We start from the raw sequence: 288,358 nt of genomic DNA, 5'->3' as shown, positions 1-288,358 counted from the left end.
TGTATCAATAAGTGTGTGCATTTGATTTCTTTGTTATTGTAATTATGAAAATTTTTTTTCAAATCTGTATTGGCCACTGCCCAAACCAATTTGTAAAATTTTTTGTGGGGAGCATGGGGGCTATGTAAGTAGGCTGTTTAGGTTTTTTTGGTAACGCCACCTCTGTATGAAAATCACTGGCTGTGCTGTGTGCAGTCTGTGGCTGCTTTGCATTGTTGTAATACTCGCCATTGTAGTGTTAGGCAGCTGGCTGTGAACAGCGCATAGCGTTGGGCAGTTGGAGGTGAGCCGCCAGCAGTGGTGGATGTGGGGAGAGAGATGGCGGAGTTTTGTAATTTGTCATGAACTGCCATATATATGATGATATCAAGGTAAATACATTGTTTGTTCTCTATTAATATCTTTCATTTGCTAACTATCCCTATCAGTAGTTAGTGCCTTCCATAGTTTGAATCTTTTATTTAGCTTATTTCAGGTCAGTGAAATGGGTCTGTAATTTAATGGGTTACTCCTATTTCGTTTCTTGAATGTTGGTGTGACCTGTGCTAGTTTCCAGTCTTTAGGAACAGACCTCTCGTCAAGTGAGCGGTTGTATATGATTGCTAAGAAAGGCACTACGTGTCTGCATACTCTGAAAGGAACCTGATTGGTATACCATCTGGACCGGAAGACTTGCCTTTCTTAAGTGATTTGAGTTGTTTCGCAACACCTAAGATATCTACTTTTATGTCACTCATGCTACCACACTGCACTTCAAAAGAAAGGGTCTTTCCGAATTTTGCAGTCATTTTCTCCAGATACTTAGCCGACATGGGACCAATGCCCTTTTCTTCATAGCGTTGAGCTTCCGGAATCTGTGCAAGTCTACCGGCGCTGCACCATTCTTGTAAAACAGTTTAGCAGTAGCATGCATGCTATGCTTCGAGGAGACAGTTACGCTGAGCGTCTTGGGCACAGACTGACAAACAGCCACAGCCGTGTGCCGGCTTCTGTTAGTGCCCATATTCTGACTCTTACAGCGCCATCTATTGGTCAAAGTGTCATTTTTTTCATGACGTTTCCCACTGTGTTAGTATAATATGCTGATTAAATCTGACCTCATTCTCAACAGTGGTGCCGGCCGGAATGGCCGAGCGGTTCTAGGCGCTACAGTCTGGGACCGCGCGACCGCTACGGTCGCAGGTTCGAATCCTGCCTCGGGCATGGATGTGTGTGATGTCCTTAGGTTAGTTAGGTTTAAGTAGTTCTAAGCTCTAGGGGACTGATGACCTCAGCAGTTAAGTCCCATAGTGCTCAGAGCCATTTGAACCATTTTTTCAGCAGTGGTCCTCTTTCTGTGGCGTTTTGAAACTGGAAATTTAATTATGGACACCTTGTACTTTCAGCGCACAAGGGAAAAATGCAGAACTACATACGAATTATTATTGAGAAGAGGTTCTTATGGCTATTCAAGATGAACACTGCAGATACTCTACTAATGACGCATATTATATATTTTACATTTCAGTAAAATAAATCCGTAATGAAAAACGCCTGTCAATCCATCTTTCCAACTCCTTCAGCTCTCTCTTCGTCATTAAGACGCATCTGTATCACAAAACAACAACAGAATTAATGAATAATTTATCTCCTGGTAAAACTGTACTTTACAGCTCTGGAAACGTCGTCGATTTTTTCCTGAAACCGCCACAGTATTTACCACTGTACTCAGACCAACATTTCTGACGAATAACAATGTAGTACGTTGTTCTAAGCTCCACAGTGTGCTCAATCGCGGACTCCAGATAAGTGATTACACTGCATAATGTTCCAAATAATTAGCGTACGAGGCTAAGCTAAAACACTTTCCTCGTTATTGTGATCGCCTTCAATTAACACGTTGACGGGCATCTACATAAACTTCCATTCTGCTAGATGAAGCTTTACTCGTGATAGGCAATCAGGCACGGGTATTAGCGAATTAAGTATCTCGAATTAATTTTCGCTCTGCGCCTCCGCCGGGAAAAGATAATGTCGCCGCGTTAACGAGTGGGGCCAGTATATAGCTGTTGGGAGATAAGTATCATTACGTATGCATGTTTCAGTTAGCTGTGGAGCAATCTCATTTCACGGCCGGTATGTGCTGGGTATTGCGTGACCGGGCTGACCCGAAAGCGCCTCTGGTGGAGCCGGGTGCCGGCACCGGCCACTCTGGAATCCGCCCCGTGCCACGATCTTAAGTGGGCTTCCGTGACGGCGCGGGCCTTGGCTGGGAGCTTCGCACGAGCGCGTAACACACCGGCTGGGATACGGGCCAGGGACGCCTGCGCGAAAGGAGACCACTGGCCGCCGGTGCGCGCTGACCCCTTCACTGGCCAACTCCGCCTGCGGTCGCCAGATTTGTCCGAGATGTGTGACGTCATCACCGAATGAACATTCCCCCCCCCACCTCCCCCCCTCCCCCCACTCTCGCATTCTGAAGCCTCTTCATACTGAAGATTCCCAGTCTATAGGATGTGTGTTGGTGCACTGGGAAGGTCAGTGATCGGTACTATGGGCGATGAGAAATACGGGGTGGTCCATTGATAGTGACCGGGCCAAATATCTCACGAAATAAGCGTCAAACGAAAAAACTACAACGAACGTAACTTGTCTAGCTTGAAGTGGGAAACCAGATGACGCTATTGTTGGCCCTCTACACGGCGCTGCCATAGGTCAAACGGATATCAACCGCATTTTTAAAAATAGGAACCCCCATTTTTATTACATATTCGTGTAGTTCGTAAAGAAATATGAATGTTTCAGTTGGAACACTTTTTTCGCTTTGTGATAGATAGCGCTGTAATAGTCACAAACATATGGTTCACAATTTTAGACAAACAGTTGGTAACAGGTAGGTTTTTTAAATTAAAATACAGAACGTAGGTACGTTTGAACATTTTATTTCGGTTGTTCCAATGTGATACATGTACCTTTGTAAACTTATCATCTCTGAGAACCCATGCTGTTACAGCGTGATTACCTGTAAATACCACATTAATGCAATAAATGCTCAAAATGATGTCCGTCAGCCTCAGTGCATTTGGCAATACGTGTAACGACATTCCTCTCAATAGCGAGTAGTTCGCCTTCCGTAATGTTCGCACATGCATTGACAATGTGCTGACGCATTTTGTCAGGCGTTGTCGGTGGATCACGATAGCAAATATCCTTCAGCTTTCCCACAGAAAGAAATCCGGGCACGTCAGATCCGGTGAACGTGCGGGCCATGGTATGGCGCTTCGACGACCAATCGACCAGTCATGTAATATACTATTCAATACCGCTTCAACCGCACGCTAGCTATGTGCCGGACATCCATCATGTTGGAAGTCCATCGCCATTCTGTCACGCAGTGAAACATCTTGTAGTAACATCGGTAGAACATTACGTTGGAAATCAGCATACATTGCACCATTTACATTGTCATCTATAAAATGGGGGCCAATTATCTTTCCTCAGATAATGCCGCACCATACATTAACCCGCCAAAGTCGCTGATATTCCACCTGTCGCAGGCATGGTGGATTTTCCGTTGCCCGGTAGTGCATATTATGCCGGTTTACGTTACCGCTGTCGGTGAATGACGCTTAGTCGCTAAATAGAACGCGTGCAAAAAATCTGTCATCGTCCCGTAACTTCTCTTGTGCCCAGTGGCAGAATTGTACGCGACGTTCTAAGTCGTCGCCATGCAATTCCTGGTGCACAGAAATATGGTACAGGCGCAATCGATGTTGATGTAGCATTCTCAACACCGACGTTTTTGAGATTCCCGATTCTCGCTCAATTTGTCTGCTACTGATGTGCGGATTAGCCATAACGTAACTATCCGGCGAAGGGTCCGGACACTTGGATGATGTCGTCCGGGATACCGAGCAGCTTACATAGCACACGCCTGTTGGGCATTTTGATCACTAAAGCTATACATCAACACGATATCGACCTTTTCCGCAATTGCTAAACGCTCCATTTTAACACGGGTAATGTATCACTAAGCAAATACCGTCCGCACGGGCGGAATGCTACGTTATACCATGTACTTATACGTTTGTGACTACTACAGCGCCATCTATCACAAAGCGAAAAAGTGGTCCATCAAAAACATTCATATTTGTTTACGTCCTACACGAATATGCAATAAAAAATGGGGATTCTTATTTTAAAAAACGCAGTTGATATCCGTTAGACCTATGACAGCACCATCCAGCGGGCAACCATAGCGCCATCTGGTTTCCCCCTTCAAGGTAGACGAGTTTCGTTCTTTGTAGTTTTTTCGTTTGATGCTTATTTCGTGAGATATTTGGCCCGGTCACTATCAATGTACCACCCTCTATAAGTACACAGACATGACAACAGTCGTGGGATACCTCATAATATAGTGTCGGACTTCCTTTTGCCCAGCGCAATGCAACAATTCGACGTACCATGGATTCAACAAGTCGCTGGAACTCCTCTGCAGAAATATTGAGCCATGTCGCATTTACAACCATCCATAATTACGAAAGTGCAGGATTGTGTACACGAACTGACGTCTCGATTTGGTCCCATAAATGTTCAATGGGAATCATGTCGGGCGATCTCGGTGGCTAAATCATTCGCTCGAAATGACCAGAATGTTTTTCAAACCAATCGGGAATAATTGTGGCCCAGTGGCATGGCGCATTGTCATGCACAAAAATTCCATCACTGTCTGGGAACATGAAGTCCATGAATGGCTGCAAATGGTCTGCATGTAGCAGAACACAACAATTAACGGTCATGATCAGTTTGTCTAGAGGACCCAGGCCATTAAATGTAAACACAGCCCACACCGTTATGGAGCCAACACCAACTTAGCAGAGTGTCTTTGTTGTCACCTTGGGTCCATGGCTTCGTGGGGTTTGCGTCACACTCGAATCTACAGCTCTTACCAACTGAAATCGGAACTCGCCTGACCAGGTCATGATTTCCCAGTCGTCTAGGGTCCAGCCGATGTGGTCACGAGGCCAGGAGAGGAGGTGCAGGAATTTCGTGCTGCTAAACAAAGGCACTCGCGTCGGTGGCCTGCTGCCATAGCCCATTAACGCCAGTTTCGCCGGACTGTCTTAACGCATACGTTCGTCGTACGGCCCACGCTGATTGCTGCGGTTATTTCACGCACGATTGCTTCTCTGTTATCACTGCCAAGTCTGAATAAACGCCACTGCTCTCGGTGAAGGCGGTCAGCCACGATGTCCTCCATGGTAAGAGGTAATGCCTGAAATTTGTTTTCTCGGCACATTCTTGACACTGCGGATCTCGGAATATTGAATTCCCTAACGATTTCAGACATCGAATGACCCAAGCGTCTATTTCCAAGCACCATTCCGCGTTCAAGGTCAATAATTCCCGTCGAGCGCCATAATCATGTCTGAAACCTTTTCGAATGAATCACGTGACTACAGGTGACACCTCCGTCAATGCATTGCCCTTTTATACCTCTTGTACGCAGTACTGTCGTCACCTGTATATGTGCATACCGCTATCCTATCACTTTTGTCACATCAGCGTATAACCAGGTTTGGTGCTAAACTCTCCGATCCAGACAGTATACCAGCCGGGTCTCTTTCAGAGTATACTGATACAATAGCTTTCTACTTAGCAGTCATATACAACCGCTAGCTCCTCGGAAGATCTGCACCTAAAGACCAGAAAGTCGAACAAGTCACAGCAATATTCAAGAAAAGGTAACGTCGATCTGCAGTAGGATTTTGGCACATACACTGTGTACGAGCATTATGAATTTCCTCGAAGAAATCGATTTATTGACAAATAGTCAGCACGGGTTTAGATAACATCGTTCTTGTGAAACCCAGCTACATTTTAATTCTCACGAAGTAATGAGTGTTATCGACACGATATGGCAAACTGATTCCAAATTTTAGATTTCTAGGTTTTTGCACAGTTCTTCTCAAGCGACTTCTAATAAAATTACGTGCCTATGGAGTATCGGCTCAGCTGTGCAACTGGATTCGTGAGTTCCTGTTAGAAAGGTCACAGTTCGTAGTAAATGACGAAAAGTCATCGAGGTAAAACAGAATTAATATCCCGCGTTCCCCTAATGAAGTGTTATAGGTCCTCTGCTGCTCCTGATCTACATAAACGACAGAGGAGACTATGTGAACAGTTCTCTTAGATTGTCTGAAGATGATGTCATTTACCGTCTTATAAAGACACTACACGCTAAAAGCCTATTGCAAAATGATGCAGACAGTATACCTGTATGGTGCAAAAAGCGGCAGTTGGCTCTAAATAGTAAAAAGTGTGAAGTCATCCACATGAGTACTGAAAGAAATTCGCTAAATTTCAGTTACACGACACTAACACAAATCTAAAGGCTGTAAATTCAATTAAATACTTAGGGATTTCCCGTCTCCGGCCATCCTGATTTAGGTTTTCCGTGATTTCCCTAAATAGTTTCAGGCAAATGCCGGGATGGTTCCTTTGAAATGGCACGGCCGATTTCCTTCCCAATCCTTCCCTAACCCGAGCTTGCGCTCCGTCTCTAATGACCTCGTTGTCGACGGGACGTTAAACACTAACCACCACCACCACCACTTAGGGATTACAACTGCAAATAACTTAAATTGGAACGATCACGTAGATAACGTTGTGGGAAAACCAAACAAAAGACTGCAATTTATTGGCGACACACTTAAACAGTGCAACAGGTCTACTACAGTTACTGGTTACACCACGCTTGTCCTACCTCTTCTGGAGTATTGCTATGAGGACTGGGATCTACTTCCGATGTGACTACCGCTAAACAGGAGAGAGGGTGCCACGGACATTATACGTGAATTGAAGTGACAGTCATTAAAAGAAAGGTGTTTTTCGTTGCGAAAGGATCTTCTCACGAAACTTCAATCAACATTTTTTTCCTCCGATCGCCAAAATATTCTTTTGGCGCCCACCTACATAGAGAGAAATGATCATCATAGTAAAACAAGAGAAACAAGAAAACGCACAGACAGATTTAAATACTCGTTTTTCCAGCGTGCTTTTGGAGACAGGAACGGTAGAGATTTATCTTGGTTCAAATAGCTCTGAGAACTATGGGACTAAACATCTGAGGTCATCAGTCCCCTAGAACTTAGAACCACTTAAACCTAACTAACCTAAGGACATCACACACATCCATGCCCGAGGCAGGATTCGAACCTGCGACCGTAGCGGTCGCGCGGTTCCAGACTGAAGCGCCTAGAACCGCTCGGCCACTCCAGCCGGCGATTTATCTTGAAGGTGGTTAGACAAACCCTCTGCCAGTCACTTAAGTATGAATTGCAGAGTAATGACGTAGATATAAATGTAGATATACACTAGAGCTTCATTAATCCGAATCTGTGGTTCATCCGGATCTTATTTAAATAAAATAACTGTACAGTACATGATACCTTGGAAGTAATTACGGCAACAATCGACAAGGAATATCATTTAATTTAATTGTTCAGGGTATTTTAATTCCGACTTTTTAACTACAAGTAAAGATGTGCTCCGTCAACAAACGCGTGTCGTTTTGTTGAAATACGAGTAAAACATCAGAGATCTGTAATGAAAGATGTTTACAACTACCTTGTGTTTAACCACCAAAACTGCATACTGCTGCAAAGCAGTGTGCGATTAGGCCACAATCAGTAGTGACAGACGAATAAATAACCCAACAACATGCAAGCAGACTGCGTTTCCTGATGTAAGTGAAATACCAGGTATGAAAGTAGGAGACGAGATACTGGCAGAAGTAAAGCTGTGAGTACCGGGAGTGAGTCGTGCTTCGGTAGCTCAGATGGTAGAGTACTTGCCCGCGAAAGGCAAAGGTCCCGAGTTCGAGTCTCGGTCGGGCACACAGTTTTAATCTGCCAGGAAGTTTCATATCAGCGCACACGCCGCTGCAGAGTGAAAATCTCATTCTGGAAACATCCCCCAGGCTGGGGCTAAGCCATATCTCCGCAGTATCCTTTCTTTCAGGAGTGTTAGTTCTGCAAGGTTCGCAGGAGAGCTTCTGTAAAGTTTGGAAGGTAGGAGACGAGATACTGGCAGAAGTAAAGCTGTGAGTACCGGGCGTGAGTCGTGCTTCGGTAGCTCAGATGGTAGAGCACTTGCCCGCGAAAGGCAAAGGTCCTGAGTTCGAGTCTCGGTCAAAGGTGCCGAGTTCGAGTCTCGGTCGGGCACACAGTTTTAATCTGGCAGGAAGTTTCATAGAGTAGAATTTTCAACGCCAGAATTTAGCTGCTACTGGTAGCCCTGAATTGTCGCAAACGTAAAAACTGCCTACAATAATAAATGTAAACGACTCTGAATACCACAAAAGTACACACATCAAAAAAAGTTTTGCATCACCTCGGTTTCCAAAGTTCTGGAACCTGCACAGAAAATTTGAATAGATATCAACATAAACATCATTTCCGCTCTTTTTACTGCTCATGAAAACCACACATTGCATGTTGTACCACAATACAGCGAGACCTCAGAGGTGGTGGTCCAGATGGATGTACACACCGGTACCTCTAATATCCAGTAGCATGTCCTCTTGCATTGGTGCATGCCTCTATTCGTCGTGGCATACTATCCACAAGTTCATCAAGGCACTGCTGGTCCAGATTGTCCCACTCATCAACGGCGATTCGGCGTAGATCCCTCAGAGTGGTTGGTGGGTCACGTCCTCCATAAACAACCCTTTTCAATCTATCCCAGGCATGTTCGATAAAGTTAATGTATGAAGAACATGCTGGCCACTCCAGTCGAGTGAAGTCGTTATCCTTAAGGAAGTTATTCACAAGATGTGCAGGATGGCGGCGCGAATTATCATCCATGACGACGAATGCATCGCCAATATGCCGCCGATATGATTGCACTATCGTACAACCGTTACGGCGCCTTCCATGACCACCAGCGGCGTACGTCGGCCCCACTTAAAGCCACCCCAAAACAGCAGGGAAAGTCCACCTTGCTGCACCCATTGGACAGTGCGTCTAAGGCGTTCAGCCTGACCAGGTTGCATCCAAACACGTCTCCGACGATTGTATGGTTGAAGGCATATGCGACACTCATCGGTGTGATGTCAGTCCTGAGCGGTCCATTCTGCATGTTGTTGGGTCCATCTGTATCGTGCTGCATGGTGTCGTGGTTGCAAAGATGGACCTCGCCATGGACGTCGGGAGTGAAGTTGCGCATCATGCAGCATACTGAGCACAGTTTGAGTCGTAACACGACGTCCTGTGGCTACACGAAAGGGTTTCTCCGAGCCATAATCCGTAGGTAGCGGTCATCCACTACAGTAGTAGCCCTGAGGCGGCCTGATCGAGGCATGTCATCGGCATTCCTGTCTCTCTGTAGCTCCTCCATGTCCGAACAACATCGCTTTTGTGCACTCTGAGGCACCTGGGCACTTCCCTTGTTGACAGCCCTTCGTGGTACAAAGTAACAATGCGGATTCGATCTAACCGCGGTATTGACCGTCTAGGCATGGATCAACTAAAGACAACACGAGTCGTATACCTCCTTCCTGGTGGAATAACTGGAACTGATAGGCTGTCGGACCCCTCCGTCTAATGGGCGCTGCTCATCCATGGTTGTTTACATCTTTGGGCGGGTTTAGTGACATCTCTGAACAGTCAAAGGGTCTGTGTCTGTGATACAATATCCACAGTCAACGTCTATCTTCACGAGTTCTGGGAACCTGGGTGATTCAGAACTTTTTTTTATGTGTGTAGCATAAAATAAATGAAATCATCCCCGGCCGGAGTGGCCGCGCGGTTAAGGGCGCTACAGTCTGGAACCGCACGACCGCTACGGTCGCAGGTTCGAATCCTGCCTCGGGCATGGATGTGTGTGATGTCCTTAGGTTAGTTAGGTTTAAGTAGTTCTAAGTTCTAGGGGACTTATGACCACAGCAGTTGAGTCCCATAGTGCTCAGAGCCATTTGAACCATTTTGAACCACACCATATGACATAATAAAATATTTACAAAACAGGACGTGAGAAGCTATCCTTTTAAAATCCGAGAAACAACCATCACTACTGCTATCTACGAAATGCTGACAAACAACAAGTATTTTATATAAATCCGAATAAATGTGGTATCGTTGCATTTTTATCCGAAGAAAAGACAGCACCTCTTCACACGCAGGAGAGGACTGAGCATTAATTGCAGTGAATTTTCTCGTCACTTCGGCTTCTATGATGTGTACCTAAAACAACGAATAACACCGACGAGTCTACAGGTAGTTTCGGGTGTGTCTTACGAGGCTGCTTGTCTTTCTGGAATTATTGGTTGTCCGCACGGTCGCATGTATTCTGTTTACTGTCACCTCCAGCAAGAATGGACGATTCACGACCTAAGTGAGTAATCCGCCACGTTAACCGTTGTTAGTTTACTCAATAAGTCGGCGTTGCGTACATCAACATTGTTCAGTTACTCTCTTCGAAACATAGTGATGTCCGCTGTTCGCAAGTCTCATTTAAGTGATTTACTGTCGGAAAGTCTACAGCAGTTATACGAGGTGCGGCTAGAAAAAAACCGGACTGATGCTGGAAAAAACATTTATTTACAATTATTTACAATTTCATGTTATCTCCTTCAATGTACTCTCCTCCTCGGTCTCTACACCGCTCCATACGAATTTTCCACTGTTCATAGCAATGCTGCAGATCATTTTCGGTAAGTCCATACATTACTTCCGTCGCTTTTTCTTTTACTGCTTCAACAGTCTCAAATCTAGTTCCTTTCAAAGCTGACTTGACTTTAGGGAAAAGAAAAAAGTCACAGGGGGCCAAATCAGGTGAGTAGGGTGGATGATCTAAGATGGGAATGTTGTGTTTTGCCAAAAACGTCTTCACTGACAACGCACTGTGAGCTGGGGCATTGTCTTGATGAAGGATCCATGACTTTTTTCTCCAAAAATCGTTCCGTTTTCTCCGTACTCGCTCACGTAGGGTAGCCAGGACGCTAATGTAGTAATGCTGATTCACTGTTTGTCCCTCTGGTACCCAATCAATGTGCACAATCCCTTTGATGTCAAAAAAAAACAATCATCATTGCCTTGAATTTCGATTTTGACATTCGTGCCTTTTTTTTGTCGTGGAGAACCAGGAGTTTTCCAATGCATCGATTGGCGTTTAGTTTCGGGATCGTAAGTAAGAAACCACGATTCATCGCAAGTAATAACATTTTGTAAGAAGGTGGGATCACTTTCAATGTTTTCCAGGATGTCAGAACAAATCATTCTTCGGCGTTCCTTCTGTTCAATTGTGAGACACTTTGGAACCATTTTTGAACACACTTTGTTCATGTTGAAACTTTCATGAAGAATCTGCCTAACACTTTCCTTGTCAACTCCTGTTAACTCAGACACTGCTCTGATTGTTAAACGGCGATCTTGTCGAACAAGTTTACCGATTTTTTCAATGTTTGCATCAGTTTTTGCTGACAATGGTCTGCCAGTGCGAGTGTCATCACTGGTGTCTTCGCGGCCATCTTTAAATCGTTTAAACCACTCAAACACTTGTGTTCGCGATAAACAATCATCGCCGTACACTTGTTGTAACATTACAAACGTTTCACTTGCAGATTTTCCTAGTTTGAAACAAAATTTGATGTTAACACGCTGTTCTTTCTGTACACTCAACATTTTCCGACGCACAGACAAAACGTCAACTACTTAAAACAGACGCCACGGGCAGACTGAGTGCAGGAGGCAGATGAAACTCGAGCAGTAGGCGGAGCGAGAGTCACGTGACAGGCCACGCGACTTTCAGCCTTATTGCATTCGTTTTATTGTTTCACCAGTACTAGTCCGGTTTTTTTCTAGCCACACCTCGTAGTATGAATGCACAGTTTGCTATTTCCTTCTGCTCCTCTCCTCCTAGGACACATTTCGCCTCCGCACATGTTCGTTCCCATATTGGCTACCGGGTGACCCTTCGCTACATCCGTTGATTTCACGATAAAATTCGAGCATGTATAAAAAGAACAATGAGTAACATTAAATAACTTGGCAGTACCGGCCTCCTGTAACAGTTAAGAACTTACTTTTTGATTGTGACAATTTTGAAATAAACTATACAAAAATTAAGAAGTTAACGTGTTTCTTACTCCGCGTGAAGGAGCATACTCCCCTGATTCCGAAGGCCTCGTTTCCCTCAAAACATGCAAGGTTGGATTCATTACCACATGGGTATAAGTTCCGTTAGTCGTCCGCTGCATGTTACCAGAATCAGGAAACAGTTTTCATGGGGCTACATGAGGGTAGCTTGTTGTACATTGTCAAGGTTGGGAGCCTTGAAGCCACCAGCACTGATCAGCTTTCTGTACTAGTTTCTCTCTGGGATTAGTTACCCAACCATCCACTTGGTTGCTTGGCTTAACAGGGGCATCTTGTGTAGATGAAATGCCGGAGCTGAAGTGAAAGAGAGGCTAGTTGGAATCTTGTATTTCCGGTATGTTAACATTCCAGATGATTGGTAACACCGCATTTCACTCCCATCTTCCAGAGCCAAGATCTCTTCTGGCGTCGTCGATTTCCGGGACTCACGCCAAGCATCTTCAGCACTCTGGCTAGAGGGAAAGCGACTTACGCTAGGTTGACAACAGTAGCTATGAAAGATGAACTAAAAATTGTCACCAACGACATTCAGTACGTAGATAAGTAAAGACTGCTTATCAGAACAACAGATACTCTACAGTCACTAACTGCAGTAGAAGAGCGATTTGGAACTAGAGTGTAATAATGTCAGCAACGGAACACAGACCGTAGCGCCACAATAAGAAAGTATAGGACTTAGGGAGAACTCGACAGAATTAAGAATTAGATGAACTCAGACGTAGTGACCTCCTTATTAACAACCAGCAGAATCCGAAAATCGTCACGCATAACCCAACTACCACCAACGTTTATTAACGAAGGTACTCTCATATATGAGCCATCAAATGAACTTGACTGGACTACGGTCTTCTAGATACGGAGGACGCAGCATGCTATCTTCGATGGGCAATCATCGACAGCTGTGGAAATAACATCAATCCTACGCTGTGGCGTGTGTTCGGACCCTTGCCGTTCATGTTGTTTATTAATGGCCCGGCGGACAATATTATTAGTAACCTCAGACTTTTGGCTGGCGATACAGTTCTCTATAATGAAACACTGTCTGAAAAATGCTGCACTAACATTCAGTCGGACCTCTATAAGATTCCAAAGTGGTACAAAGATTCTCAAATTCGCTTAATGTCCTGAAAGGTAAAATCTTGGATTTCAAAAACAAAATAAAAAATCAATAGGTCACATACGGAATTAGGATCACATAGGTTGAGTCACAGGTAACTCAGTTCGAAGTCTTCGATCCTTGGTAAGGGACTGGGAAAATGCAAAGGAGTCTGTGATGGATACTGGTTACAAAACACTCGTGCGATCCATCCTAGAATATTGCTCATGTGTGTTGGACGGATAATACCACCAACCACACCGTGTACAAAGAAGGGTAACACGTGTGGTCACAGATTTGCTTTATCACTGAGAGACTGTTGCAAAGAGGCTCAAAAATCAGAACTGGCAGATGTTTAAACGTAGATGTCAACTGTCCCAAGAAAATTAACTTGCCAAGTTTCGAGAACCAGAATTAAGTGAGGGGTCTAGGGTTGTGCAGAATTTATCGCGATTGAGACTGAGGGACTGGAGTAATTAACTGAAGAGACTGAGGTGAATACCATTTAATAACAAAAACTGCCCTTGGATGGAGTTAGTATTCTTGGCTGGCTACAGGGCGCCGACCTCGCGGTTGTAGGACCATCAATTCAGGCGTACACGCTGGGCACCTCGGTTTCTCCAGTCATAAGCACCGAACTCAACCTGCAACTAAGACAGGTATACGGCAGCGGCCCACTTACAATGTTCCTAGAGTCTTTAACCACAATGAACAGTAGTTAATCCAAGAACTATACAGACAGACTACGAAAATACTGCGGATAGTTAAAATAGAATTCACATAACAAAAGCAATTTCATGTCATTTAAAATCTCTATAACTTAGACAAAAAATTTAAAACATCTATCCTGACAGATTGATTGAAACTGCTATCCTTAAAGTATATCCATCTATCAATTAAAGTTTTGCTTGATAAAATAAAGCTGATCAGAAATAAAATCTGGTTTTAATTATTTTGGAGTGGACAAAAATCACAATACACGTTAACCAAACACAACGGACACACACACACACACGCTGGGCATCAACCACTACAAACATCACACGTACAGAACAATTACTGATGTCCACTGCACCGGCTCATCATACAGCATTGAGCTTTAACTCGTTACTGCCAAATCGCCAGAACCCAAATAAATCTTGCAGCGATATCTGGTGGCCTTTACCGCAGTGAGCAAAATACAAAAAAAAGAAAAAAATGGACAAACCACAACTTTCCGTAACTTCGGCAAACCAGGTCAGTAGCAGCAAGTGACACGACAACGAAGGAACAGTTAAAAGGGCCACACTTCGTGATGGTATTTCACATCAAACTCGAACAGTACTAGCGTTGTTCCGTGTCGATTGGTGCTGCACAAAACCCGTAGCACTCAGCAGTATTTGCTCTGTAGGGCCGACTGTCCAGTAGTGTACGCAGTTCTCAACGTTGGCCGTCAGTAATACAACAGACCATCTTTCACTACCGATCCTGATTCTACATCAAAAGTGAACACTCGCAGACACAGGGAAACTAAGCTTAAGCAACGGATCATAATGTACACTGAAGTGTCAAAGAAACTGGTACAGGCGTGCGTGTTCAAATACTGTGATACGTAAACAAGCAGAATACGGCGCTGCGGTCGGTGACGCATATATAAGACAACAAGTGCCTGACCCAGTTGTTGTTAGATCGGTTACTGCTGCTACGGTGGCAGGTTATCAAAATTTAAGTGAGTTTTAACCTGGTGCTAAAGTCGGCGCACGAGCTATAGGACACAGCATCTCCGAGGTAGCGATGAAGTGGGGATTTACCCATACGACCATTCACGAGTGTACCGTGAATATCAAGAATCCGGTAAAACGTCAAATGTCCGACGTCGCTGCGACCGGAGAAAGATCCTGCAAGAACGGGACCAACGACGACTGAAGAGAATCGTTCAACGTGACTGAAGTGCAACCTTTCCGCAAATTGCTGCAGATTTCAAATCTGTGCCATCAATAAATGTCAGCGTCCGAACCGTTCAATGAAACATCATCGATATAGGATTTCGGAGCCGAAAGTCCACTCGTATACCCTTGATGACTGCACGACACAAAGCTTTACGCCTCGACTGGGCCTGCCAACGCCGACATTGGACTGCTGATGACTGGAAACAGGGTGCCTGGTGGACGATTCACGTTTCAAATTGTATCGAGAGGATGGACGTGTAATGGTATGGAGACAGCCTCATGAATCTATGGATCCTGCATATCAGCAGGGGACTCTTCAAACTGGTGGAGGCTCAGTAATGGTGTGGGGCGTGTGCAGCTGGAGTGATATGGGACCCATGATACGCCTAGATACGACTCTGACAGGTGACACGTACGTAAGGATCCTGTCTGATCACCTGCATCCTTTCATGTCCATTGTACATTCCGACAGGGGCAATTCCAGCAGGACAATAAGTCACCCCACTACAGAATGGCTCGAGGAATACTGTTCTGAGTTTAAACACTTGCACTGGCCACCAAACTCCCCAGATATTAACATTGTTGAGCTTATTTGGGATGCCTTGCAACGTGCTGTTCAGAAGAGATCTGAGCCCCTCGTAACTAAAAAATAAAAAATAAAAAAAATGATCAAATGGCTCTAAGCACTACAGGACTTAACTTCTGAGGTCATCAGTCCCCTAGAACTTAGAACTACTTAAACCTAACTAACCTAAGGACATCACACACATTCATGCCCGAGGCAGGATTCGAACCTGCGACCGTAGCGGTCGCGCGATTCCAGATTGAAGCGGCTAGAACCGCTCGGCCACCACGGCCGGCCCCTCGCAATCTTACGGATTTATGGACAGCCCTTCAGGATTCACAGTGTCATTTCCCTCCAGCACTACTTCAGACATTAGTCGAGTCCATGGCACGTTGTGGCATTTCTGCGTGTTCACGGGAGCCCTACACGATATTAGGCAGGTGTACCAGTTTCTTTGGCTCTTCAGTGTAGTAAATGCATCTGTATGCATCACCCAATACCACCTCAGAAGGCGTGCCTGGACAAGTCCGACTGACTGCTACAACGACATTAAGAACTCTCACCGAAAAGAAGTAGAAATCATCAATCAATTACAACGTTTAAAAAACAACCTTCTTTCAACGTGTAGTGTCCGCTTTTGCAGTATCAGTACCACGGGTATAATAAAACAGTTCCTTTAGATGGATAGTCCAAAGAACTAGGCGGAATCCGCAGTTCACTACTGAGGGCGAACGCTGTGTTCCCAAAAGAAAAATATTTAACACTTCGTGCTACGACCCCGTGCTACCATATACAACATCGGCGCCTAACACACAGGAAATGTCACGTTAAGTCACTCCCAGCGCCAACTGTCTGTATTTGCTTGCCCCAAGCACTCCGCGCTTCTCACAGAGGGCGCTCCGCCGACGACGTAGAGGCGAGTTGCAGGCCAGCGCCATCACAGTTTCCGCGTATTCAAACCGCCGAAACGATGAACATACGGCACAGCGCTATACTGCAATCCTCTACGTGTCGCTCCGGTAGGTGCCGCCAAGACAAGATTAGACTAAGTCCAGAGTACACAGAGACTTTTAAGCAGTCATTTTCTCCGCGCTCCATACTGGAATGAAACGGGAATTAGCCCCAATTCGTGGTAGACTCGCAAGTACCCACTCCCATGCACTTCACAGTTGTTTGCAGAGTATATAGGCAGGTATAAACGTGAATATAGGTGAAAATATGGATGTATGCCTAAACAGAATTAATAATAATTACAAATTACGAGGGCGTGCTCAGAAGTAACGCCTTTGATTTTTAATGTGAAAACTATCAAAGCTTTTGAAATAAAAAAAAACTTATTAACATTCTGCATCTTTATTCTTCATTCCTACATACGTATTTCTCAATATAGTCACCCTGGAGACCGACGCATTTCTTCGAACAAGAGACCAGCTTGTTGATAGTGTCGCTGTAGAATTTTTGACTTTGTTGACGGCGTCACTGCCTCACCTCTGCTTCCACCGCTTCGTCACTGTCAAACTGAAGTCCTCGAAGGTGTTCTGTAAGTTTTGGAAACAAACGAAAATCGTAGGGGTCAAAATCGTGACTGTACGGAGGATGATCGATGACAGTGAAACCTAAGCGCCGGATTGTTGCAGATACCGCAACACACGTGTATCGTTTGGCATTGTTACACTGAAGCAGAGGGTGCTCCATGTACGGATGAAATCTTCGAATTTGGAACTCGATTATAGCGCACTGCTTTCTCACGTACCAGCGTAGTTACGTTCCACGCTACAATTCGCATCCTTCTAACAGCAGAGGGTTGAAAACGCGAAGAATAAAGATACAGAATGTTAATAACGTTAGTTCTATTTAAAAAGGATTTTCACATAAAAAATTCAGAGATATTGTAACTTTTCTACTAGTTTGTTTTCGTGAACTGGAACTGCAGTAAAGTCGACTACTATTCTTTACTCTAGTTTATCTGTGTTGTCTTGGACAATACAAATGGTGAGATTAAGGAAAAGCTATCTGATGAAAAATGAGTCGCCAAACCAACCGTATAACTATATTTTTAATTAACTTTGCCAAGGTGACTGGAAATTTTACCTTTATATTAAATAAGCTTTCTTTGAAATTCTGTTGTGCAGTAACACGAAGTTCACACAACGAAAAATCACATAAAATTACTAAACAAATTACGAAAGAGTAAATTGCAAAAATGTTTTTATAAAAATGCCCTGTGAATTTACTTAAGCAAAACTAAATCACAAATTTGTAAACATTGAATAAAGCACACGCAAGTGTAACATGCACTGTGAAAATAGAATGTCTGCAAAAGAAATGAAACTGAAATAAACTTGACTAAACAGATTCTGATAATGAATTTTGAAAACGAAAAACTAACTGTATGACCTAACTCTATCCTAACGGTAGGGTAAAACTGGTCCTAAAAAACTTCATATGCCTCATTGTGGCAATGAAAACTTGGTACAGATTGAACTGATGGACATAACATATGCAGCAACAGCAAGCGAGCTAAATGGGAAGCAGAAAGCTCTTCGCAACTGCAACGCAAGGACGTGCAACTTGTCTAAACGGACCATACTTCGTTTTTACTTTGTACAGCCGTGTTCCACTCTGTGCAATGCGGCGTCACACATAATCAGAAAATAAAATTCTTTCACGTTGAGACAGTGGTGGTATTTGAATTTGTTAAATGATTGTAGGAGAATTGTCCTTTAAAAAATTGTTTTGCTAAAACTGAAACTCGTTGTCTGAGTATTACAATCATCTTTACAAAATTTATCTCTTATTACAAATTTTTCTCTGCCAAAATTATTTACTGAAATGGTAAAGGAATGATAAATCTAAAACGTCTCAGTGCAAGCCATGTCAACTGATAACCTTACTTACTCTCGTTTGAACAAAGAAACCAAATAACCCAAAGCGATAAAGAAAGATTCCACTAAAATCTTCCGTTGTTCAGACCCATCATAATTAAGCGCAAGCGAGCAATACAGCTACATCATTATTTATAATCTTTACTTCTCCAATTAATCTTTAGAAAATAATAATTAGCCGGCCGGTGTGGCCGAACGGTTCTAGGCGCTTCAGTCTGGAACCGCGCGACCGCTACGGTCGCAGGTTCGAATCCTGCCTCGGGCATGGATGTGTGTGGTGTCGTTAGGTTAGTTAGGTTTAAGTAGTTCTAAGTTCTAGGGGACTGATGACCTCAGATGTTAAGTCCCATAGTGCTCAAGGCCATTTGAACCATTTGAAAATAATAATTCACAATTCATCCTACTTTGTATCTTTATCTCTGTGCTCTGCAAGCCATTTCCATCAGCTCAGTAGCGAAGGCAACACGGACCTCTGTCACTAGCTGCTCTTAGAATGCGCTACTGCTACGACAATGCTACACAGAACGTCTGCAGCGTAACATGTCACCTATTGAAAACTACTGTTTGAAAAATATTCAGTATATAGATGTGAAATAACACCGAATAAAAAAAAATTGTTCAAATGGCTCTGAGCACTATGGGACTCAACTTCTGAGGTCACCAGTCCCCTAGAACGTAGAACTACTTAAACCTAACTAACCTAAGGACATCACACACACCCATGCCCGAGGCAGGATTCGAACCTACGACCGTAGCTGTCACGCCGTTCCAGACTGTAGCGCCTAGAACCGCACGGCCACATTGGCCGGCAATGTTCAAATGGGTGTGAAATCTTATGGGACTTAACTGCTAAGGTCATCAGTGTCTAAGCTTACACACTACTTAAGCTAAATTATCCTAAGGACAAACACACATACCCATGCCCGAGGGAGGACTCGAACCTCCGCCGATACCAGCCGTACAGTCCATGACTACAGCGCCTGAGACCGCTCGGCTAATCACGCGCGGTCCAACACCGAATAACAACAGAGATGGAATCGTTGCCATGAGTACAAAAAATTTGTTAAAAAACTTACAGCATTAGTTTTCAGCACGCTCTCGTATATTTCATGACGGTTTCTTGGAAAGTATGTATAACATTAACGTCAGGTATTGCCATTAGGCGATATGTGCTCTGTGGTGTCACCGCCAGACACCACACTTGCTGGGTGGTAGCCTTTAAATCGGCCGCGGTCCGTTAGTATACGTCGGACCCGCGTGTCGCCACTATCAGTGATTGCAGACCGAGCGCCGCCACACGGCAGGTCTAGTCTAGAGAGACTCCCCAGCACTCGCCCCAGTTGTACAGCCGACTTTGCTAGCGAGGGTTCAGTGACAAGATACGCTCTCATGTGCAGAGACGACAGTTTAGCATAGCCTTCAGCTACGTCATTTGCTACGACCTAGCAAGGCGCCATATTCAGTTACTATTCTGAACAGATAATATTGTGAAGCATGTACCGTCAAGAGCGACGTTCATCATTAACGGATTAAAGTTAAATATCAAACTAATTACCTCCGCTTTCTGAATTCTAATTCCTTTCCATGTTCCAGACCTCACGTCGGTATAGTTCTTCCCTCCTCACGCCAGCCTGCGTGAGCTAAAACGCGTGCATTTCGGCCTCCTCTCGTAACACGGTGTTCGCTCTTCTGCCAACACAACATGCTCCACATTAAATCTCTCATACAGCCGCCACTCGATAACATACTCATTCGCTTACCCAAATTTTTACGTCTGTATTGCTCCAAATATGCCCCTTCGCCTTCGAAAACGAAAGATCACCAAAAAACGTTAGTGTCATTGGAGGGGGAGAGGGGGGCAGGGAGAGGGGCTGCGTTTGTTTTGTGTTACATCCAGACAAAGTTATGACCCTGCAGCACTCCTCCAGCTCCACTTGTCAGCTTTCCTGTTTCCAAAGCGTTTGTTTTGCACCGATCAGCTGAGCACAGGACCTGTCGCGGGGGCGGGGCCCCAAGCACCGTTTTCGGCCGGTCTGCGCAGCTAGCGCCCCCGGCGAACAGGCCGGTCCGTATCGCACGCTGGGATCACGCCCACCTCGAGCCTTGACCAGCAGCCGGCAGGCCGTACCTCGCTGTCTGCGCCGCCAAGGCCGAGCCGAAGCAGCACTGAGCAGTGGTAAGCGGACCGCCCTCACCAGGAAACGGGGGCGAGCTGCTGCCCACAGGGCTCTTGCCACCGATGTTACGTTAGACACCTTATATTACTGACGCTTTTCGGTCAGTATCAGTCAGTACAGGCCATAAAGATCTGTTGTTCATTTTGACAGGTGACAGCATTCATCAAAACAAGAAAAACATGTCTATTAAACACGGATTCGGAAAAACATAGTGTCTGATATCCGAACCATCCATTTTCCGTCAAATTGCAGTTCCAAGTCAATTCACTTTCTTCAGTTATTATACCAATGAGAAGACTCCACTGTCACTCCTTCCGATTCACAACATCTATCATCTTCAAATTTCCTTAGGTTTGAGAATAGAGGGAAGTCAGTGGTTGTCGAATATGGTGAAAAGAGTGACCTGATATACGTAGGCGGCAGTTATTTCACACACCTTTAATCACTTAATGTCCAATACCACATTTTGCTCTTTTTCACTACATCCGTCTGTCGTCGCAGTTTTGGGACGTTAATCACACGGATTGTCTGTAGGACCAAATCGAATGTAATTATCTATTTATCAACTGCTGGAAATGAAAAACAAGAGTGTTTATAAATCGTTAACATCGTTAGATGTATCTCCATTGGCAATCCATAACAAGTAAATAAATAAATGTTATTTTAACATATAAAAGTTATTTTGGTTCATTAGATCAGTTTCTGCATTTGAGATAAACACATCTACTTCTACATCTGTGTGACTGATCTTCAGTTCACAATTAAGTAGATGGCAGAAGTTTCATCGACCACCTTAAGACTGTGTCTCTACCATTCTACTCTCGGACAGCACGAGGGCCGGCCGGAGTGGCCGAGCGGTTCTAGGCGCTACAGTCTGGAACCGCACGACCGCTGCGGTCGCAGGTTCGAACCCTGCCTCGGGCATGGATGTGTGTGATCTCCTTAGGTTGGTTAGGTTTAAGTGGTTCTATGTTCTAGGGGACTGATGACCTCAGAAGTGAAGTCCCATATTGCTCAGAGCCATTTGAACAGCACAAGGGGGAAAACGAATTCTTAAATCATTCTGTGTTAGCCGCGATTTCTCTTAATTTATTACTATAATCATTTCTCGCTAACTGCGTTGTATCAAACAAAATATCTCCGTATTCTGAGGAAAAAGTTGGTGACTGAAGTTTTATGAAAAGTTCTCGCCATAAAGACAACGCTTCGTTTTAGCGATACCACCGTAACTCGCTTATCAAATCCATGAAATTCTCTGCGATATTCCGCCATTGTACCAAACGAGCTTCCTTCTTCGAACTTTTTCGATGTCCTCCATCGATCCCATCCGATACACGTCTCATACCGCACTGCAGTACTCCAGAAGGGGACGGACAAACATAATGTAAGCAGTTGCGTCTTCTACGTGTTCTGCCAATAAAACGTATTCTGTGATTCGCTTTCTCCACAACATTATCTACATCATCGTTGCAGTTTAAATGATTCGTAATTTCAGTCGCTAAGTATTTAGTTGAACTGACATACACAACAGAGCTATTTTTAAACTACATAAACAAAAATAATCTTGATGTTAACTTGACACTTGAATTTCATTATTGAGCAATAGGTGCGAACGCAATTAAAAGAAAATTTCAATATCAGTGTAATCTCTGTGCTAGGCCAATACTTCGCCTTGCCCTAGTGGATCAGACTCATTCAGATGGTAAGTCATAAATCCAGATGAATCCTCAAAGGTACTGCAATCTCTCTGTCAACTGAGAAGGCTGAGCAGGTCTTGTGTAATCATTTTGATCTGACGCAACTTTGTGCAATAAAATGAAGCAGTTATATAGCGAACATGATGGGGAGCCAACCAGCCTGTCTCGTCATTATTCCATCTATGTGGTTTTGCACAATGTCATCAAGTACTGTCACTCGTTTCTGTACGCTCAGTCTTTTCGGTACAAATCTGCGTTTTATAGTCATTTTGCTTTATTTTCATTATTTTTTTCTGGATGGTTTACGACCTATGGCTGTACGCCACACATTACGTCCATATTGATGACAAAGGAATTGGACGGCATTGATAAAAGTCAAATAGTCGTATTTGCAAGAAAAGAGAAAAAATGTATTAGATAAGGTCCAGGTTTCAGAAACTACTTCAAGTTCCTTTTGTTCCGATTGAAATGGAACACTCACATGCGCAGGTGACAATAACGCTCATTTCGCTGCAAAGTGAAAGATACGATACGGAAACAGATAACAAGCTTCACTTAAACTGTGGCATGTCCCTGCAATATTTCAGTACACCTGCACAAACATCGTAGCAACTAATCAGAAGCCGCGCGGGTTTAGCCGAGCGGTCTTGGGCGCTGCAGTTATGGACTGTGCGGCTGGTCCCGGCGGAGGCTCGAGTCCTCCCTCTGGCATGGGTGTGTGTGTTTGTCCTTAGGATAATTTAGGTTAAGTAGTGTGTAAGCTTTGGGACTGATGACCTTAGCAGTTCAGTCCTATAAGATTTCACACACATTTGAACATTTTTTTTTAACTAATCAGTAACATTTTGTGCTCACGGGTAAATGTGTGTGACTAAAGCAAAAACTTAGTGACAGAATGCTAATTTACCACAAGGAGCTATGGTATCTGCCATGTGTGTTTTTCTTGTTTTATAGTCACTATAAGTAGATAAACATGTAGTAGGACTATGTACACATTATGTGACAGAAATTAGGTGACAATTCACAACACAAGGAATAAATCTCCATGAAGCCGAACCATATATGCACACTCAGAGACAAAAAAACAAAAGACGCTCCGCGAAGGAATTATGCGAATGGGACAGAAATCGGTAGATGTGATGTACATGTACTGACAAACAAATTATTACCATTTCAGAAAAACCTGGATGATTTACTCAAGAGAAAGAGATTCAAAAATTGGGCAAGTCAATAACGCGTTGGTACAACTCTGGCCTTTATACCAGCTGTTATTCAGCTTGTCATTGGCTGATGGATTTGTTGGATGTCATCCTGAGCGATATCGTGCCAAATTCTGTCCAACTGGCGCGTTAGGTCGTCAAAATCCCGACCTGGCTGGACGACCCTGCCCATAATGCTCCAAACGTTCTCAACTGGGGAGAAATCCGTCGACCTCGCTCGCCGTGGTAGCGTATGGCAAACACAAAGAAAAACGGTAGAAACCCTTACCGTGTGCGGGTTGGAGTTACCTTGCTGAAATTTAAGCCCATGATGAAGGGAACAAAGCGAAACGTAGAATATCGTCGATCTGCTCTGTGCTGTAAGGGTGCAGCGGACGACAGCCAGATGGGTCCTGCTAAGAAAAGAAATGGCAAGCACTTCTGGTTGTCGGGTCGTATGGCAGGCGACGGTCAGGTTGGTATCCAACCGCTGTTTGGGGCGTCTCCATATACGTTTTGCGGGGCTCATTACTGAAGGCCGTTCTGCTCCAGTCAGTGAGATCCAGACCGAAGACGTTCCTAGAGAGGCCCCAGACAGTCAGGATTGGTGGTCTGGGGTGCTGTTTCTTTTCATAGCGGGACCGCTGTGCTTACCATCCGCGGCCCCCTTACAGCACAGCTGTAAGTCTAAAATATTCTACATGCCATTTTTTTTTTTTGTCTTTCATGGCAAGCCATCCTGAGTTTACATTTCAGCAAGATAACGTCTACCCGCACACGGCGAGGTTTCCTACTGTTTGTCTTCCTGTTTGACACGTCCCCCTTAGCCAGCAGGATCGCCGAGTCTCTCCCCAATTGAGAACGTTTGGAGCGTTATGGGCAGGGCCTCTCTAACCATCCCGGGATTTTAGCGATCTAACGCGCCAATTGGTCAAAGTATGGCACGAAATCCCATAGGATGACATCCAACACTCTGTCAATCCATACCAAGCCACATAACTGCTTGCATTAGGGCTAGAGGTGGACCAACGTGTTATTGATTTGCTCAATTTGTGAAGCTCTTTCTCTTCATAAGTTCTTTCTCTCGAATAAATCATCCGTTTTTATCTTAAATTGCAACCATTTGTTAACTGTACATGTGCATCACATCTGTCGAATTACTTCCCATTCGGGTAATTCCTTCCTGATGCGTGTATATATGTATATAGGGTGTAAATTTTAAGTTGACAAACGAGAATAACTCGAAAAATAAGCTTCACACGAAAAAATGTGTAGATATCAATTGATTATTTTCGAGAGGGACATCTGCTGGTGCTAAAATTAGCCGGCACCTCAGCCCCCTGGGGGTGGGGCGGGAGGCAACTTTAAAACTTCAAATGGGAACCCCCATTTTTTATTGCCGAATCAGATTCTACATAAAAAACTACCGTACATTTGGTCTTATACATTTGTTTTGATTCTTAGTAGTTGGCGGTGTAATTCAAGAAAATCCATGTTCTCAATTTTGGGTGGAAAATGGTTACGGATAAATAACAAACTAACTACTTACTTCGTAAATTTTGATTCGCTAAAACTAAAACTCTTCCTCTCTCCCCATAGGGTGGGGTTTGAGAGAGAGGAATTAGCGTTTCACAAATATTTCTCCGAATCTGCCGAAAAAATTAATGTTTGGATCAACATTTGTGTGTGTGTGTTAGTGCATAGATGTATTTATGTACTTCCTGTTTGTTTTTTTTTTACATTTATGAACATTACTATACATTTACGTACATCTGTATTATTTTAGCTAGTATGTTAACGCAAAAATCTATTTGTCCTTGATTACTTTAAACTGTATCTGGTATTCTGTAAGATGATCTAAAGACGAATTAACAAATAACTGCTGTCAAAGATTGTAGAGACCCTACAGGTGGAGATCCCAGGCAGTATGTTGTGGAGTTGGATGGAAACATTTCAAAGCACGTAGTGAAACGGAGACGTGGACGTCCAACACTCTCGCTAATGCCGCAGGTTCCACGTGTGAAATGGGGCCCGTTCTTAGTTCACGCTATGGACAAGAGCCCTGGCCCAGAAGCGGCAGCAATTATAAAAGCCCCGTTCACTGGTTGTTCCCCTCAGTCGGTACATTCCCGGACACGCCATTGTATAACGGAAACAGCCGAGCGACATGACGCCGATGTAAGGCGTAGAACCTGCACGGACCACGCCTCGCGTTTATAAGTAACAGTCTGACCTACTGAGCAAGAGGGCACGGCAAGCAGTTCTGCCGCCGTCGAAAAATATTGCAGCACATTTCAAGACTGAACCTCCATTCGACGAACAGCTAAGCAAGTAAAATATCCAGGGAAAACTTTCATTACGAGAAATACTGTGTCAGTAGCCGCCTATGCGTCGTGGCATTCTTATTCTCACCTGCGCCGTCAATTCTCTTTTGGGAAGCGAGAGAGAATACAACCAAAACACTCTATCACTCCGTCTGCATGGCCACAAGTGGCCCATCGGGACCATCCGACCGCCGTGTCATCCTCAGCTGAGGATGCGGATAGGAGGGGCGTGTGGTCAGCACACCGCCACCCGGTCGTTATGATGGTTTTCTTTGACAGGAGACGCTACTATTCGCTCGAGTAGCTCCTCAATTCGCATCACCAGGCTGAGTGCACCCCGAAAAATGGCAACAGCGCATGGCGGCCCGAATGGTCACCCATCCAAGTGCCGGCCACGTCCGACAGCGCGTAGCTTCGGTGATCTGCGGGAACTGGTGTATCCGCTGCGGCAAGGCCATGGCCAAAACCCTCTATACTTAGGAATAAATATGTTTGCATCTCTTCTTGCGCGTTAGTGACCTGCTGTGGCACTCCTTGTCGGAAAGAAAGCCATATTTCCAAACTGTAAAAAAGAAAGCACTGATACACCCAATGATAGGCCTAGATTTAATGTGTAGTGCGGTGGACATGGGCGTAGCATGTGCTCATCGAGAAATGTGTGGAATTTGAATGAACAAAACATTCATTGCTAGGCAAGACTTTTACTTACGTCTGCTTTTCTTTCACTGTAATCATCTTCTGTGAAGTAGGCCTCACACGAAAAAATTATATGTAAATAACACACTCTCATAAAGAGTGAAAAAATGCAAATACACTCTAAGATAAAAACCTACTTACTGCGAAGGAATTATCTGAATGGGAAGGAAGTCGATAGATGTGATTTATATGAACATACAGACAAATGATTACAATTTCAGGGAAATTGGATGATTAATTCATGGCAAAGAGCTTCACAAATTGAGCACGTCAGTAACGCGTTGGTCTACGTCTGGCAATTACCTATTCTGCTTGCCATTAATTGATTCAGTTGCTGAATGTCCTCCTGAGGGATATCGTGCCATATCCTGTCCAACTGATGCGTTAGATCGTCAAAATTCCGGCCTGGTTGGAGGTCCTGCTCATATTGCTCCAAACACTCTCAACTTGGAAGAGAGCAGTAGAAAGTCTCGCCATGTGCGAATGGGCACTACTTTGCAGGAATGTAAGCTCAGGATGGCTTGCCATGAAGAGCATTGAAACGGCGCACAGAATATCGTCATCCTTTCACTGTGCTGTAAAGGTGCGGCGTCCTGCTACGAAATGAATCAGCACCCTACAACATCGCTCCTGCTTGTTACGCTGTATTGCGGGCGACAGTCGGATTGGTATCTCACCGCTGTCTTGGGCGTCTCCACACAAGTCTCACTGAATGGAGGAGCATTGTATTGTTGAGAATTAGGTGGACCAATAAGGTAAGGGAGGAGACGGTACTCCGCAGAAGCAGCGAGGAAAGGAATATATGGAAAATTCTGACAAGAAATGAGACAGGATGATAGGACACCTATAAGGACATCAGCGAGTAACCTCCACGGTACTGCCGGCCGAAGTGGCCGCGCGGTTCTGGCGCTGCAGTCTGGAACCGCGAGACCGCTACGGTCGCAGGTTCGAATCCTGCCTCGGGCATGGATGTGTGTGATGTCCTTAGGTCAGTTAGGTTTAACTAGTTCTAAGTTCTAGGGGACTAATGACCTCAGCAGTTGAGTCCCATAGTGCTCAGAGCCATTTGAGCCTCCACGGTACTAGAGGGAGCTTAGAGGTAACAACTGTAGACGTAGCCAGTGATTGGAGTTCATCCAACAAATGACTGAGGACGTAGGTTGCAAGCGCTGCTCTGAGAAGAGAATGTTGACACAGGAGAGGAATTCGTGGCGCGCCGCATCAAACCTCTCAGAAGACTGATGACTCAACAAGAAAAAAATGTCTTTAGTGATGAGTCCTGTTTTGAAATGAGCGCAGATGACCAGCAGAAACATGTCTGGAGACGTACTGGACAGCGGTGGGATACCAACCCGACTGTCGCACGCCCTACGGTCCGACATCCAGGAGTGATGGTCTGGGGTGCCAATTCATTCCACAGCAGGACCCCTTCAGCTGTCATCCGCGGCGTCCTTACAGCACAGCGGTACGTCGAAGATATTCTACGTCCCGTTTTGTTGTATTTCAGGTAAGCCATACAGGGCTTACATTTCAGCAAGATAACGCCCGGCCGAACAAGGCGAGAGATTCTATTACTTGTTGTCATGCCTGGCGAACCATGCCTTGACCAGCAAGGTCGGTGGATCTCTCTCCAGGTGAGAATGATTGGAGCATTTTGAGGAGCACCCTCCAACCATCTTGGGATTCTGACAATCTAACGCGCCTGTTGGACAGAATTTGGCGCGATGTCGCTCAGGATGACATCCAGCAGCTCCATCAACCAATGCCAAACCGAATAATGGCCAGAGGTAGACAAACGCATTATTGATTTTTCCTCTTGATTTCTTCCTCTTGAATAAATCAGACAATTTTTCTAAAACGATAGTCAATTTTTTTTTCTGTACACATTCATCACAATTACTGATATTCGTTCCATTCGGGTAATTCCTTAGTGGTGCGTAGTTTTCTTTTTCTACCTTCGAGTGAATCTTAGCTTCAGACTAAGATTTCTGGGACAAGTATCACAGAGAAGAATGTGAAATTTAATAAGCCGATAGAAATAAGAAATAATAAATAAGACACTGAAATCAAAAACAGCATCGATATGGTTCCTTACCTGTTGCTGTTATCTTGCATTCGTTACTGAATGTTCAAATGTGTGTGAATTCCTAAGGGATCAAACTGCATAGGTTATCGGTCCCTAGACTTACACACTTCTTAAGCTAACTTAAACTAACTTACGCGAGCAACAACACACACACCCATGCCCGAGGGAGGACTCGAACCTCCAACGGAGAGGCCCCGCAGTCCGTGACAAGGTGCCTCAAACCGCACGGCCACTCCGCGGGGTAATGCGTTACTGAAAATGCACTATCACGAAATAGACATCGAAATAATAATTTGGTGGACACGCCTATCAATGATATGTAGCCTACAATTTGAAAGCTGAACTACATTCTATGAATTATTCTTTTAGACTTACGTGTAAAGAGTTCCAAAGCATCGTTCAGCGGTGTGTACTCTTCTCTATGAATGGCAAATAAACGATTTATGAGATGGGCTTGGCAGTGTACTCAGACCTGTCGATGATAGAGTAGTCTACTGTAAAGTATCATCTCTGGATGATTTTAATAAAATGCAAAAAAAATTGGACACTTTCCCTTCTTGGTGTACTGACTGGCATACGTCATTAAATATGGATAAAAAGTGCAAGATGATGCCCATAAACAACACTCCATATAAACAACATCGTAAAATACGTGTTTCGTAATGGTAGTGAGCATATAGTTTACATATCAGGGATTAAGGGATGAGTGCAGAATAACAGCTAATCGAATGACAGACATGCTCGAATATCAGGCTACATAAAATGAGACAGAAAAACAGTAAGAGAACCCACTCTATGCACTGCAACCAATATTGGAGTAAGTACATCAGTACCAAGAACAATGAGTACAACATATCTACTGGACGTCAAACACTAGAATCCCAAAGTAATCCTAAACTGCAGATACATCAGAATACATCTGGAAAATCCCATGAAGAGATGGAAGAGAACGATTTTGTAACTTACCAGTCCACGTACAGTAGAATCAGCTAAAGAAGTTCCCTTGTAACTGCAGTGGGCTGGGCACGGCAGCTTCGACCGCCTACGTCAACCAGTCAAGTAAAGCGAGTTTGTAGACGTCTCCGCGGCAACGCTTCAGTATTGTCGGAGCTCTATAGACAGCTATTGTTTTCGCTTGGAGCCGTTTGCGCTTCGCAACTGAAAGATGCCAGTGCTCTGTTTACACTGACTCGACCACAGAAATAAGACATGTACATCTACTTCCACATCTACATCAACACTTCGCATCTGACTGTGTGGGGCGGAGGGTACTTCAGGTGCCACTAAGTGAACTACCCTTCCATGTTCCGCTCGCGAATGATGCTTGGCAATAATTATTGCCGGTAAGCCTCTGCTCGTAAATTCTGGAATTTTGTCGTCATGGTCAGTTCGCGATATGTACGTGGGAGGAAGTAATATATTGTCCGACTCTTCCCGGAAAGTAGTCTCTTGAAATTTGAATAGTAAACCTCTCCGTAATGCAAAATGTCCCTCTTGTAGCGTCTGCTATGAAGCTTGTTGAGAATCACTCCCGCCGACCAAACGATGCCGTAACGAAACGATCCGCTCTTCTTTGAATCTTCTGTATCCATTCTATCTGCCCTATCTAATAAGGATTCCAGACTGATGAACACTACTCAAGAATCGGATGAACAAGCGCCTTGTAAGACACATCTCTAGTGGTCTGGCATCGTCTTTTCCTACTATTTGTTTCATGTGCACAGTGCACTTACGGTCGCTCTGGATGATTACTCCCAGATATTTTGCGGTAGATACTGTTTCCAGCGATTTGACATCACTGGTGTAGTTGCACAGTTGTAGATGATGATGATCATCATCATCATGATTGCCATAATAGCGAAGTGATCATGATGCCTGTCTTCCACGTGAAGAAACATGGTTTGATTCCAAATAAGGCTGAGAACGTTTCCTCCGTTTGAGCATCATGACCTTAGTCTTGTGTGAACAACTAAGTCGCAACTTGAATAAAGGACAGATATTTCCGGGTTCGATTCCCGGCGGGGTCAGGGATTTTCTCTGCCTTGTGATGACTGGGTGTTGTGTGATGTCCTTATGTTAGTTAGGTTTAAGTAGTTCTAAGTTCTAGGGGACTCATGACCATAGATGTTAAGTCCCATAGTGCTCAGAGCCAGTTATTTCCGTTTCGAAATTCAGCATTAATGACTGACAGACATGGAATAAAAGGGCTGTCATGTGGCACTGCATAATTCGCTGGACCTGATGGTTGACTTCTTTTCCGTTAAGTCACGAGAAATGAGCGCCACACACTCGTCCTTCGTGAGCCTAGCATTATAAAACATGATTCTCTCAGATATTTACTTGTTTTGCAAATCAGATAGTGTTTTCGGTGGGCAGAAAATAGGACGTTCTATATCTAGAGACATACTCGTAATCCACTGTAAAACATACGGCGTGGTCTTTCTTCCAAAAGTATCAAATTAAGTTTCTTGGGCAGCTCCGTTGTATTTTGTTGCGGACTTTACTGACAAGTTGCGATCCCATCAGTGCGTCTCAGTTTTTTCGGTGTCTCCTGACATTCACCCTCGATAAGGACTCCTAACACTGGAAGCTAATCGAGAAATGATCATACTAGATCCTTGTATGCGGTTTTCTTTACAGGTGTACTTCACTTCCTCTCTCTCCCCTCCTATCGATTTCACCTGTTCGTCCCATGCCATATCACTTTTTAGTATTACCCCTTAATATTAAGCTCAAAAAATGTACCATTAATTTTGTAAATCTATGCTATTTGACTCTTCTTCTTTGTTACGGGCATCATCTTGCATTTATGCATATTTAAAGATATTTGTCATTCAGTACACCAATTGGAGACACTGTCTATATTGTTTTGCACTTACTTAGAATCATCTAGAGATGATAGTCTGTAGTAAAGCACTGCACTATCCGTCGGACTGCAATGCTGAAACTATCTCATAAATCTCTTATTTGCCTTTGACAGAGAAGAACACGCACCACTGCACGATGCCTTGGAACTCTTTACACGTAAGTCTAAAACAATAATTCATAGAATGCAACTCAGGTACGTATCACCCCTTGTTAGGTGTCCACCAAATTATTATGTCGATGCCTCCTTCGTGATAACGCATTTTCAGCAACAAATCCAAGATAACAGCAACAGGTAAGAAACCACATCTTTCAGCACAATTTCCTCACCACGGTGCAGAGAAGAAACCGCCCCACTCTTCCTCGCCATACGCAACAGGGGAAGGAAGTTAGTATGCACGCAGTAACATCACACTGGTTACTTGAATCATGGGAAACAGTATCCTTGACATGATGCTACACGGTGATTAGTGGGTATGAGTACGTCTAAAATCTCAGTACAGGGTGCAACACGCTTAGCAATGGGGCACATTCCAGCAGATGGTAAAGCAATTACTATGAGATTGTTGCCTATTGACGATGGGGATGTGAGAGTTAGTGTACTGGGACCCTGGTCGGTCTGCCATCGTTTCTAACAGGCGAACGGTACAGGAACGTACTGTCCCAACGTGTACAAGCGTTTGTGCCCCTGAAATATCTGAAGGCGCCTTGTGCCTTCACTAGACAATGCACTACACATCACTCCTCAATTGTGTAAAAATGGTTTGAGGATTACTTCACACACAGCCTGCCCCAGAGATGACTTGACATCAGTCTAACTGGACAAATATAAGACACCATCAAGCATGACGCGTACATTTTCGATCCAGCTTCCTCCGTGAATTGTGGATGTGAGTTGAGCTGTCATGGATTAGAATGGCTCTTCCAAGGCTTTCGATGTCTCGTGTGTCGATGCCCCAACGTGTTGAAAAGAAAGAAACGAAGATTTAGCGTCCCGTCGAGATCGAGATCATTAGAGAAGGAGGACGAGCTTGGATTTCTTGAGGTATGGAGAAGGAAATCGGTCGAGCCCTTTCAGTGTAACCATAGCAGCGTTTGCGTGGAGAAGTTTAGAGAAATCAGGGAAAACATAAATATAATCGGATACGACTTTGAACCGTTGCCCTCCTGAATGCGAGTCCACCTCGCTCGGTCCTTGCGTGTCACGAGGGTTTAAGAGGCTTCTACACGCTATTAGATTGCTGCCACCAACTGCTCATGAGAGTATACAGATGTAGCTTCGGAAGTGAAACTAGTCATATTACAGTTCTTTCAGTATTTTCCGTACCGTGCGTTCACTATCTCATTGAAGAACGCATCACGAATGCGAATACTTAGTGAAAATACTACTAAGGTTACTGACATCGTTTTGCATCATGACATGGACTGAAGAAACGTGTCTACTAGTGGTGAAATGGCTAATTTGTCTCTGACAAACTGACTTCCTCTCCAGGTTTGTATACATCCCAAAATATCGCTTTGCTTCTTCAAGGCTTGTCATAAGAGTCGCTTTCCTCGTTTCATTTACTGGTCCAGGAACTGCGGGGCACTTGACTACCCGTCCCACCGTTCCCCCCACCTCAGTCCCCTATGTCGCCAGACTTAATACCTAATCTTCTTGACCAAAACCCCATATATAGTAAGTCAAACAATGCCTACAAAATATTTTAAGGTCAAAACTTCATTACAGCTTATACTAATTATTTATCGTGTTCATCATGTGACCTTCTCAGTCCTTAAACATTTTAATACAGTTTTACAATATTTTCAGAAATACTTCCATTTCTCACTATCTGCCCTGCCCTATTATCTCCCGTTTCATCAGTGAGTCTATGTTTCCCTTTCAAAATTCGTGGACTATTAGTTGCACAAACACATCATCCATGTAATACTTGATTAACATTATTCTTCTTCCTTTCGTCTAGTATCGCCAAGATAATCAGGCATTTTTTTTTTCAGTTGCCCTAAAGCCAGTTCATACAGTTGGCAACTGAATAGAATGTTACAACAGAAGCCTCATGAGTGTAATTTAGACGTTGTGTCCTGTCATCCTGCGTATGGCTGTCGAACACTGAGAAACAAGACCAAGGCTTCAAAAAGTTTTTCATTTGTTTTTACTGAGTTGCCACTGCAACATGTTCTACATCTACAGCATACTCCGCAAGCCACCTAATAGTGTGTGGCAGAGGGTACTTTCGGTACCACTATCTGATCCCTCTAACCCCGTTCCACTCGCGAATAGTGCGTGGGAAGAATGATTGTCGGTAAGCCTCTGTATTGGTTCCAATTTCTCGAATTTCCTCCTCGAAGTCAATACGCGAAATGTATGTGGATGGAAGTAATATGTTGTCTGACGCCTGGAAAATGCTGTCCCGAAATTTCGACCGTAACTCTCGCCGTGATGCACAACGCCTCTCTTGTAACGTCTGCCAGTGGAGTTTGTTTAGCATCTCCATAACGCTCTCTCGCCAGCTAAACGACCCCATGACGAAACGCGCCGCTCTTCGTTGGATCTTCTCTGTCTCCTCTATCAGTCCTAGCTGATAGGGATTCCAGATAGATGAACAATACTCAAGAATCGGGCGAAGAAGCGCCTTATAAGCCACTTCTTTCGTGGATGAGCTACATTTCCTTAAGGTTTAGTGAGTTTCGCTGTCACACATTTCACAATTGTCAGATCGTTATCTGCTTCAGGCTGTCTGCCGATGTCCAGGGATAAAGGTTCCTCCGAGTGAGTCCGTATAGCATCATCGGTAATGAACCATCCATTGAATGAATGAGGACGTCAAGCTCAGCAAACGCTTCCTGCAGTCCGGTAGGCTTTTATTTTATTTTCTTATCACTGACAACTCATACTCGACACTACACAGGGTGGTCAGAAGCAGTCTGAGAAGCTGCTAAGGGTACTGCAGGGTAGGTTGTGCTGAGCAATAATTGTTCAGAAAAGATTCGGTAAGTTGCGCTGTTTCTGAGGTAATTAGCAATGAAGTTAGCAAATCAGGCCGTTGCACACGCTATTTCAAGGAGTTCAAATGGTTCAAATGGCTCTGAGCACTATGGGACTCAACTGCTTTGGTCATAAGTCCCCTAGAACTTAGAACTACTTAAACCTAACTAACCTAAGGACAGCACACAACACCCAGCCATCACGAGGCAGAGAAAATCCCTGACCCCGGCGGGAATCGAACCCGGGCGTGGGAAGCGAGAACGCTACCGCACGACCTTTCAAGGAGTACGCCAGATACAGTTATTAGTGTTTTCTTATAGCATAGATAGAGCACGAGACAGCTCGGTCCTTGGCGACAGTTCCATCCTTACTACCGTCCCATTTCCAATTTTTGTATCGCTCTCTTGACCGGTTTTAGGAAACCAAACGAAGAACACGTTTGGTGATACCGTCTCTGGAGGGCCGCTTGCATTTGCTCGCACAACGACCTCACTGGCTAACTTTAATGCTAATTAATTCAGAAACGTCGCAACGTATCTATTTCTTTTCTTAACAATTATTTCTTAGCACAGCCCTTACAAGTCTTTCAGACTGTTTCTGACGACCCCGTGTAGTCAGTCTGTAAACTAATGAGCGAACAGTGCTTTAGGTGCCGTACACGTATTGGAATCAGTTTCCTGTCTAGCAGTGCAACGCTGTGTGCTGTGGTTTACGTAGATTCTGTTCATGTGCGTGTCTTCCATTAGTTGTGTTAGCTCATAATTTCTATACGTCGTATAATGTTAAAGCATTTAGTGAAAAGAAAACACTGTCAGGGCGTGGCGGGGCACTGCTCATTCATACGAGTGGCGGAAAATCTACGGCCACTGACATTTGTTTCAGATTCAAGTAGCAATGTAATAATTTTTAAGTGAAGACTGTACCGTCAGTTGCTCAACCAACCAACACGAATTATTCTTCCACATAAAGAAATGGCGCGTTTTCTCTACCGCTCGTGATTGTGCCACCAGCTAGTCGAAACAAAAGCAAGTCATTTCCTGTTTCTCTAATATTTTTCACGGTCATAAACATTTTAGAATTTATGTCAGGAGTTAGCTATACAGACGAAACTCAACGAGGTACGTAATCGATCGAAACAGCAGAAAAGAAGTGTAGGGACGCTAATGACGCGAAACTAGACTGACTGCCTTGCTTTCCCCCTCTCCCTTCGCCAGAGATGTTTATGTCAAACTCTCCACTGATTTAAAAGGCGCGCTGCAAGAAGAGTCCGTGCTCCCTGTGACGTAGCCTGTCTCGGTACAAAAGGGGGAGGGGGGAGGGGGGTATCATCTGTCAGCTCTTCAGTTTGCAAACTATGGCAACACATGTAATAGTTGTAGCCAATTTGTAGAAAATTTTACTTACCACACGTTACAAGCAAGCCACCAATGCAACGTCAAATCGAAAGGCTTCTTCTGAGCAGTGAGACACGCGATAAAGTTTGTGAAACTTGTCAGCTGGACATATTTGAAGCAAAAGCATAAGAATAATAAATACATTTAATACACACGATGAATCTACATTATAAACTTCTTAAACAAAAAGACATGGCTTGAAACACGTATGTTGTGCGGCAGCGATGGCGAGGCATTGTAGAATCTCTGACCAGAGAGCATGTAGTTGGTGCAGTTACGCTCCACTCGCAGTAGCGAGCAGTCTGTCGTAGTCTGTCGGCAGTAGTAGTCGAGTGTAGTTGCGAGCTAGCGGTTGCGAGTAGCGCGTCGGAGATGACGTAGTCGCGGTCTAGATGCGAGGGAGTTCAGTTGTGTGTGTGAGCAGTCGGCGGGCGTCGACATCGCACTCTGGTCATGATTCAGGACAAGAATACTTATCCCACATTACCATTAGGCAAAACGAAAGTAAAAGGAGCAGTATCAAGTAAAGGAGTAGACGTTAAATTACAGACGCATTTATCATTTTGTATTGCAGGTCACACATTTTACTCAAATTTTTGGATTGTTCCTTTATTGACAACAGACGTAATTTTAGGCTCTAATTTTCTCGTACAACACGACGCAGTGGTTGATTTTCAGAATTCTTATTTAATGTTGAAGGATGAAAATGTGCAATTGGCTTTGGAATTTCAGCACTCATTATCGGCAGAAGAGGAAACAATTAATTGTACACAGGTCATTTCAGTGTTACGTAACATAGACTGTAATTCCACATTGTTCACGGACACGTACATACATAACTATAATACTCCAGACGAAGCTGACTACGACGTAATGCAAATGATTTCTGACAAAGTTAAACAAAGCAGTGCAAATACAGACGACGAACGCACGCAACTACACAAAATTCTTTTACAGCAAGCTCCGGTTTTCGACAACATTCCTGGTACTATGTCCGGATTTATGTATGAATTTCAAGTCAAACAGCACGACACATTTAAAGCTAAGCATTATCCTATTCCGTATATTCATAGAGAACAAGTTAAAAAAGAGTTGCAGGATATGCTCGATCAAGGAATTATAGAACCAGCAGTTAGTCCGTACATAAACCCGCTACATATTGTTAAGAAAAAAGATGGCTCACTTCGCCTTGTACTTGATTCGCGTCACATTAATGACATTATTATTAATGAAACAGATCGACCACAGACTTTAGAGGAACTACTACAGAAATTTCACGGTACAGCTATTTATTCTACACTAGATTTAAAATCGGGATTTTGGCAAATTCAACTTCATCCGAATTGCAGAAAATACACAGCATTTCTCTGTTTTGGTGACTGTTATCAATTTTGCAAATTACCATTCGGCTTAACTATTTCTTCTGCAGCTTTTATTCGCGGTTTGAACACAATACTTCCGACAGAACTTAAAGACAGAATTACGACGTACGTAGACGACATTCTTATCGCAGAAGCCAACTGGTTTGAACACAATATGATTCTAGAACGAGTGTTACAAACTTTTCGTGCACAAGGACTCACAGTTAACCTCAGTAAATCGCACTTTGGCAAAACTTCTATAAAATTTCTTGGACACGTAATTTCAGTAGAAGGCATTGCGCCTGATCCAGAAAAACTTCAAGCTCTACGTGACATTACTGTTCCTACAACGAAGAAACAATTACGTAGTTTTTTGGGCTTAATTAACTTTTTTCGCAAATTTATTCATCACTCTGCTTTAGACACATCTAGATTATGTCAATTAACAGGTAAAAACACTATTTGGTCCTGGGATAAGCAAGCACATTCTGAATTTATGAACCTGAAACATGCTTTGTTGAATGCTCCACTTTTATCGCACCCAGATCTTACCAGAAATTTTTCCATTGCCACTGACAGTTCCAACACCGCTTTAGGCGTACATATTTTTCAGGAAATTGAAGAAGATGGCTCTACAGTAATTAAAAACATCGCATTTGCAAGCCGCATTTTGTCACCTGCTGAACGAAATTATTCCGTTACTGAACTAGAAACATTATGTGTTGTATGGGCTTTTACGAGATTTAGTCATTTTCTTTATGGCAGACATACGACCGTTTACACAGACCACAGAGCGATACAATTTTTACTTTCGGCTAAATTCACTCACGACAGGTTAAGCAGATGGAAGCTATATTTACAGGAATTTAATTTTACAATAGTTCACATTCCCGGCACACAAAATGTTATAGCAGACGCACTATCGCGTTCTCTCAGCAACAATCAGCAAGACGTAGCAACCAACTTCTGCAAAGCAAATTTCAGTGTCATGTACATTCAGCAAGTTGCATTTGAAAATTTTATTTCATCGTCATTACAGGACATAGCACAAGAGCAACGTAAAGACAATGTGTGGAAAGAAATTAAACACCTTTGGCACGATAAGAATAATGTTACAATTAGGAACCACTACACTGTACGCAATGACATTCTGTTTCGCCGCTCTCATCCTGACAGCAACAATTGGTTATTATGCATTCCTGACGAACTGATTAACAAATTAATATGGTACACGCATTTAAGCTACGCACATTACGGAGCCAGAAAATGTTTTCTTATATTGAGACAGACTGTTATTTTACAAATATGGAAAAACGTATACGACGAGTTTTAGCGTCATGCAAAATTTGCCAGAAAGCTAAATCTGACACCACTTCACACATTCCTCCATTATATCCCATTATACCTGTTAAATTAAGACATATGGCCGCAGTAGACATTTTTGGTCCAATTCCGAGAACTAATAGAGGTTTTTGCTACATCTTTGTCGCTGTTGAACTCACTTCAAAATTTGTTACTTTCACTCCGTTACGCAAAGCTACTGCTAAAACTGTTTCGAAAGCATTTGTAAAACATTTTCTATTTCATGTAGGGCATGTGATGAAAGTAATTTCTGACAATGGACCACAATTTCGTTCTGCTATATGGACACGCATGTTACGAGCTAGAAACATTTCTCCGATTTATATATCCAAGTACCACGCTTCTTCGAACCCTTGTGAACGATTAATGAAAGAAATTGGTAAACTGTGTAGAATATACTGCCACAAAAGACATGTTAATTGGGACACACACATACACTCATTCCAAGATGTAATTAATTCCATTCCAAATGAATCCACTATGCTATCTCCGTCTGTAATACTGAAAAACGTTGAACCACCAAACAAAATTAAAGAATTAGTAACATTTCCTACATCTCGTCGATTACGACACCACGAAATAATTGACATTGCGCTGAACAACATCAAACGTGCCGCAGAGCGCCGGAGAAGACAGCAAAAACAGGTTTGTAGACGCCGAGACTTTCACGTTGGACAGAAGATATTAGTACGTACACACTATTTATCCAGCAAATTGAAAGGTAAGTGCAGTAAATTTGAACTTCTGTACGCAGGTCCATATCGGATTCGCAGCATTCCTCACCCCAATGTTGTTCACGTCGAAACTCTGAGAACCAGGAAATCGAAAGGCAACCACCATTGGTCAAACATAAAACCCTTTATTGAGTGAACATACTTTATGATTTATCACGCCGTAATGCTATTTGCTAATTTTTATGAACATTTCTGCAATTATATTCACATGACTACTTATTTATGATTATCGTATTTTTTCTTGGCAAGTGCCCGGCAAGGTAAGGTTAGCAGGTCGCTCTTCTTGTCGTTACACATCAGATCGTGCATATTTTCCAGATGAACTTACACATTTTTATGACCACTTATGCAATTATATTTATGTGACTACTTATTGATGATTATCGTATTTTTTCTTGGCAAGTGCCCGGCAAGGTAAGGTTAGCAGGTCGCTCTTCTTGTCGTTACACATCAGACCGTGCATATTTTCCAGATGAACTTACACATTTTTATGACCACTTATGCAATTATATTTATGTGACTACTTATTGATGATTATCGTATTTTTTCTTGGCAAGTGCCCGGCAAGGTAAGGTTAGCAGGTCGCTCTTCTTGTCGTTACACACTAGACCGTGCATATTTTCCAGATGAACTTACGCATTTTATGAATAATTATGCAATTCTCTGTAGTGACGCATTAATTTTATCAAATTCTCTCTCCATTAAAGTCTTTAATTATCGCCTCTATTAACTACACTACATACAAGCTGAACACAACGAATGTCACATTTTGTCTTTCTTATGTATGTACGATTGTTTTCATGTTTTGTTTGTATGCACTGTGAACTAGTTAAGGTATAACACACACCAGTTGACTTTGACATTTTTTGCCCTATGATATCTCAACATCGTGACTGTTTTACATTTTCCTTTTTTTGCTGCTGCATTATGATATTCTCTGTACACTTTTTGCCTTTGAACACTGTCTATGCTTTTGACATATTACGTTTTCTGTCATGTTATGCTGTATGCTTAATTGTGTCACCATTAACCAGTCATTATCTAATGGGTATATGATTTAAATACAAGACATTAATCTTTGTTCATCAGTTTCAGAAAGAAATGATGCGTAAAGGAAATAAATTAAACAGAATGGGAATTTCACCTACGGAATAGATGAAAGAAAATACAAAACCTTATGAGGACGAGTAAATGGATCAGAATTAACAAGCATTAACAAGAATATACTATACACATCGCAGAATAGCAGTCTTAACTAATCTTTTCTTTCAGAATACAAGGCGATTGATGCAAGCTGTCATACAGAACTGCACATCTTAGTTTTAAGTGATGAAATATGCTAGAGATAAGGAATAGTTGTGTGATGAATAATGAAGTGATTTTTGCAGATGATAATGAATGCTGATGATGAATAATGATGAAGAATATACTAATATGGATAATGAAGTTTTTCTTTACAGGTGATGACGATAATGAAGTTATGATAATATGGATAATGAAGTTTTTTTCTTTACAGATGAGGATGATGTTGAAGTTTATGTATTTATGCTATGTAGTTATTTAGGTATTTGTTGCAGTTTGCTTTGACAGCAGGTGTTATATTGCGTAGTAGGATGACTGAAGGTTTTGGAAAGGACAGCTATGGAACACATTTTTTATACACATTTCACTACCTGTTAATTCGAAGTTCACTACTTTTCAGCATAGTCTGCGTTTCTTCTTTCAGCTCAATAATCCATTTTGTATTTTGTCCAGGAGAAGCTTTTCATGATACTTACTAAACTTGTTACTTATTATACCTGTTCTAATACTTGCAATTTTTTTACCCATTTGTGTATATCATTTACACATGTGATCACATATACTACCTTGTGTCACAACCTTGGTACAGCTGACGAATGACGTTACACATTTTTCATTTATAGGAACAACCTAGAAGCAATTTTTTTCTTTTTTCTTCTTGCTTTCCCTTATAATTACCCAAAGCAATGCATGGCTAGCACAAAAAACAAAATGTATTACCAGTCCCACATAATGTTACTAGTGTATGATAATTCTGAATAACACTGATCAGTTCTGAATAGTATGTCACTTGAATAATGACTTCTTAATGATACAAAAAAAAGGATATATATTAAAAAAATAATAATAATAATGCTTTGTAACTGGCTAATAATTGCCACTGTTTATTGTAATGAGACTACTTATTATGCCCATGATTATTAATGCTATGATTGTAATTTTGTAACTGGCTAATAACTGCCACTGTTTATTGTAATGAGACTACTTATAATGCCCATGATTATTAATGCTATGATTGTAATTTTGTAACTGGCTAATAATTGCCACTGTTTATTGTACTGAGACTACTTATAATGCCCATGATTATTAATGCTATGATTGTAATTTTGTAACTGGCTAATAACTGCCACTGTTTATTGTAATGAGACTACTTATAATGCCCATGATTATTAATGCTATGATTGTAATTAACTGATTTTTTTATAATGACTTCTTAATGATCTGAATAATACTGAATGATGAACAATGTTTTATACTATTCAATACTTGCTGGCCACTGAGTGCCAATAATTAATGTAACTATATAAATTATGTTATTAATTATGCCATTAATTAGCTCTTGTTTTCAATAATGATTTTAGTAAATGGCTACTGAGTGCCAATAATTAATGTAATTAAGACTTCTGATGAACATTATTCTGTCATACTAAACATGGTTTGTAACTGGACAAAGATTGCCGCTGTTTATTGTAATACGACTACCCATGATGGCAATAATTTAATTTTATGAACATTATTCTGTAATATGGTTTGTAACTGGCCCAAGACTGCCGCTGTTTATTGTAATACTACTACCCATGATGGCAATAATTTAATTTTATGAACATTATTCTGTAATACTAAAATACATGGTACAGAAATGTTCAATAACTAGACTATGGATGCCGCAAACTACTTATGTAATCACTAATCAAGACTTGTGTGTTAGTTAATGTCCTTCACCTTCTGACCTAACTACCTGAAATTATTGTAACATCCATTGTCTTGTCCATCCTCATTATCATGGAGCACAATATTTGGTTTTTGCACTAATTCTACGTTGGTGTGCCTCTTAAGAGCGTGGTGTTGACACGACATGCTGTCCACCACCGTAAGCGATGAAGACGTTATTATGGTCCCACTGTTTGGTGTACCTGGTGTACTGCCAAATGATAGCATGGAATATTACTACGACGTTTCAGTGTCTTGATACGTTGATAAATGCTTCTGAACTGCAGATTGTATCACTTGGTGTTGTGATTCTGTGGAAAGATATGGACTTTCAGTGCAGCTGTGTGCAAACTAAAGTGCTACAACCATGATGCAATCCTTTCCTTTCCTATCCTAATAGTGAAAATCATTTTAGCTAACATCATTTATGTTCATGGCCTATACATTTCTTTTCGATTTGTTGAACTCCAGTGCAAGTACACTTATGTCACCTGTCGACATGATTTTTTGCCATTATGTTTATTTATTGTGAAAATACTAAAGACATTTTTCGATTTGTTCTGAAGTGCAGTATATGTGCACTCTTGTCATCTATATTGTATATACCTTTTATGATTTGATGATTTTTTGCCATTATATTTATTTGTTATGAAAATGTTCAAAAGTTTCCAGTGCATGTGCACTTATGTATTAATATGTTTTCTACTGAACTTCAGTGCCTGTGCACTTTTCTCATTTTTCAACATGATTTGTGTTTATTCTGCATACCTTTTATGATTTATGTCATTTGTTCCTCATTGTATATACATTTCGTCTTTTGCTGATATGTTCTCCACTGCAGTGCATGTGCACTCATGTCACTTGTCAACATGATTTTTTTTGCCATTCTATTTATTTTTTCTGAAAATGCTAAAGAATCTTACAGTGTGTGTGCACTTTTTTATCTATCAAATAATTTGTATATACATTTTTCTGATTTGCTAATATGTTTTGTACTCACATTTTGTACTACAATTGAATATTTTGTAAATTGTAAAAGTTAATTAGTTAAAAAACAAACAAAAAATTTGTTACGATGGCAAGTCCAAATGACTCACCATCGCTGCCAAATTTTTGCCCCCCCCCCCAGTGGAGGGTTATGAAACACGTATGTTGTGCGGCAGAGATGGCGAGGCATTGTAGAATCTCTGACCAGAGAGCATGTAGTTGGTGCAGTTGCGCTCCACTCGCAGTAGCGAGCAGTCTGTCGTAGTCTGTCGGCAGTAGTAGTCGAGTGTAGTTGCGAGCTAGCGGTTGCGAGTAGCGCGTCGGAGATGACGTAGTCGCGGTCTAGATGCGAGGGAGTTCAGTTGTGTGTGTGAGCAGTCGGCGGGCGTCGACATCGCACTCTGGTCATGATTCAGGACAAGGTATATTATTAAGCAGCATTGCGCTCAGCTAACGATGTAAATTAACTGTAACTAATTTGTGCAATAATCGCCCCAATAATAATTTTGATTTCAAAGCAATTTTTAACAAAAAAAAATCATTTGATTCCCTTGCATTTCCTTAAAGAAAATTTTCAGTTAAATTCAAAAAAAAAAAGTACTTGCAATGCATTTCCTCCAAGCCGCGGCCAACAACAAGAGCAGAACTTTGACATGCAGTTATACTAAGGTAAGAAATTAATTCTGATTTCGCACAGGGCCAAAGACTGATATTTCCGTCTATTTGCTTTTGCATTGTCACTGAGATTTTCATTATCATTGAATTGACTTTCATTTTGTGAGGAACTTATACTTGGGTCAGATAGCTAATTTTCATTTAATTGTCTTTGTCATTAAATTTCTCTGGGGAGATTACACTTAGCTCTGGCTCCACTTCTAATAAATATTTAGTGTAACCTCCCCACGGAAATTTAAAAGAGACAATATTTATTAGAAGTGGAGCCAGAGCTAAGTGTAAACTCCCCAGAGAAATTTAATGACAAAGACAATTAAATGAAAATTAGCTATCTGACCCAAGTATAAGTTCCTCACAAAATGAAAGTCAATTCAATGATAATGAAAATCTCAGTGACAATGCAAAAGCAAATAGACGGAAATATCAGTCTTTGGCCCTGTGCAAAATCAGAATTAATTTCTTACCTTAGTATAACTGCATGTCAAAGTTCTGCTCTTATTGTTGGCCGCGGCTTGGAGGAAATGCATTGCAAGTACTTTTTTTTTTTTTTTTAATTTAACTGAAAATTTTCTTTAAGGAAATGCAAGGGAATCAAATGATTTTTTTTTGTTAAAAATTGCTTTGAAATCAAAATTATTATTGGGGCGATTATTGCACAAATTAGTTACAGTTAATTTACATCGTTAGCTGAGCGCAATGCTGCTTAATAATATACCTTGTCCTGAATCATGACCAGAGTGCGATTTCGCCGCCCGCCGACTGCTCACACACACAACTGAACTCCCTCGCATCTAGACCGCGACTACGTCATCTCCGACGCGCTACTCGCAACCGCTAGCTCGCAACTACACTCGACTACTACTGCCGACAGACTACGACAGACTGCTCGCTACTGCGAGTGGAGCGCAACTGCACCAACTACATGCTCTCTGGTCAGAGATTCTACAATGCCTCGCCATCGCTGCCGCACAACATACGTGTTTCAGGCTTACAGTTCAGTCGAGCGCGAATTGTTGACTGGGTGCTGCTATAGCACACATTACGACGAGAGCAACAGTTGTAATAGGCAATATTCTGCATCGTAAGCTGTCCGCCGCTTGCGTCAGGTGATTTCTGTCTAACAGCGTCCTGCAGAACACTTCTGGGGCTACCGCCGTTCAGTGATTTCGTCCCAAAATTTCAATTACGCTTGTAGCAGTTTTTGGGACGATTTCAGTCGAGCCATCAGCTATAGTCTTACAAGTAACGATTCCGGAATTACTCGCAGGGTCCCACGTCCCGTCGACAATGAAGTCATTAGAAACGGAGCAGGAGTTCGGACTGGGAAAGGATGGGAGATTAAATCGACAATGTTGTTTCAAAGTAAACATCCTGACATTCCACTTCAGTAATTTAGGAATGGCCGGATGTCGTGCCACTGCTCTGAAACCGTTACTCTTCTAATACTTGAATTTCTTTTTAACTTTCTTTTATTAAAGATCTCTCATAATTAAAGACCGCTTATCTATTACTTAAAAACTAGTTGCACATTTTACAATTTCGAATAAGATAATTTCTTCCATATCATTACAAGCAAATACTGTTTCCATTTAATAAAATTAACCTAATTACGATCAGTTACAAAGAAAATTAAGCAACTTTGTCGAAGGAAACGAAGAATGGTAAGTAAAAACGTTAGCAATTTAGAAGAGAATAAAAAAAGATAGGAAAGAACAGATAAGATGTTTATCCATAACCGTCAATGACTGGAAGGGAAAACATTGGAATTGCATTGAGCCTTTGCGTTTCGATTTCGCATTACAAATTTTATATGTAATTGTATTGTGCATTACAGTTTTCTGTTATTCCATGTCTCCTTTCATCTCTCCATGTCCATCTCTTCCTTCTCCCCCTCTTTGTCCATCTCATCCTCCTCCCTCCCTCTGTCCATCTACTCCTCCCCCCTCGGTCAATCTGCTCTTTCCCCCCTGTCCATCTCCTCCTAAAAACTATCTCTGCCCATCTGCTTCTCCCCCTCTCTCCGTCCATCTTCTCTCATCTCCTCTTTCCTTTCTCTGTCCATCTCCTCCTCCCCCTCTCTCTGTCTACTGCTCCTCCCTCCTATGTCTCCTCCTCTTCTTTTTCTCTGTCCATCTGCCCATTTCCTCCTCCCTCTCTGCCATCTCCTCATCTCCTCTCTCGGTTCATCTCTTCCTCCTTTCTCTCTCTGTCTATCTCATCTGCTTTCCTTTGTATATCCTTCTCCTCCTCTTCTCTTTCTCTGTCGATCTTTTCCTCTTCCCTTTTTGTCCATTTTCTCTCCTCTCTTTCTCGGTGCAGGTTCTCCTCCCCCCTATCTTTGTCCATCTCGTCATTCCCCATCTTTGTCTGTCCATATCCTCTTACTCCCTTCTATCTCCATGTGATCACTGCTACCCCAATAGGAGGTTCTTAGCCCCACAGCATTTATTTCCAAAGAGTAAGTAGTACGAGGGTTGTTCGGAAAGTAAGGAACGATCGGTCGCGAAATGGAAACGACAGTGAAAATCAAAACTGCACATTTAGCTACACCTTCCAGGTACTTCCCTACATAGTCGTTTTCACGCAGCTCACTGTTTATCTCCTGAACTGTGTCCTACAATGATATTATTTTGAAGGTACATTGAGAGGCATATGTAGATATTGTCTCCCAAATGTACTGCGCATTCAATTAGTTCTAAAGCGTCAAGCCTAATCAGATATTTTAATGCATGAACAGATATAATGGAGTAATCTGGAATATTTTTCCTTGCATCATTTTGCGGGAGTTGTCAGTGAGAAAAATTTTCGTAAAGATTTGAAATAATGTGTTAAGATTGTTGCAAGTCCCAAAGTGCTCTTATTCTCAAATAATGGATGACTGTAACCTGGTATTTGTGCATCATGAGCTATGCTGTTTTTTCACCCCCCTCTTCCCCTTTGGTAGGTTAGATATATAGTTCTTACTCTCCACAGCGATTCTTCCCGGACAATTAAAGATGCCTATACCAAGTTTGGTTGAAATCGATCCATTAGTTTAGGACAAGTGCAACATTCATTCATACATACATAGGCCTACATACATACATATAAACGTACATCCATCTTTACCATATATATGGGTTACAGCACCGAGTTGTTTTGACAGATCGTACCGTTAGCTTGCTACATTATTTACACTTTTTAAATGCCCCTTAGGCAGCAATGCCCTGTCACTTTCTACATGACACGCATAGTGTGGTAAATGCTCTTAATTAGTTATAGTTTGAAAGTGATCTTTAGGCAACAACAACCAGTCTCTGTTTGCAGACTATTTCAAAATATATTTTAAAAACCATTATTATTTTAGTTTTCTTGTCAATTCTTTATGGTGCTTGTCAGGAATGTGGGTCATCAAATTATCGATATCTAAGCAGCTTTTTCTTTATTGCTAAGTGACATACAATTCACACAGTGCTGGTCCAGATTACCTACAGAAGATCAAAATTGAGTTATATTACTTAGGAAAAGCAGCAACCAGCCACGTTTTTATATTATTTTTAATTAGATCAATACGCCTTTCGAGCTTTGGCCCACCTTCAATTGGTTGTTGTTGTTGTTGTCTTCAGTCCTGAGACTGGTTTGATGCAGCTCTCCATGCTACTCTATCCTGTGCAAGCTTCTTCATCTCCCAATACGTACTGCAGCCTACATCCTTCTGAATCTGTTTAGTGTATTCATCTCTTGGTCTCCCTCTACGATTTTTACCCTCCACGCTGCCCTCCAATACTAAATTGGTGATCCCTTGATGCCACAGAACATGTCCTACCAACCGATCCCTTCTTCTTGTCAAGTTGTGCCACAAACTCCTCTTCTCCCCAATCATATTCAATACTTCCTCATTAGTTACGTGGTCTACCCATCTAATCTTCAGCAGTCTTCTATAGTACCACATTTCAAAGGCTTCTATTCTCTTCTTGTCAATTGGTATAATGCACATTTAAATCGTCAGTTAGCACATCGTTAAAACTTTGACTGCAAGTGTAGATGCTACAGATGCCCTGAGCAAAATAACAGTTTTGTTTAAGTGACTTCAACAGTACTTTCAGAGCCTGTAAGTAAAACGTAGCTTTGACCATAAACATAATTTCCTGATGAAAACATGTCAGTCTGCAACATGGCATGTGCATGATACAAAGAAAACGTGTTTGTGCCATGGTTACAAAAAGTGGAAAATTGGAGAAACAACAAACAGAATGGAAATTAAGTACATTTAACGAGTAATATACTGTGAATATACAACTTACGAAGTGTAGTAGTAAAACAAAATTCTTATTTTGCACTGGGCAGGAGCAGCATCCAGACGGCAGTCGATGTTTTTAATGATGTGTTAACTGGTTATTTAAATATGAAATAACACAAGCACCACTCATGGATTTGTCTTTAGGCCAATTCCGACTGTTCGACTGCTGCCTACAAGGCAATACGAGGAAGTATGATAGTGGATACACGATCAGCATGTTGCCAATCCCTCCAGCCATTGTAGCCAGTAGATGAATCTTGATAATGGCTCTTCTTCTTTATTCAAATAGTGCCTCGTATAGCCCCAAAACGGCTGAATAGACTCCGTACCAGACCACCCTACCTCAGAAAAATCTGAAGATTTACCGCTAAACGGACCCAGGTCCCTTCGCACCGACTGAGGTGGACGAAAGCCCGAAACGTGTATTGGTATAAATAAAAACATATCAAAAGTGGCTGGTTGCTGCATTTTTTAAACTAATAAACAGTGAAGTAACAAAAGTCATGGTATGGCTCCTAATTTCGTGTCGGATCACTTTTTGCCCAACCTATTGCAGCAACTCGACGAGGCATGGACTCAACAACTTGTTGGAAGTCCCCTGCAGAAATACTGAGCCATGCTGCCTCAGTGGCCGTTCATAATTGCAAAAGTGTTACCGGTGCAGGATTCCGTTCACCAAGTAACCTCTCGACTATGTCGCGTAAATGTTCGATGGGATTCATGTCGGACGATATGGGTGGCCAAATCATAAGCTCGAATTGTCCAGAATGTTCCCCATACCAATCGCGAGCATTTGTGGCGCCATAACGTGGCGCATTGTTTGAGAATATGAAGTCTACGAATCGCTACAAATACTCTCCGAGTAGCCGAAAATAACCATTTCCAGTCAAGGATCGGTTAAGTTGGACCAGACGACCCAATCCATTCCATGTAAACAAGGCCCACACCACCAGCTTGCACAGTGCCTTGTTGACTATTTGGGACCATGGCTTTGTGGCGTCTGCGTCACACTCGAACCCCATACCATGGCACGGTTTGCCAGTCGTCTAAGGTCCAACCGATGTGGTCACGAGCCCAGGAGAGGCACTGCAGGCGATATCGTGCTGTTAGCAAAGACAATCGTGTCGGTCGTCTGCTGCCATAGTCTATTAACGCTAAATTTTGCCGCTCTGTCGTAGCGGATACGTTCGTCGTACGTCGCTCATAGACTTTTGCGGTTGTTTGATCCAGTGTTGCTTGTCTGTTAGCACTGAAAACTCTACCCAAACGCCTTTGCTCGTGGTCGTTGAGCCACTGCGTAGTGGGAGGTGAGAGGTGACATTTGGTATTCTCGGCGCACTCTTCACACTGTGGATGTCGTAATAGTGAATTATCTGACGATTTCCGAAATTGAATGTCCCATACGTCTAGCTCCAGCTACCGTTCCGCGTTTAAAGTCTGTTAATTCCCGTCGGCGGCCATAATCCGGTCGGAAAACTTGAAAAAAAAAATGTTCAAATGTGAGTGAAATCTTATGGGACTTAACTGCTAAGGTCATCAGTCCCTAAGCTTACACGCTACTTAACCTAAATTATCCTATGTACAAATACACACACCCATCCCCGAGGGAGGACTCGAACCTCCGCCAGTACCAGCCGCACAGTCCATGACTGCAGCGCCCAAGACCGCTCGGCTTATCCCGCGCGGCTAAAACTTTTCACATGAATCACCTGAGTACAAATGACAGATCCGCCGATGCACTGTCCTTTTATACCTTGTGTGTGCGATACTAAAGCCGTCTGTATTGTGCATATCGCTATTCCGTGACTCTTGTCAGCCCAGTGTAATCCACGACTGCGGAACTCAACAACCATTAAAATGGGTAAATTAGAGTTAACCAAAATCGGGTTCATTCGGGCAGCTTCCTAAAGTCAGTGTTCGAAAATTAGACCACAGCTCGTTTCTCCTATCCTCTCATGACTGCCAGTGAGCAGGTTTGAGTGCAGACCTGGTACACGCTATCGCAGCTGGCGCTGTCAGAACGATCTGCGCGTTGCGCTGCGGTGCGACGAGGCACTGGCTGCGGCACGCGAGGCGTAATAGATGCCGCCATTACGGGCGGCCAGGCGCTGACAGCGGCCGCTCCCTCCAGCCGCAGATGCGTGGGCGGATACGCGAGTCAGGCGGCCGGGCGCGGGCAACTGGGTAACGAGGGCGCGGGCGCGCGGGGGCGCCGTGGGCGGCGGGCCGCGCGCCCATTGGCCGGCGCCTCTCTGCCAGCCCCGCCGCGTCCAATCGGCGCACGCGCGGAGCGGCGCGCCCCTGCGACCTCGGGGCGCCCCTAATTTGCGTCGCAGATCTGTGTCGGCGAGCGGAGTGCGCTGGTGTTGGCTAATCCGAGGTCGCACGCTCCGTGCTTGTCAGAGGAACGGACTTACGTGTCGTAAAATATGCGGGGCAAGGTGCAGACAACCGTTTACGTATTCCCTCTCGTTTAACACTTATTGTATTAAATTATAAGCCTCAGAATGGCGGGATATGAGCTGAAGGTTCATATGAATAACAGTCAACTGCGATATCAGCCATATCTAAAGTACCTGGGGATCACTCTAGATAGGACATTATCCTTCAAAAGACGCCTGGAAAATGTATCCAATAAAGTAAGCTCAAGGAACAGCCTCATTAAGAGGCTCTGCAGCACGAACTGGGGAGCAGCAGCATACACACTACGAACCTCTGCACTCGCCTTAGTGTACTCTGCAGCCGAGTACTGTGCACCAGCGTGGTTAACCAGCAAGCAGGTAAACATGGTGGACACCCAGCTCAACACTGCTATGAGAACCATAACTGGATGCATTAAGACTACCCCACTATATTGGCTTCCAACACTTAGTCATATAGCTCCACCTTCCCTGCGAAGACAGGAAGCTCTGATGAAGGAATACACAAAAATAATGAATAACCCCCTACTTCCTATCCACGAAGATGTCCCAACTTTGGAAAGAACATGACTCCGCTCCAGAAATCCCCCTTTAAGACTTGCCCAACAACTGCCAGCTGCCAACTTCAGCATGGATACTAAACGGCGCGAGAGCTGGAGTGATAGTGCCTCCCCTGACAAACGTGAACTTCTCTGTCCATCAGAGAAACCTAAGGGCTTTGAACTTCCACGACAGCTATGGAAAAGCCTAAACAGAATCCGAACAGGACATGGACTATGTGCACACAATCTACACAAGTGGGGAAAGCTTCCAGCCCTAGCTGTGACTGTGGGGTACCTAATCAAACAATACAGCACATCGCCCAGGATTGTGAATTAAGAGCCTGCCAGGCTAGTCGGGCTGACTTCTTCAACGCCACACTGCCCTGCCTCGAATGGATCGCCAATTTGGACGTCAGAATTTGAAGACTTGTGTAACACGAAATATCTGCTGTGATGCTACTTTTTATTGTGTTTATGTATTATATTTTATCTGAATATGTATCCTTCACTTATGTATTTTATAGTGTATTTATCATATAATTTCATAACGTAATAAGTGTAAACCATGTGTGTAGCGCCATACGCTAAATAAATAAGCATGTCGTCGTGCTCGACGACAGTTCTTCCGTTATTGAGGTGCGCGTCCACTTCAAATCTCGGTGAGATTTACTAGCGAGAGTAATGGGCGGCATTGCTGAAGCAACAACTCCCTCATCCTCTGGCCACTTGAGAGTTTTTGCAGTCACTAACGGAGAGTTCTCGTAATGAATTCACTCAAGAGGCATGTTGCCGTTGTCTTGACAATAGCTATTTGTAGAAGCGGACGATCCACTGGGGCGGCAGCGTTGAAGAGGCACTATATAATAAAATCCAGATTGCTGCTGCAGTAGTTTAACGATTTTGTTGTAATGGATCTATTTCGGCTAGATTGCCATCATCAGACAATCTGCGAAAGTTACATAATATTTTTTATTTTATTATAATGTTGATTAACCATATTTTCGGATATACAGATTTGGTACTTTCATCGATATATCATCAGTGGTTCGCTGTCACTCCGTATTGTATTACGACTAGGGGGAAGAAAAACATGGTTCAAATGGCTCTGAGCACTATGGGACTTAACATCTGAGGTCATCAGTCCCCTAGAACTTAGAACTACTCAAACCTAACTAACCTAAGGACATCACCCACGTGCATGCCCGAGGCAGGATTCGAACCTGCGACCGTAGCGGTCACGCGGTTCCAGACTGAAGCGCCTAGAACCGCACGGTCGCCAAGGCCGGGACTTCGGGTAGATTTAGGACTCTTGTGCTATAATCCGTTTTGTGGTTTGCTGCCGTTATTAATCGTCCTCTTTCTTGATTGTTATAATTTGAAGTTTTATCGTCAGATATGACAGGCTGACAGTTGTGACAGTTGGCCGCAGATTCCATATGGTTACAGTTGCTGTGGTGCAGGTGTATCAAGACCGCGTTGAAATACGTAAATAAATTTTGCACGGTATCGCCTTTATAAACCATCGGAATTCGTGTATTACAAATGAATGAAACAGGTTCTCATTCGCAGATACTGAAACTACGATCGGTCGAGAAAGCCGACCGATCGTCCACACTTCCACACAAGCGTCAGCTATTGCAATTATTGAGGGTAGCAATATTTACAAAAATAAATTCAGTTTAAAAAGAGAGCGACTCAGGAAACTCAGACAACTTGAATGAAAGTCAAGACTTATTTTACTCTGGTTTTGTTGAGATAAAACAGCTCCCACTTACATCAAAGTGTGCCATCAAGCAGAGAAAGAATCAGAATAGGATACGGAGTTACGAATCATCGTCTTATATCCATTACATGAAAAACAGTCCAGGCACGACAATAAAAATTATGTAATAGTTTCTTTGGGTTGTTGTTACTTTTTGATAAATTGCAGTGTTATCTTCGGCACTTTTCCAATACATTATACACTTTACGTATTTTACATCATACGTGGAACTTCAAGAAAAAATCGCTTAATATACCAGAATAATCAACGACGGCCGGCCGGTGTGGCCGAACGGTTCTACGCGCTTCAGTCTGGAACCGCGCGACCGCTACGATCGCAGGTTCGAATCCTGCCTCGGGCTTGGATGTTTGTGATGTCCTTAGGTTAGTTAGGTTAAAGTAGTTCTAAGTTCTAGGGACTGATGACCTCTGATGTTAAGTCCCATAGTGCTCAGAGCCATTTGAACCATTTTTTAATTAACGACTACAAAAGTAGCTCCACAACTGTCATCAAAAGATTCTCAGTGCTGACGAAAGCTAAGTTCATGGCTGCACCATGAAAATAAGCAATATCATCAGAGTGTGAGTGTAAAATAGCTCTACAAGTAAAGAGTAGTTACACAGAGGAACTACAAAGAGCTCTGTCGCGATGTTCTAATACGTTTGAGGGAGGATATGAGAAGAAAACGTCCACAGAAGTGGCGTAGGAACAACTGGATACTCCACCTTGACAATGCCCGATCGCACAGGGACTACGTTGATCCGGGATTTTTGACGAAAAAGAAGAGATCAGTTGTTTCCCACTCTCCGCACTTAGCTCTGACTTTTCCTCTTCACCAAGATAAAATCAAGTTGTAGGGGCGAAGATTTGATACTGTGGAGGACATTCAAGCGTAAACGTAGAGGCAGAGGGTACTAAAAGCACTAACAGAGGAAGACTTGGAGAATACATTCCAAAACACGTAGGAACCGATATATTCACTGTCAAGAGCGCTACTTTGAAGCTGATAGCGTGAATAAAATCTAAGTTGGACGTAATAATTTTAATTAATATACTTCGGGAACTTTTGAATACCACCTCGTATTTGGCCAAAATTATCTCTGAGTAGTTCGTTACGTCACCGAAATTTTATCCTCAGTTTTCGTAACGTTGGTATTAGGTACATCAAAGGAAAATGCAGGATTAGTGCACCAGTTTAGTTCTCGCGCCAGTGAAAAGTTGAGTGCTGTTGACATCAGTACACTGTCGTTGAGAAACAGTTGAAAACTGCTCAGTTGTGTAGTACCAATGCCAAACAGGGCTAACAGGGGATAGTAAACGTATACAAACAAAGTCTGCAGTCACACGTGTGTTTGACCCATGGAAGGGAGTTACTGAGATGCTGCGAAACCAGAACTGGCAGATTCTTGAAGATGGTCCCCTGTCCTCCCGCGAAAGCATATTTTCGAAGTTTTCGAGGGGTTAAATGATGAATCTTGGAATAATCTGCAGTCCGCTACATATAGCACTTGAAGGGACCGCAAAGACAAGGTTAGGTTAATTGCAGTACACACAGACGCATTCAAGGAATCATTCTTGCGGCGTTCCATACTTGAATGGAATGGGAAAACGTCCTAATACGTTGTTTAATGGTAAGTACCTTTTGCCATGCACTTCATAATGAATTTTGGAGTATAGACGCAGATCTAGGACGACTTCGAATAGCCGAGTAGGACTAGGAATCGACAACAGCCTTGGCTCTGGAAAAGAATCTCGCCCTCAAACCCAACGACTAGTGTATTCTCTTGTTCAAGTGTTCAAGAACAATTAGTATCAAAGGGGTACGGTAGAATAATAACGGCGCCTGTTCGTCGCACGAGTACCAGCTGAGGTGAGTCATTCAAACAGGTGCGGCTATGCTCCAGCGCTACTATATCTTACTGCATCATTCATTAAAATGCGCTTCTGCAAGCTCCTCTTATGAGGAATTCTCCACCTTTGACAACCAGTCACGAGTTGCAACTAGTGGTAAAGTCTATATTGGACACGTCCAAAACTATTATCGGCAGTCGCTTATGATGAACTACTTTACGAAAAGGTGTCTGACTCATACTGTTGTTCAAAACGTCGAGCCCCTTGTAATATTCGATTTAGACCATTGACTCCTCATCTCAAATACTCTGTTATTTTTGCTCTAAAGATGTGTTGAATTTAAAGTTTCTAATATTACCACTGAGCGATGTGACTTGTTGGTAAGATACTTATCTCCCTTTCGTGAGGACAGTGACTCAAATTCCATTCCACCATACCAGTTAAGGTTTTCCGTGGTTTCCTTAGGTGTGCTGAGGCTAATTGCGCAATAATTACTTTGAAAAAAGGACACGATCCTTTCTCATTCTTCTCTGATTAAAGTTGGCGTCAAATTTCTAATGACTTCGTAATCGAGAGTATTCTGGCTGCTAAATCATGCATAAGTGTACGCACTGTGCTTTTTGGGGGGGGGGGGGAGAAGGGAGGGAGGGGGAGGGTAGGGGGGGGGCACATCAGTCCTCTGGTTTCATGCAGCCCACGACGACTAACGATCCTGTGCCAATCCCTTCGTCTCGGGCTAACACTTATACCGAACTCACTCAATTTTTGTTGGATATATAGCAGTCGCGTTTTCTGCTGCAGATTCTCCTTTCTAGACTTCCATTTTGTACCATGAAAGTTATTCCCGCATGTCTTAACGCATGACAGTAGATTCGCACAAAATACTCTTCGGACGTTTCCAGCATTAAAACATTATCGACAGAAATTTCATAATTTGCATTGCTTCTGCTATGCGTCTCAGAATACCAACCTCTCGTCCAAGTAGTATGGGTCGAGCAATGCCGCAATGTAGTGTGGAAGGAGTATATTGAGCACTTGCTAAATCCGAAGAGACTTGGAGATGATGAAAATAGACTAAAGGAGGTAGAAATAAACTCTGGGGAGGGATGGGGGGAGAAGGACCTGACATGTAAGGAAATGGAAATGATACTGGACAAGATGAAAGAAGGAAAGGTACCAGGGGTGGACGAAGTAAGTGACGAGATCGTGAAGGCAGCAAGAGAGGTAGGGAAACAGTGACTGCATCTTGGTTTGGAATAAGAAGAAGAGTCAAGAAGTTTGGAAAAGGGCACTAATTGCCCCTCTATCCAAGAAGAAGAGTAGTAAGGTTTGTAACAACTACAGGGTAGTCACACTGGTACCGCTGAGTGCCAAGGTATATGAAAAGATCCTGGAGAGCAGAATCTGGACAAGGATGTAGAACAAATTGAGAGAGGAACAGAATGGTTTCAGACCGGGAGGTCAACTGTTGGCATCATATTTGCAGCCAACACTACTATGAAATTGGGGAAGATCTTCTGATGGCCTTTCTCGGTACAGAAAGGGCATTTGATAGCATCTGTAGAAGGCTCTGGGGAGCAGTAGAAAAGAAGGGAGTGGGAAAAGCGATCGCAAGCAGGGTGGAGGAGGTGTACTGTGGAACTGTAAGTCGTGTGAAAGGGGGAAATGGCTCTGAGCGCTATGGGACTTAACATCTGAGGTCATCAGTCCCCTCGAACTTAAAACTTCTTAAACCTAACTAACCTAAGGACATCACACACATCCATGCCCGAGGCAGGATTCGAACCTGCGACCGTAGCAGTCGCGCGGCTCCGGACTGAAGCGACTAGAACCGCTCGGCCACCGCGGCCGGCAAAGTGGGAAATGACACGACGGATTGGTTCCAGCAAATAAGTGGTGTGGAAGAGGGTGGTGGATCGCCACTCCTCGTCATTGTGCTGTTGTATGAGAGAATGACTAAGGTGGCAGAAAAACTGGAGAAAGCAAGATGAAAGTAGTGATGTTCGCAGACTTGATGATTTGGGGAACCACGGAGGAGGAGCTTCTGGAACAGCTGGATGCTTTTGAAAAAAAGACAATTCAACTAGCAGAGTAAGGATTGGAGGTGAACAACCGAAGAAGATGGAACTTGTCAAGTACCGGGGAAATGTGACAGAGGAAAATGGAAGAAATGAGAAAGAGATCATACGTGGCAGGCAGGCAGGCAGAAGTAATATACAGAAGTTACTGCATCCCAATACTGACCTATGCATCTGAAACGCGAGTAATAAAGAAAAGAGGTTTAATCGGATTACAGGAGTATGAAATGAAGTTCCTAAGAAGTTGAATAGGAGTGACAAGGGGAGAGAGGAAGAAGAATGAAATAAGGGAAATAGTGAAAGAGGTATCCTTACAAAGCAGGATAGAAATATCTTGGCTAAGGTGGTATGGGCATTTAAAGAGCATGGAAAACGAGGAGATCCGCAAGAAGATACATGAAGTAGAATAAGAAGGAGACGACCAAGAGGAAGAGTAAGGAATAGACCGCTGAAGGATGTGGAGGAGCGTGTTGTAAAATGAGGCGACGACGAGACCTGACTGAATACAGAAAGATGCTGAGATAACAGGAATAGATGGCAGGAAACTGTTCAAGATTATGAAGATTCTAATGCTTCTACTGTAATTTAAGTTCCCTTGTGGCCTCTTCTTCTCTGTACTACCCCATATCAAAACCGACTAATAAATGTGGCTTTAGTTTCAAGAGAACGACTCTCCCGGCAGAGCACCACGCGCGCTTGCCAAATACTTTGCCTGCGACGATTAAGTTACGATGTTGCACGCAGTGAGGGAGGCCCCGGACAGGCGAGTGAGTGAAAAGCTCGGCTGAAGAGCCGCGGAGGCCGGACAAGCAGGTTTCACGGAGTGTCGAGATGCTATCTGCAACAAGCAAAGCGACAGGCGCGGCGCCGCCAGCGTGTGCGCGCCCATTAAAATATTGCGTCACTGCGATAAGGCGGCGCGCTGGCAGCTGACACAATATGTTTAACATACGGGGCGGCCCGGCCGCTCTGTCCATTGTCTACACTCTACACACTACACTGGTCACCGCCGCCACCTGGCCGGAGACGTCTGTCCCGGTCCAACTGGCAGTGGAATACCGCCGGTCGAGCCGTCCTCCTAGGTAGCCCTGCTAACAACTGCTGGGAGCTATTGTGCAGGTGCACAGCTGTAACAATCTTTCGAGTGTTACTTTCTCTACTCTAGGTCCCAATAGTAGTTATTTCTTGCTGGAACGTATTGCTTTGATCATATGTCCATTCCGTCTTTTTATCAGCGTGCATTATTCCCAATGAGAACCTCCCAGCCACTGCGAGGCGAGTCGGTGATTGACTTCTGACTGACTGAGTCTGGGAAATTTACTGATACCGTATTTACTTCATGTGTCATTGACATTTTCGTTTCAAGCTCTTCATCTCAGTGGCGAACATAACATTACTTCAACTTCTCGTGATCTTAGCCTCAAATGGTTCAAATGTCTCTGAGCACTATGGGACTTAACTTCTAAGGTCATCAGTCCCCTAGAACTTAGAACTACTTTTTAGCCTAACTACCCTAACTACACATCCATGTCCAAGGCAAGATTCGAACCTGCGACCGTAGCTGTCACGCGGTTCCAGAATGAAGCGCCTAGAACCGCTCGGCCACATCGGCCAGCGACATTCTTAGTCTACATTTGAACATATCACGTATCGTTCATAATGTGCTTAGGCACTGAGCTTTAGTTGTGTAGTTATCATTAATCACACAGTTAGTTTCTTTCGGCATCTAATTAGATTCATTTTTCTTATTTCAAATTTTGCATTTAGTGAATTTTAAAGTTTTATTTCACGACACTGTCCACACTCGCAACACAGGCCAACCAACAGTCAGTTTTTCCCAGCGATTAAATACGACATCCAAAGTACATGTTACAAGAGGAAAAAGTTTCCGAAATCAGTGTATTCAGTTTTCTCAAATACAGACAAAATTTTATAGGAAGTTTATATTCAAGGTACTTCCCGTTGGTCTAGAACCATGAAGTTTCGCAAGAAGAAAAGAGAAAAATCCGGAATTGTTAATTTGTAATTACATAACACAAAAAGTTTTTCTGTCGCTTGTTATCTGACTGTCTGACTCTTCGTTAAGACCCTTTTATCTCAGGAATGGGAAGATGTGTCAAGATGAAATTTATGTCGAATACTGAGGTATACAGTCCTTTGGTTTTATAAAAATGTTAAGCTTATAACGCAGTACAAACAAAAGATACGACCATTTATGTGTCATTGTCTCATATTTTGATACTCGTAAAGTCACTCATTAAAAGGTATAAGATACTTCCCCCTGACGTAGAATCATAGAATCTGGCATGAAGAAAGGTTTCGCAGTACAAGTAAAGGAAAAAACTCAGAAAATTGTCAACTTATTATAAAATCACACAAAAAATATTTCTTTTGGCGTTCGACTTCAGACTTGAAATCAAAACATTCTCTAAAGCCTTGAAATCCCTAAAAAACCGATATCTTGCCAGTGTCAATGATGATAACAGGCAAAAGTCGTCATGATTTTCGATTCTAGGAATTGATGAACTGTCTATATACGTAATTAAGTTTGTACGGAACCTTCGGTGCACGGGAGGCCAATTTTTTCCTTCTGTCACGTTTTCATTTGACTGCCCCCTATCTAATTCTATTGTACCTTTCATTTCCTCTTCATTAGAGCAAGGGGGGCTGCTGTATAACATTGTTCTTTTCAGTTAAATATTACAGGAGGCCGGGAGTGGAGCAGAGGAATTGGGAATAATTCTGGAGGGGGGGGGGGGGGCGGGTCACAAAAAAAAAATGGTTCAAATGGCTCTGAGCACTATGGGACTCAACTGCTGAGGTCATTAGTCCCCTAGAACTTAGAACTAGTTAAACCTAACTAACCTAAGGACATCACAAACATCCATGCCCGAGGCAGGATTCGAACCTGCGACCGTAGCGGTCTTGCGGTTCCAGACTGCAGCGCCTTTAACCGCACGGGGGGCGGGTCACATTTCCAGTTCGTGCATTTGCCGAACAAGCAACGAAAATCTCACGATAATCTTACTCGGAACGGGAGGGTTAGAATTATTTCTGGGACAGTGCTGTCTATTGTCACAAACAAAAATCTGTGTGTGTGCGCCCGCGTGGTGGCTGGTGGTTGGGAAGGCGGGGGGAGGGGGGCGGGGGGAGGGTGACGCCGCTGCATGCAAAAGGCATCCTATTTTTTATTTCACACGCCAAAGCCACAGGACGCAAAGATAAACTATAAACTCGAGAGTTCAATGCTCATGCGTAATAGATATCGTAATTAGCACAACAGCGCCAGCCACAGGCAAAACATACACCTCAATGTTAAAATGTTGCAAGTGACGAGTTTGAGCAACATGTCTTCGCTCTCACACGAATATCTCGTGTCTTCGCTGTCTGGCAAGTTCAAATGATGACCCACCTGAATCATAATTATTGTGAATGTACTGCTTCCTTAGCAACTCTACGTTGGCAACAATTAATCTTTGAGGTGTACGTTTTATCTGTGACTGACGCTTTTACGACAACTGTTATCTGACGCATGTGCATTAAGCTTCCCGGTATGGCTTTGAGTCACGTGGGTTTGGCATTGATCTCTGCCCACACTGGATGTTGGTCTGCAGCAGTCTGACCGGCCGCCCACAGAGCGGCGCACTTTGTTTCTCGCTTAATTATAACACGCCCGCCGCAAGTTGTCACTTAAATGCGAAAGAAAGACAGACTTGTCAGACAAATGTGTCTGCTTTATTTAATTTATACTATAATTATGCATTCTGTTGTCATGAGAAGCAACGTAGTAAGATACAGCTGAAATCTAAAAATTATATTCTAGAGCAGTTAAACTCTTTAAGGAGGGCAGGACGTCAAACGGGCCGTCTTTGAGCAGGAGAGGCTCCACAGGACATTTTAATTTCCACTGTCTATACTTTTACGGATAAATTCATAAAACTTTGTAGCATGACCAGGAAGGATTCAGGTTTCACACTCATAGCGGTGTAAGTTCAAAAACATAAAATAAATTTTTTGCATGTATAATTTCATATTTTTTTCACTTACAATTGGCTGCATTGGTTGCTATAGGTAAACTTTTCTTCATAAGTATGAGAGATTCTTCGATGAATTTTGCACAGCATACAAAACATAGTCAAAGGTGTATGAAACTCTAGAATGTATTTAATTTATGAAAAAATGAAGGTGCTATTACACTTTAAACTTCATGTTAAGAACAACTCAAATTTTATAGTTAATTATCTCAATTTTTTCCACAGTTTTTAATAGATTTGGAAAATTTCGATGCATGCATTGATTCAGTTCGTAAGGGCGTCGTAAAGCCATTAAGGCAAGATGGCCCGCAACTGTTGTAACCACTTGTTGATAACCCAGATACTGACACTGCGACAGAGTTTAGTCTAAGCTACTCTTACATGTTCTCTATTGGGGAGAGATCTGAGATACTTGCTGGTCACAGGTGTACCTCAGTGTTACGCACACAGTTCATAGAGACACGTGCCATATGTGAACGAGCATCGTCTTGTTGAAAAATGGCTTCTCAGTGCATGAGAGGTACTATAGGAGGACACAGGATGTCCGTGACGTATCGTCGTGCTTTGTCACTACCAGCCGTGATCTGAAGTCTTGTCCGGGAGCTCCCGGCGGAATGACTCCTGGAGCAACAGATTTGTGCCTCCCTAAAAAATTGGAAGAATGGGACTTCTCCACAGAACGCCGCCATGCTTGCCGATGGTCGTCATCTGGGCAGTACAGAATCGTGAGTCGTCGCTGAACACAGTGCGATGCCATTTATCAGAAGTCTATATTTTCCATTCAAGGCACCACTCCAAATGGTGCCATGTGTGATGTGGTGTTAACGGCAGCCTACGCTTGGGACAGTTATTCCCTTGGCAGGTTGCTGTTAGTCTTCACTCAGTGGTGCGGGATGATACAGAATGTTGCGGGGAATCCAGAACATGTTCTTAGGTGGCTGGCGAAGATGTCAAGGGGCAGAACACGGCGATCCTCCAATGTGGCCGATCAGACATGGTCGATCGGAAACCTTAACGACAAGTACATGTGCCCTCACGCTCCCATGCCGTCCAATACTGGGCCACTGGCACATCGGAATGCTCCACAAATCTGGATATTGCACGATTCGACCAACCGGCCAAATGGGGAGCCACAGTGCGGCCCCTTTCAAACGCCGTCAGGTGTTGGTAATGCTTTCATACGCGTACGCGGCATCCCCTTGTCCTTCAGTGATCACTCATCTGACGCCGTTCACGCCCCTTTAATACACTGCCAGGCCTGGTAACAATATTAAACACGAACAAAACTATCGCACTCTGGTGGCTGTTCTACTCGTCACAGATAGTTACAGCTTTAATCATTTACCAACTTGTCGAAGGTACGTACCTGTAGGAAGTTACATTACCATACGACCAGGTCTTCAATGTGTTTCACTTTTTTTCAGATCATGTATATCCTGGATCTTATTATGTAGAGAGATGTTTTTTACTCTCTGCATATAACGTTGCATGTTGAATTTCCAATACTGTGATAATCATGAGTCGTACATAAAGCAGTTGATAGAATTCGGTTCATGAACAGGATGCTAGGAAAATGCAACGAGTTAGCGTGTCTCCTCCCCATTGGAGGTTCCAGTCCTCCCTCAGGCACAACTGTGTGTGTTTTCCTTAGCGTAAGTTAGTTTAAGTTAGATTCAGTAGTGTGTAAGCCTAGGGACTGATGGCCTCAACAGTTTGGTTCCACAGGAACGTATCATAAATTTCTAAATTTCTAATATTTGGAGAGGAACAGACATGCATGTTTTTGAGCCCCTGCCATGTAGGCTGCACTGCATGGTAGGTGTGCTGTGTGGGAATAGTATCGACCAGCATTATAGATCTGCTGCACAGGTCAGCCTAAACATCAGGGGCAAGAAATGGTTTTCTAACCCCCAAAGTGTAGGCTGCCCAGCACAACAGGTATATTGTGTTGGAGTGATATTGGCTGTTTTATTTACGAGCTTAGCATAGCAGCTGACACGTTATGCAAAAAACAGGATCTCCAAGGCCATGACATACAGGCTGTGCTGCACAAGCAGAAGTAGTACCAGTCTGCCTTATCGACCTCTTTAATAAGGGCTAAACGTGTGGATGAGCATTCTTGGGGGAAGACTGAGATGGGCTGAGAAGGAGATAGAGAGAGAAAGGGGCCAGCAGGGGATGTATAGGGTGAGAGGGGACATGAGGGGATGGGTAGGTAGAGTGGCAGCAGGAGGGCTCCAATAGTAACAGAGGTATAGGCAAAAACTTATTTTTCCAGTCCTTGGAATATAGGCTGCCCTGCATGATGGGTGTGTTGTGTGGGAACTGTATCAGCCCTCAAAATCAACCTGCTCAGCTGGGCAGCCCACATGTCAGGGGCAAGAAATGGTGTTCTGGGCCCAACATGTAGGTTGTCCTGCATGAAAAGTGTGTTATGTTGGGGTAGTATCAACCAGCTTTATGGATGTGCTTTGTTAGGTGGCCTGTACGTCAGGAGCAAATAAATGACTTTCAAGCCTCTGATGTGAAGCCTGCCTTGCATGACAGGTGTGTTGTGTTAAGAGTATCAGACTGCTGGGGGATGGACTGAGATGGATAGAGGAGGGAATGAATGTAGGGAGGGGAGGAGGAAATGGACAGAGAGAAGAGAGGAGATGTATGGGGCACATGCAAGGTATAGAGCGTAAGTGAGTTGGTCGAAAAGGAAGAAGGGGAGGTAGAGATAGAAAGAAAGAAGGAGAAGGATATAGTCAGACAGAAGGGGCAGGAAGATGAGGTCAGAGAGATGGTATGAAAGAAACTGATAAAGAGAGGAGGAAATGAAAAACAGAAAGAGTGAGAAGGAGGTGATAAACAGGTAGGGGTGGGAGGATGAGGTGGAATGACAGGAGGGGGAAGAGGAGGAGATGTGTTCAATATATATGTCAAACGCATACACAGGCTAAGCTGCAGGGAAGAAGCTAGCAGTCATGAAATATGAAAATGAACAGTCTCATAGTGCAGAACGAAGGAGTTCTTTAATATGAGAAGTTGTTTGGTAAGGCGTGAAACCTGCCGATGATCAATGGCAAGTGTAGTGGCAAAACAGCTGAAACTATATTCTTATCCCATTCCCTTCTTATTTTCTTTTTGAAATAGTTACTCATTCTTTCGATGCAGATGTTATTAGGCAAGTACTCGTTACTGACCGCATAGCAGAATCAACTAATATTGCGTAATATAGTGGCCCGCAACCCGTTTGGATCCGAGAAAACGAATAAATTTTCATTACTGATACTTGACCAGATAAGAGAGGAAATGTGGTGGGATGAAGTTTCGGATCATTAGAATCTGCGCCATTGTATTATATTGTGTGCCAAAGCTCTTCATAGTATCTCCTGGTATGAAGGTGCATGACACTATTGCGTGTTATCTGCCTGTTGTATGGTGGTGTTAATCACGTCGATCCCCTGAGTGCTGTTCCATAGACTTCGCTATGTATAGTGCCAGCTCACGTCTTTGCATTTTCATAACAAAATAAACATAGCCCACTTTGCACAATCACTTTTCACACACAACATACATACGCATTTGTCACACTGCCGAGGAAAGAAGAGAAACACTGGTCAGTATTTCCATGTGCGCCATAAACACACTTGAAACATATCATAGAGTTCTGATTCGAACTAAAGACTAGGCAGAACGTCCATGGAGACGTGCATGACGCAGTACCGATCTCCACTTAATTTTACATGACACTAGAGAGATACTGATGTGAGTTGATAACACTCTTTCAAATACAGCTAAATTTCTGCATCCCGAGTAATTGTACACTAGAACTGACATGTAGGCGATGCAGATCTAGTTTCTCCATGGTTTCCCTAAATAGGTTGAAGGCTCATTCTCCTCAGTCAGCCTACAATATAACCAATATTAAGCATGCAGTAATAAATATGTTTTTCGAAATTTGACGAAATAAAAAAATGGCTGGCGATTGAAACAAAGATGTAGTTTCTTCATATGTGTTTTTGATCACACTTCTTGCAATAGTTAATGAAAAATTTAAAATAAATGTAGCCTATTACTCCTTGCAAACATGTCTGAGGAGTAACTCAGCTAAATTTCAGAAAAATGTCTTTATTAGTGTGCCCACAATCCATTCCATCAGCTTGAGATAAAACGTATTATATCCTATAGATTAAGAAAATTGTTTGTTTTTTGATTTCAGACAAAATTTGCACACTCATTTTGGACTCTTAAGGCTGTATTCTTTCTCCATACGTCCTCAACAAGTATTTGTTCTCCATCTCCTACATACGACTTATTTTGCTCCCTCTTCTTAATACTATTGTCTGTACCTTTTTTGCTTTAAAAATACCGGCATGAATACATTGACAACGCCTATGGATTCCTTCTCAGCATAAAAGGGTACAACCAGGTTAATATGATACCGTATGTTTTCTAAACGGTTGTAGACATAGAAACGAAGTTCTGGATAAATGCTAGTACATAAAGAGACAAGTAAGTTGCTGTATTACTAATACTTGTGACTTCTTTCCCCACCAAAGTACTAGTACTGAAGCAACTATGTTAGATTTTAATAGTAAGATATAATTTTTAATGACATTCGAAATCTCTCGAGATGGAAACTGAGGTGCTTCAAACATTATAGAAGCAATTCTCTTTTCAGGTTTCAGCATCTCAACGTCTATCAGCGAAAGAAAATAAGTATTATGCAAAAGGCATTGCACCATGATCTTATGTGTTCTTACATACTGCAGTACACTTGTCTCAAACATCTTGAAACGCAGTTTGGCTTTCATTACACGTTTCGAAATTGATTTCATATCGTAGTTATAGCTATCAGTCTTTACACCAAGCTGCAACCTCCCCAAACTTTCCCAAAATGTCATAATATTCCGAGGCCAGAGTGACTGTTTCGTGTTTGCACAGCTCTTCTTCAATAAGACAAGAAGCCCTGTTGGGAGGTAAATACCTATGCCCTCGATTGGAAAATAGTGCTGAATTCCTAATTCCTTTAAATACCTTTGAGCTGCCAATGTAACTCATGTGAACTGCTGCTATCATTGTGGAGTTTTTGTTTTGGAAGCCGCAAGAGTCAGTAAATAATATGAGACTTAAGATTTTCTGGGCTTTCTTTAGTTATATCTTGCTCTAAAGAATTTAAATAATCTCTCACAGCAGATGCAATTTCATTCCTCCCACCCCCCGTCTTGAGTCGGTCTCAAGCAACATGTAGTTATCTAATCTGCTTGCTTTCTTTTGCGAATATTTGAAGATCCTACAGCATTGTTTTTGTTTTCATTTAAAATATTGACAATGTTTTTGCACTTATTTTGTGCAATCAATAATCTGTTCGTATATTAAATTTTAATTCCAAATCTTGGACTGACTTTAACTCTACAACATAGTGTGCACAAGCTAAGGAACTATCAGTATGAGAATTTCCAAAGCCCAAATGTCTAATACACAATTTGACACATGTATCGCAATACGAAATTATCCTGTTCAACTTTTATTTTACTCATATAGAGGCTTTCTTTAAAATGAATAAGATCATTGAAACAAACATCCTTCTAGGCATGTTGTTTCCTTTGTCGTTTCGTTACGGTTACAGTCTACATTCAGATCTTCATTTCAGGCTACAATCTTGCGCTTCTTACTCTTTTGACGTTGATGACCCCAGCTTTGTCTTCCACTTTTCACCTTCTGAACTGATCCAGAATATTCTGAATCTCCTAATATCTTAATAACGAAGTTCCAACAAGCACGTTCTATAACAGCTACTAATCTTACAATGAAACAGTGGCTTACCGTGAAAGACAACCACGTGGGACCGTATGCATTGTTTGCTAACAGCTGCTTAGCAAACAGTTGTTTTATCTTTTAGAACCTCGTGTGATTGCCCGAAAATAAACACAGGCAATAATAAATACTATTAAATTTAACTTTTAAATTTTATGAACGAACTTCCAGCATGCTGGGATAATTGCAAGTCAGTAACTTCTGTTAATCAGTAGAACGGAAAATCTGCCAAAGTTGCAAATTTCACTTTTTTTCATTTTCTCGATGACTAGTTTCGGGCCGGGATCCGTTTTCAAAACATTCAAATAATCAAACTGGTATTTCCAATAATACAAGAACCATGTCGTAATAAATATGTATGTATTATGATGTTCAAATTAATAGTTACAGTACATACAGATAACTACATGTATATGCTGTAACTGTTCATTTGTACTTCATAATACGTATATATTTATTTTGACATGGTTCTTATATCTTCGAAAATACCATTTTCGCTATTTGGATAATCTGAAAATGTTTTCCAGCCCGAAACAAGTCATTGAGAAAATAAAAACGTGAAATTTTCAACTATCGCTGGTTTTCCATTATACTGATTTTAAATTTTATACTCTCTCAAACATGTAATATGAAAGATTAGTTGGAGGTTAGTTGAGCTTTGTGGAATCTTGAAAAATGGAGGTGTCATTTTTTGTGAAAATTTGCTATAGTCAGGCTCCTAGTACAACAACAAATATTTAGTTTTGTCACATTCATCTGTTAAGCATTGAGTGAGGCTCATATTAAAGTTTCAGAATACGTTAAAAACACATTTACGATAGTTGCTTTTGTTGAGTTTTGTTAAGTCGGTCCTCAATTGTTAGAGGATGTCAGAATTTTCCACGGAATACCAGCACAACAATAATTACTAGACGATAGTTATGCGGAAATTTTCAGTGCATAAAAAAGTTACTGTTGTTGTTGTGGTCTTCAGTCCTGAGACTGGTTTGATGCAGCTCTCCATGCTACTCTATCCTGTGCAAGCTTCTTCATCTCCCAGTACCTACTGCAACCTACATCCTTCTGAATCTGCTTAGTGTATTCATCTCTTGGTCTCCCTCTACGATTTTTACCCTCCACGCTGCCCTCCAATGCTAAATTTGTGATCCCTTGATGCCTCAAAACATGTCCTACCAACCGATCCCTTCTCCTAGTCAAGTTGTGCCACAAACTTCTCTTCCCCCCAATCCTATTCAATACCTCCTCATTAGTTACGTGATCTACCCACCTTATCTTCAGCATTCTTCTGTAGCACCACATTTCGAAAGCTTCTATTCTCTTCTTGTCCAAACTAGTTATCGTCCATGTTTCATTTCCATACATGGCGACACTCCATACAAATACTTTCAGACACGACTTCCTGACTCTTAAATCTATACTCGATGTTAACAAATTTCTCTTCTTCAGAAACGATTTCCTTGCCATTGCCAGTCTACATTTTATATCCTCTCTACTTCGACCATCATCAGTTATTTTACTCCCTAAATAGCAAAACTCCTTTACTACTTTAAGTGTCTCATTTCCTAATCTAATCCCCTCAGCATCATCCGATTTAATTTGACTACATTCCATTATCCTCGTTTTGCTTTTGTTGATGTTCATCTTATATCCTCCTTTCAAGACACTGTCCATTCCGTTCAACTGCTCTTCCAAGTCCTTTGCTGTCTCTGACAGAATTACAATGTCATCGGCGAACCTCAAAGTTTTTACTTCTTCTCCATGAATTTTAATACCTACTCCGAATTTTTCTTTTGTTTCCTTTACTGCTTGCTCAATATACAGATTGAATAACATCGGGGAGAGGCTACAACCCTGTCTCACTCCTTTCCCAACCACTGCTTCCCTTTCATGCCCCTCGACTCTTATAACTGCCATCTGGTTTCTGTACAAATTGTAAATAGCCTTTCGCTCCTTGTATTTTACCCCTGCCACCTTCAGAATTTGAAAGAGAGTATTCCAGTTAACGTTGTCAAAAGCTTTCTCTAAGTCTACAAATGCTAGAAACGTAGGTTTGCCTTTTCTTAATCTTTCTTCTAAGATAAGTCGTAAGGTTAGTATTGCCTCACGTGTTCCAACATTTCTACGGAATCCAAACTGATCTTCCCCGAGGTCCGCTTCTACCAGTTTTTCCATTCGTCTGTAAAGAATTCGCGTTAGTATTTTGCAGCTGTGACTTATTAAACTGATAGTTCGGTAATTTTCACATCTGTCAACACCTGCTTTCTTTGGGATTGGAATTATTATATTCTTCTTGAAGTCTGTGGGTATTTCGCCTGTCTCATACATCTTGCTCACCAGATGGTAGAGTTTTGTCATGACTGGCTCTCCCAAGGCCATCAGTAGTTCTAATGGAATGTTGTCTACTCCCGAGGCCTTGTTTCGACTCAGGTCTTTCAGTGCTCTGTCAAACTCTTCACGCAGTATCTTATCTCCCATTTCATCTTCATCTACATCCTCTTCCATTTCCATAATATTGTCCTCAAGTACATTGCCCTTGTATAAACCCTCTATATACTCCTTCCACCTTTCTGCCTTCCCTTCTTTGCTTAGAACTGGGTTGCCATCTGAGCTCTTGATATTCATACAAGTGGTTCTCTTCTCTCCAAAGGTCTCTTTAATTTTCCTGTAGGCAGTATCTATCTTACCCCTAGTGAGACAAGTTACTACTGGAAGGAAAAGTTACTACTGGAAGGAAAAATGCACTACCTCTCAGAAAAACTGATTAAGAATGTGAATGCATTAAATCTAAGGCGTCATGTTTATCCGTAGTCTACTTGCACAGTAGAAGATGGTACAAACAAGGAAGCAGTAGTACACCGAAAGTATCAACTGTGGTGGTTGAATATCTCGTGTTCTGACTCTCAAAAATGCTGCACTTTCAGACGTGATTCTTAGCCCCCCCCCCGCCCCCTCCCCTAAATCAGCCCATACAGTCATCTCAACTCTGGAAATGATACGTATATTAGGGTTTGTTGTGACGATCCAGAGTAGACATAGACATTAGCTTAAGTCGTGCCCTTGTGCCAATTTTCATAGGCTTAACAAAAGACTGATTACGACATAAAACAACTCTTACAACTGCAGTATATTGAAACGACTAAGCAAAACAACGTGTAGATTGCCAGGTTCATGGATTCTGGATTTAATGCTCTTCCTGCCTGTATTTTATCTCTGTACCATGCTACGTACATAGCATATTTTGAGATTAAGAAAAGAAAAAATCTATTTTTGGCGACTATCACAATATGTACGTTGAAGCTTAACAGCTTCTTTGTTTTGTTTTTTTTATTGTGTGCTGTGCCTTCAGTTACAATTACTTTTACTTTTAGCGGCTTCGTAATCGTGTCCCACATCACAGACAGTTACTGTCAAAAGTTCGAGTGCGAATGTTCCAAGAAAAGTCAGGCAATATATTCTTCCTCTCGAATGTATTTCGAGAAATAACCGTGACTGTAAAATGAAGTTCATTCGGAGGCTTTCCGGCAGTCATTTTTTCACACGACACATGCAAAGGGAGGCAAATACAAAACCACCACACCTACTAAAGTGGCTTGCGGAGTATAGATGTCGGTCGACCCTAGTAACCTATTGATAGTTTCACATTGATCGTTACGAAATAACCTTCACTCCCTACACGTAATTTGCTTCATTCTATAAATTATTTGGGAAGGGAAGTGCGAGCTGTGCAGTTCATTTCTTTTTATTCTGTCCTCTCTCCTTGGTGAGGGTGGGCTGGCAGCGATACATTCACGCTTCTCAGTCTACCTTAGGTAAAAATTATACAAGCATAATAACACAGTTCTACGTGTTATGCATTGATACAGTGTGTCTCAGGAGGAATGGACAATATTCTGGTGTATGGCAAGGATGATCAAGCAGAGAAGAATAGTAAACGTAAGTTCTAAAATGTATACCGTAAGAGTTATGATCACTTGTTCAGTAGAAGAGATATGTTTTCCTTTAGTGAAGATGAACATGTGCCTATAGGTATTAAGGTGTCCACTTTAGAGTCCATGTTTTTTTTGTTTTTCTTGTTTTGGCCCATGCCACCACCTATCAAAATATGGAAGGCAGTTGAAGAGATTTGTTTCACAATATGGAACATGAAAAAATAGTAATGGCTCTTAAGGTACGCATGTTTGCTAGACTTTTTTCCTTTGAATGATTGTTCCTGTCGTATCAGTGAATATTGTCCATTCCTCCTGGATCACCCTCCACGTCTAAACCCGCCTTCTTTTCTTTATTGTAATTTTATTCCCCTGCCCCATATGGGCAGGGGAGGGCTGTCAGCGGCACAATCCGCCGCTCTTCAGTCGAGTCTAAGCCCGTCCTTTTAAATGTTATATTACACAGTAATGTAGTCGTGTTAGACGTTTTGCACTACACGGACATTTAGAACGAATAGCAGTAAGGTCAATGTAGTGACGTGTACTTCACCAAGATGGAGTTCTTCTCAATGCATGGTTGTTAAGCATAATGATTTCGTAATTTATTTCATCCTAGTATGTACGGTCGTGCAACAGCCATCTGGCTATCAGCTGCAGCATCTATCGCGACCTAACACTACAGACATCTGGCGAACAGTATACGAAACTCGACGAGACAGCTCGCTGACGTTCTTTTGTTGGTTTATACGACTGATATTGCCCAGTGTTTATCCAGATAGAGGTAGCTGTTGTTTCCATTAGCATTCCGGATTTAAAAGCACACACGTTAAATATATTGGGTCAGTATTAATGTGTGCGACTTTCTCAGACAGATTGTGCACAATATTCATCACCCACAAAAACGGGCTGAGACCATTTTTACTCATTCAGAGCGGCAATTAATCCTAATCGCGATAGACTTAAAGAAACGTTAATCTAGCAACAGCAAATGATTCTGAGCAGCGGAAACATGAACAGTTTTCTTAAAAGTGTCTAGAACAGTATGGGATTTCGTATAGAAATGAAATATACAGGGTGAGTCACCTAACGTTACCGCTGGATATATTTCGTAAACCACATCAAATACTGACGAACCGATTCCACAGACCGAACGTGAGGAGAAGGGCTAGTGTAATTGTTTAATACAAACCATACAAAAATGCACGGAAGTATGTTTTTTAACACAAACCTACGTTTTTTTTAAATGGAACCACGTTAGTTTTGTTAGCACATCTGAACATATAAACAAATACGTAATCAGTGCCGTTTGTTGCATTGTAAAATGTTAATTACATCCGGAGATATTGTAACCTAAAGTTGACGCTTGAAACCTCCGACGTTCAGTTGCGTGTTGTAACAAACACGGGCCACGGTCGGCGAGCAGCATCTGCAGGGACATGTTTACGATTACGACCGTGTTTACGAGTGTGGCTGTAGTGCACTGTTGTGGTTTGGTCTAGCTGTCGCAGTGTCCGCATATAGCGCTTGCTGCTATTGTTATTCTGCATTCGTCTCCACACGCAGACCAACTGTAGTACACCGTGTTACCAGACGTCTGTGATAGTGTAGTGTTGTAGGAACTGTGACCATAGTGTACTCGAACTTTGAAAAGGCGGAGATGATACTCATCTATGGCGAGTGTCGACGAAATGCAGCTGAAGCCTGCAGGGTGTATGCAGAACGGTACCCGGACAGAGAGCATCCAACGTGCCGCACATTGCAAAGCATCTACCGCCAACTGTATGCAACAGGTATGGTCGTAGCACGCAAACGGGTCCGTAACAGGCCCGTCAAAAGAGAAGCGGGTGCAGTTGGTGTGTTAGCTGCTGTTTCCATGAACCACACATGAGTACACTGGACATTGCGAGAGCCGGTGGACTGAGTCAAAGTAGTGTCATGCGCATACTGCATCGTCACCGCTTTCACCCGTTTCATGTGTCGCTACATCAGCAATTACATGGTGATGACTTTAATCATCGAGTGCAATTCTGTCAATGGGCATTAACAGAGAATGCGTTGCAGTTCTACCTGTTTACCGATGAAGCGGGTTTCACAAACCACGGGGCAGTGAATCTACGGAACACGCATTACTGGTCCGTGGACAATCCTCGCTGGCTCAGACAGGTAGAGCGACAGCGACCGTGGACTGTAAATGTATGGTGCGGAATCATTGGCGACCACCTCATTGGTCCTCACTTCATTGCAGGGGCCCAAACAGCTGCAACATACATCGCGTTTCTACAGAATGATCTGACAACGTTGCTCGAAAGTGTCCCACTGGAAACGCGTCGACGTATGTGGTATCAGCATGATGGTGCACCTGCACATTCCGCAATTAACACTAGGCTGACTCTTGACAGGATGTTCGACGGGCGTTTCATAGGACGTGGAGGACGCATAAATTGGCCAGCCCGTTCTCCTGACCTTACACCTCTGGACTTCTTTCTGTGGGGTACGTTAAAGGAGAATGTGTACCGTGATGTGCCTACAACCCCAGAGGATATGAAACAACTTATTGTGGCTGCCTGCGGCGACATTACACCAGATGTACTGCGGCGTGTACGACATTCATTACGCCAGAGATTGCAATTGTGTGCAACAAATGATGGCCACCACATTGAACATCTATTGGCCTGACATGTCGGGACAAACTCTATTGCACTCCGTAATTGAAAACGGAAACCACGTGTGTACGTGTACCTCACCCCTCATGGTAATGTACATGTGCGTCAGTGAAAAAGACCAATAAAAAGTTGTTAGCATGTGGACGTAATGTGCTGTTCCAGTCTCTTCTGTACCTAAGGTCCATCACCGTTCCCTTTGGATCCCTACGTAATTCGGTGCTCTCCGATACAGACGATCGAACAGCGGAGGAGTGGTACTCAAGCGTCAACTTTAGGTTACAATATCTCCGGATGTAATTAACATTTTACAATGCAACAAACGGCACTGATTACGTATTTGTTTATATGTTCAGATGTGCTAACAAAACTGATGGGGTTCCATTTAAAAAAACGTAGGTTTGTGTTAAAAAACATACTTCCGTGCATTTTTTTATGGTTTGTATTAACCAATTACACTAGCCCCTCTCCTGACGTTCGGTCTGTGGAATCGATTCGTCAGTATTTGATGTTATTTACGAAATATATCCAGCGGTAATGTTAGGTGACTCACCCTGTATTCCTAAAGCTTCAAAGACTTTCAGGTGATGCCACAAGTCCTTCTGTGGAGTTGCAATTCAAATAAAATAAATTTAGGTTTTAACGTTAGAATCCTTCATCCTCACCCTTATTGGAGATTCTGTAGACGTTACTGAATTGAGTCTTGAGATACGTAAAACAGATTCAAGAAGCATAAAGGGACAGAGAACTGGTGATTGTAAACTACCTCTATGTAATGTTAGCTACAACTGTCATCATTCTGTGAATAAAGAGTAAAGGGCAATATTATCTCTATTTAATAAAAAGATATGCTACTACAGAGTCTTTAAAAAAGACATTTTCGTTCTAGTAATTCTGTCTAACTGCTTCTTACAGGGTGACAATTACTGAACTATATTAAATAAAATCGTCATTACTTCTGAACGGTTTGCTTTAGAAAGTTCAAACTGCACGGTTGGCCGCGGAGCACGATCGGAATTAGTATGCGCTTGCATGGTTTGTTTTAGAGACGAAGCCCATTTTCATTTGGATGGGTTCCTCAGTAAGCCAAATTGGCGTATTTGGGTGACTGAGAACCCGCATTTCGCGATCAAGAAGTCTCTTCACCCTCAACGGGTGACTGTGTGGTGTGCAACGTTCCGTCACGGAATATCGCTGCGATATTCCTTGATGGCACGGCGACTACCGAACGGCAAGCGAAAATCTTGGAAGATGATTTCATCCCCACTATTCAAAGTGATCTTCATTTCGACAAGATGTGGTACATGCAAGACGGAGCTCGACCCCGTAGAAGTAGAAGAGTGTTTGATGTCCAGGAGAAGCACTTTGGGGACCGCATTCTGGCTCTGCGGTACCCAGAGGCCACTGTCTCAACTGGCCGCCGTATTCTCCGGATCTGAACACATGCGACTTTTTTGTGGGGCATTAAAGATAAGGTGCACAGCAATAACCCAAAAACCATTTCCGAGCTGAAAACAACCGTTCAGGAAGTTATCAGCAGCATCGATGTTCCGACACTTCGGCGGGTCAGGCACAATTTCGCTATCGTCTGCGACACACCATCGCAAATGATGGCATACATATAGAACATGTCATAACCTAAACCCGTATATCTGTAGTTCTGTAGCGACGTTTTATGTTGAATAAAATGTGTACACATCGTAGTTTGCAACTAATTTACGATGTTTATCTTCAAATAATTGTCACCCTGTAATTACAAAGGCTACTTCGGAATTGTGCAAATGTAGGGGTAACTATTACTCAAAAATCATTTCTTACGTACCGAAATAATTTTTTACGTCACATAATGATAAGTAAAAAATTGTTTTCCATGATTTTTAATTTTATCCTTCGCTTTCGACACTATCGATCATCGAATCCTGTGCCTTCACGCCTGCGGGTTTTCCGCTTACAAATTAGACTAGCAGACATAGCTCAGCAGAGCATTGTTAGCACCACTGAAATATTGTGGGGATTTCACAATGACATCCGACGTCTCGGCCGAGAATCATTTTTACAACTAGGCTGTCGGGAAAACATCAAGCAAAACATAGCAGTGATTCTTCTTCTTGTTCTTCTTATTATTATTCATGCTCTCGATTACAGCTATGGTCATAATTGTTTCTCTAGTGTTGGCGCCAATTTAACGATATCTCTATGGTGTATAGAAGTTAAAAACTTCGAGACAAAGTTTGATTTGCATTGGGTCTGAAGCACCATTGGCCATTGTGGCCATCCAAAATAACTTAATAAATAAATGTCTAGTAGTTTAACACACACAACAAAAAATGTTTGCATCACCTCGGTTCCGAGATTTCCGGAACCTGTACAGAAAGTAGGAATAGAGATCAACATAAACATCATTTCCTCCCTTTTTATTGCTCATAAAAACCACACATTGCACGTTGTACAACCATACAGTGAGGCCTTCAGAGGTGATGGTCCAGCTTGCTGTACACACCGGTAGCTCTAACACCTAGCAGCTAGTCCTCTTGCATTGATGAATGCCTGTATTCGTCGTGGCATACTATCCACAAATTCATCAAGGCACTGTAGGTCCAGATTGTCCCATGCCTCAACGACGATTCGGCGTAGATCCCTCAGAGAGGCTGATGGGTCACGTCGTCGATCACCATACCTTTTCAATCTATCCCAGGCATGATCGATAGGGTTCATGTCTGGAGAACATGCTGGCCACTCGAGGCGAGCGATGTCGTTATCCTGGAGGAAGTCATTCACAAGATGTGCACAATGGGGGCGCGAATTGTCGTCCATGAATACGAATGCCTCACCAGTATGCTGCCGATATGGTTGCACTGTCGGTCGGAAGGTGGCATTCACGTATCGCACAGCTATTACGGCGCCTTCTATGACCACCAGTGGAGTACGTGGCCCCACACAATGCCACCCCAAAACAGCAGAGACCCTCCATCTTGCTGCACTCGCTGGATAGTGTGTCTAAGGCATTCAGCCTGACCAGGTTGCCTCCAAACATGTCTCCGACGATTTTCTAGTTTAAGGTATATGCGACACTCATCGGTGAAGAAAACGTGATGCCAAACCTCAGCGCTCCATTCGGCAAGTTGTTGGGTCCATCTGTACCACGCTGCATGGTGTCGTGGTTGCAAAGATTGACCTCGCCATGGACGTCAGGAGTGAAGTTGCGCATCTTGCAGCCTATTATTACGCACAGTTTTAATCGTAACACGACGTTCTGTGGCTGCGCGAAAAGCATTATTCAACATGGTGGGGTTGCTGTCAGGGTTCCTCCGAGCCTTAATCCGTAGGTAGTGGTCATCCATTGCAGTAGTAGCCCTTAGGCGGCCTGAGCGAGGCATGTCATCGACAGTTCCTGTCTCTCTGTAACTCCTCCATGTCCGAACAACATCGCTTTGGTTCACTCCAAGACGCCTGGACACTCCCCTTGTTGAGAGCCCTTCCTGGCACAAAGTAACAGTGCGGACGCGATCGCATCGAGGTGTTGACCGTTTAGGTATGGTTGAACTACAGACAACATGAGCCGTGTACCTCCTTCGTGGTGGAATGACTGGAACTGCTCGGCTGTCGGACCCCCTCCATCTAATATTTGCTGCTCATGCATGGTTGTTAACATCTTTGGTCGGGTTTAGTAACATCTCTGAAAAGTCAAAGGGACTGTGTCTGTGATGCAATATCCACAGTCAACATCTATGTTCAGGAGTTCTGGGAACTGGGGTGATGCAAAACTTCCTTTGCTGTGTGTAATAAAAAAATGGTTCAAATGGCTCTGAGCACTATGGGACTCAACATCTTAGGTCATAAGTCCCCGAGAACTTAGAACTACTTAAACCTAACTAACCTAAAGGACATCACACACACCCATGCCCGAGGCAGGATTCGAACCTGCGACCGTAGCAGTCCTGCGGTTCCGGACTGCAGCGCCAGAACCGCACGGCCACCGCGGCCGGCTGTGTGTAATATCCACATTGTTAGAGACAGTATTGGCTACTTCTTTATGATGTATGAGTGTCAAGATAACTTTCTTACAGTTAACGATGTAATTTGAAAATGTAAACAAAGCAGAAATACACTGAGAGCCCAAGGAACTGGTATACGAATGCGTATCCAAATACAGAGATATGTAAACAGGCAGAATACTGCGCTGCGGTCGGCAACGCCCATATAAGACCACAAATATCTTGCGCAGTTGTTAGATCGGTTAATTCTGCTACACTGCCAGGGTATCAAGATTTAAGTGAGTTTGAACGTGGTGTTTTAGTCGGCGCACGAGCAATGGGACATAGCATCTCCGAGGTAGCGATGAAGTGGGGATTTTCCCGTACGACCATTTCACGAGTGTACAGTGAATATCAGGAATCCGTAAAACATCAAATCTCCGACATCGCTGCGGCCGGAAAAAGATCTTGCAAGAACGGGACCATCGACGGCTGACGAGAATCGTTCAACGTGACGGAAGTGCAACCCTTCCGCAAATTGCTATAGATTTCAATGTTGGGCCATCAACAAGTGTCAGCTTGTGAACCATTCAACGAAGTATCATCGATATGGGCTTTCGGAGCCGATGGTCCACTCGTGTACCCTTGATGACTGCACGACGCAAAGCTTTACGCCTCGCCTGGGCCCGTCAACACCGATATTAGATTCTTGATGACTGGAAACATGCTCCCTGGTCAGACGTGTCTCGTTTCAGATTGTATAGGGCGGATGAACGTCTACGTGTATGGAGGCAGCCTCTTGAATCCGTGGATCTGCATGTCAGCAGGTCCTATTCAAGCTGGTGGAGGCTCTGTATTGGTGTGGGAAGTGTGCAGATGGAGTGATATGGGGTCCCCGATACGTCTAGATACGACTCTGACAGGTGACACGTACGTAAGCATCCCATCTGGTCACCTGCATCCATTCGTGTCCGTTGTGCATTCCGACGGACTTGACCAATTCCTGCAGGACAATGCTACACGCCAATCGTCCAGAACTGCTACAGGGAGGCTCCAGTAACATCTTCTAGGTTTAAACACTTCCGCTGGCTATCAAACTCCCCAAACATGAACAATATTGGGTATGTCTGGGGGTGTCTTGCAACGTTCTTTTCAGAAGAGGTCTACACCCCCTCGTTCTCTTTGTTATTTATGGACAGCTCTGCAGTATTCAGTGTCAGTTTGTCCAGCACTACTTCAGACGTTAGTCTGAGCCCATGCCATGTCGTGCTGTGGAACTTATGCGTGTTCGCGGGGCCCTACACGATATTAGGCGGGTGTACCAGTTTCTTTGGCTCTTCAGTATAGGATCTGTATTCCTGTTATCGTAGTATCTTCAAAGAGGAACAAAACAGAATCAAAAGTCTATTATGTCTTCGAATCACCATTTTCAGCATCGCATTTGCTTCTGCACCACTTATTTATAATCTGTTTCCAAGAAGGTGGTATATTTTTGGACTGTTGGTGGAAATTATTTGTGAGACAGTACAGTATCGCGCAACGATTCTCCCTCTAACATGAGACTGATGACGTGAACGATTTACTGACGCACAAATGCCTAGACAACTGATAAGGCATATTTAGTCTTGACAGCGCTGTTTGAGCAGATTACCTGTTATCTTCAATGGCATTTTTGCCGCCAACAAGAGTTTTCCTGTACACGTACGTCTTACTGACAGTGAGTCATTGTATTTACATCATTATTTGCCAATGGTTGAAGCTGAATTAAGAGATTTAAAACTGAACCATTCCCAAACTGCTGCTAGTTTGTGCATAGAGTCGACTGTCATTCGCACGAAAGCAGCAGTAACAACGCTAAAAATATGAAGTTACTGACCGATGGAGGATGGAAGATTAGTTTAACATCATGTCGATTACTAGGCATCAGAAACGGGGAATGATGGGGAAGGAAATTCGCCACGACATCAGTGTCATTATCAAAGGAACTGCCTAGGTATTTGCTGTAAGGAAACCAGCTTCACATAATTCTGAAACGCAGAACAGAATGTTCTTAACTGACACGAGAGTTGATTATATTTTAACCAATGGAGATTTGCACGAAACCACACACTCCCCTAAGATGGCGATGCGTGCGCCTTGAAGATTAGTGCCTGTTAGAGTGTAGTGTGGAAACTGGTGCTATGGGAGCGCGAAGACAGTTGACAGGGACTTTGTCGAATGCCGTCATGACATTTTCCGAACAATCTGCTATAGAGGTTGTAATACAATTAAGTGAATGGGGTAGTTTACTAAAAGATGTCGAGACACAATGGATAGTGTACGTTACTGCAGTGGGTCATTGTTCTTAGTCCGCAGCTCGTGGTCGTGCGGTAGCGTTCTCGCTTCCCACGCCCGGGTTCCCGGGTTCGATTCCCGGCGGGGTCAGGGATTTTCTCTGCCTCGTGATGACTGGGTGTTGTGTGCTGTCCTTTGGTTAGTTAGGTTTAAGTAGTTCTAAGTTCTAGGGGACTGATGACCATAGATGTTAAGTCCCATAGTGCTCAGAGCCATTTGAACCATTTTTTTAGTTAAGTCCCATAGTGCTCAGAGCTATTTTGAACAGACTTTCGTCTGCGTTGTGATTTAGTGGATATTTTCCGATTTTTCTGAATCCGGTATAACCTTCGATACGGTGCCTCTTGCAGCACCGGACACTTCGGCTCCCTTCGTTACGGAAGCACCCGACATACGAGCACCAACAATTTGCCCGCGGAATTCACTTAGGTCCGACGTAATCCACTCAGCTACAAAGAACGTTGTTTTGATTACCACCGACACTTGCAAAGTATTGAGGACATTGCACAGGTGCCTTTCGTGGTCAGTTACTACAGCATAAACTGCAGGCCTGCATAGCGTCTGCATTTATGTTCGAGCATGCATTTCTCCCGGTGTTTACATATTTTTGTCCAGCCTCTGTATTATGAGAGGTTTGTAGCGATAAAACTTTCAATTGAATAAAAGGACTGGATGGCGTATTACGATTCAACCTTATTCAACTGAAAATTTAGGATAAACTATGATCATTTTCGTTAGCTATTAATCGACAAGAGAATATTGATTTGTTTTGTCAGAATATTTAATAATTATTATTGTCAATTCTCGTCAAAAGATAATGTGTATCGTAGGAAGACATTTGGAATGTGTTATCAGTAGCACAATGAGAGGTAGAATGCTTGGCAGTGTATTTCCATATTTTGAGCAGCTCAACAGTTGCTTTAAAGTCATTAAGAAATGCTTAAATGATTTGCCTTCACAGTGTCCCGCAGCCTTGTTGTATTTCATAAGCGACGTCATTTGTATACGTAGACAAGGACAAAGCTACATATCTTTTACATTTTTACTTTTTCGGACCGATATCGAGCTGTACCTTCATCATCAGCACGCGTATATATTTTATGCATTATATTTTTTTATTATCTATATTTTATACACTTATTGTCAATAAACGAAATAAAGTATCGCACTCATCACCTGGACACATGTTAAATCCCCTCCTGTTAGGAACTAATTGCATGTGTCACTTTTGACGCCAATTGGAACAAAATACACTCCTGGAAATTGAAATAAGAACACCGTGAATTCATTGTCCCAGGAAGGGGAAACTTTATTGACACATTCCTGGGGTCAGATACATCACATGATCACACTGACAGAACCACAGGAACATAGACACAGGCAACAGAGCATGCACAATGTCGGCACTAGTACAGTGTATATCCACCTTTCGCAGCAATGCAGGCTGCTATTCTCCCATGGAGACGATCGTAGAGATGCTGGATGTAGTCCTGTGGAACGGCTTGCCATGCCATTTCCACCTGGCGCCTCAGTTGGACCAGCGTTCGTGCTGGACGTGCAGACCGCGTGAGACGACGCTTCATCCAGTCCCAAACATGCTCAATGGGGGACAGATCCGGAGATCTTGCTGTCCAGGGTAGTTGACTTACACCTTCTAGAGCACGTTGGGTGGCACGGGATACATGCGGACGTGCATTGTCCTGTTGGAACAGCAAGTTCCCATGCCGGTCTAGGAATGGTAGAACGATGGGTTCGATGACGGTTTGGATGTACCGTGCACTATTCAGTGTCCCCTCGACGATCACCAGTGGTGTACGGCCAGTGTAGGAGATCGCTCCCCACACCATGATGCCGGGTGTTGGCCCTGTGTGCCTCGGTCGTATGCAGTCCTGATTGTGGCGCTCACCTGCACGGCGCCACACACGCATACGACCATCATTGGCACCAAGGCAGAAGCGACTCTCATCGCTGAAGACGACACGTCTCCATTCGTCCCTCCATTCACGCCTGTCGCGACACCACTGGAGGCGGTCTGCACGATGTTGGGGCGTGAGCCGAAGACGGCCTAACGGTGTGCGGGACCGTAGCCCAGCTTCATGGAGACGGTTGCGAATGGTCCTCGCCGATACCCCAGGAGCAACAGTGTCCCTAATTTGCTGGGAAGTGGCGGTGCGGTCCCCTACGGCACTGCGTAGGATCCTGCGGTCTTGGCGTGCATCCGTGCGTCGCTGCGGTCCGGTCCCAGGTCGACGGGCACGTGCACCTTCCGCCGACCACTGGCGACAACATCGATGTACTGTGGAGACCTCACGCCCCACGTGTTGAGCAATTCGGCGGTACGTCCACCCGGCCTCCCGCATGCCCACTATACGCCCTCGCTCAAAGTCCGTCAACTGCACATACGATTCACGTCCACGCTGTCGCGGCATGCTACCAGTGTTAAAGACTGCGATGGAGCTCCGTATGCCACGGCAAACTGGCTGACACTGACGGCGGCGGTGCACAAATGCTGCGCAGCTAGCGCCATTCGACGGCCAACACCGCGTTTCCTGGTGTGTCCGCTGTGCCGTGCGTGTGATCATTGCTTGTACAGACCTTTCGCAGTGTCCGGAGCAAGTATGGTGGGTCTGACACACCGGTGTCAATGTGTTCTTTTTTCCATTTCCAGGAGTGTACTTCGCTTTACATTGAGGGAAAATAAATGTCAAACCCTAACTAACAAAATATGGGGCCAGCTACCAATACCAGGAGGCGTAAGCCTAACAGGGGTGCATGACTGGCGCCTGCCTATTGATACTGCGTCAATCCACACGTACTCGACCTATTAACCTCACCTGCCCTTACCTGTATTGCAGTTGTTCGTACGCAGCAAACTAGCGCACGTACTCCGGTGACGAATTATTCTAACAACACTCTGTGTGCGGTTGGTACGTCAGCAAATGAAGGGTAAACAAATCTGATAAAATCTTAATACACTACTGGCCATTAAAATTGCTACACCAAGAAGAAATGCAGATGATAAATGGGTATTCATTGGACAAATATATTGTACTAGAACTGACATGTGATTACCTTTTCACGCAATTTGGGTGCATAGATCCTGAGAAATCAGTACCCAGAACAACCACTTCCTGCCGTAATAACGGCCTTGATACGCCTGGGCATTGAGTCAAACAGAGCTTGGATGGCGTGTACAGGTACAGCTGCCCATGCAAATTCAACACGATACCACAGTTCATCAATAGTAGTGACTGGCGTATTGTGATGAGCCAGTTGCTCAGCCACCATTGACCAGACGTTTTCAATAGGTGAGAGATCTGCAGAATGTGCTGTCAGGGCAGCAGTCGAACATTTTCTGTATCCAGAAAGGCCCGTACAAGACCTGCAACATACGGTCGTGCATTATCCTGCTGAAATGTAGGGTTTCGCAGGGATCGAATGAAGGGTAGAGCCACGGGTCGTAACACATCTGAAATGTGACGTCCACTGTTCAAAGTGCCGTCAATGCGAACAAGAGGTGACCGAGACGTGTAACCAATGGCACCCCATACCATCACGCCGGGTGATACGCCAGTATGGCGATGACGGATACACACTTCCAATGTGTGTTCACCACAATGTCACCAAACACGGATGCGACCATCATGATGCTGTAAACAGAACCTGGATTCATCCGAAAAAATGACGTTATGCCATTCGTGCACCCAGGTTCGTCACTGAGTACACCATTGCAGGCGCTCCTGTCTGTGATGCAGCCTCAAGGGTAACCGCAGCCATGGTCTCCGAGCTGATAGTCCATGCTGCTGCAAACGTCGTCGAACTGTTCGTGCAGATGGTTGTTGTCTTGCAAACGTCCCCATCTGTTGACTCAGGGACCGAGACGTGGCTGCACGATCCGTTACAGCCATGCGGATAAGATGTCTGTCATCTCGACTGCTAGTGATACGAGGTCGTTGGGACCCAGCACGGCGTTCCGTATTACCCTCCTGAACCCATAGATTCCATATTCTGCTAACAGTCATTGGATCTCGACCAACGCGAGCAGCAATACCGCGATACGATAAACCGCAATCGTGATAGGCTACAATCCGACCTTTATGAAAGTCGGAAATGTGATGGTACGCATTTCTCCTTCTTACACGAGGCATCACAACGTTGCGCCAGGCAACGCCGGTCAACTGCTGTTTGTCTATGAGAAATCAGTTGGAAACTTTCCTCACGTCAGCACGTTGCAGGTGTCGCCACCGGCGCCAACCTTGTGTGAATGCTCTGAAAAGCTAATCATTTGCATATCACAGCACCTTCTTTCTGTCGGTTAAATTTCGCGTCTGTAGCACGTCATCTTCGTGGTGTAGAAATTTTAATGGCCAGTAGTGTATATTGTTGAGGCCTTGTATCCTCCAGTTTGGCAGATGTACATTTATCAGAGCAATTATTCAAAATGATAAATGAGGTCGCCAGAGTTCACGTAACTTACGTGACCGGAACCTCTTCCGATGGATACGCATTAACGGCACGAACGAAACAGTTATTCACGTTTGAGTCTACAAATCTAAGCTGCCACAAAACTGCTACATTTTTTGCCACATGATTCGTTTTCTGCGCATAGTGGAGCTAAGATCACATCGCCAGGATAGTTTTGGCTCTGCTGGCTGTAAGTAATACGATATTCTGCAAGAAACTGCGACAGTAAACAACTAGATAGTCTACAATGGCACACGTACCGAGATGCATTGGAGTGATTGTATATTGCACGGCATGTGTTTTGCTCATTATATAGCATCGTCTAAGTCTGTGCAGATCGCCAGAGTCAAAATACACTTCCTTAACACCAATCAAAATAACTGTCTACGTGGTAATACTTGATTAAATATCGTTCAGGTGACACAAGCAGAAACAAAGCTTACTATGCCATGGAGAGGGAACTTTCCTCTGTAGAAGTTCTGCCCTGTTCCAACACCCGGCGCGTTCTCTCTGGACGATGTCTCATCACCCCCATCACTAACTTTTCTGGACTGCAGAGATGTCAGACAATCCACTGTAGGAATATCAAGTCTTCTCATAATATAATGTCCTAACTCTATTGCTCCAGTGGAGACACTTTCATAATGCTATGTGAAATAAAGTCCCCTACCTTCCAACTCTGATAATATGCAATTTTATGGTGAACCATTTTTCGTTTCTCTGCTGCACTGCCTTGGAATGTTCCACCTGGTCTTGGCTAAGGAGATGTCTGCCCCTGCAAACTACGCCGTATTTTTATTTGTACTCCTGCTGGTATTCTTACGCCAGCCCTACGAATTTCGTGACACCGTATTCTGAGCTGCCGCCGCGATTACTTGTGCTTCTGGTGGTCGCCTTCTCCCTGCAGTGTGACAACAGCTTCTTGATGATGCTGCCAGCTGCAGTTATTATGCTCAATTAAAATGCAAATATCTTGAGAGTCCAACCTTGGTGCACAGTGAGGTTTGCATCAATCGCTCTTTAATGAAAATTTCACATCCATCGAGGTATGTTTCCCACTGCTTCCTTGTCTTAGTCATTATTGTAATCAGCAGACTTAGTAACTCTGAAATGAGTACGCACAGTGATATGACATACCACCGCCACGTATCAACATGAACCACAGAAAACAATATCACATGTCATACAGAGCACGCCTAGCCTCATTAATAATAATATGAAGACGTGCTGGCAACCAGAAAAATTAGTACGGAATCCCCGTAAAATTCTGTGAGGGCATAAAAATAAAATGAACGTAAGTATTAGACAGCCTAACACAAAGTGCGCAATATTATATCAAAAATCCTATAACATACAACCAATAGCATATAATATTACGTATATTATATTACCTTGTATCTTCTATAGTATCACTGACGATGAGTGTGTGGTTCAGTACTATCCCGAAAAAATAAAAATATAAAAAAAGATGCAGCCTCGTTCTTGCCTTTATATACAAATAATATCGATTATGAAATATTTAAATGAGTCTTCCTCACTGAAGTGATTGGGATACATTACTTGTAATGTAAGTAAATGTAACGCATCACAGAAATTCCCCACTGAAACAGAAAATAAACATATATTACATATTTTCAAATAGCTCTGAGCACTATGCGACTTAACTGCTGAGGTCATCAGTCGCCTAGAACTTAGAACTAATTAAACCTAACTAACCTAAGGACATCACACACATCAATGCCCGAAGCAGGATTCGAACCTGCGACCGTAGTGGTCGTTCGGCTCCAGGCTGTAGCGCCTAGAACCGCACATTACATATATTAGTAAATACTAACATTAACGAATTAAACATATATTAATGAATTAAATTATGAAGCATACTGACATATCAGAACTGCAGAACAGCCAGCTGTTGTGGCTGAGCGGTTCTAGGCGCTTCAGTCTGGAACCGCGCGACCGCTACGGTCGCAGGTTCGAATCCTGCCACGGGCATGGATGTGTGTGATGTCCTTAGGTTAGTTAGGTTTAAGTAGTTCTAAGTTCTAGGGGACTGATGACCTCAGGAGTTTAGTCCCATAGTGCTCAGAGCCATTTGAACCATTTGAACTGCAGAACAACTACGTCTTTCTCTTTCAATGTGACTTATATAACTGCAGTTAATTTACGCGGTAAGGTACAACGTACATAAAGTTTCTTTTTAAATTTTAGCTATGCCAAGGCGCATTTCGGTGTTTCACCCATTTTCAGTTATATTAATGCAATTATCGTCAGAACGAGACCTAATCGCAAATCTAATACTGCAGCTGTCTTTCATTGAGCACCCAGAAACTACTTTTTGTGGTATTATTTATGTATCATATACACTTTTACACACTTTGGTACACAATTCCAAAGCATTCACATTTCAAACCCTGCTCTTCACTTCTATATTGGTTGCAGAATGATAGCCGTTTGCAGCATTCAAAATACAGTCGACATATTCATGCTGAGGAGAAATATGTAACTTTCTTAAGCCAATCGCTGACAGGCGAAAGCCTACAACACATATTGGCAGAAAAAAAATAAGTGGCTGCTTCAAGAATTTCTTCAGGTAATGCAGTTAATAGCCATGGAGCTGAACCAGCATTATCATGGGTAAAACCACTAAGTCTGTTTTATAGTTTTAGGATCTTTTGAGTTACATCATGTCTTCTTTAAATGAATTGTATACAGCAACTGCTAATAGCTTCAGCTGTCGGAGCAAGAGCAGCAGCCAGCACCAACAGCTGCAGTTCATAGGTCTACAAAGCGTTTCATGTAGTGTTTTCCTCAAGTGACTCTATGGATAAGTGAATAAAATCCTTGTATTCAGCCCGTTGAATGGTGTCTAAGAACCTTTTCTAAGTGCTTGCCTTCTTTTTTTTTTCGGGAATTGTCGTCTGCGTGACCGGATTTAATATAGCTGTTTATACAACTTTTTTTGGTAGTGTTACTTAGTTTGCTGTAACACAGCGCTTTTGCAATTTTTAGTGTAGAGGGAGAACTTTACCGAGCAGATTTTAATACTAGCTTTAATTTTTCTTGTTTATGTTTTTTGTACAACCTAACTTCAGTAGCTCCACTTTCGGTTAATGTTGTCTAAAAAATGGTTCAAATGGCTCTGAGCACTATGGGACTTAACATCTATGGTCATCAGTCCCCTAGAACTTAGAACTATTTAAACCTAACTAACCTAAGGACATCACACAACACCCAGTCATCACGAGGCAGAGAAAATCCCTGACCCCGCCGGGAATCGAACCCGGGAACCCGGGCGCGGGAAGCGAGAACGCTACCGCACGACCACGAGCTGCGGTTAATGTTGTCTCTTTATGTTATTCCTCAGTCAGTTTCTGACAGCTTTGGGCAGCATATTTTTTCGTGGTTGTATATAGTTTTTTCACGGTGGAAAATGGATAGGGACTGAGCTTGTTGTGTGCGAACGCAAAAATCTGGTTGCTGTCCGCAAATTGCTAGAAACTGCGCTGACAGGCTTCAGACTGCTGCTTAAAGGTAGAGAGGTTTATAGCACCAGTGGCGAAAGATGTGACATCTTTGGCAGCGTTGGAATTCCATTCAAACCCCACTCCCACCCCTTCTTCTGATGCGCAACGTCTATCCGGTCTGTCTTGAGTGGGGGACACTGCGTTTGTATGTGTCTGGGAGGAACCCGAAAATGGGAACTGGACGCATGGTTTCCCGGTTACACCTTATCAACAGGTTCGAGGTGCTGCCCTGTGTTGATGGCACATCAGATCTAGCACAGAATGTCTCGTATCTTGAGCTAGTGGTCCATTCTATGCCAATTTTGGACAAGCGCAGAGGGTGCATATGCTGGTCATTGAGAGTTCCAGCGCGAGGCAGGTTATGGAGCCCCTCAGGAAAATTACAGATAGGTCGGAAAAGAAGACAAGTATGCATTGGGTACGTTTTCCAGGATGACTCGTCCGACATGGGGAGGAGGCTCTGCCGTCGGCTATTGAACGCAGTGGATGGAACAGGCTGCAAGTCAGCACGAATTATGCTCCTCGCATGGGCTCTGAGGCCTTTCTGGTTTCTGTTAAGCTGGACTGGTGAAGAAAGCGAGCATCGCACGAGGGGTGCAAGCACGTCTCACTATTTGCAGCATCGTGCCCAGAGTCGATCGGAGTCCTGTGGTCTGGAGTCGAGTGGAAGGTCTCAGACGATTTTGCAAGACGTCGAACGAGAATTTCCTGGCCTTCGCTATCGGATGCAGAATTCTAGAGTCGTGTTCACCCCCCCCCCCCTTCCCCTCCGACAGGACATGAGTGTACCGTGTAGTACACAGAAGAAACGGCTACTCGGGTACCAGAGTAAATGCGTACATGCGGAGCGCGCTTGAAGGTTTGTATGTTAGATGAAGCAGATAGTAAAGGTAAAACGTTAATGAGATGTTTTTGTGTCGCTTATTAAAGGTAGTAACGCCGACATGGTATTGGAAACTCTGTGTTGGATGAAACCGGACGTGAATAGCCAGCAAAATTCTAGATTTGTAGGCGTGTTTCTTCATCTGAAAGATGGTGTCCATTCAAATTTTGCACTGGTCGAGCAAGAGTGGCGCCATTATGAGGATGCAAATTAGGTTTGCTTTGAATACGCGCTGTAACGGTCGTAAGCGTCAGTTACCTTTGGTACTGAACGTGGTGAGCTGATGTTAGTCAAGACAAACCTTTAAGGGGACAACATTATCAACACCTCAGTGAGCTTAAAAGAAGGCCTGTAATAGGTCTACGAGAAGCTGGATGTTAATTCTGCGATACTGCAGAAACACTTGGTAGGAATGAGGCCACGGTATATGATTGTAGGCAGCGGTTGTCACGACAATGAATGGTCGTAAGAAACCCGGGCTCTGGACGGTCATGTTGCACTACCGCGAGGGAACATCATAGTGTTTCGCGTGTGGCTTTGGTGCACCTAACTGCATCTGCAGCAGCAGTTTGAGCAGCAGTTGACAACACAATGACAAAACGAACTGTTACAAATCGGTTACTTCTAGGACAGCTCGAGCCAGATGCCCTGTAGCGTCGTCCATTTCACTGACACCAAACCAACGGCATTTGCGACTTCAGTGGTGTCAAGGAAGATATCACTGGATGGTAGGGTCAGGATCTGTTGTATTTTATGAAGAACACTGGTTCTGCTTTGGTGCCAATGATGGCTGTCCTTTGGTTAGGAGGCCAGTTGAGGACCTACAAACAATCTGTCTATATGTTAGAAACACTGGACCCAAAGTAGATATGGTCTGGGACGCGAATTCGTGTGACAGCAAGAGCACTCTCCTGCTTATTCCACTCACCTTGGCTGCAAATTTAATCAGGTGATTCGCCCTGCTGTGCTGCCGTTCATAAACAACATTCGAGGACGCTCGCCCACATACCACTGTTGCAATCCAACATGCTCTACAGATGTTACATCGGCCAGCTCGATCACCAGATCTGTCTTCAGTCGAAACGTATGGGACATCATAGGACAACAACTCCAGCGTCGTCCACAAACAGCATTAAACGTCCCTGTATTGACCAACCAAGTGCAACAGGCATGACACTGTCTCACAAACTAACATGCGGCACCTGTACAATGTAATGTATGCACGATTGCCTACTTACATTCAACATTCTGGCGGTTACATCGCTTATTAATGTGCCATATTTTCACTGTTGCAATGGTTTATCTCGAGCTTAATTAATATGTGATCTTGCAGTGTTAATTACTTAAATATGTTACCTAGACAAATATACTGGTGTCCAAAATTAAAACAACAAAGCGCCATTTCCCTGTCATGCGTCTAATTCACGATATAATCACACAGACTGTCATGTCCGTACGATCGCGTTCTGCACGGAAGATTGCATTTCGGTCAACGGACAACCACCCCAACTGTAACGTCAGGACACTTATCAAACGTGGTAGTGTTTTCCGGGTAGTTCTACGTCCACAATCGCTGGGTACATAGTCACAGACGGTGCAGTATAGCACAGAGAAGACGCCTAGCAAACGCTTTGCAGGAAAGGGCCATAGAAAGAATGGAAGCAGGATAGTCGCAAAGTGATGTGGCCCGATGGCTTAATGTGAATGGTACTGTTGTTTCTCGGATGTTGCGACAGTTAACAGAAACCGAAACTGTATCCCGAACCAGAGTAGAACCGACCGCATGTGATATCAGAAAGAGAGAAGATCAGTAAGAGAGAACCGTTATTTGGGTGTAAAGGCAACTGGCGTCTGACAGCGCAGCATCCGATGGACGTGTTGCATCGAGGCAAACGGTGTACAGAAGGCTTCAGAAGAGTGGACTGTATTGTCGGAGACCGGGTACGTGTGTACTTCTGACGCTTCTTCACAGAAGGGAACTTCTAGAGTGGAGTCGCCAACATGCTACCTGGACAGTCGAAGAGAGGTCCAATGTTTTTTTACACAAATGAATCCCGATTTGGCTTGGAGAGTGATTCTCGACGGATTCGTATCTGGAGGGAATGTGGATCACGATTTCGGGATCTAAACATTGTACAGACCGATATCGAGGAGGATCCCTAATGGCGTGGGCGAGGATTACGTTGACCACTCGAACACATCTTGATGCAGTTGTATGGGTGAATCGACAAGGTTTAACTGCTATCAGGTATCGTGACAAGACCTTGCGGTTGTTGCGAGGTGCTGTAAGCCCAGACTTCGGATTAATGGACGATACTGCTCGACTCGTAGAGCATGGGTGGTTGATGTTTTCTTGGAAACGGAAGATTTTGGATGCGTGGCGTGGCCTGCTCGCTCTCTCTATTTAAATCTTACAGAGCATGTCGGGGATGCACTATGTGCGGGTTGCATCACGTCAGCATCCACCAACCACTCTCCAAGAATTGCAAGCAGCTCTACATGAAGAATGGCCGTTATTGCCTCAACATGAGATTCATGACATCATTCACAGCGTATTCGGTTGTTGTCAGGTCAGTATTGGTGCCAAAGGCGGTCGCAACCCACACTGTGCACATTAACCAGTTTTCAGAATGTGCGTGAAAATCCGTTATGTTGTAAAAACGAAGAACATTTTTGTCCACGGTTATGCATGTTGCAGCTGCTTACTTCCTGTATTCTTTACACTGTTTTTACTTTAGTATCAGCTATGTGTACTGTTTTGTGGCAAAGTAAACGCAATCTTGCAAAATGTCCGTTATTTACTTTAATTTCGGACATCAGTGTATTACATTATTCCACATTAATTATTTTTTGGTGTTGCGATTTTTTGCGTCAACGTGTATCGCAAGGATAGACTAGCCGTTAATGGTGAAACTGTACCTACCGCCGCAAAGAATTCTATATCTAGTCCGCTTAATACGTATTCTGAATGTGAAATAATCTGGGAAGTTTAGCATCAACATAGTAATCTAAACTGATTCTTTTGTCGACCATCTGCGTCAGGAGCCGTAGAGTCAGAGAGAAAATTTTTCAGAGCACAGTAAATAGGTTTACTGATCCTGCAACAGCAACAAGGCCAGAGTTCAGCTTGCCAACTGTTCACGGGAAGTGGTCTGCCTCGGTAGGTGAGCGGTCAGCGCATCTGACTACCAAGTAAAGGAGCTGGGTTCAGTTCCCGGTCTGCCAGGGATTTTTCCTTGGCGGGAAAATTGGAACGGGGTTTACGTAGCCTCATAATGCCAGTTGTGGAGCTACTTCAATAAGAAATAGCGACTCCAAGGCCTGCAAAGCCGACAAGGCTGGGGAGAGCTCTGTGATAAAGCCATGCCCGTGCATGCCACATCCGCATGACGCCGTATGGGAGAGGATGAAGCGACGGCCGATCTACACCGCGCGCAGTTGTTTTCTTCCCTACAACGGGAATGTCGTGTGATCAAATATGGTGAGAGGAAGCTTCGTGTGAGATTGTTTTGAACTTCTCGCCTGAAAAATTATTTAAAACATGTAGAGAACCGACTCGTTAGGGCAACATCTTAGATCTTCTAACAACAAAAACACCCGAACTTTTAGGAGCAGTTAGCCTAGAGAAGGGTGTCAGTGATCATACGCCTGATATAGCGTCAGTGACTACAAATAGGAACGTTAATGTAGGAAAATATCTTTGCTTATCAAGAATAACAGGATACAAATTGTGGAGTATCTAACAAGTCAACATCAATTATTCCGCTCTAAGGAGGAAAATATTGAGAACAAATGGATACAATTCAATAGCAATGTTTAGTATGCATTAGAAAAGTATGCGTCGAACAAGGTTCTGAGGGATGGGAAAGACTCGCCGTTGTTCAGTAGCTGTGTTAGAAAATTGCTGCAAAACTAAAGGAAGATTGCCGGCCAGGGTGGCCGAGCAGTTCTAGGCGCTACAGTCTGGAACCGCGCGACCGCTATGGTCGCAGGTTCGAATCCTGCCTCGGGCATGGATGTGTGTGATGTCCTTAGGTTAGTTAGGTTTAAGTAGTTCTAAGTTCTAGGGGACTGATGACCTCAGAAGCTAAGTCCCATAGTGCTCAGAGCCATTTGAACCATAATGAAAGATTCACTAAAGGTTACGAAGCCGAAAAGAGAGCAGAGTGAGAAGCTTTCGGTGGTTTCGAAAGTAAAATTTTACGATGCGATCTGACTAAAAATTCCAGGAAGTTTTGGTTTTACATAAAGTTACTAAGCGGATCGAAATCATTTACTCAGCAGCTCATTGACCATACCAGTACCAAAACGGAGGACAATAAGAGACTACTTAAACACAAAATTTGATTTTCCCAAAACTGTTATTACGCGAAAATTCGAAGTAAGATTCATTCTTTCAATTATCTCACAAATGGCGAATGACATACTGAAACTGTCGGACAGTAAAAAACTATTAAAAAATCTCACTAGACCAAAGTCATCGATATCATGTGAGATATCTGTAATATCCTGCAGAGATTATGCGAATGAACTTCCTCTTCTTTTAGCAGTAGTTCAACACAAGTCGCTGGAGCAAAGAAGCGTACCTAGTGCCTGGAAAAAATGCACGTCATTCCCTTTTTCGAGAAGGTTCGTTGGGCTATAGATAGAGAAATGCTAAATCAAAGGCGTTTTGCTGTCAAAACGGTTGAAGCCTTCAACGACTAACGTAGTAGAATCTTACAAAAAGACCGAAAAACCCCAAAGAAATTCTGGTCACATATAAAGCCAGTCAGTGGCACCAACGTCAGTGTCGACTCTCACAGATAACACAGGAACTGAAATTGGAGGTAGCAACGAAACAACAGAAATGCTGGACTCCATTTTCAAACTTTATTGATCAAGAAAAATTCTTGAGTATATCTTCAGTTTAATGCTCGCTCCACTCCAGAAATGAGTGATATATGTATACGAGGGTGTGCTGAAAAGTTATGCCTCCGAGCTTTTTATATGAAAACTCTTAAAGCTTTTTAAATAAAACGAACGTCATTAACATTCTACATCTGTACATATTGACTTCTCGGCATAGTCACGCTGGCGACGGACACATACTGCCAAAGACTTTCTAGACGGAACCACAACTTCACCTCTGTTTGCGCCCCTTCATCACTATCAAAGTGAAGTCCTTAAAGGTGTCTTTAAGTTCTGGAAACAGATGAAAATAGAATGTGGGCAAGTCGGGACTGTATGGGGGAATGATCGATGACAGCGAATCCAAGGCGTCGGATTTCTGGAGATGTTACAGCGATCGTGTGTGTGGTCTGGCACTGTCGTGCTGAAGGAGAGGGTCCTCCATGTGTGGACGAACTCCTCGAATTTGAAACTCTATTACAGCACGCTGTTTCTCACGCACCAACATCGTTACGTCACAAAAAGCAGTGTTACACGCTACAGTTTGGAACACTTTAGCAGCAAAGGACTGCAAATATGTAGATATGAAGAATAAAGACGCAGAACGTTAATAACGTTTGTTTTATTTACAGATTTGTAAGAGTTTTCACAAAAAAAGTTGGAGGTATTAGCTTTCAGCATGCCCTCGTAGCCGTTACTGTCAGTGGCTTTCCGGAACAAGTGAAATTGTTAAAACTGAACAAAGCTCAGAACCCGATGAAATCCCTGTCAGCCAAATAAGACCCTCTTTCAATAACAATATATCGAAGATCCTGCGAATAAAAACCTGTAGCGAGTACATGGAAGAAAGTACAGGTCGTACTCCTCTATGAGAAGGAAAAAAGAAGTCATCCACAACACTATCGACCAGCAACTTTGACATCCATCTATTGCAGAACATTTTCTGAGCTCACTGGTAATCAGAATGGATTCCGAAAATATCGGTCATGCGAAGCGTAATTTCGGCTTTTTTCGTGTGATATCCTGAAAGCTATGGATCAAGGCAGCCAGGTAGAAGCAGCGTTTCTTGACTTCTGTAAAGCACATGACTCAGTCTGACCTGCGCTTATTAGAAAAAGTACAACCTTATGGACTGCCTCCCGAATTTTTTTCCTAGATTGAGGATTAAATGGTAGGACCGTTGCAGCGTGTTATGTTGGGTGGAAGTTATCGACATACACTCCTGGAAATTGAAATAAGAACACCGTTAATTCATTGTCCCAAGAAGGGGAAACTTTATTGACACATTCCTGGGGTCAGATACATCACATGATCACACTGACAGAACCACAGGCACATAGACACAGGCAACAGAGCATGCACAATGTCGGCACTAGTACAGTGTATATCCACCTTTCGCAGCAATGCAGGCTGCTATTCTCCCATGGAGACGATCGTAGAGATGCTGGATGTAGTCCTGTGGAACGACTTGCCATGCCATTTCCACCTGGCGCCTCAGTTGGACCAGCGTTCGTGCTGGACGTGCAGACCGCGTGAGACGACGCTTCATCCAGTCCCAAACATGCTCAATGGGGGACTGATCCGGAGATCTTGCTGGCCAGGGTAGTTGACTTACACCTTCTAGAGCACGTTGGGTGGCACGGGATACATGCGGACGTGCATTGTCCTGTTGGAACAGCAAGTTCCCTTGCCGGTCTAGGAATGGTAGAACGATGGGTTCGATGACGGTTTGGATGTACCGTGCACTATTCAGTGTCCCCTCGACGATCACCAGTGGTGTACGGCCAGTGTAGGAGATCGCTCCCCACAACATGATGCCGGGTGTTGGCCCTGTGTGCCTCGGTTGTATGCAGTCCTGATTGTGGCGCTCACCTGCACGGCGCCAAACACGCATACGACCATCATTGGCACCAAGGCAGAAGCGACTCTCATCGCTGAAGACGACACGTCTCCATTCGTCCCTCCATTCACGCCTGTCGCGACACCACTGGAGGCGGGCTGCACGATGTTGGGGCGTGAGCGGAAGACGGCCTAACGGTGTGCGGGACCGTAGCCCAGCTTCATGGAGACGGTTGCGAATGGTCCTCGCCGATACCCCAGGAGCAACAGTGTCCCTAATTTGCTGGGAAGTGGCGGTGCGGTCCCCTACGGCACTGCGTAGGATCCTACGGTCTTGGCGTGCATCCGTGCGTCGCTGCGGTCCGGTCCCAGGTCGACGGGCACGTGCACCTTCCGCCGACCACTGGCGACAACATCGATGTACTGTGGAGACCTCACGCCCCACGTGTTGAGCAATTCGGCGGTATGTCCACCCGGCCTCCCGCATGCCCACTATACGCCCTCGCTCAAAGTCCGTCAACTGCACATACGGTTCACGTCCACGCTGTCGCGGCATGCTACCAGTGTTAAAGACTGCGATGGAGCTCCGTATGCCACGGCAAACTGGCTGACACTGACGGCGGCGGTGCACAAATGCTGCGCAGCTAGCGCCATTCGACGGCCAACACCGCGGTTCCTGGTGTGTCCGCTGTGCCGTGCGTGTGATCATTGCTTGTACAGCCCTCTCGCAGTGTCCGGAGCAAGTATGGTGGGTCTGACACACCGGTGGCAATGTGTTCTTTTTTCCATTTCCAGGAGTGTATATAGACGGCGTGACCCTAGCCATTCATGTTGCATGTTGGTGACGTGTTAGTCACTATTAACAGTATCCCAGACTTTTTGCGGGTGATGCAGTTATTTGTCTACTATTATCTGAAAAAGAAATTGGAGTAAATTATCCAATAAGATCTCAATTAGGCTTCAAAGTGGTGCAAAGATTGGCATCTTATTATAAATTTTCACAAATGTGAAACTGTACACTTCACAAAAGAAGAAAAGCATAGTGCCTGCTGACTACAATATTGATTAATCGCAATTAGAATTAGTCAACTCATACAAATACCTGTCTCTAACAATTTTTAGGAGTATGAAATGGAACGATCACATAGGCTCAGTTGTAGGTAAGGCTGGTGGTAGGCCATTTCGTTGATGGAATACTAGGAAAAAGCAGTCAACAAAGGAAACTTCATGAAAAACATCCATTCTACCTATCCTTCAACACTGCTTAAGAGTTTGGGATCTGTACCAAATACACTCCTGGAAATGGAAAAAAGAACACATTGACACCGGTGTGTCAGACCCACCATACTTGCTCCGGACACTGCGAGAGGGCTGTACAAGCAATGATCACACGCACGGCACAGCGGACACACCAGGACCCGCGGTGTTGGCCGTCGAATGGCGCTAGCTGCGCAGCATTTGTGCAACGCTGCCGTCAGTGTCAGCCAGTTTGCCGTGGCATACGGAGCTCCATCGCAGTCTTTAACACTGGTAGCATGCCGCGACAGCGTGGACGTGAACCGTACGTGCAGCTGACGGACTTTGAGCGAGGGCGTATAGTGGGCATGCGGGAGGCCGGGTGGACGTACCGCCGAATTGCTCAACACGTGGGGCGTGAGGTCTCCACAGTACATCGATGTTGTCGCCAGTGGTCGGCGGAAAGTGCACGTGCCCGTCGACCTGGGACCGGACCGCAGCGACGCACGGATGCACGCCAAGACCGTAGGATCCTACGCAGTGCCGTAGGGGACCGCACCGCCACTTCCCAGCAAATTAGGGACACTGTTGCTCCTGGGGTATCGGCGAGGACCATTCGCAACCGTCTCCATGAAGCTGGGCTACGGTCCCGCACACCGTTAGGCCGTCTTCCGCTCACGCCCCAACATCGTACAGCCCGCCTCCAGTGGTGTCGCGACAGGCGTGATTGGAGGGACGAATGGAGACGTGTCGTCTTCAGCGATGAGAGTCGCTTCTGCCTTGGTGCCAGTGATGGTCGTATGCGTGTTTGGCGCCGTGTAGGTGAGCGTCACAATCAGGACTGCATACGACCGAGGCACACAGGGCCAACACCCGGCATCATGGTGTGGGGAGCGATCTCCTACACTGGCCGTACACCACTGGTGATCGTCGAGGGGACACTGAATAGTGCACGGTACATCCAAACCGTCATCGAACCCATCGTTCTACCATTCCTAGACCGGCAAGGGAACTTGCTGTTCCAACAGGACAATGCACGTCCGCATGTATCCCGTGCCACCCAACGTGCTCTAGAAGGTGTAAGTCAACTACCCTGGCCAGCAAGATCTCCGGATCTGTCCCCCATTGAGCATGTTTGGGACTGGATGAAGCGTCGTCTCACGCGGTCTGCACGTCCAGCACGAACGCTGGTCCAACTGAGGCGCCAGGTGGAAATGGCATGGCAAGTCGTTCCACAGGACTACATCCAGCATCTCTACGATCGTCTCCATGGGAGAATAGCAGCCTGCATTGCTGCGAAAGGTGGATATACACTGTACTAGTGCCGACATTGTGCATGCTCTGTTGCCTGTGTCTATGTGCATGTGGTTCTGTCAGTGTGATCATGTGATGTATCTGACCCCAGGAATGTGTCAATAAAGTTTCCCCTTCCTGGGACAATGATTTCGCGGTGTTCTTATTTCAGTTTCCAGGAGTGTAGAACTAACAGCTGATTTTCAATGTAAACAAGGAATGGTGTCACGAATGATAAATGGTTTATTCGATACCCGGGAGAGCGTCATGCTGAAAAAACTGGAGTGACACTTGGCTTGGGGTTTCACCCAGCGCGAAAAATATCGTCTTGTTACCTAGTAAGGCAGCACACAATGGCAACCTGGTAGCGGCACCGACTGGCGCGCCCCGAGTCCGTTAACGAGCCGGAATGAACAAGACGTTCTTTATCAAATTCTTGTCGGGTTTCCAGCCGGACCAAACCGTCATCTGAACACAGTATTTCAGCGGTCCACCTGGCCGCCATCGTCAGGTGAGAAAAGCTACGCTGCTCTCGCCGATAACTGATTCCACTCGCAAATGACTGCACGTTTATATTTATCGGAAGTACAACAGCGCTTGCGCTAAATACAGTGCGCACGCGCTCAATCATTCCTGCTGCCCCCTGGCGCAAAAAGAGTTGCAGCGCCTCGGGTGGTGAATACTGCTGGAAACGATATATCGTTACAAATGATTATTCATAGCCGGCCGATTCAGATGCCGTTGTTTCTTCATGTCTGATAAAACAGGATTCCACTTTTTACTTAGTGGGTATCCATTATCACGATTAATGATATTATCTGCTAGTCAACAGATTCTTTTAAAACACAATCCCACTACCTAGAAGCACTTGCAACTACTTGCGTCTGATTGTATAGTGTCCTGTGTCCCTCTGTAAGGCACTGCTCAGCCCCCGCAGATTTATCTCGTTGTAATAATTGCGTATGGCGATGATGTTCAAAAATGGCTCTGAGCACTATGGGACTCAACTGCTGAGGTCATTAGTCCCCTAGAACTTAGAACTAGTTAAACCTAACTAACCTAAGGACATCACAAACATTCATGCCCGAGGCAGGATTCGAACCTGCGACCGTAGCGGTCTTGCGGTTCCAGACTGCAGCGCCTTTAACCGCACGGCCACTTCGGCCGGCTGGCGATGATGTTCAATACTCCTGTCGTTCACGGTACGAACAGTTTGGTCAATGTAAATTTTCCCGCACTCACACGCTATTTTGTAAGGACCAGACGAAAAACACATCTGATCTCATATTTCTTCAAAAGTCAACCTTCAAAAGTATACAAAAATCGAGTTTTTGTGATGAGTAGTTTCTGTGAAATTGTATGAGAAAGACTAAAGAGCTAACAGATCTCGCATGACATTTACCCGTGATGGCACTGCTGCACCTTGATTAGCAGGCTAAACAGCGTTCTCTGTGTGCACCCGTAGGCACGTATAGCTGCTGTTCTTACACTTTATTTACGCATCCACCCACATTCACGTTTTATTTCAGCCTAACCTACCTCACTGCTTCCAACCCCTTTGCTCAGGATGTCTTTATGCTATTACACCGGACCACTGAAAACGCATCTGACCATGTTGTGTTACGAGTTAAGTAGTGAGAGGGATTGAGAGTTATCAGACAGAAGCATCATTAACTGTGTTTCTACATGCAGTGGCTAAAATGCCGCACATCTACACTAATGATGAACATGCAAATACAGTGTATTTTTACAGCGTCTGAGATGGTAGTGCTCCTGTTACTGTCGAAGAATACCGTCGGCGGTTTCCAACACGTCGAAGTCCTGATCGTAGAGTGCCGACCACAGCTTTCAGCACGTAGCGTGAAACAGGTATTCTTCCAAGTTACCATTTTTCTACTGAACGTGTAGTTCAACAACCTGTGCAGGAACAGCAACATATTTTTGAAATGGTGCAGCTTAGTCCTACTGTCAGCACACAGCGACTTTCTGCACGTATCAGGTCCCATGATGAACACGTGTACGATGAACATAACCTGCGGAAAATTTATACCCATTTCACATACACAGTGTGTGTCCACAATACCCACACTGGCAGCCGCACGGGGTAGCCGCGCGGTCTTAGGCGCCTTGTCACGGTCCGTGCGGCTTCCCCCGTCGGAGGTTCGAGTCCTCCCTCGGGCATGGGTGCGTGTGTTATCCATAGCGTAAGTTAGTTTAAGTTAGATTAAGAAGTGTTTAGGCTTAGAGACCGATGACCTAAGTAGTTTGGTCCCAAAAGACCTGACCATAAATTTCCAAGTTCACATTGGCGAGAATGCCACACGTCTCGAGTTTTGTCACTGGTTGAATGAGAATCGTCATTTGCTTCCGTTAACCACACTCCCTGATGAAGCCATTTTTAAACGGAATGGAATAAACAACACGTGTAATAATCACCGACGGTCGCAGAAAAATAGACATGCTACAGTGGAAACCAATTTCCAAGTTCATTTTTCGATCGATGTTTGGTGTGGCATGATCGGTAATATTTTAGTAGGTCCAATCATTTTAGAAGAGCGAATGACGAGACAGAATTACTTGTATTTTTTGGAAAATTCTTTTTTTAACACCTTGACGACATTCCTTTGGCCATGCAAATTGCAATGTACTTCCAGCACGACATAGACCCGCCACATCTTACCTAATGTGTGAGAAAACTTCTCATTCGCACTTACCCTAATTCTTAGGTTGGCCGTGGTAGTACAGTTAATTGGCCACTGGGATCACCAGATCTTACACCATCAGGCTTTTGTTTATGGGGTTGGATAAAGTCAGGGAGCACAAACGACAGTGAACACGTGAGATGAACTGCTTCGTCGCATCATGGACGCTGCTGCCCTCATTGGGGAACGTGCAGAGGTACTCATACAAGCCAAACAACAAGTTCTCATAAGCATGCACAAACGCATTGAACTTGTTGGTGGGATATTCTTACATTTATTGTGAACTGTGTAACCTCCCCACTACACTTGTTTCTGTATGAAATTTTAGCCCCACTTTACCTCCCACTCTATAGAAGTCTACATTACCAAAACTATGTCCCCACAAACTGCTATTCAACTTAAACTCGTGTGCTAAGCTTTGGCTAAACAGAGCATAATTTGAACTGAACTGTTACTGATATCAATGCGGCTTATCTTTATGTTAAACGCGCAACTGAAATAAAACAATTATCTGGCTCTAATCAAAGTTTCCACTTACCTCGCATCTTGACAACATTGTAGCGGATTTCTCGAAAGCACAACAGCAAAAAACAAGCAGGAAGCGGCAAAGATAGATTTCTATTTCTAAAATAAAATTTCAGACTGTGATATGTGATAATGCGTAATGATAAACAGTGGAATGGGGAGAGGAAGTGTTCCTGTTGTTGTTGTGGTCTTCAGTCCTGAGACTGGTTTGATGCAGCTCTCCACGCTACCATATCCTGTGCAAGCTTCTTCATCTCCCAGTACGTACTGCAGCCTACATCCTTCTGATCCTATGAAATGATATTTCAAGACAACGATCTTATGGTGAAGTATGTATTCAGAGAGACAGAGTAAAACTTCGCACGATCCTCGCACATAACATTGGTCTGAAGAATACTATGTTTAACAAGTAAACAATGATTTAAAAACGTGGCAATGTTAACTGAGAACTTACATAAAAATCAAAGAGCTTAATCAGTTAATATGTTAATGCATGATTTAGGGACGTGAGTTAACTACCAATAATCCTTTCTGACAAACTCGCTGCGCAGAGCTGCAGCCTTACCTCGAGCTTCTTCTCTTCAAAAAATAATAACATTATTCAAAATTTATATTCTCTTCACTTTCTAATATATACATCTTACTCATCCTTGCTGTCCTTTACAGTCAGTCTTTCTTTATCTAACAGGTACAATCATAACTCAACACATCACCACAGAATATGTCCATCACCTACCACACTTCAACTGAGAATGTATCAGACAGCGGAGAGGTAAAGACTGTGCCATGACAAGATCAAAGATAGTTTAACAATAACGTAACTTTCTCTCTCTCTCTCTCTCTCTCTCTCTCTCTCTCTCTCTCTCTCTGACGTGCACATAGATAACATACAAAAAATCAAAATTATCTGACCACCTTACAACGGCATAACAGCTAAAATGTGACACATACTATAAAGCTAAGAGGACAATGTATTGAAAGTATTATTTTCAATCGATACTTTGTCAAACGCATGTTGCAATATTTACTATCTATTGTACATGTGTCCACCTGTACCCTAGATAATGTGTTGAATAATACAAAAAATAAATAAGAATGTAAATTAAATGAGTTCTATCTCGGAAACACTCGGGATAAGACATATGTCCACATGAAGTTTTTTCTGCTTAAAGTGATCGTTTTTGTTGCTTCCCTGAATCTTGACCATTCCCCCAGGGATTCCCAGGGTTGTTCATAGATGATGGCGTTGTCTGTAAGAAGTTGTGAGGGATGTTCATTAAGTAATGTAACACTTCTTTTCTGAAAGCAGGTTGGTTTGATGCCGGATGCCAATACACCACATTATTCCCAACTACAAAATCTATTTTTCAACATGGCCACCTTGCGCCATCTTACTGGGTGCCTGCATGGTGCCACTCCACTGGTCGACTTTGGAGCCAGTGTCTTGCTCCATCAATTACCTCCCCATCATCCACCTTCCCACGGGATGCCTCTTTTGTTGGCGCAAATAGACGGAAATTGGAAAGTCCGAGATCCAGGCTGTAGGTTGCAGTTGGCCGACATGTGGGAGATCAGACAGGTTTGCATAACTTTGTTGCGGTGATAACAGACGCCTAGTCCACTGACTCACCTTACTTTTCTTCACTGCCAGGCCTCCGCAGACATTTTGCGAGCGCCCATGAATATCTGTGATGCTCTGGTTTTCCGCCAAAAGATACTACAGTTCTCTCCTTGGAACACACATCCGTTACAGACGGCACCTCCTCCAACTTCATGAAACTGTAGGAGCTGAAGTGGTAATACTTCATGATGCCCAGCAATAAGTTACGCGTTTTTTCAATCGAAATTGGCCGAGAAAAAAAGTCTTTCTTAACTAATTGAACTCCCCTCATAGCAACGCTAAAAGACTGGAGCGAATTGCAGAAAGACCTGGAGGGGATCGATGATTGGAGCAAAGACTGAAAGTTACCCTTTAATTTTAATATGTGAGAGATGGCAGTTGACTCTCACTTCTGATACGGTGTCATACTGCTTAATGTTCTAACGGAAGATGATCTTTATTACTTGGTTGCTATACTGGATACGAGCTGACTTCATTCATATGATGAAATGGTTGGCAGTAGTTAACGCTCTTGCTTGTGTGTTTTAGTGAAGGAATAGCGGTAAGCTTTACCGGCATTCAAAGGAAAAGGGCGCCAAGTTAATTGACTGCAGTAAAATCCTACGACGACTGACGGACGAGGGCAGCGGTTTTTCCGCAGAACCTGGGTGAAAATGTTTGCTGACTGCCAAGTCCCTCGGTCTCATTGTGCAGACACAATGGGTGGCGCCTGTCAGTCGGCGGCTGCGTCCAGGTAGGCTGACTAGCGCCGAGGACTCGCTGCCACTATGAACAAAGCATTGATGACCGGCAATAAAGCAGAGGATGGGCCCTTGTTACGTAGGAAGCCGATGAGAGGACTGTGAGTTTCTGTGAATTTCCATGGGACAGGACAGTGGCGCCCACGCGTCCAGACTCTGCTACAAAACGTACGAGGCTTTTAGCGAGTTTATGGCCGTACTTTGGAATGTTCGGAATGGACACAACAGGAGAGATAACGATCTTTTTATGGAGGGCTGTGGTTCCATCCAGGTCATGCTTTTAGCAAAGACATGGTGTAAACATGTGGGAAAGAGGCCACAAAGCTGAATCTTTTTTTCTTTTTTCCCAATCAATTTTTAAAGTCACTTTTTGGTCAAATCTGTGTATGCAGACCAGTGGGTGGTCTCCCAGCTTCGAATGCCGAGCTCCAGCTCGTGATTGGCTTGGGCTAAAATGGGTGTAGTCTAAGCAGGTAAATGTGCTATCCTACCGAGCTGGTGAGGAAAACTGAGAGAAAGAGAAGATCTCACTCGTGTACTGGCGATTCGATAGTAAAGAATGGCAGGTCTTTACCTAAAGTGTGAGACTTGTGTCCCTTGCTAATATGCCACTTACAGCCTGTGCCAGTCGCCATCTGAACCGTCAGAGGTACTGCTTCTTGCATCACGCACGCAACGAGTGATGCGTGTGTGTACTTATTTGTTTTGAGTCGGCTGTCTAACCATTTGACATATTCCGTCACACATAGTCATGTCACGGAGTCAAATTGGTTTGGCAGACCAGCAAACGTGTCCACCTGCACACTGGAATCGACCGGAGTTTCAGGGACCTATAGGGAAGTACCTGCGTACCGAATCAGCCGTACGCGACACCGCGTATTTGCATACTTCCGGGCGTGCGCTTTTAATAACAGATTGTCGTTGTCTGTGACCTCAGTTGGCGAGCGCATCGTGTTGTCCCGCACTAACCTGCAGAAGGGTAAAGTATTCGGTGCTACGGCATAGGGCTCCAATATATGCTTCTAAGCACCCTGTTATTTGGAACCATATTTTTCTTCATGGAATAGTATAGTATAGATGCGTGATAGTAGCGTAGCTTTTGGGCCATACCACGGATTCACATATATGAAGTCAGACAAAACGATTAGTTCTGGTTAGTGAGGTGTGTTAACCCCAGCTGATCACTTTGTTAACCATAGACCCCATATTATTGAAAGCGTTTGTCAAATAAAAATGTTTGTGTGGCGTTTCTTTAGCCATCTTTTGTCATATAATGTTAAGAATGAATAAATCAATTGTTTTTTAGATCGCATCTCCTCCCAGTGTTCTGATTAATATTACCTTTGCCATCTTTATTAAAGTCTTGATTACAATTAAAACAATTGAACCTTGCAAAAAAAAGGTAGCGTACGGCGCTCAAATAGGCGAAGAAATGCCCTACTCTTAGCGACAAATCACTGGAAACAGTAACTTCTGTAAAATAACTGTGAGTAATCATCCCGCAATAACCCAGAGTAAAAGCACCACATAAAACAAATTGCCGAAAAAGCAGATGCCAGGCTGGCATTAACTGAAAGTATTTTAACGAAATGTGATTCACAAATGAAAGGAATGCCTTACAACTCTCGTTCGACTGATGCTGTAAAATACTTCAACAGTCTGGGACTCTTACCAGGTTGGATTAATAGAAGAGATAGAGAAGTTCCAAACAAGAACGGCGCGATTCGTCACAAGGTCTTTTACAAGGCACAAGCACTTGACGGATGTGGTCAACAATTTTTAGTGACCGATGCTACAAGAGTGGCGTTGTGAACCACATAGAGTTTTACTACTGACATTCTGGAAGCGTTCTTTCTCCCACATGCGTTTTATGAAATAATCACAACAAGGAAATCAGAGATCTTAAAAATCATACAACGGTTTACCTACCGTCATTCTTTCCACGTGCGAATCGGGAATGGAACAGGAAAGATGGTGGTACTAGAAGTACCCTCTGCTGTGCACCTTAAGTTGGCTTGCGGGCTACAGAAGTAGATGTTTGTTTCCAAAATCACGATTTTTCATGCGAAATATTTCAAATTCATGATAATTTAAACTGGATACATTCTCCAAAGTTTTGACGCTGATATCTCTCGTGATTTTTGTAGAATATTTCCCATCTAAGATTTTCTTTATTTATTTATTGAATTAACAATGCTCCAAATACTTATGCTACAGTAAATGTATCCAAACATTTGTCATTAGCTTTCTTCGTGGAGTCTTCAAAGAACGGTCACGTACGTATCTGTACAATCGTGACGCACGAAGGGCGTTGGCGCGCTTGATCTTCTTTGACAAGACGGATGCTTTTAGACGCGCAACGTGAATCGCGCAATCACAGATTTCTTTCGTTATCAAAAAACGTGTTCAGCGAGGAAGCCAAACCTTCCGCGCTATCTTGACAGTTCTCAAAACGAAATAACGAACATATACTTGATACTACATCTGAAGTTCGTCGACTGTGCCACGTTTTGGAAAGCAATGAAGTCACACTATACAGGGTGTTTCAGAACTCGACGACAAAACTTCCGAAATGGATCCATCATACAACAAGAAGAAAAAAAGTGTTTTAAACATTGGTTCTAAAATGCATACCTTAACGGTACGTGCAATTGTTCGTTTTGATACTGTTAAACACACGTTTTCTACTACAAGCTCTATGCTTTCCATGTTTTGGGATGACATAGTAGGGACCAAAACAAGAAAAAATGTCCAATGAATATAATCTCCAAAATGCACACCTTAAGAGCTATGAATGCTTCCTCAACAGAAGAAATACATGTCACAGCAGATAAATCTTAAGGTACGCATTTTAGACCCAATATTTACTGGACATATTTTTCTTGTTTTGGTCCATATTACGTCCCCCCAAAAACTGTAAAGTGAAGAGTTTGCAGTAGAAGAGATTTGTTTCACAAGATCGAAGATGAAGATTTGCTCATAACTTTTAATGCAGGCATTTCAGAGAGCATGTTTACTAGACTTCTTTTTCTTCCTGTTATAGGAATCCATTCCTGAAGTTTTGCAGTTGAGTTTTGAAACACTCTGTATATATGGGGTGTGTTGTAATTGTTCTACAGTCTTTTAAGGGTAGTAGATGGGACTCTGTAGATAAAGTTTTAATAAAGAACACAGGTCCGGAAATGTGTCTATTTATTATTTCAAAAGTTATCGCCATGACTGTTAATAAATTCATCCCATCGTGAGAGAAGACGATCAATGGCTTCATGGAAAAATATTTACTGGTGTCTACGGAACCATGATTGCACCCAAGCGCGCACCTCTTCGTCCGAAGCAAACCAACGACCACGAATATCTCCAAAAATATGGAAATCGTGTGGGGATACGTCGGGACTGTATGGATGAAGTGTAAAGGCTTCCCAACGAAACTTTTACAGCGTCGTCGAAACCACCTTAACAACTTGTTAACACAGTCCCGTTCTCTCCCATACGATTTCCATATTTTTGGTACACTGAAGAAAGACATTCGTGGTCAACGATTTTCTTCGGTAGAAGAAGTGCACACCTGGATACAATCAGGGTTCCGTAGGCAATCGCAAACATTTTTCCACGAAGGCATTGACCGTCTTCTCTCCCAGCGGGATAAATTTATTAACGGTTATGGTGATTATTTTTGAAATAGTAAACAATTAACTTATTCTTTTTTCATCTGTCTCATCTTCATTTGACTACCCCTTATCACTTTGAAGACAAGAACACTTTCAAATATCCCTTTCCACGGTACGCACATAAATAGACAAAATGGCGCCGTCGTCTGTCCCTGTTGTATTTAGGATGTTACGTAACATTTTCGTTCGAATAAAACAGCGGCTGCGAGGGACCGCTGCGTTCGCAATAGGAGAGATGACTGTGGTGCTTCGCGGTCGCGTTGCACTCTCGCCATCGAAGAACTCCTCTTTCGTCACGTAGAAGAGCATCCGACGACGAGTACTCAAAACACTGCCCCTGCAAAGTGTCCCTGTGGACCGCACAAGTCAGAGATGATTGTCTCCGCTATGTGCATACCGTGAAGTGGGAGACTTGAAAACGATCCCATCTTCAAATTTGTGTTATGTCTATGAAATACCTATATATCGATTATTTTTAAAAATCTGGATATTATATGGGTGATATTTCCCCCACCGAATTATCGTTATCGAAATGGCAATATAGAATGCCAATATTTTTATTTATTTTGTATTATACATTTTTCGCAATTTTTAGTAGACATTTGAAACTGTTCTTTTGAAAATGTAGTAGAACATTATTTTAACTTCATTTTGAGTTCTCATCAAGTCCAGTCTTTATCTTTCACTGTGTGAAGCAAGTATAAGTGGCACAAAGAAGTCCGATGACACTGGGCGGAGGGAGGTTTGAAAGGAATAACAAGATTACCGATGTGAAGAAATAGCACACCAGGTGCGTTAAAAAACTATTTTTAGAGCAACTGGTGTGCTATTTCTTCACATTGGCATTCTTCAAAAACAGTTCCTGAAAATTATGAACAAAAACCTAAATGACAAGACTGGTCTTGGCAGGGGGGGGGGGGGGGGAGGTCTGTGAGGGAAAATGACGTAATCACGCTCGCCACTACCAATAGGAATTGCTACGTTTAACTTCGCCACGCAATTTTGATACTGCGACTTGTAGTTCACTGACGTTTGCAGAAATGAAAAAACAGGAAGTCGACATGAATTCTTCCGGACAAATCCAATATGTGATGATCCCCTGCAGCAGGCGACTAGCGCGAGTTTTGGTGTTCTCGTAAGATAAGTCACTTAGATTATAAAACACATAGTTTAGTACTGATTACGTGGTAAATAGGTGTATTAGTGTGCCTTTTAAGTGTTCCATTAAAGGTTTCATTTTTCTTAACGCAGTATAGCAGAAAACGCGAAAAGATCGTACAGTCGTATTTTCTGTTTACGTTTTGCCGCAACAAATCTATAGAATTTCGTTTAGTTGTTCTTTGCTCTCTCCAGCAATTTAACGTAGCGTACCTCTTCATTATATAACTAGCATTTCCGGAAAGTAGCGTTAAGGTGAAGTTGTTGTCTCGGAAACTTTGCACTGTTGTTTTGTTTACACACAGCTGCGTATAGGCCAAATTTGTGGTACCATATTTTCGAGTTTATCTGTAATTTAACTGACTTGTTCTTAATAAACTATTACGTTAATGATGAGTGAAAAGTGCTTGATTTGGCGTGGGAATAGGGGAAGTAAATGAGACTCATCAGTGGTTTTGTAGGATTTGTAGTTGAGATAGGAAGATACTAGAACAGCAGGGGAAAATTTCCGCCCTTCAGGCTGAGTTAGACAAGGCAGGGGAGATCTTGACAGGTTAAGGAGGGAGAATGGTAAAGAGAGATGGGGAGTGGCAACAGGCAACAGGAGGAACAGGCCTAGAACTTTGTCTGACAGCTTCGTGGTGAATGTGGAAAATAGATTTGACCTGTTGCTTCAGTTAGAAGCTGGTGAGCCTCAAGCAGTTGCACGTGTAGACAGGGCACAACAAACTTTCAGCAGCAAATTGAAAAGTAAGAATGTAGGGAAACCAATAGAGAGAAAGAAAGTGTTGTTGTTACGTAGTTCCCATGGAAGAGGTGTTGGCCAACTTTTGCAGGATGAACTGGGATCAGAATACTAGTTCACCAACTTTTTAAACCTAGTGCTGGTCTGGAGCAGGTGACATATGATTTAGGATCACTTTGCAAAGATTTCACTAAGGAAGATACCGTGGTTGTAGTGGGTGGGGCAGGTAACAGTACTGACAGAGATCCGACCTGGCAAAGATTGCATCAGCATTGAAGCATACTAGTGTTGAGTTTGTATCTGTTCTTGGGCGCCATGACCGACCACATTTGAACTCTTCTGTCAAGAGAGTTAATTTGGAGCTGGAATGGCTGCTTATGTCGGGTGCAGGGTCACACATTGGTGTGGTTCCTGTTGATTCTCTCAATAGGTGGGATTATGCTAGGCATGGCCTTCACCTCAAAAGGAAGGGAAAGGGCAAATTGGCTGGGAAAATAGCAGGAAAGTTAAAGGGGGGATGCACTGTCATGAGTGGTAAAATACCAGTGGCTATAGGGTTCAGAAAAGACCCTTTTTTAGGGTAGGGAGGAGAGAAAGAAACCAAATTTTAACAGAGGTTACAACTGAGACAAACCTTCAGTTTGAGAAAGAAACAAAAAAAATTCTAGCTTATTACATCAGCATAAACAGCTATTGGTTAAGAATTTTCAACAGTCAGCAGATATTTTAACTCTACCCAATTTTAACTCAGTCAATGTGAAACGTCAGCTATCTTTATTGCATCAAAATATTCGAGGACTGAGAAATAAAATTAATGAATTAATTATCTGCATAGATTAATTAGTCTTCAAACCCATCTGACGTAATCTGCCTCTCTGAACATCATGTGATCACTGGTATAGAACTTTTAAGTGTTACAGGGTTTAGGTTAGCATCTCACTATTGTAGATCATAAATGGAGAAAGGAGGAGTTGCCACATTCATCAGGAACTGTTCTAAATTTAAGAACATTGACATTCATAAATTTTGCCTAGAACGGCATATGGAAGCATGTGCAACAGAAGTAGCATTTCACAAAAAATCCTTCATAATATTAAGTGTATATTGAGCACCTGCAGCTAACTTTAATCTGTTCATAAACCACCTTGAAGCTGTACTGGCCCATTTAACAACCAAAAACAAAGAAATAGTGGTTGCTGGTGATTTCAATGTAAATTTCCTTAAAGACTCTCCCAATAACAACTTATTTGAATTAGTAACACTATCATTCAACTTAATTCCCACTGTTAAGTTCCCCATTAGGGTAGCCAATTGCTCACAAACAGCCATTGATAATATCTTTATAGAAAAGTTCAATGAACAAAATTATATTACAAAACCAATAGTCAATGGCCTCACAGACCATGATATGCAGTTCCTTTTGTTAAATTTTAATACTGAACAGGATATAAAATCTCTTAAATCTGAGCTCAAGAGGGTAATCAATAGGCCAAAAATTGATTATTTTAGGACACTCCTCAGAGACATTCACTGGACTGATGTTTACAGTGCTCATGGCATGAATGAAAAATATAACACTTTTGCTAATAAAGTGCTTACCTTATTCGAACACTGTTTTCCCCCAAAACTTACCAAGGTTAGAGTAAAGTCTACAAAGAAACCATGGATTACTCAAGGAATAGGGGTAGCTTGTAAAACAAAAAGAAAACTGTATCTGTCAATCCGAAACAGTTCCAATGTTGATGCTATAGCACATTACAAGAAATACTGCAAAATATTAAACACTGTAATATGAACATCAAAGCAAATATATTACAAGGAAAAGATAGTCATATCAGATAACAAAATAAAGACAATATGGGATAGAGTGAATGAGGAGACCGGCAGAACCAGACATGTAGAGGAACAAATAGCATTAAGAGCAAATGATACATTGGTGACAAATGTGTATAGTGTTGCAGAACTTTTTAACAAACATTTTATAACTGTTACTGAAAAGATGGGGTTGTCTGGTTCTGTAGATGCTGCTATGGAATACCTCATACCAGACATTTCAAGTAACTTCCATAATATGAATTTGACCCTCACTACCCCTGCAAAAATAATGTCCGTCATAAAATCTTTAAAATCAAAAACGTCTAGTGGGTATGACGAAATATCAACAAAGTTAATTAAAGAATGTGATTCTGAGCTAAGTAACATATTAACCTATCTGTGTAACCAGTCGTTTATCAGCGGAATATTTCCTGTATGGTTGAAATATGCTGAAGTTAAGCCACTGTTTAGGAAGGGAGATAAAGAAATAGCATCAAATTTCGGTCCAATTTCACTGTTGCCAGCATTCCCAAAAGTTTTCGAAAAAGTAATGTACAATCGGCTTTATAACCATCTTATCTCAAATAACATACTGGCAAAGTCACAGTTTGGATTTCTAAAGGGTTCTGATATTGAGAAGGCTATCTACACTTACAGTAAAAATGTGCTTAATTCATTAGACAAAAAATTGCAGGCAACTGATATATTTTGTGATCTGTCAAAGGCATTTGACTGAATAAATCGCAATATCCTTTTAAGTAAATTAGAATATTTTGTTGTAACAGGAAATGCTGCAAAATGGTTCAAATCTTATATCTCTGGCAGGAAACAAAGGGTGTTATTAGGAAAGAGACATGTATCGAGCTATCAGGCATCATCCAACTGGGAACTAATTACATGTGGGGTCCCACAAGGTTCCATTCTGGGGCCCTTACTTTTTCTTATGTATATCAATGACCTTTCATCAGTAACATTACCAGATGCCAAGTTCGTTTTGTTTGCCAATGATACAAACATTGCAATAAATAGCAAATCAAGTTTAGTCTTAGAAAGGTCAGCTAATAAAATATTTGTGGACATTAATCACTGGTTCCTAGCCAATTCTTTGTCACTAAACTTCGAAAAAAACACACTACATGCAGTTCAGAAATTGTAAGGGTTGTCCCACGAGTATATGCCTAACATATGATGACAAGCAGATAGAAGAAATGGGCAGTGTTAAATTCTTGGGATTACAGCTTGATAATAAATTCAACTGGGAGGAGCACACCACAGAACTGCTGAATCGTCTTAACAAATCTCTATTTGCAATGCGAATTGTGTCAGACATAGGGGATATAAAAATGAAAAAGCTGGAATACTATGCTTGCTTTCATTCTGTAATGTCATATGGGATTATTTTTTGGGGTAATTCATCAAGCCAAGCTAAAGTTATCTGGGCACAAAAACGTGCAGTAAGAGTTATATGTGGTGTGAACTCAAGAACATCCTGCAGAAGCCTGTTTAGGGAACTAGGGATACTAACTACTGCTTCCCAATATATTTATTCCTTAATGAAATTCGTCATTAAAAATATATCATGTTTTCAAACCAACAGCTCAATTCATGGAATCAATACTAGAAATTAGAATAATCTTCACAAGGATTTAAAGTCACTTACTCTTGTACAAAAAGGTGTGCATTATTCACGAAAACACATTTTCAATAACTTGCTAGCAGCCATAAAAGGCTTAACAACCAATGAAATTCAGTTTAAGAGAACCCTAAAGGATTTAAACCAACTGATATATATATATATATATATAATATATAATAAACACATTATTGCAATGACATTATGCAGAAGTTATATATATATATATATATATATATATATATATATATATATATATATATATAACTTCTGCATAATGTCATTGCAATAATGTGTTTATTATATATATATATATATATATATATATATATATATGTGTGTGTGTGTGTGTGTGTGTGTGTGTGTGTGTGTGTGTGTGTGTAAGTACAATCTAACTTCTGCATCATTTCAGTGCAGCAATGTGTTCATTGTAAATAAGTATTTTAGTAGTTGTATTACATGTTTATTACCTTATAAATAAGTAAAAAACTTTTTTATTTTAAATTCAGTGCATTAGTATTTATAAAATGACTCTTTCATATAGTGTTCATTAAAAATGACGATTACTCCACTTGGGACCTGTGGAATGGTACATTAGCTTATTTGTTTTAGTTGTAAATATTTGTCATGTACTGTTGTTTTTCTGTCATGTTCTATATCCTGGAGGACCTCCTCACTGCAGATCAATTGGAATGAAAGTAAATCTAATCTAACCTAATCTAAACGAAACTGAACGACGAACCCGTCAGACACCTTTCATTGTGCCACTTACATGCAGTTATCATTGTTAGCAAAGTGGTTATCGCCAAGCGTGAACGTGCATCGTTTACCTTTCAGTTTATGTTCTAAAGAGGGATAAGTAGACTGCTAGCTTGTTGATGTACAGAATATCAAATAATAAATCAATACTTAAATATACAGCTCAAAAACTGGCAGTATATTTGCAAAGCGCAGCCGATATTTTTATAGGACTTTTCGCCGATACCTTTTTAAGTTAATACATCAATACGTTTTTCCGATACATCTGGGATCTACAAAGATATTTTTAAAATGTAGATATATTGGTTTCCCGATTTTTTTAAAATATCAACAGTCCTAGTCCTTATCAAAACATTATCCACTAAGTCCCTTCTGCAGAACACAGACACCTGTAACATGAGGTATGGGACACCTTGTCTACACAGAAGAGTTTCTCGAGAACTTCGAGTTGTGACCTTTGACTTACGAACTACACCCGATTCTTACGACTGTCAGATGATTGCGTGTTTGCAACACTTTCTTGTCAGCACTGACTTGAGTGCTGCCACAATCAATGGATCGTGTCATTAGTGTACAAAGGGAACCCGAACTCCACCGACAAAGTCTCGGAGGTTGTGTATCAGAGACCCCTAGTCTCCGATGACTCGTTACAGAATCATAATGCAATCATGATTTCTTCTTCGGACTTTTCGCCGATACCTTTTTAAGTTAATACATCAATACGTTTTTCCGATACATCTGGGATCTACAAAGATATTTTTAAAATATAGATATATTGGTTTCCCGATTTTTTTAAAATATCAACAGTCCTAGTCCTTATCAAAACATTATCCACTAAGTCCCTTCTGCAGAACACAGACACCTGTAACATGAAGTATGGGACACCTTGTCTACACAGAAGAGTTTCTCGAGAACTTCGAGTTGTGACCTTTGACTTACGAACTACACCCGATTCTTACGACTGTCAGATGATTGCGTGTTTGCAACACTTTCTTGTCAGCACTGACTTGAGTGCTGCCACAATCAATGGATCGTGTCATTAGTGTACAAAGGGAACTCGAACTCCACCGACAAAGTCTCGGAGGTTGTGTATCAGAGACCCCTAGTCTCCGATGACTCGTTACAGAATCATAATGCAATCATGATTTCTTCTTCTATTTGTTACCGCAGTTATGTCAGTGTCTGTGAAAATATCTTCACAGCAGTGAAAAGACTTGTAACATGCAACCATCAAAACGTACAGCACAAAAAATAGAACTATGCAGCAAGCCCCACACGTAAAACTACTGTGACGTTGTTGCCGCCACTGTGAGAACAGCACTATTAACATATACACTGCCGAAAAAAACAAACCAGAGAAGAACCGTGCAATACTGAATGCAAGGTTGTGGGGCGAGAGTGAGTGAGTGGAAAAAGTATGTTTCCAAATAAAACACATAATTCACAGCATCGACATTTACACTTTTGTGCAGGTATTTTCAGTGAAATACTGATACAAACAAAATTCAGTTGCTCTATAACCCGAGCCTCTGAAGATCATGGTTCCCTTACACCAAAATACTCAAAACATATCTCTGAACAACCTCCAAACTTTTGTTGGTGGAGTTCGTGTTCACCCTGTATAAAACTTAGTGTTCCAACTTTGTATGGGTTTCGAGTCACAAATAGATCGTTAGAAGAAAATATTTTTTTGATGGAATAAAGGGAATGAAAATAACAAGGAAGGAAAGTTAAAATCAACGCCTCGTCGACGATAAGGTCATAATGGGCGGAGCACAAGCTATCTGTTTAGGAAAGAATTCGGCCATGTCCTTTACACAGAAATCATTCCGACCTTTACTTTATGCCATAGGGGCAAAACATGGGAAACACAAACCTGGATGACCTGGCGCGTAGGGGAAAGAAGGGTAAAGTGGTCAGGTTGGGAAAAGTGGCCACTGCTTATTTGATGACTCCATCAGTGCTGCTTCCTACCGAGAAGTGCCCCAACTAACTGTAATCGACACAATCAGTGTTGTCAGTGACGTTAACAAAGAAATCTTTCGTCATTATCTTTCTGTGAAAACATTTAGGTTTAAAGATCGTTTGATGTAAGATAAGTTACTCTACTACTTTAGTTGCTTCACTTTCATGCAGAGCAATAGCTTTTTGCGAGAGCATGGTACACGCAATGCCTTTTGGCTTACAAATATAAGTCACTGTTATTTCCTTCAGTTGCATTTCTACATCTACGTCTACATCTACATGGATACTCTGCAAATCACATTTAAGTGCCCGGCAGAGGATTCATCGAACCACCTTCACAATTCTCTATTATTCCAATCTCGAATAGCGCGCGGAAAGAATGAACACATATATCTTTCCGTACGAGCTCTGCTTTCCCTTATTTTATCTTGGTGATCGTTCCTCCCTATGTAAGACGGTGTCAACAAAATATTTTCGCATTCGGAGGAGAAAGTTGGCGATTAGAATTTCGTGAGAAGATTCCGTCGCAACGAAAAAAGCCTTTCTTTTAATGATGTCCATCCCAAATACTGTATCATTTCTGTGACACTCTCTCCCATATTTCGCGATAATACAAAACGTGCTGCCTTTCTTTGAGCTTTTTCGATGTACTCCGTCACTCCTATCTGGTAAGGATCCCACACCGCGCAACAGTATTCTAAAAGAGGACGTACAAGCATACCAATTTAAGTTGTTCGGAATTGTAATACCTAGGTATTAAGTTGTCCCAAGATAATTAGCTAATTCCATATTTTATGCATAGTACAAGAATTGAAATTAAAACTTTGAAAATCGTTTTACACGCAAAACTAATATTCGTTATATTGCTCTTCTGCAAGGATTTGCAGGAGCTTCAAGATGTTAAGAAAATACTTCCAGAAAACAGAGTAACAAACGTGGGACCTTGTTGCGATGCACAGGGTAACTGAAGCGGTAAAGAATGATAACATGTCTTTTTCAGCAGCAACAAAACAATTCAATATTCTAGGTTATACGCTAAAACGAAGAGTTCTAGGGAAAAAATGGGGGTGCAGTTGGCAGTAAAAACGTTATGGGCAACTTATGGGAAGTGTTTAGTGAAGAACAAGAGCAAGAAATCCTTAATTAATTTTTTTGAAAAACGAAAGCAGTTTTATAGAATTACAGTAATGTCTTGCAGCGATTAATATTTCAGTCGGCAAAGCGCAACAGAATACCACGTCGTTTCAACAAAGAGTCTGGAATGGCAGGCAAAGACTGTGTAAGTTGTCGGAGCTGTAATCGCTGGGCTCACGAACTGTGTGCTGGATGTGATGAGGACGATGACAATTTCATGAGCCATATTTGTGAATGAATTAGACTGAAATAGTAACCCACAATTAATCGTTTATTTCTCTATTTATACGATTAGGAATTGTGACCTTTTTGTGCCAACAATGTATTGCTACACGTTTCTTTCTCATTGATATTGTTGTTCTCCTAATAATAATTAATGGTGAAATAAAAACTACAAGGAAACCCATTTTTTGAAACTAAACATTCTATTTGGGAATGGTTCAAATGGCTCTGAGCACTATGGGACTTAACATTTGTGGTCATCAGTCCCCTAGAACTTAGAACTACTTAAACATAAATAACCTAAGGACATCATACTTTCATGCCCGAGGCAGGATTCGAACCTGCGACCGTAGCGGTCACGCGGTTCTAGACTGAAGCGCCTAGAACCGCACGGCCACAACGGCCGGCTTTTTTTGGGAATGGCGGCAAAGATTTGGCCACTTTATCCCATTACGTAGGGAAAAGTGGCCACAAAGTAAATATACGGGAAAAAGTTTATATATCCTATAAAATATACTCTTACCTTAGATATAAATATTTTGTGTGATACCTTACATTATGTAGATTCGAGATGTTTGTATCACAAACTTCAGTTAATAGCCATGGTTTCATGAAAATTCAGTTTCACTTAAAGTGGCCACTTGACCCCATCTTCCGAAACTTGAACCGTCGTCCTTTAGAATGCGAACTAGTGTTAATCACTGCCCCACCGCACTAAGGGGAACGTGGAGATGACGGGGGACGTGACTGGAGTGGGAAGGTGTTGTTGTTGTTGTTGTTGTTGTGGTCTTCAGTCCTGAGACTGGTTTGATGCAGCTCTCCATGCTACTCTATCCTGTGCAAGCTTCTTCATCTCCCAGTACCTACTGCAACCTACATCCTTCTGAATCTGCTTAGTGTATTCATCTCTTGGTCTCCCTCTACGATTTTTACCCTCCACGCTGCCCTCCAATGCTAAATTTGTGATCCCTTGATGCCTCAAAACATGTCCTACCAACCGATCCCTTTTTCTAGTCAAGTTGTGCCACAAACGTCTCTTCTCCCCAATCCTATTCAATACCTCCTCATTAGTTACGTGATCTACCCACCTTATCTTCAGCATTCTTCTGTAGCACCACATTTCAAAAGCTTCTATTCTCTTCTTGTCCAAACTAGTTATCGTCCATGTTTCACTTCCATGCATGGCTACACTCCATACAAATACTTTCAGAAACGACTTCCTGACACTTAAATCTATACTCGATGTTAACAAATTTCTCTTCTTCAGAAAAGATTTCCTTCCCATTGCCAGTCTACATTTTATATCCTCTCTACTTCGACCATCATCAGTTATTTTACTCCCTAAATAGCAAAACTCCTTTACTACTTTAAGTGTCTCATTTCCTAATCTAATCCCCTCAGCATCACCCGATTTAATTTGACTACATTCCATTATCCTCGTTTTGCTTTTGTTGATGTTCATCTTATATCCTCCTTTCAAGACACTGTCCATTCCGTTCAACTGCTCTTCCAAGTCCTTTGCTGTCTCTGACAGAATTACAATGTCATCGGCGAACCTCAAAGTTTTTACTTCTTCTCCATGAATTTTAATACCTACTCCGAATTTTTCTTTTGTTTCCTTTACTGCTTGCTCAATATACAGATTGAATAACATCGGGGAGAGGCTACAACCCTGTCTCACTCCTTTCCCAACCACTGCTTCCCTTTCATGCCCCTCGACTCTTATAACTGCCATCTGGTTTCTGTACAAATTGTAAATAGCCTTTCGCTCCTTGTATTTTACCCCTGCCACCTTCAGAATTTGAAAGAGAGTATTCCAGTTAACGTTGTCAAAAGCTTTCTCTAAGTCTACAAATGCTAGAAACGTAGGTTTGCCTTTTCTTAATCTTTCTTCTAAGATAAGTCGTAAGGTTAGTATTGCCTCACGTGTTCCAACATTTCTACGGAATCCAAACTGATCTTCCCCGATGTCCGCTTCTACCAGTTTTTCCATTCGTCTGTAAAGAATTCGCGTTAGTATTTTGCAGCTGTGACTTATTAAACGGATACTTCGGTAATTTTCACATCTGTCAACACCTGCTTTCTTTGGGATTGGAATTATTATATTCTTCTTGAAGTCTGTGGGTATTTCGCCTGTCTCATACATCTTGATTACCAGATGGTAGAGTTTTTTCATGACTGGCTCTCCCAAGGCCATCAGTAGTTCTAATGGAATGTTGTCTACTCCCGGGGCCTTGTTTCGACTCAGGTCTTCCAGTGCTCTGTCAAACTCTTCACGCAGTATCTTATCTCCCATTTCATCTTCATCTACATCCTCTTCCATTTCCAAAATATTGTCCTCAAGTACATCGCCCTTGTATAAACCCGCTATATACTCCTTCCACCTTTCTGCCTTCCCTTCTTTGCTTAGAACTGGGTTGCCATCGGAGCTCTTGATATTCATACAAGTGGTTCTATTCTCTCCAAAGATCTCTTTAATTTTCCTGTAGGCAGTATCTACCTTACCCCTAGTGAGACAAGCCTCTACATCCTTACATTTGTCCTCTAGCCATCCCTGCTTAGCCATTTTGCACTTCCTGTCGATCTCATTTTTGAGATGTTTGTATTCCTTTTTGTCTGCTTCATTTACTGCATTTTTATATTTTCTCCTTTCATCAATTAAATTCAATATTTCTTCTGTTACCCAAGGATTTCTATTAGCCCTCGTCTTTTTACCTACTTGAATTTCTGCTGCCTTCACATCCCTCAGAGCTACCCATTCTTCTTCTACTGTATTTCTTTCCCCCATTCTTGTCAATTGTTCCCTTATGCTCTCCCTGAAACTCTGTACAACCTCTGGTTCTTTCAGTTTATCCAGGTCCCATCTCCTTAAATTCCCACCTTTTTGCAGTTTCTTCAGTTTCAATCTGCAGTTCATAACAAATAGATTGTGGTCAGAATCCACATCTGCCCCTGGAAGTGTCTTACAATTTAAAACCTGGTTCCTAAATCTCTGTCTTACCATTATATAATCTATCTGATACCTTTTAGTATCTCCAGGATTCTTCCAGGTATACAACCTTCTTTTATGATTCTTGAACCAAGTGTTAGCTATGATTAAGTTATGCTCTGTGCTAAATTCTACAAGGCGGCTTCCTCTTTCATTTCTTCCCCCCAATCCATATTCACCTACTATGTTTCCTTCTCTCCCTTTTCCTACTGACGAATTCCAGTCACCCATGACTATTAAATTTTCGTCTCCCTTCACTACCTGAATAATTTCTTTTATCTCGTCATACATTTCATCAATTTCTTCATCCTCTGCAGAGCTAGTTGGCATATAAACTTGTACTACTGTAGTAGGCATGGGCTTTGTGACTATCTTGGCCACAATAATGCGTTCACTATTCTGTTTGTAGTAGCTAACCCGCACTCCTATTTTTTTATTCATTATTAAACCTACTCCTGCATTACCCCTATTTGATTTTGTATTTATAAATCTGTAATCACCTGACCAAAAGTCTTGTTCCTCCTGCCACCGAACTTCACTAATGCCCACTATATCTAACTTTAACCTATCCATTTCCCTTTTTAAATTTTCTAACCTACCTGCCCGATTAAGGGATCTGACATTCCACGCTCCGATCCGTAGAATGCCAGTTTTCTTTCTCCTGATAACGACGTCCTCTTGAGTAGTCCCCGCCCGGAGATCCGAATGGGGGACTATTTTACCTCCGGAATATTTTACCCAAGAGGACGCCATCATCATTTAATCATACAGTAAAGCTGCATGTCCTCGGGAAAAATTACGGCTGTAGTTTCCCCTTGCTTTCGGCCGTTCGCAGTACCAGCACAGCAAGGCCGTTTTGGTTAATGTTACAAGGCCAGATCAGTCAATCATCCAGACTGTTGCCCCTGCAACTACTGAAAAGGCTGCTGCCCCTCTTCAGGAACCACATGTTTGTCTGGCCTCTCAACAGATACCCCTCCGTTGTGGTTGCACCTACGGTACGGCCATCTGTATCGCTGAGGCACGCAAGCCTCCCCACCAACGGGAAGGTCCATGGCTCATGGGGGAAGTGGGGAGGTGTAACACACTCTGAAGTGCAAAAAAAAAAAAAAATCGACGCTCCATGAAGGAATTATCCGATTGGAAGAGAAATCGATAGAAGTGATGTACATGTTGAGACAAACACCTCTGGCCCTTATGCAGGCAGCTATTCGGCTTAGCGTTGACTGACAGAGCTGTAGAATGGGCTCCTATAGGGGTATCCTGCCAAATTCTGTCCAATTGGCGCCTTAGATCGTCAGGATCCCGGAATGACTGGAGGTCCCTCCGCCATAATTTTCCAATCGTTCTCAACTGGGCAGAGATCCGGCGACCTTGCTGGCCAACATAGGATCCGGCAAGCACGAAGACAAGCAGCAGAAACTCTCGCCATGTGCGTCTTCGATTTACAGCCTCATTGATTAGAGTAGAATTGCCTTCAGTGATAAGTCCTGCTTCGAAATGAGCTTCGATGACCAGTTGGAGACGCCCAGGTCAGCGGTGGGATAGCAACCTAACTGTCGCCCGCCAAATGTCTCGTAAACAAAGACTGATGGTCTGTGATTCCATTTCATTTCATAGCACGACTGCTTTCGTTGTCATCCGCGGCACCCTTACATCACAACTTACATCCATGATATTCTATGCCCCGTTTGTTGCCCTTCATGCCAAGCCATACTGAGCTTACACTTCAGCAAGATAATACCCGCCTTCACACGGCGAGAGTTTCTACTGCTTGCCTTCATGCTTGCCAAACCCTAACTTGGCCAGTAACGTCTCCAGATCTTTCGCCAATTTAAACGTCTGGAGCATTATCAGCAGGGCCCTCCAACTATCTCGGGATATTGACAATCTAACGCCCCAGTTGTATAGAATTTGGCACTATATCTCTCAGGGGGACATCCAACAACCCTATCAATCAGTGCCAGACCGAATAACTGCTTGCACAAGAACCAAAGGGAACCAACGCGTATTGACTTGCTCAGTTTGTGCAGCTTTTTCTCTTGAATACATCATTCAACTTTTATGAAGTTGTAATAATCTGTTCGTCTTCACATGTACATAGGATCTGCTGATTTGGTCCCATTAGGATAATTCCTTCATGGAGTTTTTTTTTTTTTTTTTTTTTTTTTTTTTTTTTTTTTTTTTTTTTTTTTTTGCTTAGGGTGTATACTACGTTCGTAGCGTTCCACACAGTACTTATCAGGTTCATCCACCGCCTCCAATTTTATTATGTTAACCTTTTCTTGGATCTTTTTCGTAACTTTTCTTGAGATTACACCAGACTGTATAAATTCAACAATGAAAACTTACTACTGTTACGTTCTCACGGCCTTAGGACAGCAAAATACAACTACAACGAAAGAAGCTGAGCTGTCTAGCGGTCCTGCATAATTATCGTTTCACGCAGACCATGCACTATCGACATCTCCGGCGACTTCACCGGGCACGCCGCGCACCGGTCACAGAGCTACGTGTAAGACATGACTTCTAAACCTCCTGCCACAGCACCGCGGACAAGGCCGCCCTTCCATGGCTATCTTTGAAGAGGGGCTCCATGCATACACACCAGAGCACGTTAAAGCCATCTGACCTCACTGCTCGCACCCTTTCAAGCAGCCGCAATTCAGCAGCGCTCCTCCGACTTACGAACATTAGTGTGGAAGATTGCAGTGATGATCATTACATCGAAGTAGCACACGACGCTATTGAATTTTATTAACATTCAGAGAATTATATAACGGTATCAGCATTAAAGACTATTGTGTTGCTGTCACTCTTCTGGATATATATCCCAGCTCTACAGCCTTCAAAGGCATGTATAAACCAATTATTAAATATTCCTAGTGTAAGTAAACTTATCAATGTGTTACCTTGTTGTAGATGTCTGCTTCTATTTATTGCCGTCTACCGATAGTAGTGGCCACAATATATTTTTGATAATAAGACGAAAGACGGACACACCAGAACAGGCGTCACCCATCTTTATTTAAAATATATTCAAGGATGAAGTGGCATAGTGAAATTGGTGAAGTTATTTCCTGCATACTTCTCACAAGTTTGGAACTATGTCATCAAAGTCTGACATTACAAGAGCTTTAATGTATCAAAGATTTTAGAACTTGCATTTATTGTTGTTCTTGTCTTCAGTCCGAAGGTTAGTTATTTGAAGCTCTACAGGCTATTCTACTCTGTGCAAGCCTCTTCACTCTGCAGAACTTTCCAGAGCTTCTCTTCTCCTCTTGTCTATCGCTTATCGTCCACGTTGACTACAAGGCAAATACTATGAGAAAAGATACCCTAATACTGAAACCAATGATTGATTTAATTAAAATTCATCTTTTCAGCCTTAAATTTAATAATTTAACAGCAAATAGGAAAATGTAATTTCCAAGCAACTACTCTTGTAAGTATGATCTATCGGGATAGTGAATGGCGAAATGGGTAGTGTCTCGAAAAGAGGTATTAAGGCTGAAAAGATGAATTTTAATTAAATCAATCATAGGTTTCAGTATTAGGGTATCTTTTCTCATAGTATTTGCCTTGTAGTCGACGCTGAAAAGATGAATTTTATTTAGATCTAACATAGGTTTAAGGAAACTCTCATTGATATCTTCCAGGGTGATATTTTTCTCTTCACTGGACTACAACTATTATTGATGTTCTGTGCACAGATCGAGTAACTTGCGACCCTACCTCATACCCCTTCTCAACTACTCCCTTTCATAACCTCCGCCTCCTCTACACCGAGGTGACGAAAGAAGTGTGATACCTCCAAATATCGCGTGGGACCATCTTTCGCCAGGCGTACTGTAGCAACTCGACGTGTCCTGGACCCAACAAGTCGTTGGAAGTCCCCAGCAGAAATAATGAGCCATTCTGCCTCTACAGCCGTCCATAACTGCAAAAGAGTTATCGGTGCAGGATTTTGTGCACGAACTGACGTCTCGATTATGTCCCATAAATTTCCGATGGGATTCATGTCGGGTGATCTTGGCCAAATTATTCCATAATGTTCTTCACACCAATCGCGAAGAATTGTGGCCCTGTGACATGGCACATTGTCATCCATAAAAATTCTTTGTTTGGGAATACGAAGTCCATGAATGCCTGCAGGTGGGCTGCCATAACCATTTCCAGGCAGTGATCGATTCATTCCATGTAAACACAGCCCACACCACTATGGAGCAGCCACTAGCTTGCACAGTGCCTTGTTGACAACTTGGGCACATGACTTCAAAGGGATCTGCACCACACCCAAACCCTAGCATCACCTCTTACCAACTGAAATCGGGACTCATCTGACCAGACCACGATTTTCCAGTCCTCTAGGGTGCAGCCGATAAGGTCACGAGCCCAGGAGAGGCGCTGCAGGCGATGTCGTGCTGTTAGCAAAGGCACTCGCGTCGGTCGTCCTCTGACATAGCCCATTAACGCCCAATTTCGTCTCACTGCCTTAAGGGATAAGTTCATCGTACGTCCCGCATTGATTTCTTCAGTTATTTCACTCATTTTACTTGTCTGTTAGCACTGACAAGTTTAGGCAAACACAGATGCTCTCGGTCGTTAAGTGAAGGCCGTCGACCACTGCGTTGTCTGTCGTGAGAGGTAATAACTGAAATTTGGTGTTCTCGGCACACCCTTGACACTGTGGATCGCGATATATTGAAAGTCCCAAGGATTTTCGAAATGGAATGTCCCATACATCTAGCACCAACTACCATTCCCCGTTCTACGCCTGTTAATCACCTTCGTGCGGCTATAATAATGGTGGAAATCTTTTCACATGAACAACCTGAGTACAAAAGACAGCTTCGCCAAGCATTGCCTTTTTATATCTTGTGTACGCGATATTTACCGCCATCTGTATATGTGCAAATTGCTGTCCCATGACTTTCACCTCATTGTAGCCATTTTCTTTCCCGTTCCACTTGCAAATGGAACGAGGAAAAAAGATTTTGTGTGTGCCTCCGTGCAAGTTCTAATTTCTCATATCTTCTCTTCGCTGTTCTTACACGAAATGTATGTTGGCGGCAGCAGGATCGGTCTCCATGCTATCTCCTTTATAGGTGAGCCACACTTTCCTAAAATTCTCCCAATAAACCGAAGTCGACCATTTACCTTCCTTACAGCCGACCTTACGTTAAGCCTAGATATCTAATCGAAATGACTGTGTCAAGCAGCACACCACTAATACTGTATTCGAAGTAGTAATGATGCATTCGAGCTTTATACGAGTGCTTTTTCTACTCATGTATGTTAATCAACTTTTTCTACATCAATAGCAAGCTACAAGTCATCACACCGAATAGAAATTTCGTCTAAGTCATCCTGTATCATTTTGCAGTCACTCAGCGATGAGACTTTCCGGAATCTACATGTACATCTACATCCATACTCCGCAAGCCACCTGACGGTGTGTGGTGGAGGATACCTTGTGAGTACCCCTATCGGTTCTCCCTTCTATTCCAGTCTCGTATTGTTCGTGGAAAGAAAGATTGTCGGTATGCCTCTCTGTGGGCTCTAATCTCTCTGATTTTATCCTCATGATCTCTTCGCGAGATATACGTAGTAGGGAGCAATATACTACTTGACTCCTCGGTGAAGGTATGTTCTCGGAACTTCAACAAAAGTCCGTACCGAGCTACTGAGCGTCTCTCTTGCAGAGTCTTCCACTGAAGTTTATCTATCATCTCCGTAACGCTTTCGCGATTACTAAATGATCCTGTAACGAAGCGCGCTGCTCTCCGTTGGATCTTCTCTATCTCTTCTATCAACCCTATCTTGTACGGATCCCACACCGGTGAGCAGTATTCAATCAGTGGGCGAACAAGTGTACTGTAACCTACTTCCTTTGTTTTCGGACTGCATTTCCTTAGGATTCTTCCAATGAATCTCAGTCTGGCATCTGTTTTACCGACGATTAATTTTATATGGTCATTCCGTTTTAAATCACTCCTAATGCCTACTCCCAGATAATTTATGGAATTAACTGCTTCCAGTTGCTGACCTCCTATATTGTATCTAAATGATAACGGATCTTTCTTTCTATGTATTCGCAGCACATTACAATTGTTTACATTGTGATTCAATTGTCATTCCCTGTACCATGCGTCAATTCGCTGCAGATCCTCCTGCGTTTCAATACAATTTTCGATTGTTACAACCTCTCGACATACTACAGCATCGTCCGCAAAAATCCCCAGTGAACTTCCGATGTCCGTGAATACTACGGATTTATCAGCAACCAGCCGCAGATTGCTCTTCATCTTATCCGTCATATCATTTATACATATATAGAATAAGAGCAGTCCTATCACACTTCCCTGAGGCACTCCTGACAGCATCCTTGTCTCTAAAGAACACTCGTCGTCGAGGACAAAGTACTAAACTATTTTTTAAAAGTCTTCGAGCCAGTCATATCTGGGAACCTATTTCGTATACTGGGACTTTCTTAACATCTGCTGTGGGCCACAGTGTTAAACGCTTTCCTGGAAAACTAGAAATGTAAAATCTGCCTGTTGCTCTTCATCCATGACTCGCAGGATATCATGTGAGAAATGGTAAGTTGAGTTTCATATGAGCTATGCTTTCTAAATCCATGAAGACATGAGAATTGAAACTTTTCTGTCTCAAGGAAGACCATTTGCCTTTCTGCCATGCTTCACCACGACAACATGATTGCACGCACATGGTTTGATGAACACTCCACACAGTTCACGACCATGGCTAGGCCCCCAGAGTCGACGATGTTATTAAACGAGTCAAGCACATACGGGATGCTCTCGATGGCCGAGTATGTTCGATGAGCACCACACAAGGAAAGTTAAGAGTAACGTTGCAAGATTCGTGCACCAGTATCTCTCCAAAATGGTCTTAATACCTCGTAGAGTCCGTTCCTGGACTGCCCACTGCTCCGGCCGCAGTGGCCGAGCCGTTCTAGGCGCTTCAGTCTGGAACCGCGCGACCGCTACGGTCGCAGGTTCGAATCCTGCCTCGGGCATGGATGTGTGTGATGTCCTTAAGTTAGTTAGGTTTAATTAGTTCTAAGTTCTAGGGGACTCATGACCTCAGATAAGTCCCATAGTGCTCAGAGCCATTTGAACTTCCCACTGCAGTTTTGAGGACTCGAGGAGATGTGACTTTCTGTTAACACAACACACAGTGCCTTCTCATAACTTCCGATCACTCAGTGTACTTAAATTACAGTTAGCACATTACTGAACTATACTTCGATTTCGAGACTCTCAGTGGCCTTAAGGGTCATGGATGAAAGCCGATCTCAGGTCTTTATTCTGACGCACAACAGCTGATTTGTCGTCAGTGTTCGACAAGCGTCAGATTACAATGATTGAAAGATACGCTTTGAATCTGGAAGAACGCAGTGATATCTACCGGCCGCTATCTTATCGATGGCAGATAAGTTCCCAGCACTGCACACAGTGCGCCAGGCAATCATCGGAGATGAGGAACCTAGTTATTTTCATATTGCTGTTCGTGTTCGGAGCTGTTTTTATAGCTGGTGAGTAAACAATTCTCTTTTAAGGTGTATAATACGACGGTCTAAAAATTTCGTTGATTATTTGAAACTAAGAAAATTTCGAGATTAGCATCCCATGAATCCAGAGTGTGTCTGACAAGTCCCTTAGATCGCGCAATGGCCGCCACGACTCGTAAGCCGTCTGCAAAATGATATCGATCTATTCTGTCTGCTGTGTCGATAGTTGTCATAACTTCTTACGAATCATTCGAAGTATTAAAATAACATTCAACTATAAGATCTGAAAGGAATTATTTCCATGAAAGTGTGCATATGTGCTTAACAATAATCGTAATAGCACTTGTCGCTATTCTTGAAGCGATGAAACCGACAGTACGCTGTGGTATCTGTCAGTACAGATGTGACCTTTTCCTTGTGACGAATTCTACATAGCTATTTACCGGGAATTAAACGACATTGGATGCTATCGGTATAAGAGCTCCAGACTCCTCGAAAAAAGCTACTTCCACGACCAGAGTAGCGGTACAATAACTGTTGTTCTCTTCCGAAGGTGGTGCATACTATCAACCACGGGGCAAAAGAAACTAAACTGCTGAAATTACTTATGAACTATTTGTGGGGTATTACTGCGCGTCTATTTTTCAGGCTTGAACTGTATCCTTAAGCTGTGACTAGTGTTTTCACGTCGATTAACACAATGCCGGTGTAGGTGCGGTTTACCAAAGACATGCTCTTCGCACCGCCGGAAAATGTGTACCACGTGTAAGAAAAAAGGATCGATATTGATGTAATATACTTATCAGATATGTTAAGTTAGTGGTGGTCACCTCCATAGTAGAACCCATTCCATTCCACACGGTTCTTTATGGTTTCTTCTCAAGACACATCTGCACGGTTGCTTAGCAGCTACGGTGTTTTAAAATGGTTCAAATGGCTCTGAGCACTATGGGACTTAACTTCTGAGGTCATCAGTTCCCTAGAACTTAGAACTACATAAACCTAACTAACCTAAGGACATCACACACATCCATGCCCGAGGCAGGATTCGAACCCGCAACCCTAGCGGTTGCGCGGTTCCACACTGTAGCGCCTAGAACCGCTGGGACACTCCGGCCGGCTACGGTGTTTTACCCTTCGCCGGATCACAAGAGTTCAAGGTTGAAAAACTGTCTTGTTCTAACTCACAGGTAATAATATTTACATAGTAAAGCGAGGAGACTTCAATTTCGTGTCGAGGAACTAGCCAAAGCGACATAAATAAGTACATAACAGCGTAAAGTTTTGCATTTTAAGAGAAAACCAACGCAGTATACAAGAGCGCTTGAATAAATTAAACTTATTTTTTAAGCATTTGGTCAAGCAAAACCTGGCTTCGGCAGAAATCCTGCAGTTGTTTTGTCAAGCCTTTAGATTGCTTAATGATTCGGTTGTGAGGAATTGTGAATTTAAAGTCTCCTTAATATTGAGGAAAAGACGTGTGGAGGTTCAAAAATGCTCAAATGTGTGTGAGCCAGCGTTCGCGATCTGGAGGGAGACTCTTATTTTCTTGTTATTCTTTTCTGTTGGGGTTATGTGTCCACAATGGATAGGTTGGTAAAGACAAATATAGTCTAATGTGACAGTGTCAAATATCATATAACGAAGCTTCTGTGGAAATATATGAACGTAAGGCTACAGCAATGTAGAGTGGTGAAAGGTTTAGATTTAAATACGGCATTGGACGAAGAAAAGTAGCTTGTGTAAAACTTGCAACACTACGAGCTCTGCATTGGAACCGTTGTTATTAAGAGCAAACCGATGATAAACACCTGGCGAAAACTAAATTCGATGAAGCAGCGCAACAGTGGACGAACAAAAGTGTGTGTTTTAAGGGTTATTTTTTTCTTTACTTAGAAATGTATGCTACAGACTTGCAAGGATACATTTGTGGGAATTTCACCCTCGAGTGACGATCTGTTGTGTGCGATTACCTCTCCCAGACGTTTTCTTTGGAGTGTTGCATGAGTTAGTCCGTTGTTTGCTTTTTCTATAGTCTCAGGATATTTCACATGTGCTCAGGAATGTTACAAATAAAATAGCGTCAGTCTTATGCCGCAGTCTGCTTGACTATCGTTCCTGTACCCACCTACCTGCAATTCTCACATACCCCCTTTATGATGGTCAAAGTAACATATACAGGGGACTGCAATACACTCTCTTCGCCTTTACCATGGGCTTTTATTTCATTAGCTGGTTTATTTATTAAAATAAATATTAGAAAATTATAGGGAACACTAACAGAAATGCTTTAAAACACACTGTATAGTTACGACATAAAAATGTTAAGCACCCTTCTATAAGAACGAACAAAGGGAGTCGACTTTCTTTGAAATACGCTATGTCCAAATCTTCCGTAACCAGACAAAATGTTCCGTTACATGTAACGTCTAACATTATTTCTTGTTAGCTCACTGTACTCGCCTCAGTGTTCGCCCTCACTGTCTTCTCGTGGCTACCAAGATGTCTTCTAAGTTTAAGTAATTCAGACACAAAAATTTTGAAAATCTGTTTTATGTCGTGTCCTTAATGAATAGCTTTCTTTCTTTGCACAAACAGTTTGTATCGTCACTATGTTAACAAAAGTAATATCAGGACTTTTTACGGTTTATTTTGTTCTTTACTTAGAAATATTCTCCTAAAGACTTGCAAAGATACACCCGTGGGGACCTCGCCCCCAAGAGACGATCTGCCGTGTGCGATTACTTCTGCCAGACGTTTTCCTTGGAATGTTTCATAAGATTTTTCTATAGTCTCAATGTATTGCACATGTGCACAGGAGTATTGCGAATAAAATTTTGCCAGTCTTATTCCGCAGTCGGCTCGAGTGTCGTTCCCAGTACGTATCTTCATTATGATGGTTGAAGTATTTAGATTGCAGTTGCACAGGTCCAGATATCCTACATGCAAACGAAATGGGTTAAAAGCAATATATAACTATAGAGAAAACTTAAATCACGGACATTATAAGCCCGTTTGGAAGGCACGACTAAAAATAGTGACTAGATCGGGACATTCGAAGAAAACGCTATGGAAGATTTAAGGATTAATAAAAAATTAAATTCCCAGTAAACATGATTTTTTTTATTTTCGACTAACTCCAGTAAGTATGTGTGCATTAAACACACACACACGCACACGCACGCGCACACACGGATGCGCCCACGCCTTATGTAAACTTGTGAAAATTATAAACTTATGACAAAGGCATAGTGTTTATACAGATCAGACCGCTGCAACAGGTCACCGAGAAATATACCCACAACGAATAAATGTACTGAGACTCTGTTTTCGACGAGTTTTAGCGGATAATAAGGCGAATTTTATAACGTATAAAGCATCCTCAACACGATTCGAGCAAGGTGCCGTAGCGCTTAAAGTTCTGGCAACTAGACTCCTTTCGGCAATAGCGGGGTTCAATTCCTCATCCGTCCTGCTCTGCCTCTAATGACATAGTCATCCACGGGACGTTAATCTTTTTTCCGTCCTTTTTCATCGAGACTCGGGGCTCTCTCGAAATCATCAACATTAAATGAACTATGTATGCAACAAACAGTACTTGCAATCCGGGCTCGGTGACATTTACAGGCAACTCTTGGTAGGCAAGATTCGTCACCAGACCTCAATACCTTGTCTGCTCGACGACCCGCCCCTCAGAGTATTCACGGGAGCTGTAGTTGTCCAGGCACGCAGAGATTTCACGGAGAGAGCTGTCGCGTTGGTTAAAACACTGGCCCGATTTTTGTGAGAGGTGAGGTTCAAATGCCCATTCTGACAATCTGAAATCTGATGCAGGTTTCCCATGATTAACTGAAATTACGTCAGGTGAATACCGGGACGGTTCCTTAAGCGAGGCTCATCCTTGTCATAAAACTCAGCTCGTTATCTCTAATGACCTTGTTCCCGGCGGCACGAAAAGATCAAGTCCATAGGAACTTGTGTGCCAGCAGAAGCGATCAAAGAGGCCAGCCGAGCGAATCATTACTCCAAATACATTACGTTCGAGCTGACCCAGTGACAGTTATTAGTGCTTAATTCATGGCATAATCAAGAGAGTGTCACCAGCTTAAGCCAAATTCACTTGGAGTTGTATGTGCACCTGAAATGTGTCGGAGATACTGTAAAACTCCTGCATTCATCCCAGTCTCTGAGAATCTATAGCAAGGAAAGATGTAGTCTGTGGAATCATCTTGTTCTCTTAGTGGATGCCGTGGTGATGAGCTCCCCTTCACTTCAACGTTTCGCTGCCATTGCATTGGCTCTTGCTTGTAAAAGGAAGTGGCAGCTTCTCAACCAATGTTCTCCTTTAGCATTGCCCTTAACTGCTGATCGCCATCATTGTGCATCCTGGTCCAACATGTGGCAGAAACTGTACTGTCTGCCTGAATCTTCCAGACATGCTCCATCTCTCGACCTCAGCGTTTCCACCCACTAGGACAGGTGTCAGTAAGCTGTTCCCCAACAATGTTCAAAGAATGATTACAATTATTTTTCCCAATTGGTCTGCTTTGTTTACGTAATGTACTCAGTAGTTCTAGAGGATTTGACTTTCTATATTTCGTTACATGACTTCGGTAAAACCTTCTTGTGATTCCATCTTTCCAACGCACGTTGACGGCGGGGTACTATAGTAGCGACGTTTACACATGTCTAGTATAGAATTACCTTTGCTGTATCTTGTGTCTGTGTTTTATAGTAAAATGATTTTTGTAGGCTTTATTCCTCCTAATCTAACTCAGAAGAGTAGTAGCCACCGCATCTTTTATCTTTATCCAGTTTTTCTTAGGCAGCATATATTATTATTATTATTATTCAAATTTGGCCGTTAAAGACCGTGAAAACAGTTATTTCTTGCGCTTCTGGGAAGTCTTCTTTCTCTCAGTCCACACTTCTTTCATTCTTGCGCTGAAGGCGGCTTTTCTCTCTTCAGACCATTTAGTTCCACAAGTCTTCTTAATTTTCACACCGAAACCCGTGAATGAATTCAGTTTTTTTCTAAAAAGGTTTCTGTTAAATATTGTTTCCTGATCTATATCCATTTCTTTTAGATCTCTTTCTGTGTTGATAAACCATAAATTTTTATTTTTTAGATTTGCGATGTACGAAAATATTTGTTTTGTAAGCCTATTCGGGTTCATCCTCATGATGTGAGCATAAAAGGAGCATCTTCTTTTTCTAATTTCGTCTGTAATTTTGCTGCACTTCGTATACACTTCTTTGTTGCTTTTTAGTCTGTACACAGGCTTGCTTTGATCATCTGTTATTTTCCTGTGTCCAAGAATTGTCCTCACAATTCTTCTTTCACGATTTTCTATCTGTTCTGCGTATGTAAAATTTGCCAGTGTTTCTGATGCATATAGTATCTGCGGTCTAATGACAGTCTGGTAGTGTCTGAGTTTAATGTTTTTGGATATACATTTTTTTGAATACATTTGTCTGCAGTAGTGAGTTGCTGTCTCTAGTTTTTGTATTCTAGCCCTGCAGGCTGGATGACCTTTTGCGACAGGCTGAATTAGTTCACCAAGATATTTAAAATGTTTAGATACCTGTATTTTCCCGTATTTCGTAGTTATTTTCTTTGGTGGATTTTTGATATTTGTAATGATTTCTGTCTTTTCAAATGAATTTTGCAAGCCTGCTTTTTCAGCAGTTTCTTTAAGTAATTCTATTTGTTTTATTGTGTCTTTTTGTGTGTAAGCTAAACAGGCGAGATCGTCAGCGAAGGCAAAGCAGTTGGTTTCAATGGCTTTGTAGCACTTCCCTCCAATTTGGACTTTCTCAACTCCATGTTTTTGCGTGAGTTTTCTCCATTCTGCTATGACTTTATCCAGAACACAGTTGAAGAGTACCGGGGACAGCGCATCTCCTTGTCTGACGCCGGTTTTGACCTCGAAATGCCGTGAAATTTCTCTTTGGAATTTTACTTTTGATGTTGTAGTTGTTAATGTTTCTTTGATTATGGTGATTGTTGTTTCATCTATTTCATATTCTCGAAGTGTTTTGATGAGTGTGTCCCTATCGATTGAGTCATAAGCTTTTTTGAAATCAATGAATGTTATGAAATATTTCTTGCTCCTTGTAGATAAATAGTTCATTGTTGTTTTGAGGTTAAAAATTTGTTCGGCGCAGGATCTTCCTGGTCTGAAGCCAGCTTGATATTCTCCAAGTTTTCCCTCTATAATTGGTGATACACGATTGAGCAGGGCTTTTTATAGAATTTTGTATGGGACTGGGAGAAGCGATATTCCACGATAGTTGTTAACATCCCTTTTGTCACCTTTTTTAAACAAAGGGTGAATTAGGGCAGTTTTCCAGTGACTTGGGATTTTCTTGGTTTCCCATACTTGTTCAAGTTCTTTGTGTAGTGCTTCTACTGATGTTTCTCCCCCAAGCTTGAGCATTTCTGCTGTAATTGTGTCTTCTCCACATGCTTTCCTGTTTTTGAGATTTTTGATTATGTTTGTGATTTCCTCTCGTGTCGGAGGTGTTGAATGTGTTGGTAATGTTTCTGGTTGCGTAAAACTGAGAGTCTGGATGGATGTTTGGCAGTTTAGGAGTGTCTCAAAATATTCAGCCAGGATTTCACAGTTTTCAGTATAGTTGGTGGCGAGAGCCTTATTATTTCTCATAAGGTTTAGGCAAGGGGACTGGTATCCTCGGAGTTTCTGGTTGAATGTTTTGTACCAAGCTCCCGTGTTGCATTTCTTGAAATTCTCTTCGATTGAGTCCAGTTGTTGTTTTTCATATTGTCTCTTGGTGTTGCGAATAGTTTTCGAGGCATCCTTTCTGGCTTGCTTAAATTCATCAAAGTTGTTTTCAGTTTTATGTGAGTTCCACTTTTTGCAGGCTTTAAGTCTTTCATGCAGAACTTCATTACAGTTGCTGTCCCACCACGGGTGTCTCGGTTTGCTCTTTTTTGGAAAGGTTGTTTCTGTTGCCTCAATCAAGTTGTTCCGAAATTCTTGGAGGTTTTGTGAAGGGGAGAATGTCTTTAGTTTTTTCTGAAAATCCTTGAGGTTAGAGTTGGACTTAAGGTTGTAATTTCTCAGGGTTGTAAGATCAAAATTTATTTTATTTCTGTTTTTGTATTCACCGTTTCTGCTTTTCTGTTTGTTTTTTGGGATCAGTTTAGTTTTTATTTTCGTGAGGTAGTGATCGGAGTCGAGGTTTAGAGATTTTCGGACACGTGTGTTCAATATTTCTTTTTCACATTTGGAGGAGATGGCAACGTGATCTATTTGAAATTCTCCGATACTCTTTATCGGAGATACCCAGGTTTTTTGTTTTCTGGGTTCAAATGGTTCAAATGGCTCTGAGCACTATGGGACTCAACTGCTGTGGTTATCAGTTCCCTAGAACTTAGAACTACTTAAACCTAACTAACCTAAGGACATCACACACATCCATGCCCGAGGCAGGATTCGAACCTGCGACCGTAGCAGTCCCACGGTTCCGGACTGCGCGCCTAGAACCGCGAGACCACCGCGGCCGGCTGTTTTCTGGGAAGATGTTTTAAACGTGTTGACATTAGCTTGAGTTTAAACTGCTTACAGAGCATAATTAACCTTTCTCCATTTTTGTTGGTTCGTTTGTGTGCGGGAAAGTTGCCGACAATATCGCGGAATTTCTTTTCTTTTCCAATCTGAGCGTTAAAATCTCCTAGAAGTATTTTTGCATTGTTTTCTGGGATTTCTGATATATGATCCTTAAGGTTTTCCCAGAATTCATCTGTTTCTTCCCTATTTTTAGCATTATTTTTGTCATTTGTGGGAGCGTGAACATTGATTAATGTGTATTTTTTATTTGCACATCGAAAAGTGAGGAAAGATGTTCTCGATGGTGTTGACCAAAAATGTTCGACAGAGTTCAGAATTTTTGTGTTTACAGCAAAAGCTGTGCCAAGCTGAGGGCATTTCTTCATTACAATTTTTCCAGGTTTTCCTTTAAATATTCTGAATTTGTTTGATTCAAATGTGTTTTCATCAGTGAAGCGAGTTTCTTGTAGCGCCACAATTTGTATGTCTTCCGTGTGTAACTGGTCTGTAAGGTGCTTAAGTTTTCCCACTTTGAGAAGGGAGTTTATGTTGAGAGTTGCTATGTTGAAGATTTTTCTGGGTTTAATCTTGTTGGATTTGCATGGTGTTGCAGACTCCCCAGAATCCATGGGCCTGCTTGCGTCGTTGCCGACGGTGGATTGGCCACCTGGGGTAGTTTCGTTATTGAAAGACATTTCCATCATGCGTTAAGATTGTAACTGTTGAAATTCTTCAAAGTTGGGGAGATTACTTGCGTAACCTACCAGGAATACGACTAACGTTGTTAGCGTTAGAAGGTTTTCTTGAAACAGCCGCCTCTAACATGAGGAACAGACGCTGCCCACAAGCCGCCCAATCTGGGTACAGACGCTTGCAGTTATAGATTTTTGGTTCCTCCGCTCTCTCAGCCGTTGGGAGTTAAAAATTCCTCATCCGCCTATGAGACCGTTGACCGGTTTTCACCCGTAACCCTAGGCAGGGGCCCTCACAGGGTGCTACCATCCGGAGCCAGATGGACCCAGGTTTTTTGACGAGGTTGTTACTCCTCCCCCTCCTCCTCCCTCATCACTTGTAAGATGAGGATCCGGGCTTGGGACCGGCAATGGCGGAGTTGTATATTTAAATATACTTTATCCCTTTCATGCTGAGCAAAGTGTTTCGTTAGTGCTCTCAACATAAATTACATGGCCAAGGTGATAAAGGCGCCCATGTCTTAGGGCAAGGGGGGGGGGGGGGGGGGGGCGCCCTCCTTTTTCCCATAGCTCTCAGGGAAAGGAAAACCTATAGTGTAGTCAGGAAAACTATTTAAAAGTCGGTGTTATGTAGGTTTTTAACTGGGTCGGAACACGAACTTTTTAAGGGATACTTACAAGTCGCCATTCATCTTCGAAAATATTAAAAATAATCCCTACCCCTAGTCTAGCCCCCCCTCCCTCGCCCCCCCCCTCCTCCCCCAAACTATCGCATGGGCGTATTGACGGTGAACCCATCAACTAATTCGTTATCTTATTATTAGAGAGCGACCAGCTGTTATTTATACTTCTAGATCCAGTAGCCAACAGCATGCTTTCTCATCCTGAATAATTTCCAGGTAGAGGCTGAGTCTGTTTGGAACATAAGCCTCTCCAGCTTGGCCTGTTATCCCACCACCTTTCTGTGTTCACTCTAGTCCAGTCCTCGCCTCTTTTTTCAATTTGCTCTTCCGCACCTTTTTGAGCCATCTACGCCTTGGTCTTCCTCTTTATCGTTTCTTTCGCATCTTCATTTCATATATCCTGTCGACAATCCTCTTGCTTTTCATTCTGTGTAAGTGTCCGTAACATCTCAGCCTTGATGTTTCCATCCTGTTCTGGTAGTGGTCCTCTTTCACTGCTTCCCTTTCCCTTTCATTCTTTATGCTATCTCTCCTTGTTACTCCCAACCTACTTCCCAATAACTTCATTTTACATGCCTGTAATCTGCTCACTTCTCTTTTCTTCATTACCCGTGTTTTAGATGCATAGGTCAGTATGCTGTCTCATCTAAACCTAAAATCAAATAAATGTTCTTTCTACTAGCATATGGTGTCATATCGCTCCCAGTCGTCATATACAGTTCGATGTCTTAAATTACGTCATATTTCCTGTTCCGAACAGACTGTTTATATGTAGTAATTCCATGGAAACGTCTTGATCGCTAAAAACTTTATGTATGAAGCGTTTCGAGTAATCATCATAGATAAAATATGCTGGGAAAGCTCATGTAAATGAGCAATACAAGAAAAACGTACAATACCATTTGCAATTGCTGTTAGGTGTATTTGCGAAGTTTGCTATTTTGAGACGCCTGGCACGCGATTTCTTAAAATTTCATCTTTTGAAAATACTCCTAATGGCAATTGCACATAAGATTGTAAGTTTTGCTTGCATTGCTCACTTGCATAAGCTTTCCTAAGCATATTTTATCTGATGACAATTACTCGAAACGCGTCAAAAATAAAGTTTTTAGCGATCACGACGTTTCCATGGAATTACTACATGCCAAGTCTGGGTGTTCGCGTACCTTGAAAATGGATGACTTCACCAGTCAAATGGAACAGACTCTTTAGGCAAACGTATTGCTGCAGTTATTTAGCCTCACTATATCGTCACTGGAACTAGCGGGCTGCGTGTTACTTTTGCTTCCGGCGAGAAGTGGGAAACGCCAGCTAGCTTAACATACGGCTCTAGTTGGCTGCTCCTATAAAATAAATCAGCTTCGGCGCATGATGTACTGGCTGCGTTAAAAAAATACAGGGAATTTCTGTGTTTTGTAAATAATTACTTATTCGTCTCCATCAGTGTTATCCTCTTCAAAATATTCCCCATTATATTTTATCAACATATGCCAGCGCCTTATCCAATCGCCTAAACACTTCTGAAACTATCTTTCGGAGGCATTTAAGCTCTCTCGGCGTTATTAACCTATGCTTGTAAAACGAAGGAAGTGTTATTCTTGGCCAAAATTTCACAAACAGGCAACAAAAAAAATAATGTAACAGCCATGAACTGCTTCGCCACAAAGCTAGTGGTTTTGTTTTTCGGATTGTTTCAGACAAAGACCGTTGAACTTGTAATTATCACTCCTTATTGACTGTTCGACTTTTTTGTAAGAACTTATGGCGCACTATGTCGTTAAAACAAAAGACCGCAGAAAGCATAACTTTCTCACATTATCGCGCTTTTAAAGATGTTTTCTATCTTAGCTCTCCAGAAGGCTTCCATTGGAATGATTGAGCATCAGTTTCGATGTCACTTGCGTAAACGCATCATTCATCACCTGTTACAACCATTTCAGTAGTTATGCTTAGCTGCTGACTTCATCTAGCAACTTGCATTTGCCTCTGTGTTTGTTCGAAATTTAACAATTTTTAAACAGTTTTTGCTGCTACACATTTCATACCAAGTACTTCCAAAAACATTCATGCCACAAGCCAATTGATACATCTTATCAGCAGCAAATTCTCTGATCGTAATACGCCGCCGCTGCAAAATCATTTCTTTTACTTCTTCCGCGATTTTCTCAGTTGATGATGTGCCGGGGTTGTCCAGGGTGCTTATCTTAGTCAACACCCTGCATTCTTCGAAATGGGTATGCAACTCCTAAATAATTGTTTTACTCAAAGCAGACTTATCAAAGTTATTGTATTGAACATTTCTAAAGTTTTACTGCACAGTTCTATGTATCTACGACGGCCTCTCAGCCTGGAAGTTTTAACTGAAGCCAACACGGCTGTGAAAGTCAACCTGGTATGACAGAGGTGAGCGAGAAATAGCGTGTCTGTTACAAATCACAGTGATTCAGAAGTCATAGATATCACAATAAGAACTTCACAAAATTTGGTTGCGGCTCCAGCTACAACAAAAAGTCGCAAGTAGCACTTTACAATCAACGCCGTGTGCCATCTGTTGTCCGAATTTCGGACTTCTTCCAGTGAACCTTGTGTCATGCTACCGTGTCCAGCTGCGATTTCAGTGACAAGTTGCAACTAGAGGTCGCAAGTAGCAATTAAAAAGAGCAGTTAACATTCAACGCTGTGCGCCATTTGATGGCCTAAATTCGTACTACTGTTTTTCTTTATGACACACTATCGAATCTAACTGCGATTCCTGTGACAAGTCGCAACTAAAAGTCGCAAGTAGCAACTAAAAAGCACAGTTAACACCAGATGCCGCCATCTGTTGACATACGTCCGTTCTTCGTTCTAAGAACCTTGTGTCCCACGATATGGATATATTACATATTTATGGTCGAAGAAATGAACCATTAAGCTAATTTGCTCTGAGAAAATTTTTATACTCGGTTGAAAATTGGTGCAGCCAAGGAATGTGTATGCCGAATAAATGTTGTGCTAGTAGATAGACATATAGCGTAGCCCAGAATTTTGATGACATATTTAAACATACTTTTCATCAAAAAAGCTAAAACTGCAGTGTAATTTCAGAAAACAGGTAATGAATGAAGCTGCGATGGGTGTTCCGAAGCGTATTACACCAATATATCATAAATAGACTACTAAAAATGCAATCTTGGTGTCTACTACGTAACTTTTACCAAATATTTAACAATTGTTTTCACAAGACTAAAATTTTTTTGCGACAGTACAATACGCAGTTGACTGTGTTTTCGAATGTTACTGTGATGTACAGACGGTTGCAGAGCCAGGATGGGTAAGGTGTAGGCACATTTATTTGGTCCAAGCCTTGTTGACACAAATTTATTATTTAACAATAATTAGTTATACATCCAAGTTAATAGAATTAACAGTTTAAAAGGAAATTTTAGCAACAAATTTTTTTTAAAAAATACATTCTCTAGAAGAACATGCAGCCCCACTCTGAAACATTACATAAAGAGACTGTTAGTAAAAGGAATATTATATCGTACAATAGTGCAACATGTACAAATATTAACAGTTACACCAGAAAAATATTGAACTTATGATTAGTACTACATGTAAATCAAACCTTTTTTTTTACCTCCTCATTTCACTTAAGCTTACGTAAACCCTACACAAACGTCAATGTCATGTGACATCAGTTCACCTTTCGTGACAAATACACAAAATTTCTAAATTATTTTATATCAGTTAAGTAAGCTACAAGACAGAAATAACATTAACGACTGATGACATGAGTAAACACTGTCAAGTTTTCAATTTCACGACGGTTGTGTTATCTAGCAAATTTTCATTTAAATACTCCCCTCCCCACGTGTTCCAAAATCAATTCAGTGAGTCTCGAGAAGAAACACAACTTAATACACAAATATGGCAATATCAAGAAACAGATGGGTTTATCCCAAGCAATATCAGTAGAATTAGGAAATTTGCAATTTAAACGCACCAATTTTAACAAAGTTTAATGTAATAATAATTCGGACAGAACTTTCATAAAATGATCGATGATAGTGGATACCGTGCCATACACTATGAAACAAATTAAGAATTATTCACAGTAGACACCTGGCACATGATGATATTCTCTGAAGTATTTCAAATCACAAAATGTTGGCTACAAGTACCAACCCCATAATAAAGTAATGATCATGAAATATAATAAAAGTATATGAAAATTTCGGCCTTAGCCAGGTGACGAGAACCACACCAATGCAGTTTCCTGTTACACTCGAGTGCTAGGCCCAACAAACAACAGCTGGTCACGGAGAACCAGGCTAAGCAAGCGAGCATTCCGTCCTCCCCACATGCTCGCAAACAGCCACACTCGTCGCAGTCCTTAATCGGCAGGCACCAGTTGACTCCCCGACGCTTCCGTCCTGTCGCCATATACCGACCGAGCCGTCCTCCCAAAACTGTTGCTTCGCGCACCAGCCGTGACACGGCTCACTTACATTAATACTTTTCCCAATGTCAACTTTTACCTGCAAAGTCAGCACTTTACTCCCACGTCATCAACCTTAAAACAGGCAACCTTCGAACCTAACGTAGACCTTGGGCTACGCTGCAGCTCAGTCTCTTATCACAACAACATTCATGGCGTGAGGGACGGACCACACCATGGATCAATACCACAATCTAGCAAGTCTTTATCGCTAAATACACAGTAGAAAATGTTGGGGTGTGGGATGGCTTAAACAAGGTGAGAATGGAATTTTCATTATTCATGGACTGTGCAGTTTACATTTATTTATCATCCCTTTCAAATCATATAATGACTTCAATGGCACATTGTACCATTGTTCATTTTGCACATTTATGTTATCAGTTACGGCTCTTTTACGCTGCGAGTTCTCCGAAAGTCGTCTTGAATCTTCTTGAGGATCTCTTCTAGATGTGGATGGGTACATAGAGCATCCAGTAATCGAAATGCGTCTGGAAAATCCCGAGGATTATTAAACATTTATAGTGCTGCTAATTACTAGCAATATAATTCATATACAGCTGCTAATATTTCTGGTAATGAAATCAGTTGATTGGGGGGAGGTTTCACTCTTTGCATAAACGATGCTCCTAAGTTCATTCACAAACTTAGAAACTAATCTTCCGACAAAGACGGTGTAAAGACGCTGTGGCAACTTCTCCAGTTTTCCTGTCAATGATATTTTAAATAATCGCTATATCGTGTGACTGAAATTGTTGTTCCGATACCTGTGAATGTAACAACGTGGTCAGAATCCGTATTCGACATGAACTCTGATGATACTGTGTGGTAGTTTGTGTTACGATTCTCAACATCACACTAGCAATATTTTCACAGTTGTGCCATTAATATAAAACTAAAGACAAAGGTAGAAAGAACTTAAGTAAAACATATTACCAGTGACTGTTTTTTTATCGTATATCATGTAACAACTGAGGAAAAATAGTTGGAAATATTAACAATACCGTTTCACGTAACATTTTGTCGTTTGGGTTACTGAAACGACCTTAGGTCCTGACAAGTAATTGCCTATACAGGCGAGAACATATTTTTTGATTGTATTGACACAATTCGCTTTTTACTTACGACTATTGACAGTGTAACATATGCGGTGATAAATCGCAGTTAAGGATCGCAGTTACCGAAAAGTAGCATTCACAGAGATCACTGATATGGGAAAATCGCAGTTTAGCCCATCCCTAGTAATTGGTCTACACAGAGATATTCATACATATTTACCTAAACAACAACGATAAAATGGAGCGGATCGGACTAGTTAACTGAAATCAGTGTTTCATTGCTCCTAGTAAACATTCGAACAGCTGGATTAGACTACTTTGTCTTAGAACTGTCCAATATCGAATAATCCGTGAATTTTTGTGGAGTCATCCATTTAGAAAGTAACGCTGCAGTCTTCCAGTTAACCGAAGTCCACTGCCACTAAGAACTGGAATAAAGCGTATGAGAGGATGTATCCAAACAGACATTTTCTTTGCTTTCGTTAAATCAAGGAGAAATCACACAATTACAATAACCAAAAAATGATGTGTAAATGAAATGGTACTCATCCATATGTAGTATATAAAACATTAAAGACAATTTCAGACAAAGAACTTAGGTTGTAATTTACACCATATTAGAATTGTGAAAGTTGTATTTGTCAGTTTGGTGTGGTACAAGTAAGATGTGAAAGATCTGTGACTACCTCGATGAAAAACGCAACAGGAAATGAATTTAATTATTTGTGGAAAGAAGGAACAAAGAACAGGAGAGAAGCTCGCTTCATCAATAGTTGTCACCGATTGCATCTATTTAAGGAGGTTTTGGATGTACTCATGACCTTTTAATCATCATCTCGAAAGAACCGAGTTTCTTAATTTATTCGTTTTCATTTGCAGGTACATATTTGCAGTCCTGATACATATCGAAATCCTGACGCCACTGTACTGTGTCACGCAGCTAGAGTGGCTAAAACAAAGTGGCACAACCTATTGCTAAAGTACGGTACCGGGTGGCAGCGCGGTTTTGGAATTAGTAGAAATCTTAAGAGTCGTGACTGGACAATCCAAATGACTTCTTTAGCTGTTTCGGTTTGTCTTGCAACCTCTCAAGCTGCTACTGAAAATGAGTTACCGTACAAGACGCCACTTCATCAGTGGGCTACGAAATTTTGCTATCGTTCCACTTTTCAGTGTGTTACCATAATGTGGTGCACGAATGTTAGAGTATATGGGGACTGCGCGCATGTAGCTCCAAACAAATAAAAAAATAATTACTCAACTTTTATGAAGCCTTTTGGGTATTCATTACAACAAGAAATTTATCCTGTTAACTTGCAAGCTTCGAAGAGTTTGTCCTCCATTGATCTTGAGTCCAGTGTACACGGCCATACCCATGGATAGCTAAGACAGGCCCGGGGCTAAGTCTCCGTGGGCCCAGTTGCTAGATCGCAAATAGTGCTTCACAAATTAATCGTTAATTTCTCGAAAGCATGTGGGGATTGTGGAACAGTAATTTCGACGAAAGAAGCACTATTTTGTTGGTAATTTGAGTATAATAATTAGTGTACAGAAAACAGCTCCAACAACACAATAGCGTTTTGCTTCCTGTCTTGCTAATTCCTCGTCTAACGTCTACTTTCGCACACAAAATCAGATGACATGCTAAACTCAGTGCAATCTTCTAACAAAGTCTGGACACAGCAGCGAGGAAATCCTGTCAATGCCGGTCCAGTAACTTCGATTTGGATTGATCCCCCAACAGCCACTGAACTGGGTGCCATCAAGGAGTGCAAATACGAGACCTACACTGTATTCCATAGCTGATTTATCGATGTATATGGGGTTTAACTAAATTCCCTTTACATAGTTTGAAGATTTGTAGTGGAGACCAAGACAGTTAAGTTTAGCATAGGGGCAGATGTATGAAAACATACCGTTTTCCTGCTACATGCAACATACCACAACACACTCTGACTCCTGCTGCTTGTCCTCTGGAGCCGGCCGAAGTGGCCGTGCGGTTAAAGGCGCTGCAGTCTGGAACCGCGCGACCGCTACGGTCGCAGGTTCGAATCCTGCCTCGGGCATGGATGTTTGTGATGTCCTTAGGTTAGTTAGGTTTAACTAGTTCTAAGTTCTAGGGGACTAATGACCTCAGCAGTTGAGTCCCATAGTGCTCAGAGCCATTTGAACCATTTGTCCTCTGGATCCCATTACAATTAGGACTCAATGAGACGCGCATTGATATCAACATAGGTATGATACATAAATACCGTGTTCCGGTACACATGATCACCAATTCCTGTTCCTCCTGCATCCAACACAACTATAACCAGCACCAGTATTTCTTCCTTGGATGCCAGAGAGGTCCCGTAAATCAAGGATTTCATGTGATCCTACAGGTAGTAGTCAAGCAGTTTCAAATCGGGAGAACATGCAGGTCAAGCAATCCGGCACCATGACCTATCCACTGTTGTCCAAATCATTGGTCCACATGATCTCGTACTGCATGTGAAAAATAAGGCGGTGTGCCATCATGCTGGAACCACATTTTTTTTATGTATATGCAACGATACATCTTCGAGAAGTCCATGCGGTATGCTTTCAAGTAATTGCAAGTATGTGGCACCCATGCGATGGCAGAAGAAGTTATTGCCTAATCACATGCCCATCCTTTATTCCTTCCCACGTGTTCAGATGGTATCATTGCTGAAATCCATGGGAGCACAGATTATAGGGGTTTTTGTCAGCCCACACATGATTGTTGTGAAAACTGAGAACACTTTCGCTAATGGCTTCATCTGTAAAGAGGGTCTGCTGTGGGGAGTCAGGCTCGTCCACATAATGGTGCAAGAACCATCTGCAGAAGTGGGTTTCTTGACACAAAATCATGGACCTTCATTGTCTGTATCATCTGGGGATGGTATGTGTAGCTGCTGCCCATGCAGAACACACCTGACAGGCTGGTGATCCACATTCAGTCTACCTGCCATGTTTCTGATACTCATCATCGCATCCTCTTCCACTACATGAAGTACAACTCTTCACACTCGGATCTGTGGTGCCACTGTGGATCACCACAGTCGGTCCTGCTGATGGTGAATGTACCTGTCCCTGAGGACTGCTGGTACACTGTAGCAAAAAGTGTGTGCAAAGCTACCTGGTGTTGTGGAAAACACTTAGTACCCAATTGGCGAGCAGCCCTCCCACTACAGGGAGCTTTGCTGTACAATAACATCATGTCTGTATTCTGCAAATGTGTAGTTCACCTTGGTCAACAGCAACAAACTAAAAATAAAATGTACACACAGCTTGCATTCTGTACTACAGTGAATGTTTAGTACTGTACAGTAATATAGTATGAACAAAGACCACGAGCACAACAGCAGGTACAAACCTTTCTGCACAGACCAAAAGCTCAATTGAAGTGCATGTAAACAAACCTGTATTGGGCATGGGACATCAGATGACCAGTGAATGGTATACATAATGCCCTAGTCAGTGGCATCGAAAATGTGGTAAGCGTGAACGTGTATTGTGGTACAGTATTTTGTGTGTAACAGGAAAACGGTATGATTCTGGATATGAGTTTCTATGTTAAGCTTAAATGCCTTGGTTCCCACCACAATTCCTCAATGTTTGTGAAGCGAATTTAGTTACACTCTGTACACCCATCATAATACTGTACACTTTTATAAATGAATGTACCAGAGCCATGTACATAATAATCATTATACCCATAAAACATTTGTGACTGTGTACACAACTTCTTTGCAATAGAACTCAACACATCATTCTTAATAAAATAAAATCAACAAACCTGAAGGTAATTTCGAGAACGCCCTAAGCGAATGTTATAGGGTTGTCCACCAGTACCTTGGTGAGTGCAGGTGAATGAAAGCTGACCAGCAGAACCACCTAAACGACTTTGGAATCATTATGAGACAGCACTCGCCTGCACTGTATGACAAGCTTGAAGTATTACGGTATAGTTCTCTCAGTAGGTTAAGAGTTTTCTTATTGGGAAGGTACACAAAAATGAGGAGACATCTAAATATTTACGAGTTCTAATATTTTTTTCCTTGCCCCATGAATGGAGTTGATAAAAGTCAACAGCTGTTGTTAGTTTAAACGTTTGTTATATAGGTCAGATAACAGTAAAAAAATAAGTGCATAGCATCCAACAGCGTTTAAGTTATTGGTATATATCCACCTGCAGAACAGTGTAAGTCATCACTGCATGTGCAGCTCGCTTATGATAATTACTGTTTCAAGTGTTTAGTACTTTCTTTCAGTACAGCTATTTATAAACTGTGAGTTACAGTTGTGTTTGTTGATAATATTTGTTCACAACATCCTGAGTAAAATGGTAATGAACTTTCTCGACCAAGTCTATTGACTAGCGACATCGAGGAACCACGCCAGTTGCCTAAATGCAGGGGCAATGATGTCGCAAACCAAGATGGAGGTAAGCCATGCCCCTCCCCTCCAGTCACAGTATAGTAGTGCTCATCACAATAAAACAGCTAGTCACAATGTAGCCCCACAGCAGCCACCTTGACTTTCTTCAAAAATATCCAAAAAATTTTACATTTATCCATAAAATTACGTAAAAGATGTAAATGAAGTAATTTCACATATAAAATAAGTCACCAACACCCCCCTCCCCCCCCCCACCCCACACACACATCTTTCATCTTTCACTCTCTATCTTTTTTCATACTTCACTAAAAACAACTGTACATGTTCAACATGTATTGTCTCATTGGGAGATTTAATCTTGCATCTGTTAATTTCATTTGAAACTAGACAGCATTTGCTGTGGTACATGATAATGGGTGTATAACATACTCATCAAAATAGTTAAAAACAATCATTTGTTTATGTAATGTAATTAACGATTAAAAAATATGTTGCCAAGGATGAGTTTTACTTCAGATTCTATTCTGCAAATTTCAAAATCTGAACTAAAATCAGCTACTGCTTTATTCTCATGTTGCTTGTCATCACCAATAAATGACAGTACTTTCAAATGTTCATAGTCTGGTTATTATACCACACTTTATGTAAAACACACTGGAATCTCAAATAAAACATTTTCCACTTGTAAATAATTATTCCACAATTTTTCTCAAAAGTCACAATGTTCTTTTCACTTTTAAAATGTACACAAAAACACATCATCAACACAAAACTTCAGTGTGAATTTCAAGTGACACAATGTTATTTTCCACACCCACAGACCCATCCAGACATCCACCCACCCACCCACCCACCCACCCACCCACCCACACACACACACACACACACACACACATGCACATTCATCAAAATAACTGCCTTTAATATGACAGTGAATTCTCAAATTATATGTCCTATACTATTTTCATGCCTAAATAGTACAAAACACAAATGGCTCAAAAAACCTGCTGCACAGGCAGGGGATATTACATGTTAGGCCTAAATACGGTGATTTAGCGAAACTAATCTGACCAATCTTATAACTGCAGAAAACACATGTTGGCTGAAATACGATGCTAAGTGGTCAACTACACATACAAATAGGCAACCTGAATTACTGCCAACTGTTGGAAGAAAGTAAATAACTTCATTTTTAGGCCTACACTTGGCTTAAGGCACAATGGACTCTGAAATAAAATATTTCCACAACTAAATTCTTTTCTTGTAGGATGCTTGCCGAGTGTTACAATGACATCCTCGAGTCTAACATACGTAAAAGGTGTTGGCTTTTAAATCTGATGCTATGTTGCCTGTGCTTCATAGAATGAACTGTCACCACTTAATGTTTTTACACCATTCTCAGCAATGTTTCACCTTTGAAAGCACCATTTAGGAGGGAGGGGCGGGCGGGGGGGGGGGGGGGGGGAGATAACACATCACACTCTACACCAGAAAAGTATAATCGATTATACTGATTGGCAGTTATTGCTTTTTATTACAAATTATTCAGGTCTACTCAAGGTTTTGTATGAAAACAACTTTCAAGGAAGGCTGCACTATTTACCAATGAGAACTACGGCGCCTATGCTCTCTAAAAATTTCCTGTAATCATCTATTAAATAATTCCAAAACCCAATCAAAATATGCGATTTAGAAACATACAATATGGCTAAAAGACAAAGAAACTGAGCAAACACCATTTTAGGAAGGGAGGAAGAAGTTGTTCTTACAAGATCTTTATTGTAATGTAACATGCAAACTGCGTATTTCCGTAATGCACAAGAACTTAATTTATCAAAATACATAAAAATTGCTTCTATCGCATTGAAAAGTATGTGAGCACCACTGCAAATCTAACTTAAAAACTTAAAATGCACTTGTCAGCAAAAATTACCAAAGTAAGCAAAGTTATCCAAAGACTTAATTCATCAAAAATTCATCTCCAAAAGCAATATCAAAGTCAGCCACGTAGGGTATTAACTTTACTTTGCATTACAAATTCTTTGCGATCGTCTGCTGAAAATGTCAAATTTACAGTAATCCTTGTATTAGGGCATTGGCTTAATAATGCAGTCCAAAAAGTTATCATTTTCTGCTGTTACACAGTGGAAACTATTTGAGGCTTCAACGAAATAGTGTACTGGACAGTAATAGTACACATTTGCATAGGTAAGGAATGAGGGTTGGTATACGTTCAACTACCCACTTTCACCTATTGGGAATGGCAGCTATTGGAGGGATTTCAGCCATTGGTGTTATTTCAGCTACATACAACACGGTTTTAAGGTCCAGTTGCTGACACCCCCCCCCCCCCAAGTAACTCTCAGCTTACTGACTAATCATTTGTGCTTACTGGAATAAGCAACAACTGATTGGAGGTCTCAAATTGCTTAGTTGATGTCATTATTAGACTTTCTGACGTCTACACATGCACAATGACACAATTTCCAAGCATGTCAAATTTCATTAAGTTGAGTTAAATGTACATGTGGTGTAATGGAAGTCACTATGGTAACTGGTCATCTTTGCCCCACCAAACAGTACCTAAAATGGTTACATTGGAAAAGGGTGACACTGGAAATTGATACACTGGAGAACAGTTGCATTTTAACCAAGTCGATATAAATGCACGTGCTACGTAATGAGAGTGAACATGTCCACCGACCGTCACTGTCCCACCAACCAGTCATTAAAACAGTTACACTGAAAAATGGTTACCAGGAAAATTATAATTCTGGGAAAAGATTAAACTGGAACACTGTTTTACTGGAAAATGGTTACACAGGAAAACACTACACTGAAAATTTGTTTGTACAGGAAAAAGGATGCACTGGAAAATCATTACACTGGAAACCATTACACTGGAAAACACTAACATGGGGCAACTTGTGACAGTTTTTCCATATCATGGAGGGCAACTTGTTACAGTTACATTATAACAATGAGGGCACCTGTCACAGTTTTAGTGAAACGTAAATTTTGTTGTAACATGCAGGACAACGTCAGTAGCTGCACCCCTCAGTACCTGACACCCCCCATTAGCTGACAGCCCCAGTAGCTGACACAACCCGGTAGCTGACCCCCCCACCTGGTAGCTGGTATCCCAGTAGCTAACCCTGCCCAGTAGGCTGACACTGTACACACACAGTGTCAGCCACTGTTGTTGTAGCACAGTGTTAATATCCAGTAGCTGACACCGTCTGTCAAGTTATGGCACATACACTGTCAAGATATGACACATACACTGTCAGATTGTAGATTTAGAATACTATTTCAGTTCTGAATATCTATGTATTTGTGTGAGATATCTCTGCCTTGTCTGTTTGGCATTATAAGCACAATACTGAAAACATTTTTACTGCTAGATAATATTAATACTGTAGCATTAAGGTTATTGTAGTGTAATGTTTGGCACTATCAATAGAAGATGGTAATTGTTTTTGCAATGGACAATGAAGCAAATAACCTAACACAGGGTCACTATAATACCTGGCTGACTGATATCAGTTATAGAGAGATGTGTCTTTGATTGATTCAGATGAGGGAATAACAGTGATTACTTTGGCAATCCTCACTGGCTAGTGGACTTCAAGTTGTAAGTTAGATCAACATAGTGTTTTTCAATATTATCAGTGTTATAGAACCTATTTTTATGTACTCTGGTTAATTTAATGGGTGGTACAACGATCAATCTATACTTGTATATGAACCTTTAATTTATTTTGGTAATGCCAATAACTGAGCCACGTGAGGTTAATAAGTAATACAGATAATTTAGAAGTGGAAATATTTAATTTTAAAGTCAATTCTGTTCGCAGAATGTGATACAACGATCGAATTTTGGCCATCAACAAGTGTACCAGTACACAGAGTATTAAATTTATCAAAAAAATGGTTCAAATGGCTCTGAGCACTATGGGACTCAACTGCTGAAGTCATTAATCCCCTAGAACTTAGAACTAGTTAAACCTAACTAACCTAAGCACATCACAAACATCCATGCCCGAGGCAGAATTCGAACCTGCGACCGTAGCGGTCCTGCGGTTCTAGACTGCAGCGCCTTTAACCGCACGGCCACTTCGGCCGGCTAAATGTATCAGTAGTGCCATTATGCAGACAATGTGTATCTTTTGTAATCTTATATACAAATATACATAGGGGAAAGCTGGGTAAACTGGCCACACTAAGAAAAACGTTTTGTTTCATGTACCTTGTTTGACATATAAGCACGTAGAATGTATATTATTAAGCTATGTACATTCTAGAACCATAAAAAAGTTGTATTATTAGTCAATACCTTGCTCTGTAGTAGAGGAGTGGGCTTAAATGAATGTCTACAAAATGGTCACTTTGCCCAGTAGGTTGTGCAAAGTGGCCACAGGTGGATAAAGGTAAAATAGACTCAAAGAACAAGTTTAGGACACTATGAATAGAAAGGAATTGCGAAATGAAGAACGTAGCCTACATATTTACAGAATTAAATTTATTTAAATTTGGGAAAAAATATTCAGACTTATTAACAATTTACCAAATTATATGAAACATTTGTAGTTTTACTTTCCAAGTTACAGTGCATCATTTGTCATGAGATCAAAGTCAAATTAGAGTCATAAGTCACTTAGCTCTACAATATTCACACACGAACACATCATCATCTTGCCGGCTGTGGTGGTCTAGCGGTTCTAGGCGCTCAGTCCGGAACTGCGCGACTGCTACGGTCGCAGGTTCGAATCCTGCCTCGGGCATGGATGTGTGTGATGTCCTTAGGTTAGTTAGGTTTAAGTAGTTCTAAGTTCTAGGGGACTGATGACCACAGATGTTAAGTCCCATAGTGCTCAGAGCCATTTGAACCATTTTTGAACATCATCATCTTAATCACATACAGCACATTCTTCGTGAGTGCACAGCTTGCAATCAGAGCATCTAATCCAACTTTCATTGTCTTTAGATGTAGAGAAAGCCTCATTACAATAAAAATATTCAGTGTCCTTATCTTCCTTGCAGTATTCTTCTTCACTGTATTCTCCAAAAAGCTGATTTTTGCACTTTACTCCTAACTTTCCTATTTGCACTTTTGCTATGTTATTAGGCTTTTTTATTTCAACAGCTGTTTTAGACATGTTAGTCATTTCTTTTTTTCTACAGGGTTTGTTCTTCTTTTCTTGATCTGATTTTTCTTTTCTCCTCATCTTCTAACAGCTCGGTTTTGTAAGGGCTAGAGGTTATTACCGTTTGTTACCTGACACCTTCTTTGCCCTTTCTTTCTTTGTTGTTGCTGCTGGTCTAATTTTAATTTTGGCAAAGGTAGGCCTATAATATTTTTTGGGTTTACTGCAAAAGATGTTGACTGTGTCACCTTCTCGTTTGCGTCAGCCATGAAAGTGCCCTCATTATTGTTATTGTCACTCACTTCTCCTTCCTGCACAACTTTCATTAGTAGGACTATCAACTTCTTTTTCGCTGTTTCCTGCTACAACATCAAATTCATCTTCTTCAGTTTGTTTAGGCATATTAACTATGTCTTTAACACTTTCAGTTCCTTTATTTGTCTTATTTACTGTGTCCTTTATATTATCATTTAAGTTTTCTCCACAGATTATGCCTATGTCCAATATGCACACCTCTGCAGCAACGAAATCTGCATCTGAAAATATAGGAGGATCCAAAGGAAAATCCTGGAATTACGAAATCCATTTATCGCTGTAGACGGTACTGCTGCCAGCAGAAATGCCTCTCCAAGAAGTTTACTGATTTGGAATTGTGTTATTACCCTTCCTAGGTTGTTTCGGAGAAACTTTTCACAAGCTCTGGCATAGAATGTTTTGAAAGGTGCCATAAATGATATATCTAGAGATTGTAGTTTGTGGCTACAGTGTGGTGGCAAACACACTACGGTTGTATGATTTTCTCTGGCTTTTTCTATGAAGTCTATATTTTTTGTGTGGATGGCGTGTCCATCTAGAATATGTAGGACTGGATCGTCAGCCATAGGTTTTGTGTAATTCAAAAAATGGTCAAACCATTTCATGAAAATATCCATCTGCATTCATCCACTGTGATGGCAGGAAAATACCGTTCCTGGAGGAGCACCATCTTGAAGTTCAACTTTCATTCTTTGTCTGGGAAATATCACAATGGGTGGAATAAATGTCTCCCCTGCAGACATGCATATGGCTACTGTCGAAAGCAAACATTTTTCTGCTCACGTAATAGCACCGACTTGTCGTCTGCCTTTACAAGAGAAAACTTTGAAATTTCTAGACTGAACTGTCGTTAGACCAATTTCGCCAACAATGTAGATTCTATGAGCAGGGTAAAAGTGTTTTTCTTGCACTTCCTGGAGAATGTTGAAAAACCTTTGCACATTAGCTTCATTAAAGCCCTGAGCCCTGGCCATTGAAGTGGATTCTGGTTTCCTAAGGCTTATGTTTGGATGTCTTTTCCGAAACTGTGCCACCCAGTCCTTGTCTGCCATCTTTTTTCTTTATTAAATGGGTGTGGTAGATTATTCCGCTCAGCAAGTTGAAACGTGAAGTGTCGTAAATCAGTTACTGATATGCCATTATATCTTCGTTCCACGTGAAAAATATGGCTAACAAGTTCTTCTTCTTGCTTTTCGTTGATAACACATCTAGAGTTTCCAAGAATCATCTTATTTTCAATAGCATCGCAGTTTTTCTTCTGGAAACTTCGTTTAAGTGTGTTGCTTGGAACAATGAACTGTTTGGCTGCTGTTGCAAAGGACAGCTTTTCTTTTCTTACAGCTTCCAGTGCCTGTTGCATTGCCTGGGAATCCCACGATTGTTGCAGTGATTTTCTCGAATAATATGACGGCATCTTAGCACATTCCTGTAATAATAGAATATACGTTTCAAAAATCGGTTAATACACTCCTGGAAATGGAAAAAAGAACACATTGACACCGGTGTGTCAGACCTACCATACTTGCTCCGGACACTGCGAGAGGGCTGTACAAGCAATGATCACACGCACGGCACAGCGGACACACCAGGAACCGCGGTGTTGGCCGTCGAATGGCGCTAGCTGCGCAGCATTTGTGCACCGCCGCCGTCAGTGTCAGCCAGTTTGCCGTGGCATACGGAGCTCCATCGCAGTCTTTAACACTGGTAGCATGCCGCGACAGCGTGGACGTGAACCGTATGTGCAGTTGACGGACTTTGAGCGAGGGCGTGTAGTGGGCATGCGGGAGGCCGGGTGGACGTACCGCCGAATTGCTCAACACGTGGGGCGTGAGGTCTCCACAGTACATCGATGTTGTCGCCAGTGGTCGGCGGAAGGTGCACGTGCCCGTCGACCTGGGACCGGACCGCAGCGACGCACGGATGCACGCCAAGACCGTAGGATCCTACGCGGTGCCGTAGGGGACCGCACCGCCACTTCCCAGCAAATTAGGGACACTGTTGCTCCTGGGGTATCGGCGAGGACCATTCGCAACCGTCTCCATGAAGCTGGGCTACGGTCCCGCACACCGTTAGGCCGTCTTCCGCTCACGCCCCAACATCGTGCAGCCCGCCTCCAGTGGTGTCGCGACAGGCGTGAATGGAGGGACGAATGGAGACGTGTCGTCTTCAGCGATGAGAGTCGCTTCTGCCTTGGTGCCAATGATGGTCGTATGCGTGTTTGGCGCCGTGCAGGTGAGCGCCACAATCAGGACTGCATACGACCGAGGCACACAGGGCCAACACCCGGCATCATGGTGTGGGGAGCGATCTCCTACACTGGCCGTACACCACTGGTGATCGTCGAGGGGACACTGAATAGTGCACGGTGCATCCAAACCGTCATCGAACCCATCGTTCTACCATTCCTAGACCGGCAAGGGAACTTGCCGTTCCAACAGGACAATGCACGTCCGCATGTATCCCGTGCCACCCAACGTGCTCTAGAAGGTGTAAGTCAACTACCCTGGCCAGCAAGATCTCCGGATCTGTCCCCCATTGAGCATGTTTGGGACTGGATGAAGCGTCGTCTCACGCGGTCTGCACGTCCAGCAAGAACGCTGGTCCAACTGAGGCGCCAGGTGGAAACGGCATGGCAAGCCGTTCCACAGGACTACATCCAGCATCTCTACGATTGTCTCCATGGGAGAATAGCAGCCTGCATTGCTGCGAAAGGTGGATATACACTGTACTAGTGCCGACATTGTGCATGCTCTGTTGCCTGTGTCTATGTGCCTGTGGTTCTATCAGTGTGATTATGTGATGTATCTGACCCCAGGAATGTGTCAATAAAGTTTCCCCTTCCTGGGACAATGAATTCACGGTGTTCTTATTTCAATTTCCAGGAGTGTATATTAATGCTTTAGTATTCCTACGTATTTTCATACAGACTATTTTCTTATTATCGATCGGTTGTTTTAAAATAGATAGCCTAAGCAAGTTATTGAGAGTATGACGACTGGCCACTTCGCCCAACTGGACGAAATTACGCTGGTTGTTATCTGAAAACTGCTGTGCTCCCTGCCGCCGTTGGATAAGCAGCTGCAGCAGCAAGTCGTATACCCCTAGCTTACTAATTTGTTACATAGTTGAATTCTTAATTTCTTTGCGTGTTTTTGGGTACTTGCATTGTTTAATTCATAAATTTCGGGCGTATTATAGTATTTGAGAGTTGTAGCATCGCGCTTTAGTGTTTACTTCGTAGATTCTTACTTAAATTGCGTGTGAGTTTCGTATAGGAGGTGTAATTTCGAGTTTTAGTTACTGTAATCGTAAATTCAGGCAAATTGTAGCGCAGTCGTTAGGCATTTATACAGGTTAGTTAATACATTCTTTGCGTGTTTCCCTTGCGTTATCTAGGCACGGACTCGTGTTTCAGTAACTGTTGTTCAACATCGATTAGAATGGACAGGGACTGTGATTGCTGTGTTCGGATGAGGGCTGAGTTGGCATCCCTTCGCTCACAGCTGCAAGCGGCGCTGACTTCGGTCGCGCAGCTTGAGGCTGTTGCCAATGGGCACCACTGTGGGGAGCCGGACTTGGGCATCACGGGGATATCAACCTCGTCCCGTCTGTCCCCAGATCGGTCTGCCGCTGTGGTTGCCCCGGTTGCTGCCCGCAGTGGGGCTGAGTCCTCGCCTGTGGTTGATTGGGAGGTCGTTCCAAGGCGTGGCAGGCAGCGAAAGACATGCCTGGAGGCTGATCAGAAAGCCTCCCCGGTGCGTCTGACAAACAGGTTTCAGGCACTGTCTCTCGCTGAGCCAGATGCAGCTGCCTGTCCTGTTTCAGAGGATGATTCTCAGCCTTCAAGGTCCGGGCAATCACAGAGGGTGGGCTTATTGGTAGTTGGGAGCTCCAATGTTAGGCGCGTAATGGGGCCCCTTAGGGGTATGGCGGCTAAGGAGGGGAAGAAATCCAGTGTGCACTCCGTATGCATTCCGGGTGGAGTCATTCCTGATGTGGAAAGAGTCCTTCCGGTGAAGAGTACATGGTGCAGCCAGCTGCAGGTGGTGGCACATGTCGGCACTAATGACGTGTGTCGCTTTGGATCTGAGGAAATTCTCTATGGATTCCAGCGGCTATCTGATTTGGTGAAGGCTGCCGGACTTGCTTACGAGATGAAGGCAGAGCTCACCATCTGCAGCATCGTTGACAGAACCGACTGCGGATCTTTGGTGCAGAGCCGGGTGGAGGGTCTGAATCAGAGGCTCAGACGGTTTTGCGACCCTGTTGGCTGCAGATTCCTTGACTTGCGCCATGGGGTGGTGGGGTTTCGGGTTCCGCTGAATAGGTCAGGAGTTCACTACACGGGTGGCTGGCGGCTACACGGGTAGCGGAGGCTGTGTGGCGTGGACTGGGCGGTTTTTTAGGTTAGAAGGCCTCGGGAAAGTACGGGGTGGGCTGCAATCTCAAAGGGTGCATGGCAAATACAGGACGTGCTGGGATCAAGGAACAGTAGGAATTGTAGTTGTAAATTGTTGTAGTTGTGCTGGGAAAGTCCCTGATCTTCAAGCCCTAATAGAAAGCACAGAAGCTGAAATCGTTATAGGTACAGAAAGCTGGTTAAAGCCTGAAATAAGTTCTGCAGAAATTTTTACGAAGTCTCAGACGGTGTTCAGGAAAGATAGATTAGGCAGAATTGGTGGTGGAGTGTTTGTGTCTGTCAGTAGTGGTTTATCTTGTAGCGAAGTCGAAGTAGATACTCCGTGCGAATTGGTATGGGTGGAGGTTATACTTAACAGCCCAACTAAGTTAATAATTGGCTCCCTCTACTGACCCCCAAACTCCGATGATATAGTTGCTGAACAGTTCAGAGAAAATTTGAGTCTCGTAACAAATAAATACTTCAACCTTCCCTCGATATGTTGGCAAAAATACTTGTTCAAAACCGGTGGTAGGCAGGAAACATCTTCCGAGATTGTCCTAAATGCTTTCTCCGAAAATTATTTCGAGCAGTTAGTCCACGAACCCACGCGAATTGTAAATGGTTGCGAAAACACACTTGACCTCTTAGCCACAAACAATCCAGAGCTGATAGAGAGCATCGTGACTGATACAGGGATTAGTGATCACAAGGTCGTTGTAGCTAGGCTCAATACCGTTTTTTCCAAATCCACCAGAAACAAACGCAAAATAATTTTATTTAAAAAAGCGGATAAAGTGTCAATAGAAGCCTTCCTAAGAGACAATCTCCATTCCTTCCGAACTGACTATGCAAATGTAGACGAGATCTGGCTCAAATTCAAAGATATAGTAGCAACAGCAATTGAGAGATTCATACCTCATAAATTGGTAAGAGATGGAACTGATCCCCCGTGGTACACAAAACAGGTCCGAACTTTGTTGCAGAGGCAACGGAAAAAGCATGCGAAGTTCAGAAGAACGCGAAATCCCGAAGATTGGCTAAAATTTACAGACGCGCGAAATTTGGCACGTACTTCAATGCGAGATGCCTTTAATAGGTTCCACAACGAAACATTGTCTCGAAATTTGGTAGAAAATCCGAAGAAATTCTGGTCGTATGTAAAGTACACAAGCGGCAAGACGCAGTCAATACCTTCGCTGCGCAGTGCCGATGGTACTGTTACCGACGACTGTGCCGCTAAAGCGGAGTTATTGAACGCAGTTTTCCGAAATTCCTTCACCAGGGAAGATGAATGGAATATTCCAGAATTTGAAACACGAACAGCTGCTAGCATGAGTTTCTTAGAGGTACATACCTTAGGGGTTGCGAAGCAACTCAAATCGCTTGATACGGGCAAGTCTTCAGGTCCAAGTTGTATACCGATTAGGTTCCTTTCAGATTACGCTGATACAATAGCTCCCTACTTAGCACTCATATACGACCGCTCGCTCACCGAAAGATCTGTACCTACAGACTGGAAAATTGCGCAGGTCGCACCAGTGTTTAAGAAGGGTAGTAGGAGCAATCCATCTAACTACAGACCTATATCATTGACGTCGGTTTGCTATAGGGTTTTGGACTATATACTGTATTCAAACATTATGAATCACCTCGAAGGGAACGATCTATTGATACGTAATCAGCATGGTTTCAGAAAACATCGTTCTTGTGCAACGCAGCTAGCTCTTTATTCGCACGAAGTAATGGCCGCTATCGACAGGGGATCTCAAGTTGATTCCGCATTTCTAGATTTCCGGAAAGCTTTTGACACGGTTCCTCACAAGCAACTTCTAATCAAGCTGCGGGCCTATGGGATATCGTCTCAGTTGTGCGACTGGATTCGTGATTTCCTGTCAGGAAGGTCGCAGTTCGTAGTGTTGTTGTTGTGGTCTTCAGTCCTGAGACTGGTTTGATGCAGCTCTCCATGCTACTCTATCCTGTGTAAGCTTCTTCATCTCCCAGTACCTACTGCAACCTACATCCTTCTGAATCTGCTTAGTGTATTCATCTCTTGGTCTACCTCTACGATTTTTACCCTCCACGCTGCCCTCCAATACTATATTGGTGATCCCTTGATGCCTCAAAACATGCCCTACCAACCGATCCCTTCTTCTGGTCAAGTTGTGCCACAAACTCCTCTTCTCCCCAATCCTATTCAGTACCTCCTCATTAGTTATGTGATCTACCCATCTAATCTTCAGCATTCTTCTGTAGCACCACATTTCGAAAGCTTCTATTCTCTTCTTGTCCAAACTATTTACCGTCCATGTTTCACTTCCATACATGGCTACACTCCATACAAATACTTTCAGAAACGACTTCCTGACACTTAAATCTATACTCGATGTTAACAAATTTCTCTTCTTCAGAAACGCTTTCCTTGCCATTGCCAGTCTACATTTTATATCCTCTCTACTTCGACCATCATCAGTTATTTTGCTCCCCAAATAGCAAAACTCCTTTACTACTTTAAGTGTCTCATTTCCTAATCTAATACCCTCAGCATCATCCGATTTAATTCGACTACATTCCATTATCCTCATTTTGCTTTTGTTGATGTTCATCTTATACCCTCCTTTCAAGACACTGTCCATTCCGTTCAACTGCTCTTCCAAGTCCTTTGCTGTCTCTGACAGAATTACAATGTCATCGGCAAACCTCAAAGTTTTTATTTCTTCTCCATGGATTTTAATACCTACTCCGAATTTTTCTTTTGTTTCCTTTACTGCTTGCTCAATATACAGATTGAATAACATCGGGGAGAGGCTACAACCCTGTCTTACTCCCTTCCCAACCACTGCTTCCCTTTCATGTCCCTCGACTCTTATAACTGCCATCTGGTTTCTGTACAAATTGTAAATAGCCTTTCGCTCCCTGTATTTTACCCCTGCCACCTTTAGAATTTGAAAGAGAGTATTCCAGTCAACATTGTCAAAAACTTTCTCTAAGTCTACAAATGCTAGAAACGTAGGTTTGCCTTTCCTTAATCTTTCTTCTAAGATAAGTCGTAAGGTCAGTATTGCCTCATGTGTTCCAGTATTTCTACGGAATCCAAACTGATATTCCCCGAGGTCGGCTTCTGCCAGTTTTTCCATTCGTCTGTAAAGAATTCGTGTTAGTATTTTGCAGCTGTGGCTTATTAAACTGATTGTTCAGTAATTTTCACATCTGTCAACACCTGCTTTCTTCGGGATTGGAATTATTATATTCTTCTTGAAGTCTGAGGGTATTTCGCCTGTCTCATACATCTTGCTCACCAGATGGTAGAGTTTTGTCAGGACTGGCTCTCCCAAGGCCGTCAGTAATTCCAATGGAATGTTGTCTACTCCGGGGGCCTTGTTTCGACTCAGGTCTTTCAGTGCTCTGTCAAACTATTCACGCAGTATCGTATCACCCATTTCATCTTCATCCACATCCTCTTCCATTTCCATAATATTGTCCTCAAGTACATCGCCCTTGTAAAATGGTTCAAATGGCTCTGAGCACTATGGGACTTAACATCTATGGTCATCAGTCCACTAGAACTTAGAACTACTTAAACCTAACTAACCTAAGGACAGCACACAACACCCAGCCATCACGAGGCAGAGAAAATCCCTGACCCCGCCGGGAATCGAACCCGGGAACCCGGGCGTGGGAAGCGAGAACGCTACCGCACGACCACGAGATGCGGATCGCCCTTGTATAGACCCTCTATATACTCCTTCCATCTTTCTGCTTTCCCTTCTTTGCTTAGAACTGGGTTTCCATCTGTGCTCTTAATGTTCATACAAGTGGTTCTCTTATTTCCAAAGGTCTCTCTAATTTTCCTGTAGGCAGTATCTATCTTACCCCTAGTGAGATAAGCCTCTACATCCTTACATTTGTCCTCTAGCCATCCCTGCTTAGCCATTGTGCACTTCCTGTCGATCTCATTTTTGAGACGTTTGTATTACTGCATTTTTATATTTTCTCCTTTCATCAATTAAATTCAATATTTCTTCTGTTACCCAAGGATTTCTACTAGCCCTCGTCTTTTTACCTACTTGATCCTCCGCTGCCTTCACTACTTCATCCCTCAAAGCTACCCATTCTTCTTCTACTGTATTTCTTTCCACATTCCTGTCAATTGTTCCCTTATGCTCTCCCTGAAACTCTGTACGACCTCTGGTTCTTTCAGTTTATCCAGGTCCCATCTCCTTAAATTCCCACCTTTTTGCAGTTTCTTCAGTTTTAATCTACAGGTCATAACCAATAGATTGTGGTCAGAGTCCACATCTGCCTCTGGAAATGTCTTACAATTTAAAACCTGGTTCCTAAATCTCTGTCTTACCATTATATAATCTATCTGATACCTTTTAGTATCTCCAGGGTTCTTCCATGTATACAACCTTCTATCATGATTCTTAAACCAAGTGTTAGCTATGATTAAGTTGTGCTCTGTGCAAAATTCTACCAGGCGGCTTCGTCTTTCATTTCTTAGCCCCAATCCATATTCACCTACGTTTCCTTCTCTCCCTTTTCCTACACTCGAATTCCAGTCACCCGTGACTATTAAATTTTCGTCTCCCTTCACTATCTGAATAATTTCTTTTATTTCATCATACATTTCTTCAATTTCTTCGTCATCTGCAGAGCTAGTTGGCATATTAACTTGTACTACTGTAGTAGGTGTGGGCTTCGTATCTATCTTGGCCACAATAATGCGTTCACTAAGCTGTTTGTAGTAGCTAACCCGCGTTCCTATTTTCCTATTCATTATTAAACCTACTCCTGCATTACCCCTATTTGACTTTGTGTTTATAACCCTGTAGTCACCTGACCAGAAGTCTTGTTCCTCCTGCCACCGAACTTCACTAATTCCCACAATATCTAACTTTAACCTAACCATTTCCCTTTTCAAATTTTCTAACCTGCCTGCCCGGTTAAGGGACCTGACATTCCATGCTCCGATCCGTAGAATGCCAGTTTTCTTTCTCCTGATAACGACATCCTCTTGAGTAGTCCCCGCCCGGAGATCCGAATGGGGGACTAGTTTACCTCCGAAATATTTTACCCAAGAGGACGCCATCATCATTTAATCATACAGTAAAGCTGCATGCCCTCGGGAAAAATTACGGCCGTAGTTTCCTCTTGCTTTCAGCCGTTCGCAGTACCAGCAGAGCAAGGCCGTTTTGGTTAATGTTACAAGGCCAGATCAGTCAATCATCCAGACTGTTGCCCTTGCAACTACTGAAAAGGCTGCTGCCCCTCTTCAGGAACCACACGTTTGTCTGGCCTCTCAACAGATACCCCTGAGTTGTGGTTGTACCTACGGTACGGCCATCTGTATCGCTGAGGCACGCAAGCCTCCCCACCGACAGCAAGGTCCATGGCTCATGGGGGGGGGGGGGGGGGGCGTTCGTAGTAATAGACGGCAAATCATCGAGTAAAACTGAAGTGATATCAGGTGTTCCTCAGGGAAGCGTCCTGTGACCTCTGCTGTTTCTGATCTATATAAATGACCTGGGTGACAATCTGAGCAGTTCTCTTAGGTTGTTCGCATATGATGCTGTAATTTACCGTCTAGTAAGGTCATCCAAAGACCAGTATCAGTTGCAAAGCGATTTAGAAAAGATTGCTGTATGGTGTGGCAGGTAGCAGTTGACGCTGAATAACGAAAAGTGTGAGGTGATCCACATGAGTTCCAAAAGAAATCCGTTGGAATTCGATTACTCGATAAACAGTACAATTCTCAAGGCTGTCAATTCAACTAAGTACCTGGGTGTTAAAATTACGAACAACTTCAGTTGGAAAGACCAATTAGATAATATTGTGGGGAAGGCGAGCCAAAGGTTGCGTTTCATTGGCAGGACACTTAGAAGATGCAACAAGTCCACTAAAGAGACAGCTTACACTACACTCGTTTGTCCTCTGTTAGAATATTGCTGCGTGGTGTGGGATCCTTACCAGGTGGGATTGACGGAGGACATCGAAAGGGTGCAAAAAAGGGCAGCTCGTTTTGTATTATCACGTAGTAGGGGAGAGAGTGTGGCAGATATGATACGCGAATTGGGATGGAAGTCATTACCGCAAAGACGTTTTTCGTCGCGGCGAGATTTATTTACGAAATTTCAGTCACCAACTTTCTCTTCCGAATGCGAAAATATTTTGTTGAGCCCATCCTACATAGGTAGGAATGATCATCTAAATAAAATAAAAGAAATCAGAGCTCGAACAGAGCTTTCTCCGCGCACCGTTCGGGAGTGGAATGGTAGAGAGATAGTATGATTGTGGTTCGATGAACCCTCTGCCAAGCACTTAAATGTGAATTGCAGAGTAGTCATGTAGATGTAGAAAACGACAATACGTAACTACCAAATACATAAATATAGTTCCCCATGTTAAAATATAACGTTTTACCAGCACTATAGCAATTAAATGTCGCAGTACATACATTGTAAATATACGCGATTGAACTGGTCACTTACTTTCCATCAGATGTATAGAAAACACTAAATATGTCACTGCAGATGAGTGCACCCGTCTATCTCCACAAGACTAGCTGACAATACCAAAGAAGTCTCTTTGAATAGTTTTACGTGTTCTCCAGTAGGCTGCAGCACTCTCGAAGGGAATAAAAGCAAGTGGCTACTTTAGCTGCCCTGGCCACTATAGCTGCCCGTACCCTAAATACATACATTCAACTTGTTCCACAGATCCTCCAAATGACATTTTGTAATGTCACTTTAACATAAGTTTTCTTCTTAAGTGTTGGTTGGCAGTCTGTTAGGCTTTTAATTTTATTTGGCAAATGAACAAAGATTTTTGTGACAGCAAAATTCACCCCTTTCTGTGCCAAAATCAGAATTAACCCAGAATAATGAAGATCATGCTTTCTTATAGTGCTATAGCTATGCACTCTGCTGTTATTTTTTTACTGGGATGGGTTGTTAATATAAATTGCATAAGTGAATATATGTATTGCAAAAGTACTGTGAATGTCCCAAGTTCCTTAAATAAATGTCTGCAACATGATCTTGGGAGGGCTGCAGCTATTATTCTGATAACACACTTTTGTGCAAAGAATATTTTTTCTCTTAATGATGAATTACCCCAAAATATGTTGCCCTATGAAAGCAGTGGTTCCTGAAGAGGGGCAGCAGCCTTTTCAGTAGTTGCAAGGGCAACAGTCTGGATGATTGATCTGGCCTTGTAACATTAACCAAAACGGCCTTGCTGTGCTGGTACTGCGAACGGCTGAAAGCAAGGGGAAACTACGGCCGTAATTTTTCCCGAGGGCATGCAGCTTTACTGTATGATTAAATGATGATGGCGTCCTCTTGGGTAAAATATTCCGGAGGTAAACTAGTCCCCCATTCGGATCTCCCGGCGGGGACTACTCAAGAGGATGTCATTATCAGGAGAAAGAAAACTGGCGTTCTACGGATCGGAGCGTGGAATGTCAGGTCCCTTAATCAGGCAGGTAGGTTAGAAAATTTGAAAAGGGAAATGGATAGGTTAAAGTTAGATATTGTGGGAATTAGTGAAGTTCGGTGGCAGGAGGAACAAGACTTCTGGTCAGGTGACTACAGGGTTATAAACACAAAGTCAAATAGGGGTAATACAGGAGTAGGTTTAATAATGAATAGGAAAATAGGAACGCGGGTAAGCTACTACAAACAGCTTAGTGAACACATTATTGTAGCCAAGATAGATACGAAGCCCACACCTACTACAGTAGTACAAGTTTATATGCCAACTAGCTCTGCAGATGACGAAGAAATTGAAGAAATGTATGATGAAATAAAAGAAATTATTCAGATAGTGAAGGGAGACGAAAATTTAATAGTCACGGGTGACTGGAATTCGAGTGTAGGAAAAGGGAGAGAAGGAAACGTAGTAGGTAAATATGGATTGGGGCTAAGAAATGAAAGACGAAGCCGCCTGGTAGAATTTTGCACAGAGCACAACTTAATCATAGCTAACACTTGGTTTAAGAATCATGATAGAAGGTTGTATACATGGAAGAACCCTGGAGATACTAAAAGGTATCAGATAGATTATATAATGGTAAGACAGAGATTTAGGAACCAGGTTTTAAATTGTAAGACATTTCCAGAGGCAGATGTGGACTCTGACCACAATCTATTGGTTTTGACCTGTAGATTAAAACTGAAGAAACTGCAAAAAGGTGGGAATTTAAGGAGATGGGACCTGGATAAACTGAAAGAACCAGAGGTTGTACAGAGTTTCAGGGAGAGCATAAAGGAACAACTGACAGGAATGTGGAAAGAAATACAGAAGAAGAATGGGTAGATTTGAGGAATGAAATGGTGAAGGCAGCAGAGGATCAAGTAGGTAAAAAGACGAGGGCTAGTAGAAATCCTTGGGTAACAGAAGAGATACTGAATTTAATTGATGAAAGGAGAAAATACAAAAATGCAGTAAGTGAAGCAGGCAAAAAAGGAATACAAACGTCTCAAAAATGAGATCGACAGGAAGTGCAAAATGGCTAAGCAGGGATGGCTAGAGGACAAATGTAAGGATGTAGAGGCTTATCTCACTAGGGGTAAGATAGATACTGCCTACAGGAAAATTAAAGAGACCTTTGGAGAGAAGAGAACCACTTGTATGAATATCAAGAGCTCACATGGAAACCCAGTTCTAAGCAAAGAAGGGAAAGCAGAAAGGTGGAAGGAGTATATAGAGGGTCTGTACAAGGGCGATGTACTTGAGGACAATATTATGGAAACGGAAGAGGATGTAGATCAAGATGAAATGGGAGATACGATACTGCGTGAATAGTTTGACAGAGCACTGAAAGACCTGAGTCGAAACAAGGCCCCCGGAGTAGACAACATTCCATTGGAACTACTGAGGGCCTTGGGAGAGCCAGTCCTGACAAAACTCTACCATCTGGTGAGCAAGATGTATGAGACAGGCGAAATACCCTCAGACTTCAAGAAGAATATAATAATTCCAATCCCAAAGAAAGCAGGTGTTGACAGATGTGAGAATTACCGAACAATCAGTTTAATAAGCCACAGCTGCAAAATACTAACACGAATTCTTTACAGACGAATGGAAAAACTGGCAGAAGCCGACCTCGGGGAATATCAGTTTGGATTCCGTAGAAATACTGGAACACATGAGGCAATACTGACCTTACGACTTATCTTAGAAGAAAGATTAAGGAAAGGCAAACCTACGTTTCTAGCATTTGTAGACTTAGAGAAAGCTTTTGACAATGTTGACTGGAATACTCTCTTTCAAATTCTAAAGGTGGCAGGGGTAAAATACAGGGAGCGAAAGGCTATTTACAATTTGTACAGAAACCAGATGGCAGTTATAAGAGTCGAGGGACATGAAAGGGAAGCAGTGGTTGGGAAGGGAGTAAGACAGGGTTGTAGCCTCTCCCCGATGTTATTCAATCTGTATATTGAGCAAGCAGTAAAGGAAACAAAAGAAAAATTTGGAGTAGTTATTAAAATCCATGGAGAAGAAATAAAAACTTTGAGGTTCGCCGATGACATTGTAATTCTGTCAGACACAGCAAAGGACTTGGAAGAGCAGTTGAACGGAATGGACGGTGTCTTGAAGGGAGGATATAAGATGAACATCAACAAAAGCAAAACGAGGATAATGGAATGTAGTCGAATTAAGTCGGGTGATGTTGAGGGTATTAGATTAGGAAATGAGACACTTAAAGTAGTAAAGGAGTTTTGCTATTTGGGGAGCAAAATAACTGATGATTGTCGAAGTAGAGAGGATATAAAGTGTAGACTGGCAATGGCAAGGAAAGCGTTCCTGAAGAAGAGAAATTTGTTAATATCAAGTATAGATTTAAGTGTCAGGAAGTCATTTCTGAAAGTATTTGTATGGAGTGTAGCCATGTATGGAAGTGAAACATGGACGGTAAATAGTTTGGACAAGAAGAGAATAGAAGCTTTCGAAATGTGGTGCTACAGAAGAATGCTGAAGATTAGATGGGTAGATCACATAACTAATGAGGAGGTACTGAATAGGATTGGGGAGAAGAGGAGTTTGTGGCACAACTTGACCAGAAGAAGGGAGTGGTTGGTAGGACATGTTCTGAGGCATCAAGGGATCACCAATTTAGTATTGGAGGGCAGCGTGGAGGGTAAAAATCGTAGGGGGAGACCAAGAGATGAATACACTAAGCAGATTCAGAAGGATGTAGGTTGCAGTAGGTACTGGGAGATGATGTACTCAACGACGAACCTGGGTGCACGAATCGCAAAACGTCATTTTTTCGGATGAATCCAGGTTCTGTTTACAGCATCATGATAGTTGCATCCGTGTTTTGCGACATCGCGGTGTATGCACATTGGAAGCGTGTATTCGTCATCGCCATACTGGCGTATCACCCAGCGTGATGGTATGGCGTGCCATTGGTTACAAGTCTTGGTCACCTCTTGTTCACATTGACGGCACTTTTAACAGTGGACGTTACATTTCAGATGTGTTATGACCCGTGGCTCTACCCTTCATTCGATCCCTGCAAAATACGACATTTCAGCAGGATAATGCATGACTTCATGTCGCAGGTCCTGTAAGAGCCTTTCTGGATACAGAAAATGTTCGAATGCTGTCCTGGCTAGCACATTCTCCAGACCTCTCACCAATTGAAAACGTCTGGTCAATGGTGGCTGAGCAACTGGCTCATCACAATATGCCAGTCACTACTCTTGATTAACTGTGGTATCGTGATAAAGCTGCATGGGCAGCTGTTCCTGTACACGCCATCCAAACTCTGTTTGACTCAATGCCCAGGCATATCAAGGCCGTTATTACGGCCAGAGGTGATTGTTCTGGGTACTGATTTCTCAGGATCTATGCACCCAAATTACATGAAAATGTGATCACATGTGAGTTCTAGTATAATATATTTGTCCAATGAATACCCGTTCATCATCTGCATTTCTTCTTGGTGTAGCAATTTTAATGGCCGGTAGTATATAAATGCACCAAGATGATGATAAGCACAGAAGTCATAATCTCACTCCTTGATGGCCTTTAGACACATAAACATCTGAATTTTAAATCGGAAAGCTAATGGTATTTCTGATAAGAAGATAAGGCTGCAGTTATTTCTAGAATGGCATATTATACATTCATCAAAAAAAATTTTGCATCACCTCAGCTCTGAGAGTTCTGGAACCTGTACAGAAAATTGGAATAGAGATCAACATAAACATCATTTCCGTCCTTTTTATTGCTCATAAAAACCACACATTGCATGTTGTACCACCAAACAGCGAGACATTCAGAGGTGTTTGTCCAGATTGTTGTACACACTAGTACCCCTAATACCCAGTAGCACATCCTCTTGCATTGAAGCATGCCTGTATTCATTGTGGCATACTATCCACAAGTTCATCAAGGCAATGTTAGTCCAGATTGCCCCACTCCTCAACGGTGATTCGGCATAGATCCCACACAGTGGTTGGTGGGTCATGTCATCCATAAACAGCCCTTTCAATCTATCCCAGGCATGTTAGATAGGGTAAATGTCTGGAGAACATGCTGGCCACTCTAGTCAAGCAATGTTGTTATCCTGAAGGAAGTCATTCACAAGATGTGCATGATGGGGGCACAAACTGCCATCCATGAAGATGAATGGCTTGCAGTATGCTGCTGATATGGTTGCACTATCAGTCAGAGGATCACATTCATGTATCGTACAGCCATTACGTCGCCTTCCACGACCACCAGTGGCATACGTCGACCCCAAAACAGCAGGGAACTTCCACCTTGCTGCATTCACAGGACAGTGTGTCTAAGGCCTTCAGCTTGACTGGGTTGCCTCCAAACACGTCTCCAACAATTGTCTGGTTGAAGGCATATGCAACATTCATCAATGAAGAGAACGTGATGCCAAGCCTGAGCAGTCCATTCAGCATGTTGTTGGGCCCATCTGGTTGCAAATATGGACCTTGCCATGGATGTCAGGAGTGAAGTTGCGCACCATGCAGCCTATTGCACATGGTTTGTTCCATAACACGACATCCTGTGGCTGCACATGGTGGTGTTGCTGTCAGGGTGCCTCTGAGCCATAATCCGTAGGTAGCAGTCATCCATTGCAGTAGTAGCCCTTGGGTGACCTGAGCGAGGCATGTCATCAACAGTTCCTGTCTCTCTGTATCTCCTCCCTGTCCGAACAACATTGCTTTGGTTCACTTTGAGACACCTGAACACTTCTTTTGTTGAGAGCCCCTCCCGGCACAAAGTAACAATGCAGCTGTGATCAAATTGCGGTATTGACACTCTAGGCATGGTTGAACTACAGACAAGATGAGCCGTGTACCTCCTCCCTGGTGGAATGACTGGAACTGATTGGCTGTTGGACCCCCTCCATCTAATAGGCACTGCTCATTCATGGTTTTTACATTTTTGAGTGGATTTAGTGACATCTCTGAACAGTCAAAGGGACTATGTCTGTGATACAGTATCCACAGTCAACGTCTATCTTCAAGAGTTCTGGGAACCGGGGTGATGTAAAACTTTTTTTGATGTGTGTAGATTTTGGCTGCCTTACGGAGATGCATCTATCACTAATAGATCAATTCAAGGTGCATAATTACTCTGTACACTGGGCAGAAAAACTTAATCATCACAACTGTGGCAGTAGGGTGACCATGCTTATGATATGGAGAATTTGCCACTGAACAATAAATAAACAACATATGGCTACAGGCAAGGCTGTCAGCATAGAATTAAGAATGTGTAATCATATAATCACTTTAATGTCAGCATATAACTCCCCATATAGTGACATCACAGTCCAGGACCTTCAAACAATGACAGACAATTTCGAGCAGTGGACACAAACACCAGATATAGTGATTAAGAGTTGCAACTCCACAAACGCTAGTGGCAGGAGATTGGGGTTGTCTGTCAGATGTGGTCCCTCCCCAAAGGTAATTGCTCCTGAAGAGCCTACTCACATCCCCTACCAAGACCAGTTCAGGCCACATATCCTACTTATCTTCCTGGCCAAGGCCATGTCATGGAGAACTGTAACCACAGTTCATTATGAACTAGACACAGACGATAGCTCAGTTGTCCTGGAATACTCCAGTATTGAAGACTCAGACAAAAGGCTGGCAAATACAAAGTATATCACTGACTGGGAGCAATATAACACCCTGGTAGTACATTACCCAGAGGACATACTGCAAATGTGGAACAAAAGGGACGTGGACTTACTAGGGAAACCAATGGGGTGTCTTACCCACAGAGTCCTCACACAATTCCACAAAGAGAACAACATAATCACACCTATGCAGTTTGGCATCCATCCAGAACATATCATCATCTGCCAATCCATGCATCCAGTAGAACACATATGCCAGACAAGGGATAGGAAATGCAGTACAGGAACGGTCTTTCTTGACATTAAGAAAGCAGTCAAGAATATCTGGAATGAAGACTTCATTTTTTCCACTTACTCATTCCAGGATAAATGATCAACATGCCTGACTCATTCTTGGCAGGGAGGCCGTACTCTGTTAGGTGCGGTAAACATATCAGTGCAGCCAGGAAAGCTGTGGCCGGGGTCCCACATGGGTTATTTCTCAGCTCCCTACTTCACCTACTATATACCAATAACGTGCAAAAATTTTTTACAGATGAAAGTGCCCTCTAAGTGGTCTACAAAAGCAACAGCAACCTAAACTTCATTGCCCAAAAGCAACATCTTGAAACTATCACCCAGTGGTGCAACATACAGAAAATTAAGATAAACCCAGAAAATATCAACACAGTCATGTTTATGAAGAAGATAACTCAGTTGACAATGTACCTGGGCTTGCAACTCAATAGGCATGACATTCACTACACAGACAAACAGGGCAAGAAGCAAGGGTTGCACTGCTTTTTACCAATTGTACCCACTCCTAAAGGATGGGGTTAATGACAGACACCAAGCTAAGATTGTACAGGTGTGTCATCCTGTCAACGATAATGTACAGATCGGTGGTGTGGTCCTTGGGAGTGAGTACATACTTAAACAAACTCCAATCCTTCCATAACAAAGTCCTTCACATCACAAACACTTACCAATACACATCAAACACGCATATTGCGGACCTATTAGGTGAGCCATCCACCTTAAAGAAGTAATCTGAAAATCTCTGTGAGAAGGCTTGCCCCCTCCCCTCTCCCCTCCCCCCCCCCCAAGCTCACTTATCAGTTGGGTACACATTACCCACACATCGATAAGAGACCTATATCCACACTCAACAATTTAGGCTACAATTGGTTGCAGCCAAAATTCACATATCCACACTGTCATTCAGATATACAGTCAGATATAGTGTGAAAAACTTGTATGGATGTTGCAGAGTAGGTTGTACTGAGAAATGATTGCTAAGAAGAAATTCAATATGTCACATCATTTCCAGGTTAATTAGATTGAAGTTGGCCAATCAGGCCATTGTGTGCACAAATTTAAGCTGCCCACCAGAGATCGTGTCACCAAATGTGTTCTTCATTTTGTTTCCTAAAACCAAACATGAGAATGATACAAAATTGAACATGGAATGGGGCATCAAGCCAAAGGCTGAGCAGCCTTGCTTGTTGATATCTTTGCTATGAGAACAACCGACATTAATTGTATTTGATGTACTGCTTGAATTTGCATGTGCAACAGCCTGATTAGCTAACTTCAATGGTAATTAACTTGGAACTGGTTCAATGTACTGAATTATTTTAGCAATTATTTCTCGGCACAACCTACCCTCAACACCCTACAGATTTTTCAGACTGTTTCTGACCACCCTGAATAAACACTGTCATTTTTCTCTAATCATTAAAGCCATACTGGAAGTCAGATGGGCATAGAAATGTGGTCCTTCCAACAGACAAAACACAGACACCAAGATTTTTTCTTTGTCCAGAAAGTGCATTCTGCCATCATACTGTCCTGAACTATAAGTACCTGGTTCTGGATTGGCAGAAGTCAGTCAACTTCAGTTCACTAATATTTTGTGTCTGGACAGACATTATTGATCTACTAATACAGAACTTTGCATATTGTATGTATCCTCTGTAAAGTGATTGTCATGTTATGTTATCTTTTACTCTTATTGATGCCTGATGTAAAGCTGCAAGATCATGGATGATATGAATAAGATGGAGAATGTACTTTATTCTCAGAATTTTGGCAAACTTTTTAGTTTTGTGTGAATAAATCAAGTCAGATAATATACTTCATCTGAGAATGTTCTTAGCTTGAATAAAAGGATATGGAAAGGAAGTTTCTCAATGTGAAGAATATTCTCCAATTCCATATGAATAAAAATAGAGAAGTTTCTTGCAAGTGGAGAACATTCTCTGTTTTTTTGAAGTGGGTTCTCTAACATACTCAAAGTTAAGTAATTTCTGTTGATGTTAAGTTTTATCAAGATTTTTAGTAAAAAAGACAGAGATTATGTTGCTTGGGAGGCAAAAACACATTTACATAGCCTGAAGAAATACTGAAGAGAGAAACTGTAGAAGTTTATACAGGTTCAACAACAAAAACATTATTTTGCTGGCAAACTTCCTTCCCAAAAATCATAAAAGAAAGAACATAACCAAAGAAAATACACAATGAGATGGACAAAAATAACACTCTTATTCAAAGACAATAATACACAATGCTCCCATGCCGGCCACAAGATAGATAAGAGATTCTTGTTTAGGGCATTCCATTCAGCCATCATTGGGCTTGACAACTGTTGGATGGTCAATGGTGCAAGTGGACATTCTGCAATATGTCTCCCCAATGGATCCCACATGTGTTTGAAAGGATTTAAATAGAGAGAAAAAGAAAAACCAGTCCATTCGCAAAAACTCCTCTCATTCCAAAAGTTCCTACAGCTGTGCTGTTCAATGCAGTTGTGCATTGTCATCCATAAAAATAAAGTCAGGCCAAATGTACCCCCAAAAAGATGTACATCAGGAATGAGTACAGTGTCACAATAATGTTGAGTGGTGAGTGCACTATATTGAAGGATTTGGAGGTCAGTATGCCCATGAAACATTATTCATCCTCACACCATAGCAGCTGGACTATCAAAATGCTAATGTTTGACAATGTTCTTTGGTGCATTGCATGTTCCCACTTCTCACCATATGAGCCAGCACTACCACACAAGATTGTTTTGGTAGTCCAGGAGTTATGAATAGGGAGACATAATTCTGAGTGGGCATCCTGACTTCCAAATCTTTGAACACATTACACTCACCACTCAATGTTATTGTGACACTGTACTTCTTCCCCTTGTAAAGCTTTCCAAGGGTACTTCGGCTCTGCTGTCACTTTTATGAGTGACAGTGTGTGGAGTACTATCAGAGCTAAATGATGGGCAGAGGACATTAGGTGCAGTGACACTGTACTCCTTCCCCTTGTAAACCTTTCCAAGGGTACTTTGGCCCTGCTGTCATTTTTATGAGTGACAGCATGTGGAACACTAACAGAGCTAAATGATGGGTAGAGGACATTAGGTGTAGTATCCCGCCCACTCATCTAATATAAGGTGTCTAGGAAACTGTTTTCTCAGATTGCTAGACAACAGTTCAAGCAAATCATATCAATGGTGATTATTACAGTAAGATCAATTGACAATACATAACTTTGTGTACTCAGAAAGGTCTGTCACACACAAATGATGACATGCAAATAATCAATGTCCTTTGGTACATACATTTTCAATGCAAGAAAAACAATTCAGTTCATGTCACTGCTGTAGCATTTGTATGATGGCTCGCCGTCCACTCCCCATGGTTAGATGCCATTCCTGTCTTGGTGTCATCTTAGTCAGCGTACTTTTGGCTGACATTGCCTCACAGCCCTCTATGTTCTTCCATTCTTCGTCGTCATGCCGGCACTCATCATTACACCGGAACAGTACGTATTTTATTTTATCTGGAAAAAAACAGCATTTAATTGTAAGGGTCATATAATACTTCTGCATTAGTTGGAACATTGTAGTATTAGGAAAAAATAAAAAAAAGATAACCAAAGATTCACTTTATGTCTGGAAACAAGGAAGCAGACAGTTGTCCTCTTGTATCAGATTACAGGGAAAAGATTTTTTAATCTGACCTCCGAAGTGTGGGAGGAGGGGGGGAGGGGGGCAGGTTTTGCCCCACAGGGTTCAAGGTCTGTTGCTCTTCTTGATAAATATCTGTGATATACCACCACCAAATATTGCTGATGACACAAAAATTGTTCTCTTTGCAGATGACAGAAATGTTGTTGTGAAAGACATGAAACACATTACAAACAATATAGCTAATAGGGCAGTCAGTAACATCAGCATATGGCTTTCAGAGAACAGATTAATGTTTAATTGTAACAAAATGAAATTCTTAGACTTTCTGATATGGAGGTCATGTAAAAGCGAAACTTTATTTTATGAGGGAGATCAAACAGTGCAGTCAACCATTTTTAATTCTTAGCACTGAGGATACATGGAAGGCTTTCTGGGAAGTGTAAAATTAAAGTTTCTCCACAAACAGAATGCTGACATCTTCACCATAAGAATTATCTCCACTGTCTCTGGCATTGAAACCTGAAGACTTGTTTATTTTTCTTGCTTTTATTATGTTATATCATATGGGGCTATATTTTAGAGCAACTCTGTGCACTCACCAAGAATATTACTAGCCCAGAAATAGTCAATCATGAAGTTCTGGAGAATCAGTTCAAGAACTTCACACAGGCCATTTTTCAGGTGTTTCAGAATTCTAACTCTGTTATCCCTGTACAAGAGTATTACTTCATGGGATTTGTTGCTGACAGAAGAAACTACAATATTTATTCACTGAAAACTATACAGACAAATTATTTTCACTTAACTAACATGTCCTTAAACATTGTATGGAAAGATGTACACTATTAATCAGGTTTCATTTTCAACAACCTTCTAGCAGAACTGAATAACTTGAGTGATAAAACCCAAATATTATGATCAAAGTTGAAAGGTTCCCTTGTGGCACACTCCTCCTATTATGTACAGTATACCCTAGCAGTATTTATGAACTTTTCTCTGTAATGTGTTATTTATTCATATACTCTCCATTCTTTCATGTTTTATTAATTCTTTCATTCTTCGTTTATAAATTTTCTAATCAAAATTCAGTAAACTGTGTACTCACTCTTACCTTCACCAAATAACTTTGCCTCACATGGTTCCAGGGAACCTGGTAAATAAATGAAATAAAATTACAAAAAAAAAAAAAACTTCTGACTGGACTCCCTAGTTCTGTTAGTGCTCTAGCCCCACTCAGCTTTAAGCTGGCTCTAACCTTTCATGCTGCCTAAGAGATACCACTTGAAACTTACACGAATTGAGCTAATTTTCTTAGATTCACAAATTTGTTTATTTATTTCTTTGTATATAATTGACTGATGGCTCCTTTGAGGTATATCTGTGCCCCATGCCGCAGTCAGCATCTATGGGTAGAACCCTGGCTGCCCCCTCCCTGCTCCCCCCACTCCTCTACGATTCTCAGAGGGATCACCACTTTCACTGTCTCTTCCACTCCCTTACCCTCCTCTTATCTTTATTTTGTGTGTGTGTGTGTGTGTGTGTGTGTGTGTGTGTGTGCATGTATGTATGATTTCAATAATAATAATAATAATAAGCAATAAAAAATATAAAATATTGCAATGTAATCATAATAATATGTTTACATTAGTTGTTAGTAAAGTGCTTATGCTGTTTGGGGAGTTAGTCATGAGCCCTTTTAAGCTGCTCTTCAGTCCATTTCTGTATATGGTTACAAATACATTCTCTTTTTGTGAACACTACGTGATACTTGGAGCTCACTGTATCATTTTTGCCAACTAGGTATCCACCTATGGTGCCAAAATCTGGGCAGTACCAAATTTTGGATACAAAACCAGTATCCAGAGAAACTGAACAAATTGGTTGTTATTCCTATTTACACTGCAAGTGATCTGTGGCAGCTGGACAAGTGTCACATAAGATAGTAATTCTTGTGACTAGCCGTGTATGGCACCGCTCGGCACTGATGCACATCAGTGAACATTGTCTTAAAACCATCTGGTACATCTGCAGTGGCTTGCAGATATAACAATAATGGATAAAATCCTTTTCCAACCAAAACTATGAAAAATAAAATACTAGAAGGAAAAGCATCAGAATCTGAAAAAGAGATTAAGCAGAGTTCTGCAACTCCTTCATTTCCTCTTCCATCATCCTATACATACTTCACCATATATTATTCCACAGAGAAGTGACTTTTCTTCTGGTGTATAACAAAAAAAGTCTGTATCTACATCTATACCGTATTTACTCGGATCGAAGCCGCACTTTTTTTCCGGTTTTTGTAGTCCAAAAAACCGTCTGTGGCTTAGAATCGAGTGTAGAGTAAATGGAAGTTCTGAAAAATGTTGGTAGGTGCCGCTACAACTAACTTCTGCTGTCGAATATACAGGGTGGTGCACGAAATGGGTTACCAATTGTTTCTTTCACAATTTACGACGCACATTAGATATCCCACTGGGATCTCTACAGCAGTACCAGCAGAGCTTGGAAAAACAAATGAGTTACAAAATGACTTTTAATTCACGATACCGCCGCTATGAGACTAGTAAGCAGCAATGGCTGACAATGGAAGACTGACGACACAGCAACGATTGGCAATTGTGTTACTTTTTCACGAAACGAAAAGCCTTGTTGTGACTCAGAGGCTTTTTCGACAACAGTTTAACACACGATGGGTCCCTTGCAAGAAGACCATCCACAGGTTGTACGATAAATTTGTACAGGAAGGAACAGTATTGGAACTGAAGCGACCTCGGCCTAAGCCTCTTTGTTCGCCAGAGACTATTGAAGTGGTACGAGTTGCTGTACAGAGAAGTCCCGGGAAATCGTGTAGAAAGGCAGCAGTGCAACTGGGAATATCCAGACGCTCCGTTCAATGCATTCTTAAAAGTGACCTCCATATGTACCCATACAAGATGACCTGTGCACAGAAGCTCACTGAAGAACACAAGCAGCAGTGGGTGGAGGATAGGGAAGAAACTCTCAACAACGTTTGGTTTTCAGACGAATTGCATTTTCATTTAGACGGTGTGGTTAGCAAACAAAATGTACACTTTTGGGCATTGAAAACTCACAAGTGCTTCATGAACGACAACATTCTGCTCTGAGGATCACAGCGTAGGCAGCACTTTCCAGTCATGGACTTATTGGACCCTATTTCTTTGAAGAAGAGCATGCTTCGCAATAGCTTCATTCCACAGCTTCTTGCTACTGCCTTGCACTTCAACACACAGTGGTTCATGCAAGATGGAGCAAGGTCACACACTGCAAACACTGTGTTGGAGTTTTTACATTAGCATTTTGACATGCGGATCATTTCACTCAGGTTTCCAGGTCGCTTCAGTGACGGACAAAATTGGCCGACGGACAAAATTGGCCCCTGAATAGTCGAGACCTCAATCCATGTGACTTTTTTCTTTGGGGGTACCTAAAGGAAAAAATTTTCCCGAAACGTCCACGCGATTTAATGGAGCTCATAAGACTTATTCTTCAAGCTTGCAGTGAAATTACGGAAGACATGTGCCGTAGTGTAATCACTAACTTCAGTGTTCGTTTGAAGGAAGTTAGGAAACGAAATGGTGGACATATTTAGCATGTGCTGAGTTAGAACAAATCTCCATGGATGGCTCTTCATTTTAGTATATGTTCCTTTCAGATTGTATTGAGAATAAAGTTTATATTCAAAAATAAGCGGTAACACATTTCGTGCGTCACCCTGTATGTAGCGCTACACAGGCATGCTTTGTAGGCACAAAGATAAATACTGGCGCCAAAACCTCTGCATCAGTAAATAAATTTAAAGAAAAAGTAGAAGAATGTAAACATTATGTCATGTATTCTTTCGTGTTTGCTGCTATCTCATTTAAATCCTGCCTGCCTAATAAACTACGAAACTAGAGTGAGACAACAGCAAACGCGTAAGAATATGCGTATCATGCCATGTTTATATACGTATTATTCTTATGCTGTATAGTGATACAGTCAGAAATAAAGCACGGCAACTGACTAGCTTTTTAAATCTAAGATGACTCTAATTTCTGTGCAGAATGTAATGTACTAAAGAGGCGTCTGCAATGATTTTTCAAACTGAGAAAAATTTTCGCTAAACTCTCGTTCAGAACATCTTCTATCATATGCAGTCTATTATTTGGTTCTTTCTGATCATTATCAAAGAGAGCAGCAGTGTAATTGAAACAACTCCTCTTTTTTTTTATTGTAAGCGGCGGTAGCGCGCACAAAAGCAAGCCCCGCGAGCGGCGACAGGTCGTAAACACTCATTATCAGAATGCGACAAACAATGCAGTACAATAATGCATTTTCAGCAGTGATGTAAACACATATAACAAAGAGAACGGCACTCATCAGATCAAAGCAAAATAAGCAATCGATTCAAACCAGACGAAGCACGTGAAAAAGGAAGGGTATCCGTATAAATACGGACGGAGCGCGTGACACATAACAATGGCTACTTGGTAAACTTAAATGTTAAGCTTACGACTTGAACCAAACTACTGTAGCTTCATCTTGATCCATTCGACCTAAATTGTGTCTCATGTTACAATGGACCAACTTTGTTTCGATTTGGAGGTGCGATCTAAAACTTTTCCCCCTTGAATTTCGAGTCTCAAATTTCAGGTGCAGCTTAGATTCGAGAATTTGTTTTTCCCTTGCTTTCGGGTCTCACTTTTCAGATGCGGCTTAGATTCGAGTAAATATGGTACTCTGCAAACCACTGCTATGTGCATGGCAAATGGTACTCCCCACTGTATCAGTTATTGCCGTCCTTCCCATTCCATTTACGTATGGAGCATGGGAATAATACTTGCTTAAACACTCTGTGTTCTCTGCAACTCGTCTAATCTTGTCTTTATGATCCCTACAGCAGTGGAACTTAGGAGATTGTATTACAATCCTAGATTAATCACTCAAAGCTGGTTCTTGAAACTTTGTAAATAGTCTTTCATACCATACTTTGGGCATATCTTCAAGTGTCTGCCAGTTCAGTTTTCTCTGTCATATGCAGCACACTTCCCCAGTGATCAAACAAGGCTGTGATCATTCATGCTTCCTGTCAATATCCCTTGTTAGTTCTACTTTGTACAGGTCCATATGCTTGTGCATTGATCTGTGATGAATCACATGAATGTTTTGTAAGCATTATCCTTTGTAAACTGATCACATTTTCCTGGTATCCTAGTAATAAAATGAAGTTTGTGCAAGTATATTGTACTGTAATTTTGTGGATCACTTATGCCATCCTTTGCTTTATTCCAAATACTGGGCATAGTTTTTTTTTGTTTCAGTGATTTACGATATATTATCGACAAAAATGGGGCTTACACAACCACAAATTCTGTATACAGCCTGACGGAGATTCCATTGGGTCCTAGAGCTTCCTTCAATTTTAGTGACATCAGCTGTTTCTCTACGCCACTGATACTAATATCTGTGTCACTCATCTTTGCAGTGATGAGAGAATTAAATTGGGCCATTAATCCTAAATTTTCCCTTGTAAAAAAACATTTCACTTCCTTTATCAGTCATGAGTGTCTGGACATTGGCTTTGGTGCCACTAGTAGCCTTTACAGATGACCAGAATTTATCTGCTTTTTGTGACAGATTTTTGATAACATTCTGCTATGATAGTCATGTATTGCCCTCTTGACAGCCAACATGTTCCGTTCACCATCATGTCTCTGTCTTTAGTGCTCTGCTTTATTTTTTACTCCTGTTATGCATAGTCTCTGTATAGAAGTATAATGTTACTACAAGGTAAACCAACCACTAAACCAAACTTTAGCCTCAGTGTGACAAAAATGAATTTGTATGCCTCCTCAACGTCCCAAGATAGTGTACATCTCTCCCCTTGTGAAGAAAACTGAACTTTATAGCTGCATGTAAATGTCCAGTCTCTCAAATATAAAGCTGATAAGCTTAGTATTCTACTGAAAGAGAACAAAAGAAATTATTTTGTGTGTTAATGAACACTGACATAAAACTTTATGTGCTACCAAGTTTTAATTTAGTTTCAAGTGGCTGCAAACTCCCTTAATGTCGTGGGATTCTTCAACAAATATGATTACTGCTCAAAGATTAAACTATGTTCGATTCATGTGTATTTGAAGCAGCTGTCATGCCAATATGAACAATATAGCTCACAACCACATCCATACATCATTCTCCTGGCAGTAATGCCAAACAGTTTACAGAATCTGCATTAAAAAAATCATTGTCTGTAAAGAAAAACATTCCAAATACAAGACGATTTTCTGTGATTTAAACCAGGGTGCAATTTGTGCTTTTACCAGTGGGGGGGGGGGGGGGGGAGGAGGAATGTCTTAGGGGGTTAGTAGAATTATATATGTTACTAGCTTGGACCGTGGCGTTACGCATGATTAAACAGCTATTTATAAATAAATGTTAATGCCGAAACTCACTATCGACGCGTATGCACTATCAGAAAAGCCATCCCTTGTTATATCTTTAAAAGTACATTATAGGTAAAGCTTATTTACAAAATCATCTACATACGGGTACAGATATACGAGGGGAACTGAAAAAGTAGAGGCACATTTGTGAAAAGTTGTACTTATTCTGATGATAGAAAACTGAAACGTATTAATAGTATTAATACTAAGACTTATTAAAAACTTTCAGTGTTCGGCTCCACAAATTTAAATTATATGTAAAGTTTTACTCCAGTGCATGGGAAATAAACATCCCAGGTTGGGATGCATAAAATAAAACCAGAGGAGGGGATGGTCTGATGCAGAGGGGGGGAAATCCCCCCCGCAAATCGCACACTGGTTTAAACTTTGATATAAGAAAAAAAGATTCCCAGGAATGCTAATTCACTTAATATGTTAAGATCCCCTAATTTCTTCCGTCAATTACTGTCCTACAAGCCAGATCTCATACCATGCTAATGTTATTAAAAAAGTATTTAAAAATGGACTACGTGATGTAGGTTGTCAGCTCACATACCTGTTTTGGCAAAACTAGCAATTAAATATCTGAATGAAGATTATGAATAAATTCAGAACGTTATGCTAATAAATGAAAAAGTGTATTAACAACTTGAGGATTAAACTGAATGTGCCTAACTGGAAAAATGTTATACCTGCTTCCAGAAGTTTTGCTTTCGGCAAGCAGATTTATCAACACGCTCTCAAAAATTTTAACATCTCCTGCCTAATGATCACAAAACATAATGAAACTATGTTACATATATGTAAGCATAAAACTTAAAGAAATATTCATATTTCACTTGCAGAAACTAAGATAGTTAGTTATGATATATCGTGATAGAGAAAGGCAGCTGACATGAGCCTCAGGAGGCAATACAGATCAAAAATGAGAATATCCAAATTCAAAGCAAAAGGTTATTGCATTGAAAACTCTTATTAAAAAACTCATATGAAATGGGGTATCATTAATGCAGAATTAGGAACAGGCTGAAACTGTGAAAAATCTAGAAATTACGTCAATATTACTGCAGATGAATTTAATCTCTACCCTGCTCGCCCCCCCTTCCACCTCTCTGTCTCTCTCTTTCTTTCTTTATGCTACAAAGACTGTTCCCAATTCTGCTAATCAGGTGTCGAAATCTTATTCTACCTCTGCTTATGCTAATCAGTTTCTACAAAACTTTGCATACACAGTGACAACTTGTATCTAGAAAGAATTAAAAGTACATGATGTCACTGAACAAACAAACTAATCTACAATCCTCCAGGAAATTTATTACTCTCGAATTATTTGCAGGATTTAGAGCTGACGGAAATTCAAAGCAGAAAGCTCTGAGATATTTAGTAGTTAGTTACTGGCTGTTTTTACTGGCCACCTAATTCCGCTGTGACAGTTTTAGAGTCATTCAAAGAAAGTCTGTAGTTAGTAGCATGGAAATACCCAGCTCATCAATATTAGTTGGAGGTGACTGTAGTCTGTACTGTACACTTCTGAGCAGGATGGCAGCAGTAGAAAAGTACAGTGACACAATGCTCTTTAAAAGTAATAAGTTAAATACTTCAGCATGAAAACAATGTCAAAAACGTGATATAAAAGGAATCAGCTGTGTGATGTGCAACTACTGGCTACGCGAAAAGTGTGCGAAAACGTGTTTAAAATTCATCAGCGACGAATTTCAATGGTCATGTTTCGAGTGTTTACATACCGAAAACGTAACGTCAGCGACATCAGTGAACACAAAAGAACGAGTTATTAAATCTCTGAAAACTGAAATAGACAATCTAAAATCAAAAATAGTACTAATGGAACAAGTAAATAGTGAGCTGATGAGACATGAAAAAAATAATTGTCAAAAATGCGAAAATGAAAAACTCCATCTCAAAAGCAGTAACAGATTTGTAAACAAACGTAACAGTAAAAACTCGCGAATGGACTACACCCAGTTTACGGAATCTTCTATCTGCGCTATATGTGTACAAGATGAAAGTGAAACTCAAAGAAACACCTTCCAATGCAGAAATAGTGCGGTAAGCAAACTTAACGATGAAAACTTGCAAAGTGATGATATCCAGTTCACTGAATCATTAAGGTGCATGGTTTGTGATGGTCATATTGAAGCTGTAAAATCTAATATCAAAAGCAGGAAAGGTGTTGTAAGCAATCTTTAACAGTGAAAACTCGCGAAGTGACGATACTCATTTTTCTGAACCTTTAAGGTCCACTGTTTGTGAACAAGTGCAAAGTGAAAAGACATATTCAAGAAACAAATACCAATGGAACAACGTCACATACAGAAAAAAAAAACGAATTAGTCGCCACAGTACTGAAAAGGAGAATCAAGAAGACTTTCTCATTATAGGTGACTCTCTACTAAAAAATGTTGATGTGCCAAAATCGAGACTCGACGTTCGCCCTGGTATCAGGATCCATCAATTAAATAATCACTTAATCAATATTCGAAATTCAAATCAGGGATCTTCAGGTGAAGCCATAAGAATCTTCAAAGGTGTTTACATTTGTGTAGGAACAAATTCACCACGGAGCACCACCGAGGAAGAAATTGTCAGTGAAACTAGAAACTTAATCCGAAACTTGTACAGGTCTTCAAGAATTGTAATCAGCGGAATAATCTACAGTAGGTCTGTGAGTGATACTTATATATGGAGGGTAAATTGTAATATTCGCTAGAGCTGTAATACTCTAGGAGCAATATTTATCAATCCAAATAAGTTTTTAAGCAACAAATGTCTGGGGAAAGATGGTACTCACTTAAACAGGTTAGGCTCCAACACCTTCACTAAGATGATTACTGATATTTGCAATATTATAAATAATAAGGGAAACTAAAAAGCAGAAGAGGGGATGATCATGCACAAAATGTGCCTGAAGAATGCAATACTTCTCTCCTTCATTATAGTGTAGAGGGATTAGGTAATAAGATTGATGTTTTCGACCACTTACTTACAGATATTACACCCCACATACTAGTTGCCAGTGAACACCAAAAATCTGCAGATAACATACAATACACCTATTTAAAATTATTCATTAACTGTTTTTACTGTCAGTCTAACCATAAAGGTGGAGGAGTGGCTATCTACCTGAGAACAAATAACTTAGCAGAATCTTACAAAAATATCGCTTGGGTAAAAGAGTATTCCTCTGATTTGCACTATCAAATTGTAACAATTAAGTTAAGATTCTTGTCTGTTGTATACTTTATCTTAGCATTGTATAGATCACCAAATGGAAATTTTGAATTAGGCCTATTTCTTAATTCTCTTGATACAGTATTATGTAAATTATTGTCCAAGTAAGAACATATAAATGTTATACTATTAGGGGATATTTATGTCAACACATTACAAGATTCCCAAGAAAGCAAATGCTTCAAAGACTGTATCTATTCTTATGGCGCAAAAGATCTGTTGGGAGACATACCCACTAGAATCACTCCAACTAGTATAAGCTCTATAGACCATGTTATTACTAATTGTGAAAATATTGCCACAGCTGCTGTTGTAAATGGTCACATCTCCGACCATCTAGGCCAACTATTAGTGCTAATGGGAGATCCTTGTATAAAACCAAAGAAAATTTATGAATACAAAAGAAATCTGTCTGTTATCAACATTGCCAAACTGAGAGAGAGCCTTGGTCATGAATCTTGGCATCTGGTATTTCAAGCTCAAGGAGTGAATAACAAATGGGATGCCTTTCTAGATACATTATCTTATCATCTAAATAATACTAGTCCCATCAGAAAGATAAATATTAATAAGAATGAGGCAAGACAGACAAGACCCATGGAATTTGATAATTCTACCAAAGAACTGAAAGAAAAAAATGGAAGAAATGTATATGATACAAAGAGAGGCCAAAAACCGTGAGCACAGGGATATATACAAACAATACAAGTACCATTTTCGCAAGCAAGAACAAGGTTGAAGGCTGAAAAGATTAACTCGTAAATACAAAATTCAGATTGTATCTCCAAGACTTGCTGGTCAATAGTAAATTAAATAAGAGACAATAAAACAAAACTAAAAGGTAATATCAACATGCAGATATCTAATAACAATATTGATGTCACCAATCCTGAAGAGATCAGTGACAATTTTAAAGACTATTTCATAGATATCATAGAATCTGACTTTTGTACCACAGATCAAGTACCTGTTGGAAGTCTTGCTGAGGACAATTCTGAAGCTAATCAACTACATGAACTTGAAATCAAGGATGTTTTGCAGCTCATCAGAGAATGTAAAAACAAAAAATCCACTGACTGGGATGTAATTTCTCCATTTTTACTTAAACAGTGCGAAAACAATCTAGCATATCCTTTGGTGCATCTAATAAACAGTGTCTTACAAGAAGGAGTGTCCCCTGGCATACTAAAATTAGCCATTGTTAAATCTCTCTACAAAAAAAGTGATAAACAACTGGTAGAAAATTTAACTTCTGTTTTTAGCAAGTTAAGTTTAATTGAAAAAAGAATTCTGAAATATAGACCTATATTAGAGCACTATAATAAGCACAAGATCCTGGGAGATTTTCAGCATGGTTTCAGAAGTGGTCGTAGGATCATGACTGCAATACTTCAATTTATGCTGAATGCTCTTGACAGAATTGATGAAGGCATGCAAGTAGCTGGAGTTTTCCTAGACGTATCAAAGGCTTTTGATAGGGTTGATCATAAGGTACTTCTGCCAAAACTGGCCAGAGATGGCATAAGAGGAAAACTATTGCACCTCATCACATCATATTTAAAAACCAGAAGACAGTGTACCTCAATCTCACACAATAATGGAGAAACATTAAAAAGTTATACATGAAGGGTCAGGAATATTAAATTTGATTGCCTCAGGGATCGATAATTGGTCCCTTCCTTTAAATATGTTACGTTAATGATTTCCCAAAGGTATTAAAAAATGATACCTTCATTACAATGTATGCAGATGACACTTCAGGCCTTTGTTGGGGAAATGATATTCTTAATCTTGGCATAGAGGTAAAAAAAATTATAGATATTGCAAAGGAAAAGTTTGAAAATGACAATTTAAAAGTCAACTTACAAAAAACCAATATAATCCCCTTCAATGTTGGTGATTTGCAAACTTGTATTGAGTCTCAAGATAGTAATAATTTTGGGGAAAATCTACAGTGAGTGTAAATTCCTAGGTATATGCACAGATGGCAAACTACTATGGACACAACAAATAGACAATGTATGTGCAAGACTATCTTCTAGCCTATATGTTTTAAGAAGAATAGCCCCACACGTCAATACCTAAACAATGAGGATGATGTATTTCGGTTTAATACATCCATTTCTAGCATATGGTCTTCCATTGTGGGGCGGAGCTTCCAAAACTCATGTAGACCTAGTATTTAAACTTCAGAAAAGAGCCTTGAGAGCATTAGGTAAAAAAGATGCTAGAACATCATGTCAGGGATTGTTTATAGAATTTAAAATTCTGGCTATCTCCAGAAGATAAGAAATATACATGTTGTAATGCAGAAATTCATGATCGCAATAACAGACAAGTACAAAATTACAATATGATACACAGAAGACTAAAAAAAAAAAAAAAAAACAGCAAGCAGTCCATGTGATTTAAAATGGAATGATCATATACAATTGATCGTCGGTAAAGCAGATGCCAGACTGAGATTCATTGGAAGAATCCTAAGGAAATGCAATCTGAAAACAAAGGAAGTAGGTTACAGTACGCTTGTTCGCCCACTGCTTGAATACTGCTCAGCAGTGTGGGATCCGTACCAGATAGGGTTGATAGAAGAGATAGAGAAGATCCAACGGAGAGCAGCACGCTTCGTTACAGGATCATTTAGTAATCGCGAAAGCGTTACGGAGATGATAGATAAACTCCAGTGGAAGACTCTGCGGGAGAGACGCTCAGTAGCTCGGCACGGGCTTTTGTTAAAGTTTCGAGAACATACCTTCACCGAAGAGTGAAGCAATATATTGCTCCCCCCTACGTATATCTCGCGAAGAGACCATGAGGATAAAATCAGAGAGATTAGAGCCCACACAGAAGCATACCAACAATCCTTCTTTCCATGAACGATACGAGACTGGAATAGAAGGGAGAACTGATAGAGGTACTCAGGGTACCCTCCGCCACACACCGTCAGGTGGCTTGCGGAGTATGGATGTAGATGTAGATGTAGATATTAATGGAGCAAAATACTTCAATGCACTGCCAAATGAACTGAAGATAATAACTGGAGAGACATTCAAAAAACATCTAAATTCATGGCTCATTGAGGAGTGCTTCTATAGCCTACTGTAGAAACTAAAATGTAAAGTATTATTATGTCAAATAATTTGGACTACATTCTTAAGTTCCTATTATAAAGTAAAATTAGATTGTATACTGTTGTATTGTACTACCAATTGCAATGCATGTAATTACATGTTTCACGCAAATAAATTACAAATTACTACCAGATTCATTGCAGGGGGCACAGAGAGACAATCCTGTCAAGTGCTTTTGAACAAGTTTCCCAAAAACTGTCTTGAGCAGCTAGTTCAACAACCCACATGCAATGGAAATACTTCAGATCTTGTAGCTATAAACAAGTCTGACCTTATCAACAGTGTCAGAATAGTGGCAGGGATTAGTGATCAAGACATCACCAAAGTGAATCATGCACTGGAGAAATATGTATCGAGTAATTGGATTAAGGATGGGAAAGACCCACTGTGGTTTAACAACAACATTCAAAAAATGATGAAGAAGCAAAGACTGTTGAACTCTCAGTTTAAAAGGGAACATGCAAATGATGATAGGTAAAAGTTAGTAGAGATTCGTGCATCTGTAAAAATATTGATGTGCGAAGCATACAACAACTACTGTTGTCATACTTCAGCATAATATCATGCCAAGAACTTGAGAAATTTTTGGTCTATGTAAAATCACTAAACGGACTGAAGGCTTCTATGCAGTCACTCATTGACCAGTCTAGTGTGGTAACAGGGGGCAGTAAAAGGGAAGCTGAAGTTTTAAATTTTGCACATAAGAAATAATTCACACAGGAGGATGGTACAAATGTACTGTCATTTGACCAGCACACAGAACCTCATATGGAGGACATAGTAATAGGCATCCATGGAAAAGAGAAGCAACTGAAAAAGTTGGAAACAAATAAGTCGTCAGGTCTGGATGGACTCCAAATTTGGTTTTAAAAAAAGAGTACTCTATGGCACTTGCTCCTTATTTAGCTTCCATTTATCATAAATTTGTTGACGAGCACAAAGCCACAAGGAAATGGAAAAAACCACATGTGAGTCCTGTATAAAAGAAGAGTAAAAGATTGGACTTGAAAAATTACAGACCAATGTTCTTAACATCCATTTGCTGCAGATTTTTGAGCATATGTTCAGCTCAAATATAATAAAATTCCTTGAGATGGAAAAGCTTCTGTCCATAAATTAGCATGGTTTCAGAAAATGTTGCCCATGCTCACATGATATGCTGCAAACCATGGATGAAGGGCAACAAACAGATTCCACTGTTAACAAATACTCACAAATGATCTGACAGACAGGGAGAGCAGCAATCTGCAACTGTTTGCTTGTAGTACTTTGGTGTACAGGAAGACATAATCATTGAGTGACTGTAGGAGAATACAAGGTGACTTAGGCAAAATTTCTACCTGATGTGATAAATGGCATCTAGCTGTAAATGTAGAAAAATGTAAGTTAATAAAGATGAGCATGAAAAACAACCCCTTAATGTTCAGGCACAGCAGTAGTAGTGTGCTGCTTCACACATCAGGCTAATTCAATATCTAGGCATAATGTTGTGAACAAATATGAAATGGAATGAGCACATAAGGATTGTAGTGTGGAAGGTGAATGGTCAGCTTTGGTTTATTGGGAGAATTTTAGGCAAATGTGGTTCATTTGCAAAAAACTGCATGTAGGACACTAGTGCAACTCATTCTCAAGTACTGCTGAAATGTTTGAGATCCCCCACCTGGTCGGATTGATGGCAGATAGCAAAGAATTTCACAGGCAGGTTGCTAGATTTGTTACCGGTATGTTTGAACAACATATCAGTATTACATAGATGCTTTCGGAACTCAAATGGGAGTCCCCAAAGGGAAGGTAACATTCTTTTTGAGGAGAACTATAGAGAAAATTTGGAGCATCAGTATTTGAAGCTGACTGCAGAACAATTCTACTGCCACCAAAGTACATTTCATGTAAGGACCATGTTATTGTTGTTGTGGTCTTCAGTCCTGAGACTGGTTTGATGCAGCTCTCCATGCTGCTCTATCGTGTGCAAGCTTCTTCATCTCCCAGTACCTACTGCAGCCTACACCCTTCTGAATCTGCTTAGTGTATTCATCTCTTGGCTTCCCTCTACGATTTTTACCCTCCACGCTGCCCTCCAGTACCAAATTAGTGATCCCTTGATGCCTCAGAACATGTCCTACCAACCAATCCCTTCTTCTAGTCAAGTTGTGGCACAAACTCCTCTTCTCCCCAATTCTATTCAATACCTATTTATCATCCTCGTTTCGCTTCCATACATGGCTACACTCCATAAAAATACTTTCAGAAACAACTTCCTGACACTTAAATCAATACTCGATGTTAACAAATTTCTCTTCTTCAGAAATGCTTTCCTTGCCATTGTCAGTCTACATTTTATATCCTCTCTACTTCAACCATCATCAGTTATTTTGCTCCCTAAATAGCAAAACTCCTTTACTACTTTAAGTGTCTCATTTCCTAATCTAATACCCTCAGCATCATCCGATTTAATTCGACTACATTCCATTATCCTCATTTTGCTTTTGTTGATGTTCATCTTATACCCTCCTTTCAAGACACTGTCCATTCCGTTCAACTGCTCTTCCAAGTCCTTTGCTGTCTCTGACAGAATTACAATGTCATCGGCAAACCTCAGAGTTTTTATTTCTTCTCCATGGATTTTAATACTACTCCAAACTTTTCTTTTGTTTCCTTTACTGCTTGCTTAATATACAGATTGAATAGCATCTGGGAGAGGCTACAACCCTGTCTTACTCCATTCCCAACCACTGCTTCCCTTTCATGTCCCTCGACTCTTATAACTGCCATCTGGTTTCTGTACAAATTGTAAACCGCCTTTCGCTCCCCATATTTTACCCCTGCCACCTTCAGAATTTGAAAGAGAGTATTCCAGTCAACGTTGTCAAAAGCTTTCTCTAAGTCTACAAATGCTAGAAACAAAGGTTTGCCTTTCCTTAATCTTCCTTCTAAGATAAGTCGTAGGGTCAGTATTGCCTCACGTGTTCCAACATTTCTACGGAATCCAAACTGATCTTCCCCGAGGTCACCTTCTACCAGTTAGTATTTTGCAGCTGTGACTTATTAAACTAATAGTTCGGTAATTTTCACATCTGTCAACACCTGCTTTCTTTGGGATTGGAATTACTATATTCTTCTTGAATCTGAGGGAATTTCGCCTGTCTCATACATCTTGCTCACCAGATGGTAGAATTTTGTTAGGCCTGGTTCTCCCAAGGCTATCAGTGGTTCTAATGGAATGTTGTCTACTCCCGGGGCCTTGTTTCGACTCAGATCTTTCAGTGCTCCGTCAAACTCTTCACACAGTATCATATCTCCTATTTCTTCTTCATCTAAATTCTCTTCCATTTCCATAATATTGTCCTCAAGAACATCGCCCCTGTATAGACTCTCTATATACTCCTTCCACCTTTCTGCTTTCCCTTCTTTGCTTAGATCTGGGTTTCCATCTGAGCTCTTGATAATCATGGAAGTGGTTCTCTTTTCTCCAAAGATCTCTTTAATTTTCCTGTAGGCAGTATCTATCTTACCCCTTGTGAGATAAGTCACTACATCCTTACATTTCTCCTCTTGCCATCCCTTGCTTAGCTATTTTGCACTTCCTGTCGATCTCATTTTTGAGACGTTTGTATTCCTTTTTGCCTGCTTTACTTACTGCATTTTTGTATTTTCTCCTTTCATCAATTAAATTCAGTATCTCTTCTGTTACCCAAGGATTTCTACTAGCCCTCGTCTTTTTACCTACTTGATCCTCTGCCGCCTTCACCATTTCATTCCTCAAAGCTACCCATTCTTCTTCTGTATTTCTTTCCACCATTCCTGTCAGTTGTTCCTTTATGCTCTCCCTGAAACTCTGTACAACCTCTGGTTCTTTCAGTTTATCCAGGTCCCATCTCCTTAAATTCCCACCTTTTGCAGTTTCTTCAGTTTTATTCGACAGTTCATAACCAATAGATTGTGGTCAGAGTCCACATCTGCCCCTGGAAATGTCTTACAATTTAAAATCTGGTTCCTAAATCTCTGTCTTACCATTATATAAACTATCTGAAACCTTTTAGTATCTCCAGGGTTCTTCCATGTACACAACCTTCTTTCATGATTCTTGAACCAAGTGTTAGCTATGATTAAGTTATGCTCTGTGCAAAATTCTACCAGGCAGCTTCCTCTTTCATTTCTTAACTCCAATCCATATTCACCTACTACGTTTCCTTCTCTTCCTTTTCCTACTGTCAAATTCCAGTCACCCATGACTATTAAATTTTCGTCTCCCTTCACTACCTGAATAATTTCTTGTATCTCATCATACATTTCATCAATTTCTTCATCATCTGCAGAACTAGTTGGCATATAAACTTGTACTACTGTAGTAGGCGTGGGCTTCGTGTCTATCTTGGCCACAATAATGTGTTCACTATGTTGTTTGTAGTAGCTTGCCCACACTCCTATTTTTTTTATTCATTATTAAAGCTACTCCTGCGTTACCTCTATTTGATTTTGTATTTATAACCCTGTATTCACCTCACCAAAAGTCTTGTTCCTCCTGCCACCAAACTTCACTAATTCCCACTATATCTAACTTTAACCTATCCATTTCCCTTTTTAAATTTTCTAACCTACCTGCCCGATTAAGGGATCTGACAGTCCACGCTCCAATCCGCAGAACGCCAGTTTTCTTTCTCTTGATAACGACGTCCTCTTGAGTAGTCCCCGCCCGGAGATCCATGAGGACCATGAAGATAAGATTTAATAAATTAGGACTTATATGAAGGCTTCTAGACAGTCACTTTCCCCTTGCTCTATTTATGAGTGGAACAGGAAAGGAAATGATTGACAGTACAAGGTACCATTTGCCACACACCATATGGCGACTTGAAGAGTATATACATAGATGTATATGTAGAAATAAATTTAGCAGCAAAACTGAACTGTTCTAGGCCTGAAGACATTTACAGCTTCTCAAATATTAACAATACCATAGAGTTCATCCCCATCCTTTGCACACATTAATAAATTGGATTTTTGTCAATGATTATGTGTTAGAATGACTATATAAAAAGACAGTAGTTGTTCCCCTAGATAAAAGAGGTGACATGTCCTGTAGTAATAATCACTGTCCAGTTTCCCTCTTGTCAAATAGTACTTTTCTTATTACCGGTATGTCTCAGCATGTTTTCAGATCCAAACTGTGAAACGATTATTTATTTTCTGCAAATCTTATTTGAATAAAATTATCTGCTGGAGTCGCACTATTTGATCTGAGTAAGGCATCTGATTTGGTAAACCGTAAAATGTAAACTGTAGTATTATGGCAGTAGGGATTCTCCCTCTTTGAATCTTATTTCAGTAACAGGAAATAAATTTTGAACTTAACAATGAAGAACTGCAGGTCCTGAAAGTTGTCCAAGGTGTTCCCCAAGGATTGGTGTTTGCTCCATTGCTACTTATAATGCATAGTATTTATAATAAACTACATCCTAACATGTAATGTAAATCTGTGCTTTATGCAGATGATACAACTTTCATTAATTCTGGTCAAAATGTGAAGAAACTGAAACTACAAAACGAACTGTACCACAAGTAATTCAATACCTGGTTTGAAGCTAGCAAATTGTCTATTAATTATGAAAATACTGTGAAATTATTTTCATTTCATCCAATATTGGCATACATTTGGAACTGTAATTAATTGGGAACAGTCTTATAGAACAAATATGTAAAAAGCTGTAATGTGCTATTTACCTATAGCGTAAACCACATCCATGTGTTTCACAAAAACTTTTATTTAGTTCCTATTATGTTTTCTTTCACTGCTATCTAAGATATAGCATGATTTTGTGGGTTAATTCTCCAGAGTTCAGAAACTTTTGGTCAGCTGAAGAAGGCCATCAGGTGCTTGTCTGGAATTTCAAAAACTGAACATCTAACAAATCACCAGTTCTATCTGTCTTCCCAAACAATTGCCTTCTGTATACAAAACAAAACTATAACAGGTGTAGAATGAGACAGTCATTGCATAACACTTCTCAAGCATTAAAGATGGTTCTACTGTCAACCAGAAAACACCCTGTAGTTATGACTATCTACAGTTAAAGCTATTTAACACATTATCTTTAGAGACACATTATGTTTTATTAAATTTCTTTAAAAATAAAACACAAAACTTACTGAAACAAAAGATTTTTATACACTAGAAGAATTTGAAAACTGTAAAATGCAATCTACATTTCTAAATAATTTACAAATCAGATTCTAACTTCATTCAGTAGGTTCATTCTGTATCTGTCTTTATGTTTATAATTTTAAAAAAATGTTTCATATTACTCAGGATGATAAGTATCGCAATCAAATTCTTAAAAATAAATAAATTACATCCACACTTTGTCTACATAATCAAACAGTGAACAAGCACTCAATAGACTCTGTAACTATCTGTGATCTATGGAAATATATATGCATCAGTTTTTTTATGGATTATTGTTGCCTGAAGCATGTGGGAAGACATAGTGTAATGTCATCTTGATATCACGCATTTTTGCAACAACTTGATTTCTAAAATACAGTGTAATTCAATATTAAATATTACAAAATATTGTGGACAAAAAGAGATGTGACAGTACAAACTAGAACAAGATTAACAGTCAGAAAAACAAGCAGCTAAATGTCAATTTTTGATGAAATAGCATTAAACTTTCAAAATTGAGAGAAACTTCTTCATCACAAGAAAGGAAAGGGTGGCACGAAAAAAAGGAAAGAATAGTAATTAAAAATTTCAGAGTTTTTAGTAGCTTTTCAGTACTTGCATACCTTTTTCTATGGCACCTTTGCCTTTTTCCTCACTATGAAAATAGAAATCAACTGGGTTTTTGCATTTGTGTGTCTCTTCATCCTCTACATCTACACCTGCCCTGCTGCAGTTATTTATGTTTCACTGGTCAGCAAGTAGATTCACCTAATTTCCATCAAACTCTGAAAATAGAGTGTAATTTCTTTGAATATTTAATGGGATGTATACTGTAGGTATCACTAAAACAATTTAGTGCTAACAAACTTACCACATTCAGACAAAATTACACAACAGGCATTACTAATTCTGTAGTCAAGTTACATTATTAAGGCCATTGCACAGAAGTGACATCTATGGGCCACAGCTCATGTTTTATGTCAAGCTTTATCTAATGGCAGTGTAGTCACACAATGCACTGGTTAGCTGTCTGTTTCCAATTGTTGGGTCTTGCCCACTCATCTCGTATAGAGTGCCTAAGGGATGCTGCATTCTCGGACTGCTATACAATTCAAGCAAATAATATTAGTAGTTTTATTTCCATAAAGCAGATTGACAATACTTAGCTTTAATGTAATCAAACAATGGAAAATCCAGGATGGAATGTAACAATATTAGAGAAGGAAAGTTGCTACTCACCATATAACAGAGATGCTGAGTCGCTATAAACACTACAAAAAGATTCACACAATTATAGCTTTTGGCCATTAAGGTCTTTGTCAGCAATAGACACACATACACACATGCACACACGCACTCATGCTAACACAACTTGCACACACGTCTGCAGTCTCAGACAACTGAAACCACACTGCGAGCAGCAGCACCAGTGCATCATGGGAGTGGCAACTTGGTTGAGGTAAGGAGGAGACCGGGGTGAGGAGGGGGAGGGATAGTACGGTGGGGGTGGCAGACAGTGAAGTGCTGTAGTTTAGACGGAGGGCAGGAGAGAAGGTGGGGGGGGGGGGGGGGGGGGGAGGGCTAAGTAGCAGAAAGGAGAAAAATTAAAAGACTGGGTGTGGTGGTGAAATGACGGCTGTGTAGTGTAGTCCCGCAAAGTCTATGTGCACACATTACCACGGCAATTGCAGCTTAGGCCAAGCAGAGAATTTTTGTGGAGGAGCAGACTGATTTGCCACACGTGCATGACACTGTGACATTATATGTTCTGTTTGGGCATCCATATCCTGCCTAGTACAGTGTTAAAGAGCTAACTGTTTCATACAAACAATCCCCCCGTGTCCTTGGTGAAGTAACTGTAACACCTCTTTCTGTAAAGCCTTAGGGATCAATGCACGTGACTGTCATTTTGAACAAGAATTACACATTTCTGTACAGCGAGTCTATGCTGACATGTAAAGTATTGGCATGCTACAGAGTTCTTAAGCGATTCAATGAGTGAGGCCAAGATTTGTGAATGTAGTTGAACAAAATGTTCAAATCAGGATCAGTTTCCATGGTCTGTGCAATGTTCTTATAGTCCAGCGGAAAAGACTGAAGCAATTCAGAATCCTGAGCATTGATGTGACAACAAGATGCAGCAGAAGCATCAAAATCTATATCAGGGCCAATCGGAAGATGTGAAAGCACATTACCATGTTGAACTGTTGGACAATACACAATCTCATACTGGTATTGAGACAACAACAAAGCCCATCTTTGCAATTTTTGGGCAGTTAATACAGGAACCAGTTTTGTCAAATGAAACAAGGAATGCAAGGAATTGTGAGCCATTACTAAGTAGAATTTTCTTCCATACAAATAATGGTGCAATTTGGTGACACCATACACAATAGCCAAAGCCTCTTTCTCAATTGGTGAATAGTTACACTAAGCTTTGGACAACACACTTGATGCAAAAGCAATAGGCCTGTCTTTATCACCAATTCTGTGCAAAAGCACTGTATCGATTCTGGAAGAGGAAGCATCAACTTGCAATCCAACTGGTTTGTCAGGATCAAAGTGAACTAAGCATCAATCACTGAGCAATGAGTCTTTACGTTACTGAAAAGCTACTTGGCATTCATCTGTCCAAACAAAGGGGACCTTCTTGTGATGCAATGGAACTGCAATTTGTGCAGCATTCAGTATGAACCGAAGATAATAGTTCATTTTCCCTAAAACTGACTGCAATTCCGTGACATTGCGAGGAACTGGCAAATCACTTACAGCTATCAAATGCGACTGCAGAGGATGTACACCTTGACTGTTTATGCATGACCAAGATACTGCAACTCAGGTTTTAAAAAATCACACTTGCCCAGTCTACACTTAAGTCCTGCCTCAGATAACACATGAAACAAATCACATAAATTTGCAAGATGTTTTTCAGGTGGACGACCTGCTACTACAATATCTTCCAAATAATTTGAACAGTTTGTCACTTGTGCAGTCAGCTGTTACAAATACCATTGGAAAATGGTGGGAACAGGAGCACTGCCAAAAGGCAAACACAAATATTTAAACAAGGCCAAATGAGTATTTACTACGCACACTTTTTGAGATTCTTCATCGAGCGGTATTTGAAGATACGCATTGCGCAAAACAATTTTTGAAAAGTAGCGACCAGCACCTAATTTGTCCATGAGATCCTCTGGGCTTGGCAATGGATAAGTATCAATGACAGCTTGTTGGCTGACTGTAGACTCAGAGGTCTGGGGCGCAAAACCAGTGGACTTGCCCATTGACTAGCTGATATGGGCGCAATAACTCTGTTACCTTGCAATTCTTAAAAAGTTTAGCATCGACTTTGTTCTGTAAAGCAATGGGAACAGTTCTGGCACAGCAAAATTTGGGCTGAGCATTGACTTTCAGAGTAATATGTGTAACAAAATTGTTGGCTTTGCCTAAACCTTCCGAAAATAGTTCTTGGAATTTTTTAGCAAGCCAGCTACACTGTCTTTTGCATTGAATGCAGACACTGACAACACATTGTCCTGAATGTTAAAGTCAAGCAAATCAAAAGAATCAAGACCAAATATGTTCTCACACTTTCATGATTGGAGCACTGTAAACATCACTGTTCACATATGCGAGAGACGCATAGTAGGCAAAGTACATGTTCCGAGAACGGGAATGTCTTGTCCATTATAAGCCATTAGTTGTGTGCTAGTTTGAGACAGGTGTGGAGAGCCGAACAGTTCATATGTGTGATGATTGAGCAATGTGGGAGAGGGAAATATCCCACAAAGAAGTAAATGAACAAAAAATTTGTTTGACTGTCGTATCACTGAAGAAACTGCACACCTGCCTTTGCAGACTTGGAATATACTGCATTAACAACATGTGCCTTGTGACTAGATTTTTGTGAGTGGTCCAAATTCTTATGTTTGTTCCATTGTGAACATACAGATTGTACATGTCCTTTCCTACCACAAGTGTAACACTGAGCTTGTCAGGAGGGGCAGTCTTGGCATTCATGCCATGTATAACAGCGAGGGCAAGACTTAATTCTGTTCGCCTGTGTGACTGCCAGTTTAACAAACTGCTTACGTGGCATGAAAGGTTGTTTAATCGGCATGACTAGTGCATGCCACAAGGGCGGAATGGGGCGATCGCAAGCAAGGGACGCAACCCGGCAAATAGCTTGCTGCTCAAATGTATGAGCTGACAAGGCACCGGAATCGTACTGATCTAGTATTTGCGCTACTTGCTGAAATGATGGATTGGACTGTTCCAAAATTTGTTCTCTAATGTGAGTTTGATATCAGGCACATTGTGCACCATTGCATTGTGCAACATAACATCTGAATATAAATCACTGCAAGCACATTTGAATTTGCGTTTCCTTGTCATACCCTACAAATCTGTTACCCACTCGCGATAAGTTTGTTCTAATGCAATGAAAGATTTTATACCTAGCTGCTACCACACTCACTTGTTGGTCATAATAGTTAGTTAGTGAAGAGATAACACTGTCATATGCAAGTTCACTCATAGTGGCATTAGGAAAGAGTTTTTGAATTAATCTAACACTCCACTTCCTACTGTTGATAATAGATAGGGAAGATTCACAGTACCTGGTACATTGTGAGTGATGAGATGTGATTCAAACTGTGCTAACCACTTGATCCATTCCTCTTCTTGGTCACAAAACTGTCAAAAAGCTGGTGTATCAGCTGTAGTAGGTAGTGCTGGTTCTATGGGGTGCAGCGTTGGCCAGTAGTGCTGCACCGTGTTGAGTAGTGCTGAGATCTGCTGCATGTGAAACTGAAACATCTGCATTAGCTGTGTAGCATCTAATGTGTGCAGCTGTGGAACGTGAGCAGGGGGTGGCACAGGTGGGGTGGCCATGTTGGAAGACACAAATGTAACAAATAGATAAAACTATGTACAAAGAAATTTTCTGCAATGCCCACCTAAAAACACAAATTAGCAAAAACGACAAGAAACTGTTAAAGCAATAAGTGCCCCTACAAAGTAAAGACAAGAGAGAACTAAGGCACCAGCACAGCATAAACGAAAACTTCGTGGCCATCGAGCACTGGGTTTGGAGGATTCTCGTCCCAGGTGTTGGGTCTTGCCCACTCGTCTCATATAGGTTGCCTACGGGATGCTGCATTCTCGAAATTATATACAAGAATTCAAGCAAATAACATTAGTAGTTTTATTTCTATAAAGCAGACTGACAATACTTAATTTTAATGTACAAAGGTGTCGCAAGCAATGGGTGACATGCAACATAAATCTGAGTCCTGTCTCACACAAGGTTCAAACAAGCAATGGATATGGATCACTAAAATCTGACATTGTAGCACTCTCTGCCAGGCCATGCTAATACTCCTCTAATGTCTGGCTGAGGCTGGCAAGAGTGGCGCTTATATTCACTTCATGCAGAGGTCGCTCCTGGCACTGCGCGATCCTTTTCAGCGGGCTATTGGCCAACATTTCCTCACCACCTTCTCAGGTCTTGCATTCTTCCTCTTTGTTGCAGCGCTTGTGGTTATACCACAACACCAATTCCATCAATGATTCCATAGTTAAATAGAAATTGTGTGTCCAAGTTGCAATAATGAATAATTGGCTTTCAAGCCAGGTGAGGGGAGGAAACATTTCAAAATAGGAAAAGCTGTAGTGAACAATTACCATCCCTCTCTGGTAAAATCATATTATTAGTGGACAAATGGTAATTATGTCCTTAACTGTTATTGAAACTGTGGAGCTCCATAGGCATTGGCAATTGACAACTAACCGAAAAGTTCAGTGAATCCTGCAGTGTACTGAGCTCCAAAGAAAATCAAATGGTGTAAGCACATGTGCTAATGGTTTTAGAATAACAAAAAGATTAATATTTGGCCGATATAAATAAACCTGTGCCAGGGCTGAGTGATAATTAGCTACTTTTTCAAAAAGCTTTATTTTCTGATTTATATAACTGGTGGACATTGGTGTCCTTATCGAAAGACAATGGTGAACAAATACCCTTCAGTGATTGCTGGAACGATGGAAGTTGGTGAGTAATATTTTCTTGGGATTCTTCCAGGCTATTAACCCATGTAGTATGCATTGTAATTGGTGAGTGTCTTCTCTAGGGAGGATAGGATCATTCGGCATGGTAATGTGTACCACATCCAGCTAGAAGTGTCCATAGATGGTTGGAAATGCACATTCAAAAAAAGAAAGTCTTTATCTAGCCTCTAAATTCACCACATTTTAACATAAGAGACTATGTGGATAATTATCTCGTTTCTCATTTTCAATGAGTGAACTCTCTACAACACCACTTTCAACAGTGTGAGGCAATGCAGACAACATGGCTTCATATACCCAAGAAGATCCAGCAGCACTTAACTGAGCCCCTTCCAGCTAATTTAGATGCTGTTTGCACAACTGCCTATTGTTACTCTCTTTACCAATAGGTGCTCATAATTAAGAGAGTCAGCAGTGATGTGATTCTCCATGTGATATGATGCACCTACAACTCATAATTGTTGCACAGTAGACAAGGTACTACTGCAGTTAGCTTGCAAACTGTAGAGCACACTCACAGCATGTAATACGTGTAATACTATTGCTAATACTATATTTTATGGTGTTAATAGATGTAGAAATTTTGATATTGTCAGTCTACATATAATTTAGACTGATTATGATTAACTGATTATAATTAACTGATATCCTCTCTGTTCCAGCGATATTTGAGGCTGTAGTCCATTTTAATAGAACAGGAGATACTCCAGCTGAGTTCCATGAGTTTGAAACTAATGGATCCACAACTGTCTATTCTGTTACACCAAATTATGATGGAGAAGTAACCAGCACAGAACATGATGGTATGTATTTATGATTTGAATAAAAGCTGAAACTCAAAAAGGAAAAACTAGTTGAAAGTAATCTAACCATTCATAAATCAAACAATGGAAAATCCATGATCGAACATAACACTATTATGAAAAGAAAAGTTGCTACTCACCATATAGCAGAGATGCTGAGTTGCACATATGCACAACAAAAAATACTGTCACAAATAAATAAAGCTTTCAGCCAATAAGGCTTACATCAAAAATAGATCACACACACACACGCATAAATCATGTTCCAAACACCTCATCATAAGGTAGTGTCTTCAGCAATGCATAAGTCAGAGTATAAATTAAAAGTGGGAACTATGATGTACAAAATATGCATGGTCTAGGCACCATACATTCAATAGTACACTCATTACAAGAGGAAATTATGACATGTAATGTAGTTTGTTATCCAGAGATGGATTAAAATTATTCATTCCTTTGGTTCATCCTCATAACACTATGACCTAAGCACAGAATGTTGCCCCTTCACCTTAGCTGGCAGCCTTCCATCCTGTGTTTCAACAGTTGGGTGCAAGGAAATGGAGCGGCAGTGTATTCTGCCATAGCATTTCACATGCTGACATCTTTAATTTGTTCTTTATGGCTCAGTTTCATTCAGTTCCCATATTCCCTGAAGCCTTGTAGAATGACACTGCACTCCATTACCTCTGCACGGGAGAACAGATTACTGGATGTCTAGATTTTTTTAGCTATTTCGGTATGTGTACTACATAACTAAGATAGTGTGTAGAGCATCAGAGTAGACGGGGAATTACATATATCTCGTCTACTCTAGTGCCCTTGAGATTACACATGACTGCAAATTCATATGGTAAACATGTATTAAATTGTAAGTTTGTCATGAAGAACTGTCACTTGATACTAAGTGGCAGTTCAACCATTTGGCTCAGGTTCTGGGAATAGGGCTAGCACTGCCTAATCCCCTCATATTCACCAATTTCTGTGATTTTAAGATGCAGAGATCTGCATAAATTAATTGAAATTGACACAAACTGTTGGCACTAAAGAGAATTACTGCAGCTCACCCAGTTAATCAGGAACTATCGGTGCTAATTTGCAGGATAAGTGATGGAACTGAAATAATGAATTTTGCCATGAACAGTGAGTTTTGTGCCTAGTTTCCCATCATAGGCAGTTTTCAGTTAATCAGTGATGCAAATAATGTCTCACTCAAAATGGACCTTTGGGGGAAACCAGTGAGCTACTGCACATTGTAACTTGAATGCAAAACACAATCAAGAATGTTAATACGACTTAATTACACTGTGACATTCACACCAACCACCATAACATACACTGAACACAATAAGAAAAGGCAAATGTTTGTAAGCAGTAATAACATGATAACTGAGCACAATCATAGTATGGCAGGGTTTAAATAGGCACTTGCCCATGGCAGGCTTTATTGGAAGTACACAGTATTGCTCTTTCGCGGCATGCTTTCAAGTGTGCAAAAATTACCTCATTCCTCTTCCCTTGGGGAACAGATTGGATTTGTGAGATGTCCATGGTGTCTTCTCTGCAGGGCTCTGACTGTGGTGACTTGCTGATACTGGGGTGTATGGTTGGAACTACTAGGAGTGTGAGCAGCATCACAGTCTGCCTTTTGTGGCAACCCGTACAGTAGGAAGGATTGTATCAGCGTGAGCTCCATCATGTCGACATCAGGTCTAGGACCTGGTGGTGGTGGCTCCATTGCAGTTGGTGGCTCAGGTAGAGGAGATGGCTCCAGAGTGGAGGGCAGCTGCACCGGTAGTGGTAGTGGTACAGGAGAAGCTACACCAGATTCATCCACTTGTGATGGGGGACCCCTTGTATGCTGTGGCAGGGCCCAGCTGCATCAGGTGATCCGTCAAGCAAGGCAGACTGGTGTGTTGATGTTGATGTCCTGGCCTGGGTTGTCCTGTCATCCACGCACAGGTGCAACTGGTCATAATGATGGGCACAGAGGCCTTCCTCCATACAGACATTGCAGAGACAGTGGACACCACATCAGGAGATGACAGCAGGAATCCATTTAGGACAATGACCAAATCTGCATTCCTAGACAACCATCCAAGACTGGAAAATGGATGATGGCTGCATGTGTTGACATCCTTGGCTGTGCGGCAGGAGATGCAGGAGCGTCTGGGGTTGACGACCATGGAGCAGTTCGGCAGGGCTGTTGTTGCCGATTGGCATGAACTGATAGGAAGACAGAAATTGATCCAAGGCAACATCGGGGACCAAGTCACATACTTTTTCATTTGCATTTTGAATGTTCTAACCAACCTTTCAGCCTAACCATTGGGCTGTGGCTGGAATGTCAGGCCAAAATGTGGTGAATACCATGGCATTGCAGAAAAGGGAAACTCATGAGATACAAACTGACAGCTGTTACCAGAGACCAACATTGCCAGAAGTCCTTCTGAGGAAAAAATTTTCGACAGGGCTGCAACAGTGGCAGAGGCTGAAGCTGATGGGCAACAAACAACATATGGGAACTGAGAGAAGGCATCAATCACCATTAGCCAGTGTACATTAAGGAAAGGACAAGCAAAATCAATGTGGAGGTGGTCCCAGGCCTGTAAAGGTTGCGGCAACAGAGACAATATTGTCCGTGGGGCAGCTTGCTGCTACGCATATTGAGAATGTGTGTAACCAAATGAGTGATGTCACTGTCAAAACCAGGCCCAAAAACATGATGGTGGGCTAACACTTTGGTGCATGAGACTCCCCAGTGATCAGCATGAAGCAATTGCAGGATCTCCAAATGGAGAGCTGAGGGAACCACTATGCAAGGAGCCGAATAGTCTGTAACAAGCAGTAGAACTCCATCAATGATAAAGAAATGATGCTGAAACACATAGTAGTTACAGAGGGGGTCAGATGCCCATAATGGAGATGCCTCAGGCCAGCCATGTTGTACACAATGTATGATTTTCTGCAAAATCAGATCAGTAGCAGTAGCCTGTGTGACCCGAGCACTAGTGATTGGAAAACCACCAACAGTTTGTTGACTGCATTCATCGACATGGAAACAGAGTAACTCCTCCCGATCAAAAACTAGGTCTGGACCAGCTGGAAGATAGGAAAGTATGTCAGCATCATATGTTTAGCTGTTGGGTGGAAGGGAATCTCATAGTTGTACTGAGAGAGCAACTGTGCCCAACATTGGAGGCTTTGTCTGGCAACAATGCTGAGGTGTTAAATAGCAAAACTAATGGCTTATGATCTGTGATGAGATGGAATTTTACACCCCTTAGGGAAACATGAAACTTCTTTAAGACCTGAACAATGGTGAGGGCTTCTTTTTTTTATTTGTGGATGTCTAGTCCGAGCTGAATTAAACATCTTTGATGTGTACGCAATAGGCCACTTGGGCCATCTGAATATTTATGAGCTAACACTGCCCTTAGCCCATGCTGGGATGCATTTGTTGCTAACACTAAATGTGGACCCGGTCGATAGGTTATGAGGAAAGATGCAGATTGTAACATAGACTTCAGCTGGAAAACGCCATTTCACAAGCCAGCAACCAGTGGAAAGATGTCCCCTTATGCAGCAAGGCATGTAATTGTTATACAACCAATGAAGCCCCAGACAAAAACTGATGATAATAAGCAATCTTACCTAAAAAAACACTGAGTTCCTTGATCAATGTAGGATGTGGAAGAGCCACAACAGCAGAGACATTCTGACAAAGGGGTTTGATACCAGCACTAGAGACTTCAAATCCAAGATAAACAATAGATGGCTGAAAGAAGCAGCACTTTTCCAAATTGTATTTTAACCCAGCGGCCTGTAACACCACGAGCCGTTGAGAGTCGGCATCAATGGGAAGTGAAAAAATGCATCGGACAGGTCGAACTTGGAGAAAAACTAACCACCAGCAAGCTTAGGCAAAAGTTCATCAGGGCCTGGAAAGGCATACATGTCAATGATAGACTGAGCATTGACAGAAATTTTGAAATCACTGCAAAGGCATAACCGTTCCAGTGGCTTCTTGACAATGAGTAAGGGGGTAGTCCATTTGCTAGATGCAATTCATAGGACAACCACAGAGGCCGTGGGGCAGTCGAGCTCTGTCTTGACTTGGACACAAAGCACCAAAAGAAATGGGGTCTGCCCACTGAATATTTCATAGCAATGTGGGCTTTGAAATTATTGGCACAAGCCAAACCCACAGAAAGCAGGGTGAAAAATTCAGAGCATAGAGTTGAGTTGTGTAGAAAGCACTTGATCAGAGATGAGATTAACTTCATCACAAATAGTAAACCCAAACAGCAGGGTGGGGTTCGGAGGGTGGGGGATGGGGGGGGGGGGGGGGGGGGGGAAGAAGGTTCAATTTCTGCAACCTCATACCATGGTTCAGCCTGGGTACCTGCACACCTCAAAACCACAAATGATTTTGCAATAGTCAGAATGTCAGAGAGGAAAAAATTTTCACATAGAAGGGCCATTCCCAAATCTCACAATCGGTGGCAAACCAAATGATTGCATCATGAACCATTTGGTCAGATATGACTCCTTATGTACATCAATGACAAAGTGACAGGGAAGCTTAAACTGTGAAGCTCAGCAAACCAACTCATATAGGAATGTTCCAGTTTCTTGCAACACTGATAGAACTCAACTCGAGTGGCAATGACATGCATCCATTTACAGTAGTATTTCAAAAGAAGTTGGCACACATTTTTATCAAAAGTAAAAGAAGACAAATCCTGCAGGGGGGCCAGATGGAAAAGGAGTTGATACATGTGAGCTGATAACTTAGACAAAAATAAAACATGGCTTAAGGTAGCATCAGCCAATCCAAATGCATGAAAATGTTGCCACAATTGTTTTTCTTAGGCTTCTCATTCTTCGACAGACTCATTGTAAGCTGGAAACGGCAGGGGATAAATGACCTAGGGTAGTGACAAGCAAAACAGGTGGTGCTAGGGGCGATGTGGCAGGTGATGTAGGTTGAGATGGACCTGAACTAGCCAAAATAGAGGCAAGCATTTGCAAAACCTGGGTTTGAATGTGTTGCGCTGTGGTGAACGCCTCCTGCTGTTGACTAAGGTGCTGCAAAGCCACAAAAAGAACCCCTTGCTGATCAACCAGCAGGTATAAAAACTCAGCAGTAGTACCATCAGGCATTGTAGATGCAACGGAGAACCAACCAGAACTGAAAACCACACGGAGAACAATCCCACATTCGTCACCACTTGTGTTGTAACTTGGACACACAACACAACCAAGAATGTTAATACAACTTGGACTGGGGCATGTATGCCAATCACCATACCATACACTGAACACAATAAGATAAGGCAAATCTATGCAAGAAGTAATAACATGATAACTGAGCACAAGCATAGTGTGGCAGGATTTAAACAGGCACTCACCTATGATGGGCACTCTTGGAAGTTCACAGTACTGCTCTTTCGCAGTGCACTCTCACAGATTACAACACACTGCTAATGCAAGTGGCTTTCGAGGGTGCATGCATTGCTCCACTGCAAATGGTCGCATATAACATGACCAATATGGTGCCTGAAAAGATATTTGGTCAGGGAACACCTTATGAAAATGGGGAGCTGTTCACAAAATAATCATTTATGAAATTCACAAAAGGTAGTATGCTTCCAAGCAGTATGTGCACTCTCTCCACATTGAGATCAATACCTAATAAGTGTCACCTGTTAAGGAAGACCTGTTGTATAGCTGCCTCAACTATAGTCTGGATAGAATTAGACAAATGACATGAAACTGCACTGAAAGTGATTAAGAAGCCTTTTGATTTCTATATCCCAGTTTAGATTCTGGTTCAGCACATGCTGTAGGGGAGGAATAGGAACAGTGAGACACTAAAATTGAGAATCAAGTTACACTTTCTAAACAAAATTTATTAGCATAATATCCTGTGATAACAACCTATGATGTGCTTAAGTATAAGTGAGTGGTACAATTATATTTTATAGTATCTTTTTTGATTTAAAAAAATTGAAAATGAAAATGTTTCACAGTACCCATGAATTTTTACTTGCGGGAACCGTGAGCCAGTGTCTCAAATCCTAGCGAACATCATAAGAATCAAAATTTATCTTAAATGAAAGAGCAGACTGTTGTTGTTTTGTCTTGCCATGTCTTGTGGAAGGGGTCAGCAACATCAATTTTATACATTTTTTGTCAATGTAAGAAATATCAGTAACTGGAGGCATCACAAATTTATTGTCTTGTTTCAAAACTTTTCCTGAGAAATATCACTTCACACTCAGATGACTCATCAACAACTCTAAGCATTTTTCCTACAAAGCATAATTTCTTTTTTATCTCAAACTCTACTAAAACGAAACCACCTGACTTTGTGAGTGCTCTGTCTTCAGAGTTAACAAGTTCTGGCTCTGGGAACAGATGTTATAAAACACAATTCTCAGTATCTGAAGAATTTTGCAAAATTAATTCACTTTTGTTCTAATCACTATCATCATCTAGAAACAATGCCTGTTTTGGTTTAGGTCTCTTAATACCTTTTGGTTTTCATTTCATTTGTAGTTCATTCCTTTCTAGTGTGCCCATTGGAACCATTGGTTTTCCTTTAAGTTGCCATTGAGAGTAATTTTTTCTTGGTTTAGCCTTTGGGAAACCCTGTATTTCCTCTGGAGAGAGTAAGGAATAGTTTTAAATCCTTCTTATGGTTGTGAAGAACTGGTCACTATAGATAGTGTTTTACTATCAAAATGTGATGAGTGTCACACATCAGTTGCTAGTGTAGGGACTTTGTGAAGTGCTATGTCAATTTAAAGGTTCCCCTGTAGAGGCCTATCATAAGAGAGGATTGGAGAAAACCATCTTCATTAAACACATGGTGATCCAATGAAAAAATGCCTGTCTTCTTAAATTCGGCAATGATATAAACTGGAGTCACTCTTTGGGGGTGTGCTACTTCCACACAATGAGCACATTGTAAACTGAAAATGTTTCACCTGGATCTGACATAAGCACATGCCTGCAGCAGATTCATAAAATGTATGAAATGGTTTCAAAACACTGACATCAAGGGGCTACAATTTATCAGTGCAGGGAGGTGGAATCTTCAAAATCATTATTCCTTTCTCATTGTACAGATCAGTGGCCTCTATTGAGAGATGGCTCTCATGATTATCTATGAGTAAAAAAGATGGATTTGCTTTGGAGCTGGCAGAAAATTTGATGAAGTGCTGAATGATTTCCACAAAACATTCTGTGTTCATTCATCCACCCTTAGTGGCAAGACCTAATGTACCAACAGATGCATCTAATGTCATATGCTCTTTGAAATTCAAACGTGAAAATATATCACAGGGGGAGAGGGAAGGGGATGGAGGAGGGGACGGGTGGTGGACTGTTACCAAAACCACTTATAATGCAATGTCGTAACCAATGTTCCATGCTCTCCACTGGTAGCTTTGCTAACTTTTCTCATACCTCCTAATGCCAGAATCTTCTGTGACTTACACACTGTTGTCGTTCCATTTAAATCTAGAATGAAAATGTGTGATCCACCAGCAAAATTTGGTTGATGTTTGATAACTTCTTCTAGTTTTACACAGGAGATTCACACACTGAATTTATTAAAACCTATAGCTCCAGACAAGCTGCATCCTTCTGGTATCCGAAGAGACAGTTGGGGAAATCTATGTTGAAACACTTTCATTCAGTCCTTGGATGCTTTCTCACATTCAGTTCATATTTTGGGGACAATAATGTTATTTTTAATACTGAAGTCATAAGCTGGACTACAGTAGTCTTTCATAGCAAGTCCATAACATTTTAGAGCATAGAATTAAAAATTCACACAAGCTATGTTCCAAATTTAGTGGGAAAATGCAATTAACTGAAAAATTGAGGCACATTTCTGAAGCAGTGTCCTTAAGACGTTTCTTGATGTACTACATAACAGCTTGAAATGATAAGCCAAACTGTTTAAATGCACTCCTGATGTTCATTTTATTTTCAGTCACCAAGATGGTGGTTTCCTTCACTGAAGATTGTGAAACACTTCCAATTTCCTTATTTGTCTCCTTTCTCGTGGGCATTTTATAACAAGTAAATTTTGGATTCTAAAAATACTAAATTCACAGTGTTATAAAGCAAGGAAATGTTTTCAGAAACAAAGAACAAGCAATGGGGAAAGTGAGACATGTCTATGTACCCTCAACATTTGTGTCTCACTGTCCCCAACTGACACTGACCCACATAAATGATTTACCCCCAACATTGTATGGTTTTTCAAAATCTGTGATATTTCCTGATCACACAAGTATTCTAATATAGGCCCTAGTACATTGATCCCAGAATAATGGGACAGACATACAACTGGTTCATGCCAAATTATGTAATCTTTAATCTTACAAAGACTCATATTGTGCAATTCCAAACAAATAATAATGATTTACAGGTAACAGAAGTAAGGATCAATTGCCACACACTGGATGAGGCTCCATGTGTGAAGTTCTTAGGCATCCAAATGGATCATAAACTGAAGTGGCACTAGGATGTGATTAACTTAACCAAAAAGCACACTTATGCTTGCTTCATTGCAATTATAAATCTCTCTCGTCGTATGGATCTGGAGACAGGATTACTAGCATACTTTCATTCAGTAATGTCTTATAATCCTCTAGGTCAATATAATTGAGGTTAAAAAAGTATTTATTCTACAGAAATGTGCAGAAAGAATATTATGTGAAGTTGACAACCAAACATATTGCAAAGCCTTTTACACTTACATGCCAGTACCTATATCCCGTAGTGGTATTTCTTGTTGACAGCAAGAAGAATTTAGAACATAAGTGGAATTCGTGACACAATAGTGTTAGCAAAAATAATCTTCATATAGGCTATGCATCACTGTCTAGGGTTCAGAATGGAATTTTATACTCTGGTCCAAAAGTATGCAACAGGTTGTCAGTAGGCATCTGGCATGAAATTAAAATTCCGCAGATATTCAAAAACAAAGAAAATAACACCTCGTTAGTCTCTTCATCGACAGTTTACCTGAATTTTGGACTAAGGGATGTAAACTGTGCATACATAATTCTTGACTTCACCAGTATATAGACAAGTGATAGTGATCTGAGTAAAGTTAAATAAATGTTTGTTTGAAGAATAGTGTCTGTCTCTCTCTCTCTCTCTCTCTCTCTCTGTGTGTGTGTGTGTGTGTGTGTGTGTGTGTGTGTGTGTGTGTGTGTGTGTGTGTGTGTGTGGATGACCAGCTTCCATTCCACAGGATCCATTGCCCACTTTCTACAAACATACAGTGGTGCTGGGGGTTTTGTACTATTCTCTGTAGTAATTGCTTAGAGGTCAAATTGATTATGTTGAGATGGTTGCGTATTTTCTGGATCATCACATCACTCGATTTGTCTCCAAAAGGACAACACACAGTTCAGTTAGATTTTCCTTGGTTTACCTACATGCCATTATTTGTAGATAGCTGTCATTTCCTGGTGCTATTAACCACAGGTTACCTCTGAAAGGTAAATCTTCAGTGATTTGTGCCTCATTATACTGGTTGAATGTAGGGTTGTGTAGGGTTTTCTTGACACAGATTTGTTTGACACCTGATGATTGTCCTTAGAAGAAAGTGGGTGTGACCACGTACCAATGTGCTTCTGATGCATGCAGACTCACAGGTACAATGGGAAGATGTTCAACCATGATTTGGGCCAGTATTGTGTACAGCTTATCAGAAGTCTTTCATCATGAACAAAGGCAATTGCAGGACTGTGCAGTTTTACAACAAGGTTGTACAACCTGTTGTCCAACCCTACAGCCAACATTTCACCAAGAGTTCTCTTATGACCTTCACTTTAGAGTCAACTAATGTTTATGAACACAAAGTTAGCTTTCTGTAGCAACAGATAAAATTGTCTGTTACTCCACAAATTGAAATAATTATAGTTTCTGATTGAAATTAATAAAAGATCAAGCATGTTCATTGCACTTACAACACAATTCCAAATAAGTCTTACAGTGTTGGAAACCACATACTCATCAAATAGAAGCACTATACAGGAATGTTATAGCAGTTTGTAGAGTGCAGATTATGGCTCATCAATCTTAGCCATGTTGTAATCTGAAAGCATGGCAGTCACTATCTAAACACAAGTCAAATCCAGTCCAGGTAAACAGCAGGACTGTTTGTTCTTCAGTTTGTAGAGGCAAAGATGAGTAACAGAAGCTAATAAAGAAAAAACTGAGAACAAGCCATCCACTAGGCAGCCTTATATTGGCTTGCTGTGGAATTTCATGTGCCTGGTATATTATACTAGTGGCTTTCCCTCTTTAGATGTCCTCACAGGATATTGGTGATGTTACCCATTATGAATCTCCCGTTTGTAAATCCAGCTGGGGTACTAAGAGTCCACCTCTCAAAATGATAATGCACAAGTATACTCAACACTCTCATGAACACTTTCCTCCATGAAGCAGTTATCAGCTGAATCGTATGGCCTGTATAACCTGCTGACATTAACCTGACTGAGCATACCTCGGATCAGTTGAAACTTATAGTCTGTCAGTACAGAGACCCTCCTAACATACAGGATGACCAAAAAATGGTTACCATCAAAGAGTGGTTCTGGCTTAACCAGGAACATCTTACACATCTTGTGGGTAACATGCTAAGGAGAATTCAAGCATGCTACAGTGCATTGGTTAAAGAAACATGGTATTAAATTCTACCCAACATTAAATTTTGATTTAATAAATCAAATTTTTTTAATTTAATTTAATAAATGGCCCTTGAACCATGTTCACGTTTATTAAGTATCTAGAGGCTTTGGATCCCCACAAATACAAAATATTGAAGATTTTGATTTACAGATATACATTTATGGACAGAATGCCATAATGCCAAAGCCCTTTTAAGAGAACACACGACTACACAAGGTCATTCTTGGGCTTAATGAGGCTCTTCTCAGCAGACATTTGATCTAACCTTCAATACATCACCAGCACAGTGTCCAGCACGACATAAACTACTGTGAATGCACTAAATTTGCTGTCAAGGGATACCCAGGTGTTAGCAGCTAAAATAATCTGCTCAGTTGAAACCCTTTGGTCATAAGAAAGGCATCTAAAATTTCACTACTAGTCTGTTCAGTCTGTTTCACCCAGCTTCAAGCAGTTAGTGTGGACCTTCTAATCTCAAATAGAAAACACCCTGTAGATCACATCTTTGGTTGAAGCTTTGACAAGATTCCTTTCTATATTTAGGCCATCTCTAGTCCATGGGTTCTGCAAGACAGATTCTATATGGAAGCTGATGCTCATCACTTCTAGACTGCCTTCACCCACTGCCTTCAGCAGAAAAAAAAAAAAAAAGAAAAAAAAGAAAAAAAAAAGAAGAAACACCTTTCAATGCAGAGGGACAGGTCAGGATGTATCTGTCATAAGCCCAGTTGAGTACTAGTCACCATCATGGACTGGTGGAGTTGACAGCTGATCTCAGTCATGGCTCCAAGCATAAGACTCACCTGCCACTAGAGTAGTTGAGGTCGTGGCAACCAGAGGGTACCTCTCCATTGCTCCTATTCCTGCTTCTGCAAGAGGACAACAGGTGATCTGTGCAGAATATCATTCCACCTACAGCCCACTTTCAGTTGCATGCAGGGTCTCCAATACTACAGTATCTCGAGAATCTATGGTAATGGAGCCGCTCTCAGAGCCAGTTTTGGGGTCATGGAATTTATCAAGAGCCAATGGACAACTCTCAATTCCTAGCACACAGGAGCTACTAGTATGGCCATAAGCAGTACCCATCCCCACTGACCACTCACCCCCCCCCCTCCCCCTCCCCCAATCTTTTGCCAGTTCATCCAAAAACATGCCCACCCCTGTTTAAAGGAGAGGTGGGATGAGGATTTTAGTATTCCTGTCATAATATAGCAACATGTAAAATATAGCAATAATTGACCTTTACACTAGGAGAGCAGCTAGTACGCAACTTTAAGTTTCTTCATGAATGCCAACACCAACATGTTTCACAGATTACACTGCTGGTCACGACACAAGAATAAAGGGGCCAGACCAACTCTCTCTCATCAGTTCTGTGTTGACTGTTATGCTAACATTCCTACTTGCCTTCATTGGTTTGAATATGCTTACAGTCTATGGTTTATGTAATGATTATTCTTCAGCAGGATTGTGTTTTGCTGGTATTGCATCTTTTGCAATGAACCTGGATTCTCTAGATAGTTTCTTTCATAGCTTGTGATCTAGTCTATGATGACTTCATAGTTCAAGATTCCATATTGTATTAAAATATAACAGTTCAGTCTGAGCAACCATCAAATGATATCAATAAATTTGTGTTAGTGTCTTCCAAATGCTTGCCAGCCTAGCATAATGGATTGAAAGATTTCTGATCTTATGTCTTCGGTCATATTTACAAGATGTCCAAGAGGTAGGTGTATTTTCTGATGATGTCTAGTAGTGTGTTTTTGAGTTGTAAGTTTATTAGACATCATCTTAGTCTTGGAAAGGTTTATGTTCAGTCCCATTGCCTGACTTTCTGAGGCGAGAGCTGACACCAACATCTGTAGTTCTTTAAAATCATTTGCCAATACTACAACGTCACCTGCAAATGTCAGGTTGTTAAGTCTCTTCCCACTAATTCTAATTCCTTTTTCTTTCCAGTTCAGCTCTGACATTGCCATTTCCAGGATGGCAGAGAACAGTTTGGGAGAGAAGGAGATTAGTCTTTACTGTCCCATTGACAAAGAGGTCATTAGAGACAGAGCACAAGCTCAGATTAGAGAAGGGTGGAAAGGAAAGCGGCCAAGCCCTTTCAAAGGAACCTGCATTTGCCTTAAGCAATTTAGGGAAATCTCGGAAAACTTAAACCAGGATGGCTGGACATGGGTTTGAAGAATCCTCCTCAACAGGTGGGATCACCTTATTTCACTCCTCTGTAAATTGGAAATGCTTTAGTTGGTTTCCTGGCATGAACAAAAACCATAGAAGTTTTGAATGTATGGTACAGGACTTTAATATATGCCACCTCCACCCCTTGCTTGGCTGAGACTCATATGATAGCAGGATGTCTAACTGAATCAAACATCTTTTCAAAATCTACAAAAGCTATGCATAGAGGCATCCAGTATTCATTTGCTCTGTTTATCACTTCCTGGAGAACAGAAATATGGTATGTATACTGAAGTTGCTGCAGAATCCAGCCTGCTCAGTGGGTTGAGCTGTGTCAAGTCAGTCTTTGTACAAAATGCAGATTAGCCTTATTAGATGTTGTGAATGCTTCCTTTCTAGTGATGCAGTATTATCACTGCTTTGTTCAATAAGGGGTCGAGGGGACTGCTGGGCAGTCAATAGATGAAGTAAAGATTTTTGACAAATACTTGTAAGTTTCCTAACTAGCAAACTTCAGAATATCAACAGGCAATTCATCATAACCAGGAGCAGTACCCATTTTTCAGGTATTAGTAGCATATCTGACATCTGAAGAAAGTATATCCAGAGCTCAGTGTGTGCATTGGAGAAGTCAGGAAATGTTGTAATTGGCTTTTGCTTTGCATCCAGGTGACTAATAAAGTTCCTGATGAAAAAAATTAAAATTTCCTCTTTGTTGGTAAGTCTACCATGTATTGCAACATTCTGCTTCTGGCCAATCATGTGCTTTTGTATAGCTTTATTTTATTTTTATTTCGTTTAACTGTGGATTTTAATTCTTAAGAATAAAAATTTCTCTAAATTTTTGGTACTGATGTAAGGAGAGAGACTTGTTCATAGCTATTGACATCTATAGAATCGTATTTCCTACAGATAAAAGCATATTTTAACTTATTTGAAAATTTCCAATATTTGGCACAAGCAACTTAGAACCTAAATCTCTGTGTATAAAAGCCAATGTCCTGACTGACTGACTGACTCATTGTCCAGCCCAAACCACTAAGGACAGAAACTTGAAATTTGGAGAAGTGTGGATCTTGTACTGTACATGTCACTTAAGAAGGGATTTTTCAAAATTCTGACCCTAAGAGAGTGAAATAGGAGATAAAAGGTGTTTTTTTTTTTCTGTTAGGGCAGTTTTGAAGCTACACCTACGAAAACTGGTGTTTGGCTTCTCGGTCAGAAATAAAGAAACGTGTTTCAGCATTTTTGGAAATTTAACCTTATGGGAGTGAAATAGTAGCTGAAAGCTTTTTTAAAAAAAATATATATCTTTATTAAAGAATTTAAAAAATATGGGTTTCTGTGTTTCTGGAAATTGAGCCCCTAAGCAGGTTGAATAGGGGATGAGATTTATTATGAAAATATTTTATTATGAAAGCATTTTTAAAGGTAAATCTATGAAAATTTAAATTTGGCTTTTCAGTTAGAAACAAAGAAGTGTTTTTGGAAATTCAGTCCATAAGGGGGTGAAATAGATCGATTCGCTGACTCATTATCGTCCAGTCCAAACAGCTAAGGATTGAAACTTGAAGTTTGCTGAGGGTGTGAATCTTATACTGTAGGCATTGTTTAAGAAGGGATTGTCCAATATTCCATTCGTAAGGTGGTGAAATAAGGGATGAAAGGCTTTTTGAAAGTATGTTGCTATTAAGTGAATTTTGAAGCTAGAACTATAAAACAGGTGTTTGGTTTCTCACTCAGAAAATAAAAAACATTTTTCATAATTGAACCACTGAGGGGGAAAAATAATGGGTGAAAGTTATCTTGCAAATAAATGATGACTAAAGAACTACAAAGGATTTTTAAGGCTACATCTATGACTTCTCAGTCAGAAAATACGTGGTTCAGTGTTCTGGAAATTCAACATCTAAGGGAGTGCAATAGGGGTTGAAAATTTTTAAGAAAATATGTTGTTACATTAAAAAACAATTGTTATAACTGCAAGTTGAACAAATATATTTCAAGGAAGACGCAATACATGAAAGTCACAGATCAAGTAAACAGAGTAAGACGTGTGTACACTTTAACAGTCAAATCATAACTGAGTCCAAGTCTAGCAGCCGCTGGCTGGCTGGCCGCTTAGGTGGCACTGCTGCTGCATGGCTGGCAGACAGCGCCACATGTAGAAGACGCGCATAACTGCGCGGTGGCACTTTGAAAGATCGGCGAGTCGCAACACTTTTCTCCCCTTTCAAGTTTTTGCACAGGTCTTGATGGAAGTGGCCTGTAGATTGCTAATGTCCATAGGTGTTGTTTGACTGGCCATAAAGTTTCGAGGAGGAGGCTTCCCGTACGGATGGAAGTGTCCCCGATGATAATGGGTCGAGATGACAGGAGACGTGGGGGTCGAATCTGCTGGGGCCCCGTGCACCCATCTGACATTGCGGCAAGTCCGGGTGTTATTACAGGAGACATCGGCGATGTGTCCGCGTCCGTAGGAGAAGGAGGTGAGTAGAGTTGCTCCGACAGATGGTGGTCATCTGGTTCCTGCATGGGCACATCTCCTGGTGGCGTCAGTTCTTGTGCTGGCACTGATATGATGGTGAGAGGACTGCATTGTGAGTAATGAGAGATTCCAGTATCCCGAGCATCAGGTAGAGCCGAAGGTGGTGTAGCGGCATCTGGAACAGGCGTTGCCAGCACACGAGGCCGAAGCTGGTCCAAATGACACACTGCAACACCCGTGTCCGTCTGGATTTCATACAGGCATTGGCCACGGTGTCGTAAGATGCGGCCAGGACTCCATTTTGGCCGCCTGCCATATCCCCGTACCCATACAAGGTCGTCGGCGGTGAACCGGCCAAGCGAAGGCACCCGCGGCCGTGAGGTGGAAGGCCGCACAAGATGAAGTAGCGTGCGGGGCTGTCAGCCATGTAAGAGCTCACCTGGGCTGTGGTCGCCCATGGGGGTGAAACGGTAAGAAGCCAGAAATTGGAGAAGCGCATCATCAGCAGCAGAAGAAGTCAAGAGTTTCCTCATCTGAGCCTTAAATGTGTGGACCAGTCGTTCAGCCTCACCGTTTGACTGTGGATGGAATGGAGGGGCCGTGCATGACGTCGTGATGGGCACAAAAATCCGCAAAATCGGAAGAGGCAAATTGCAGACCATTATCAGTAACAAGAGAAGAGGGAAGGCCTTCCAAAGAGAAAATGTGAGCTAGAGAATTGGTGGTTGCCGCAGTGGAAGGCGACGTGCAACGGACGATGAAAGGAAAGTTCGAGTAGGCGTCAATAACGAGAAGCCAATAAGTACCTAAAAAAGGTCCCGTGAAGTCAGCATGAATAGGCTCCCAGGGATTCTCAGGCGAAGGCCACGGTGACAAAGATGACTTCGGGGCAGCGGCCTGTGACGCACAAGGGCCGCAGGCAGCAACCATGTGTGCGATTTCAGAGTCGATGCCGGGCCAGTACACATGACGGCACACCATAGATTTTGTGCGAGAGACACCCCAGTGCCCTTGGTGAAGGAGGCACAAGACCGAAGCACGCAAAGACACAGGTACCACAACACGCGGCGAAGCATTTTTGGTGGAAAGGAGGATAACACCATCCCTAGCCATGAGGCGGTAACACAAAGTGTAGTAGTTCCGCAATGGATCAGAAGTCTTAGCGGATGGACGATCTGGCCAACCCTTCTGAGTACAGCGTAAAACCTGGGAGAGGGTAGGGTCAGAACCCGTAGCAGCCGCCGGCCAGTCTCTGGTGTTGGGGAACCCGTCCACAACTTGCTGCTCGGCAACATCCAGGTGGAAACACAAAAGTTCGTGCCTATCGAATGCCAGATCAGGACCCATGGGAAGGCGAGACAGTGCATCAGAATTCGCATGCTGAGCCGTCGGCCGGAAATGAATCTCATAATTGAAACGAGACAAGTAAAGAGCCCAACGCTGGAGGCGGTGTGCAGCCTTGTCGGGAAGTGACGTTGATGGATGAAACAAGGAAACAAGTGGTTTGTGATCCGTAACAAGATGAAATTTGGATCCATAGAGAAAAACACCAAACTTATGGAGAGCATAAATAATGGCCAAATCTTCTTTTTCAATTTGAGAATACTTTTGTTGGGCATCCGTGAGCGTTTTGGAGGCATAAGCAATGGGTTGTTCAGAACCGTCAGAAAAACGGTGTGCAAGGACTGCACTGACCCCATATTGAGAGGCGTCCATGGCAAGAACAAGATGTTGGCCAGGTCGATAAGTAGCCAGGCACAGGGCCTATTTCAGCATAGTCTTCAATTTCTGGAAAGCCGCATCGCATGACGTGGACCAGTGAGAAGGCACATTTTTATGCAACAGGCAATGCAACGGCTGAGCCACCAAAGCAGCAGATGGTAAAAACTTGTGATAGTATGCTATTTTCCCCAAGAAGGCCTGCAGTTCCTTAACAGATGTAGGGCAAGGAAAGGCATCGATCGCAGCGACAGTTTGCTGAAGTGGACAAATACCATCCCAATAGAGTTGAAACCCCAAGTACGTGATAGATGCCTGAAAAAATTTTGATTTCTGAAGATTACACTTAAGACCGGCAGTCTGTAAGACATGAAAAAGTGTGCGGAGATTTTGAAGATGTTCGTCAGTGGTGGAGCCAGTGACAACAATGTCGTCCTGGTAATTTATACACCCAGGGACAGTGAGCAATAATTGTTCCAAGAATCGCTGAAAGAGAGCAGGGGTGCTGGCAACCCCAAATGGCAATCGTTGGTATTGATAGAGGCCAAAAGGCGTGTTAAGGACCAGAAACTGCTTGGAAGCATCATCGAGAGGAAGTTGATGATAAGCTTCTGACCGGTCAAGTTTAGAAAAATACTGGCCTCCCGCAAGTTTAGTGAACAATTCTTCAGGTCGAGGCATAGGGTAAATGTCGATAAGGCATTGAGCATTTACAGTGGCTTTGAAATCGCTACAGAGACGAATATCACCATTTGGCTTAGCAACGACAACAACAGGAGAGGACCACTCACTGGAAGCAGTGAGACGATCCAGCTCCCGTTTGACCTGATCACAAAGGGCCACAGGAATGGGCCGAGCCTGAAAAAACTTAGGCCGAGCAGTAGGTTTGAGCATGATATGAGCTTCAAAGTCGTTTGCACAGCCTTACCCAGGAGAAAAAAGGGATGAAAATGTCATCGACAAGGAATCCAATTGAGCATAAGGAATAGCATCAGAGACGACATTGACAGAGTCATCTACGGAGAACCCAAAAACGCGAAAGGCATCGAAACCAAAAAGATTCTCCACGTTACTATGGTCGACCACAAATATGGGAACAGTGTGAACGACAGATTTGTAAGATACCTCAGCATCCCAAGAGAGAAATCTTCTATTTATTGTAAGTCTGTAATTGCCTAGTGACAGGTGACAGGATTGGAGAACCCAACTGAAGATACTTCTGAGAATTTATGATAGTGGCAGCAGAACCAGTATCCACCTGCATGCGAACATCTCGACCAAGTATTTGGACAGTGAGGAATAACTTCCCTGAAAAGGAAGAAGTACAATTGACAGACAACACAGGATCAGAATCAGCGTCATGTTCATGAACATCATGTATGCAGTCGGATTTGCAAACGGATGACACATGACCCTTTTTTTTTTGCATTTGTGACACACGCCCCAACGTTGTGGACAATCTTCTCATGAATGTTCCGTAAAACACCGCGGACATGAAGGAAGTTGCTGTGGGTTTTGCTGCAGTTTCTTAGAGGTTTGTTTATGGTTAGGCTGAGGCTGTGCCTGGGAGTGTAATGCGGCCATGTCGGCCGGCAGGGACACGCCACACGCTTCGTCAACATCGCACAGAGGTTGTATTTCCCCGACGTCGCCCAATGCCTCTATTCGCGCTCCAGTGGCGCATGCCTCTATTTGCGCTCCAGTGGCGCGAGAAATTTCAAAAGACTGAGTGATGGATAGGACTTCATCTAGAGTCGGATTTGCCAACTGAAGGGCACATTGCGTAACTTCTTTGTCGGGCGCCGATCGGATAATAGTATCCCGTACCATGGAATCGGCGTAGGATTCTTTGTGAACTTCAGTAACAAATTGACACTTTCTACTGAGGCCGTGAAGTTCAGCATCCCAAGCGCGATAGGACTGATTTGGTTGTTTTTGACAACGATAAAAGGCAACACGAGAGGCTACCACATGTGTTTGCTTTTGAAAATAGACGGACAGAAGTGAGCACATTTCAGCAAAGGACAAAGATGCAGGATCTTTCAAAGGAGCCAATTGCGACAACAACTGATACATTTGAGGTGAAATCCATGAAAGGAACAGAGACTTACATGTTTGTTCGTCCACGACATGAAATGCCAAGAAGTGCTGTTGAAGACGTTTTTCGTAATCAGACCAGTCTTCCGCCATCTCGTCGTAAGGAGGAGAAGGAGGTAGAGACAACGACGAGAGATGCCTCGCATTTGATGCCGCGATGAAATCATGAATCGCATTTGTGAGAAGCGTTTGCTGTTCTATGAGACCTTGCAATAGTTGCTCTAAAGTGGCCATGGAAACATGTGGGTCAACGATAGAAAAGAAAAATCAGTACCTCATCGCCAATTGTTATAACTTCAAGTTGAACAAATATATTTCAAGGAAGACGCAATACATGAAAGTCACAGATGAAGTAAACAGAGTAAGATGTGTGTACACTTTAACAGTCAAATCATAACTGAGTCCAAGTTTAGCAGCCGCTGGTTGGCTGGCCGCTTAGGTGGTGCTCCTGCTGCATGGCTGGCAGACAGCGCCGCATGTAGAGGACACGCGTAACTGCTCAGCGGCACTTTGAAAGATCGGCGAGTCACAACAACAATAAATTTAAATTTTTGAACATTGGTATTTCATGTCTTGGTTAGATATAAAGCAATATTTGTTAAGGGATGAAAGGTGCTATAGAAATGTCTCCACATAAATGCAAAAGGCATGATTAACAAAAACTTTGGGCTCCGACTACCAGAACCTGTTTTTGGTCAGAAGTAGATTCAGAAAAGACCATGACTGTATGGCCTTAATTAGTGTGAAAATTTTAGTAGGTGTTGCAATTTGTGAACAACATACAACTTCAATTTAAAAACAAAACAAAACAACAACAACAACAAAAAACTATGCAGGCTATACTGTCTACGTGACCAAAGCAGTGGGTGCTAAGCAAATACATTAATATAGGGCACCAAATTACAATTTCTAGTGTTATGTAGGAAATAGTAACTGTATACAAACTTTCACTTTTGGAGAATTTGATTATTTTGTGTGCATGCAATAATAACTGCAAGTGTTTGAGTTCCTCATTGCCACTTGTATGTCATGGCCTGATATAAACAAGACAGTTCACTGCCAGGAACTACATAGTGGACATCAAAATCAGTGCTGGGTTGATGGCTAGAAACATCGTGATTCAGAATAATGAGCGCTCAAATCAAGACTGACAAACAAAGCCAGAATCATCTTAAATAACAATATGAGATCAAACAGAATTCCAAATCAAAGTCCAGGTTACAACACTCATCTTATAGTGATGTAACAAATAATCAAAGTTCAAACTTCTATTAACTATCTTCATTATTCAGATTGGTGTCATCTCAATGCACATCATAAAGAGGACATGTTCATTTTAATAATTTCTTAATCTAATACTTATCTCATTATATAATGGCCTCATTGTCTTCTTTATGGATGAAGACTCATCTCCACAGTTCTGAATTATGAAGAAGCTGTATTTATCTTTATAAATCAAAGTAGATCATGCAGCTAACATCAGTCATTAAATCATCTTAACACAGTTTTCTTTTGAGTTCTCTGTTCTGTATATTACCATCTATATAATCTTCTTAATGACAATATATTTCATCTCCACAACAAGTATAATACAACGTCTTTACAGAAAAAAATAAACACCCAACTGCCTACTACCAACTACCATGGTGAAGTACCTTACGCCAATCATGGTGTGAACACATTGTCCACACATTGCTTTCTTCTACAGTAATTGTTACAGTACAGTTTTTTTGCAGATTAATCATTATAAGCAAAACAGAGAGTAAAAACATTCATGTTATTAGTACACAAATTACTTCTACTTAGTTTTCTATAAATTCTATGTAAGAAGAACAAAAGTTAAAGAAATCAAACAATGGAAAATGCAGGATGGAATAATGACAATGTTACGAAAAGGATAGATTGCTAGTCACCATATAGTGGAGATGCTGAGTCACAGATAGGCACAACAGAAACATTGCAAAACAAGTAAGCTTTCAGCCAAAAGGCCCTCTAATTAGACAACACACACATATGTTCAAGTAAACACGACTCGCACTCATGTGACCATTTCCTATGGCTGCTGAGGGGGGTGGGGCAGCACGACCAGGCGGCATGGAATATTTTTAATATTTTAGAGAACAAATGGCAACTTGTGAGTAACCATTAAAAAGGTCCAGTTCTGACCCTGTTAAATACCTGTGTAATACCAACTTTTCAGTCATTTTCTTGAAAGAAAAACACCTGAGTGCACTATATTTTTTCCTTTCCCTTAGAGTTATGGAGAGGGGGCGGGGGCTGCAGGCCCCCATTGCCACTGGGTATGGGTGCCCTGGATTACCCAGTGGCATCAATAGGTACAGATAACATGATGAACTTGATTACATCACAAGGTCCAAAAAAGTGAAGTATCAATTGTATTCATTAAACAGCATAACAAAGGCTTCCAAGATGAGATACTAATTGCCAGTGCATCTGCCAGATAGGGTATTTATTTATTATAGATGGCTAATGGCCACCTCCATGTGAAGTGTTTGTTGTGATCCTGGGAATTCAGCAATTGTAGTCAGAACTATCTGCCATGCAAATAATATTGCCACCACTCTGTCTGACTCTGTATTGCTGAAGTGGTGGGATATTAGATGGTCCAAGCTTGAAATGAAACTTTGAGGTTTGTTTACGGACTAAACAGTGTACAAAAGCTGCATTTGCCTGTATGTAGTGATTTCCTGTGGTCAAAAGAATGTTGAGTTTGAGGTTTATGAAAAAGAAAAGAAAAGACAGATTATGTAGGTCATGACAGTGGTGAAAAACATTTCTGAGGAATTTAGAAGACTAGCAGTAGGACTTTCCCCCATGAACCATGGACCTTGCCATTGGTGGGGAGGCTTGCGTGCCTCAGCGATACAGATGGCCGTACCGTAGGTGCAACTACAACGGAGGGGTATCTGTTGAGAGGCCAGACAAACATGTGGTTCCTGAAGAGGGGCAGCAGCCTTTTCAGTAGTTGCAGGGGCAACAGTCTGGATGATTGACTGATCTGGCCTTGTAACATTAACCAAAACGGCCTTGCTGTGCTGGTACTGCGAACGGCTGAAAGCAAGGGGAAACTACAGCCGTAATTTTTCCCGAGGACATGCAGCTTTACTGTATGATTAAATGATGATGGCGTCCTCTTGGGTAAAATATTCCGGAGGTAAAATAGTCCCCCATTCGGATCTCCGGGCGGGGACTACTCAAGAGGACGTCGTTATCAGGAGAAAGAAAACTGGCATTCTACGGATCGGAGTGTGGAATGTCAGATCCCTTAATCGGGCAGGTAGGTTAGAAAATTTAAAAAGGGAAATGGATAGGTTAAAGTTAGATATAGTGGGAATTAGTGAAGTTCGGTGGCAGGAGGAACAAGACTTTTGGTCAGGTGATTACAGGGTTATAAATACAAAATCAAATAGGGGTAATGCAGGAGTAGGTTTAATAATGAATAAAAAAATAGGAGTGCAGGTTAGCTACTACAAACAGCATAGTGAACGCATTATTGGGGCCAAGATAGACACAAAGCCCATGCCTACTACAGTAGTACAAGTTTATATGCCAACTAGCTCTGCAGATGATGAAGAAATTGATGAAATGTATGACGAGATAAAAGAAATTATTCAGGTAGTGAATGGAGACGAAAATTTAATAGTCATGGGTGACTGGAATTCGTCAGTAGGAAAAGGGAGAGAAGGAAACATAGTAGGTGAATATGGATTGGGGGGAAGAAATGAAAGAGGAAGCCGCCTTGTAGAATTTTGCACAGAGCATAACTTAATCATAGCTAACACTTGGTTCAAGAATCATAAAAGAAGGTTGTATACCTGGAAGAATCCTGGAGATACTAATAGGTATCAGATAGATTATATAATGGTAAGACAGAGATTTAGGAACCAGGTTTTAAATTGTAAGACATTTCCAGGGGCAGATGTGGATTCTGACCACAATCTATTGGTTATGAACTGCAGATTGAAACTGAAGAAACTGCAAAAAGGTGGGAGTTTAAGGAGATGGGACCTGGATAAACTGAAAGAACCAGAGGTTGTAGAGAGTTTCAGGGAACAATTGACAGGAATGGGGGAAAGAAATACAGTAGAAGAAGAAGAATGGGTAGCTCTGAGGGATGAAGAAGTGAAGGCAGCAGAGGATCAAGTAGGTAAAAAGACGAGGGCTAATAGAAATCCTTGGGTAACAGAAGAAATATTGAATTTAATTGATGAAAGGAGAAAATATAAAAATGCAGTAAATGAAGCAGGCAAAAGGGAATACAAACGTCTCAAAAATGAGATCGACAGAAAGTGCAAAATGGCTAAGCAGGGATGGCTAGAGGACAAATGTAAGGATGTAGAGGCTTGTCTCACTAGGGGTAAGATAGATACTGCCTACAGGAAAATTAAAGAGACCTTTGGAGAGAAGAGAACCACTCGTATGAATATCAAGAGCTCAGATGGCAACCCAGTTCTAAGCAAAGAAGGGAAGGCAGAAAGGTGGAAGGAGTATATAGAGGGTTTATACAAGGGCGATGTACTTGAGGACAGTATTATGGAAATGGAAGAGGATGTAGATGAAGATGAAATGGGAGATAAGATACTGCGTGAAGAGTTTGACAGAGCACTGAAAGACCTGAGTCGAAACAAGGCCCCGGGAGTAGACAACATTCCATTAGAACTACTGATGGCCTTGGGAGAGCCAGTCATGACAAAACTCTACCATCTGGTGAGCAAGATGTATGAGACAGGCGAAATACCCACAGACTTCAAGAAGAATATAATAATTCCAATCCCAAAGAAAGCAGGTGTTGACAGATGTGAAAATTACCGAACTATCAGTTTAATAAGTCACAGCTGCAAAATACTAACGCGAATTCTTTACAGACAAATGGAAAAACTGGTAGAAGCGGACCTCGGGGAAGATCAGTTTGGATTTCGTAGAAATGTTGGAACACGTGAGGCAATACTAACCTTACAACTTATCTTAGAAGAAAGATTAAGAAAAGGCAAACCTACGTTTCTAGCATTTGTAGACTTAGAGAAAGCTTTTGATAAAGTTAACTGGAATACTCTCTTTCAAATTCTGAAGGTGGCAGGGGTAAAATACAGGGAGCGAAAGGCTATTTACAATTTGTACAGAAACCAGATGGCAGTTATAAGAGTCGAGGGACATGAAAGGGAAGCAGTGGTTGGGAAAGGAGTGAGACAGGGTTGTAGCCTCTCCCCGATGTTATTCAATCTGTATATTGAGCAAGCAGTAAAGGAAACAAAAGAAAAATTCGGAGTAGGTATTAAAATTCATGGAGAAGAAGTAAAAACTTTGAGGTTCGCTGATGACATTGTAATTCTGTCAGAGACAGCAAAGGACTTGGAAGAGCAGTTGAACGGAATGGACAGTGTCTTGAAAGGAGGATATAAGATGAACATCAACAAAAGCAAAACGAGGATAATGGAATGTAGTCAAATTAAATCGGGTGATGCTGAGGGGATTAGATTAGGAAATGAGACACTTAAAGTAGTACAGGAGTTTTGCTATTTAGGGAGTAAAATAACTGATGATGGTCGAAGTAGAGAGGATATAAAATGTAGACTGGCAATGGCAAGGAAATCGTTTCTGAAGAAGAGAAATTTGTTAACATCGAGTATAGATTTAAGTGTCAGGAAGTCGTTTCTGAAAGTATTTGTATGGAGTGTAGCCATGTATGGAAGTGAAACATGGACAATAACCAGTTTGGACAAGAAGAGAATAGAAGCTTTCGAAATGTGGTGCTACAGAAGAATGCTGAAGATAAGGTGGGTAGATCACGTAACTAATGAGGAGCTGTTGAATAGGATTGGGGAGAAGAGAAGTTTGGGGCACAACTTGACTAGAAGAAAGGATCGTGTTTTGAGGCATCAAGGGATCACAAATTTAGCATTGGAGGGCAGCGTGGAGGGTAAAAATCGTAGAGGGAGACCAAGAGATCAATACACTAAGCAGATTCAGAAGGATGTAGGTTGCAGTAGGTACTGGGAGATGAAGAAGCTTGCACAGGATAGAATAGCATGGAGAGCTGCATCAAACCAGTCTCAGGACTGAAGACCACAACAACAACAACAGCAGTAGGGAGCTGAATGATAAAAAGGGGTACAATAAATGCTAAACAAGGATTACACTGAGGAAATGTTTGTGATTTGAGTTCAAGTGAAGAAAATCAAGTTATCAAATGAGAACTCTCACCAGTTATTTCATTTATTTTTATATTCACCTAGTTATACAGTGTATGTAAAAACAAAGATGATGTGACTTACCGAACGAAAGCGCTGGCAGGTCGATAGACACACAAACAAACACAAACACACACACAAAATTCAAGCTTTCGCAACAAACTGTTGCCTCATCAGGAAAGAGGGGAAGGAGAGGGAAAGACGAAAGGATGTGGGTTTTAAGGGAGAGGGTAAGGAGTCATTCCAATCCCGGGAGCGGAAAGACTTACATTAGGGGGGGAAAAGGACAGGTATACACTCGTACACACGCACATATCCATCCACACATATACAGTCACAAGCAGACATATTTAAAGTTATACAGTGTGTATTGAACAATATGTAATTTAATTTAGCCTGATTTTCTTGCTTAGTGCTATCTATTTTCTCTTGTTGCAGGAGTTAAATTTGCGACAAATACAGCAAAAGAAACCATTCTTGATGTTCCACCAAGAAACGAGCAGCGCAACTTTAATGTCAGATATGGTGGATCAAGTGGACAGCAGACAACAACAAAGAGAACAACAACAACAACAACAACAACACAGGGAAGAACTACACGAATACCAAATCCAACAACAAGCTCTGGAACATTTATGGCAAGTTCTGGAAATGAAGTAAATAACAGGGAACATAGACTGCTAAGTAGCTGCATACCAAACTACATAGCAGACACTGAAGGAATAATCAAATCTCCAGATCCATACCCAAAAGATGAAACGTGTATTACTTGGGATATAGATGTTGGCGAAGGGTATAGCATTGATATTACAGTAACAGTTCTTGGCTTGGATGGAAGTACTGGAGACTACTTAATACTCAGTCCCAGTAAGTAACTTGTAGGGAAAACACATCTTCCAAATCAAGATTGTTCACATAAAAAATAGAAGTTTCTTACATTTATGAAGTAAAGAGATCATAACAAAACAATATTTCAATATAAATAAGTCTTTTTATTTGGTAAAAATTACCTAACTATGGAGAAAATAGATTATAATGTTTCATGACATATTAAAGGAAGTATTATTTACAAAAATCTTTACTTTTTGTGTAATAACAGGTGAAGATGAAATTGCTGAAACTTCTAATCCTGTGTTTACCTGGTATCTAAAAACTAAAAGACACTTCCGCATTCTAGACAGAGGAACAGCTTTCATAATGTTTAAAACATTTTCAAAAGCTAGTAGCACTAATCATCAAGGTTTTGAAGTACATTATGCCCGTTACGGTAAGTGGATTACAAACATTAATATAAATATCTGTCCTGTCTACACAAAACTATGAGTACATAATCTGTTCTGTAGATTACAGCCAGAAAATAAAATGTTAATATCACTAGAGTTTTCTGTCACTATTTCCTGACACACAAATAATAAAATTTGAGGAAATGACGAGACTGTGTACAATTTTTATTGGGAACTATAATATGAAAGTAGCTAGGCAAAACAGCATATGTTTTTCATGAGCAACAATTTTTTGTTTTGTTGTTTTTTTGGCAACTGGCTGGCATAAGATGTATGTTGAGTATAATAACATTTGCGTTTTGCATAAAATTGTTAAAATTTACAATCTGTTAAAATTTAACAATTTTATGCAAACACTAAAAATAATAACATTAAGAACAAGTAAAAAGAAATATCAGAAATCTCCAACTAACAGTATCCAGTATTACGCAGACAGATTGAGGCGAAATAAATTTCTACATTCAACATAACTGCCTGAAAAATTCATACCACAATATTACACTGTTTCTTACAGACAATGAAACAGTAAATATTATCATTAACAACTCTAATTTAATACTATATTGTTCAAAGCCAAATCTCTTTTGATAATCATTATACAAGACAGTCGTTAATGCTCCTTACAAGAAAACAGAGTGACAAAATACTTACTGTGACTATTCCTTCTAGACATCTGACAGGGTCTATCACAGAAGTGGCTCATGTATGTCAGATGTAGTACCATACTGTTTAACAAATGTTGAGGACAATGTAATAACCTCTAGTTGCTCTCTCAAACAGGCATTAATGGACACAGTTCTTTTTGGCCTCTCTCTGATTTGTGGATGACATGCTACCAGTGTAATTGTGTACAACTGATATCAGTGGATGTAATACATGCTGGTGTATTATAATGCCACAGATATGAACAGAATGATGGCAAAAAGTCACAACCAGTACTATCAAATAGCTTACTTCTTGTAAAAAAAACTCCCCTCTTTTCCCATAAACTAAAAAGCAATTATGCTTCAGGTTAAGTAGCACCATTTGTTACAATTTGATAACCTCTAACAGAGATGTGGGCAACTTGTTTGTATTTTCTGAGTATAACAACTTTATGTCACTTTGTTTCTCCCACTGTATACTGATGTAATCCCATCTAATGATTTTTTCAGGCAATGCAACTACTCCTTCAGATGTAACTACACAGCCAGCTTTGCCAACCCCACCAGCTAATGTTGATGAGTCAGCTGTTGTTTACATTTCATTGGCTGGTGGCATGAGTGTAATTGAGGAGGTAAAAGTTAATCCAAACCACAGTCACTATAATCTTCTAACTGTCAAGTGAAATTCTAACATTTCTTAACAAATTTATTGTTACAGTTTTACAACAGGAGCACTGAATTCAGAACAGCAGTCTCTGAAATGGCATCCATGTATTGTAATGAAACAGGGATTCGTTTAACAGTTGAACCTAGGTAAATAATGCACAGTTTAATCTGTAGTATATTAGTATCCGTACAACATACATACTTCTTCACCTGCAAAACACAAGCCTCATCCAACTATTTCTTTTTAAATGTAGTTATTTGTTTTCTTATTTTCTGCCTGTATCTATCTATTTATTCATCCTTCTGTCCACCCTTTACCTATTTCCTTTTTTCTCCATGAATAATTTGGCTAAACCGCACTCACTGATGTTTCATTTTTTTTCTCCGTTACCCAGTGCCTGCAACTTATTTAATCCTTTCAAGGATCACATCACTTTATTAAAAAAAAAGGATGCTTAAATGAGTATTTAGATGTGCAAAACAACTATGATATGTTGTGCTGAAAGGACCAAAGAAAAGAATTCAGCATCTCCTGAAAATCTGTTATAAAATTTCAAGAACAGGTGTTCTGAGCAGAATCTACAAATATATTCTTTTAACTGTAATACGATTGTGTTTTTACAATAGGAGCAATAGAATGAGATCTTTTGCAGGGAGGTGCAGGGTTCCTAGCCCTGAAACAAAAATAAAATGATGTATGAGTGCGTGCTGATAAGTAGAGTCTCTGAATTTTTTATGTGAAAACTCTTAAATCTTTATAAATAAAACATTTTTATTAACATTCTACATCTTTATTCTTTATGTCTACATATTTGCAACCCTCTGCCACTACAAGGCTCCGAATTGTAGCATGTAACGCGGCAGTGTGTAATCTAGCTATGCCAGTGCATGAGAAACAGCGTGCTGCAATTGAGTTTCAAATTCCAGGAGTTCATCCACACATGGAGCACACTCATCTCCAGCATGACAATGCCAGTTCACACATGAGCGGTGGATATCTGCAACAATATGATGCCTTGGGTTCACTGTCGTCGTTCATCCTCCATACAGTTCTGATTTGGCCCCCATCTGATTTTCTCTGTTTCCTAAACTTAAAGAACACCTTTGAGGACTTCACTTTGATAGTCATGTAGTGGTGCAAACAGAAATGAGATGGTGACTCCATCAACAAAGTCAAACACTCTACAGTGACAATATCAACAATGTGGTCTCTCGTCGAGGGAAATGTGATCATCCCCAGGATAACTATGCTCAGAAATAAATATGTAGATATGAAGAATAAAAATGTAGAATGTATTAACATTTGTTTTATTTAAAAATCTATAAGCATTTCCACACAAAAAAACTCAGAGGTATTACTTTTCGGTACACTCTTGTGACTAGAGTGCATTTTAGAGAAGCAAGAAGCTGATAAGGAAAGGAGAAGTGAAGGAGGATTTGAAATGAAGTAATACCATGGACAGGTAAGTGGGGGATACAACAGCAACCACAAGAGGGATACCATCAACACATTTTAGAGAACCTGTCACTTGGTAAGGTAAGGGAAGGTAGCAGGAGATCTCTATAAAGAGAAGTCCAGGGGAATTGGCCACGTTGTGTTAAGCAGCTTAGTCTGTCACTGGATCGTAAACCATTTTCTCGGCCATGACTCAGCTTTAGTCTTTCTACATATTGACAGCTGGTTAGTGGTCAAGCCAACTAAAAACACCACTGACAGGATCTGAGAGTAGGTTTGATGAATGATTTTCAGTGAAATGTGATTCAGTGTTCCTTGCTTTTTGGACAAGATATTATCATGCTGATATAGGAAATGTTAAAGTCCAGAACTGCAAATAGTTGGGCATCATCTGTTTGTAATGTATTTCAGAAACACCTTCATTCATTTTGTTACTGACCACAAGCGATAATAGGAGTCCAAAACAGAGGAAACAGCATCCTCCCACTCCCCATTATCACCACCACACCACTTGCATCACTGCACTAAATAAATGACACTGCACATTAAATCTAATTTATCAGTACCTTTTGGACAGCAGCACTTCTATAAAAACCAAGCCTCATCACCTCTCAGGGAATAATAGTGCCACTGGCCTTTGTAATTAAGCTAAATTGAATTTCTCCACAACTGTTGACAGCGAGTTTGATGAATGATTCATACAAGGAGTAGTCATAAAAAGTGAAGCTGGGATTCTGAAAGTTCTTCTCTGCACATTCACCATTCAGTACAACATATTTTTCCCAATGATAGATGACTTGATTGAGACCTTGGTTGTAGAGGTCTGCATTATGACTGTTCAAAAAATTCTTCACCTACAAACTCACCTCACTGTCACACTGAAAATGCCTGTCACAGAATCGTTTATTCATATTCAAGGGAAGAGGAAGAAGTCAAGAGATTATGGGGAAGGGGAGAGGGGCATGGGAGATGGGGAGGGGAGGGTAGGGGAGAGGGGGAGGGGAGCGGATTGTGAGACCCACAGCTAATCTTAAGCCATAGTGGATGATTTTCTTCTTTTAATAATATTCATGATTGAAAGAGACACCAAAAGATGCCAGATTTGAAACAATTATAATAGCAACATTGTATTGGATAATGTTGCTCCAAAATAAAAATTGAGTGTCATAGTTGTGAAGAAAATTTGTGGCTGTTGTGTTGCAACCAGTCTAAGACATATATCTTGCAAGGTGAGATATCATTCTAATCTCAAACATCTAGCTGCAAATGCATAATAAGTTGTTCATCCTACGAAAAGTGATTTATTCAATCAGTGTGAATAATTCAAATGAAGGAAAGTCTATGTTAGTACATAAGAAATTTAAGGATTATCTGCAAAAATTCTTTGATCATTACCGTATGTCTGTAGCATATTTTGACTTAATGTTGTCAAAGATTAAAACTAACTTACAAAAGAAAAAAAAAGCTAAGTTGCATAATAGTGTTGGTGCAGAAGAAAGACTTATAGTAACATTAAGGTACGTTTTTGTTGTTAATTAGAGTGAGTGATTTATTGACATAAACTTAACATTAGCAAGTTTATGTTGCAAGTTCATGTTAATTGCTTAATCACTTCTAATACTCTTCAAATGACAAGTACTACAGTGTTTTCAGATATTACCAAACACAGGCAGTAAAGCATGTGGGTGCTGGATGGCTGGTGATAAAAGGACAGTGTGACAGGGGTGTGAGCAACAACTGCTGTGAAAAATTTATGCCCTGAACCACTTTATAGTGACAGCCATGGGTAGAAGCTTCCTGGAATGACAGTTCCATTTGAAGCAGTCAGTTCTATTTCTTATGCGGCAAAAATTGTTTAAATTCATCACTTAGTGTGACTTTAGCTTATGAGCAAGAGTGACTGCATCTTCTGCAGAATGAGCTGGGACATTGTCAAGGCAAAACACCCCAACCTGTGATTCTTTGTGTTCATAGTCTCTTGTAATTTTGTGAAGATAATTTGATAGCATGTTCCTGTGACAGTTTGTCCCTTACAAACATAATCTTTCAGTACTATGCCACACCAGACAAAAAAATGTTAATCACTTTCCCCAATGATGCCTGGGTCTTCGCCTTTGTCGGCGGTGGTGAATCTACATATTTCCAGTACTTGTTCCTTAGTTTCATGGTCACAGTGATACACCTATCACTCATCCAAAGTGATTAGATGGTTAAAGAAGTACACTTCCTCCAGCATAGATTGTTTCAGTGTTGTTCTCCTTCCAATGTAAAAAGTAAACTACCCAATGAAATTCTATGTACTGAACTCTCAAAGTTACTGTCTAGCTTATTTAATGTGAACCTCTGAATTACATAAACTATAGACTTGTGATGCTCTTCTGTAGAGCTATACATTTTCACTTCATTAATGATCAATCAACTTCAATACAATTATTTATTTTTATTTTCTAGCTATGTAAATGTTATCCTAAATTCAGTCAATCCTTGTCAACTAACATGGCCAGATAGCAATACATGTCTTCGAATAAGGATGACTGTGCCAGTAAACAATACAAATACATCCATATATGAGTTAACTTCAAGGCATATTAATGACATGTGGAATAAACATGCTACAAATTATTTATCTTCGTTTGCAAAGGAAATGAAGGTAATGTTATCACTGAAACATGCAGCATTTTTTAGAATTATTATTATTATTATTATGAAGTTACTTCACTTAATGAATTTATCTGTTGCAGGTGTACAAACCTCCAGATGGTTCAAATTTTATTATGTGGATTGCAGTGTCTGCAGGTACTGTAGTAGTATTTTCCATATTTCTGGTTTTGATATGGAAAATTGATATCTTCAAGGAAAATGACAGGTAAGTACCTTTACTTGCAATCACAAAGCTTCATTATGTTCAGAGGCCAATATGTTGTCATATTTATAAACCTAAGAAGAAAACTGAGTCTGAAAAAAGAATGGTCCTAAATGCAAAAAATCATACTAAAAATAATTTTAATTGACCACAGCAGTATTGCTTGATAAAGCAAAAGATCTGAATTGTGCAAAACATATCACAATAGAAGTAAATTTGCAGGAACAATCCATCAAAAAAACTGAAGCTCTTGGAATGATGGAAAAACTATAAACACTGTTGTATTCTTTAAATTTTCTCCACTCTCTTCACTATTGAAAGAGTGGTAATATAGCCAATATGCTGTATTGTTTATGCTCACAAAGTACATATCACAACAAGGTTTTGAAATATGAAAGTGAGAAAAGAGTCTTGTTTGCTGAACTCTCACTTGCTTAGGTACTTGCTGTTCCCAAAGACATCAATTCTGGCTTCTTAGCACTTCACCAACCCATCTCATTTAATCATGTAAAACTTCATACAGTGCTTTTCTATGTATTTCTGCTCTACATTTAGATCACTTACAGACCTGACTTGTCTGTTACCAAGAAATAGCAGGCATATTTGGAAACCAGCGGCAACCTATGATGTTTTGCTACTGCTTGTTCCATGTTTATGGTTTTGTATTTATGGAAAGCAATGATACATCCATCCCAAAATTGTTTGTCCAACTCACCTAACTGGTGTTACTGTAACTGTTTTCCTTTTTTATCTTTTTTTGTACAGCAAAAATTTTAATCAAAAGAGTGTTTTACACATATCAAATACTCATTAAAATAAAATAACTCATCCTTTTTTTCCAACAGGGAAAGTAAACTTGTGCAGGAAGATGACGTACGTAGGTCGACACTTAATGACATCCTCATCTCAGTGCCTCCGTCATTTCCAGCTGACAAATTTGATCCAGAGGATCACAAAATGGTGTCTTGGAATGGTGATATACACAAGGATTCCATCACATCTGTTGGAGTGAGAGATACCATTCCAAAATATGGTCCACCCAAGGGTTGTAAGTAGGCCTATATATTATTTCATTATGCTATTATACACAGAAATAATGTTTATAGTACATTGCAAAGGCATAATTTTACAATATATATCATACTAACCACTCACTCCTAAGAATTTTCTTTGGATTCATTCATTCATTTGTTCACTGCATTCAGAAGATCCTATCAAGAAGAAGAAGATTTAGATATTCATAACTAATTAAGGCATACGTTAAACACAGAAAAGCAACCCATAGACATTTAGTCTGTATACTGCATAAATAACAAACTGTAACTATATTGATTAGTTCCATTCATACTTGTGCCAGCTAAAATTAATCAGATACATTAGAAAGAAAGCTGCTGCCTCCTCAGTTACACTAAATAGCTGTTGTTTATTTCCTACTAGCACATTATTATTTACACTACTTGGCTACATCAGTCTTCAAATAAAAGATTTCAGCATTTCCCTTGCAGTTCTAACCAAAAAATAAATTAACTGAATCCACAACCATAGACATTTGAAGTATTTTCATGGTAACTGTTTTCAAACCTTCTAACGTTAATTGCATTCTGATAAACAATGTCTTACTGTAGCTACTTAAATATCAATGTAACATATAGATGGTTCCTTGTACTTCATTGTATGGGAATAAAATTTAAAACAAATAGTTATGAAAGAATAATAAGAATGTGAGGGAATAACAAAGACAACATACATGTTTAGGAGTAGACACTGACAACTAAATGTTTTGGAGAAAGAGTTCCTGTTTCAAATATTGATACTGGAAACCGTCTCAAAGAGCAGTTGAGTTATTCAGATATGAATAATAGGATTCATGCGAAGAGTGGTGTAATTAATTGTTCAACCAGCATTAAGGACTTTAAAGTTTCCTACCAATGAACCAAAGTCTGCCAGTAGCTTTAGCTATGACTGAGCCTCTGTGATCGTCCCATTGCATATTTCCACAAATTATTACAACCATGAGTTGAGTGATTTCAGTTGTGACTCATTGATTTTCTGTTTTGTGAAGTGATCAGTTTTACATTTCTGAATACCTAAAGCAAATTGCCACTGTTTGGACCACTTTGAGATCTTACTACCAGTAAGATTTAACTGAGTATTTGTGCAGCTTTTTGTGGTGGTACTTCATTACAGACAACTGCATTATATTTCAAATGCCTAAGTTTACTATTGGCATTGTTTGATAGGTCATTAATATACAACACAAACAGCAGTATTCTCAACACAATTACATGAGACTTTTCTGAAATTACTTCTATGTCCATTGGTGGCTCTCCATCCAAGACAACAGCCTGCATCCTCCTTATCAAGAAATCGTCCTCAGTCACAAGTTTCCTTTGATAACCAATCATCATTAATAAGCATGGGTGTGAGGCTGCAGCAAATGTGTTTTTGGAAGTCAAGAAATACTGTGTCAACTTGATTACCCTGATCCATGGCTTTTCAAATGTCATATGCGGAAAGTACAAGTTGGGTTTCACATGACTGATGTGTTTGGAACCTACAATGGTTGGTATGGAGGAGGTAATTCTGTTTGAGATACCATATTGCATTTGACCCCTTGATATGTTATTGTATTTTACAAAAATTGATGTCAGTGATATTGGACAGTAGTTTTGTGGGTTACTCCTGTAAACTGATTGATCTGTGCCTTCTTTCAGGTACTGGGCATAGTTTTTTTGTTCGAGAAATCTATGGCGTATTATGATTAGAAAAGAGGGGTCATCTAAGCCACAAATTCTTTACAGAATGTGATAAGGATTCCACTGGACCCTGAAGCCTTGTTCAGTTTCAGCAATGTCAGTTGTTTCTCTCTACACTATTGTCACTAATTTCTATTTTGAAGACTTTTTTTCCAGTCATGCCAGTAGAAGTTTTTTTTCTACTATAGTAATTTCAGTATTACACTAGTGTCAAACATAAATATTCAATGCATAATGTTACTTATGTCAGTGATCACTGCAGTTGCTTCCTTTGCTATTAAGTGTGACACAGCCATACAAGGGTACTGTTACTTATAATGCATATCTGTGTCATGAAAGGGCACTGAACATTTATGCTCAACAATGGCATAATGAGGAAAGTGTAATAGCAGAATGAAATTTCTACCATCATAAGCTGAAAATGACTTCCTTTAAGCAATCAGTACAAGTTGTGGATGTCACTCGCCTGTGCAGTGATGTGAGATTTATATTGTGGCAATACTCCTGGAACCTACTTGGTAAAGAAACACTTGTTATAAATTTCCTAGGAAAATGGACAAAATTTGGGTGCTCATCACTTAAGTTGATGGGTCCCAGTTTAGCAAGAGCAAGGGTGGGACAGGGCATGATGTTGTAGAATCTTGGGTGGTGGTGGTGGGGGGGTAGTTGTTCTGGGGGTATCAGTCCTGACATCATCATCATCTTCTTCTTGCACAGACTCCAGCCTCTGGCTGGGTCTGTTTGGAACAGCAGGCCTCTCCATTGTCTCTTGTCTTCCCACAATCTTTCCATCTCCACCTTATCCAGTCTTCTCTTCTCTATTGCATGCACTTCTTCAGTCTGCCCAGCCACCTGTCTTTTTGTCTTCTCCCCTTTCCTTTCATCTTGTTTGTCTTTCTTGGTATCCTCTTTCCTCCATGTGCTTAACATTTCAGTACCATCTAAGCCCTGATTCCTCCATCATACCCTAGCTTGTAACGGTTCCTCCTTCACTTATTCCCTGGTTCTCTCATTCATTAACCTGTCCACCTTTGTCATTCTAAAACTATTTTTTCAAAAATTTTATCTTACTAGCTTTTATTTTGCTTCCATCTCTCCTCCTTTTCAGGTCTCTGGGGCATATGTCAGATTAAAACATAATATATTCAACATATATTCCGTTTGCTGTTTTGAGGGATGTTCTTGCTGCGTATCACTTCTGACTCTCTTTTGAAATGCTAATGCTTGCCTCTCACACTCATTTATTTCTCTGTCATTTCCTCCATTCTCCTGTATAACTCTTCTCAGATACTTGAAACTCTCTACTTTCCTCAGTCATTGCCTGCCACTTGTTTTCCATTTGTGATTCTCTCCTTCTTCCTGGTTATGATCATGATTTCACACTTACTTATGCCAAATTTAATCCCATATCCCTGTATTATTTATTGCCACACATCAAACTGCTCCTGCACTTCCTCCTCCCCATTTTCCCAAATCATCAAATCATCTGAAAACATCACTGCCTTCATCTTTTCTTTCCTAATTACTTCTGCCACTCTGCTCAGTCACCACAATGAGGAGTAATGGTGAGAGTGCACTTCTCTGCTTCAACTCTCTCTTCTGTTTCAGGCAAATTGATTCCTCAGCTCTCACTTTAAAACAGCTCACACTACATTTGTACATTTCTCTTATCCTCCATATAGTCTGCTTTTCTACTCGTCTGTTCCTGAGGAACTTCCGCACCTTGCTTCTAAATATACTATCATATGCTTTTCCAATATCTAGGAAGGCTACCAGTAGATCTATTCCATATTCATACTGGTCTTACAGCAAAATATAGTCTGTTGACCTTCCTGCTCCAAACCCATATTGTTCTTCTCTCATCCTTCCTTCTATGTTTGTCTGAATTTTTGTTTCCAAAACTTTCTCAAAGACCTTTGCACAACGGACCATTAATGTGATTCCCCAATAATTATTACACTCTTTTCTATTACCTGTATTGAATACTAAGATAGTTATTTCCTTCTTCTAGTTTTTTGTGCCCCTTCTCTCTGTCCACACAATTTTCATGACTTGATTGAGCCATTGTATCCTCACCTCTTCTGCTGCTTTCACCATCCCTACACTCAGTTCATGCAAACATTGGTGCATTCTTACCTCTTATCTTACTCACTGCATCTTCTGTTTCTCTCCATTTTAAGTCATTTTCAGTTTGTAGTTCCTCTTCTTCCTCCTCATCAGGTCTCCAGTTGGGTTAAGGATTTCTTCAAAATACTTCCTCCACATGATTGAGTTTATCCTTATTTTCTACCTCCTGGACACTTTCATTCACCATCTGAACAAAGTTTGTCATATCACTCTTCCTATTACTTTTAACCATCCCATATAAGACCTTTTCTGGACCTTCTCTACACTCCACCATTGTTGTAGGCCACTCCTCAAACCACCTTCTTCTCTCCTCTACCACCACTCTCTTTGACTATTCCTTGGGTTCTCTTCCCATCCCTCTTCTGTCCTTTTCGGGAACCACGCCCCAAAGGATCTATTCTTCTTCTGCACTATATCTTTCATTTTTATATTCCATCATGGTGTTTCTTTCCATCTCTTTTTGTTGCTTGTTCTCCCACATACTACTTGGGTAGCTCTTACTAATGTCCTATTGCATCTACCCCATTCTTCTTCCACCATTTTTGGTTCCCCCAACAGGAGATTTTCCTTCACTATCCTGAGGTACTCTGCCCTGGTCTCTTCTTCTTTCAGCTTCCTCTTCTCTGGTTAATCAGCCACAATGATCTCCCAAAAGCTTCTTCTCCAAAGACTATATCTGGTTAAAGGAATTTATAAAAATACTTCTCTATCCTTGAAATAATTTTGGTACTCATAAAATACTTTTCATTTCAATCACTTTATATTTTCAACTTTCACAGACAATAACTCCTGCAAGCTAACTTATTCCTTAAACATTAGACTCATTTACACACATTCAAATAGCATACATGTGCCTTGCTTTGTTCATAGCCAAGACTGGAAGTAATTCAAAAGTCTCTAGTCTCAAATGAGTCCAATACATGAATGAACATAGAAATCTATATTAAATTGTTCATTAGCCTTTTTACAACCAACACAGACACTAAAGAGCACAGAATCCTGCATAAAGGTTCCTTGTACTTCTCAACCCGCACACGGAGACTCTGTGGACTGTACAGCAGGTGCTTGTGTGCCGCCGTTCGGCTGCCAGTTCCATCTTTTTCTCGAAACTTCTGCACATACAAATAAGCAATGCGCAGTAGGGTGTGTATTCATTTCTCCCACTCACCTCTAAAAAATTGGGTCTTCGAAACAGTGGAAGGCCGAGCGTTCTAGAATTTACTCCAAAATTCTTGAAGCACTACATATTCCTCCCCTTAAATCAAACACGCAATATTTTATACAATCATTATATAAATTTATATCACATACAATTCTAGCAATATACACTCCAACCTAGATCTTTGTACTCATTTAAAATAAACTCTAGCTAATGTTTCATATATTACTCTCACTCTATTTTGACATCAGCCCCGAATATTCAATTGTGATCTAGTAAAATTTTGTAATATTTAGGATTTGTTAGGACTCTGTCTCAATTTCCAATCTCAAACTCCAAATGTTCACAACATTTGAGTACTTTATTCTTTTTTCTAATGCTTTACACTGCTTCTTTATTATGCAATGGTCTTATTATCCATAAACTTTTTGTAGTCTGGAGGAACTCTGGGCAAAATAAAAGTGTTCCTATTGACACTCATAAAACATAATAATGCAAGTGAAGTATAGAATTCAAACTTACCACAATAATTTCTACAAAATTTTGTGACTTTTGTCACAATACTGTCCTTTCCCCTCTAGAAACAGTATCTGTACCTCACATATGGGTTGATCCTGCGAGTACCCTTTCTTCTTGTTTTGGTAGGTATGCTCCATTTTTAATTCCTATTTTCCTGTGGTACAGGTCAATTCCCTTCTTGGTGCCCCTATCCGCACAGTATAAGGCAGCCTTTCTTAGGTCTGCCTATCTGCCCTTTTCATCCAATACATGCTGGGTGCACCCCCCCCCCCCCACCCCCACCTATCCTTCTCGAGTAGGCCTCATGGTTCATTGCCCTAGTGTACACCTTTGTGTACACTATAATTAAATGTTACCTCATAAAATTAAAATCTACTTTCACACTTCACGCTCGCTTTTTCATACTTCTCTTTTATACCCTACAGTCCTTCATTACTCATCAACTTCTACTTTTCCAGTATCTACTTCATGCCTACATACATTATTCAATATATATAATATGTTTACTTAGGTTATAAGAGTCCCACTATCCTACAGAACATTTGTTAAACTGACCTCTCTGGCTTATGTTCTCTTTCCTTATTCATGCTTCCTACTTAGGTGCACTCGATGTAAAATTATCACAGTTTTTATATCCTTATATACCTATGCAATATAGAATTGTCATTGTTCTTATAAATATATTTCCTATATATACATATTAATAAATAGCTATGTGATAGTTTTTCCAAGTAACTAGGTGATGTATTTCCTAATATATCTACATCTACATCTACATCCATACTCCGCAAGCCACCTGACGGTGTGTGGCGGAGGGTACCCTGAGTACCTCTATCGGTTCTCCCTTCTATTCCAGTCTCGTATTGTTCGTGGAAAGAAGGATTGTCGGTATGCATCTGTGTGGACTCTAATCTCCCTGATTTTATCCTCATGGTCTCTTCGCGAGATATACGTAGGGGGGAGCAATATACTGCTTCACTCTTCGGTGAAGGTATGTTCTCGAAACTTTAACAAAAGCCCGTACCGAGCTACTGAGTGTCTCTCCTGCAGAGTCTTCCACTGGAGTTTATCTATCATCTCCGTAACGCTTTTGCGATTACTAAATGATCCTGTAATGAAGCGCGCTGCTCTCCGTTGGATCTTCTCTATCTCTTCTATCAACCCTATCTGGTACGTATCCCACACTGCTGAGCAGTATTCAAGCAGTGGGCGAACAAGCGTACTGTAAGCTACTTCCTTTGTTTTCGGACTGCATTTCCTTAGGATTCTTCCAATGAATCTCAGTCTGGCATCTGCTTTACCGACGATCAACTTTATATGATCATTCCATTTTAAATCACTGCGTACTCCCAGATAATTTATGGAATTAACTGCTTCAAGTTGCTGACCTGCTATTTTGTAGCTAAATGATAAGGGATCTATCTTTCTATGTATTCGCAGCACATTACACTTGTCTACATTGAGATTCAATTGCCATTCCCTGCACCATGCGTCAATTCGCTGCAGATCCTCCTGCATTTCAGTACAATTTTCCATTGTTACAACCTCTCGATACACCACAGCACTACATATACATGTTGATCTCCATGCTACTCCATCATGTGCAAGCTTCTTCATCTCTCAGTACCTACTGCAACCTACATCCTTCTGAATCTGTTTAGTGTATTCATCTCTTGGACTCCCTCTACAATTTTTACCCTCCACACTGCCCTCCAATACTAAATTGGAGATACCTTGGTGCCTCATAATATGTCCAACCAAGCAATCCCTTCTCCTAGTCAAGTTGTGCCACAAATTCCTCTTCTCCCCAATTCTATTCAATACCTCCTCATTAGTTATGCGATCTACCGATCTAATCTTCAGCATTCTTCTGTAGCACCACATTTCGAAAGCTTCTATTCTCTTCTTGTCGAAACTATTTATCGTCCACATTTCACTTGCATACATGGCTACACTCCATACAAATACTTTCAGAAACGACTTCCTGACACTTAAATCTATAGTCGATTTAACAAATTTCTCTTCTTCAGAAAGGCTTTCCTTGCCATTGCCAGTCTACATTTTACATCCGCTTTACTTCAACCATCATCAGTTATTTTGCACCCCAAACAGCAAAACTCATCTACGGCTTTACAGGTTTCATTTCCTAATCTAATTCCCTCAGCATCACCTGACTTAATTCAACTACATTCCATTATCCTCGGTTTGCTTTTGTTGTTGTTCATCTTATATCCTCCTTTCACGACACTGTCCATTTGGGACAGCTGCTCTTCCAGGTTCTTTGCTGTCTCTGACAGAATTACAATGTCATCGGCGAACCTCAAAGTTTTTATTTCTTCTCCTTGGATCTTAATTCCTACTCCATATTTTTTTTTGTTTCCTTTACTGTTTGCTCAATATACAGATAGAACAACATCTGGGATAGGCTACAATCCTGTCTCACTCCCTTCCCAACCACTGCTTTCCTTTCATGCTCCTCAACTCTTATAACTGCCATCTGGTTTCTGTACAAATTGTAAATAGCCTTTCGCTCCCTGTATTTTACCCCTGCCAACTCCAGAATTTGAAAGAGAGTATTCCAGTCAACATTGTCAAAAGCTTTCTCTAAGTCTACAAATGCTAGAAATGTAGGTTTGCCTTTCCTTAATCTATTTTCTAAGATAAGTCATAGGGTCAGTATTGCCTCACGTCTCCCAACATTTTTACAGAATCCAAACTGATCCTCCCCAAGGACGGCTTCTACCAGTTTTACCATTCATCTGTAAAGAGTTTGTGTTAGTATTTCGCAGCCGTGGCTTATTAAACCGATAGTTAGGTAATTTTCACATCTGTCAACACCTGCTTTCTTTGGGATTGGAATTATTATATTCTTCCTGAAGTCTGTGGAGTATTTTGCCTGTCTCATACATCTTGTTCACCAGATGGTGGAGTTTGGTCATGGCTGGCTCTCCCAAGGCTATCAGTAGTTGTAATGGAATGTTGTCTACTCCCGGTACCTTGTTTCAACTTAGGTCTTTCAGTGCTCTGTCAAACTCTTCACGCAGTGTCATATCTCCCATTTCATCTTCATCTATCTCCTCTTCCATTTCCATAATATTGTCCTCAAGAACATTGCCCTTGTATAGACCCTCTATATACTCCTTCCACCTTTCTGCTTTCCCTTCTTTGCTTAGAACTTGGTTTCCATCTGAGCTCTTGATATTCATGCAAGTGGTCTTCTTTTCTCCAAAGGTCTCTTTAATTTTCCTGCAGGCAGTATCTATCTTAGCTCTAGTGATATATGCCTCTACATCCTTACATTTGTCCTCTACCCATTCCTGCTTAGCCATTTTGCACTTCCTGTCAATCTCAATTTTGAGACGATTGTATTCCTTTTTGCCTGCTTCATTTACTGCATTTTTGTATTTTCTCCTTTCATCAATTAAATTCAATATCTCTTCTGTTACCCAAGGATTTCTATTAGCCCTCATCTTTTTACCTACTTGATCCTCTGCTGCCTTCACTATTTCAACTCTCAAAGTTACCCATTCTTCTTATACTGTATTTCTTTCCCCCATTCTTGTCAATCATTCCCTAATGCTCTCCATGAAACTCTCTACAACCTCTGGTTTTGTCAGTTTATACAGGTACCATCTCCTTAAATTCCCACCATTTTGCAGTGTCTTCAGTTTTAATCCACAGTTCATAACCAGTTCTGCTAGGTTCGCAGGAGAGCTTCTGTTAAGTTTGAAAGGTAGGAGACGAGGTACTGGCAGACGTAAAGCTGTGAGGACGGGGCGTGAGTCGTGTTTGTGTAGCTCAGTTGGTAGAGTACCTGCCCACGAAAGGCAAAGGTCCCAAGTTCGAGTCTCGGTCCGGCACACAGTTTTAATCCGCCAGGAAGTTTCATTAATCCCACTCGATTACTTACGGACCAATACTTCTCATTAAATTTGTGTAAAAGCCTCTCCATAACAAAACAATTACCACTTTACTGGAAAACACAACATTATGAAAAGTTATTCTATTTCATTCTCTGTCATGGACAAGTTTGAATTCTTTGCACAAGTCGTCAATAACATTGTTATTATCATTAAGTTTGGAAAAAGCAACAGTCGAAACATTTCCGGAGATTATCCTTGTGGCATCTTTTCAATCAATTATTTCCTCTACCTGTTCCTCCAGATTACTGATATTTATTATATCTGAAGTAGCTAGTTTCTCTTTAAAATTTCTTTCCACATTGTCAACTCGCGTGTTAACGCCTGCAATTTGTGATTTGACTATAGGAATTAGTTTGTCCTGCTTTTCGACTTTTTCCTTTACAGTGTATAACCTTTGTTTTACAGCATCAAATGTAACATTACACACACTTTGAAATGATCCCAGTTTTTCGCTCAGTTCAGACTCTACACTATTACATTTATCTTCAATATCAAATCCTTATTTCTTTGCCAAATCCTGAAATTGGTTACTCTGTGTCTGACTAAAGTCAGTGAACAGCTGATTGACGTGACTACTTAAAGAGCTAGTTAATTCACCTTTCAAATCTATCTTAAAATTTTCCATTTTAGTGTTAAAATATCAAATTCAGTCTTCAAATTTCCCATACCTTCACGCAACTGGCTAAATTCCTTATTTTGTTCATCTACTTTTGCACTTAACAATCCTAAAGTCTTATTCTGAACGTCCAATTTATTATTTACTTGAATATTCACTGAGTCTACTTCTCTACTTAAATTAGCATTCTGTGCATCTAGCTTTTCACTTTAAGTTACACCTTGTGCTTCTAGTTTTTCACTTAAATTCACATTCAGTTCATCTCTCAAGGAAGCATCGTGAGCATTTGACTCTGTTCTCTGGTCATCTAACTTAGCATCTAATCTAGAATATACTGAGCCTATCTCCTTTCTTAAAGCAGCAATTTGAGCATTTACAGCTGCTGAATCTGCTCGCTGGGCTTTAATTAAATTCACTAATTCAGATGTCTGGCATTTCCCCGGTAACTTTAATAACTGTGACTGGTTCTGTTAGTTGCTGTTCTTGATCCATATTTGTTTTACTCTTAGCTTTGGTGATCATTAAAAAAATTCACCTCTGAGTATAATAACTATACTAACAGTTTATCATTCAACCGTTTCCTCAACTTTACCAAATAATTATTGTTTTTCGCTCATCTAGCATAGAGTTCTAGCTGCGTTGGTGAGCGAATGTGCAATCAGTGCCGGTGGACAGTACTGGTGCCGATGGCGTCGAATGTTGGTTTCAGTGTCATTGTCAGCGAGCGGACGCAGAGTCAGCACCGGTGCGCAGCAGCTGGTTCAGTCGGTTTTGGCGGCTGGTTACTGCGTCAGCGTCAGCACGCTGTATGTGTGTGAAGACTGCTTACTCTCAACACCCATTCTTCTTAGTCGAAAGGTTGAGGTCTTCTCTCCGGTTTCTTGCCGCTATTACTTTCTCTTGTCTTTTACTGTGTCACATTTGCAACTGTCTTCCATTGATTTATTGGACACAATACAATTACTGGAATCAGTTCTTGTATATTCTTCCTGTTTATGTCTTAAAATTCCCGTTTCCTTCAAGTCCTGTCACTTGGGTGGCCGCGTTCTAACATTTTCAGACGACAGGAGACAGTGTGTTATTGGGTTGCAAGGCACACGCGTCTCTCAATTCAGTTAACCTGCATGTTGTGTGTAGTCGATCCTCTTCTCTGGATAATAAGCTACATTGATCTCCCAAAAGCTTCTTTTCCAAAGAGAGAGGAATTTATTAAAATACTTCTCTAGCCTTGAAATAATTTTGGTATTCATAAAATACTTTTCAGTTCAATCACCTTATATTTTCAACTTTCACAGACAATAAATTCTGCAGGCCAACTTATTCCTTAAAAAATAGACTCATTTACACACATTCAAATAGTATACATGTGTCTTGCTTCATTCATAGCCAAGACTTGAAGTAATTCAAAAGTCTATAGTCTAAAATGAGTCCAATACATGAATGAACATAGAAATCTATATTCAATTGTGCATTAGTCTTTTTACAATCAACACAGACACCAAACAGCACAGAGCCCTACATGAATTTTATTGTTCTTCTCTACCCATACTCGGAGATTCTGTGGACCATACAGCAGGTACTTGTCTGCCGCCATTTGGCCGCTGGTTCCCTCTTTCCATCTCCTTCTCGTAACATTGTTTTTTTTAAAAAAAAAAAAAAAGAACCTGTGCATATGAATAGGCGATGCGCAGTAGGGCATATTCATTTCTCCCACTCACCTCTAAAATATCAGGTGTTCAAAATGGTGGAAGGCTGAGAGTGGTTCTAGAATTTACTCCAAAATTCTCAAAGCACTACAGTATCTGTGATGTTCCTATTCATTTCACTATTGTAGGGGATATATAGTTAACTACTGACTTTAGTACAAAGTCATTTACTTTTCTTGAACCAGGAATTCTTAACCAACAAACCATTCCTTTGGCAGAACTCTGACTACCTTTCACCTAACACATTTTTCACTGCCCCAACCCTCTGGTCCATGCAGACATTCATATCTTTGTCTCTCCCTTCTAGCAAGTGTGTTTAAATCCCCAATTACTATCGCATTCTTTCCTTACATCTGTTTCTGCATTGCCTCTTTAAATTCTTGTTTTTCTACAGATAAGCAGCTTTATGTGGGCATAAACTTCTAATATCTCCAAATACTTTCAATTCAGTGATATTTTTATCTTCATCTTCTTGTCAGTTATTCTTTTCACTTTTTCTTGCAACCCATCTTTCACTATTACTCCCACTATATCTCTCCTTCCATCATCATTCCTGCTCCAGTATAATTGATAGCCTTTTTCAGCTCTCTCCTTCCTTCTTCTTTCCATCTCCCTTCTGTCCACCCCAATACATCCAACTTCCTTCTCTCTGTCATACCCACAGTCTCCCTTGCCTTCCCAGTAAATGTCTAAACATGCAATGTTCCACATCATAATCCATGTTTACAGCCATATCTTTGTATATTATATCTATCCTTCTACATCTACATAAAAACTCTGAAAGCCACCATATGGTGAACAGCAGAGGGTGCCTTTTATCATTACTAGTCATTTCCCTTCCTGTTCCACTCACAAATAAAGCAAGCAAAAAATGACTGTCTATATGCCTCCATAACGGCACTAATTTCTCTTATTGCATTCTTGTGGTCCTTACACAAAATGTATGTTGGTGACAGCAGAATTGTTCTGTAGCTGGTTCAAATGATGGTTCTATAAACTTTCTCAATAATGTATGTCATTATCACGAGAAACAAAACTGGTGTTCTGCGTATCAGACTAAGGAATGTCAGATCCCTTAATTAGGCAGGTAGGTTAGAAAATTTACAAAGGGAAATGAAACAATGGAAAATCCAGAATGGAATCTAACACTATTATGAAAAGGAAAGTTGCTACTCACCATATAGTGGAGATGCTGAGTGGCAGATACGTACAGCAAAAAGACTCCCACAATTAAAGCTTTAGGCTGTTAAGGCCTTCGTCCACAATAGACGGCACGCAAACACACACACACACACACACACACACACACACACACACACACACACACACACACACAACTGCAGTCTCAGGCAACTGAAACCACAGTGTGCCTGAGACTGCAGTCGTGTGTGCATGTTGCGTTCGCACGTGCGCGCCCGCACCCGCGCGCGCTGCTTGTGTGTGTGTGTGTGTGTGTGTGTGTGTGTGTGTGTGTGTGTGTGTGTGTGTGTGTGTGTGTGTCAGCTGTCGTGTATGAAGGCTGAAAGCTTTGACTGTGACAGTCTTTTTGTTGTGCCTATCTGTGACTCAGCATCTCCGCTATATGATGAGTAGCAACTTTCATTTACATAATACTGTAAGAAGAGAAATGGATAGGTTAAAGTTAGATATAGTGGGAATTAGTGAAGTTCAGTGGCAGGAGGAACAAGATTTCTTGTCAGGTGAATACAGGATTATAAATACAAAGTCAAATAATGGTAATGCGTTGATAGGTTTATATAGTAGTAGGTGAATATGGACTGGGTGTAAGGAATCAAAAAGGAAGCTGCTTGGTAGAATTTTGCACAGAGCTTAACTTAATCATAGCTAACACTTAACTTTAAGAATCATAAAAGAAAACTGTATATGTGGAAGAGACCTGGAGACACTGGAAGGTTTCAGATAGATTATGTAATGGTAAGACAGAGATTTAGGAACCAGGTTTTAAATTGTAAGATATTTCCAGGGGCAGATACAGACTCTGACAACAATTTATTGGTTATGAACTGTAGATTAAAACTGAAGAAACCACAAAAAGGTAGGAATTAAAGGAGATGGGACCTGGATAAACTGAAAGAACCAGAGGTTTTAGAGAGTTTCAGAGAGAGCATTAGGAAAACAAATACAGTAGAAGAAAAATGAGTAGCTTTGAGAGATGAAATAGTGAAGGCAGCAGAGGATCAAGTAGGTAAAAAGACAAGGGCTAGTAGAAATCCTTGGGTAACAGAAGAGATATTGAATTTAATTGCTGAAAAAAGAAGACATACAACTGCAGTAAATGAAGCAGGTGAAAAGGAATACAAATGTCTCAAAATTGAAATCAACAAGAAATTCAAAATGGCTAAGCAGTGATAGCTAGAGGACAAATGTAAGGACGTAGGAGTATATATCACTAGGGGTATGATAGATACTGCCTACTGGAAAATTAAAGAGGCCTTTGGAGAAAAGAGAATCACCTGTACGAATATCAAGAGCTCAGATGCGAAACCAGCCCTAAGTAAAGAAGGGAAAGCAGCAAGAGCTCAGATGGGAAACCAGTCCTAAGCAAAGAAGGGAAAGCAGCAAGAGCTCAGATGGGAAACCAGTCCTAAGCAAAGAAGGGAAAGCAGAAAGGTGGAAGGAGTATATAGAGGGTCTATACAAGGGTGATACTCTTGAGGACAATATTATGGAAACAGAAGAGGATGTAGATGAAGATGAAATGGGAGATATGATATCGCGTGAAAAGTTTGACAGAGCACTGAAAGACCTAAGTTGAAACAATGTCCCAGGAGTAGACAACATTCTATTAGAACTACTGATAGCCTTGGGAGAGCCAGCCATGACCAAACTCCACCATCTGGTGAGCAAGATGTATGAGACAGGCAAAATACTCCACAGACTTCAGGAAGAATATAATAATTCCAATCCCAAAGAAAGCAGGTGTTGACAGATGTGAAAATTACCTAACTATCAGTTTAATAAGCCACGGCTGTGAAATACTAACACAAACTCTTTACAGACGAACGGAAAAACTGGTTGAAGCTTACCTAGGGGAAGATCAGTTTGGATTTCTTAGAAATTTTGGAACACGCAGGGCAATACTGACCCTACAACTTATCTTAGAAGATAATTTAAGGAAAGGCAAACCTACATTTTTAGCATTTGTAGACTTAGAAAAAGCTTTTGACAATGCTGACTGGAATACTCTCTTTCAAATTCTGAAGGTGGCAGGTGCAAAATACAGGGAGTGAAAGGCTATTTCCAATTTTTGCAGAAACCAGATGGCAGTTATAAGAGTCGAGGGGCATGAAAGGGAAGCAGTGGTTGGGAAAGGAGTGAGACAGGGTTGTAGTCTCTCCCCGATGTTATTCAATCTGTATATTCAGCAAGCAGTAAAGGAAACAATAGAAAAATTTGGAGTAGGAAAAAAAACTTTGAGGTTTGCTGACGACATTGTAATTCTGTCAGAGACAGCAAAGGACCTGGAAGAGCAGCTGTCCAGAATGTACAGTGTCTTGAAAGGAGGATATAAGATGAATATCAACAAAGCAGACCAAGGATAATGGAATGTAGTTGAATTAAGTCAGGTGATGCTGAGGGAATTAGATTAGGAAATGAAACACGTAAAGCAGTAGATGAGTTTTGCTGTTTGGGGTGCAAAAGAACTGATGATGGTTGAAGTAAAGCGGATGTAAAATGTAGACTGGCAATGGCAAGGAAAGCATTTCTGAAGAAGAGAAATTTGTTAACATCGAGTATAGATTTAAGTGTCAGGAAATCGTTTCTGAAAGTATTTGTATGGAGTGTAGCCATGCACGGAAGTGGAACATGGATGATAAATAGTTCAGACAAGAGGAGAATAGAAGCTTTTGAAATGTGGTGCTACAGAAGAATGCTGAAGATTAGATGGGTAGATCATGTAACTAATGAGAAGGTACTGAATAGAACTGGGGAGAAGAGGAATTTGTGGCACAACTTGATGAGCAGAAGGGATTGGTTGGTAGGACACATTCTTAGGCATCAAGGGATCACCAACTTAGTACTGGAGGGAAGCGTGGAGAGTAAAAGTCACAGAGGGAGACCAAGAGATGAATGCACTAAGCAGATTCAGAAGGATGTAGGCTGCAGTAGTTATTTAGAGATGAAGAGTTTTGCACAGGATAGAGTAGCATGGAGAGCTGCATCAAACCAATCTCTGGACTGAAGACCACAACTACAATGTAACACAAAAAAGACATCATCTTCCATCCAGGGATTCACATACACGTTCACACTCATGTGATGATCGAATCTACCAGTAATAAATCTAGCAGCATGTTGTGAATTGCTTCCATGCCATCCTTTAATCTGAGCTGGTGGGGATCCGATAACTTCAACAGTACTCAAGAATGGCTCACATTAGCATTCCATAATCAGTTTCCTTTACAGATGAATCACACTTCCCTAAACTTCTACCAATAAATTGAAGCTGAAAATTTGTCTAACCTACTGCTGTCCTTACATGCTCATTCCATTTTATGTCACTATGTAGTGTCATGCCTAGATATCGAATCAAAGTGTCTGTCAAGCAGCACCCTACTAATGTTGTATTCAAACATTATAGGACTGTTTTTCCTACTCATCTGCATTAACTTACATTTTTCTACAACTAGAGCAAGCTGTCATTCATCACAACAACTATACAAGAGTCAGCAGCACTTTTTTCCAATCACTTGGCACTTTGCATGGGTGAGAAAGTCACAATAAATGTGCGCTAAGAAAGGGGCCAGTGCCATAGAGTACTCTCTGTAAAACTATCCTGGAATTCCACCTGATACTGGTGACTTATTTGTCTTCAATTCCTTCAGTTGCTTCTCTACCTATTACTATGTTCTCCATGTGCGAGTCTATGTGAGTCTCAAACAACAGTACTTTTTTACTTCCTGTATGAATGATTTCTTAAACGCAAAATTTAAAAATTCAACTTTTATTTTGCTGTCTTCAATTCCCTCACCAGACTGATCAATGAGTGATGACGACAATGTTTGGTTTGTGGGGCACTCAACTGCACAGTCATCAGTGCCTGTACAAACCCCCAATTTTTTTTTCACAATCCCAATTGAGCCACTGTCATGAATGATGATGATGAAATGATGAGGACAACGCAAACACCCAGTCCCCAGGCAGAGACAATCCCCAACCCAGCCGGGAAGCGAACCCGGGGACCCTGTGATCCAGAGGCAGCAAGGCTAACCACTAGACCATGAGCTGTGGACTGATCAACAAATGACTGGATAGAAGCCCTTGACCCACTCAATGATTTTACTTATGACCAGAATTTCCTCAAGCTTCTTGGCAAGATTTCTTGCAAGTGTATGTTGGTGGTAGTTGTTGAACGCTTCATGCATCAATCCTTTTACAGACATGTGAATTTCTGCTGACTTTTACCTGTTGTTACTTGCACGTCCTTATTGAAGTGATGGTGCAACGGTCTCTGCTTCCTCAACTTTCTCTGAATTTTATAATTAAACCATGATGTTGTCCTATCCGAGACTTGTTCCACTCTCGAAAGCAAAAGGATTATCCACTACTGGCTTGCTGGGCCTATCATTGCTTCACCAGAGCCCTAGTGACTGTCACTTTTCAGGGTTCCTGTAGGACCTTCACAGGTACTGTAGATGCCTCAGGGTACACAGTCTCTCCATTATACATAACCCCCACAGGCAATCCCCTACTTTGTACCATCGCCTGTTCGGTGGTTGGTTTTTGGGGTTGAAGGGACCATGCCATCACATGTCTCCCATGAGGTGGAAGAGGGATTAGCCCTGGTATGGTTTTTAAATTATTGGAAAATGAGACAGCCACCACTATTTTTTACTCAATAAGAAAGCATGTAGCCAGTGGGTCAGTATAATATCAAATGAGTATGCAAGTTACAAAGGGTTAGGCAAGATTGGGTATAAATATTTAATAGTGAACCATTTTATCAAATTTATAAACACCAAGACTGGGGCATGTTCTAATACAATAGAGAGGAAAAGTGTCATCTTGTGGGGGAACTAGAGAATGTCACAATTAAAGTTCCATTTAGATGAGTACACTTGGTTCAAGAATCATGGTAGAAGTTGTATACATGGAAGAGGCCTGGATATACGAAGGGTTTCACATAGATTATATAATGGTAAGACAGAGATTTAGGAACCAGGTTTTAAATTGTAAGACATTTCCAGGGGCAGATGTGGACTTGGACCACACTCTATTGGTTGTGAACTGTAGAAAAAAAACTGAAGACACTGCAAAAAGGTGGGAATTTCAGGAGATGGGACCTGGATAAACTGACTGAACCAGAGGTTGTAGAGAGTTTCAGGGAGAGCATTAGGGAACGATTGACAGGAATGGGGGAAAGAAATACAGTATAAGAAGAATGGGTAACTTTAAGAGTTGAAATAGTGAAGGCAGCAGAGGATCAAGCAGGTAAAAAGACGAGGGCTAATAGAAATCCTTGGGTAACAGAAGAGATATTGAATTTAATTGATGAAAGGAGAAAATACAAAAATGCAGTAAATGAAGCAGACAAAAAGGAATACAAACATCTCAAAAATGAGATCGACAGGAAGTGCAAAATGGCTAAGCATGGATGGGTAGAGGACAAATGTAAGGATGTAGAGGTGTATATCACTAGGGGTAAGATAGATACTGCCTACAGGAAAATTAAAGAGACCTTTGGAGAAAAGAGAACCACTTGCATGAATATCAAGAGCTCAGATGGTAACCCAGTTCTAAGCAAAGAAGGGAAAGCAGAAAGCATCAAGATGGAAGGAGTATATAGAGGGTCTATACAAGAGTGATGCTCTTGAGGACAATATTATGGAAATGGAAGAGGATGTAGATGAAGATGAAATGGGAGATATGATGCCTCGTGAAGAGTTTGACAGAGCACTGAAAGACCTAAGTCGAAACAAGGCCCCGGGAGTACACAACATTCCATTAGAACTACTGATAGCCTTGGGAGAGCCAGGAATTATTCATACAATACATTCTCTGCTCCCAACATTATCCCAGCCTCTAACCAACAGTTTGCATCCCCTCTGTCCTATCACGTCCTCCCTATTCTTGTCTTCCACCCTCTTTGTGTGCCACCCTCTGCCAACATACTCACCCATATTTCCTCTCTCTTCTCATTTTTCACTCCGTTCCCCTCGCCCCCTCCCCAACTCCCTGCCCCCAAGCCTCCTGACACTGTGCCTGTTGGCAGTCTAGTCCTTGAACAATCCGCCAAACAGGGCTCGTCTCTTCCCCCATCCATACAAAGCTATCCCTTCCCCTTCCCTGCCCCCTCCACATTGTTGCTTCCATTGCACATGACAGTTGAATTCTGATCCAAGCTGCTGCTGGAAATGGCGGTCATGTGTGCATGAGATTTGCTCACTTGTGTGAATGAATGTGTGTGTGTGTGTGTGTGTGTGTGTGTGTGAGTGTTTGTGTTTCTCTTGCTTTTTCTGATGAAGGCTGTGGCCGAAAGCTAATGTGTAAATGTCTTTTCATTGTGGCTGACTGCAACTTAACATGTCATCTTCACAGTCAGTATTAAACTATCTTCTTCTTACATTGAAGGTCTAGATATCCTGCACTGGTGAGACGAGGACCAAGGAGAACTCTGGATGTTACACACATCCTATAATCAACAAATTCAATGTGTTATCTACCACTGAAATCCTTACATTTTCCCTTCATCTGTTGGGAAATGTGCTGTGTCCCATGCCAAGGGAAGCCAAATATGAAAGGGTAGAGGTTTATTGATCATAGGGAGTTCAAACAAACAGCAAATAATGGTGGAAAGGGATGGGGAGGAACACCATGTGCACTCAATAAGTGTGCCTGGCGGGAACACTCAACATGATGGAAACGTTATCCTGGCGGCCACTAAGGGACCAGGATGCAACAAACTGCAGACTGTGGCACATGTTGGGACAAATGATGCCTGTTGTCTGGGCTCTTTGCAGGGACCGGCAAAGAGGTTTTAGAACACCAACCGTGCTCACGGAGCTTCAACAAAGCGCACTATCTGTGGCATTGTCTCCAAAACCAATCATGACTCCCTGGTTCTGAGATGTGTGGAAGGCTTGAACTGGAATCTGTGAAGGTTCTGGACTTCCAAGAGATGCACCGTAAGGATTGGAACTGAAAAGTCCCAGGAAGTTTCATATCAGTGCACACACTGCTGCAGAGTGAAAATCTGATTCTGGAAACATCCCCCAGGCTGTGGCTAAGCCATGTCTCTGCAATATCATTTCTTTCTGGAATGCTAGTTCTGTAAGTTTCGCAGGAGAGCTTCTGTAATGTTTGGAGGGTAGGAGACGAGGTACTGGCAGAAGTAAAGCTGTGAGGACGGGGCGTGAGTCGTGCTTGGGTAGCTCAGTTGGTAGAGCACTTGCCCGGTCACAGGCTTGTTTGACCAATGGGAGAGTGTCACAGGTATGCTGAAAGAACTGAACTAGCAGATGCTTGAAGACAGACACAAACTATCCTGTGAAAACCTACTTAGAAAGTTTCTAGAAACCACTTTTAAATGATGAATCTCGTTATACACTGAAGAGCCAAAGAAACTGGTGCACCTGCCTAATATCATGTAAGGTCCCCGCAAACACACAGAGGAGCTGCACCATGACATGGCATGGACTCAACTGATGTCTGAAGCAGTGCTCGAGGGAACTGACACCATGAATCCAGCAGGTCTGTCCATAAATCTGTAAGAGTATGAGGGAGTAGAGATCTCTTCTGAACAGCACATTGCAAGATGTCCCAGATATGCTCAATAATGGCTGGGGAGTTTGCTCAACAGTGTAAGTGTTTAAACTCAGATGAGTGTTCCTTGGGACACACTGTAGCTATTCTGGATGTGTGGGGTGTTGCATTGTCCTGCTGGAATTGCCCAAGTCTGTCAGAATGCACAATGGACATAAATGGATGTAGATGGTCAGACAGAAGGCTTACTTACATGTCACCTGTCAGAATCATATCTAGACATATCAGGGTTCCCATATCACTCCAACTGCACATGCCCCATACCATTACAAAGCCTCCACCAGCTTGAACAGTCCCTTGCTGACAAGCCGGGTCCTCCATACCCGTATACATCCATCCACTTGATACTATTTGAAGTGAGACTCATCTGACCAGGTAACATCTTTCCAGTCATCAACAGCCCAATATCAGTGTTGATAGGACCAGGTGAGGCATAAAGCTTTGTGTTTTGCAGTCACCAAGGCTACACGAGTGGGCTTTCAGCTCCGAAATTGAAATCTGCAGCAGTTTGAGGAAGGGTTCCACTTCTGTCATGTAGAATGAGTCTCATCAGTCATCATTGGTCCTGTTCTTACAGGATATTTTTCTGGCTGCAGCGATGTCCGAAATTTGATGTTTTACCAGATTCTTGATATTCACAGTACACTCATGAAATGGTTATACTGGAAAATTCCCAGTTCGTTGCTACCTGGGAGATGCTGTGTCGAACTGCTCATGCACCGACTATAACTACGTTCAAACTCACTTAAATCTTATAACCTGCCATTGTAGCAGTGGTAACTGATCTAACAACTGTGCCATACACTTGTTGTTTTATATAAGCATTGCCAACTGTATTGCTGTACTTTTATTTTATTTTATTTTATTTTATTTACATGTGTAGTTCCGTAGGACCAAATTGAGGAGCAAATCTCCAAGGACATGGAATGTGTCAGTACATGAAATTACAACATAAAAGTAATAACAGATAAAATAAAATGTTTATGAATACAAAAAAGTCAAACTATAAGTTTAAGTAAATGCAATGAGCAATATAACATAGGAATCAGCCTAATTTTTCAAGGAACTCCTTGGCAGAATAGAAGGAGTGACTCATGAGGAAACTCTTCTGATGCAGATTGAATTTCTGCCTTGTGTTAATTGAGTGAAAGCTGCTAATTCTTTGGAATAAGCTTGTTAACAAGAAAAGACAGTAAAGAATACAAATACCATATGACATAACCAAATGAAAATAAGCAAAGTAGACTAATTTTCATGTCGAATGATCACTTACTTCAGATACTGTTCGAATAGTTAAAATGACAGCATTAAGTCTTGGAAAAAGATCCTGAATGTGAGCTTTCCATGACAGTTTACTTTCTATCTGAACACCTAGAAATTTGAACTGTTCAGTTTCACTAATCATATGCCCATTCTGTGAAATTAAAATTTCGAGTTTTGTTGAATTGTGTGTTACAAACTGTAAAAACAGAGTCTTACTGCAATCTAGCATTAGTTTATTTTCTACAAGCTATGAACTTATGTCATGAACTGCACTATCGGAAACCAAGCCAATGTTGCACACAACCTCCTTTACTACCAAGTCTCATCATTATATAATAAAGAACAGGAGTTCCCTAATACTGATCCCTGGGGCACCCTGCAACAGACCATAACCCACTCATATCCCACTTCACAGCCATTCTCAACTCTGTGAATAATGACCTTTTGCTGTCTGTTGTTAAAGTAAGAGGTGAACCAATTGCGCACCCCATATTCCATAGTGGTCCAACTTCTGGAGCAATATTTTGTGGTCAACACAATCAAACGCCTTAGTTAAATCAAAAAATATGCCCAGCATTTGAAACCTTTTGTTTAACCCATCCAGTAACTCACAGATAAAAGAGAATATAGCACTTTCAGTAGTTATACCACTTTTAAAGCCAAACTGTATATTTGATAGCAAATTATTTGATATAAAATGCTCGATTATCCTTACACATACAGCCATTTCAGTAACTTCAGCAAACATTGATGGCATAGAAAAGGTCTGAAATTGTCTACATTATCCCTTTCTCCCTTTCTATAAAACGGCTTTACGACTGACTACTCTAATCTTTTAGGAAACTTACCATTCTTAAAGGAAAAATTACAAATATGGCTAAGTACAGGGCTAACATATGCAGCACAGCACTTTAAGATTCTGCTAGGCACTCCATGATATGCATGAGAGACCTTAAGTTTTCATTGATTTAATGATTGACTCAATCTCCCCCTTGTTGGTTTCACGGGGGAGTATTTCAGACATAATTCTTGGAAAGAAATTTTCTAAGAGAGTTATGTAATTCCCAGCAGAAACTAAGTTTTTATTTAAGTCAGCAGCAATGCTCAGAAAATGATTGTTAAATACTGTACATATATCTGACTTATCAGTATTTTTTACTGCAAACTGACTTTATATAGTTGACCTTGTGCTGATGACCAGACACTTTCTTCACAACTGAGCATACGGTTTTAATTTTATCATGTGAATTAGCTATTCTGTTTGTGTACCACATACTCTTTGCCTTCCTAGTAAAATTTTTAAGCACCTTACAATACTGTTTGTATTGGGGTACTGTAGCTTGGTTGTGACTGCTTCTAACGTGTTGATGTAATTTCCACTTTGTTCTACATGATATCCTTATCCCGCTAGTCAGCCACCCAGGCTGCCTTTTGCTGCTAGTGCCCTGTTTAGTACATTCTAATGAAAATAAACTCTCAAAGAGCGTGAGAAATGTGCTAAGGGATGCATTATATTTCTCATCTATGTTATTGGGGTGCACTCAGCCTCATGATGCAAATTGAGGAGCTACTCGACTGAATAGTAGCTGCTCTGGTCAAAGAAAACCATCGTAACAACCGGGAGAGTGGTGTGCTGACCACACACCCCTCCTACCCGCATCCTCATCTGAGGATGACACACGGCGGTTGGATGGTCCTGATTGGCCACTTGTGGCCTGAAGACAGAGTTATCGACACTATAAACAATCTGCCACTCTTGTTTCTTAACAAGGTTTAAAAAACTCTCTATTGCCATTGGATTAGCTTTCCTACATAGTTTGCAATTATATGTGACATTTGTTTCAGTACAAAAGCCTTTTACTGTTAAAATTTGTGCATCATGGTCCAAAAGGCCATTCACTCTTTTACTAACCAAATGGCCTCTAATAATGAAGAGTGAATAAAAATGCTGTCTACGGCTGTGCTACTGTTCCCCTGCACCCTGGTTGGAAAAAACATAGTCTGCATCAGATCATATGAGTTTAGGAGATCTACCAACATCCTTTTCCTTGCACAATCATATACAAAATTAATATTGAAGTCACCACATATAACTAATTTTTGTACTTCCTATAAAGCGAACCAAGAACCCTCTCTAGCTTGAGCAGAAATGCTCTGAACTCATAGTTATGGGACCTATAAACAACAACAATTACAAGTTTAGTTTCATTAAGTTCAACTGCTCCTGCACAACACTCAAATATCTGTTCAGTGCAGTGCCATGATACGTCTACAGACTCAAATGGAATACTATTTTTTTAAATACATCGCCGCTCCCCTACTCCACAAAGAACTCCTTGAAAAACAGCCAGCTAATCTGTATCCTGGTAAAGGAAGCCTCTGAATTGTCAAAGTATTTAAGTGGTACTCCAATATACCAATAATGTCAGAGTCAACTTCTATAACCAGCTCACCAACTCTAATCCCTCTTATATTTTGATGAAATATGCTAATTCCTTCTGTATTTGGATACCTGACGACCTCTGGAGATGATTTCTTTGTTACAGGGACTTTCTTTCTGCAGGGATACCCATCAGCTGAATTCAATCTAAAAATTGTGCAGTAGCTTTGCCAGCCTCTCCTTCTGCCTGTTTACATAACTCTGTATTTGAATACGCATGCCTATTCCAGTTTCTGTGGTGCTTCAGTGTATATTGCAGTCCCCGACGTATCCTTGCAGAGTATTGATGCAGATGTAGATGCTGCAACTAAGACTGTGGTGTCTGTAAATGTCTATAAGAGGCTCTGTGAATGTCTTAAATCCAAGTCAATCATTTAAAAAAATCTACAGGTGTCTCCTAAAATTTAGGTTTTGCAGTGGCTGTGACCATACAATGTATCTTCGGAGGCTTTGGAACCAATGACACACAACTGCAGATAAGAGCAAAGCCTAAATGAATCAGATGGAACAAGGGGAATTCATTTTAATGACAAAAATATAAATATTACTCTTACTGGATTCCAGATATAGGTCCTGAATCTCAGGGAAACCTGCTTGCAGCCTATGCTCTGTACAAGTGAAATACTGTGTTCTAGAGCTGTTGGGCCCATGAAAGTACTTAAAATCATCACTGGCAAAATCTATGTACCTGTATAATGATCTCAGCAATGAAACACTCCCTTACAGAATAAATTCATTCACAATAATTCATTGCTGAGAATTCTGTAATCTCTTTAATCACAAATTCCCTAACATGTCCATACATTTTTTGTTCCTTGTAAAAAGCTTCAGTACATTCTATAGGTATAATATTAAAGAAGAAATTACAATGTGAGTTGTAAAACCCATTTTCCTGCAGCACTAAAGAATCAGTTTGCTGTAATAACAAGAAACTGTGTATCATATTTTTAATCTTTTTTAAAAGGGAGGTTAGAAAGGACAAGTTTTAACTCACTTTCTATGGAATGAATACTGGTATATACTATGATGTGGTCATTCTTCTTTGCATAGAGAGAGAGAGAGAGAGAGAGAGAGAGAGAGAGAGAGAGAGAGTAAGCTGCACAAAGAGCTCTTTGTTGTTGTACATCATAACAAGTGTTTCCATTTCTCTTTGTGCAGCTCTTGGTGCGGCCTTTCTATTCCAAAGGAACACCGATGAAGAGGAAGAGGAAGTTCACTATGAAAAGATAGGTAAGATGAAGAAAGTTTATTAGTTACAAACTCTTACCTAAGTATATTATTCAATTATTCAGAAATGAGATCAGATACTTGGTTGAAACAACTTAACCTTTGTATTGTTTCTTACATTCTAACATCCATTGCTTCACCATCACCCAGGTGCTTCAGACATGTTTGAATCCACTGTTGCGGCCACAGTGCTACAGACATTTTTAACTGAACCACTGGTCAGGCCTTGAGGGACGATGGGTTGCTGCTCACGTGCCTGTGTGCTATGGATGTTTAAACATGCCCACCTGAACTTTCATCCAAATATTCAATATCTGTTCAACATGTACTATATGCTGTTCTTGTCTTCAGTCCGAAGACTAGTTTGATGCAGATCTCCATGCTACTCTAGCCTGTGCGAGTCTTTTCATCTCTGAATAACTACTGCAACCTACCTCTTTCTGAATCTGCTTACTGTATTCATCCCTTGGTCTCCCTCTAAAATTTTTACCATTATACTTCCCTCCAGTACTAAATTGGTGATCCCTTGATGTCTCACAATGTGTCCTATTAACCTATCCCTTCTCTTGGTCAAGTTGTACTACAAATTTCTTGTCTCCCCAATTCTATTGAGTACTTCCTCATTAGTTATGTGATTGATCCATCCAATCTTCAGCATTCTTCTGTAGCGTCCCATTCTGAAAGCTTCTATTCTCTTTTTATCTAAACTGTTTATTGTCCATGTTTCATTCCATACATGGCTACACTCCAGACAAATATCTTTAGAAAAAACTTCCTAACAGTTAAATCTATATTTGATGTTAACAAATTTCTCTTCTTCAGAAATGCTTTTTCTTGCCAATGCCAGTCTACATTACATATGCCCTCTACCTCGGCCATCATCAGCCAGTTTGCTACCTAAATAGCAAAATTCATCTACTACTTTAAGTGTCTCTTTTCCTAATCTGATTCCCTTAGCATCACCTGGTTTAAACTGACTCCATTCCATTATCCTTGTTTTGCTTTTGTTGATGTTCATCTTATATTCTCCTTTCAAGACAGTCTCCATTTCCTTTAACTACTCTTCTAAGTCCTTTGCTTCTCTGACAGAACTATATCGTCACTGGCAAATTTCAAAGTTTTTATTTCTTCTGCCTGATCTTTAACTCCTACTCCAAACTTTTCTTTGGTTTCCTTTACTGCTTGCTCAGTGTACAGATTGAACAAAATCAGGAACTGGCTACAGTTCTGTCTCACTCCTTTCTTAACCACTGCTTCCCTTTCATGCCTCTTGATTCTTTTAACTGCCATCTGATTTCTGTACAAGTTGTAAATAGCCTTTTGCTCCCTGTATTTTATCCCTGCTACCTTCAGAATTTCAAAGAGAGTAGTCCAGTGAATGAAAGTAGTCCAGTCAGCATTCTCCACGTCTACAAATGCCATAGCCTTTCCTTAACCTATCTTCTAAGATAAATCGTAAGGTCAGTATTGCCTCAAGAGTTTCTACATTTCTCTGGCATCCAAACCAATCTTCCCTGAGGTTGGCTTCTACAGTTTTTCTACTCTTCTGTAAGGAATTCATATTAGTGTTTTGCAAACATGACTTATTAAACTGATGGTTCAGTAATTTTCACACCTGTTATCATTACTAAAGAAGATTATGTAGAAAAAGCTGAAAAATTCTTTAAAGATAATCAAATATTTAAAAATTCCATGGACCCCAAAGGAAAATATTAATACAGAATTAAAGAATTACTTAACAAATGTTGCTTCATATTTAATGATTTGTAAAAGAAAAAGTGCATAATCATGAGCCCAAGGACTCCTAAGCTTAGAATCTAGCCACATGTATATAAAATTGGTGTCCTCATAACGCCAAGTGAAAGCTCACAGAACAAAGCAGTTATTTCAGACAAGACAGTTTAAATATTTACTTCTCATATATTTGAATAACAATCTGATTCTAATATAAAAGTATATTTTAGTAGGATGTGTACTACTATTAAGCACATCTTTCCATAACAGCAGCGGACTAAGCCCATTAGAGGCCCCTGGTCATCTTAGAAATTTCTGTATCTGTATTTACATTCAGTAAAAAAAAAACACTGAAATAATGGATGCCAAAAAAAATAGAGTATTTATAATGCAGTAATTGTAATACACACTGCAGAATGTCGTTAACTGTGAGAATTACAATTGTAATTTCACAACTATTAAAGAAAACTAATATTCAGTCCTGAACTGATCTCACATTTAACTTTCGCGAGAGGTCCTACCTATTGAAATTCATATAACACTTTTGGAAACACTTTGCAGAATTCAAATCCGATTCTAAACTTCCCAGAGTTCATATTCTGCAACTAACACTTTCCAAAATCCAATCCTGTTCTAACACTTTGCAAGATTCTTATCCCTCAACTAACACTTTCCAAGTTCCTATCCTGGATGAGCCCCCAATTGCGAGCTAATCTCCCTAAAGATGTTTGGGCTCACATGTGGTTCCTCTTCATCGAATGGCTCAAACTTGTCTAGGGGCTGAACCGCAAGTGTTGCATTACATGCCCTAAATTAGACACTTGTGACCTGTAGGTTAAATTGTCTGGCTGATGGCAAGTTTGTGAAATACAAAAGTTAACATATAATAACAGTAATAATAATAATATCGGGAACTAAATTAACAACCCATAAATGATGTAGCCCACACAGTTGTGATTTGGTTAGAATAATGTTTATTCACAAAGCAAACTAATACCAAAAGTGGTCGTACTTAGAATTACTATTACACTCGAGTGCATATCCATTTGACACAGTTCACAATCTCTTGATTCTTTTAACTGCCATCTGATTTCTGTACAAGTTTTAAATTGCCTTTTGCTCCCTGTATTTTATCCCTGCTACCATCACAATCTCATCGCAAATTACAAGTTTGATAGTTCACCTTGTTAACTATGCGAAAAGTTAGAGTTCACACCAGGCACATGGCTGCTCACTGCTCAGAGACTAAGTCCCACGATACCACACAATGCGAAATTTTCTAAGTCGTCTCACTTCCTAGCTGCCTAAAGACTGACTCTCCGCTTTTGCATCTCAATCCAAGCTGTACCCTTTGGTGTCTCCAGCCGAACTGTACTCTTTGGTGTCTAGACAAGAACTGCCCTCTGTCCGTCCCCGGCCATGTTTCCCACCCGCCGAATATCCTCACTCAACTGACTATGACAGTTCCCTTTCATGTAGCTGTCCATCTGATTGGCTACAGCTTATTCTACATTATTTTACATTTTAACATATTTAAATAATCAAAGATTGACCACTTTCATGTTCTAAATAAAGGAACAATAATATCCATTACGTAATAATGTTAAATTCTTTACATAAAACCAATACAATTTCCTTCTTAGCTTTGACTCCCATGGCCAGTAGCTTTGCACCAATGTGCTTTCAGATAAATAAATAAAAAACAAAAGTAACTATTATGCACTAAACTTTACAATGAATATTCTGTTGCATAATGAGTCAATAAGGTGCCATGCTGTCATCATTCAACGTGTTTTGGGTGGACAAAATGATGATCTGATGCTTAACTGTAAATACTGATAAACTAAATTTACTACATCTTTTAAACAAATAAAGTTACAGAGTTAGTCTGTCATTTTAATGATGAGCTTCTATATGAAATATCAATTGTTAAGATTGACCAAAGCGTTCAGATTTTAGCATTCAGGTCTTTTTTACAAAACTTGTTAATTTCACTTTAACAGTAAATCCTAAACTTTCATAGATATGATCAATATTCATGTTTTATTGGGATCACCACAAAAATTTATGGAGGATGGCAGATTAAAATTACTGTGGCTTGATTCCCTGCATTACTACAGAATTAAACAGTTTCCATAAATGTTTCCCTTTATGGCTGCTCTTATGTCCACCATATTTAACACTGCTATGTATCTCGGGCTACAAAAGCCTTCTACTGGATTTCCCTAAGACGTAGGTTCTCGTCTCTCTCACTCACACACTACAGTGCTTAGGCCTCAATAGACAATAGACGCTGGTGAATTTCCCCATTTCATGGTGAATCTGCACCCTTTGTGGCACATGGTCCTGGATGACGGGTTCGTTTCACAATTCCTGTAGACTGACTCTTTGGGCCATATATTTAAAATGAGAGCAAAATGCTCATTAACTCACAAGTACCACCTGTAACAAATAAATACGGCCAGTGATTTGTGTGTCAATTAATTTTTTATACTGTAATAAATTCTTCTTAATAATGTCAAATCAGTAGATACATTAGCACAAAGACTATGTCAAATGAGACCAACTTAGCGTCTGGAGTACATTTTATTGTTTTTATTTTGTTGATTAATTCGGCAAAATTCTGAAGTTGCATTTGAAAATGAAACAGTCATTGATTTTGTAATGAAGCCACCTAGCTAAACTGTGGTGTGCACTTGCTATACTGTTGACTAAAGGCTGGATCGAGTGGTTTTTATAATAGTACATCTGAAATTATGGCAAGACATAAACAGAAATTGTTAAAATTTAAAGTAGGGCATAGGTTAATAACAACATAACAATTACTACAGATACTAACACTAAGCATACTTTTTTTGACAGAATATTGAATAAGACTGAAATCATTTTCACTCAAGAGGAAAATATACTAGGGGGTAAAAAAAAATTATTTTTTAAAAGCTATAAATTTTCAAATTGTTTACAAAGCAACCTTATCTCCTTCAAAATACTCTCCATTAGAAGTAATACATTTTTCCGAGCAGTGCTTCCATCTTCTTAAAACCTCCAAAAAAATGTTAGATGATGGTCTGACCTGGGGGAACAAACCCCAAATGAATTTTTGTCGATTTGGGCAGTTGATGGATGTCCAGAATGAGGTTTGTCATTATCGACATGTTGCCATTTTTAAATCGAGCAAACCACTCGTACACTTGAGTTTTTCCCATAGCATCATCTTGGTAAGCTGTTTTCAACATCAAAACAGTATCAGCAGCGTTTTTAGTAAGTAGAAAACAAAATTTCACTGCTGCACGTTGTTCACTTAAACTCCCAGTAGTAAAAAATGAAACAAGAACAAAACAGTGCTAGCAAAACCAATCACTGCAAAAGAACAGAACAAGTGAGGTCAACAACATAGGCACCACTGGGCTGGCAATGAGATGTGCTATACACTTTTAGCAGCCGAAATGCATACTACACAAGCTCCACCCACAGCTATGTTATTCCATTTTTTTGTTTTGTTTTTGGTACCCCATGTAATGTTACGAAAAGGTTTCACATGCAATGTTGCCCCGAACTTAATGATTTGTCTGTTATTTGAAAAGGTCAGACAAGCCGAGATGGCACATGAGTGTAATAATATTATAGAAAAATAAATTGTGTTAAGAGCCAACTTTTGTAAAAAAGCTCAAAAACTGACTTAATATTATTAATCACAACTGGAAAGAAAATGATGCTTTCATAACTAAATCTGACAAAGAAAACTCTACTTTTATAGCCTATGTAAAAGAATACATAGATAAAATTGTAAAGTTTTTTGAGGAAAACTGCATTGTTGAGGTCGCCTCCAACCCCACCCGAAGCCACCAGTTCTTAGGAGTCAGTGTAAGTTACATAAACAAAACCACCTGATCTGTCCTTTAGTCAATGGTATAGGGAGTGCACACAATAGTTAAGTTAGGCAGCTTCATTACTCATTTATTTTCTAATGCAATTTTTCAGTAGGGCTGCCTTAGTCAACAATATAAAAACAATAAAATGTATGCTTGATACTAGGTTGATCTCATTTGACATAATAAGTCTTTACACTAATGTACCTACTGATTTGACTCTCAACATCGTTAAGAAGAATTTATTACAGTATAAAAAATTAACTGAGGTACAAATCACCGAGATTATTAATTTGTTACAGGTGGTACTTAAATATGTTATTTCACATTCAATGGTAAAATTTTACATACAATCATATGGCATAGCAATGTGTAGCTTTCTCGCCTAGCTGACATTTTCATGAATTCTCTGGAAAGTGTTTTCTTCAATTCTAGCTCAGAATAACAAAGAAAAATACAATTTTATGCTCATTATGTAGATGTGTAATTATTGCCTTTGATGGCAATGACCAAGAATTAGAACAGTCGTTCAGCACATTTAATAGTCTCATCAGCACATTTAATAGTTTCAAAAGGAAATATGCCTCACAAAAGATATTCAGAATGAAAGCAGGGAGCTAAACTTCCTCAATCTTAAAATACCTATAGTAGATAACAGCATCAGCTTTAATGTTCCCCTGTTCCCCATAAGCCAATGTAATGATAATGTTTGATTTGTGAGGCACTCAACTGCATGGTCATCAGTGCCCGTACAAAGTCCCAATCTTTACGCAGTTGAATCTAGCCACTTTCATGAATGATGACGAAATGATGAGGACAATACACCCAGTCCCTAGGCAGAGAAAAATCCCAGTGTGGCTGGAAATCAAACCCTGGACCCTGTGATTCAGAGGCAGAAATGCTAGCCACTAGACTACGAACTGCAGACATGAGCCAATGTACTTGAATAGTATTATCCCAGATGATTCTTCTCATCCACAAGGACACAAATTAGCATTTCTTCATTCCATTTTTGATTGTGCCATAAAGACACTCCTGTCTCCTAGTAACTTACAAAATGAAATTAATGTAATGAAATCCATTGCTACTAGAAGTGGATACAAACAAGATGTAATAGATCATGTCATCAGTGGCAAAACTACCAAAAGGTAACAGATCCACTTACAGTAAAGAAGACAATAATAAATACATTTCCATCACATTTTTCGGCAATGTGTCCTATGGGATTAAACACTTTCTGGTGAATAAATATAAACTTTCTCTACTAATAATAACTTAAAGAAACATCTTGTGCATACTATCAAAAATGTTGGGGATCCATTCTTAAATTCTGATCTGCAGTAATTGTCCCAGTTACTACATTGGACAAACTGGTATAGCAATCAAGTCTATTGAGAGAGAAAGGTAGTACTGTACACAATTCCATCTTCACAGAATATTAATTTATTGCTGGTCATACTCTGAAGGATTTATAGGATACCAGAATCTTAGACAAAGAAGTAAAAGGGCATACATTAGATTTATGGGAAGAGCTTGAAATTTTCAAATGCTTGGAGAAAAACAGTTTAAATGATCAGCTTCAACATGCAAGTAGAATTGTGAATAGTGGATTTATTTGTCTCATAACGTACATCATTTGATTCAGGTACAGAAAACAAGTCAAATTGCAGTAAAATTTCACCATAAACAAATAACAGCTGATGTTAACAAGTGGCATCATAATAATAATATAAGTTTGTTACATACACATACAATAAAACATAACACTTAATTACCCTTTCCTCAAATTATCATTTCGCCCTCTATGAATCTTTCTATTGAATAGTAGAATTTCTCCCACAGAATCTGCTATAGCGTCATTTTTAAAATTTCTGGGTTCACATTAAATATGTTCTTGCCAATTAACTTATTATATATTGTTATCCGCATATACTATGGAGTCTGTGCATATAATTTCAACTGGTGGCTGGGTAGCATAAAATTATTTTTGTTTCTTATGTTATACATATGATTAAAACATTTCTCCTCGAATAATTTTTGTCTGCTGTGTAGGAAGATTGGTTGGTTTGTGGGATTAAAGGGACCAGACTGATGGAAGATTACAATTTCGTAAATTTATATGGAGGTAACAGTTAGGATTTGTAGTTTATGAAATAATGGGCAACAAGACTCTGTTTGCTGTGCAGTAGACATCTATTGGACAATTTTCTTTTGCAGTTTTAGTATTCAAGATACACTATTTGAACTGAACTTCCCCAGAAAATTATCCCCTATCTAATGACAGATTCAAAATAACTATGATAAGCAATATTTTGTGTACTCAAGTCAGTGGAATTTGCTAGTATTTGCATTGCAAATGAAAAAACTGCATATTTTAATTTGATAGGAAATCAATATGTGTATTCTAGCTTAAATTCTTATCCACATTTAGTCCCAGGGAATCTGACCATGTCAGACAGTTCCTGGAAGGATTTAAGCATCTACTTCTGGCCAAGTGGCCAAATTGACTGCTCGGTGCTGGGCTTCACATAGTGTTTGTTTTCCTCAAAATTCTGTGTTCAGTAAGAATATGTCTCTTGTTATTTTACAATGTACTTTGTCATCCACAGTTGGTTGATGTTCAATATTTTAGTAGTGTACCATTTTACACTTATTCCCTCCCCTTTTATGTTTTAGTTTTTATTCTGTTTACATCATCATGATTTCTAGGCATATACACTGGTTAGTGAGGCTTCATTTACTATTTTTCTGGTTATTTTATAACTACCCCCTCCTTGCACATTTCTTCATAAAGCACACTTTATCAGTAGATCACTCCCATTAGCATGATCCTTATATGGTTGTGTATTCAAGCACTAGTACTTCTTGTGCAGTTTGCATGTTTTGTAAAGAGTCTGCTATGTTTACCTGAGCCTGTGGGCCTTTTATAAGCCATTTGACTTCAGTAACACTCCATTTACCCCCTCTCCTCTTTCTCTTTTCAACTGTTTGGTGAATATGTTAATTATGTTAATGATATGTACTAGAGAAGTTACACACGCTGCTCACTGCAGCTACACACACATATGGGATGTGCAGGATAGCCACCTTCCTGAGGTAATTTAAGTCTAGTACCTCCACTCTTCAGCCAGTTGGCACATGTTGCTAGCTCTGAATGTGACATATTGATGCTCTATAAGATATGATGCCACATTTTATATTTAATGTCAGTTTTATACAATTCTTTCGAGTGACATAATAGATATTGTTGTATCCTGCATCAAATATGTGATTTTTTTTTTAAAAATTAGAAGTTTTAAGACAAAACCCTTCAGCAGATAGCTACTACTTTTATATAATGTATTTACAAGGTGATTAAGTGGATAACATGTACTAGACATAAACAACGACTCCCACTTTGATTAAAGGTAATGTGATTTTATGTTAAATATGCTTTTTTTATTGTAATATTTCCTGGAATTTTGCTTGTTGTAATGGTACTATCTTTGTTCTATAAACAATGTTGTAACCTCATTAACAGGTCCTACATCTTCTGAAGAATACAGTTTTAAAACTGTCATAACCATTGTCAGGGTTTAATAAACCTGATTTTGTAACTGGTTTGCTATTATTTTTAATATGTTAAAGCTCTAACAGCATTGTCTATAACTGTAGTTCGTTCCATCACTAAAACCTCCTTAAGGTTTTTAATTTGGTGAGTCCTTTACTTGAAGTCATTCTTGGAGACTGTGGATATTGTTGGACATAAATTTATGTTCCTCCAATATCGTGAGGCAAAAGTTGCTGTAGGTCAAAACTGTAAAATCACACATTGCTGGCAGGAGCAAGCTTGCTGCAAGTCTAGTGTCAAGATTTGCCTAAGATGGATGTTGCATATCTTCCAAAGTGCTCAACATTGTTTCCACATTTTCTTTTATGACTTTAACTGAATTGTAATGAGTACTCCAGCAAATATCAGACAACTGTTTCAAACTGTTTCTGCTTTTTCTACAAGTAATTCCCATATGTATGAAGAAGGTGAGAATGAATGAATATACCTTCTCTACAGTCTCAAAACAGATGACACTAGAGGGAACACACGAGAAAGCATGAACCAAAAAAATAGTTAAGGAATGATTAGCTCAGAGACTGAACAGATTGACTTCTCAAATTTTTCGTTGTACTCCTCCATGTACACTTGACACTGATGTGGCATTGTAATAACCTTGAGCACCAATATCCAGCCCATCTTTTTCTAGCTATTGTTGAATATCATTTGATGTGTCCTCTGTTGTCTTTCCCAACATTTGTTTTGTATACATATGGAATCTCGAACTCCAATATGCCTCTTACTTACTGATCATGTTTTGGCCTTATTTGGGACCACGGCCCACTATGCACCTCTCTTTGTCTGCCACTGTTCCATGGCACTTGATATTTTAACCTATGTATTTAACGCTAACAATAATGATTCTGGTTAACATTTAGAGGCCCTTTTCGCAAAAAGTGCTGTCAGTAAGTTATAATGACCAAACATTTCTTTTGTCAAATGATGTTTTAACCCTCATAAAACACAATAGTAATATATTCTTAATAATACCTACAGTCAGGGACCCTCAGGAAGCTAAAAAATAGAATAAAACAACAGAAAGTAAACTGACAAGAAAATACAACTATACAAATAAAACACCATTGTTTTGACCTGTAGTCCATACATTATTATGAACAGTTTCTGTGGTATAGTTTCTAGTTACTGAAGAATTTTTTTTTTTTGTTTTCTTCTTCTTCCTGTCCTGCATGGATATTTATTTTCTAAATAATGTCTGATTACATGCATTTTGTGTAACCATGAAAAAAATTCATCATCCATGTATTCTGGACCTCCTTTTCTTTTTACTTCTTCAGTGGATTAAACACCACTATTGACAGTCTTATTTTTTTGGTGCTTCATTACTGTATTTCTGTTTACAAAGTTGCCTGGTGTGCAAGATTTATGACAGTAAAAATACCCTTAGACTTCAAGGGGAATGTAATAACTCTAATTCCAAAGAAGACAAGTGCTGATAGTAGTGAATATTGATGAACTATCGGCTAATAGGTCATAATGTAATTGGTTAGGTAAAAAATCTGCTCACCAAGCAGCAGCAGGAGAATACAGATACAGAAAAAGATTTTACATATACAAGTTTTCAGAACTAGTGGCTCCTCCTTCTGGCAGGAGAGTTGAGTGGGAAGGAAGACGGGTGAAGGAAAAGGACTGGAGAGGTCTAGGAAAAGGGGTAGAGTTCAGAAAAGTCACCCAGAAACCTGGGTCAAGGGAGACTTACCAGATACGATGAGAAGGAAAGAGTGATTGTTGAGGATGGCACCAGATGAGATTTGAAAACCTGAGAACTTAGAGGAGAAAGACAAGGTTATATGCAAGACAGAGATAGTTGTGTCAGCTGCTGTGAGCCTCAACACTGACACAAACAAGGAAGGAGATAAGTTGCAATGGCCAATGCCATGAATCCAAAATGATTTCTACATATAGTTTAAAGAACTCTTTATTTCTGAAAAGGAAAGAAACATAACTTAACTTCTTGTTATGAGGTGGCCATCATGTGTAATTATATTTACTCTTTATTACGACTCACAGAATACATGTTCCTGATGCTCTCGAGGTCTGCGACCGAACTGAAGCCAACCAGCGATGGGCAGCTGATTAAGTCAGCATTGACAGGAGGCGCCAAACTCTGAATTCCTGGAGGTGGGGCACTGCCTGGTCTTCCCACTGGTATGCGAGTCAGTGCCTTCTTGATACTGTTTCACGGCATGGCACTGCACTGGTCGGTGTGCAGTCAATTCGTTATGAATGCACATCCCCCCCCCCCCCAAAAAAAACTGTATTATTGTCATTTAGGGAGCCATATTATGACAGTGGGAGGGGGCGGGGGGTGGAGGAGGCTCCAGGAAGCCAGGTGGCTTGAGGAGCTGGGAACCAAAACTGGGACCAATATCAAGCCCCCAGTCAAGCCCTGATGTCCGTCCTGCGCTCCAAGGGAATGTGGTTAGGATAACCCCGGAAGGACACCCACCCTCTTCCTGAACCAGTCCATTGAAAAACAGAGAGGGCAGCGATGATGACGACATTGGCACCACAGTGGGCACCGGGACAAGTGCCAGGAAGTTGAGCTGCTGTGGTGGTGAAGGTTATGGTCCATCGGTTCCGCAGGCAATGCCAAAGAGGCATCCAGGGCTGGCCACGGTGGCTGCAAGATCCCAGTAGGATGAAAATCTGGGGACAGGAAATCTGTGGACGAATCTCGCAACTGACGAGTACGAATCTGGTTCTGATGGTGGTGCAGAAAACCAACAGGACCTTGAATTAAATATAAGAAAGTGCCCAATTTGCGAAGAATCGTTCCTGTCTCCCAGTTCCTGGTGTGACCAAAAACTATGAAAAGAACAGAATCATTAGGCACAAAGGAATACCTGCAGAGTGTATGGGTACTGGGTGCTGCGGTGGGTGCAGCAACTGGAGCAGTGTGTGGTGGCACCTGTCACATAGAAACTCCCTGCAGATGATGGACCACTGCAGGATTGGGAGTGGTACATTGTCAGGAAGAGCAGCAGTGCTTGCTCCCATGTGTGGGTTGCACTTAGTTCCCTCATCTGTTGCTTGAACATACACACAAACTGTTCAGCTCCTCTGTTCAATTGAGGCTGAAATGGAGCACTGGTAAGGTGATTGATACCACTGCCTGTACAAAACTGTTCAACGTCCTGAACCATAAACTGTGGTCCATTGTCTGTAACCAACATTTCAGCCAAACTTTCTAAGCTAAAAATAGATGACAAAGCCTGAATGGTACTATGCGATGTAATCAAGTTCATGGGCACTGCTAATGGATATTTGCTAAAAGAGCCAAGCAGTGTTCCAAAAGGGACCAGCAAAGTCAATATGCATTTGTTGCCATGGCAACTGAGACTTTGGCTGGGTTGAAAACATTTTCGGCAGGGCCAATAGATTTTCAGCTCAAGCACAACACTGTGACGTCATCTGTTCAATGTGGGCATCCGTACCTGGCCAAGTACAGTGCCGACTTGTTAACTGTTTTGTACATACTATTCCTCAATGTCCTGGGTGGAGCCATCACAACACATCTTATTGCAACACTTTAAGAATAAACACACATGTTTGTCCAGAGTCAGTTTGCAATAAATTACACCATGCTGGATGGTGAGGCAATGCTGATGAGCAAAATATCAGAGCACAAAAGAATTCTGAACATTTTTCACTGGACGAGGCCACACAGTACAGATATAGTGTAACAAAAGGTTCAAGTTTGGGTCTGCTTCTGTGGCCCTTGCAATTTTCGTGTGGTGCAGTGGAAAATTCTATAAAAGTTCCATGTCCTGCACATTGATCTGACAACAAGATATAGCAGTAACATTCAATTTAGAATCAGGACCAACACGAAGCCGAGAAAGGACGTCAGCATTTGAATGCTTTGACATGCATCAGTGCAGTATTTCATACTGATACTTGACAACAACAACATTGTAGCTTCTGAGCTGTGTGTGGTTGGACAAGTTTAGATGGATGAAACAGAGACTGAAGTGGTTTATGGTCCATCACTAAGTAAAACTTCTCGCCAATCAGATAATGATGAAACTTTGTCATGTCATAGATAATAGCAAGCACTTCCTTCTCGATTTGGGGATAGTTACGTTGAGTCTTGGCCAATAAGTTGGAAGCGGAAGTCCTGCAAACTAAATTTGTGTGAGAGCACAGCTTCGATGTTGTACGAAAAAGTATCTACTGCTAAACCCATAGGCTTAGTGGGATCAAAATGAACAAGGCATATGTCACTTAACAAGGCATTTTTTTTAAGTTTCTGGAATGCATCCTGACACTCTCTGGTCGAAACAAAAGGCACATTCTTCTGGCACAAAAGATGCAACAGAGTTGCAATATGTTGGGTATAAATTGGAAATAATATGTCAACTTCCAAAGAAATGACTCCGCCACACACCGTCAGGCGGCTTGCGGAGTATGGATGTAGATGTAGATGTAGAATGACTGCAGTTCCATTACATTTTGTGGAGCAGGGAAGTCACAGATGGCCAGTAAATGTGATTGAAGGGGATGAACACCTTGGCTATTATCAGCATGGCCTGATTACTGAATTTCAGTCTGAAAAAGGCACATTTATCAAGGTGACCCATAAAACCTGTAGCTGAAAGTACTTGAAAAAGCATACAAAGGTTACTGGTATGTTCCTCCGGAACACATCCTGACACCGCAATATGTCCAAGTAATTTGAACAGAGTGGAAATTTTTTTGTAAGCTGTTGTAGGTATCATTGGGAAATAGCAGATAAGGAAGCACTCCCAAAGGGTAAGCACAAGAATTTGAATAATCCTAAATGTGTGTTGACCACAAACACTTTCTGAGATTCCTCATCTAGCAGTATTTGCAAATACACATCATATAAGTCAATTTTGAAAAATAGTGGCTTGCCCCATGCCTGTCCATTAATTCTTCTGGGCAAGGCAACAGAAAAGTATCAATTATTGTTTGTGGATTCACAGTGGATTTGAAGTCAACACAAAGACGAAGTCTTCCAGAAGGCTTTGTAAGATTAGTATGGGAGAAGCCCATTGACTAACTGGGTTAGGAGCAATAACACCATTGTCTTGCCATTCTTTAGTTTCACTTCCAAGTTTGTCTCTAAATGCATGAGGAATGGGATGCAACTGAAAAAACCGACACTGCGTATTGTATTTCACTGTAACGTGCACCATAAGATTATTTGCTCTGCCAAATCTTTCAGAAAATAAATCAGGAAACTCCACAATCAGTTGAGTAACACTGTCTTTTGGGTTGAAAGCAGAAACAGAAAGTACCTTGTCTTAAAATACAAAGAAAAAATAAATGAAATTGTCTAATCAAAAATATTTTCACAGTCTCATGAATACAAAATTGTAAATGTCATTGTTCTGGTGTACGAATGGAAAGTGGCAGGAAAACTACATGTACCAAGCACTAGACTGTCCTGACTATTATACACAGTTAGTTGTGTGCAAGATTTTGTCAACTATAGTGAGCCCAAATGTTCATAAGTGCCAGTGTCTGGCAATGACTAAGTTCATAAACAGTTTGTTTGACTTTCATTGCGCAGCGCTTGGGAGGGGAGAAGGCATATCCTGAATTTGGTCATTACCAGTGCCAGTTTAAAAAAAACTACATTCACTCTGTGAAAAGGTACTCCACACTTATGAGAGTGAACGTGGGTAGAGTTCTTTCCCTGTTGCAAGCACACAAACTGTACATGACCTGGCTTTCCCCAAGAAAAGCATGAGTAGTTTTGTCTTGTGCTGACTCTTGTTTATTGTATCCACGGCATGGTGGCCTGTTTGCGTGCATTGGTTGGTTGCAAGGCCATACCTGTATGTCACTTTGTGTTACACTGCAGACAGGAGGTACCTCAAAGTTTTCCACGGCACTATCATATGAGTCCTGATGTTCAATAATTTGTAACACTTGTTCCAAAGTAGGATCAGAATGTTTGAGAATTTATTCACGATTCCTGCTATCAGGCACATTGTACATAATGGCTTCATGAATCACTGCATCACTATAGTGCTCTGTCCACAGCTACACTGAAAATAACACTGTTGTGTCAAACCTGGAAGTTCAGTGACCCCCTGGTGGTATGTCTGTTCTGGCTTTTTCCACAATCGAAAGAACTTGTAACAAGCTGCAGTAACCTCTGCCTGATCCTCATCATACTTAGTTTGGGTGGAAACTAAATCTTCAAAAACTAGCAACTCTGGCCTATTGTCGAGAATAACTTGTGAGTGAGGTGGTAAACTCCGGTGCTGGCCATTGACAAGAAATAAGAAAGTTTCACAGTACCTTGAAATTGATGTGTAGCACAGTGAGCATCAAACTGAGCATACTACTCATTCCATTCCCTTTGTTGTTCATTTAAAGTTCAGAATGCATGGAGGCAGTGCCATGGATGTGGCTGACTGTTGTGGCAGAGTTGATGCAGCCACAGCTGCTGGACTGCCATCATCAACTGCGACATTTGGTGGTTCTAAAACTGAATAAACTGCATTAGATCAAAACCAGCAGCACCTACAGCTATAGGCACAGGTGGTGTAGGTGGCGGGTAAGAGGCCATTTTAATAAGAGCAGCGCTGCAACACATTAAGTATAAGCAATTTACTTATACAAATAGTGAAAGCATTGTGGCTATCTGCAAAAAAGACACAATTAGTAGCAACGCTCCTCTGAAAGAAAAGAGAGAATCATTAATGATGCACTGTGATGGAGCGACAAAGAACAAAGACAGCATTGGTTCTGAAATCCCTGTTGCCATATCTTTTGTCAGCTACTGTGGGAGTCAGCCCCGACACAAACAAGGAAGGAGAGAAGTTGCAATGGCCAGTGGCAGGAATCCAAAATGATCTATAAATACACTTTCAAATTAAAAGAAGTCTTTATTTCTAAAGAGGAAAGAAACATAACTTAATTTCTTGTTATGAAGCATCTTCCTGTGCTGCCTGTGTCCAATTACATTTACTCTGTATTACTTTTCAAGAAACAGGAAATGAGACACTTAAAGTAGTAAAGGAGTTTTACTATTTGGTAGTAAAGGAGTTTTACTATTTGGGGAGCAAAATAACTGATGATGGTCGAAGTAGAGAGGATATAAAATGTATACTGGCAATGGCAAGGAAAGCGTTTCTGAAGAAGAGGAATTTGTTAACATCGAGTATAGATTTAAGTGTCAGGAAGTCATTTCTGAAAGTATTTGTATGGAGTGTAGCCAGGTATGGAAGTGAAATGTGGATGATAAATAGTTTGGACAAGAAGAGAATAGAATCTTTCGAAATGTGGTGCTACAGAAGAATGCTGAAGATTAGATGGGTAGTCACATAACTAATGAGAAGGTATTGAATATGATTGGGGAGAAGAGGAGTTTGTGGCACAACTTGACTAGAAGAAGGGATCGTTTGGTAGGACATGTTCTGAGGCATCAATGGATCACCAATTTAGTATTGGAGGGCAGCATGGAGGGTACAAATCGTAGAGGGAGACCAAGGGATGAATACACTAAGCAGATTCAGAAGGATGTAGGTTGCAGTAAATACTGGGAGATGAAGAAGCTTGCACAGGATAGAGTAGCATGGAGAGCTGCATCAAACCAGTCTCAGGACTGAAGACCACAACAACAACAACAACTTTTCGCAGAACACAGGAAAAGTATCATCTTTGTATTACTCAGTACTGATGCTCTCGAAGTCTGCACCTGATGTGAGGCCAACCAGCGATGGGCAGCTGGCTACATCAACATTGACAGGGGGCACTGAACTCTGTCTTCCTGGGGGTGTGGCACTGCCCTGTCTTTCCATTGACACATGGGTCAGTGCCTTCTCGATGCCACTTCGCGGTGCTGCACTGGCCAGTGTGCAATTGATGCGCTAGGACTGCACAGAGATTACTGCTAAAACATTGTGCATGAGTTAATAAGAGTGAAAAACTAAGTTCATTATATGTAATTGAAGTGGGACAGGGTGGCAAAAAATAGACAGGTCAGAAAATGAAAGATGCTGAAAATAAAGATGGAGGGGAGGAAGGAGTAATTACTGTGAAGAAATGCTGGGACAGAAGAAATCAGTGCAAATTAAGGCCAGGTGGGGGGCAATAACAAAGGACATGTTGTAAAGCTAGTTCCCGCTTTCCAAGTTCTGAGAAACTAGTGTCTGCTTGTGTTTGTATATGTGCGGATGGATATGTGTGTGTGTGCGAGTGTATACCTGTCCCTTTTTCCCCCTAAGGTAAGTCTTTCCGCTCCCGGGATTGGAATGACTCCTTACCCTTTCCCTTAAAACCCATGTCCTTTCGTCTTTCCCTCTCCTTCCCTCTTTCCTGATGAAGCAACCGTGGGTTGCGAAAGCTTGAATTTTGTGTGTGTTTTTGTGTTTATTAGTGTCTCTATCAACATACCAACGCTTTCGTTTGGTAAGTTACATCATCTTTGTATGGGAAAAATATATCTAAAAACAAAGATGATGTAACTTACCAAACGAAAGTGTTGGTATGTTGATAGACACACAAACAAACACAAACACACACAGACTTACCTTAAGGGGAGAAAAGGACAGGTATACACTCGCATACACACTTATATTCATCCGCACATATACAGACATGCAGACATATGTAAAGGCAGAGAGTTTTGGCAGAGATGTCAGTCGAGGTGGAATTACAGAGGCATAGATGTTGAATGACAGGTGAGGTATGAGCAGCGGCAACTTGAAATTAGCGGAGGTTGAGGCCTGGTGAGTAACGGGAAGAGAGGATATATTGAAGGGCAAGTTCTGATAGGTTGGTGTTGGTGGGAAGTATCCAGATAGCCCAGACGGTGCAACACTGTGCCAAAATGTGCTGGCCGTGCACCAAGGCATGTTTAGCCACAGGGTGATCCTCATTACCAACAAACACTGTCTGCCTGTGTCCATTCATGCGAATGGACAGTTTGTTGCTGGTCATTCCCACATAGAAAGCTTCACAGTGTAGGCAGGTTAGTTGGTAAATCACGTGGGTGCTTTCACACGTGGCTCTGCCTTTGATTGTGTACACCTTCCTGGTTACAGGACTGGAGTAGGTGGTGGTGGGAGGGTGCATGGGACAGGTTTTACACCGGGGGCGGTTACAAGGGTAGGAGCCGGAGGGTAGGGATGAACCAAGAGGTTACGAAGGTTAGGTGGACGGCGGAAAGACACTCTTGGTGGAGTGGGGAGGATTTCATGAAGGATGGATCTCATTTCAGGGCAGGATTTGAGGAAGTCGTATCCCTGCTGGAGAGCCACATTCAGAGTCTGATCCAGTCCCGGAAAGTATCCTGTCACAAGTGGGGCACTTTTGGGGTTCTTCTGTGGGAGGTTCTGGGTTTGAGGGGATGAGGAAGTGGCTCTGGTTATTTGCTTCTGTACTAGGTCGGGAGGGTAGTTGCGGGATGCGAAAGCTGTTTTCAGGTTGTTGGTGTAATGGTTCAGGGATTCAGGACTGGAGCAGATTCGTTTGCCACGAAGACCTAGGCTGTAGGGAATTTTGTGTGTGTGTTTGTGTTTGTTTGTGTGTCCATCAACATACCAACGCTTTCGTAAAGAAACATTCCATATGGGAAAAATATACTAAAGACAAAGATTCTGTGACTTACCAAACGGGAAAGTGCTGGTAGATAGACACAATAAAAAAACACACAAACACACACACAAAATTTCAAGCTTTCGCAACCCACAGTTGCTTCATCAGGAAAGAGGGAAGGAGAGGGAAAGACGAAAGGATATGGGTTTTAAGGGAGAGAGTAAGGAGTCATTCCAATCCCGGGAGCGGAAAGACTTACCTTAGGGGGAAAAAAGGACAGGTATACACTCGCACACACACACACACACATACCCATCCACCCATATGTCTGCTTGTGTCTGTATATGTGTGGATGGATATGTGTGTGTGTGCGAGTGTATACCTGTCCTTTTTCCCCCTAAGGTAAGTCTTTCCGCTCCCGGGATTGGAATGACTCCTTACTCTCTCCCTTAAAACCCATATCCTTTCATCTTTCCCTCTCCTTCCCTCTTTCCTGATGAAGCAACCGTGGATTGCGAAGGCTTGAAATTTTGTGTGTGTGTTTGTGTGTTTTTTTTATTGTGTCTATCTACCAGTGCTTTCCCGTTTGGTGTTGGGAAATTACCCACTTACTATATTCAAAAATTCATCTAATGAGTAGAAGGAGTTGCCATTAAGAAATTCTTTTAATTTCCTTTTAAATGCTATATGGCTATCTGTCAGACTTTTGATGCTATTAGGTAAGTGACCAAAGACTTTTGTGGCAGCATAATTTACCCCCTTCTGAGCCAAACTTAGATTTAACCTTGAGTAGTGAAGATCATCCTTTCTCCTAGTGTTGTAGCCATGTACACTGCTATTACTTTTGAATTCGTTCGGATTGTTAATAACAAATTTCATAAGTGAATATATATATATTGTGAGGCTACAATGAAGATTTCTAGCTCTTTAAATGAGTGTCTGCAGGATGATCTAGGATGAGCTCCAGCAATTATTCTGATTACACGCTTTTGTGAGAAGAGAAACACGACTGTTGAGGTAGCTTAGGAGAAGGTGGGATAGTTTTAGAGGTGAAGTCTGGCATGTTGTTGCAGTTTGAAGTTGGCTTGACAGATGATACTATCCAAGGAAACATGAGGGGCAGATAACTGCAGGATTTTGTAGAAGGATAAGTCTGGTGGATTGGAAATTAGTAAATGAGGCATATAGGTCACAGATTAGCTGGGTAGGTGCAAAAGATTGCTGTATGTGAAACTGTAAAAGAGCATGGTGTAGAGTAGCATTACATCCAGAAACAGAGACCTTCAATTTTAGGCCTTTGGGAGTAGCTCCAAGGGACAAGAAGGTTTCAAGAAACAGGATGTGGGACCTTAGTTTTGATAGGGCAAAAGCATGTTTTTAAGAAGAATGGATGTAATATGTGATGGGGTCATCAAGCCAAGAGAGGACAGTTCAGAGTGTCAGAAATGATGGGAGTGGCAAAAATGAAAAGCAGAGTGTGGGAAAAGATACAAAAACAGAAGAAAAGCAAGGAAAACATTAGGCAAAATCAGAAAAATTCATTAAAAAATCTTGAAAACAGACAACAGTTAACAAGAGATAATGAGTGGGTGAGAACTTCTCATCAGAAAGGTTATGGTACACAATACTGACAATGGAAGAACTCATGGAGGTCAACCTCGAGGATGATCACTTTGGGTTCTGGAGAAATGTAGGAACATGTGAGGCAATACTGACCCTATGGATTATTTTAAAAGATAGCTCGAAGAAACATTTATAGATTTACAGAAAGCTTTTGACAATGTTGACTGGAAAAATTCAAAATTCTGAAGGTAGCAGGGGTAATATGTGGGGAGTGGAAGGTTGTATATAACTTATACAGAAACCAGTCTGCAGTTATGAGAGTAGAGGGAAGCAGCAGCTGAGAGGGGAATGAGACAGTATAGTAGCCTATCCTCTTATCTTACTCATTCTTTATATTGAGTAAGCAGTAGATGAAACAAAGGAGAAATTTGGAAAGCAAATTAAAGGTTTGGGAGAAAAAATAAAATGTGACACTATAATTCTGCCAAAATTGCAAAGGACTTGGAAGATCCATTGAACAGAATGGATAGTGTCTTAAAAAGAGACTACGTTACTAACTATGACTACGCATATCACCAACTGTTTTATTGAAACCTCCTGGAAATGCTCTTACTGATACAGATATCGTGGCATGACTCAGAACTCACACTACCAGAGTAAATCTCTCCTACTTTCTGAACTTCATAGAACCCATCTTTCAAACCTTGTTGAATTAGCACTCTCAGAGGCAGGCATACTGCAGAGGGATGTTCACTGTTTTGAAACTTCCTTGCAGATTATAACTGTTTGTATTGGATTGGGACTCAAATCTGGAAATTAGCTTTCACAGGAAATGCTCACTGTGCTATTTCTACATGACTGGTTCTTGCAGGGCTTCATGAGGAAAGAGATGCCATTCTTTCTATCATTCTTGGCAGTACATATTCATCATGTTTGTTCACAGTTTCTTTATTCATTGCTGATATATTTCTCTAAAACTGTGACCTCTTTTTGCTTAGAATATAAAAAGTTCAAAACTTTATTTCATATTACACTCTTCTTTTGTTTTTAGGATATGACAATCCAGCAATTCAATTGGCAGATGAACCGAAGTTATCTACAGTTCTCTAGCAGTCCATGAAAGTAGTAAGTTTCGGTGAAGATTTGCTTTGTACAGTTTTGTCTATAAGTGATCATGTAAATTATTTTTGTAAAATAAACTTCTTTTAAAAAAAATCATGTGTTTGCATTAAATCTCAAAATTTTTCAGATACACTTACATAATAAACTGTCAGTACTGAACTATTTGTCTACCAGATAATGCTACTGATATTTTGCATAGTGGTGCCTTGACATCATTTAAAGTAATTTTAAATTTCTGTTTAGGCAATTTCATCCTTTTTCTCAATTTTTATCTTGAATACATTGCTTGTACACTGAAAACAGTGTAAACACAATAATGAAGGAGCAAGAAATTTCCAATAAGTGGATAGATATTAAGTTCAAGGTAAATTAATTTAATAATTACTGTTAATGTTAAAAGAACATGCAACAGATTAATAAGGAATATACAAATGAAGATACCAGCACATGGTACAGAAAAATTTAACACAGTTTTCATGAAAATACAAGTGACTGCAATGCATCAGAAAGGGGGAAACCTTTATAGGACATGCAAGAAAATTAATGCAGACAAAATTAAGCTCTGGAATCAGAAACAAAATGAACAAACATTCTTTCAGATTGGACTGTTTCTGTCTGCAAACAGAGAATATTTTCAGCTGAATGAGTAGCATTTTTTCAAAACTTGAAAAAAGCAAAAAAATAAATTTTTGAGATAACACATTTTTTTTTAAATATCAGACCAAAATACTAATTACATACATGAGATAACTGAACATTTATACAGCTTTTTGAGGCATGATTTCTATTGCATGTTTGACTTTTCTAAAATTGTCATTGTTTATTTTGCAATAGAGGGACAAAGTTTCCAACTTCCTTCAAAAGTCAATAAACAGCAAAGATGGAAGTTAAAAGTTTTGTTACTATAGACATTCAAACTGTTTTTTGTAGTTCTTTTTTATCCTTAATATAATTACAAACATAGTTACTTTAGTGTTCATTTTGCATAGAAATACCATAATGTATGACACTTTATACTTTCTCATAAATGTTTGATAAGCAGAAGTGCAAAATAGCAACAAATGCTATTGAAATACAGTACGAGATACTGGCTGCATCAATATTAAACTGGAAATCTATTTGTCACTTTCAACAATGTTCTTATAAAACTCTTCTGCTTTTCTGGTACATTAAAATGCCTCATAAGCTTGAAGATATACTGTTTCTTTTCTTTGCTGAACATGTTATTTTCCAAGGTGGCTCCTTTCCTCAATTCCTTGCTACAGTTTCTGGATTTCCATACCTCTTTCTTTACAGGACCTCCATCGTAAGTGTCCAGTAGTGACAACAATACCTTCTTCTTACACTTTTCATAAGCCATATCTCACTGAGCAATTATTTTAACAGGCATCTTAGATGGTGGGGGTTTTAATGCACTGGGCTCAAAAGCCTTTGCTTCCCAATCTTTATTTAGCATCTTGGCAAAGCCATGTTGTTCAACACCCTATTGAATTCAGTCGGTGAAAGAGTATCTACCTTCTTTTGACAGTCTTTGTCAACTCCACCGAAAACACCGTCAGAATTATAGTTTGTCAACTCCACCAAAAGCACCATCAGAATTATAGCTTTGAATGCCGAAATACTGTACCAGCTAATTAAATTTGCTGCTTTCTTCCATGAAGGCCATTCATGTGCTCATCATTGTATTTTTATTTTGACTCGCACAAGAGTAAGACAACAGATTAATTTCATTTGGACCATTTTCTGGCTGAGACACCTCAAGGTTTCTGAGGAAATTCAATAGAGCAGAGGTTACTTGGCTTCAGCTTTCGGTCCTTCTGTTTCAAACCAAGTGTAAAAAGCAATCCTTTCCTTTGTCTGTGCTCAGGAATGAATCATAATGAACAAACTGTATAGCCAAACCTATCTTGAGTTGAATAATGATTCTGTCTTACATCAAAACATACTTTATCCCATTTGGATTTTCCTTCTTAATTACTGCACAGAACTATTTTGTATGAGATTTGTGCAACCTTTGGTTTGTTACTTTGTCTTCTTATCATGCTTCTTTTGAGTGTCTGCCTTTGGACGTCAGTGATGGTGCTTGAAATGCTGTTGGCCATCTTTTTTCCTTATGCTGTACTTCTTCGAAGTTTGTTCTCCCTGGCAAAGCTGGCTCACATTGAGCAATAATCAGGAGTTAATGTTGTTATGTGAAACACCAATTTATTTCTATTGTTGGCTCTAGAGGAAAGTGCTTGCCTATAGTTTATACTTTTTTTTTTAAAGAAAATTCTCTCACATTATCACTGACAATGGTGTCTATGTTGTTATTCTGCCTTCATATCTTTCAGAATCAAAGCATAGTTTCTGTTTATCAATTTTTGCTTTAAATGGCAGAGAGCAAATATCGAGTTCTGCAAAAACTTGTAGTTTTCAGTACCTTATAGAATAGCCATGCGATCTAATGCATGGCTTTCTGGGAAGGAGTGCCTGGTCCCCGGCACGAATCCGCCCGGCGGATTTGTGTTGAGGTCCGGTGAAGCAGCCAGTCTGTGGATGGTTTTTAGGTGGTTTTCCATCTGCCTCGGTGAATGCGGGCTGGTTCCGCTTCAGTTACGCTATGTCGGCGATTGCTGCGCAAACAAGTTCTCCACGTAAGTGTACACCACCATTACTCTACCATGCAAACATAGGGGTTACACTCATCTGGTGTGAGACATTCCCTGAGGGGGTACACTGGGAGCCAAACTGCACAATAACCTTGGGTTCGGTGTGGGGTGGCGAAGGGGTGAAGTGAACTGCGGTAGTCATTGTGGGATTGTGGACCACTGCGGCTGCGGCGGGGACGGAGCCTCTCCGTCATTTCTAGGTCTCCAGTTCAAATACAATACAATACCCTATAGAAACAAAACCATTTCAACAAGGTCAGGCATGGCAACAAGCTTTATTTGTAACTGCAAAAATGTAAATTTTTAACAACTAAATATTTACTGACTTTTGGAAAACACTATTATGAAAAGACTAAATTGTTACTCACCATAAAGATGACACACTGTGTTGCAGACAGGCACAACAAAATGACTGTTACACATTGAGCTTTCAGCAAAAGCCTTCTTCAGAAAAGAATACACACACACATACACAAAAGCAAGCACACCCTTTACGGTGAGTACCAATATATCCTTTTGATAATACTGTTGATATTCAAACTGGGACTTTCCGTTGTAAGTATGCATAGCTTCATCCTAACTCTTAGTCAGTGCTGTTTTTCAGGGGGAACGCTGGGGGATGCGTACCTCTAAACTTTTTCATTGACAAAGTATCTTTCTTACAATGTTGAGAACTTGGAAGAGTGCCAAACATTTTTTTCATGGACGTAAACTTTTTATTGCATTTTTTCATGTTGGTAATTGCAATACGAACAATACCAGTGCAGTTTTTGGTGAGAAAAGCGATGTCATTGACTGTTCCAAGCATTTCGAAGCTGCGGCAACTGTTCTCGACAACTGAATTGCTGGCAGCCAGTTCAACAAGCATGTAGTGCCCTCGCCCACTAATAGTGGGCGATGGTAGTGCTAAACGGATATGCGTACGCTCAAATGCCGAGCTACCAATAGATGTCTCTACGGTCCTGCTACCATGATCCTTCGCAATTCATTGCCATCTTTGTTTTGTTGTTCTTCATTCGTTTGTGTTTGCTGTTCCTTTCTTGTCAGTTGTGTGAAGTTTTACAGTGTGTCCTGTCTTTCGTCGCAACTTGTAAGTTAAGTTGAAGGTGAGAGATGAGCAGAAAACTAACAAACTATTTTACTTGTTCTCCTGCATCTAAAAAAACAAAAACTGTCAATAATTCATGTGTGAGTGAAAAGTCAGGAAGTTCAACATCAGTGGATGACGAAAATGAAACTGTAAACCTAAGCACTGAACCTACATGTGCAATTGCAGTGAACAAACATGTGCATGATAGAAAATTAAATGATCATCCAAAATGTTGGACTTTGGAACAAGAAATTGCATTTTGTGAGAAAAATGACTGGTTGATCATTTCAAACAAAAAACTTTTCTGCAGGATTTTCAAAGAAGTAGGAAGTTTAGGCATAGAAAGAAATAAACAAGGCATGAGCATTGCACAGCCTTGGGCAACAGTATCTGTGTCATCTTCAGGTGATTCCAGAAAAGAAGAAACGGTTTCTTTGCATAAAGTCAACTGAAGAGTCCAATACAATTTTTTTTGTAGTTCGACATGCTGATGATGTCACGGCTAAAAGCCGTATCCCATGCTTCAGTTATAAGTAATTTTTGCTGTATTATATCCAATGTCAGAGTGCCCTCAAACTTTTTTTTAGAAAAAAATCACTGCTCTTAGTCAAATTGTACAGAGACAAAATAAATAATGGAAAGTCCAGGATGGAATAACAACAATATTTCGAAAATGATAGATAGCTTCTCACCACATAGAGGAGGTATTGAGTCACAGAATGCACAGTGAAATAACTACTAATCATTTAAGCTTTCAGCCAAAAGGTCTTCTTTGAAATAGAAATCACACACCTTTCAAACAATTCACACATATGGCTACTGCGTCTGGCTGCTATGGTCTGATTGTAGACTGCAACTATGACTGGTACAGGCAGCGCACATGGGCGGGTGGTGGAGGAATGGTGGAATCATTTGGTGGGGGTGCGGGGGGGGGGGGGGGGGGGGGGGAATAGCAGGCTAGGGGTGGGAGAAGGTGTTGAGAGTCTCTATGAGACCCCCAGAGACCAAAATTACCCTCCGAACCTTGTTCTTGATACAGACCTTCCATGCCGTAACTCTCCAGTCCACTACCACTTCCCACATACCCACCAACTGGCCACAATTCTGCACCCTTCTCATGATTCAATACCACTCGGGACTGGAGGAAATGAATCACAATGTCCTTGTCCATCTCTACTCCACCCCTGTTCCAAACCCTTGCCTCATGGCTCACATCCTTGCATACACACAGATGCAAGACCTGTCCCATACATTCTCCCACTGCTACCTGCTCTAGTCCTGTCACAGGCATCTCCTGTCAAAGGCAGGACTACCTCTGAAAGCAGCCAAGTGATCTACAAACTAAGCTGTAAAAAATATGCTGCTTTCTACAACGGCATCCCAACTAACGAGCTGTCTCTCTGTATGAATTGTCACGGCCAATCTGTAGCCAAAGTCAGGTTGAAGCCCTGGTAGACGATGTGGTTGAGTTGTTGGTTCCATAAATATGACTATCCATATCACGCACACCAACCATCTTAACAGATCTCCACTTTTACAGCTGTCACCCATTCCTTGTAAAGAAGTCTTTTCTTTACAGCCTCATCATCTGTGGCTGCTGGATCTGCAGTGGAAAGCAGCTGTTGTCAGAATATACCGATAACCTTATCTGAGCTTTACTGATGGAAAAAACCTATCTAGCTCGTCCTTAAAAGAGTCTCCTGTGTCATCTGCTCCTCTGATCCCAGTAAACCTGTTAATCAGCCACCAACCAGCACTCCTCTGGTCACCCGGTATCATGCTGGCCTTGAAAAACTCAACCGCATCCTCCATCATGGCTTCGACTACCTCTTGTCACGCCCTGAGATCACGGATATCCTGTCTACATCCCCCAAAGTATCGTTCTGACAACCACCCAAGCTGCAGAATATCCTTGCCCATCTCCACTCCAATCCTACTTCTAATACTGCACCCTATGTGTCGTTCCTTTGTTGTCGGCCCAGGTGCAAAACCTGTCCCATTCAGCCAACTACCATGTCCTACCACAGTGGAGTCGCAGGTATTTCCTGTGCAATAAAAGGCAGGCCCAGCTGTGATGCAATTACTATATAGCATTCTGTGTGCACATCACTAATAACCAACTGTCTACAGCTGTGCTGTACTTACTGTAGAGCATTTTATGTGGGCATGATTAGTAACCAACTGTCTACTAGCATGAATGGGCACTGTCAAAATGTGGCGAACTTCAAACTTGACATCGAGTTGCCAAACATGTGACCAACTACAACACAAATGACTTCAATGGCTGCTTCACTATGTGGGCCATTTGGATACTCCCATCTAGCACAAGTTTTACTGAACTGCAAAGATGGGAATTGCCTCCCAAACACATCCTACACTCTTGAAATCCCCCTGGCCTAAGTCTCTGCTAACCTATTCCCACTGCCTCATCTTGTCTTTTCCCTATTCCCTTCTGTCCACCCCACTCCTCCTCCATCCAGATTATGCACTGCCTTCTCTCACCACTCTACATTCCCCCCCTCCCCAATCCCACCACACATGTACACATTCCCTCACCTTTCCAGCCCCTCTCCCTTCTCGCTCCCTTCCATTCCTCCCTCTTCAATTTTCTCTTTTTTCCCCAACCCTCCACCCCTCAATTATCCACATGTTCCTCTTCCTACATCTCTTTTTGTTGTACCCTCTGTACTCTTTGTGTCCTGTTGTGCAGCCGTGAAGTCAACTGCCCAAAGACCTGCCTCTTTCCTGCTATTCCCTCCGTGCATCCTTTCCTATTCCCTCCCCACCACTAACAGTTCAGGCAACTGCTTTCAATAAATGAAAATCAATAATTAGTCTTGTGTGGTCATGGGAATATGCCATCTATGTGGTTGTGTGCATGAAGGAGTGTACTGTTGCTAGAAAAGGGCTAATGCTCGAAAGCTAGTGTGAGCCCATTTTCTGTTATGTGTTTCTGTGCTCCACACATCGATCCACTACACCTGAGTGGTTGCCTTTCCCTTATTTTACGTATTTCTGAATTTATTATCTGTTACAAAAAAGAAATTACAGTAAGGTGAACACATGTAAACTTGAACAACAAAACACTGAAAGTAGGGAAAAAATGTAAATGTTTTAACTTACTGTTTTACAAAATTTCTCAAAGCTTTGATACAGGTTTCTTTGAATTTCCCTCCTCTTTCTCTTTCCTTGCTGTTGGTGCTCATACTGGAGTGCCACCCACAAAGCAGCCAAACTTCCACATACTATGAAAGGTCAAAACAGGTCATTGGTGGGCCATTCAGATTCAGAAAAAGTAGTGAAAAAACAGTTTTTTCAGTTAGGTGGCATTTCCTACCCAATAAAAGACAGGGGCACATACGAAAGCAGCCATGTTATATATCAGCTATGCAGCAATTACTGTACAGTAATGACCAGATTCATCTGGGAAAACCTTATTTCACATTCACTAGAATTCACTGGAATTGTCTTGATGGTAGCTGTCAATGGAAACAAATTTGTGGGATACTTTGTTCTGTCTGCGCAATTTCCACCAAAGTTCTCACACCTGTCAAAAATATACTCACAAAATGCTTTAATCATATCTAATTTGTTCAACTGACAGTGAACTGCAAGTGACTCAACAGCATTTTCACAAGAAGTATTGTCTTAGTGGCTTGGGGCCAAGTGCTTGTGTCAATTATATGGCCTGAATTGGCAAAAGCTGCATCTTCCCCACTCAGCATTCTCTTTTCAATCGCTTGTGAAATGTAGTCATAAAAGTCAACAGGATTAATGGGCAGTTCTCTAGTTTTTTCGTACAGTTTGATCCCCATAAAACTCTTGTTGACAGATGTGACAGCCTGCTCATAGAACTTCCCAGACTATCTTTCAGAGCAATAAAGGTGTTAACCAACATCTGAAAGTTCTCGAAGTGTATCATACATAAAGAACAAATGCAAAGGAAAGCACATGGATGTCAAGTTTCCTGAGCAGGCCTTCATACTTACATCTGTTTGAAACACCACATCTTTGTCGTCCTTAGCTGCTGCAAAATGGTTTGCAAGAATCTCATAGTTCTCCCAAATTGCTGAAACTATATGAAAACTAGATGCTACCCGTTTTGTGTTCAACATTCTTCCAATTTTCAACAGCTAAACACCATGTTTTACTATGTAATTTACACAAAACTCAAGCCTATGATTACAGTAATGTCAAACAATACACTGAGGTGACAAAAGACATGGGATAACTCCTAATATTGTGACAGACCTCCTTTTGTCTGTTGTAGTGCAGCAACTCAATGTGGCATGCACTCAACAAGTTGTTAAAAGTCCCCTGGAGAAATATTGAGCCATGCTGCCTCTACAGCCATCCATAATTGCAAAAGTGTTGCTGATGCAGGATTTCGTGCACGAACTGACCTCTCAATTATGTCCCATGGGATTCATGTCAGGTGATTTGGCTGGCAAAATCATTTGCTTGAATTGTCCAGAATGTTTTTCAAACCAATTGTGAACAATTGGGGCCCAGTGACATAGTGCATTGTCATCCATAAAAATTCCATCGTTGTTTGGGAACACAAATTAAATGAAAGGCTGCAAATGGTCTCCAAGTAGCCAAACATAACCGTTTCCAGTCAATGAACTGTTCAATTGTCAATTAGACCAGAGGACCCAGTCGATTCCATGCAAACATAGCCAACACTATTATGGAGCCACCACCAATTCACATAGAGCCTTGCTGACAAGTCAAGTCCATGCCTTTGTGGGGTCTGCGCCACACTCAGACCCTACAATCAGCTCTTACCAAATGAAATTTGGTCTCGTCTGACCAGGCCATGGGTTTCCAGTTGTGTAGGGTGCAACTGATATGGTCACAGGCCCAGGAGAGGCGCTGCAGTTCGATGTTGTCCTGTTAGAAAAGGCACTCGCATCGGTTGTCTGCTGCTATAGCCCATTAACACCAAATTTCACCTCACTGTCCTAAAGGATATGCTTGTCATGTGTCCCACATTGATTTCTGCAGTTATTTCAAACAGTGTTGCTTGTCTGTTAGCACTGCCAACTCTACTCAAACGCCACTTTTCTTTGTCGTTAAGTAAATGCCATCAGCCACTGCACTGACCGTGATGACAGATAATGCCTGAAATTTGGTATTCTCAGCACACTCTTGACACTGTGGGTCTCGGAATACTGAATTCCCTAAAAATTTCCCATATGTCCAACTCAACTTCCATTACGTGTTCCAAATCTGTTAATTCATGTCGTTCAACCATAATCACATCGGAAATCTTTTCACATGAATCACCTGAGTACAAATGACAGCTCGGCCAATGCACTGCCCTTTTATACCTTGTATATGTGATACTACTGATATTTGCATATGTAGATATTGGTACCCCATGACTTGTCTTTACAAAGAGCCTCAACTCCAGACTTTTGTCCAGTCATCACTGCAGCTTTATCACATGCCACGGAAATTAATCTATTTTTTAAAATTT

At 41.2% G+C, this 288,358-nt stretch overlaps 1 protein-coding gene across 1 annotated transcript; it reads left to right on the top strand.

Moving 5' to 3' along the window:
- Positions 1-127,095: 127,095 nt before the first annotated feature.
- Positions 127,096-279,211, top strand: LOC126262676 (uncharacterized). The gene is made up of 11 exons (XM_049959450.1): positions 127,096-127,197; positions 198,718-198,858; positions 224,728-225,156; positions 225,389-225,556; positions 226,727-226,848; positions 226,935-227,029; positions 230,790-230,988; positions 231,080-231,204; positions 232,047-232,249; positions 257,653-257,724; positions 279,065-279,211. Exons 1-11 carry the CDS (start codon positions 127,140-127,142, stop codon positions 279,121-279,123), a joined length of 1,671 nt encoding a protein of 556 aa, XP_049815407.1. The 5' UTR covers positions 127,096-127,139; the 3' UTR covers positions 279,124-279,211.
- The last annotated feature ends 9,147 nt before the right edge of the window (positions 279,212-288,358 follow it).

This window comes from Schistocerca nitens, chromosome 6 (assembly GCF_023898315.1).
Source record: "Schistocerca nitens isolate TAMUIC-IGC-003100 chromosome 6, iqSchNite1.1, whole genome shotgun sequence".
NCBI classification, from domain to species: Eukaryota; Metazoa; Arthropoda; class Insecta; order Orthoptera; family Acrididae; genus Schistocerca; species Schistocerca nitens.
This window is presented reverse-complemented; position numbering and strand designations above follow the sequence as displayed.

Excerpts from the sequence above, each read along its gene's own strand:
- LOC126262676 (XM_049959450.1), top strand. The coding sequence starts at position 127,140 with ATGAGGAACCTAGTTATTTTCATATTGCTGTTCGTGTTCGGAGCTGTT. Across the intron at positions 230,989-231,079 it reads CGTTTGCAAAGGAAATGAAG|GTGTACAAACCTCCAGATGG; the intron begins GTAATGTTATCA and ends TATCTGTTGCAG. Across the intron at positions 231,205-232,046 it reads ATCTTCAAGGAAAATGACAG|GGAAAGTAAACTTGTGCAGG; the intron begins GTAAGTACCTTT and ends TTTTTCCAACAG.